Source organism: Argiope bruennichi, chromosome 8 (assembly GCF_947563725.1).
Source record: "Argiope bruennichi chromosome 8, qqArgBrue1.1, whole genome shotgun sequence".
Taxonomy (NCBI): Eukaryota; Metazoa; Arthropoda; class Arachnida; order Araneae; family Araneidae; genus Argiope; species Argiope bruennichi.
The window spans coordinates 120468136-120690216 of record NC_079158.1 but is presented as its reverse complement, the minus strand read 5'-3'; the positions used below and the strand labels follow the sequence as shown (position 1 = coordinate 120690216).

Genomic DNA, 222081 nt, shown 5'->3' with positions numbered 1-222081 from the left:
AATTTTGTGAAATGCATGTTATTAAAATTTCAAAGTGCAAAATAAGAAACTTTATTAATCAGAAAATGAAAAACTAAAACTGTCAGTCTTACTTCTACATGGAAAGATTTCCAAAAAAACGCTCAAAAAATACGCGTACTGTTTCAAATATGTCTAAAATGTAATCTTTGGTATCAAGAAAAAATCCTCCTACGCAGAAATCAATTCAAAGTCTTTGGATACGCCTATACAATAATAAATAAAGTAATAAATCAAGATTCACAACTTTAAAAAATATATAATTTCTACCAATTCTTGCCTATGTAGTCTGTGCCTACTATGTGGCTCATTGCAGAACCCTGTATGAAAACTATATTATAAATAAATGGAAATGCACTGCGACCTTTGATGAAGCAGGAACTTACCTAAATGACTAACAAAAATAGGTCTATGTTCTACCTAAAGTTTAAAAAAAATGTGCAAATTGTGCGTTTGGTCCCGTCAGAACAAAGAAGGTTTCAGCAAGAAATGCATGATTGTCTCAGGACTCTCCTACAAAGAGAAATAAGAATAAGGAGATTGGAAAAAATTTCTAAAATCGACTCTGCGTACTACTAAAAGAAAATTTTAAACCCAGTATTTGGAGAAGGAATTCCATTTCTTTATCCCAATGATTTTCAGCGAGTTAAACTTCATCAAGACAAAGTTCCAAGTCATACATCAAGCTAAAATCCCCTCTCCGGCGGAGTAGGCAAAATTTCTCTAAATTAGCTTCAAAATGACACAAAATAAATAATTTCATATTCAGATCAAAGTAACTAATTAAGTACTTTATAACTAATTTAATTATTATGAGTAATTATTTGAAAAAATTAATTATTTATACTATGGCGGGAGATGAGATTTGTACAATAGAACGACGAGGAATAATAGAAAATTGTGATTCAATAGCATGATTCCAAATGAAATATACTGCATTTATAGGTTCAAGCAAATTCTCACATTATTATTTAAATTATTTAAGATAATAGTCGAAACATGTGAGAGTAATGAGTAACGGCATTAAATTTGTCTTTCGAAAAATATATTAGTCTAACTGCATTAAACTTTTATTAATTAAATGGATGCTATACGAAGTGAACCACAACCATAAACAGCTACTCCGACCCATCCAAAGGCACATGAAGTATTGAATGACGAAACGCCGCTAATCTTTTGAGCTGTTGAGTCCTAAGGCAATCATCGCCCACGGTATAACCTCTCCCATAGGGGACATGTCTGTCATCTATAGAGGATAACTGATTCCAAACCATTTTTGTACCCACAAAGGTGGCGGGAACCAACCACCCTACAGGAAGCTTCTCATCTCTACATGTGAGATGTACACCCCCTGTTGGGAGTAAAACGTTTCATAATGTGAATTTATTGATTTACTATGAATGTTAATATATAATATAATACTTATTAAAATATATAATACTTAGTGATAAATGCAGCTTTGGCAGTATTGCTAGCTGTTAAAGGATCACCTGATCAAATGAAGTGAGCAACACTTGTACCGATACCTTATTTTTCAATCTTCTGCTACATATCCATTTGTGACATTAAATAATTAGTACACGCGAATCCCATAACATAGAGACTTTCAACTGAATTTTATTTTCGAATCCGCAATCATTCGATTCGAAGTCGAGACTTCACTAGGAGCATATGAATTTTAGTAAGATCTCAGCTTTCGGCCAGAATGTTTCAGATTCGAAACCCGATTCCACCAAGAATCCGCTGTATGCCCTTCTGCCCGATGTGATAAGAAGCTTGAAAATAGAATGCTGACTCATGTATCAACCTCGCCATCTGAACGTAGCTCAAAATAATGAGTGTTCGAACAGTAGAAGTGCTCTCCCAGAAACATTCCTTAACATTGGTATTATCCTTTCAGACTCAAAAGGCTCTGAAAAGGAGATATTTGAATTTTTTCCTCTTTGCATACATAGTATGTAAGAAAATATAAAGTCCTTGTGTTGTTTCATTATAAGAAGATAATATGATTAAACGAAACCAAGATATCCAAGCGTATAAACGTATGCTTTTTTTAGAGTTCGAATCTAAATGTCTAATTTAATGTTAGATTTTAAATAAATGTGATTAAATTAGACCGAGATCTTCCAGCATTAAATACTTTTTTAGATTTCGAATCCAAATACCTGATATTTTTTCTTAATCATCATAACATCTGAGCAAATGACCTTGCAGAAATTTCTGCAAGAAGAGAATGACGAATGAGTGAAGTCGTCTCTGTGCTGATAGAGTAATTGTAGCATAAGTCAGTAAAAATACTCTTCAACTCTAACTTCAAATCCCATTGGCGTAATACCATTAATCAGTTTACTCTTTGAAGTTGACTGCTTGATATCTCGTATAATAATGACAAATTAAATGGCTGCGGTATATTTTAACTGAACTTAATTTCTTTCGGTCTTTGTTAGTTCCTTTGTGGGGTGTCGATAATGCAGTCAGTTGCCTCTTTCTGTTTTTCTTTGGAACTTAGACATTATAGTATTTCGGATAATAAGCGAGGTAAGTTATTTTATCTGTTCATAAATATAACGATAATTTTTTTTGTTTTCCTTCTTTTAAAATTCATATGATTTTGCGAGTGAAAATATTCCTATATTTAAGAGACAAGAAGTAGTTGAATTTTCGAAAAATCATTCATTTTATCTAGGTGAAGTCCTATTCGCAGAAAATGTAAAAGTTATCAAATAATTTTTACTATTGGATTGAATATTTGTATTGAATTTTATTTTTTGGATTGAATATTTGTATTGAATATTTTCTTTATCACAGAAAATGTTTTGAGGTAAACTGGAATTGCTGTTAGGCAAAATTGAGCTTTGAGTTTGAATACCACTTCAATGACTCTTGCCCTTTGACCAGAATTTTCGAGAATAATGAAAATTCTAGAAAATTCAAGAATTTTGGTTTCATCTCTATTAGGACCGGAGACCTAGACTTATCTGGAAAATTCCTTGCACGTCGAAAGTTTAAGAAGCCAAAACGGGTGCTAAAGAATTATCTTTGCGTTGTTGCGTTGCCGCTGTTGCGACTAACGTTCTTTTTCTATCATTTAAATACTGCTCTGTTGATTTCTAGCTTTAATTGCTAGTGTTTGTTAGTGTTCTTAGTCTACATCTCAGTTCTATTTTTGTGTCTTCGCATTTTTTTGCTACATAAAATGTCTGCCATTATCTTTTAATATAAATCGTATAATCACAAGACGATTTTCATAACAAATATATGACAGATTAGATAATGCATTGACAGCTTAATTCTTGTTTTATACATTACAGTTTTAGCATTTTGCTTTTATCGAAATATTGAATTGCGACTCCTTTTAGCTCCGAAAGTATTTAAAATAGCCAAATATCCATGTTGCTCCGTTTTGCGTTGTTCCTTCGAATCATTTCTAAAACAAAGAATCATAGTCTATCTTATATGCGATTTTAATTCTTTGCATTCCACTGCGGATGACGTAAGTTACATTCATGAATTTGGCTTAAAAAGCATATAATCCAATCTTTTATTTAAACAGTATAGACAAACCTTTACCGAGATCGCAATTACTGAGTTGATAATTAAAGTAATTGCATATTCTTCTGAGAAATTCCAATGCGAATAGCACTGAATACCATAGTAATTTATCTGAATTTGTATATCAATTTTATTTATATAGTTAATTTTTAATTTATATGTAATCGTAAAGATTATGTATGCAAATCTATTTGAACTGTATGCAAATCTGTTTGTTTGAACTAGTGCGGTTCTTTTTTTTTTTTTTTTTTTTAAATTTTACTCATAAAAACAAAACGATAGCGATGTGGATGTAATTGTCTTCTGGCAATCAATATTTTCATACCCAATCAGCAACTGCGGGAATAAACAGTTTGCAATTTCGCATTATTTTTCCTTTCAGTAATGAAAACGTTTACCTCTTTCACTTTTCTGTTAATTTCGAAATATGTATACTTATTTTGGTTTAAAATATTTTTGATTATATTTGCCATGTCATTCCATTGCCTAGAAAGGCCACATATAGATTTGTCTGCTAATTTTTTTTCTACTAATCGTTGCATTCTTAATTAAATTCTTTAAAAAGTAACGACTGAGCATATAGAACATGCTTCTATTTTAAATCTCCCTGACAATTAATGCAATTTTTCCTTTCCAGTTCCAATATTTTGCTGGAAGATGATGCAAGCTGAAGATGAATCCTACATTTATATATTTCTACGTAGCACTCAAGTAAAAATACTCATGATTTCCTTAAAAAATATACTATCCCCCCTAGTTGGCAGTTCGTAAGCAAGTATTAGATGCAAGATGCTTGTGTAACAGAGAACATTGATTTTAATATATCTAAAATGTTTCTGCAAAAACACTTGGAGGTTAAGAAACTTATCTTGACTCTGGTCCTGTTATATATCACATTTCGATCGATTCAAATCTAAAGAAATTTTGAAGGCCGGGATAGCCTAGTTGGTAGGGCGTTAGATTCGCGTCCCTTGGGGTGCGAGTTCGAACCCCACCGGCCGAAGTTTCCCCGCGTGTGTGGTGGCTAATGCGCGTATAAATCTGTCGTGGTCACAATCTTCCATGTCGAGAGTAATACCACTGAGGGTACTGGATCAAGGGTGATCGTTCTGATTCAGGTTTAAATTACGATCTGTGGATGAGTGAATGAAATTCATGAAATCCACCCCATAAAACGGGTTGTGACGTGTGTGTAGCTAAGTCGTTCTTTTGGCCCTAGATGGCGCTTCTGAAAAAACAAGAGACGTACTCTTGGCTTAAACCATAAATGACTTCTTAAAGTCAGTTTTCTTGTCTAGACAAGAGCCATTAGAAACAACAAAAATTTTGATGTCTGCTTTCAATGCATGCTGAGATTCGAACCTCAAACGATGAAGAATTATAGAAAACATAGGGAGCCAAGAAAAAGGTAATATTTTTATGCCATGTAATAAAATGTTTTAAGTCTATTCCACATCTGGACCTGCATCAAGCTAAATGCTAAGAATTTCGACATCTGCCAGCATATACATATAGAGGCATTTAACCAAAACTAAATAAAATTAGCAACAAGCCTATCGACTAGGTTACTTCTTGCATTTTAAGGTGGCAAATAAAATGCCAGCTCGGACTATATTTGCCGGATTCCTCTGAACATTCTGATATGACAGTTGGGATAAATGTTACGTAAGAAATCATTTGGAGTCTTTCCTTCGACTTTCTCGTATGCATACATAAAATACGGGAATATTTCTCTTTGGTTTCATATCATTGGTAATATAATTGAGTATGCATTTTGGCGCGTTTCCTGTTCATCGATTGAGTCCCTTATTTGATGAAGTCTGATTTTTGCAATAAGACCAAATATTGCATTGCATTTTTGTTTATCTTGTTTCTTTCTGATACCATGTTCTCATATTCACGGACATAAAGAATTTCCATTGAAAATTTTCTAAAATTGGAAAGAATACATTTTATTTTGAATGTAAAAATCGAACGAAAATCAATCTCTTTTGATATTTGTATTCTAATCTCCTTCTCGCGTATAAAAGTACTTGCACTCCTTCGACGATGAGATCTGAAATAGATTCGGATCCTCAATTCTGCCGATAAAATCATATCCCTAGTTTAATCGATGTAGTTCATCGCATTGTTTAGTTATTCACATGCATATTAACGTATATACATTAATAGACCCAGAAGACGTATTTTGTCTCAAATTAGATAGAAATGCACAATTTTGATGTAAAGACCGTTAAACAAATTCTATTCATCTAGTTTGAGTTTACGATTCATTGAATTTATATATAAAAATATTTCCCAAAACGTTCTTAGGATTCCGAAAGGATTAAAATATGAATATTTTATTATATGGACAATAACCTTGTATTCGCCATTTCAACTACAAATCTCTGCATGCACTGAATGCATTAATCAATTTCTTTCGATTAGAATCGATCGAAATACAGAAGTTAATAGGCACAGAGCCCAAAATGAAGATTCTTAACATCTAAATGTTTTTACTGGAGCATTTTAGATGCATTAAATATGTCCTGAAATGAATGTCTTTAATAAAAACATTCATCAATATTAGAATTTAATTGTAAGCTTTCAATCGTGAAAATAAGAAGGGAAATGCAATATGAAACTGCAAACGATTCAATTAAAACGATATTTAACCATAAAATTATAGTCGAATAATTTCTGGGGAAAACCCAACAAAGTTTTTACGTTATAGACGATAAGAAACATTTGGATTTTGTTTCAATTGCAATTTGCTCGTTCCTTTTTTATAATTTACTCGATTTCCTTACTTCTACCATTCTTTTTCATTACTTCTATCGTTCGTATATAGATGCTTTCAAATTTTGACTTTTCGAAAGTTTTGACAATGGGTTTTTGCTGGTAGGAACTTACATTAACATTGCCCGAATTGTATGCAGTTTATATCTACCAACGTGAAAGGCTAGACCATACGGAATGTTTCCTTAAATTGCCAATAAGTGATGAAAAAGAAATACCTGAATTATCTACATTTTCATTTGATAAGGAATCGGAACTTCATAATGCTTTTCCTAAATTTTCTAATACATGAGCAGTAAGAAACTCGACAGTATGAAGTAAAAATGCTTCTCAGCAAAATTCAAAGCTCCTCTAGCACTTGTCTCCAATAAGGCTTTAATTGTTTACATTTAACAAGATCCTAATAAATGGCTCTGACGATTACAGAAGTTCGCTGCAACTCTAAATTTCTGAAATGAATACATTTGGAATGACCATTGTGGATGAAATTAGAACCAAATTTGAATGGATTGATAAAAAAAAAATATTGTAAATAATTTGTATTTAATAATTAAAAAAACTATTCATGCTATGAACCTTCCTATCAAAATCGTGCAATTAAAATGAAAGAGCATACAAAAACCAAATTTTCGTGTCTTCGCATTCAAGTAAGATTAATAACTGAAATAGGTAAAATTGAACCAAATATTAAATTTGAAACTTTTCTTCAAATTTAGCTTTTTATAAGTTCATTTTTTTTTTAAACTCTGTTGGATATTTGGCTATAAATAATGTTGGAGACAATACAAAATCAGCTGTTTATGGTTTCACGATCATTAAGAAATACGGCTTGATTTTAACCATGTTTTCCATATTTGCTCTGTATGCGAAGTTCTGATTTTTCTAGAAGACCTTCAGCATCCATTCTTATAGATTATTGATTGGTTCTAATCTCTAGATTGTCGAAGACAAGTCTTTGTAAATATTTCAATTGATTTTATTTTCATAAAGCGAGGATAGTAAACTTCCCATATATTTGATCAAATTTAATGTCAGAGAAATCAAGTATGGAAACTTGCCTTACTCTCATCGACTATGAAATTTGCTGAAAAGAACAAAATTCACAAATGAGACTGATTTCTTCAGTAATGCCATTACCTTGGAAAATGGTATCACGTCATTCTCAATGATTTTCTACCATCTACAGTCGACATCTTGATCTGCTGGATGTTTAGGAAATACTTTTCGGAGATGGTGTCGAAATTAAGGAATTAAAGAACTTGGTAAGTAATAAATTATAATTGTTTCATTAGCACTTAGAGAAGTTTTATTTATTTAGTCGATACTAATTGCCAAAATGCTTGAACATCAAAAACTTTTAATCCTTAAAATTGATATGGATCTAGTCAAATTTGCTTGTGTAACAAAACGCCTACAATTGTAGGAAAAGAATTTTCAAAGAAATTAAGATTTAAAGAGTTCGAATCCATTTCCTTAAATTATCGTTTGCGTTTTATCCAGAAATCATTGAGTTGTTTAAATCATACGCATACGCAAAAATAATGTAAAAAGAAATTTCTTTTTAAAATGTTCATTTTAATATTTAAATTGTATTCATTTTTTATTCTAAATACTTAAAAATTAGACAGATATCTAAGATTTCGATGAAAGAAATTTTTGTCGAGATGGTTAGAAAAGCTTTTTCATACTGTATTTAAATCATTTCATCAATTATATTCTAATTTCTATGAGCATTATTAATTTAAAGGGCATTTTTATTGCATTCAATTACATTAACAATGAAATTCCAAATTAATTTCATCTCCGATAAATTCGTGAATTGCCAACATACATTATCGTGAATGTATTTTCATCAGAACTGAATTCATGTCTGTTTGAAAAAATACATTTTTTTTTCAGATCCTAGTCTTTCCTGACGCTTTGTTCGGAAGGAAAAAAAAGGTAACATCCCAAGAGGCAGCTATTGGCCATCAACTGGTGTGCAAGCAGAAATTAAGAAAGTCGCTCGCTATATGAAGTTAATTATTTAATCAAAAACTTAAACCATCTCGTATCCTTCTAGTAAAAGTCAAGAAGACAATTATCTTTTAGTTGAAAAGATTGCCCGGGAACTGAATGGTTAAAGCAAAAAACTCATCTATAAGTTCTAAGGAAAAAGGGTAAGCTCCTATGAAATAAAACTAACCAAACTTGTAGAAATCAAACTTGATCTGATGTGTCTTTCAAATAATTCTTGAAACTAGGCAAAAAAGTCACTTTTCTGCTGACAGGTGTTTTACCCGACAATTAGAAACATCAAGTTATGAATATTACTTAATAGTTAAGTGTTTACAGGCAGATATACTTACCTGTCAATTACTTGGTGGATCATGTATGACGCAAAAAGCGTTTTACAACCAAAATATTGGGGCTGTAGTTATCAAATTTGGCACGCACTCATTTCTCGAATAGCAGATGTTCAATTAAAAAGGATTTTGTAGCAATGTTTTTAATTTATGTAACTGCATAAAACAAAACAGCATGATTGTAAATCATTGTCAATATATTAATAACTATAGTACGATTCAAATTTTCATTTTGCAATTAATACTTTAACATTGTTAAAAATATCTAAATTTTTCAAATATGTGTTTATGGTGACATTTTTCAAATAACATGATTTAACGTTTATTCCCTCCTCCAGAATTTTAAAGTAATAAGATGAAGTAGGATACTAAGTCTGGAGGACTTTTAGGGTGGGTGCAATATTTCAAGGTAAATTATTTTGAATGATAGTTTTCGGTGAAATAGTTTTAAAGAGATTTAAATCGATGGTAAAATAACTGAGTATTGTGATAGCGAAATAACTTATGGGTGTTACTAAATCTTTACTTGTTAAAATTCTCAAATGAGCTAGAGAGCAAAAGGAAGTACAACATCGCGAGTGTTTTAGTCGAGATTGGAAGCAATTCGAGGAAACATTAAAGGTTTAACTCTTCTCTTCTGTCTTCAGGCACTTTGAGATGCTGTAATGGAAGCAGAAAATTTTTGCCATAGCTAATTATAAATGCGACATCTTATCCAAAAAAAGGAAGTATTTTACATTTTTTTTTTTCTTTAACGTGGTATATATACAAAAAGTGATGTAAAAATAAAATTAAAAAAAAAAAAGACTTTAGATTTTTCCAAGTCCGGGAAAAAAAGTTTTGGGTATCTGCGAACATGTCAAAAATATTTTGAACCTAATGATAAAAATCGTTATTTGGTCTTTACACCAAATGTGTATATTTTTATCAAATTTTAACCAAAATTCATTCGCAGGAAGATTTTCAGTATGAAGTCAAGTGTTCTAACTACAAAATAAGCTAAATGAATAAAAAATGGGTACAATTTTAGCAACTAAATAAGATTCCTATTCAATTTTGAAGCAAATCCATCAACTCGTTGATCGTCCATCGGTTTGTATAATCGCATGTACGCAAATGTGAAATTAAGACAACAATTTAGATAATGGAAATTTGATACGTGATCTTTTTACTATAATTATAACATTATATTAAATTTTGATTTTAAACCGCCGTAAGTTTTTTTACTAAATACTTGGATCCCTTCATTACACTACTGAAGTACGACATAAAAAACTGAGTACCTGGGGCATTCAGTCTCGTCTCATTTCCACAATTTTTATGCGTAGGAAGAGGAGGGGGAAGACAACACATTCATTAGAAATACGAAAGTTTCCTTATCATTAATACCTCAGTATGCAAAAGAGTTTCAAGGAGATAGATCCGACTCGTTCCTACTGCCCATAATAATTTTAGAGTTTGAATAATGTTACATTATTTCTTATTGTCGTTATGTTACATTATTTATGTGTTATATTATTTCTTATTCTCGTTTTCATGTATTTTTTAGTTAATTTTTAGAGATATTACAAAATCTTTCTTTTTAGAGATATTATCTGAACTCTTGGCGTGCCTATTCGCATGCTTCGTGTGACCTCAGCTCATGCACGATATTCAGACGTCGATGGATCTTTTCAAAGAGATTTCTGTTGAACCATCATCGTTCCAATTCCAATCCTTTGTAAGAACATAGGAGTCTAAGAAAACAAACATATCGACATGGACAGTTATGGGGCCTAGCAATATTATCAGCAGCATTATCTCTAGCAATATTATCAGCAGCATTATCTCTAGCAATATTATCAGCAGCATTATCTCTAGCAATATTATCAGCAGCATTATCTCTAGCAATATTATCAGCAGCATTATCTCTAGCAATATTATCAGCAGCATTATCTCTAGCAATATTATCAGCAGCATTATCTCTAGCAATATTATCAGATTTATGCATTAGTTGCACAAGCTATAATTTAGAGTCCTCTCTTATATTCAGGCTTTTAAGAAAGCTATCAGAATGAACAAGTGGCGTAGTACTATGTATAGGACTCCTAAAAGGACCATATATGATATAGCTTTAAATTTCATATAATCCAATTCCGGCACTGGACATTCATTATACCAAGTATGAAATGAAATGAAATAGAATAGAGCAATATAAGCATGTTAGGAAACAGAGGCGTACAGCCTGTTCAATATTGAACTGCGATATGTTTCCTGTGTTCAACCATCTTTGCATTGAAATTTCCAAGTAAATTAAGGTTTTTGACATATTTGTTGGCTCCATTTGAAAGATTACTGATCATGAATACTCCACATTTTTCTTAGTTTCTTGCGATATAAATTTCTAAATTTTTGCAGTTCATTACAACACTTGTGAGAATAATTTAGCCTTTCTGAAAGCCACTACGTCTTAGGGATATCCAAAAATTCAATATGTGTATTTAATTTTTTTAAGGAACAAATTATTTTAAATTATATTCAAATGCTCATTGAAAATTCTTGATCAAAATAGCGACTTTACTTTTGAAGTTTATAAACTTATTAAGAGTGTAGCATATTAAGCTTCAAGAGTTTTCCCTCTGAGGAAAACTGAATAGCTCAATTTCGATACAAGTACACACTATTTTAAAATGCGGTATATCTAGATTTTGCATAAGCCTTCAAGTTAATTTTTCTATTGATATATCAAATTTTCTTAAGAATAATGGATTAAATAAATAAATGTATTCATAGTTAAAACCTTCATATGTAATTAACTAATTTTCTATCACTCATATTCAACTCCTGCACATAGCTCTGATTGCTCAAATAACAAAAGCAGAAGACGAATTATAAGTGCGAAAATATGATTTTAAAAATGTGTAGTTTCTCTTGTTTGTTCACAAGAATATTGAAAATAACTACATAGGTCACTCAGTCAACCAATTAAATAGGTCAGTCTGTCAATGTAATTTGGTATAATAATGGCAATCTCTTCAGAGATATTCGTGTACCAAATATATAAACACATCAAGAAAATTAGCAGGAATCAACAACTCGTTTCGCTTCTTGCTATATTTTATTAAATAGCGCAAAGAACCAAAAATCGATGTGAAAGCCGTTGAAAAAGTGCATCTTTCATTTATGCAAAAGATTAAATCTCAAGATTTTGCAACCGCCATCCACCATTCTGTGAAGGTATTGTAAGGTTTGTCATTTAGAGGGTCATAACTCTAAAAAATTGTTACAAATATCCATTTTTTTTTAATTTGTAAAACTTCTCAACTGCTTATATTCAATGAAATGCTGTGAATTTCTACAATCAAAATATATACTGTTCGTTTCAGTATCCTGAGACGACCACTTTTGACGATTCCATCTCACTAGGGGGTGAGAAGAGGAAGGATGTGTGCATTTCCTTAATTTGCTTCATTGTTAAATGTAAACATCTCCTCCTTTCATCTTTCCTCTCGCCCTTATTTTGTAGAATTAAGCCCATCCTAACGCATGCGCAAAAGTGCGGAGGGTTTTAGAATCCGCTGGTAAACACTATATATCTTCTATTTACATAACTTATAAGTAATCTCTTCTGTAAACAATTTTTTACTGACATTTTTCATACGGTTCTCTACTTGTGTATGAAATATTTATTTTAAAATACAACCTCAAAATTATATATAGTATATTAGTATCCATCGGTTAATCGGTTTGACCTCTAAATATTCAATATTGATTTATACTTTATGATCCAGACTTTCAAATAAAACTTGGCGCTCATCTTGTTAACATCAATAAAAGCTGAACTGATGGCGATGACATTGGATATATTTCTTCTCAATAAAGGAGGAAGGAAAGATTTGTTGCAATGACATTATTGATTTGTAATCTTGTTGAAAACTCTTGCAAATAATTAGTTTCATATTTGTAGCTTATGAAAAAGCAAATATATGGTCTGAAACTATTCGATTGTATGAAACTAAGTTGGAACATTATGCATTAAATTTAATTAGTAACATTGTACAGGCTATGAATGTTTAAGAAATTGAATGTATTAATTGAAATACTTAGTGATAAAAATAATTTTCATTTAAAAAAGAACCTAAAAACGTTTAAAATAACTAATATTTTTGTTAGAAGCTAAAAGATTTCTTACAGTAATTTTCAAATTTTTTAATTCTAATTTTTAAATTTTCCCAAACTTTTTTTATTGCCTGTGTAACTTATTTAAAATATATTGCCATTTTTTGCATGCGTAAACAAATTTCTTGCCTGTAAAAGTTTATTTTTAAAATTTACTTAATATTTTAAATTTTAAATACAAAATGTTTAGATTGTATTGAATATTTTTGTTAATATTCTTAAATTTATAGTAAAACTAGTTTACTTATTTAAGTTTACTTTCTTTTCGAATGGTTTCCGCGCTGGAAGTTCGATTGGCTCGGCCGGCCCGCCAGCCAATCAAATATTCCCTTAAATGAAAAAAATTAATCATGCCTGATCAACATGATTAATTTTTTTAAAAAAACGCGATATACCACTAAATTGATAGTAATAAAAAAATAATTTTTATGGATATCATTTAATAAATGAAATATTTTTACACTTCTAAAATTTTAAATGCAAAGAATGGTACTGGTACAGGCGCATGAATTTTTTTATTGCTATAAGATATTCATAATTTTAATGATTAGCTTCTTCTAAAAAAACTGTCTAGTAAATAACTAAGTTTCTAAAATGTTAATTTTTTTTAAAAAAATTATTCCTATGAAAGTTTAAAATCCGCTTGAATAAGTTAATTTCAGTATTTATAATACCATTATAGTGATTTGTAGAAATATAATCAATTTGCTTGTATTTATATATGTATATTGATACTGAATTGCTTGTATTTTATGTGAATATTGATACTGAAATTTTCAATATCATTTACATAACGTAAAATAGTAAAGATTTTCTGATTTGAATATATTGCTTCACTTTTATGAACTTTTATCTTTAAATTATGAAAAAAATTAAATAAAATTTTGTAATTGATTTATTTCCTATAATGAATAAAAATGTTGAAATTGTTATGTTATAAATACCAATTTAAGAATAATTTTCATACTGTAGCAGTTGCATTACTCTTAACCAATAGACTTCCAGACAATTCAAATTCTGTCTCCTTGCCGGGACGTCGTCGGAGCCAGAGGGGGAGGATGTAGCAGTTGCATTACTCTTATCTTCTCTTTTGGATACTAGATGGCGATACCTGATTAGACCATCACATATGTCGTCCCATAGTGCATTGCGATTGTAATTAGAATGAGATGTGATGCTGAACTGTGAAGCCGTGCTCGTGAATGTATTGTCTTTGTGTTTGTTTAGTGTGTGAATGTGATTATTAAAAGAAATGTTCCTAAAAACATTCGTCCTGTTGCTTCCTGCATGGATCATAATAATCTACATACCACCACAATACCATAATAGTGATGTCATTTTGTATTTAATTTTTAAAAAATAATTCCATAATTTTCTATTTATAGTAAATTTTAAATTAAAAAAATGTTTTTAAAATATCAATTTTTGTAAACATTAGTAAGTTTTTAAAATTATTTTATTAAATTTAATTAACTTAGTTTGCAAAGACAGTTCTATAACCGATTTTTTCTAATTATAAATGACACTGGAATATTTTATTTCCTGAACTAAATTTTAAGTTAACAATTTAATTAAATTACTTTTTTATTACTTACTATAGTGGTATTACTAGAAAAAAAGTTCAAAAGATATAACTTTCAAAATAATGTACTTTTAATTCATTTTTAAAGAATAAAAAGTAAATAGATTTTTTAGTATATTAAAATATTTCTAAAAATTATTTTTTGTGAAATGTCATTCAGCTTAGAATTGTTGCAAATGTATTATCTATAATATTGTAATCTTGCAATCTGTAAATTAAATTTGTAAATAAACTTTACTTACCTTGGATGATCAATAGTTTCTTTTATTAGTAAACTTCCTAATAATAGAAACATCTGCTATTCATGTGGCACTGTTAGCTGAAATTTTAAAATTCTAAAAACTTATGACAAGACTTTTAAACTCCATTAAAGTGATACTAAATGTTGCGGAAACTTTTTCAATGAATTCTTGTCAGATTTTTTAATGTTTGAAACTATGAAAAGCTTTGAAAACAATCTTCAATTGATGTATTTTATTTAAATTTGTCTAGTAATTACATTGTTACCATTTCAATTAAGCCAAATTAGACCTTCTTTAGAGCAATAAATTATGAATTTAGTATTTTCTAGCATACAAAAGAGTAAATTTTTGAAATCGTAAAAATTTTAACTCAAAATTTGGACGAATGTAGACATTTCAGATCTTTCCGAGAACGGATATAAATTCTTGCAATTATGTCAGATAATGAGACTGAAAATCCTTTAAGCTAAAGCGATAAAATTTGATATGTTTTTTATTCAAACATGTAGATTGTTCTCAAATTTTAAATGAAATCCATGCGTAGGAATGCTGCAAATCTACTCGAGTAAAAATGAACTCAATAACTACAAAACGCACAAACTTCTTTGCGTAGAATTTAATAGTTCCATTAAGTGGTGTAGATTCGTACATATCTAGATTAAAAATCTGTCAGTTCTATATATTCGCATGCATTTAAAAGTAGTAATTCAAAAAAAAATTAATGATAAATGAAATATATGATTTTGTTACTCAAATTGTTATATTTTAAAGTTTAGTTAAAATCTATTGACAAAAAGATACCTAAATTCATACTCGCTTTTATTCATTATATTATGAAGCACAAAATACTCATGGCGGGATTCTGAAAATACAAATAGAAATTTGAGCACTTGTTGCCCAGTTCAAGGTTCACAATTTTTAGGCAAAGAGAATTAGAATATCTTCATTAGGGAGTATACCGCAAAGTCTCGGGCACAGCATTCCTGCTGGTTTCATTATTGAAAGGGCCGTCGTGGCCTGGTGGTTAAGTTTCGACTTCGGAATCGAAAGCTTTCAGGTTCGAAACCCGATTACACCACAGAACCGTCGTGTGTCCTTGTCATCTGACCACGGTCTAAAATTACGATATCCGTCCCAAAATAGCCCTAGTGTTGCTTTAAAACGGGACATTAATATAATTAAACTAAACAAAACCATTATTTGCTATGCATGAGAATTAATGTATGATCATTTAAAACAAATAAAATGCGACAGCTAATTTGATTTTTTTTTTTTTACTCATTATGTAATTTGCAAACAGAAAAGGAGGCGATTTCATAACAGAAGATATGCGCAGTAATCTCTTTTTTATATGAATGCCACACCAAGTGAAATGCGGACTCTTTTGAAACTAGTGTACTTTATATCTAACAACAGAGTGAACCTTATGATGGTGTGATGTGAAGATCTGAAGTGTTGAGTGCAAACTTACCTAGCGTCTTAGTCATCTTATCACACGTCATAATTACTAGGTATCGTTATCAAGCTATAAAACGAATATCTTAAAAGTAATAAATAAATCCGTCATTTCCTTAATGTTTAATTGTAGAGCACAAACTATTATCATTTATTTACAGAATAAAAGTAAACTAACTATAAGTATACGTTTTAATTCGAAGAATATATTTACAAGCACTGCGAAGAATTGCAGGCAAAAATATATTTACAGACTTTTTGCACAGGCAAAAATATATTTACAGGCACGGCAGTAGAAACTATTCAAAAATTGATCTGTTCCCTGTTAGCATAAAACGACCAGTAACATTGTTATGATTTCTTACTTACCTTGGCCGGTATTCAAAAATATCGAACAACATGATGGAGATATCACAATATCTTTTGCTAATGTCTATACTTTCAGGCAAACCATTCCAGTTTCTGGCCGTAGATTGCTACCAAATATTCTACAGTTCCTCTCACCATCATTTGAAAATAGTAGGTGGAAAGTGATGTTGTCCCAACCTTTCTGTTTTAAGTAAGATACCCTCTTAATCATAACAGAAAAAAAAATTTAATGGGCGAATTTTAAAAGATGAAGAAACGACATACAAACGAAGTTTCGAGTCTTTTGAATGAAATACCTTATTACAATGATTATGAATGATCCAGAAGTATGAGGAAATAATATATATACTACCTTGAATGCTTAAAGGTGCTTTTTCAATAATTCTAGCCTACCAATTCGATTGCTTTAATCGAAGTGCGTGTAGTGATCGTAGCGCCATCTTTTATTCATGTCATTCTAAAGCGCTACCTATCTACTTTCCCTAATACAATCTATGTTAATACTTCGTCTGTGGAATCCCGTTCTATGTATACGTGCGCTAAGTAGTGATGTTCCGATAATTGTTAGTGAAATAAAGAGTTTATTTTTCTAATAGCGATGAAATGCTTTATACAATACTCTACTTGAACATCACCATATGCGTTTATAAATGAATAGTAGAAAGTTGAGTTCTATAATTATTTTAATATTTTCAGAATCTTTCATATTTATGAAATACACCTTGGGTAAATAATTGATGATTTTAGATCTGTTGAATTCTATTGTCGAAATATGCTGCTTTTTGAAGGCCTTGCTAGTTATTGAAGATAACTTGAATGGACGATAACAGGATCAGATTACCGATATTCTGCAGATATAACCGTTGTCGGTTAGGTAATCAAATTCGAGCAAAATTTGCTTCTATTAACTGTTTACTAACTTTACGATGGAATTTAAATTATTTATAGGAATCAGCTCTCTATACTTCCATTCCGAAACAGTGGAAATTTTTGCCGACGAAGCTTTTAATTTCTCACTGATGAAGGCGCCCCCACCCTCTTTCATCAGTAAGAAATTAAGAGCGGCCACCTTCAATGGAACAGTCCACCCCCCCCCCCCCTTATTGTCATCTTCTTTAACTCCCATGGAGCAAAGAAAACCTTTATAAAATGGATTTCATTTCAACATACGCTTTTCAGACATTATTATTTTTACTTTTTAAAAAATGTCGAGAAAATGTTTCAGCAGATCTCCGTCATTGAGTGGGTAGCAGTGCTTATAGCCAGAAAGCTCCAGATTCAGATCCCGATTCTATTAAAAATCTGTCTTATATTTGGCTCTAGTACATGCTAAATATGACATGACTCAAATATTCCCCTCTAATATGTTTTAAAATTTGGAGTAGTGGAGGCCAGATCGGATATCTTCGTCTGACACCGGTTCCCAATTACGGGGTACTCTCTAACATTCCCCATTCAAAATGGGACGTTAATATAATCAACCTAGATCATCTTTGCATAAAGTGCTTTATTAAGTATGAATTTTAAAGAAACTGGAAGGTAATTTTAATACACAAACATACTAGTCAGTGTGAAGAAAATGAAAATGAGATTGCTATTTCCTAGATCATTTTATTGTTCAGGAAAAATGGAATTATAATCATTTATTAGATTCATTTATTTGAATACATGTCGTTTCTCTTCTTGTGCGGCTGACTTTATACTGGACTTGCCGTGAAGATCTCGAAGTTTCGCCATGGTTCTGGAAGCTTCTAGGCTATCCCGCTTAATAATGGCCATAGAATTCGGTAATGGAACCTTCCAGAAATATCCATTTGTCGCCAAATCTCGCCAAAAGGTCGCCAAGTCGCCAGATTACTGGAAATGCCACCTTTAACGTAAAATACACGTATGTTGCTCGATTCTTCGCCAAAATCCGAGTACTTCAGATCTGTCTGAGATGTTTCAAGACAAATACAAGCAATATTTACAGATTTGTAACAATATCATAAAAGCATTTTGTGCGAATATGATAAAATTTCTAGATCGTCCATTAGAATTGAAGTACCTACTGTAGCAATTTTAAAAACTTATTTTTTTAAATTTTGATAAATATTTTCCTTCATTCCTAGTCTAAGAATTCGATAATCAACAGAAATTTAAGAAATCAAGGGGGAGGGGAAATGGAAGCAGAAACAGAAAGAAATATCAACAGTCATTCAATACTAATTAGTTCCACCCAGTGATTTCTAACTATTACAGTATAAAACTGATATATGCGCGCAAAACTTTATTTACCGGACTTCTCATCTGCTTATTTCATCGCTTTACAATAATTCTTAATCATTTCATTTTAATGTTATTCCTGAAGGGAACAGTACCAATTTAAGCATATTGTTTATTTCTGCCTCATTTTCTTTAATCTAAATCAATTATTCTAATAAAAATCTGCTATTTTAAAAATTATATGAATATTGTTATTCTAAAAATTACATGAATATTATAAGGAAAAAGGAATAATTTCTGTTGGAGTAAATAAATAAAGTATTAAAGAAAAAAACGTTGCCTTTTTAAGAAATTACTGTTACAATTATGAAAAATAATTTTCTTTTAAATAAGTATTTTTTATAAACTAATCGAATCTGAAAGAAAAAGAACAGTATCAGAGGCAGCGGTAGCAGGAGAGCAAGGGGGGCAACTGTCCCCTTGTCGGCAGCCTCTTGCCCCCCCCCCCCCACCGTCGGTGAGAAATTCAGAGTTTCGTCGGCAAAAGTGTTCACCATTTCATAATGGTTGTAGAGAGTTGAGCATTATCGAATATGATTATTTAAAACTCACCTTAAAGTTAATATATTGTAAACAATCGAAATATTAAAGTAATGGTTAAAGTGTTTTGGCTATATTTGGCAAAATCAAGTGGAGGTACGTCAATAATCGATAGGACGGTAGTTCAATAATATGCCGTATTTTGCGGACAATTTTTGATGGACCAAACTAAGAACTGAATGCAATGGATGTCGAAGACGTTAAGTTCGCAGATTTTCAGACATCTGATTTAAATGTCTTTCATTAAGCTTATAATTTGTACTACTTTTGGCAAAATAACCGAGTAGGTAATAAATGAATAATAATAATATTCTCATTTTGCTAGCAATTTTGGTCGGTTGACTAAACTCAATGCGGTGAGTGCCGGAGATGTTAAATCTGCAGATTTTCAGACATTTGATTGAAATGTCGTTCACTTAGCTTATAATTTCATTAGATTTGGCAATATATCCGACAAGTGAATAAGATACCTCATTCCGCCGATAACTTTTGGACGACCCACTATGAACTAAATATGATGAATATCGAAGAATTTATCCACAAATTTTCAGACATTTGATTCAAATGTCGTTCATCAAGCTTTTAATTTGCACTACTTTTGGCAATATAACCGACAAGACGACATGTATATAAAACATAAGACATGTCACATTTTGTCAAAAAATTTTGATCGGTTGACGTGGAATTCAATCCGAAGGGATGTCGACGAGTCCAAATTCTCAGTCATTTTATTTAAATGTCATAATGTTCATTCAGTATTTAATTTATACTATGTTTAGCAGAATAGTCAATAATCTGGCAAATGAATACGACGTCACATTTTTCCCGATTAATCTTTATCCTTCGGCTAAGATTTTATTATAGATTATAAAGAAAAAAAATTGTTTTCATCGGGCACTTCGATTTCCTGCCAGTGGAATTATTAGAAAAATTGAAGCTTTTATATTATTCGTGAATAGGACGATAGAGTTGTTTTCCATAATTCATCATTGAAATTGAAGTTCTAAAATTAATCATCATCTTATTCATTTAATTATTACTTCCTCAGTAACGAATTAATAAATTTATTTTATTCATTTCACTATGAGAATTGCCTGACTAAAATCTAGTTAATGGTTAAACTAAATTTAAAAAAAAAACAAAAAGGAAAAAAAAAAAAAAACACTGTTTTCTTTTGACACTTTTGTGAGTATGCATGCTAAGAAGAGTTATTTTACTGTAACCAAATTATGAATGTGAATTCATTATAAATCACTGGAGTAAGTAAATTGTATCATTCTAAATTGAATCCATTTAACAATAAAATATCTGTTTTCTTTTGCAATCTAATTTGTCATGCTACGACTATTACACTAAAGAAATATTACCGACTGCAGTTGACGACAAAAAAAATATTTTTTGTATGATAGCTTTTTAGCTACACTAAAAAAGGTATCCAAGTATGTACTAATTTTTTAAAAATAAATTACTACCTAAATGCTTAAGACTCTGCATTCAATATTATGACTGTGTAATCGGAGAGTGTATCATTTATATATACTTTTCTTTCAATTTCTATTATCGGCAAAAAGTATATAATTTCAGATGCTCCTAAATTTTTAATAGACTTCGAATAAAGATGTCTTGATGAAAAGATGATTAAGATAGTTATTCTTAGAATATTCATAAATAACACATTAACCCCTTGATATACGAATTTACTTAATTTCCTAATTAGATGACAGATCTTATTTGGGACAATTATCGTTATCTTAATCCCCAGAAAAATATATGGGCATTTGAGGTAATGATGCGTTTTAGGTGATTTTACCGTTTTAAATTACTTAATACGTTTGCTTAATTGCAGAGTTAAAATTAAAAGTTGTAAATGAAGGGGTTAAAAAAAGTCTATGCATGCAACTGAGGGGATAAAACTCACCTTTTGGTAGGAACATTAGCTTGTAATAACTTCGAATTTAAAAAGTACTTAATAGTACATAGAATTGTCAGAAAATGTATAAATAAAAATGAAGATAGGTAAATTCATGTTCAAGATCTAATTTTTTTTTCGAATAAAATGTATTGTTTTTTAAGCTTATATATATATATATACATAGAATAAAAAATACAAGGGGGATCTAACGTTTAAGCAGTCCATTATTCATAAGAATATTTTTCATATCTTACATAAAATAGTAAGTTTGTACATATATTTAAAAAAATATTTTCTCCGGCCTTCTTAAAAAACAACATATTGCATCTTTTTTGCATTCTATATTGTTCGTGTCCGAACTATAGTAAATTTTTGTTGAGTACGCGCACTTATTTTCCTCGGATTCGAAACACATCTTAATTCTTGCTGGTTGTTGCAATCCTCACTTAACAAATATTTTAGGTAGGGGACTAAGCAGTAAAATCGATTTTTGGAGAAAACATAGAATATTTTTTATTTATTATTCTGGATTTCTAAAACAGTTACTTTTATAAAACTTTTTGTTTCAACATTCATTTTATATAGCTTCCGATATAAAATAGTAAAAGTATGCATTTGTCCATTTAGCATGACACGTCATTCTCGTACAATTTGTGTTTCTGTCTATATTCTACAATCTAAAATGGAATATGACTATATTTTTTTCTAAAATTAGTTCGCAGAGAAATTAAATCTCAAGAGTCTGAGAAAAAACTGAGAACCTGTTTTTTTTACAAATACTTTTATAAAGTTTTAACAATGTAAAAAAGGATCAGCATTTGAATAAAAAAGAATTAAATAATACTTGATTTTCTTTAATTAAATGGAAAATTAATTATTATGAGTAATTTTGAAGCCAAATTAGAGATATTGTGCTTGCCCGACCCCCGTAGGCAAATCTCTACCGCCACTTCTGAACAGTATTAATAGTACTTATCTTAAATCTTTCAGTCCATAAAACGGTTTTTTATATTAAAACATTTGTAAATTTATTTTTCTCGGTGCATTTTTCTGGTTTTACTTTAAATTAAGGCTTTTTTAGTTTATTTATTACGTAACTACGCGCATGTTTTGAACATAAAATTTTCTACGTGCCTGCTCGTAATCCTCAAGAGATATCTCTCGAGGGTCCCGACCTGCTAAGCAATCTAATGGGGTCAATTCACGGTCACGTGTCATGTACCAAACAAACCGCTTCTGTTCAATTTTCAATCGTTCTGCGCATGTCGTGATGTCTGTCGATAACGTTGATGAAACCATCGTTTTGTAAATATTACGCTAGCCGATCAATTATGAAAAACTTCTGATTTTTTTAAAAGAAGATATTATTTTGAATTATTTAATCCAAATTTTCGTAGTTATATAATTTTATTTTTTATATTAAAATTTTAATTAGTATTTTCAATGGAATTATTGTTTTTGCATAATTAATTACCATCGCTTTTTAATTCGTTTGGTGCCACTTTATTCTTTCCTTTCCATATCCCTTCCTTTTTTATCCAAAGGATACATTTTGACAAACGACTATGGCAGTGTTTTTGAAAAATTACATATGTTCGTTTTTACATATTATTTAAATATTATTGATCGTTGAATCTTATGAATATAGTTTTTTTAAAAAATAATTATTACTCTTAGATAAGTTAATATTTTAAAGCTTACTAATAAAATTATTACATTTTTTTTCTTATGTAATTATTTTTATTAATATTGAGACTTTGATGTTTTATGTTTGCTCAGAGGAAAGAACATGAAACTCAAATTAGTATATATTGAATAAATTATGTTTACAATTTCAAATTATAAAATATAAAAGGCATACATACCTTTTTTTAAATCTATGCAACTTAATGAATCAGTTATTTCATTTTAATTTGTAGAAATCATTAAAGGAAAACAAACTGAATCAAATTTTCATAATTTTTATTTACACATTACAAAAAAAATATAGATAAAATATATATGATAATTATTTGGAAAAATAGGATCAAATGGATGTTTTAATGCACTCACTAATTCAAAAAAACTATTTACTATTTATCAACATCTATTTTTCTAGACACTTAGAAATAATATAAACACAGTATTACAAGAATGTCAATCTAAATAATGAAATCAGTTTTATTCAACAGAAACATCCTAGATACTAAACAACATTTTTTTTTATCACCAATAAAAACATAATGTTGAACAATATACTTTTAAAGCAGAACATTTATGAATTTTTTTAATGCTAAAGTTACATTGATAAAAATTACATTGAATGAATATCATAAAATAAAACAAAAACATATAATACAGTAAATTTAATAAACAAGAATAAGGTCATGATAAATATATATAAAGAGAGAGAGAGAATTAAAATAGGATATAAAGAGTAGTTGAAAGAAACACTTTTATGCTTTTACAGAATTTTATAATTCAAGATTGATATGTTAAAGAAATAGAAAAAGAAAAAAAAAAAGAGTCCAATATTTTCTGGAATGAATCTCTTTCTTTCTTACAGAATCCTGAGGTTCTTGTAGCTCATTTTGCAAATTGTTGATTCTGTCGATTATTTCAGAAAAAATAATAGTCTGGAAAGAAGCAGAGTACATTCCACTGAAATCAGAATTCATATAATTTTGCTTAGTAATCAATTCTCTTGCATTTATATACTTAACTAAATGACATGTGTTTTCAAAACTTAAATATATATATATATATTTCTTATATATAGCATTCAATTTATCAAATTAAGAGCACTTTTAATAAAATACATCAATTATATATATATATTATAACAGTCAATAAGAAAATTGGATTTTTAGTAGTTAGTAAAGGATTTACTTACTAAATAAATCTTTAAGAAATTTATTCACTTCCACCTAAGTTTAGCATTAGAGCAGTTGTTATTTTTGCAACAGGAATTTGTTTACTTACATTAATTAAATTTAGATAAAATTTTGTAGAAAAATGCAATGTAATATTCATGTAAACATTTTAACACCTTCTAAGCATATTCAAAATTATCAGAAATTTCATCAAATGTGAATAAAGTAAATTAGAAATGCACTCATGTTTTTGTTTGATTGTTTTTGATGGCAAATCGCTTACCGATTTCTTTTTCTTCGAATAGTTTTTCTATCAAATTACTGGAACAGCTATATTTAATAAATGGGCACAAACTGAATGAATTCTTCAAAATGATCGGAGCATATCACCGACTTCGAAGGCTTGAAAAAATCTATACCAAAGCTATCAACCCAAGTCAGGATTGTTTAAAGGAAAATAAGAAAACATTTTATCAAGACAGTCACTCTTGTGTTTCGCATCAAAGCATGCATCCATCAGCACAACAGTATTTCTTCTCTTATACTCTGTATCACCCTACCTTGGCAGTAGTGTATATTCTAGGTATGCCGAATCACAGTCACTGTCAGGGGAACTGGGTTACTTTAAACTATAAAGTTACTAGAAATGCAGATCGCTGGCGGAACTTTATCTCGCAAATTTTTCGCCAAATAGTAAATATTTATTGGTTGGGAACTAAATGAAGCTGAGTTGGCGGAGACGTAAAAGAAAAGCGCGCCAAATATTTGACCTTGAAGACCGGTCCTAGCCAAAGTGGAATTCATTATCTCAATCTTTTAGCTTTATTCGTTCGCTTAATTTACAAAATACTTAACAGATAAGCACTTCTAACTTGAGAATAATTTTAAATACATACTTATAGAAAAAGGATTTCTGTAATTTATGATATTATTTGATAAATTTCTGCGCATTTTAACTATTTTAAAGTCAGAATTGATGGGGAACTCTTTCCCAACGCGGAGCGTCACATTTTCTACCTTTTACAATACTGCCAAGTTAGGGTGAAACAGAGTATAACACATAATAAGGAGACTCGTTAACCGGAGGACGCTTGAACCCCCATTTGAAGTTGAAAGGGGGGGAGTAGTTGGGGGAAGCAGCACTGGAGGACGGATTTCATTTCGGTAGTGATGGAAATGGGGGAATCGATGTATGGTTGCTTACGGAAAAGCTTTTTTCGCCAAAATTTGAAAATTGATTTACACGCCAAGAATGAAGCGCATTTTTGGAATGTATAGGTTGGAGTGTGGACGAATGTCGGTTGGATCTATGATGAAGGCAGACCTTATTTATGCACGATCTTTTTTAATAAAAGAATAATACCGTGTTATAATATATTTATTTTTGCTCATAATTAAGTTTTATGAATCTAATTTTTGACTAGAAATTAATGTTGACTGTGTCTGAGAACAGTGGGAATTTGGGAAAGCTGAATTTTCTACAGGCGCCTTCTATTTATAATTAATTAAATGGCAAGAAACTAATATGTTAACTCATAATTAAATTCTATCTTCTATTGGTTTGTTAAATGAAATTTAAAGTTTTCACAAAGTAATGGAATGAACTTACAAGTTTCATTTAAATTTTTAATGGAAGCTAAAAATGCTTTATTCGGAATACAAATTCGATGTAGTTTTAATTTTATTTCTTGCAATTTGGCTGTATTCATTGGAAAGTATTTTAGTTTTTTTATATTATTAATTTTAATGCCCATATTTTGTTTGTTTGTTGTTGTACAAAGCTAAATGTTTTTTTAAAAAATTAGCTAAAAAAATTTTTTAAATAATGCTTTTAAAAAATTATATATATATTTTTACCTAATTAAGTAATAAATTAGTGTTATAGAACATTTAAAACATTTTTTATAACTGCAGGCATGCTTTGATTTTGTTATTTGCAAGTATTTATAGTAGCAATAAAGCATTTATATTTTGTGGTCTAAAAATTGCAATAATAAAAATCTGTAATCTCTTTCTTCCAGTTTTGTCCATTCTTTTTTTTTTTAATGTTGATAATGTGCAAGATGAACTCTTTAAAATTTGTTTTCAAATTGAATAATTCATACTTGTAAAAATATGCATTGTAAAGATATATATATATATATATAATTTTAGCTAAGTTTTTGATAAAATATAGCTTATTCTCTGTTAAGAAAGTATGATAACCAAAAATCATCAAAATATTCAATATTTTCTATTTAATAAAAACTAATTTTTGTTTTGTTAAAATAAGATTTATATTGAATTAAAAATTATATGCATAAGCTGATTAATATTACATGATTTTAAAAAGTACTTTTTCAATACATATATTTCTTATTCTAATTTATTAATTTTTTTTTTCATAAATGCTTAATACATTTATGTATGCATACCAATTTAATTCTTCTTTTAATGCTAAAAATCAGAATTTTGATTGAAAGTAGCCAAACTAAATTTGAAAAGGTAATAGAATCAATTATTTCTAATTATACGATTGGTGTAATAATATTTTAAAAGAAAATTTGTATTAAAAATTCTAATATCGTGGATAAATTTGTTCTAAATGTTGAATTTTCTACTTTTATAATAATGCACAGAAGTTAAAACTTTTAAAGAAAATTTGGAATGTAATTTTTAATTTCAAAAAATAAAAATTATTTTTTAATTTAATATAAAAATATTAGTGTATTCTAAATTAGTCAATAGAATTTTCAATTAAATTGTAAAATATCATTTGTTAATTTTTGCATAATATTTAAGTCATATTTTATTCAACACTTACACTCTCAAGAAATTTTTCTTTTTCTTAGTTTTTTGAAGCTTAATTTCTTCTCATTTTGATTTTCAATAATAATTCATGAAATAAAAATGATTTGCTTCACAAGCATTCATTATTGTAATATACAAATGTATATTAGTTAACCAAACCATTAACAAAATAAACATTTACTCCACCTTAAAAAATGCTATACTAATATTGTTTTAACTGATTCAAATGAGTGGATAAATACCATGTGATGAATAGTTCTGAGATATTGTGTAAACAAATTTATAAAGGATGATGAAAATCCTTAAAACCTATAAAACTTATATAGTTTATATACCTACTTTATCTTTTAGAATTAAAGTTTTGACTAAATTATTAAAAAAGACAATTTCTATGAGGATATAGAAAAAGAAAAAAAATGTTTTAGGAAAATAAAAGGGGAAAATAATTTTTTTTGTTTTAAAGTAATGAATAATTACAATGGAATAATGAATTTTAACACTGTTTATGTTAAATTGAAAAAAATTATTTACAATTTAGAATCAATAATAAAAATAATCATAATCTCTGAATCAAATTATCTGCAAATTTATTTGTTCAATAGGAATTTAATAACTTGGAGAATATGACTTTAGTCACTTGGAGACTTTAAATCAACTTCCATTGTCCCCATTACAAAAACGTAAAGAAAGGCTAATTTCCACAAATAATTTAGTATTGATTCAATTCACCTTCAGTAAAAATTTTAAACTACTGACACAAGTAGGTTAAAACTGTCTGAGTGGTTTAACTTACATATATCAAGTGGATCAATAAAAAAAAAAAAATAGATGGCAACTGAAGACAGATTTTATTCATTACAGAAAAAAGGATGGACAGAGAATGAATAATATCAGAAGGATCACAAAATATGTTCTGATCATTGTTTTTATGAAGGAGTTAGTATGAAACCAGTATTTTAAAAATCAAAGTAGTTTTGTACATTTTAAATGCAACTGAAAGAACTTCCTGGGCCATTGTATTCACAAAAGAAGAAAAAAGAAATCTTTTAGCATATGAAAGAGCAGTTGAACTTGGATATGTATCATATAATTGGGAACTTCTAAAGAGAACTTGACAGGAAAAAAAAAAAAAAACTTAATGAACAAAGAGAAAGCACAATCATTTACAATTGGAATATATGATATAATATATTCTCAAGATATTGTATCAAAGCTGATAATCTAGGCAACTCCTCTCAAAATTCAAATTCTACCTCTAAAACATGATTCTTATTAATGCTTAAACCAAAGCCTGAAAATTGGAAGGAAAAGAACTGTAAACAGTATCTTTCACTTTTGTTTCCAATATCATTTTAAATATATATATTAAAAAAAAAATCTTTCTTTTGTATTTAGTTAAAATTACTTTTTAAAAAATCGTCTACCTCATTATTATTCATCGTAACTAAAAAGAATTTAAATTAAGTATGTTAAATGTATGATGTGTTATTCTTTTTTTTTATTAATTTTTTAAAAATTGTATGAAATAAAAAAAAATTATATGCTTCCCTCCCTTTCTCTCTTTTATCTTTATACTTTTTCTGCCTCTTTATAACATTAGCATATAAGATCATACAGTTTTTTTTATGTGAATACAATTAATTGAAAAATAAATAACCATTGTGGATATTTATCCTTAAAATTAGATAACGGAATGCCATCACTAATCAACTCGCACTAAAAGAAAATTTTACTTTTGACGAAAAATAATTATTTTGCGAATAAAAGAAACCTTGGTTAATGCTTCAGAAGAAAATTTCATAATTTCCAAATGTATTTTTTGAAGTTTTAAATACTAAATCTGAATGATAAAATGGTATTTTAACAAAATTTCGAATATGGCTGTGTTAATTTACCTAAGCATTTTTATTGAACAAATAAAATATCTTGAAGGGTACGAGAAATTGTGTTGTTTCAAGATGTCATAAGGAATTGTTTACCTCGTTTGTAGATTTTTCAGCTACTACTGCAAACATAATATTCCATTTTTTTTTCAAAGATTATTGTTATCAAATAATATTATTGGTGTCATACTTTTTTTTTATATAATCACTATATTGCATACAAACAAACGCGTAATGTTGAGTGACAGAAAAAACAAGTTTAAATTAATGACAAAAGAATAAATTCATCTTTACTTGATTAGTTAAATTTTGATAGTCTTGGGAATGAAATGAATTTTATTACAATAATAAAAATTATTGTAGAAATACATTCTAAAATATTTTTTTAGTTTATTTATATTAAAAAGACAATTGTATGATAATGAAATTGATATCAATAAAAGGATTTTGATATTAAGTTTGGAAAATGGTGTTAGTATCATTTTTGTAGAATAATATATTTGGGAATTATAAGAGGAAAACATCAACATTTTGTTTAGTTAAAATTATAACTGGAAATTTTGATGCATTGCATCAAAGCACACGCTTTCATCTTTTAAAACATGTTTGATAGATTTTCAGTTTCTGGAGTCGGCAGTCTGTCTTATAATTCATGTTAAAGTATAGATAAATATATAAACAACTATATATTTCTTCAGTAAGATTGAAATTACAATTGCATATCTGTATATTGACCTAATGTTATTCTTTGATTTGGTGTCCACCGGAATGCAGCATCTTGTAAAATTTTTATTCATCTACTATTCTATTTAAAAGTGAAGGGTTTATTTTTTATCAATTAATTTTAATAAACATTATTTTGATATTTTTCTCTTTTTTCTTTAGCATTTTAATCAACAAAATAAAATTGCTTAAATGTAGTTTCTCAAAGAAAGCTTATTTGCAGAAAAGTATTTCTTAGATAGCGCAGTAACCGATGCTTTTATGAGCATAAAGAAAGAGAAATAGATACTTATGACAGTTCTGTAATTGATTTTTCCACTTCCATCTACTTATCTATCTCTGCTGCTTTTGAAAAGCTACCCCAATTTGCTTACGGCAACAAAACCACCGGGTGGTGGTACGCAGATGCGCTCTTATCTAGTATCATATGTGCTAAAGTTGTAGGATTAACGGAATTTAATTACCTGTTAGAGAAAACTTGGTAAACAGTTAGAAAAGCTGTAGGGAATGCATATTTCTCATTCTTATAATGTGAGTGATTGATGGATAATGATTCTTTTTTATGGGATAATCAACATTTTTCCCACGCGAAACTTGATAATTACACTTTAACCCATGCCTGGAGATGGGAAAATTCAGTGAACTCATGATCTAATTTCCTTCAAACAAATGCCTTCATTTTATAAAGACAAATGAATAAATTTTTATTGAATTAAAAAAAAGACAAATTAAGGAATAATTAAACAGACAGTTATTTGTTTACACAAATGATATAACAAAGTATTTGACATTCGCATTGGTCTGTGAATATCCATTTTGAACGGATGATTTTTAAGTAAAGTTGATTAAACTGAATCTATTTTTCCCTTGTAGCATATAAATATTACAAACACTTGATAAAGAATATTGGAATTATTATTACGATTTATTTCTTATTTAATACTTTTTTATCGATGTATTTTAGTCAGTTTTTGAGTTCGCTGTTTTGAGCTGCATTTTAATATAGTTAATGTTTTGATAGCAATAATGGACAAAACCATTTTTTATACAGCCATGCCGAATGAGTTTTATTTTAATATATAGTATGTATAAATATATATATATATATATATAGAGAGAGAGAGAGAGAGAGAGAGATTAATTAAAATTATAGTTGTAAATTTTGATAAATTGCCTAAAAGTACACATTTTTTTCCTCTAAATCACGTTTGCTAAATGTTAAGCTTTGGGGCGGCAGTCTGTCTTGTAACTCATGTTAACATATAGATAAACACATTAATAATTATATTCTTCTTCAGTAAGACTGAAATTAAGTTATTCTGTTGATTTAATATTCATTAAAAAGGACCGAGAAGAGCTATTTGGAAGGCAGCATATAGCAAAATTTTTATTATTTTTATTAATCTGCTTAGTGATGAAGATTTTTAACCAAAAAATTTTAATAACATGAGTTTTATATTTTCCCCTTTCTTGTTTGGTATTGTATTCATCAAAGAAAGAAATCGCTTAAAAGTAGCTTCTCAAATAAAGGCAATCGTTTGCAAAAATAAATTCAAGTTAAAATATCGATTTTTATTTATTCTTTTATTATTTTTTTTATTGGGCTCAATTTTTCATTCGGTTGATATGTCTGATTTTTCTGAAAAGGATATTGCATTATTTACAAAAATTTTAACATGATTAAATTTATAGATTGGATGTTGTCTCTGAATTAAGTTAGAACATTTATAAGGCAAAAACATATTCGAGATTTCTGAAGGCTAGACCGTTCGACCGAAAGTTGGTTCGTAATTTCAATAATAAATGTTCACTAAGAAAAATTTTTAAAATTGCAAATAGGTTTTTTTTCTTTAAAAATTTATTGACGTTTTAACCCTTCGTCTCAATAACTTCGGATCGTATTGTTGCATAGAAGTCATTCTTATGCCATTTTAAAATTCAAAATATTAATTATTCAGTGATATCAATTTTATTTCTGTGCAATTTCTTTTCATATTTTAATTAAATATTTGAAAATATTTTAAAGAATATTTTATAATAATACTTTCTAGTACCTTTGTTACAGGGTTGGTCTTAGAAAACGCGAGGCCCAATCTGAAACTATTTTCTATAATACTTATTTCTAGACAATTTTTACCAGTTATATAAAATAACTTTTGTAAAAAAAAACACTTTTTAAAAGATATTCTAATTAGTGAATTAAAAGTAGATTTAAAAAAATTTTAATTGGAAGTTAATTCATTGTTACTATTCCCCTTTGGCAACTAGCTGGTTTGCCTAGAATTAACATTTGCTTTTCAATTAAATATGTAACTTGCTTTCTTAATAGATTCTCAAGCAAAATGTTTTTAAGCTTCAAATTTTTATAAACATATCACCGATACTATTATAGAAGCCTTTCCTTATTCTAATCGTTCTTCGATGCCTTTCTCTAATTTTCTATGAGCTCCCGTAAAATGTAAACTTGAAATTGAAGCCGGAATTGATAAAACTTCAATAAATACATTTTTTAAAAACCAAACACGTCTTTAAAAAATATATGAGTTCAGAATTAATATCTAATTTGTATTACAGAATATTTACATATTTTATGAATTAAATAAAAACGTAATTCAATAATATTTTCTTTGGCCTCGTCATAAAATTTTATTTTTAATTTTGCTTTCTAAAAGCTTTAAATGACGTAATATTTTATTTTATTTCAATTAAAAAAGTACTTCTGTAAACGATTATGAAGTCTAAATTTTATACGATCCTTCAGACCTAGGAATCCTATTCAGTAAAATAACCTTGACCATCTAACGTTTCCATCTTTGCGGCAAATCTGACCGAGTTATAAAGCCTTGAATATCCTTATTTTAGGACAATCAAAAATGTAATTATTTTAGATTGATCAATCTTGGGGAAACTCAGGGCACTGATTTTGTATCTTCGAGGCAGTCAATGGAGTTCCGCGTTTTTATAAAACAGTGACATTCAAATTGTCATAATTCACTCAGTTTTGGTCACAAAAGGGCGAACTTTTTTTTATATAATATAACAAAATATATATAGAAAAATTATTAAAAGCATGTCTCATATTTAAGTCAACTCAACATGGGAAAATAAACCAAACCTTCATATCTTGGTCATATCAGTGGGAAAAGGCTAAGATGAAGTATTAGGAGCAACAATGTAAATGGTTTCAGTTTCTCTTCAGTAATAAAATACAATGTTGTAAAATAAACTTAAAAACTTTTTAAAAATAAAAAAAAAATTATATGGCAAAAAAATTTTTATCATTAAAAAGATAATGTTTTGAATTTTAAGATGCTGTACAAATTGTTTTTCTGCTATAATATTTTCAGAGATTATTGCAAAAACACCAAAATTTCACAAATTTTAATTAACTGAAAATTCAAAAAATCCCACCGAAATTTCAAATTTCCGCACTGAATATATGTGCAAAATTTGGTTGTTATAGATCAAACGATTTTCCCTGTACAGTACCAATACAAACACACACAAATTTATCTTTATAATTAGTGCAGATTATATGCATTATGTAATTTAAAAATAAATTGGTTTTTTTTCCTCATATTCAGTACCGGATGACACTACTCATGTGAAATTAAAAATTTAGTAAATTGACAAGTTAATTTCTAGCAAAATTATGTATAGTCATAGAGAATACGAACGTGTAGTGCAATTTTGAACTGTGTCACTTGAGAGGGTGAATAAAAATTCCATAACAAAACTTCATCTTTACAAACATGAAATGCATTATCTACTAATAATAAAGCGTATTATTAGTAGAGCGATCTCTACTAATAATAAAGATGAATATGTGTTTGTGCGTCTGTATATATGGGTGTTGACGCTCTATAATCAAACCGTAAGACATATAGCTACTAAACTTAGTACGCACTTACTATGTTGGATGGATAAAATGTGCACTTCGGAGCAATTTTTTAAAATTTCATTTACAATTTTAATTAATTAAAAATTAAGCAAGTTCTTGATGTTTTTTCCCCTCGATAACTTTCGAAAATATTACAGTATAAATGTTATTTTTATATATTCAGAATTTTTTTTGCTATGATTGTAATTTTTTGCAGTATAAATATTTTTTTCATATTGAATCAATTTTCTAAAAATATTTTAGGCACATTTTCCAGCAAAAATCTTAAGAATTCTGAGCAAATATTAAGCGTATCAAGAATAATTATACAAAAGCATAAGAATTCTTGATGAACACCAAAGTTATTATTAAATTTGCAAAAAAATTTTCAGTTTTCGTTTTACTGTGCGAATTATTATTCTGTCCTTTAAAAAAATTATGACTGGCAAAGCTGATCTCAGGAAAGTAAGCAATATAATTATCTAATTCTGCAAAAAAAAAAAAAAAATCTGAAAAATTTACATTTAAAATATTTTTAATATGAAGAAAAATGCCAATTTTTGTTTTACTCTAGGTTAGAAATTAGATTGTATTGTTAAAAGACTAAAAATATCAAAGTGCATCCGCGATGGTAAGTGGCGTTGGCAGAAAATAAAAAAAATGCATAGTAAAATGAATAGAATCATAGAAGTCTTCTAATATAATATTTATTATAGACTATCTATCAAAATTTGAAGCTTATAAATAATTTGCTTAAGAAGCTATTAAGACCCAGTTACGTAAAGTATTTAATTGAAAATTTTAGCGGCCATTAACGTTGGCTAGCCAGTTATTCGGTGACTAGTATTAAATAAAATGTTGCTATAGATATAACTCAGCAATAGAATGGAAATCACAAATAGAAATTAACGCTCAATAGAAAATGATTAAAACGTGTTTCTCACACGGATTAATAAACCAAACATACTCGTAAATTTATATATACTTTAAAACATATGCTTTAATTTTTAATTCATGAATGCACATAAGCTAGCCAACAAATGGACAAAAATTTGTATACTATTTGTAATAAGTAAATAGGTCACTATACTATTTATTTCAGTGACTTAACAAAGATTTATGAAAATTCTTTATTTGGTACAAAAAGAAAATTGAAATGCAAGAACATTGTCAGAAATAAATAATTTTTAGGACTTACATCAAAAATAATTGAAAATTCATAGATCATTATTGTCGTTTATTATTAGGGAGCAATTTTTCTTGTTTTTATTTCCTTTTGCGAACTTTTTATATAAATCCGAAATCCAGCTGATTTCAGATCCAATCGATATAACTGCCCAACAATTTAAGCGTCCTTGCTGAATTAATGATCGTAAGTTTGTTTTATAATTAATGATTTAATGATCGTAAGTATGTTTTATAATTAATGATTTAATGATCGTAAGTATGTTTTATAATTAATGATTTAATGATCGTAAGTATGTTTTATAATTAATCATTTAATGATCGTAATTAATTTCAAGTTGGAAAACTTTCTTTCTACAAATGCTAAAGAAACTGAAACTGTCAAGAGAATCCATAGATGAATATATAAATTTGAAATGCGTCTTATCTGTTATCACAAGCCAGAAATTCAAAATTTTCATGGTTTTATTTTTATTTTTAATTTTATTTTATTTCCAAAGGCATTCTTCAATTTCCTCACATAGCATTCAACTATCATATTTTCATTCAAAAAAGAAATCGGAATGGGATTTTTTTCCCCTTCTGTAAATTATTTCACGAAAAACACTATATTATTCCAAATGTTCCCATTAATGACATATGGATAAATGAGTCTTGTTAAAATGGTGATTAATAAATAAAAATGTTGATAGAATATCCATATCTACCATAACGGAAAAAAGTTTAAAAATTTTTTAAAAAAAAAACTTATTTTTGTGAGCATTTGAGCTCGCAAAAGTTAAAATAAAATTCTTAAAAATAACCTTTCAGGATTACAGGAGAATTCGAATTAAGAACAAATATCTTGTTTTTGAATAAATTCAGTGCAGAACAATAATTTCATAAATTCACATTTCCTAGTTAAAAGGCTTTTATTTAAAAAATCCTTTATTCAAATTTTATAGAAAACACCACTTTTATAATGAACCAGAATCCAATGCATAAAATGCTAATTATTTTTTTAAAGAAGAAATGCCTTGAAATTTTTATTTTTTGCTCATGAAAAGTTTCGCCACAGATCCATTAGTAAATAGCATGTTAAGTGGACTAGAAGTTAATAATTTCCGTTGCTGAAGAGTTTTAACTTTCCGAATTCTTCTAAATTGTAAATTCTAAAAAAAGATAGAAATAATGATAGACAAAAAACTGGTAACAATGATAAAAACAGAAAAAAAAAAAGAAGAAGAAGAAAAAAGCTGATACAAAATTAGTAGTAACATTGAAAACGGCTTTGAGCTTTTTTTTTCAACAGTGAAATATATATTGTTGCAAAATACGTTTAAAATATATTTCAAAAAATTTATTAAATATTGTAAGAAAAATTGTATGATAAACAAATTTGGTATCATTAAAAGCATATATATATATATATATATATATATATATATATATATATATATATATATATATATATATATATATATATATATATATATATATATATATATATATATATATATATATATATATATATATATATATATATATATAAATTTTATAATGCTATAAAAACTATTTTTCTACTGTAAACTTTTAAAAAGTTATCCCGAATAAAGACCAATATTTCGCTTGATTTTTAATTAATCAAAAAATTTTTAATCACTCTGAAAAGCACATTTTTACCCACCAAACTAAATATTTGCCAAATTTGATTGATACATGTCAAAAAGGCTGGTTTGTAAAGTCAGCACATGTACAAGCAGACAGAAGCTTTTTCCTTATGTTTAAATACCAAAATTTAGTTAAAATACCAATACATTTTCTCACTAAACATTCTTGCCAGCAGGCTTATGCGTTTTTAGCAAAGACTAATCACTCCCTAGCCCCTTTTTTCAATGAGTTAAGAATGATTTATTGGACGTTTAACTCGTACGGAAATGTCTGGTCCCAATGCCCTTCTCGTGCCTCCCTTTTTCCCCCCTACTAAATAGACAAAGTAGCTGTAAATTTTATGTTACGAACATACAATACCCTTCGTAAAAAGACTACTGGGATTCTTTAGGATGTTTGTTAAGGTCCATGGCAAGGCGGAAGAAAAATTAACCCTGTATGCAGGAAATATGAAAGAGACCTTATGAACGTAGCTCAATTGGAAGCAATCGACTGAAGACCGATCCTGCTTAATTCTTGGTCTTATACTCAAGAATGTGTTTGATATTGTCGATATTAAACACCATTTTTATTTACTTTATTGCTGTTGTAATTAAGGAAAAAGAACAATATAAAGATAGATTAAAATGAAATCTAAAATATTATTATACTACGATATTTCGAATTAAAGGTTCGAATCACCTTAATATTTATTTTTTGTATAATTTCTGTGATAAATTTGAAAAGAGTGCTATAAGTAGTCTATAGAAAATATAAGGATCTTTTTGATCTGCCGTCAAAGACATTTTTTTTCCTTAATCTGTTCTCTCCTAGCAGATAACAAATGGTCAAGATCAATTACATGATGTTATTGATACCGGATAAGATTAATGTATTAATCATTGGAAGGAGTAATAGGATTTAATTGAACAAAATTAAAACACAGTGCCTGAAAATTTGCCATTGTAGGATGTCCCCTTTCCGAAAACTAAGAGAACTGCTCCACTTCGGGCTCCTTCATGGTTTTTTTTCTATCATTTTTCCTGATAGGTTTTCCAATATCCTTCTATTGATAGCGTTTGAAAAAGTCATAACAATAGTTTTTGATGCACATTTAATTGAATTTTTTATTTCTTAAGATTTGAAGTCTGAGTGGAAGAATTTACTTGATAAAATCAAATATCATAAATCCCATTATGGGTTTATACATTCCAGCTTATTTTCATCAAATAATCTACAAACAAGTTCATTACATTTTCAGAGAATAAATGTAGATTATTCATAGAATAGTAGTTGATTAGAAAAGATATGTAGAAATTTATAGAACAATTAAAGGTCTATGCTACACATTCAACATTAATATAACAATATAAGCGCATACCCGGCAGCTGAACATAAATGCTAAATAGAGAATCAGTCAATAAATATTAATTTTGGATTTTAAGAGGAGTCGTGCATAACTAAGCAGGTATTCCATGTATGACATGGCTAGAGCCGAAGAAACATGAGCTCTAATGTTAGCTAACTATTTAATAAATAAACACCGCGTTCCCCAATGATATAAGTAGACGGTTTGTTTCACATTGAAAACACATTTACATTATAAGGATGATTATTGTTAGATGTATACTTTGGAAACGAAATCGAAATAATTAGGGATGTACCAGCTGCTTTAGGTGACCAGCTGGTCTGTCCATCATTCATTTAGTATTACTTTAATTATGTCAATTAAAGTATTTACAATAAATTTAATTTTTGTTAAATTAATGCATGAATTGCAAAAAAATGACAAGTTACATATAATTATAAATTATTATAAAAAATACTGTTCATGAGAATTTTTTGAGAATTATTTTTTTAATACTTACTTTTAGTTTAATTCTTCTTTAATTCTTAGTTTTTTATGTGAATTACTGTTTAAGCAAACTATAATATATAAATAATTAACATAACCTTCGAAAAGAATTATCTTGCAGTTGATAGAGGACTTATTTAATGATTGAGCTAAGAAGTAAATATATTAAAACTAATAGAAAGTTAATTTTTAAAATTGCTTTTTATTAAATGATAGAAAAAAGCCATAAAAAGCTGGTCAAATAAAAAAATCAACTGTATTTTATTAGGGAAAAAAAAGAAGAAAAAAAAAAGATGATAATCCAGTTATACCTAAATTTTAATTTTATGTTAACCTAAAATAAATGAAATGAAATAAAATAAATAAAAAATAAATAATAGAAATGAAAATAATGAAGTAGATTTGAATATTCATCCAAAATATTATAGAAAGCCAAGATTGTAGATTTTAATTGTTTAGTTTTATATTATCTTTAAAAAATTAAAATGACAATAATATGCGCATAAAATTGTATTGAATATCACTGCAATGTGCTCATATAGAAGTATAGTTTACTAAGGCAATGAAAAATATTTTTGAAAAATATGTTTAAAAGTATTTTGAAAAATACTAAGATCAAAGAAGAAAAACATTGAATGGAATTTTAAAAAAAAGATAACTAAAAAATTAATTTTTTTAAAATTTAAAATATTTTTGGTCAATGATATATTTCGAAGTTATAAAGAAAATACTGGAATTTTGTTAATTTTTTATTAAAATTTTAATTTAATTTTTGAAACAAGATTTCTTAATATTGCTATCTAAGAAATAGCTAATTGCCAGCCAAATTCGGAAGCTCTAAGTTCAACAACCTGCCTCGAAAGATGCAATTTATTGATAGCATGCCAGCCTATAAATTTTATTATGTTAATAGTATGAATAATTTTATCTCATATTTTTTAACAAAGAAAGGCTTTGATTGAAAAATGAAAATGATTTGTCTTTCATTTACAATATTGCTGAAAATCAAAATTTAAAAATTTGTTAAAATAAAGACTATTATAAGATTTTATAATTAAAAAGATATATGTCTAAATATATTTTTATTTTAAAGATGAATTAAAATCCTTTTTTAATTTGGAAACATTTTCGTAAATTATTGCAGAAAAACTTCAAACTTTTTCGCTGTTTTTAAATAATAAAAATTAAAAAATTGCTCTACCAAACATTACACTTTCCAACCCTCCTTTCCTACATATTTATTCTTCTCTGCATACACACGCGCACGTTCTCCTTTATTAGAAAAAAAATTTGCATTTAGTAAAAAAATTTATATATATATTATATGGAGAGTCCTTGCAGCCAAATGTTATTTCGAATCGCAATAACATAAAAGCATTTATTTATTCAAATTTCGCATGAAAATATTTCTATTATTATCGACTGTTGGAGACGTTTTCTTTCAAATGAAAAATAATTATACAATAATAAAATAAATAAAAAATAATAAATGAATACAATTATATTTTCGATAAGTTATTTAATAAATAATAATTTTTAACAAATGACTTAAAAAATTCTTAATAAATAAATACATTTTAATAATAATAAAGAATTTATTTACATCAAAATCAATTTAAAATAAAAAAAATTATCAGATGAATTTCTGAAAGAGTGTAAAAGAAACGAGTTAAGTTTCAGAAAGAGTAAAAGAAACGAATCAGTTTGACGATTCCAAGTTTTGGCGGAATAAAATAAAAAACAAAATCACGTAATAGGAAATGAAAAAGATTGGCATAATTCGCCACAAATGTGCTTATTTGCCAAATCTTATAACCCCTATTATAGCTAATCCTGCAATTGGGATAGTTCTTGTTAGCGCCTATAGATGGCTGTAGACTGCTGGCGCCGTCTACAGGCACTAATTGGAACTGTGGTGACGCTTTATAACCCAGATAACAGCTACGAGACATGAGAAATTTCTTTTGTCTAGTGGTCTTGTTACTCGGCTACGAACCCAAAGGTTGCGAGTTCGATCCTCGCCTATCTCCAATAGCAACATTGGTGACCCGATGACGTCATACGCAAAAAACCTTCATACAACTGTTGTAGCGCCCTCTACCAGAAATAAATAAAAATCAAAGCTGATAAACAATCAGCCAATAAAAAATGAAAAAAAAAAATGAAGCTGATAAACAATCGGCCAATAAATAAAATGAAGCTGATAAATAATCGGCCAATAAGAGAAAAAAAAATGCAGCTGATAAATAATCGGCCAATAAGAGAAAAAAAAATGCAGCTGATAAATAATCAGCCAATAAATAAATAAAGCTGATAAATAATCAGCCAAAAAAAAAAAATGGATAAGACGCTACAGCCAATATATCACCACTAATAACAGCAAAAACAGGACAAAAAAAAAAAAATCGTTCGTCTCACCTCCGACGCACTGAAGGGGGAGTAATGTGGTGACGCTTTATAACCCAGATAACAGCTACGAGACATGAGAAATTTCTTTTGTCTAGTGGTCTTGTTACTCGGCTACGAACCCAAAGGTTGCGAGTTCGATCCTCGCCTATCGCCAACAGCAACAGAACCTAGCTTGATCCTCCAATACGTCCTCCGGTTAACTCTACCCCATAATAAGAGGAAAGAAAATGACTCAAAAATTATAACTTCAAATGTAAACAAAAAAATCCGCTTCATACTCGGCGGAGAACGTTAATGGCAGACTAATCGACGAAAGCGGTGCGGATGAAACTTAAATGCCATGCGCGAATAGGTCATGACATGTGACTTTTACGTCACATGAATTGACCCCATTGAAAATGCTGTTTATTTCGGCTTCATTCGTTTTGCGATTTTTTTTTTACTTGTTTGTTTTATGTATCAGTGCAGAAATAATGGAACTAGAACATTCTTTTTTTTTAATTGATACTTAATACTTTAAATGTTTTAGACAAAATTGTACCTCTCCACCGTTACTACTCTGTCCATTTCTAAAATGATAGCAAATTTCAGAAGTCTTGCGGACAAATTTGAAAATTTAATGGCGATTAGAACCATTATTTATTAATCTTCAACTTGATTAATAGTAATAATCTTTCATACATTATTATTAGTAAACTCCTTTTTTTTCTTTCACTCTCTTCCTTTTCTTTTTTCTTTCATAGCTCTTCCTTTATTTTCAAATCACGCATTATATTTTTCACCTTTTTTTTTTGGCTCAAAAAAAAAAAAAAAATCAAAATCTACAGCTCTAGTCCGTTATTTTTAAATTACTCTTCGTATTATTATTTGCTTAATGGCAACATTGCACAAAGGTAACTCCAAAGAGTGAGAAAACGTGAGAAAGTATATTGAAGTTAATTTTGAGCTTTTGAAAAATTTATTTTTTCAATAATGTCTCAACAACTTAAAGATTTTGCAAGTCGATTGCCCAAAGGAGGTGGTGGTTTAGCTACAGGACTAAAGCTTTTAATTGCTGCTGGCGGCTTGGCTTACGGAGTTACCCAATCTGTGTACACCGGTAAATTACTTCTTTATGGTTACATAAGACAGTTATTATTTTTATTTTTCTCTTTCAAAATGTTGATTTCAAGCTTTTTTCTAAAGTAAAAATTTAAAATTTCTCTCATTTCCGTGTGTCTATCAAGTTTCGTGAGTAATAGTTACCATTGCATCATCTCAATTTTTTACTAATGTAAAATTATTAGTTCCGGTGTTTAACAGCTAAGTGTTAATATTGTACCTGTATTTTTTCTCAATTGTAAAATGTTACTTAAAGGCCTGGCTTTATTTTAACGAAAGTTTTTATATTAAAAATTTTTAATTGAATAATATGTATAAAATTCCTTGCTCATGTTTTTTTTTTTTTTTTTTTTTTTCACATAAGTGAAAATAATAAATTTATTATTGTTAGATAGAGGAATTTCTTTCCTCTATCTAGCAGGCTATAGATTTTTCATACTCATGAAAGCAATTTAAATGAATAACATAACATTAAGACTGAATTTTGTCCGAGGTATTTAATCGTTGGGATTATTGATTTTTTAAATTAATCATTATTCTGACTTTAATAGTTATTTCAATAAAATTGATTTGTAAAACAAAACTAACCATTTAGAAAGTAATAATTTTTTGGTTTTGTTTCGCTGAAATGTAGAAGATATACGAAAACTGAATTATTGCAAGTTCAATTTTCCTCTGAATTTTTCATAGGGGTATTATATTTAATTAAGTATAATTAACACATGTTGGTTATTTGTCATTTGGTTAATTTGTGCCTTGTAACCATTATAAAATTGCTAGATTTTTTTAAATGTTTTATTTAAGGATTCTTGCTTCTTAGAAATTGCATCATATGTTATAAAATCTTTGACTTCTGAAATTTTTTAATTATGTAATCTTGGAATCTTATGCAATTGTTAAAAATATATATATTTTTTTGGTTTATTATTTGATATTTTAATTCTCCCAGAAGATTTTTTAAAATGTTTTTTGCAGAATTTTCAAGGAAGTTAATTTGTAGAAAAGATTATATTTCAAAATTTATTGAATATTTTGCCCCTCTTTCAGTTGATGGTGGTCATAGAGCTATAATATTTAGTCGCATTGGTGGAGTGAAAAATGACATTTATGGTGAAGGCCTTCATTTTAGGTAAATATAAATTTTACTAAATTGAAATAATTATTTACAAAAAAAAAAAAAGCTTCTTTGGTTTACAGATTTATATCACTGTTTTTTTTTTTGTTTTTTTTTGCCAAGATTGTTATAAAATTGCTACTATTTACACTGTTAAAATAAGAAAATTCTGATTCATTGTTGTGTGCATTTTAGTTTGTGTAAATTTTACCTTTATTTAGAATTTCTTGCTTCTCCTCCCCTTTAAAATGTTTTATATTAAGATATTTTCTTGAAATCTTTATATTTATTAAAATATTTTTCTTTGAACATCATATATGCTTTAATAAATAATTTATTTAGTTACTGTAATTTTTTTCCCTTTTTAGTATGAATTTTATTTTGAGCATTTTATGTTTAACTACAATATATATTGATGCTTCTCTATAGAATTTTCAATGGAAATTTGGTTTAAAAAATTGAAAATGAAGCATTTGATTATTAATTGAATTTTTAGATTGATATATTTAGAATTTCCATTAAACTTATTATTTGACAGCTGTGTACTATTTCAGAATATTAAATGAGTCTCAATATATACTTTGAATGACATGATTATGATTGATTTGTATATTATAGGATTCCCTGGTTTCACTATCCTATTATATATGACATCAGAGCCAAACCACGCAAGATATCCTCTCCAACTGGTAGCAAAGGTAATTGTTGTTATAAATTAGCGATAAGAAAAAATATGTCTGTAGAGATTTATTTCTTCAATTTGCTGTCATTGCTCCGTTTTAAAATTAACACTTATGGGTGATACAATGTTTTTAAAACTTGATTTTCATTTTTTATACATTTTAATTTACTCCTAAAAGATTTTATTTAAGAAATTTGATTTGCGTTAATGAAATGCTTAAATTTATGTATTATATCAATAATTCTGCCGTTTATAATTTTTTATTCATAACTTCAGTTTTTAATGTAAATATTCATTTTAATTCTACATTTAGCATTGATTTTCTTATGATAGAGAGCATTTATGATTGTTTACTTTAAAACGATAATGACTACCAACTTGAGAAAGTGTTTGAGATTAGAATTATAAAATTTTTCTTCTATTTAATGATTAAATTTCATTCGAAGGTAGATAAAAATGTGTTGATTTTTCATTTTCATAACTTAATCTTTATTTATTTTGTTTTTTGCTTTTGAAATTTTAAATTTTATTTTAACTTTTGTAAATGTAGATCTTCAGATGGTGAATATATCTTTGAGAGTGCTAGCTCGTCCCGATAGTCTTACCCTCCCTCACATGTATAGAATGCTGGGAACTGATTACGATGAAAGAGTGTTGCCTTCTATCTGTAATGAGGTATAATAATTTAAAATCTTTTCTCTTTTTTTTTCTAATTATTCTTGACTTTTGACTATCTTGTTTGTCTGTGATCTAATCTAGCACGCACGTGTGCAAAAAAATAAAAAAAATAAGGTAGTAAAATGAAGAATAATTTATTTTCTCAGGGTATTACAAATGCAAATCATTGTATAATGTGTATAACACAAATAAGTCTACATATATGTAATATAAGGTTTGATTTTCTTAAAAAATATATGAAGTTCAGTGTGCAAAAGTCTTGTACTATTAAGTTAGATATTATAAAATCTGTCTTAAAATGCATTTCATATTTTTATTTCTGGGCATCTTATCCAGCAGTAAATTTCCAAAATATATAATACAGTTCATATCAAGTATTTATAAAGTACAAATTAGTTTTTTAAAATGAGATTTACTATTTTAAATATTTTTATTTTTGTTTACAGTGTTTTACTTTACAGTTTTAATCTTGGTGCTTTTATCATAATTTAAAAGAACTTTATTAAAACTTCAACTTCAACTGAAATCAGTATTATTAGGTTAAACTGCAAGCATAATTTTTAATCCAGCTTTTCCCTTTTGCTAAAAAAATCCTAGTAATTTCAGAAAACTTGCATTTGCTATTTCATGTGTCCTTGAGATTTTCTAAATAGGTGAGATTTAGATCTGCAAATACAGAGAAAACAAAGTGCTTCATTTTTAAATGGGGTTAAAGGTGGTTACAGATTAACCTAAGGCACATGCTACCGTTTCATATGTATTAAACAATTTGACAGCAACAGGATATGATTCCAAGTATTTGAGAATGTTTCCATTGCCATTGAATAATATGAATGCTGAGATTTCAACATTGTATTTGTCCATATAAAAAGGGCAATTTATATTTTAGAAAATTAAAATAAGGAGAAATTGTCTTATTTAAAGCTAAAATAAATATATGTATATATTAACAGAATTCAATATGGTAATTTAGGTATGTTGCTACAGGGTTTTAAGTTGTGTATTTCAAAACAAGATTATTAGGCCGTATTCTGTGTGGATTTTAAACTAGTCAATCAGGCTGTATTTCATGAAAGTGCTTTCTTTCATAAAAAAATATTCACAGAAAGACAGAAACATTCAAATAAAATAAATTACCAATCATGACATATTTCCGCTTTTTTTTTTTTTTTTTTTTTGGATTCGAATTTTATTATTTTTGAAATCAATACTCTTTAATATACTAATTTTAATATTTTGGGGGTTGTTGTTTTTTTTGCATAAATTTGTGTTATTGTTCAATTAACTATGTTTATTTTATTTCTTGATGGTTGTTTGAGTCAATTTATTTTATGAATGTCAGCTTTTTGTGTAGTCTGAATTTATGTCATGTCTTCTTTACTAATCCATTTTTTTTAATTACTTGTGGGGCTCTTTTGTTGCTGAAAACCGACACTGTACAACTGTATCATAATACAAGGAAAGTTTTTTTTTTATGCTGTCATGTTTTAATCGTCTAGATGGGCACAATAGCTGCACACTTTTAATCCTGTTTAATGCTGCCTCCTAAGCATATGTCTGACTCAATTATCCAGAATAATATAAATATAATATAGTCACTCTGCACCTTATGACAAGCAGTCTTTCTTTTTCTATCCAACACTTATGTCATTGCAATTATTGTATTGCTGGCTTTTTAAACACATGTCTAGCGCCATTTTTTAATTTTGCTGGAAATAGTTTTGACGAAAGTTTTATTATATGATTTGTTATTTGGAATTTTATTTGAACAATATAATTTAGGAATCTTTCTGGAGAAGTTATTTGGAAGCCATTTCATTTTTCTTGCGATTTAGTAAATTTCCAAACTTTGCAATTGTAAAGAACTGTTATTAATATTGCTTTAAATACTTATAAATTGAGTTCATTGTTTATATTCAATTTTGTTTTATTTAAAGTGAATCTCTACTTGTACTATTTATTTTCATTGTTTAAAACTCACCGGTTTAGCAATATTCTCTTTTTCTACTTGTCGACAAAATTTGAAATCAAAAGTACAATATCAGCATAGTATCTAAGTCTTCCAGTACTGAATTGAAATCTTAGCATATTATATTTGATATTTTAATGTCTGTCTCATCACATAATCAGTTACAGTTATGAAAATCATTCTAGACAGAATGTGTTTGTTTTTCTACAGTTTTCATATTAAATGCCTTTGATGTGTAATGCGTTTTCATATATTGATTATATTGGAAACAAATGAACATAAACTTTTAATTAATCAAATTCAAAGAAATATCTTGCTTTAAATGTATCTATTATTTATTTTAAATTATCTGTTCCTGTTAATTTTCATCAGTAATTAGATTTTACGTGTTATTAATCTTTAAATTGTAATTTTTTCATTCAGGTTTTAAAGAGTGTTGTAGCTAAATTTAATGCCTCTCAACTAATTACTCAACGTCAGCAAGTATCACTGCTTGTTAGAAAAGAACTAATTGATCGAGCGAGAGACTTCAATATCATTTTAGATGATGTGTCTATTACTGAACTTAGTTTTGGTAAAGAATATACTGCTGCAGTTGAAGCTAAACAGGTATTTTCTCCCTCATTTTGATTATTTTAATAAGATAATTTTAAAAAATAAGATTGTATTGTAGATATAAATTGTATATCTGTTAATTTTTCTTCAGATTTCATACCTATTTGATTTATTTGTCTGTGTGATAATTTTCTTGTTAATTTATTTTTAATAATTTAATACAAGTTAGCTAAATAAAATAGCTAATATAGTTAATTTATTATAAGTTAGCTAAAAAATTCATCACATTTTAATCAACCTTTGTATATTAATACTGATTTAAAGTATTTCTTATTGATAACCTTTATAATTGAAAAATATTTGTATATAGCATTTATACTGTTTCAAGACATTTTTCATTTAACATCTATGCCATTGCTTTAGTTTTTTAACATGAAATCATTGAATCCTTATATGTATTGAATATATTAATGTAGTTATGCGTTTTATATATTTAGAGTTTTTTATCTTTGTTCATTGCTAGAAGCTTCATATTAAAAATATTTTGTTAATAAATTATCAATAGCTGAATATTTATCAGTATTCAATTGCCATAATCAATTACCATATTGGAGAATAAGAATTTTTATATCTGAAATTTCTTGAAATAATTAACAATGAAAATATGAAGAATTTTTTTTTAATGAGAATACCACTTTATGATAATGAAAATTATTTTATTGTTAATTATTTGAAGTTGTAACAAATGTTTTATTGGTAAAACATTTGTTATACCTTTATAATAATCAATGATCTAAAATTTTTAATTGCTGTGCCTTTATTCCTAAAGGTTGCCCAACAAGAAGCTCAGCGAGCTGCCTTTGTTGTAGAACAAGCAAAGCAAGAGCGTCAACAAAAAATTGTGCAGGCTGAAGGTGAAGCAGAAGTAGCTAAGATGATATCCTTTTGCCCTTTATGAATTTCTTGTTTTTCATTTGTGAAATATTTATTAATTATCAGACATTTTTATTAGTTACTTGTTTAATGCTTGGGAAAATAGATTATTGTAATCGTTATTTTTTTATTATTATTTTATATTAGAGTTTTGAAATTTTAATACAATTTATTCTAGATGTCTATGCATTCTTTTATTATTTATTGTTGTTCTAGTTAAATTTTGATTCTACATAATTGATATCTTTCAATAGTGAATAAGTTCAATTTCAGAATTATGTAATTTATAATATAATGAAATATTCTGATTTTTATTACATTAAATTTTAAAATTATGTATTGTGATTAAATATTTTATCAGCTCATTTTATGTGCAAGCAATTTCTGTCAATGCTTTTCACTGTGGCAGAATAATTCTAGTTAAATTTTGCAGTTGTTATATTTTATTGAAATGTCTTTTTAAAATCAGTTGAACAGCCCAGTACCCTCTTAGCCTCTGAATACCTAATTATTATTTTTATCTACAAACTTTAAGTTCTGATTAAATAACTTTTTAATAATTCCTTTAAAAGTGATAGATTTTTTTATTAAATAATTTAGTATGTTTGTTGAGAATATTTTAATTTTAAGATTTTAAGAATAATATAAATGCCTAATAATGCATAAATAATTTACTTATTAAATTAATATGAAAATCTTTAAAAAAAAGTTTTATTGCTTAGAGCATTAAGTCAGTTTGGAATATTCTGTTTTTATTTGTTGTGGGCCTTTTTTATAAGGGGAGCAGTTTGCTCTTCATAATTTTCTTGGTTTTCAATCACCACATGAATTATAATTATTTTTTTTTCTTCCTTTATTGTTATTTTTAGCTTAATATGCTCATTTGTTATGTTATATATAACATAACAAATATTATGTTATTAATCTATACAATTTTATTTTACTTTAGGAAAACTTTAGAAATGATAACCTTAAAACAATAAATTTCAATTTTTAAAATGGTTCAAAGTGTATTGTTTTCTAACTGCAGATTTTAATATTTTGAATGTTATAGTTATTTCAATATTTATATGCTTAATTTGTTGATTCCTTTATTGGTAACTGATTGATGTTTTGTAAACTGCGATTTTTATTTGAAGCTTGTTTTGCCAAATGATGATAAAAATTGTATGATTTTTAATGGTTCTTTGATTTATGAATCTTGGTGTCATTTTATAGAAGTTAATATTGATGCTGTAAACATAAATCTACAGTAATTGCAAGGCATGTTAACAAAAATTGGTTAAAGAAGTCTTTTTTCTCCAATTGACTGTGCATTGCAGACATTTTTTTTTTCTTTATTATTTTTTTTTAAGAACCATTAATACCATGATGTAGTCTTTAGTAATCTGATGGCACTTTACCTTTTTGTTCTTATTGATTGAAATCAAAGTAAAAGGCAAAGTATGAGATAAATTCATTATGTGAAAGAAATCTCATTAATTAGGTTTTTCTGTAGTTACCTGGCAAGTGTATTCCATCTTGTTAATCATGTGTGACGATTATGACGTTTGGTTCTTTGATGCTTTGTTTATGAAGAGGAAGAATTTAGATTTCTTTTTCCATAATTGAAATTTTTTCCCTTTTATATAAAATACTTTTATTTGAAAAAAAAATGAAAGTAGACAAAAAGCCTTTTAATTCATGGCTTTAAATGTAGTAATATACAGATGAGTGCCAAATCTTTCCCCATACACATAAATTTATCACCAAAAATTGTTACTTATGTATTTTATTTTTGTTTATTTTAAATACTGCAACAGAATGTGCAATAAATCGAATCATCTAACAAATTTCTACTTTTGTACTTTGTAGGATTCCAAGGCAGTATTTCATTTCTTTCTACATGTTCTGAAACAGTAGATGAATATCTGTTATCTTAACTTTCACAGTTTCAATACCACTTTCACTTGTATAGAAAAGGTTCTTATATATAATTCCATGGAAGAAAAAATTGAATGCAATATCACTGAGGCATGGAGTCTATGAGAAAGTTAACCCCTTCTAATCTATATGCCAGGAAATGTTTTGTGTAGAAATCTGTAAACTGTGGACCTCCATTGAGAGGAAACTTTATGGTCATGTAAACTAGAAGATAGTGTCCATAACATTTAAATTCTCTTTCAATAAAGATGACATATTGCAAATCATGGAGCTGAGAAATATTTTGTGCCCCTTCCTCCCCTTCGTGAATATTTTGAATCCTTGTCACATTTCTGAACTAATTCTGCAAACTATTTGATAAATAGTTGGCAGAAACTAGATACTGACTATATAGAACTATATACTGACAAAAAAAATTTCATTAATATTTTAAGTAGCTAATTGGTCTTATTTTGTAATAAGGAAAAGACTTTGCCAGTATATATTGTAGGTATTACTTGTCTTTATAAGTATAATTTTACAGCATGCAGAAACAATAAACAACATTTAGCTCTTTTTGTTTTGTCTTCAATTTATTAATATTCATTTATTAGGTATTTTTGTTTAGTTAGAAGAATTATATTATTGAAAAACTAAGATTTATCTTGTGATCATTTTTCTGTTTTCTAAGAGAGTTAATGTATCATTTTGTGGACACCTCATCCCTTGTATTATCTATAATACCAAACTATATGTCCTCTTCCAAAAATGGGATGGATTAGTAATTTTTATTTATTATAATTAATTTTATTAAATAGTTTGTCAGCTCAAATTAGAAATGTTTTAATGATAATGGTTTACCATTAATTTGCTATATTTAAAAATAAAATCACTTTAAAAAAATGTTGATGTATAATTCATCTGTTTGTCTCTTATTTAAAAAAATGTTGATTAAAATTCTAAGCTTATGGATACTAACTGGCAATACTAAACTTATTTCATTGTTTTTGTTTACATAATCTTTTTATTATTATTATTATTATTTATGGAGTATAGTTGCTTGTGTGATTTAAGTGTTGGTACAGTAATCTGCAATTTTTATGTCTGTAAATTTTGATTGTTTTTGCAAAGATTTAAACTAGAGGACATTCAAGGGTTTTTTTATGCACTTTTTTATTTTTACATGATTTAGAGCACTTTTGAATTTTTGAGCATATAAAGGATATACATTTAATACAAGAACTTATTTATTTCATATTCAAGATATATATTTCTATATGATATTGTGTTAATTTAAAGCAATTAGTTTCAAGAAAAAAATTAAACAAATGCTTGGCATTTTGATATGTCAAATGTACTCAAAGGATGTTTGCCAAACCAAACTACCACTTTTTGATCCCAGAAGTCAGTTTTGATTGTATCGTGTTATTTAATTCTTAACCTAATAGCACTGACAAATTCTCGAATATTTATTTATTGAACTTGTAGTTAGCACCTGACCTAAAAGTTTTTCACTGAAGATTACAAGGTTATACATGTTATTATATGTTTTGTCTCATCTCTGTTGACAGCAATATTATAGTACAATGTACAAAAAAAGAAACAATGCACAGAAATATTAGTTGTGGGTATCAGTAATTAGTTGTGTCTTTTTTATAGTTATGGTGCTGATTTAATATGTCTGAAAAAATAAAGCTAGAACTTCATTCTGGCCAACCATTGAAAGGAATTGACTTTTTGCCTGGAAAATTATTTCATTATATATATGCATGTGTGTGTTGACTTAAATTCTCTTAAATCATCATAATAATTTCATATTTGTTTTCAAATTGTTTAGCTATATTTTCTCCTACATGTTAACTTTTTATGTGCTTACTTCTATATTAATCATAGTGTCTATGCATATATTGTTTCCTTAACTGAGATCACTTAGGAGATGCCATTTCTAAGAATCCTGGTTACTTGAAATTAAGAAAGTTACGAGCTGCTCAGAATATTGCTCGCACTGTGAGTAACCTATTCATTAAGCTACATTTTCTCTTATAGTTTAAATCAATGATTGATTTAAACTATATTATATATATATATTATATTTATATAATATATATCTTATATCTTTCTATCCACCCCTCTTCCCATCCTTCATGTTTAAAATTCATTTAAGTCTATTTAAATCTCGAATTGAAAATAGAAATAATTTCGAAAATGTTTCACTTTTATTTTTAATTTCTTGATGTAATATCTTGCAAACTTGTTGGGGGGAAAATTTATTTTTCCCCCATAATACAATGAAGGAAAATTGTGAATAATTATAATAGCAAATAAAAAAAATATATTTAATTTTTTAAGTTATAATGTCAGTCTTTTACTAACTGCAACACAATTATCCTACATTTCGAAGGGTTAAGAATTGCCAAACAAATAATATTCAACGTCTTAGACATCTGGTAGAGGAATAATAATAGTGGTCAAAAATATAAGTGATATAAAATAAAGAAAATGTGTGTATATTATACACATAATTACAAATAAGATTTTCGTGTTTTGTTTAGAAATTGGGGGGCGGGACAACGCTAATACATTTAAAGTAATATCCATCTAAATTATATAAAAGGAATGAAAGTTTTAGTTTAATATAAAAATTCAATGAATATATCATTCAATGAAATGGGGTTCAATTTCTTAAAAATCAAATTTAGAGATTATATTAAATATCTTTGAGTAGCTGTTATGGACAAGAAGATATTTAAAATAATTTCCATTAAAGTCTGACTATTGTTATAGGTTTTAAGAGAAATTGTCACATTTTGCATCATTTAATGTATATTATAGATTCCAAATTTTTTTTTTTATCTGCCATTTATGAATATGATAAGACGTTTAAAGTTATTTCTGCTCTATTGCTGTTGGTTATTCTTCATAATCACTTGTATTTCTGTTCTGGTATTTAGTATTAGGTACAATGCTTTGTCATATCAGGTTAAATAAGGGATGCTTGTGTGCATGCACATTCAGTTCTGTTTAATCATTTTAGCAGTAGTGATGCACTTTTAAAATTATCACTGAAACCTCATGAAAAAGTTTCTTGTAATTTTTGAAATAAATGTCATAAAAAGTAAAATTATATAGTTATATAATTTACAAAATTATATAATAAAAAAATATAGCTTGAAATATTCAGTTTAAAAAAAAAAGTTTACTACAATATTTCCAGATACAATAAAGATCTAGGCTTTGAAATTTTCATAGTTAAAAAAGTTACAGGAAATGAAGTTTGAATTCTTGTATTTTGTGTTCTTTTCTAATAAATCTCATTGAGGAAGTAATAAAATGATGCTTTCAAGAAATGATTTATTCTCAATATATGATAATTTTATTTGCATTTTTTTAGCTATATAAGTTCTTTTTATTTGCAATAATTATTTTAGTGTAATGGTTAGGAGATATTGAATAATTATAACCATAAATTATGAAATTATTATTCTAATCTAATGATAAATCTTAAAGGTCTTTTTACTTAATGCCTTTCTTCATTGTGTGCAGTTATCATTATTGAATATGGCATGTTTAATTAATATTTTTTGTCAAGCTCTATGCTTTATCTTACATGTCTCCTATTAGGCATGGAAGCTTTTTTTTTTTTTTTTTTTTTTTTTTTTACCCCTTTTCTTTCTCTACATTCTCAAATTTTATAATTACAGAAATCTGGAAGTTGCTTTTTTTTTTTTTTTTTTTTTTTTTTGTCCCAAAAAATTTCTTATATCAAGTATTGTACTTAACTGAAGCTCTTATAAAATGAAAAAAAAAAGCACCAATTTTGACAGCTCACTATTTTCTGGTGAAAATTCAGAAAATGTGAACAATTTGCATAGTTAACAAGCAGAAGTATGAAATTTATTATATGTAGTTAAAAAGTAATAAAATTTTAAAAAATACATCTTTCAGCTTGACAATCTGAGAGGTTGGAATTTGATTTTGATTCCATGGTAATGAGTGATTGATACCAAAATTTTAGTCTACACTCCTTAAAATTATACCAAGGAAACTAAAAAGGACAATGCAAATGTGCACAATAAGATACACCCAAATCATCTGAGATGGGCACCATGTAATGGAGATTTAAATATGATGATGTAATTTCATTTAGCGATTCATAATTCTGTTAGTTAAAATTCATTAGCATAGCAATCTGATTAAATTCTTGCAGAAAAATGCATTAAAAATCATTTTAATTAAAAATCCAAACTTTGAATATTCTAAATATCATCAACAGGTGACTGAAAATGGATAGATCAAATGAAAAAAAAGAGTTAACGTGTTTTTATTATTTGTCATAAATTGTTGTTTAAAAATAGCTATTGTTGTAAGAAATTATATTTCAATGAATCATAAGTAGACATATACTGACTATTTATTGATATGCTTTTTTTTTTTTGTTAAAGATATTTTAAAACAAAAAAGCATATATATATATATATATATTACATTAATATGTAATGTTTTCTGTTGTGGGATTAAGATTACCTAGATGTCTAATTTCATAAGTGATAGTTGCAAAGAATTTAAGTTCTTTGGGATTATTACAGAAAAAAAAACTGTTTGTAGAAAGTCCATACAATTAACAAATTGAGGGGGGGGATAACCCCCCCCCACACACACACACCTCCATCTTTCATGGTGCCCAAGTAAATTAGAAGGCTGATTTCCTTCCACAATTACATGGATGTACTTGGAACCATATGAAATAGTCCCTATTATTATGTTCGTGCATTTACTTCTTCCTCAGAAGGTACATTCTATCATTTGGAAGTAGAACAATTAACCAGTCAATACTACTTAGCAGAAAAGCAAAAAAAAAAGCAAATCTACTTACTCTGTCAGAAATTTTCTCACTTACATATTTGTGGTGTCTCCTTTTTATTTTCATTGTGGTGTCTCCTTTTTCATTCCTTATTATTAATAGCATTAAGGAATATTTAGGAATTAAAAATTTCATAGATTGTGGAATGAATCAGTAATATTCGATAAATATTTTTCTGTTCATAATTAAGAATGATTTATTCAGGGTAATTCAAAATGAATATAGCAATTACAAATGGGTATAACTATTTAATGAAAAAGAATTTATCGATAAGATTAACACATGATGTAGACAGAACGTCAAAATTTTGTATACATACGTCAGAGGTGTTTTATGGGATTTCCCTTGGTCACACAGACAGTCCATTTCGCGCCATACATTCTGAAGCATGTCTTCAGACGTCGCTGCAAGCGCATTACAAATGAGAACTTTGCTTCCCATAAGAACACATACACGTGTGTGTGCTTTCCAAATGCTTCCCATGGGAGTACATATAAATGTATATGCTTTCCATTCCCAAAACAATTGAACTCCAAGTATACATTTGTAATGAGCTTGCGTCGGTGACTGGAGACATGCTTCAGAATATATAGCGTGAAATGGACTACTGTCTAGATGCTGTCCATGTGACCAAGGGAAGTCCCTTAGAACATCGCTGACGTATGTATACAAAATTTTGTAGCTCCATCTGCATTATGTGTAAATCTTATCAATACATTTTTTTCATTAAATAGTTATAGCTGTTTGTAATCATTATATTCATTTTGAATTATGCTGTATGTTATTTTTTAATAACTGCACCCTGTTTATGATGTTTGTTTTATTTCATACAATGTGTTTGTGTGTGTTCAATTTAAATCTATCAAGTAGACATATCTAGAAAAATACTAGTTTTTAAAATAATTTTTGCTTATATATGTTTCCCTGCTATCACATTCCTGTATGTATGCCAAATGATGAAAAAAATGTGATGATTTAGTGGTTCTTTGATTTATGAATCTTGGTATCAGTTTTTAAGTTTATGCTGATGCTGTAAACATAAATCAAAATTAAATGCAAGGCATATATATACAGATTGGTTTAAGTAGTCTTTTTTCCAATTGACTGTGCTTTGCAAACATCCTCCCCCCCCCCTTCCTACCAAAGAACCACTAATACTATGATTGCACTCTTTAGTAATCTGATGGCATTACTTTATTTAATTCTCAATTTTTCATGATTTGGAAATAAGAAAACATGTATTACGTAATAAGTAAGTTGTAATGTGTTTTTATTTTATCTGAGATGATAAAAAGATAATTGAAATAGTTCATTTAGGTTTTAGTAATGTATCTGTTTGTTCACATGTTTGCTTATGAAGGATGAATTTTGTCAGTTTTGTTCATAATAGTCATTGAACTTTTCTATTAAAGGATAGACATGAAAAGAGTATGATATATTTTAAAAAAGTACTTTAATTTCAAAGATCTAATTAAATTATGTTTCTTGTTAAACCATTAATATTCTGTATACTATGAATGAAATCTAAAATTTGAACAATTTTATTTCATTTTGTACTTATTATTTTTTTTTTCTTTTATTAGATTGCCAATTCCCAGAACAGAGTGTATATAAATGCTAATGCCTTGATGTTGAACATTGCTGACAAAGATTTTGACTTTGTCGACCTTCTCAAGAAGAACTAATTTTCATATATGAATATTCCGAAAACAAACTTTGTATTGATAAAATCAAATAGTTTCATTCACTGATGTCACTGTTGAGAGTATAGCATATTAGATGATTAATACATTTGTTAATAAAATTGTAACAAACTTATTTGTATAATTCTTTATTTTCTTATTACAAATGCACCTCCAGGAAAAAGCTAAGCCATGTTCAATAAAATTGAAATATATAAACATCAAACAACGACTAGAATGAAAAATTCTTATCACAGTATAATCAATAATGAGTACACTATCACATAAACCAGTCTTTGAAACAATCAGCAAATATGTATTTATTTGCTTTTTTTTACTGAAAGATTAGCATATGTGTTGAGATTTTGTTTCTATGTAGTTCTTTTTGCCAACAGCTGCACTTTTTATCAATTTCAAGCAACACAAGTGCTTGTATTATAAACAGACATAATGCATATAAATTTCAATGAATATGTGATGTAGAAGCAAAAAATGGCAGTGAAAAAGCTTTGAATGTTAACATTTATATTTCCCATATGTTTTAATGAATGAAATTTGTAATGAGAAATAACCTGCTGCTAATTTATAGTTGAATTCATTTTTCAAAATCTTTTAAATTGATCCATTGTGTCATTAGCAATTTGAAAAAAATTCACAAAACTGAATTATCAACTCTTTTGTTTCTAATCTTGTAATCAAATTTTTATGTTGACTTTAATATGAAAGGATGATCGTAATGAATGTATTTATAACTATTACTAGAAATAAAAGGTTTACCATAAAAACTTTCCTATCTCGGCTAATTGTAAAAGTCTTGTAAAAAGTATTGATGATAACTGTTTCATTCTTCCATGTATAAGGTAATTTACATGTAGGACATTGAATCAGGAATGTCTTCTAAATGGCATTTGAATCATTCTTGCAGATTATGAGTTTCTCTCGCAATTTGTTTTCATGTAATCCACTTGATGACGTGTCTGCATGCCTGTCATAATCCTTGATTTCATATGCTAGAAAAATATTATCATTTCTTATTCTTTTTAATGTGAATTAGCACAAATGAAACAGTGTCTAATCAATGAGTTGAAGTTCAAATCAGAAGGAATTGATCACTCGGAATATTTTACGAGATTCCAGTGTATTAATAATTTTCATTTCATATTAATAATGCATTTTTTACATATTTCAAAAGTAAGCAGACATTCTTCATTTGTATTATTTTAATAACTTTCAGTATGAAATAAGTAATCTTTTTGGTCAAGGTGTTTATTTCTGAATAAAATATTAGGTCTAGTTGTCACAATTCATTTTGAATTGCAATATGATCTCTACATGTTTTCTTTTAATATCTTTTCTCCACGATTATGTAGCAAACCTAACTGCAATTTAAAATATATCTACTACATTCGTTGATTTGGTTAAATCACTAAAATGAAATCTAGCACTTTCTTAGCACCCTATATTTAAGACACCATTAAGCACTCTTGTAGAAAAAAATACATGGGTTGACTTAAAGATAGAATGTCTGTTGTAGCATACGAAACTACCTATTTGTTTTCATCTTCAATACATCAAATATTTTAAATTGCTTTTAAAAATCTAAATTTCAATAGAAAATTTATCTATCTAAATCTCTAAGAAATCCATCCTTTTTTTAAACTTTGACTAGTAAATTTACGAATATCGGTAAGTATTGCTTTTTATGGCTTTAAAATGAGTATTTTGGAAATTATCTTGCTCAAAACATTTGAGCAGTTACCCAACTTAATATCAAGATTGCATAGAGATTAAATTTGAGAGAGATATTTATTTAGGTTAAATTCATATTTTTTAAAGTGTACTTCAGTAATTCATTAAACTTTGGTTAGTATGAAGTGGTATTATTTAATTTTTATAATAAAATTAACTGAGACATTATTATCTCAATATATTATATAAAAATTTGCAACTCGCAAGTTTTTTTTCCAATGATAAACAAATATTTTCTTGTACGATATAGGTTTGAAACTAAACTCGATTTTATAACGCTTGCATATTAAATGACACATTTATCTTCATTTCTGTACTCATAATTCAAAAGATGAGACCATCAAGATGCCTTGCAGCTATCACAATCTCAAACACTACACATGTTTCACTGCTTGCCAATCGCAAGAACTATTCCCGCCAGAAAGTCTGCTTTGGCAGTGATTATAGAAATAGATATACTTTTCATGTAGGAATGATATAGCGAATATTACTTGTTACTAAGCATGCCAAAAATCAGTTTCATCTGAATATCATTACTTCAAAATAGACTAATATTGTTTCTACGACAACTCATTGTTGGAGTCGATTCTTGTAGATAGACAACATGCATGGTGTCCATAGACTTTCCTCTAATAAAATCGGTTTTACATCTTTGATGCATAGCTATCAGAAGCACAAGACTTCATCCGAAATTTGTTTCCTATTGTCCAAAAGGGTCATTAAACCCAGTGGCTATTAAGTCTTCATGAATCTAATTTATTTGATGTTATAGATGATAATTAGATGTATCATGAAATATTAACTAATACGTATATCACTAGCCCTTTCAATCAAATGGGTGTTTCGACATTAACTTCAAAAAAATGAATTATGTTCATGCAGCGATAACTTTATCGGATATCTTAGGATTGCGATCTTATATGCAAACCTTGAACATTTTAGATGAATTTGGTCCTTGTTTCAAATTTGTCAGTGTGAAATCATTCTTTGAGGATCGAACTTTTTGCAGTATCTTGAAAATTGAAGGTTTTCAAACTTGAATGGATAGCAGTCTGTTCGATAGCGGTGTGTAACATAATCCTCCCCTTAATTTGGGAGGGGAAACAATACTGTTGTCGTTTCATGTGGTGAGCTATCGATGCATTATAATCTCTTCTGTTGAGATTTTATGAATGAATTAGGTACTTGAAATGAATGCAAATTGTTGAAAACCATGGTTTTCATTTTGCATGTGGCGATGCAGAAAATAACGGCAGTTGAACGGCTGCAATGAAATGTTTTAAAATCTCGGCTTCCGCCATAAATAAAGAAATTCGGTACGCTGGTATAAACAAAAAGCATTTGCCGACAGTTCTTCGAATGACATGAAACTTCTTATACATTAATAAAAACTTGATCTTCCTGTCTACTCTGTACAAGTGTGAGGTCGTTTTATGCGCCATCGGATGAAAGGATGCGCTCGAGATTTTGACACTCTAGGACCGTCGCCCCGATGCTGCTTCGCCTGAGGTTCATGGAAGTGACCAGCATCCATTTGTTATGCCTCGGGTCGTATCTCTCGACTGTGCTGAGGCTTGAGCTGCCGTCGTTCCCACCGATAGCGTAGAGGTAGCCTTCTGCCTCAACAACTTCATGAGTAGTTCTGAAATAATAAAAAGAATATTGTAAGTATTTTTTCCTGTTAACCAGTGTTTTTATTTTCATATCATTATTTTTAATTCTATATTGTTTGTAACTTCTGCTGTTGAGAGAACATACATTTTGAGAGATGATTTATAAAAACTTGTATGCGGCAGTTGAAAATAGCTTTAACGTCGGAGATTTATTCTGTAGACTATGATTTCTAGTTAGAAAAATCGTTTATTTTAATATTATTTACCAGTGTGTGTTTATATATATATATATACACCCCTGTGTATGTGTGTAAACACACACACACATATATATATATATACAGGGAGGTCATAAAAAACTGCCGCTATATGGATCTCTAGTAGTCAGTCCGTTCAACTAACTGATCAAGATGAGATATCAGATATAATTATTCAGAGGTATGAGCTCGGGATTCTGTAAACGGCACTAGTTATAATCATAACTACAGAAATTCAAAATTTTCGATGGTGTGGTGAAAAGCTTAACAGCTACGAGACATGTAGTTAACAGCTATAAGCTAGTTAACAGCTACGAGACATGAGTATTACTTTTGTCTTCTGATCTTGTTAGCTGCGAACCAAAGGTCCCAGGTTCTATCCTCGCTCATCACAATACGCCACATTGGTGACCTCGTACAATGAACCTTCAACCTCCGTACAGCTGTTGTGGCGCCATCTACCCACAGCAACCCAAAGTCGTCAATTTACTTGACGCAGCAACCCAAAGTCGTCAGATTTACTTGACGCAGCAACCCAAAGTCGTCAGACTCACTTGACGCAGCAATACAAAAAGCCGTCAAACTTACTTGACACAACAGCAACCACTCACCCCCCCCCCCTCCCACGCTCGCCATAATGCTTGGCGCTGCTCAAATGGGTACAGGCGCATTAGAATCAACAGCTAAATACATCACCACTCAACACTCATATCGTTCGTCTCACCTCCGACTCACTGGAGGGAGAGTTCTGTGGTGAACCTTATAAGCCAGCTAACAGCTACGCTACTAGAGCAATTGCTTTTGTATCATGGTCATGTTACTAGACTGCGAACCACAAGGTCCCAAGTTCTATCCTCGCTCATCGTATATCCGCCACAATGGCAACGCCCACTGTTCTCGTCGCAAAATGTTCAGCGCTTGCGAAAACCCTAAAGAAGGTTGGCAACGTACGTGTATTACAAAAATTGGATGCGTTATGCACGCACAAAAAACAGCTCTACGAACGCTTCACCCCCTTTCTTTTTTGGAGAGCTGTTTTTTTGTGTTTGCGTAATGCGTCCGTTTTTTGTGACGCACGTACTGCTCCATCTTTAGGGTTTTCCTATGCGCTGAACATTTTGCGAAGAAAAATAGTGAGCGTTTCTGTATCTATAATCGTAATCGTGAACGCCACTGTGTTACTGTTCAATCCCCACCCCATATCTCTGAATAACTATATATGAAATCTCATTTTGATCGGTCGCTAGAGGTCCATATATCGGCATAGATTTTTATGATCACCTTGTGTATACACAAACACACACACACACACACACACATGTGTGCCTATTGCTGCGCAATATTATTTACAATAGTTCCATTAACTTTATTTGTTTTTCTTATGCAAGTTAGTGAGGTATTGTGCATTGTTCTTTCAAAAATAACTGCAGACCCACCTCCTGGTATGCATGGAGGCCATCGCCTCCCACGTCCCTTTGACGGGGTCGAACCTCTCGACGCTGCACATGCATAGACTGCCGTCGTTTCCGCCCACGACGTACAGCATGCCGTCCAGGGCAGCGACTCCGCAGCTGCTGCGCCTGTTGATCATGTGCGGCATCTGCTGCCACTTGCCTTCCTGGAAAAGGGAAGAATGAAAAAAAAAAATGATGATTGGTATTATCATTCGTATATCACAGAAAAAAATGGCGATATGGATTAAAATTTAAAAAAATTTTCGCTATGGCTAGCTAGTTTTCAAAAAATTATTGCGAACGAAGCTGTGAAGAAGAGTTGGTCAGAAGAAGAGAAAACAATAACCTCGGCAGAATAACAATCTTCCGATAAAATAACGGAAATACTGAATGCATGGAAAGTTAGTGTATATTATGTTGCGAAACATCACCTTAATCAGGCGGTAGCTGTGCGCGTTACAAATTCATTTAGCGATAATGATATGCCTCATTTTCGCCGAATTCTTCAGGAAACTTTCTTGTAAAAAAAGTTTCAAGATTACTTTCTTGTAATTTATTATAAATAATAAATTAATTATCATAAATTTAAAAAAAAAATCTGAATGGAACGCATTGTTTTATTTTATATGGATTCATATGAAAAAATTGTTCCACTTATCTAGTCTTTCGCTCTCCAAGTAAAATTCGGGAATGAATTATATTCGTTAAGCGATGTTCCATTTTATATGTGTAGTGAAAAGGAATTATAATTACCCTTGGATCCAGCCTTTCTACAGACGATACATAGTTAACTCCATCGTACCCACCAACAGCATATATTGCGCCATCTAAAACAGAAAAGAGATTTTTTTTACAATTAAATAGCTGAAATTATTCATTTTAAAAGTTCTGAAATTCCTGCGAACCGTAAATATTCCGAAAAGGCATTATTGTAGGCTACTGGGTGAAGGATACCAAAGTATCCTATATATCATTTATACCATCAACTTTCCATTTTCTCATTTGGTACATAATTTATAGCGATGAATAAGGTACTCAAGATTTGAATTTATTTTATTGACTTCCAGCAAGGCCCCACTCAAATTGCATTAAAATTCGCCGATAGTTTAAATTTAGGTTAAAAGAGAAATTGCAGTATCATAAATATTATTATATTCTAGACCTTTACAAAAAGATTATTATGAAAATTACAAAAAGATTATTATGATTATTACAAAATATTCAGTTGGTCCTAAGGACAAAATCCGTTAATATTGTTATTAATATTTTTAATATTCTCAAAGGGATTTCCGTTTCTTTGGTATTGTTACGAAATTGCCGGGGTTCGTTTGGATAGTGGGAGTTATATGGTGTGGAGAACGCTCAATCAGCAGGCGGCAATAGAAAATAAAACAACGACGTTTATTTACACGAATACACACAGGACAACACAAGGACGACAACTATATACAGCACAGAAGACGATTATCTTCAGCCGAGACGTGCAGAATACAACACCAGCATACAACTCTCTACTGCAGACAGTAGCGCACAGCTTAGTTCCGCACTAGCTTGACTCCGTCGCTGCTCCGCTAATCCCTGTAAGACAAGTTCTTCACCGTCGATTCCGACTACTTTGCCCTAGCAGCTGCGGTCGCCTCCTTTTATAGGACCCAGGAGGCGGGGCTAGAAGCCTCTCAACCCATCAGGAACGTTCGAGGCGTATCTCGGTTCCTGCTGGACGGATAGGGAAAATTCTCGATGTTTCGGGTATAATCTATTTTGACGCCAAGGTCGCCAGATTCGTCGCCAAATGGTCGCCAAGTTTGTCGCCAAACTCTGGAACCTCCGACGCGACACCGGACTCCGTCCAGTACAGATGACTGTAAAACATTCTTTCCGATGGTGGAACCAACTATGCTGGGAAGCAGCATTACAGATTCGTAACAGTATAAAAAGGGGAAGGTTAACTATTGGAAAGTTTTATGCTGGTTTACTGAATATTTATAATTCTCTGCATAATATCCTCCTACTGTATAAATTTCGAAATAAAATGATTTTTATTTATATGTGCCCAATTGATCCATTTCTTGATGTATTTCAAGGTTGGTTGGATAACATAGAATACGAATTCCAGGACTAATTAAGCTACAGGCATATGTAGAGGGTTCTAATCCCACTACACTAAATCGGAGACTTTCTACATTTTCGCAACTTACCTTAATTTTATCCAACATTACTTTTGAAGTAAAATCCTAAACTTCCAAAACTTTCGATCAGAGGCTCTACAATCAGTTTCAGGTGATAGAGTTTAATTGAATGAATTGTATAGACATTGGAAACTAATAGGATCTGAATAGCCATGACCGGCCACGTTCGATCTCTGTAGTAAGAGGTACGTTTCATCATCAGGCTGGTGATAACTCAACCCCAAAACCATTACCGCACATTTCAGAAAAGCCAGTATCTGCTTACTTATACAGTAGCCTTTCATCTAAGTACTCCTGTTAAAGTCCATGTTAATTCTTCATTTATTCTCTACATCACTTTTATACTCATTTTTTGTTAATTTCTTTTTATGGTTAGTATTAAATACTATATCTGTTTTCTATAGAACGAATTTCTTGTATTATTTTGGTGCGTCTAGAACGTATAAATGGGATCTGCTTTGATTCATATGTTTGCCTCGGTTTTCGTCCATTTCAGATTTTGTCGACTGTTTTCTGTCGAATTATCAACAAAAACCAAAACGCCACTATACTATCAACTTGAATAGTCACTGCATATGCCTGCGATTGCTTCATTCATCTTAACTTCACACAATTTCTCTTATTAACAGTCTTGACAAGTTTTTTTTTTATCATGTGGAAATATGATGTTTTGGTGTTGAGGTGTTTGAAACCACAAAATGCATGGGCAGAAAATGGCAATTTATCGCTTTGAGACATCAATTTTTCACTTTCAGGGTTATTAGAAAATGATAAAGAAGTTTGTCACATTCAGCGAATTATCGCCAACAAAAACAGTTACAACTTATCGTGAATGTCCGCCATGTACCCTATTCTCCTTTCTGGCCAATAAAGGGCAGGGTCGTATGATTTTGAGATAAAAACCATCACTTTTCTAAAAGTTAACGACTGCGCATTACAATAGTCATGTGATCATTCGAAACCAGTTTTAACCGGATTTTCGCAAAGAAAAAAAAAGTTTTGAGAAAGTTTTGAAACTTGAGCGATTTTGAGATGAAAAAGAACCATTGTTTTCTAAATATCGATGCATGCGTAATCTGATAGCTACGTGATTATTTAAAGTGGCTTTTCACGAAAAAAAATTCTGGCCTCGAGAAAAAATTTTTAGAACTCGATTGATTTTCAGATGGTCAAAAGCCATCACTTTTCTAAATGTTGGTGATTGCGAAATATCAGCCATGTGAGAGCATGATGTTTTTTCATCGGATTGATACCGCGTAACTTAAAAAAACTAATGTTCTCACATGATAACTTGAAATTTGCGATTTTTAATATTATGTTAATGAAGAAATTTATGATACAGCATCTTTTACCGCGATCCATTAGAGTTAACCTGACTAAAATCGTGGCGATGATAGTGATTAAAATCACTGAAGTGCACGATGGTTCGCGTGAAATAGATCAGATCAAAAGAGAGAGGATGTCATAAAATGCATAACGTGCACTAACCTAACACTCCCATCCTGCAGTATCTCCTCCTCGTTTCCATGGCAATGACCGACGACCACGTGGTGACCAGTGGATCGTATCTCTCGACACTATTCAGACAGGACGCTCCGTCGTAACCCCCGGCCACGTAGAGAAGTCCGTTGAGGGAGGCAACGCCGAGGCAGCTTCTCTTCGTTCCCATGGGAGGAACTGGCGACCACTTGTTCGTCAGAGGGTTGTAGCACTCCACGGAAGACAAGTCCTTCGAGCCGTCGTAACTGGAAGTATAATGTTGCCATGAATAATGTCTCAGGCGTACCCCCAAACGCCATTAGCTTTGTTGAAACATTTGAGAGGGCATAGTTCCGTTTATCTTAAATAACGATATCCACACATCCCGTATGAAACATTATTATACAACCGAGTATAAATTATCCATCTAGTTTAATAATGGCATAGTAGTTATTGAAAATAAAATATTTATCACATCAGAAGAAAAAAAAAAGGATAAGGCTGTTAACCAGAATTAAAGCAGACTTGAATGAACTAGCTACTGATTGGAAAATTGACTTTAGCAGCAAATCGTTGGCTGGAATAGGGTAGACTGCTAAAAGTTTTTCTGGATTTTCTCGAATATAAATACTAATGTAAACTAGTTTCCCTTGAAGGTCCTCCAAGAAGATATCTCACCACCATATATTAGATTGAATGGATTCAGATTTCTGCTTCAAGAGATACTTGGGTGCACTTCAATCTAAAACTAAAAGTTGACATAGTTTACCTTTATCATGGATCCTTGTTTCATGGACTTGGCTACATCGGCATAGCTAAGCCATTTAAATTTTTTCCCTGTTTGTTGTTTTTAAAGACAGTTGTATTTGGGAGCGAAAGGTAAAAACAATTTAGTTTGTATTAAAATTTGTATTTCGAACAAAAAAAAAGAAAAAAAAAAAGATACGATCATATTTTCGAGATATTTCAACACAGTTGTTAAATTATTAATAAAAAAAAATGTAAACATTTTATTGCGTTATCGGCAAAATATGGCGGTTGATAGCGTTTATACAGAATATTTAGTATTCGATTGCTATTACTGTTACTCTCATCGTACAGATTTCCAAAAGTACCTTTAATCTTGATTCTCAAAATAATTTTTCTAATTTCATAAGAAATGGCCAACATTATAGGGAATATAATGCAACGAAGCAATATTCTTTTATGTGCAGGTATGTATACAATGTTCTCCATGGAGTTTAATTTTTTTGGATAGAAAAGGACCGAAGAAGGGGCATAATAACGAAGAATCCTAAAATTGGCAACTACTAAAAAAGTACTGGAAGATTTAAAATTTTAATTTTTTTTCTATAATTATGACACTAGAAAAACTCACTCAGATAATACTTCTGAAGGGTGAGTTAATGATTTAAATGTTGTTATAATTCAATAATATTGTAATACTAACCTGCCTTTAAAGAAAATCGCCTTATCTGGTAAATAAGAACCCAGGGAGATTAATCCGCAGCTTTTAAATGTACCTGATATTACAGGTATGTGATTATATTTATAGAAGTGGCTGATATATCGACAGTTATCGTTGAGAGAAGTGGTCATCTGATATATCGACAGTTCAAAGACGGCTTCCCAGGGATGCACATAAACATTTCTTTTTCTGAATGTTGGTATAAACAAATTTATTGGGCTCTCTGAAATTCAAAGACTTACCCTCCGACAGCATAAACCAGTCTTCCAACACCGGCCACACCAGCCCTCGACCTTCTATGGGACGTGGAGGCGATCGGAGACCAACGGTCAGTTCTGGGGTTGTAGTATTCACATTCGCAGTGGATGGCAAAGAGGGATCCACCACCTGCAATCGGAAGAATCTGCTTATTTTTGAAATTCGCAAAAACACTTGGGCCTAGAAGAAAAGTTATGTAAAGTCAACAAGGAAAGGTGCAGCTAAACTCTGTTTCATAATGAAAATGCACAGCTTCATTCATCGTAATCCCATGCAACTTTTTTTTTTCCTACAAGATAAATTTTGATTTTTATTGTCTGTTTTGAAAAAGGCGTCTCAAAATGAGAATGAATTCCGCAATTGAATCGAATTTTTATAAGCATTCATTTAAAAATTATTTTAATTCTGAAAGATTAGGAGATGCTTCAAAATGAAGGAATTTTGAAAAAGAACAAGAAAAGAAAACTTTTATTCATTCGAAGACCGTGAATGAACATGGACCTGGAATTGAAGTCAAACCTAGTAATTTTGATACTTGGTCAGATGAATAAGATAGCACTTGAACAGACATTCGAGCTTGGCCCACAACAGGTTCAATGTTCGTCAAGCCCAGATGTAAATCAAATTTTTTTTGGCGAATTTGGTCTCGAACCCTTCATTTAAAAGCCAAGACTATGCCTCTAGGCAATAAGCTGATTAAGGAATTTCATTCGCTCAAATCTTTCACATAATTCTTTTTTGAAAATTTATTTAAAGATATTTTATATTTGGCTTTGACGTTATAAAACAAAATTCAACTGAAAGGTTTAATCGTTCATCTTTAAACATTCTTTCCGGTAATTAAATAAAAATACATCCGAATATTTTTTTAAATTGTTTATGCGTTTTATTATTAACAAATCGACAAATGATAATTTCTTAATCTCTGTTTTGGCCAATACAATGTGAGATAATTTTTTTTCATGAAAATGTTTTAAAACATGGTAGATAAAAAAAAAAAAGTCATTTAGAAACTCTAAGAAACTCTTTGAAAACCAATGTCCAGACTGACAAATAACACACAACTTTTGTCAAGAAAATGAAGAAAAAAATTGAAATGGTGAAATATAATCAATATCAACAGCTCCGACAAAGGCAGGTTGTATATATATATCTATCTGAAAAAAGTTTCTAGAGTCACAATTTGTTTTCTCTTATAAATTAGATAAAAGAAGCTTATCAGATTTTAGAAAATATAAAAGTGCTTGAGCATGCTAAAGCGATTTTATTCTGTTTTGCAGCTAATGGAACAAACACCGAAATTTTTATATCTACAGCTATTTTGTTAATTGTTTTAACATTTTTAAAATTTTAATGCTTCGAATTTTTAAAAAGGGCTTGTTTTTTAGCCATTTCACCACGAGTTCTTAATAAAATGGCAAATGCATTGATTGCAATGTATTGAACAGAAATGGTGTAAATATTATTTCGGTCATTTAAACTCAATAACAGTAAAAAAATGATCTAGCAATTACCTATTGCGAAGAGATAAGGCCTTAGACCCTCCGGCTTCCTGTGCGTTGTTCTGACGGACACCATGTTGTTCCTCTGTTCTGGAAGCAGGTGGTACTTCATGGCCTCTATCAGAAGATCCTTGCCTTCCCCGCTACTCTGGAGCAAAGGCTCGTCTGCCACCTGAGCGAGGAGGAAATCTCTTCCGGTCAAAGGTAGCCGCACATGGTACAGGAGCTAGAAAGGAAGGAAAAAACTGTCATTAAAAATGGCGGTCATTTGTAAATTATCTTTTATTTTGGATTCAAATGGTGTTTTTTGTTTTTAATCAAAAGTGTCAAACTGTCAGCCCAAAATGAAGAGATCTGCAGTAAATCTTTGTGATCCATAAAACACAATAATATATAACAAAATTTAGTATTTTAATTTTTTTAAATACCTAATTTCACGTAAGTACATTAATAACGAATCAAATATTCGTCCATAACAGATTATTAGTCGGTGACATGTTCCTCACATCTTTTGCTAGTAGCATCTAATATGTGATCCATTGCTCATCAGGATTGAAGGCAAAGTAAAGTTATAATCCTTGAATTTTAGAATTATTTTACACCAAGTTTGAAACACACTAGAAAATGGGCACATGAATTAATTTTCATTTTTAGAAATACTTATCGGTGCAAGGAATTAATTACACTGGTGAAAAGTCTTCTGTCAGTCTAATGTCAAAATTATGGACATTCATCTGGAATCAGTTTCGAAATGAATCACAGCCGATAAGATATTATTCGTTAGTTTTGCTAATTAAGATTCTGCCATGTTTTGGGAAGAAAATATTTTAATCGTTATCCTTGTTACTTTCTCGTATTCGTAGTATAGAGAGAAAAATAGTATTCGTTAAAAAATGCAAACTCGAGATTTTGACCAACCTCCACGTTTTTCACCTCCTTGAGTTGGAAAAACAAATTTTTGGAAAAATGTCCGTCTATCTGTCTGTCATAAAAATAACTCGAAAACGCTTTAATCTAGACAGATGAAATTTGGTATACTAAATTTATAGATGATAAATTTAAAAAGATCTTAAAATATAGATTTTAGATCAAGATAGAAGATTTTAAAGATCTAAAAATATAGATCATTATACTAAATTTATAGATTTATATTAAATTTTGAGTAAAATTCGCTCAGAGGAAGTCTGTCCGTCCGTATAATTTAACACGATAATTACAAAACGAAGAGAGTTAGATAGATAAAAGTCGATACATAGAATTAACATCTATAGTCTGGACACTTAACGTATTTTGAACCTAATACAACAAGGGATTGATAATCTGCTGGTCTGTTCTTTTAGAAACATATAAACTTAAAGAAGCAATGACTTAAATATATCAAATTTAGTAAGTGATTTTGTGGTTGCAATTATAGTTCTGTCCAAAACGCGTCTAAACTACAAATTCTATTTTTGGATACTATTAACCGCATGCCAGATAACTCGCCAAGGATAACACGATAGATTCAGTAAAAATGTGAAATTCACGCCGGAGGTTAATATTTCGTAACTATTGTACGCCAGTGCTATGCAAGGCGTTTTCTGGGAAACATTATTAGAGTATATGCGAGAAAGTTTTGTGGAGACCATTCCCGCTGGTTTTTGTACTTGTCTTCGAAAGAAGCTTAAGTTTCTCTGAAGATGTTCCTAAAGTTAGACCGAGTACATTGAACCAATGCAAGCAAACACGGGAGAAATATATTTGATATCTATTCCTTAGCTTAAAGTGCAAGACTGTGATATCACTGGTTAAATAACATCGAATTGTTGGTCATTTAATATGAAATTTGATGAGCTCGTTGCTGTTGCCGATGACCTTGGTGACCTTCTAGATCGGTTTCGCCGATGCTAGCGACACGTCGTTTTTTTTTTTTTTTTTTTTTTGCCACCGATCACCATGGAGTGAATATTTTTGAAATGTCGGTCATGGAAATTGCAGGAAAATAAATGAGTTTGAAATAGATTTAATTCCTTTATTGAAGATAAACTGGTCACAGACATATACATTTGATATTTATTTATACCAATACTTGGATATCTTTGCGTTTCTTTTTTTGCATCCATTTTTGTGCCTTTCTAGCCAGAATACTGTGTCTCTGATGATTTGAACGAACGTGTTATATGCAAATGAAGAATGTAGAAGAAGCTTTCTGATTATCCAAAAGTGCAGATATGCTTTTAGAAAGTAAACTTCCCTATTTCTTTATAAATTTTCCCAAATTTTAACACGACGCTTGGATTTCAGAATAGTCATTTTATTTCAAAATCACCTAATCATATGAATTTACTTGTAATTTATATCAAAACTGTATGTTCGTCAATCAAATATGCAACAAAACTGGTTTATTGCATATGAGCATCCCGTTTTGTTTGGAATGGTAAACTATGTCCTTTGGCTCTCTTATGCAAGAGAATAAATGCTCTTACTCCCGCACATTCATTTCAAAGTATTTATCATAAATTTTAAAATTATTGAACAGTGACATCCTATTAAATTATTCATGATTATAGGATAAACTCTTCAAAGAAGTGAAATTACGTATTAGTGCAATTGGGAGTCATAAGTAAGTAATAGGGAAAAAGGTCATTTAATTTCTAGTATCAACAGCACCCTGGACTGAAATGACGTGTCAGACCGGAACATTGAATTAAGGAATGTTTGATAGTTAAATTTATCTTTAAATTAAAATTGCGATTGAGTTAAGACTAAAATTACTTGGATACTCTTACATATCTCAGATTAGTTCCCGTCTTTTATAGATGGAACTAACGATAAATATTTTTTTAAATGTGCCATCAAAATTCACAGAGGTGAAGAAATTTGCACTTTAATTTGTTAATAATTAATTTGATTAACTGATAAGTCACATTAATTTTATTTAATAAGATTAAAGAATCACTTTTCTAAAATCAGTCTGAAATCCAAAGAGGTACCCCATTAGGTAAATTCCTATAGGAAGACTACCCATTCCAATGGTTCTCATGACAACGGAAAATGGTTTCCGTTTTTCGCCGATCATGATCCACCCTTTTTCGATATATATATGACTTGAAATATGCTGTTATAAATGTAAAAATCACGGAAGAGTTCGTAAATGGTCCATCTAACTCAAAAAAGGTGGAAATTATGAAGGGGCTGAAATTTTCATTTCGCTGTAACTTTCTTAATATTAAAGATAGAAAAATAAATCAAGTTATCCTAATTAGCGAACAACTTTTGTTCGCTAAGAGGAACAACTTTTGAATTTAAAGGTTTCCGATAACTGTAATATCTTAGAAGTTAGAGACTGAAAAGTGATTTTCAAGCCCTCATTTTCCCTGTTTCTAACATCAACAATATATGCTGCCAGATAGTAATTCAGATTTAAAGAAATTTACCTTTGCTTTCCAGCATGCCCAGCGAGTTTTTTAAATATAGAAATACGAAAAAAAAAATGTCTCTACAGGGTTAAACAAAACAAAATAAAGTTAAAGTTTTGTATACTAGAGTATCAGTACCATATAAAAAAAAATTTGGAAATTTTTATGCCTTAAAATAGTTTTAAAATTTATATTAATTTCACATCAGATGAACTAAAATAATGTTACAGACCACTCCAATAGATAATTAATTTATATTTTGTGTAGCATGAAGAATTTAGATGAGATAAAAAAAAATAAAGCCAGAGATTCATTGATGTCATTTTTAACTCCCTATATGCTATGATTTATTGTTTCTTTATATTCCTAGATTCACAGATTGAATTATCTATAATGCGTCAAATAATTCATATTTCAGCTCGTCTCATTTCAGAAATAAAGTAGTTTTAGCGGACATTTATTTTTACCTGCGTATCTTACCGGAACTCGAGCGTGAAGAAAATACCTTGTTCAGTGATATGCAAAAAAGGATTCACCTGTGTAAAAATACACCTGATAAAAATAATCAGTAATTAGAATAGTTTCAGAAGAAAAAAGAAAGGGAGAAAAACAGATAAAATGCCACAATCACTTTATTTAAAGAAGCTCATGTTAGCGTCACGAGATTCTGATCGAAAAGTTCTTCGAGGCGAATCTTTGCTATAATCTTGATTGATTAAAGCCTCTGAAACAGTCTGCGTTTCTTTTCTATATTAACCCCTTTACTCTTATCATATAATTAAAGGATTGGAATGTATTGATTTATTGATTCTATTGTGTGTGTGAATACGACTCTCATTTTTTAACTCATGGCATTAATAGTAGTGCTTCCTTCCAAATAAATCTGGAAAGCATTTGGTAAATTTGAAAACAACCTTTAAAAATTAGTATATAAGCCCTGATTAATATTTTAAAAAGTTCTTCTTTAGCTTAGAAATTGTATCTAGTTTTGTGTCATACAAACTATTTTTATCGGCAGTTATATTATATTATTTCACTAAAAAAAACAACTATGGTAGAAACACATCGGTTCTTATTGGACATTATAGGCGAACATGCCCCATCGAATACAAATTGCAAAGAATGGCTCAGACGATTTAATAAAGAATGATTTTTTGGTCAATCATCAAAAAAAATCCAAGATGCAAATTTGGAAGCATTATTTGAGGAAACAATTAACAGGGCACGATACAAGCAACAACTGATCAATTTGAACGAAGCATCGAAACAGAAGTGAAAGGCATGACTAGGTTGTTTACCAACATGACAATGTTCGACTCCGTGTTGTCAGACCAGAGAAAGAAATTTTAGAATTACATCGCTGGGATGTGTTGTCCTGCCCATCATATCCACCAGATGTTGCCCCTTCAGATTACTGCTACTGACTCGAAGGCGACTCGTACTGACTCACGATGAAATGTAAATGTCACACATATGAAGTAAAAACTGGTTAGGGTTTTCTATCTTGGATATAAAGTAAGTTTGTATTCATATTAATATACGATATTTAGAAGCTATAGACATAAAAATGCAAATGGTGCTAATGTGATATACTTGGTCCCCATTTTCACCTGCTGTGTTCGACATTCGATTTTAATTCATTACTATATTTGTACGGCTTCGCAAATAAATTCGGCACATTTTTAACTATTAAGCTTAAATAGCAAAACTTCGATCAAGCGGATTAATTAAAAACTTTGGAGTATTGTTTTTTGCCTAACTAATTAGGCAAATCAGATGTAGAAAAAAAAAAACAGAGAACAAGAAAATATAAATAAATAAATAGAAAATCTGTAAGTGACATAAAGATGTCCCAATATAATGCAAGATTTGAATTTGCCACTATTAGCGCTATTGGCAACACTATTAAATAAAACAATTGAGAGCTGATAGTTTAGTAAAAATGGAGCGTTATACGATAGATCAACATATTAACATAAGATTTGAATTAAATAAAAAACACAGCTCTTCCCCCTTTAAATTGATATAATTTTATTGAATCATAAAGCATTCAGGATAGGATTATATATGGAATAACACATAGGGAAAATGGCCTCCACGGCTATGTTGGCACACACGCACTCTTTTGTCGAAATTTTCCATGATCATTTTGCTCAAATGGGCTGAATTTCGTTGATGCAGTGTCGAATTTCCTCCTTCAATGCACGCCTGTTTGCGGGCTTGTTGACACAGACCTTCGAATAACCCCATAAAAAGAAATCCAATGATGTTAAATCACACGATCTAGAGAGTCAATTCTCAAATGTTTGAACTGAGGCTGACAGACTTTCATTACTTTTGAAATATTGTTCAACAACAAAAACACGTGGTTCTATAGTGTACCGCTCCACTTTTACTAACCTTAAGCTATCAGCTGTAAAATGGTTTTTTTAAATAGGGTTGCCAACATTTTACTTGACGAATGGTGGCAAATTCAAATCTTTGGGACGCCCTTTTGATTGCCAACAAATCTGTCTACAAAGTTGAGATAAATTTGTTGTCTATGTTTATAAAGTTGACGCAAATTTGCTGTCTATATTTACAAAGTTGATTTAATTTGTCTACAAAGTTGACATAGATTGTCCACAAAGTTGACATTAGAAGTTGCCAACAAATCTATTGTCACATCCATGTGACGATAGATCTCTAGGCAACTTCTTGCGATAAGTAACAATGAATCGGTATCAATGTATTGAATCGACACTATAATCGTTAATGAAAATATAACTCAATTAATCTTATTTGAGCTATTTACTAATCACAAATATGCTTTCATTTTGAAAAATAATAAATAACCATATCTTTCGGCCTTAAATTAATGTTTAAAAAGAATATCATCGGAAAAGGAATAAAAAAAATATGAAAAAAAAAATCCTCACCTTCCCGAGATACCTTTCCCTCGTCGACGCATCATGTCGGATCCACGTGACGATGGATTTGTAGACAACTTCTTCGGATACAACATTCAATTGATCACTAGCGATTAAATCACGAACCTGTAAGAAGAAAAAAGACATCAGTATCTACAGGGAAAAGAACAGCAGTGTCATTGTGTGGCAAAAAGAAAAATCCAACGTCCAGTTTAAAATATATCTTTTAAATATATGATAACTTTTTACCTTTTAATGTAAGTTTTTAATTATTCGTACGCAATATATAGCAAATAAAAGTGTAGTAATCATGGTATGGTATGGCATCCGAGTCCGCCCCCCCACCGAAAAAAAATTGCATCTTGTTAAAATTATCGCTTTCTATCTGTAGGACCACCTACATGGTATCTCAAAAAATTCAAAAAGCAATTGATATCGCGCAAGATGCAATGTAATATTTGATCTTTACATTAAAATTGCAGATTTCTATCACGTTTTGTAGGAAAATCGTCAGCGAGAAATCTGTTTGTGAATACAATTTCTCAAAAACAAGATGGACTTGATAGATGAAATTTGATATATGGTTTTATTATTAGAATTATAGACATGTAATAAATTTTGCTTCAAATCTCTAAATGGGTTTATTATCAGGCCGTTTCTCTCTGTAGCCTCAAAGTAGTAGAAAGTAGTAGAAAGTTTCAAAGTAGTTTTGAAATGCCTCAAAGTAGAAAAATGTATCAATTACTCTAAGTTTTGGTTAATTTAGAATAATTAAATGCATTAAGGACCCTTTATATTGACAATTACTGTAGTGACTGTAAATCAAATGGCAGTGAAAAGAATGTATGTGTGTAAGTATGTGAATGCGACAATTCAAAAACGCATCGAATTATTTTACAAAAATAGGCGACTTGGCCTCGTCCGAAAGTATTCGGATAAATTTGAATGACAGGAACACTGAGGCAGAAATGACGGGGACTGAGGGAATCCGACCACGGTATAACCCATCCAGTATGAGGCATATCCTGTTATCAATAGGGGGATAGCCAGTCCCACACCATTTCTACTAGAACCACTAGGCCAGGAGTTACTTATTCTCATTTTTGAGGTACCCTTCTAGGGAACTTAGTTAGATAAAAGAAATTTAGTGTAGGATTTTTGCACCAGAATATTATATATTTATTGAATTTTGTATGAAATCTTTTTAAATATGCGACGAAACCCAATGCAGTAAATACTTTCTAATCCGATAATATAAGACCTGACACCTGCCGGATTATAGAAAGAGTAGACCATAGAGAATCATACAAACACCACCAAATTACAGGATGTTATAGTTTTCTACATATAGAGAACAAGCGAACAGTACATTGAGGAGAAAAATACTATGCTGATACTTAGGAGCATGTAGAAAATAAATCATGTATTGAAAACATAAAGGTTTCAACATGGGAGAATGACTCATCACCATATAACATGGTCTAACAGGTGTTCGGAACTAGGGAACGAGGTTCAATAGAGAAAGACTTTTGTATTAGTGGCATTTTATTGAAGTGTTAGAGAAAGCATAAGATCAAAATATTACCATTGTTTTTTCTCAATTTTGGAAAGAAATATTTAATACATAAAACTGTCAGGTAAAATAGGTCTTCTGTAACAGGTTAGCATTTATCTTTATGAACACAATATTTGCTTATGTTAGGCATGTTTACTTTAATGGTGTGTTTTTTAATACGATACATGACGAAGTGCATAAGAGGCTTAATATATGTTTATCTTTAATTTGAAATCAGTTTTCCAAGTGCTTTTCCTAGTATAGTTGATTTAAAATTAATTACATTCGAATTAGTATTGTTACGAATCTGTGATGCTGCTTCCCAGCATAGTTGGTTCCATCATCAGAAAGAATGTTTTACAGTCATCTGTATTGGACGGAGTCCGGATGTCGCGTCGGAGGTCCCAGAGCTTGGCGATAAACTTGGCGACCATTTGGTGACTTGGCGACGAATTTGGCGACTTTGGCCCCAAAATAAATTATATCCGAAACATCGAGAAATTTCCCGATCCGTCCATTGGGAACCGAGATACGCCTCGGAAGTTCCTGATTGGATGAGAGGCTTCTAGCCCCGCCTCCTGAGACCTACAAAAGGAGGCAGTCTGCAGCTGCCGGGGGGGGGGGTAGTCGGAATCGACGGTGAAGAACGAGTCTTCCAAAGATTAGCAGAGCAACGACGGAGTCAAGCTAGTGCGGAACTAAGCTGTGCGCTACTGTCTGTAGTAGAGTCTTGTTGTGTGCGCATGTCGGCTGAAGATAATTGTCTTCTCTATGCTGTATATATTTGTCTCCTTTGTGCTGTCCTGTGTGTCTTCGTGTCAATAAACGTCGTTGTTTTATTTTCTACTGCCGCCTGCTGATTGAGCGTTCTCCACACCATATACTTCCACTATCCAAACGAACCCGGAAATTTCGTAACAGTATTTAAAATTAATACAATCGAAAATTAATAAATTCTTCTCTAGTGTAGTTGATTTAAAATTAAATACAATCGAACTGCTAGATGTCGAACTTACAGATTATTGAGGTGAAATTCGATATATAGAAATTTTAACATATAAGTATTTCGATAGATATAAAAACGTAATGCAAAATGTTCACCAATTTCTTTAAAAAATTGTTCTGTATAGTTAATTTTTTTAAGTTAAAGAAAAAAATTTTAAGTACAAAAGCGATTTGTTTTGAAATTGTACGAAGGACAATGATTTTTTTAAATATTGAAATCGTATTTATCGAAATTTCGCATTTTTTCCTCCAATCATTTTGCTTTCTACGTCTTTTATTTACCTGCACTTCTTTTTCCCGCTTTATGATTCCCATTTATGAGCCTTGCTCGCAACAAGAAATCTAATATTATACTGAATTTAAAGTAAACATCTGCTCGTTAGAATCGAAATTTATAGAGCAGAAGTTAAGAATAATATATGACTCACCGACATGTCATTATTGCTTTTTAGTAAACAATCACATGCCTTTCAAGAATTTTTTGCTTTTGAAATTTTTTTCTGTTTTTGTCATAATAGGTATAATATATAATTTTTTGTGCATACAGTTTTATTCGGCACATATAAATTTTATGAAACATATAGAAACTGCAACAGATCAATAAATCAAGTTCGATTTATTTTCGATGTATACAAGTATGAAATTTCTACTATTCTTGTAAACTTGATCTCATAAAATATCATTTTTTTAATCAATTATATAATTTTACGTACAACATCTTTGTTTTCTTAAACATATAAATTATATGTGTAGTTTTAAAACTGTGTTAATTTGTATAAACAGTAAACTCCCGAGTATCCAGCCTAATATGGCAGAAGGGCAGGAAGGATAACAAAAAAGCCGGATAGGCCGGAGTTCTGTGAATTCATTTCTTTGCCAGTAATACAAAGATTTTATACCAAAATTCATTGTGATGATACGTATTTTCTGGCTTATTATTGAATACTAAGCCCTCTATTTATCTCAAACCACATAGAATGTCAATTTATGAATACTGAATGTACCGTGCTGTTATAATCAGGCACAAAGTCAACAACTGAGGTCCATTACACACTAACGAAATATGAACAACGAGCAGAATGCTGCTCTTTTCATGTCACAGCTGGTATTTTGCACACGACACGTAGGAGGATCGTAATGGACGCCACTTCCAATGTCTTAGCAGATTCCGTAGCCGTATTTTCCTCATTTAATTATGATAAAAGAAAACTAGGCCGGATAGTCACGAACCGGATAATCGGGAGTGTACTTCAATTTAATTTAAGAACAATTAATTTTATATGGACGAGTGTCAGTTTTTCTTCTCATAAAGATAATTAATAATTATTACAATCGGTTTTAGAACTAAAAAAGCGTTACCTTGTAACAAGATTAATTGAGTCGCAGTTTCGCGTGATATTTGAAAGTAATTAACCTGTCCCCAAAGAATATTCTATAATAGAATGAAATCTTTTATTTCTTCTGATTGGATGCTTTATTTCAAGATGGCTCATTTTATATCATGTCATTATTAATCATACCTAATTTTTTTAAAGATACTGGAATGATTTACAAAAAGAATTTACAATGCCATGAAATATATCAACGAAGGGGAGGAATGAATTTGATAAATAGTTTAAAGAAGAGCACAGAACGGACACGAGGGTGAGAAGCCGGTCACGAGTTTAATGATGCTTGAATTGGAATACTGTAATCTCCCTTAGCAGTTTTATACGCATAATTATTTCACTAAGTATATTCACAAATCAAAACTGAGATTGTTTGAATGTGTTAGAAAGGGAAACAGTTAGTATTTTCTACAATTTATCGGTTACAGTTAATGAGCCATTCAACATTTCATTTTATTTTTAGTTTTATTCATTCACTAGATTATATATTATTCTTCGGGGTCATATTTTCTCTCATACACCCATACATTGTAATTTGTGAAATTTGCCATTGACTTCTACAACATGAATCCCCTTTGTAAACGTATTAATATTTTATTTTCAAAGCGCCTTTGTTATGAAAAAAATGGAAAAGCCAATGAAGAAAAGTAATATTTAAGGATACGCTTCACGAACATTAAAATATAATCCTAGCAACCAATACTTTTTGCGTAAAAAGTATATATCAGGGCAATATGAGGTAACTTAAAGAAGGCGGATTTTCGCCAAAGCGTAAAATGCCAGACCTCACAGGCTTTCAAAAATGACAAATTTCAGGAGTCTGACCAGCTGAGACATCCCAGATTTTAGACACTTGAATTGCGATTTCTAAAGTCATGACGAACATGAAAGTAGCGTACACACAGCTTGGAAAACGAAATAGCGGAAAGAGAAGCTGAGTGAAAGAGAACAATGGATATTGAAGTGGATTGTAATATTGAAGCGGATATCTATAAAAAAGAAAACTGCGGCAGCTAAGGTGACTGCAGAGCTCAATCAGCACCTGGAATATCCAGCGTCAATAATTACAGCTAAAAGGGACCTTCAAAAACAGAATATTTACGCCAGAGTATTAATTCCTAAGTCATTTGTCACAGATGTTAAACGTCGTCTACAGCGGTAGCATAACCATAAAAACCTGGTCGATTGATACGTGTAAGACAATTACATGGCAAGACAAATCATCTTTCATACATTTCACCACAACAAGACGGGTACACTTTTGGAGAATACCTGCACAAACTTATGATCATGATTGTCTCTTTCCATTTATCAGGCATGGAGGAAGATATATCATGGAATGGGCAGCCGTGTTGTGGCTTTTTGTTGGCCCAATCGTGGCCCTGAAAGGAAGAGTCACTGGAATAGAGGAAGTATAGGGAAGTTTTGGCTGAACAAGTCCATCCTATGATGCAAATTTTGTTTCCAATAAGACATGGAATTTTCCAAGGTGGTAAAACTCCTAAGCGATATAATCGTGGTTTGATGAACACGAGGGTGAAATGAAACATCTGCTTTGGCCCACACAGTCATCCGATATCAATATAATCGAACCATTATGGTCTACTTTAGAGACCATAATGCACCGGCATCTTCCCAGGAACTTTCACAATATCTCCTTGAAGAACAGTGCAGTATTCCTCTTCACACTTTGCAGTACAAGTATGATTCGATTCCTGGACGAATCCAAGTCGTATTAGATACCAATGGTGGCTCATCGCTTTATTAAGAAAGATTCTTGTATTCATTTGTGGTGTCTCTGATTATTTTGAAAAACCACCTGTATATCCCCTTACCCATAAGTCGCTACTTTACTTGTTGTCATTAACTATAAATCTATCTTTCTATTTGAAGATGTACGAATGAAGAATTAACGAATAAAATAAACTATCCTATTCTCCCTGTATCTTGTTGTCATGTGATAACTAAAGAATAATCATGTTATTCCTTCGTTGCTGTGACTTCAACGCGGCAGTGTGAACGAGCTTTAAAGAATACATGTACAATATACATATATATACCTCACAAAAGGGCAGTAAAAGAAATTCTTCCGTGAGGGCCACTTCTTGGAAATTTTGCAGGGCATATTTGTGGGATTTCCTGTGAAGTTCGTCACACGAGTGAGCATCCGCGAAACTTCGAATTCCCAGGCAGTTGGAGGGGTGGAGCTGCCGTAGAAGGAACTTGCAGCATGCTTCCCGGACACTCTGGACTTGCAGAAGGCTTGCAACGGGAAGTAAAACCTGCGAATAAAGAAAGCAAAATGAAAGGACAGTTTTAGGCAATCAAAAAACGGACTGAAAGTCGAATATTTTTTATTATTACATGATAAAGATACTCATTTTTGATCATTCTAAGTAACTTTATATTAGAATTAATATTTGCTTGGGTATCTATGGCTTATATTTATTTCTATATAAAAAGCATCTAAGTTCTAGCAACTAAACTGATCTTTTGCCATTGAGTAAATAGCAGTGTTATAATTAGCAGCCCATTATGCCCTGATTGAGAATTATTTAGTTTAAAACTGGGCCTACAATCATCACCAAATGGTTTGCATAAGGGCAGCCGCAGCGAGTTCTACAATTTATAAAAGGTGAAGGAACCAGAGCAACAGGTGCAGAACTTGGCTTCCATTTCCTTTTAACTGGGGAGATGAAAAACTGACTTTCTAAAGGCATATCAAGAAGAACTGTAAAAATAATATAAAATAAATAAATTAGGTTGCTTGTTAATACTTATGCTATATAATTATTCATGTTAAGGAAATAACAGCTTCAAAATTCATGTTACAACAAAGTGTCATTTTTTCTAATTAATAATTTTAGAAACAATTTCAGAAAAAGAAGTCCCTGCAACAGTATAAAATATATCTCAGACATGCTATTTGCATACAATTCAATATATTTACAAAATGAAAATGTGTTACTCAGTTAAGTGTCATAAAGAAAGTATGCAATTGCTGTAACATGAATAATTTGTGACATCTTGAGGTTTAATCTCATTGAAGATATAAAATGATCTCTTCAGTACTCAAGAACATGATATCACAATAACCAATTGGCTACTTAATTTTGTAAAAAAATAGAATGCTATTGTTATAATCAATGCAGGTGTGTGTCTCTCAGTGTGTGTTTTATATCTGCGCAGGTGGTATTGTTTGCTGGTGGGTAGACTGGCTGCTGACAAGGGTGGTGGGTACTCCCTCAACATTACAATATTATGACAACGTTAAAGCATGAAGCCGACGACAGATGGTGCAACGTATTATTCACAGACAAAATTACTCGTACAGTATATGCAACCATTTACATTTTACACTCAAACTGAAGATAGCTGAAAAATTCTTGAAGCTAAGGATTCTTCAGAATTTCTATATTCTAAAGAATTTCCTCTTCACAATTTTAAAATTTCTTTGTTGTAGATTGAATGTTGGAAATTGTTTAGGAGCTGATTCAATTCGAGATTTAAATAATTCCGGCAAAAATTTCGAGATCTATTCTCGTCAGTTGAGAAATATTCATTCAGTTCTGCAAATAACTATGAATCATAATAATTAGATAGAAAAGTTCTCCCGAAAATAAATTTGTTGAGTAAAGCAAGCTAGTTCCCTCTTTATATAAAGCAATGTATGTGTATTCCTTACACAAATCTACAATTTTTATTCAATTTTGATAAAAAATTAGGCACCTTCGCTCTTCATAACGAACGAAAAATCACTGCAAACTTTTAAAAATCTAAAAGTTAATAAAATTTTTAATAAATTAAAAATTAAATAAAATTTGGGGTTCCTCAACAATATTTTTTGAAAATAAGAATGGTTTTAGCAAAATATTCAAATTTTAAAAATTGCCTTTTTAATGAAGTTAGTTTAATTGCCAAATAATTTATTCCCTTTATTTTTAATAATTTTTTGAAACTATTTTTTATAATTTACCACAATACTTCTCATTATTGAAATGAAAATTAAATTAATTTCATTGTTTCAACAAATCTTTTAGTCACATTACCTTTTGCCACAGTGAAACTTACGGTTAACGAAGTTTGTTTTCTTTGATTCACTAACTCCAAAGTAAATAAATTTTTCATTCAGCCATTGTGTCAACACTTTTACTTTAAAATTACCTTACTGTTTTTTAAAAAATGTATATTTTTAAATAAATTTATTTATTTGTCAGCTAAGGAAACTCAATTTTAAAATTGATTTGTCAGCGGCTCTAAGCAGCTGCCTATTCTGAAATCCACCTCTGTTTACGATCTTTTAAAAGTTATGTCCTTTCTGAAAATACTCTGAGCAGAATTTGAAAACAGAATTTCCTAGTTTCACCATTTCTCCAGAATGTATACAATATTTAGAAATATAGAGATTAAATACTTGATTTTTTTTTTCTTATTTTATCTTTATTTGGCTATAAAATTTTAAAAAAATGCCACAATAGTCAACTTATTCCTTTTATTTTACTATTCAGATGTTCTTTTTTCATCTCGCGAAGGCGATTATCTACCGCAACGTCTGACATCTTTAGTGAAGAGTTACCATTTGGGAATTTGAAGATGACGCTATTATAAACTGCCTTGATCGAGGAAATTTGAGAAGACATCTTGATGGAAAGCAAATTTTCTTAATTATGACAAGATTTCTTCAAACTTTTAAGTCATATCTTATTTTTTAAAATCCATATCCCATAGGAACATGAGTTTAAGAGAAATAAAGTAGGGAACGAAATAAACCATAACTTTGATTATTAAAATGGCATTTTATCATTTTATATTATTATGTTTTAAATGAATGTAATTCAATTTACAGGTTGGCGATTTACAGAATTTACAGGTTGAAACCGACATACAAAAATGCTCAAATCGTTTCGTAAGACAAATCGTGGATATAGTGTAACGGAATTTGGCACATAGTTATTTCTTGGGTACTAAGAGCAGCCTTTTCGAATCTTATTGAATTTTTAATCAAAAATAAATTTTAATTTTATCTTATCTTTATGTTTTAAATTAATGTAACTCAATTTAGATTGAATGCCGCAAGCGACATACAAAATAATTCAAAATGCTTTGTAAGACAAATTGATGAATATAACATAACGGAATTCAACGCATAGTTACTTCTTGGGTAATAAGAGCGCAATAAGAGCAGGTTTTCGAATTATATATGTATTTTAATTAAAAATCAATCGAAATTATACCGTTCTTTCTTAACTGTTTTGTGAAATATTGCATAAAAACTAATTTTAACCGCTTTAAAATTTAGAAAGTTTGCTTTTCAGATTAAAAATAAAATTTCAATAGAATTTTTTTTTTTCTATTTTTAATAAAATATTAGTTATATATACTTTATAACAATACTTCGCATTGTTTTAGTTATAGGATATATGCTTGCGTTACGATGGCATTCAAAACATTTTTTTTTGTATGTGTGTGTGCGCCTTTTATTGCTTCTACATAATTTAAAGTAAATTTTAAAAATAAAATGGAGATAAATCAATAAAGCCTAAAACTTTTAACATGCTCCGTTTTTTCAAATGATACTTTTGAGTTTTCTTTAAATTTTGGTTTAGGCTGGGAAAACAGAGTGTTTCCCTTACAGTATTGGAGTACAAATCTACAATAAATTATTTAAAGAGTCGTCCGCAGTGTAGAAAGAATTTCAATTTCGGCCTACTCACGATACATTATAAAGAAAAAAAAAGTCCATTGCTAAACCTTCATTGCTGGTAGGTGTACCCGTCATGGGACCTATTTTCTTGTGGGAGATTAACTTCTTTATGTCGTTACAGCGCCACCTGGTTGAATGATGGATGATTATGACTGTTACACATTATTATGAATCCCCAAAAAAAATCTATAAATTGAGCTTTCAAATCAATAAATATTGTTAATAAATTTGTTTAGCTTATTAACTTTGAAATTTTAGGGTTTATCTTTAAATTTAGGATATCATTTATTCACTAAGAATATTATTTAATTACAAAGAATATTTTTACTCATTAGATGTGAAACTCAATGAAATTTCAAAAATTACACATTTCTATTTAGATGAATTAAAAAAGTGTTTTTAGATTTATTTGAAACGAAGTAAAGATTTTTCTTGCACATTATTGTTTTCATTCTTTAGGATTCTTTACATTTCTTTAAGCATTGCTTTTAAAATTACATTCATTTATATATTAATATGCATACCATTTTGGTATTTATAAAAGAAAATAGATGCTAACCTGTACATTGTCTTCCGAGATAAGTACTTCTCCAGTGTACGCGAAATCAACTAGAAGCTGCAAAGCTGAAGGATCTACATCGTGCATGGTAATGGAGGATTTATTTTTTTCTGACATATCACCTAGAGAGAACACATGGAAAAATAAAATTCATGGAAAAGTAAAGTAAAATACAGAAGTAAATGTAAATATATAAGGTGTTTCAAGCTATTCTTTTGCAATTTATTGACAAGTATCTCAGAATCTTCTGAAGCAGATTTATTTTTAAGATATGAATTATATTATGAACATAACTAACACAAACGTGTAAGTCATATAACTTTTGATTATATGTTGTATTAAATTGCATTATGACATAACACTAATTTTTCTCCTGAAAATGTCTAAGGAAAATTAGAATAAAAGTAGAATGCTGATAGTTTTTGTAACAAACTTTGTTTAATCAATCCTTCTTTTGAACGACAAATCTTCCGCATTCTCACTAAAAAACAAAGACTTTTTGTACTAGTAAGTGCTTATTCTACTTTGATATTCTCAACCCCAAAATTGCAGAATAAAATCAGAAAAAAATTCGAATTTTACAACACAAACTTCATTGTATAATACAGAAAATGAAATGTCATATATAATAGCAGGAAAACTAATAAAACTGAACATTGCATCCAAAAATTCCCATTCTTTGTCAAGAAGCTTCTCCAAATCCAGCCTATTCCAATCATCAGATACTAAGCATTCTTCCCTTTCATAGATAGGAAACATACATACCCATACACGATTAAGAAACTTGCTTCTTCCCTTTAAGCTATCCTAATTAGAGTAACTTGAAATCCTTTACAACGAAATTTTCCAACTCACTCCTAAACCTTATCCTAAGAGGTCACTGCAGTTGGATTTAAAATGCTAGCTATATTTCCGAATTTTCACGCACAAGTATCTAAATTAAGAACAAGAAATGAAAATTACATTATACTGCTAGTTTATTGCGTTCTAGATTAAACAAGACATGAAAATTCTGTATTCGAAGATTAAAATTTGAAAATAATTGATTCTAATTAATAACTAATCTTTTTTTAGAACGAGTTGAATCAATGGCAGACAGATAACTTATTTAAGTATTGAATAAATACGAGAAAGATATTGATTGCTTTTCTAACCGAATATACGGACATGTGTAAAAATGCAACTCCAATCCGGCAACAACTCCATTCAACCTGCACATAATAGAAGATAGAAAGTAACTTCTTTTTCATCGAGTCACGAATTTCGTATTTCCGATCGAATTTTCGATTCATTGACTTAGAAAAAAAATCACGCTTCCACGTCAGTAAATAAAACCTTTTGAATCACCATAAATACGTAATGAAAATTATAAGATGAGTATTTTGTTTGGTGAACTGGAGTACTTTTTACAATAATAAAAGAACGTATACTTATATGAATAAGCCATTTTATTCCAAAATAGGGAATTAAAAAATTCAAACAAACAACATCTTATATCGAGTGGAAATCTTTTCTAAAATTTTACCATCCCGATAGATTAGGAGAAGAGTGCCAATGAAATTATCTGATAATTTTTTAAACATTCTTACAAAAATGGAAGAATTGCAAATGTATTTCCAAATACGGAAATATCTTAAAGCAACCATGTTACGCTATAAAAGAATAGAATGGTACCATATTATATATTTTAAGAGTGTATCTCACTTACGCTAAACTATATAAGAAAAGATACCAATAATGCATTGTGAGATTTTACGTCTCATACACTAAGCTATATAAGAATAGAATGTTAAATAATAATGCATTATGAGACTGTGCATGATGGCGTTACGTTATTGAGAATAGAATGATAAACAATAATCTGTACTAATAATAAAGCTCAATGTGTGTGTGTGTGTGTGTTGACGCTTTACAAGCCAGACCATTTGACCTACAGCTACCAAATTTGGTACATATATACCTTGGAGGTCGGAAATGTGCACCTGGGGTCCCTTTTTTTTGAATTTTTAATTAGAATTTTAATTATTAATTAAAAACTAACTTTCCCGCCAAAAAATCTTCCATTTTCCCCACCGCCAAATGAGTAAGATTGCAGTTTTTTTCCCCCTACGCTAACGAGGGTAGGGTTAACATGCTTTCGACCGAATATTTCAAACGATTCTGTTTATTTTTGTAATGTTGGATGCATTTAAAATTAAACATTATTAATTAATCCATTTTTCGGATTCATTCTGTTGTACTTTTGAATTAAAACAAAACAGAAGGAAGGAAGGAAATTAAAAATTTCTATTCTGCGTAGCGTTACCTCAACTGGCATAGAAAATTCGCGCATTTGAGATACCATAACTGGTGTTGAAAATTCACGCATGCGTATTGTGTTCTGATTGTTGACAACTGATTTGCTATTTTGTTTTATTTCAGCTACACACTGTAAATAAAATGTTTTTAGGTTAGTTGTGTGCTTTTTTAATTAATTGTATTTATATCAGTTATATTTTTAGTTAGTTATATTATAGTTTTAAGTATATCGCTTTTTAAGTAGTTTTGTTCCCCATGTTAACGAGGGTAGGCTGAATATACTTTCGAACGATTATTCCAAACGATTCTGCTTATTTTCTTAATGTTGGATGCATTTAAAATGAAACAATGTTAATGAATCGATCTGCTCATGATGAATCTGAGAAAATTTTGTTGACAAACTCTTGAGATATTACATAAATTAAAAAAAGATATTCTTTAGTGCCCATAAAGTTTAAACGCTCAGTGACTCTATTATCAGTAATCATATTATTAAAAAAATGCTTTGTTTCAGTAAAAAATATTATTATATTAATTGCAGATTAATCATTTCCACTTAAATTTAAAGCATAAATTCTACGGAAGCTAACAGAAAATGAGAGAGATTCATATTACGTTATGACTGAAGGCCTTTATAACAGTATAAGTGAATTATATGACTATCAAAATTTGAAGCTTTAAAATATTTTGATGAAGAAGCTATTAAAATAGGAGTTACATAAAATATTTAATTATTAAAATTTTGACGAACATAAAGATGAGCGAAGGAGGCTAGTATACAATATAATATAGTGTAATAATAGTATAATATAATATAGTAGTATAATATATATAATATAATATAGTATAATAAAACTACACAATGTACAATTTAAAAATACATATCATACAGTCGTTTTAGGGATTTTAAACAAAGTTGCAAACACCAGTTAAAAATGTGCCTGAATCAAATCTTTTGAAAAATATAATGAAAGATGTGACGTTAGTAAGTTAAGAATATTTAAAATTTTCGTAATTTTAAACGGAATTACAATGGGAAAAAAATCATCCTAGAATTTTTTTTTTTTTTTTTTTTTTTAATATTTACTTGCCGTTACTGTTAAGCGATAATAAAACAAATCATGAACCTTTAATGCAGCTTAGGTTCGGATGATTAAAAAATCGTTAATATATCTCGAAAGCTTGAGTTGATGGAATTAGGTACGCAATTAATGCGGTTCCAGAAAAAGTTATTTCTGAATTCTCCGTTTACTTTGTTTTCCGTTCGGGAAATAATGTGTTTAACTTATTGGTTTATTATATTTTTTTTTTCATTGATTTAAACATTAACAGTCGATTCTCGCAGTTAATGGCGTCATCCAAACTAAAATATAAAAAGAACATCGGATAAGGTTATTCCTGCAAAAGGTATTAATGTTGAAAAGGCAGTAATAATAATATTGTTGTTGTAATAAGCCTCACTGAAAATGAATTTAGAAAGTAACATTAATTGCATATCAGTACTGGAAATAAGGAAAATTTCCATAATTGTTTTAATGGAAAAATAAAAATTATTTTATGTTAAAGAGATCTTAAACAATGTCATTTTAATACTTACCTCTAACATGTATTTCGTAGGATAATATAAATTTATAATAAAACTTTCGAACATTCAGCTTCTCCCTCACCCCAACCCCTGTTTTCAAACACTGTATTTTAACGTAAATTGTTTATGGCAGGTTAGTAAAAAATCCTATCCAACGATAATTCATTTATTGCTGTAGTCTTTGTATTAGTCGAGAAAGTAAAATATGGCTAACTAAAACTATATTGTCGCAAAAGGAAAACCTGCGCATAGTCAGTGTGGCTCAGAGGTAAAGTACGCGCTGGAAAAGCATAAGGTTGGGCATTCGAATCCCAGCCAAGTCGTATTAATTTAAAGGTTGGCCTTTAATTTAATTTTCTCATTATTCATTTGTTAATGTTCTAGAAACTTTTAGAACTTTCTATAACCTTCTTTATAATTCTAGCTTATTCTGTAAAGATATAAATTCTAAGTTCCATAAACAGTGGCGTTAACTCTTCGCCTGCATGTTACCAGTTGCTTAAAGCTAATATACGTGATATAGTGTTACTTTGTGACTTGTTATTCTTTGCATCTTCGTAACAATATATATAGGGTAAAGCTTTGTTTAATCGTTGCACTGTTGCACGTTAAATCCGTTATGCCAAACGTGCTTCCGCTGGTGTGGCGTGGAGAGGGGGGTGCCAGCTCAGGTGTCGTCCTCGTCATCTGACCGTGGTTCAAAACTACGAGGTACGCCCCAAAGTAGCTCTAGCGTTGCTTTACAACGGGACATTAATATAACTAAACTAAACTGCGAAACTTTCTTCCATATTATCTAATAAAGGTGTTATCCCCCATTTCAGACAGAGAACGCCTTCCATGGCATTGGCGTGCAACAGTTACGAAATATCAAACTTTGGCTTGAATTCAGCATCCTTGCAAGTGTTTGTGATTAATCGCTCGTATGCGATTCATAGCATCAGAAAATCAAGCTTTAGACTTGTTTTATCCCATCTGATTAAAACCAAAATTTGACAAAAAACTACAAACAATGTGTAATCACAAAATCACATAACAAATTTGGTATATTTAAATAATTTTTTTTCGAGTTAGTACATTTGCCTGATTCTCAAAGCACAAACCAAGAGATGCTCAATCCCATATTGGATTTGGCTCAAAATTTAAAAAGGCGTCTGCAATACAGATGTCAAATCTGTGTACTGAATTTTATTATCATAGCGTTCTTTATTTGTAATTCTGTATTAAATTATTTTCGAACAGCCGGACAGACAGACTTCCTCTGAATAGATTTTGTTCAAAATTTGATAGAAACCTACAAAAATGGCTTCAAGACCATATATCAAATTTCATTCATTTAGCTCAAAGTGTTTTTGAGTTATCTTTGTCATAGAGAAACAGATGGCAGGCAGATAGACATTTTTTTAATGTGTTTTTTGAACTCAGAGGGGTCTGAAATGTGGAGATACGTCAAAATTTCGGATTCGAATTTTTTGACGATTACAATACTTTCTCTATACTATATATGCGAGAAAGTAAAAATTTGTTTATCTGTAAACTCAGTATGCAATATCAAAAGTCTGTTTAAAAAATCCTGTTCATTGATATATCGTTGGTTGCTTTGTATTTAAGAAAAAGGAAATGTTATTAAAAGAAACAAATATAAGATTTTGCTCAAATCTTTTAAATTTTTATTTTGACAGATTTTTTAAATTTCTATTTTGAAGTTTGGCTTTTATTTTGACAGATATCTGCGTCTTGCCTAACTTTACATTTCCAAATTTTCAAAGACAGATTCCTCCTTTCCTTAATATTCAAAAATGAAAGCTTAATCATTATAACCTGTCTAAAATCTTTTAAGCTACATTCAGCTAGTGTTGCCCTCTAAGCATTCTATCCATTTTGATAATATAACAAGATGTGAGCAAAAAAAAAAAAAAAACACTTGCTCTCATATGCAGCTAAGATATACACCAGCCAACTGTAATAACGGCAAAATGAAAAATGGATATTGCTTACTCGCAGGAAAGCCTTTAAAGCTTCGGCCTAAATACAAAAAGGAACGAGGCGGGGAATCGGATACCCTATGAAATATTGCCTCGGCTCGGGGTACGGAGAGCGGGATGGGGTTTTTCCGTTTAATGTGTTTCCCAGTTAGAAATGCATTTTCTGTTTGCCGAACATTAATCCCTTGGCCCCGAGATCGTAATTCTTGGGACGAGCCTCCACGAGGGGGAAGGTTGCAGCGGAATGATGGAAAAGATTAGGACTTCGAGTCGTTTAATCAGAAGCCTAGGCTCTCGTTATCTGCACCTCAGGTTGCTTCCGCGTAATATTCGTATAATTAAAATTGTAATGGAGGGAACTAGGATTATTTCTAGGGACTAGGGATTCTCTGTTATGATTCATATTTAGTTCATTTTTCCCTTCTCCTAGGAGCATTTTTTTAAAATTTTTAAATGCAGCAATGCAACGTATAAATAACTTTTTTTAATTTTTAATTTATATTATTCTTAATTCAATTTTTATTATTTAATTTATATATATCGATAAGATTTTTCTTAAATATGTTATTGGAAGAGTGATATGAAGAATCGCCCTGCTCTGGATTCATTTCAGTTATTTTAACGTCCCATTTTAAAGAAACACTAGGGTTACTTTGGGACGGACCTCGTCATTTTGAGCCGAGGTCAGATAACAAGTGCAACACCGTAACTAGCAGCCCTTTCTCCAAGCTTCCGCAAAGTATCAGCGGGAGGACGTTTGGCTTCGGCGGATTTAGCGTGCACCAGACCAGCTTGCACGATTGTCGGTGGTGGGATCGAGTCTCGAATCTGAGACCTTCCGGGCTCACAGCGAAGGTCTTACCACCACGGCCCCCGCTCCTGCCTGGAACTTAGCCTTTTGTGTGCCTGAATGATTGCTCGCCCCAGGCAATGAATTATTCGTCTAAACAGAGACCGATCAGCTTAATATTTAAAGGAGCGGGATCATGCTCAAGAATACAATCTTGGATGCGGAAATTATATGGAGTGGTTCGAGGACCAACAAAAAGCACCAAATCGACCGGGAATGAGGTGTTTAGAATTAAACTGTGCCGTTATATGAGGTATGATTATCTTAAATACAAATTAGAGATCATATTTTCAAATTTAACTACTTAATTTGGTAGGAAATAAAAGGAAGTCTTATTGGAAATCGTTACATAAATTTGATTAAATACAAGGATTGCCAATCGAAAACATTAAATCTACTCCAAACTCCGACCCTATAATACTCTATATGAAATATATAGAAAATATTAGAACTTCTTTGATAAGATATGATATTATCAATGAAGAATGCATTATAATCTTCTTTGATAGATTATAATGTAGAACGCATAGTTCTCTTTTATAAATACGCCGTCTTGATTCGACTGTATAGAATTTTTACGTTTAGTTTTTTTTTAGCAGTGATTTTACACGAGAGTCCCCGACGATGAATTAAATATTCATCAATAAAGTTTTTAATTATTATTTTTTTTAAGAAGATTGGACATTTAAGATCACAAAAAGATGGATTGTAAGAATAAATAAATTTCTTTCAATTTATTATTTAAATAGTTTCCGTCAATTTTCTGTTAGGTGAGGGGACCGTCATCGTGATGTGACCATTGCATCCGATGAAACGAGATTATGCTTACTTCTTGCCCTCATAAGTAAAATGCCCTCCCCCACAACGAAAATGCATAACTGTTGTGAAAATGAAGTTTAATGTAAAACAAAATGTAATGTAGTATGTATATATAAGGTATTGTATCTACTATGAGCCATTATTAATCTCATCTTTTAACTTAAAAAATACGTTTTTTTTCCCCTTTTATACTAAAAAAAAATGTACATATTAAATCTATTTTGCATCTACATGCTTTAAGCACAATTTTATATAAAAAATTGCATGCTTTCTCGTATATGTATTTTTACTTTCTCGTATTCAAAGTATAAAACATTATAATCGTCAAAAAATTCTAACTCTTGATTTTGACGAATCTCCATATTTTAGATTTCTCTGAATTCGAAAAGCACATTTTTGGCATTATGTCTGTCTGTTTGTGACAGATTGCTTGAGAAAGCTTAGAATTAGACGGATAAAATTTGGTATAAGAATTTTTTTCATCAAATTTGTAGATTTTTTTCAAATTATGAACGAAATCCATTCAGAGGGAACGAAACCTTTTCAGAGGGATTGTTTCTCCGGCTGTCCAAATATGTTAACCTAATGGATCAAACGGTTTGAATTTCTTTCGATCTAGATTTTCAGAAACATGTAAAAACGATAACTCAAAAAATGCAATGATTTAAATATATTAAATTTGCCATGTGATTTTTTAACGGCAATTGCAAAAGAACTCTCCGAAAAATCGCGAAAGATTATAAGATAGATTGAAAAAAATGCTAAATTCACGCCAAAGATGAATATTCCTTAACTACTGTATGCCAATGCCATGCAAGATATATACAGCTTAACCTAGAGTTGAAAATTGTATGCGAGTTAAGGGGGAAAACAAATTTATTAGAGGGTATATGAGAACGTTTTGGAGAGACTACACCCACATGTATATTAGGATCAGGAAAATTCAAGGATTTTCCCAATGCTGTTGATCAGAAATGGCGATGCCACATATTCCCAAAATGTACCCTGTGGTGTCAATAAAAATCTGCAATTCCTAACGAAGGTATCACGAGATATTACATATTTCAATTCTGTTTGCTTTTTACTATTTTTACAAAGTGTTTTTTTTTTTTCTTTTCTTAGAATCAAAGATCGATTTTCTTAGAATCAAAATATCGACCGAAAATCAACCAGAAAAGCAAATAAGAGTATCTGAGTTCAGTTTCATTTTAGGATTTGAGAAAATGTGTGGTTCTCAACAAGTGGGTCCATTCCAGGATTATCATATTAAAAATTTGTTTAATAAATTTTTGTGACCAAAAATATCTTTTATTTTATTTCATTCTTTATTTATTTATTGTCTTCTTTTTGTTAAACCAACACAAACTTTATTGACTACTCAGCTAAAAGAAATTTGAAAAAAATTTGGGAACAACAGATATAATCATTCGGAAATTTATGTTCGAGAAAGTTTTTTAGACGTCTTAAAAGAATTTTTATGCCTAAACTGTAAATGACATTTCTTAGTTATATGATTTAATTTTCGGCAACCTAAATATTAATTAAATAAATCTGAAATAATTAATATTAGCAACATGCTAATAAATGATATTATAAATATTATCATAATGAGTATACTATTAATTTTTATATTAAATTATAATTATTTAAATACTATTAAATATTAAAATTACTTTTATTATTCTTGTGATTTAGTTATGAAATGGATTGATTTCCTATTTTACTGCTTCTTTTTAGAAATTTAGTTATATTTAGTTATCTCTGAAGTTATGGTACTTACAATTAAACATTGCTAGAAAATAAGCGCTGCAGGAGGCGAGCACCACCTTGTGCGCCAAGATGACATCATTTCCGGCGTGCAGACTGACGTCACATAGCTGCCTGTTCTGTCGCATGCAATTCATGGCCAGGAATCCGCTGCCATGATGGTCCGGATTCACATGGTGCACGTGATGCAGGCGCACGGCAGCTGAGCTGGCGTTGAGGGTGTCTATCACATCGGCCTCCATGGTTATACGGCGTCGGCTGCGAAAGAGAGAGACAAAGGCACTTTATTGTCCGAAAACACTTGATCGCGAAGAAGGAAAAAGTTTGACATTGAAATAAAAAAGAGCCATTGACTACCGCTTTTCCTCGTTGTTAATTGCCTCTATTTGGATACTCTTGGGAGTTTTAGAACTGCTTTTTATGGAAATGTTCGAGTTCCGAGGTGTGTTTTTTTTTTTAAAGAACCATTTCATTCATAACGGTTCCTCTTGTGAAGTATGCACATATCATTCATTTGAAGTATTTGTCAGTCGATAAATAATAACGGCATTAAAATTACGAGGGAAAAAAATAATGTATCGTTTGAGAAGTAATGCTTTATAAGAACAATTTGTTATATTTGATATTGCAATGGATATTTTTAATGCACAAAAAATGCGTTTTGATTTCTTCTGAAGATCTAAGAATACAATTTAAATTGTTCTAAATATTACAGTTTTTATTCATTTATTAATAAGAATAAATATTAAAAGGTACGAAAAATAATAGAAGATTTTTAAAAGAACATAATGAGAATCTAGTTAGATCATATTTTTTTGGGAACACTGTTTTACTTTTAAGTTAGTTTGCGTGCTCATTTTTAAATACTGAAAAGTATAGCACTAAATGCCATTTACGGTTTGCTTTCACTTTTTTGGGACAAGAATTTTAAATAGGCTATATTGTTGGAAATAAATATTTGTTCTTCTTTAATGTTAATTTCGGAATAAATTAAAAAAAAAAGGAATTCTTAGACTTCGAAAAGTTATCGCATCAAAATTAGTAAAATAATAGCTGACAAAAATCATGGTAAAATTTAAAAGGATAGTTCAAATAGAGAGAAAAAATCCAACAGAGCACTAAGTACCAGAAGCAAACTTTTATGAAAAGAATTCAAAACTTTGCAAAGAAACAGGTTTGAAAGAATTTTAGAGGAAACACAAAACAATAAATTTCAATATTGAAAAAAATCAAAATCAAACAAAATAATTTCAATTAAAAATTCTCAATTTATAAACAAAATCTTTGATATGCAGTTTAAGTTTAACACAAATTCGATTTTAAATCAAAAATTTTTTAGAGATAAAGAAATGCATCAGAATACATAAATTCATTGATTTAATATTCGCTTATTTATAAGTACCGTAATGAAAAAAGAATTATGAAGAAAAAAAAATTTCTAACATAATTTTTTATTATATTCAATTACTTTCACTGTAAAAGTTTCTAGTTTTTCTTTGCTTTCTTTTTTTGATTAGATAGTAACAGAATTCATTCAAAAATCCAAAAGAGGTTTTTGATTAGTAACACTAACGGCCATACGTCAACGCAGTCAAATATCGTCCGGAATTAATTAAAAAAAAAACTTTATGTAAATTTCAATAAATAATTCAAAATGTACAAACATACACAAAAAAGATAACGATAACATCACATACATGTTGTGTGAGACGACATTAACAGGTTGTTCCGGCTATCACACATATATTGTGTTACCATTCAATTGTTAATGAAATTATGGCAAATTGTTTATTTAAAGGAAAGTTTCAATTAAATATTATACATGCTGATATAAACTTACCTTCTCATGATTAAACTAAATTAATCAATAGCGACAGTTAATTTTTTTCAATATTTTTTATCAAATATTCATAAATCCAGCTTCATACGAACAAGATTTTATGCAATTCTCACTTTCGTTTAAAATATCTGGTAGTCAGTCTTACATTAGTTTCAAAAATCTATTCCTTCTGTGCTATACATTCTAGTTCAGTCATTTTTTAAGTTCAAAAGGAAGGATATGGTTAAAGATTTCTAAATCATTGCCAGCAATTCAGATAAGTTTTATTTCCGATTTCGAAGTGAGTGGCTGAGCAATCTTTACTTCCGGAGTTGCTATGCATTTACTTCCTAGCTAAATATTATCCTGTATTTTTGTAATTACTTGCTTTAGGTGTAAGCTTAGTATTCAATTAAAAATAAATTACAATAAAATAATTAAAATACGGTAGCAAATATTCTAGTGTTTTTTTATGAATGTATTTTCAAGACTCGATCAGAGAAAAATATTGGTTAATGGAAATTATTAATTATTCGCATGATTAAAGTGATATTTAATCAGTTAAAAGTGATTATTAAAAATTATAAAAATAAAATATATATTAAAATGAAGAAAAAAAAAGGAAAAACGTTACTCCAAAAGCAATATACTGTTTTCAATAATTGGGTGGCGTGACGGTTCTAAATATTGTTAGTTTTGACAATGTAACAGAAATGTTAAAAATATAATGACTATAATTCCAAATATAAAATGAATAAATTAAATTCAACTTCCTCATTAAGTAGGTATCTTAAAGAACGTTCATTAGCGGTTGCTTGTTAAAATCCAGTTATATTAATTGCTCTTCTTTTAGTTCTATTTTTCAAAGATATGAATATCTTATTGAGAGAAATTTAATTGACAAAGACAATTTAATTGATAACGGATATTTAATTAGCAACATGTTTTATTCGTTTTAATTGAAAAATTGTTGGATTTTAAATTTATCCAGCTAGAAAAAAGATTGACGAAAGATCTACACAAATAGTATCATTTTCAAAAGGCTATGGAATTTTTAATGATATTAAAGACCTTCTTTATTTTATACTTGATTTCGTATGACTGCAACAAGCTCTGTAACGGGTATAAATTGTACAAGCATCGTAATACTTCTTTTTATTGCTAATCATATTTGGTTTGAAAAATAAGAAATAATAAATTTAGTGTTTTGTTTCTGCGGTATCCCCCACCCTTTTGTCCCCTCCATTGCCTTTTCTTCTTCTTCTTCTTCTTCTTCTTTTTTTTTTTTTTTTTTTTTTTTTCCTCTGTAGACCATTATTGAAATCGTATTACTTAGGGAATATTGAAAGAAATTTTTGATTGACTGATTATTACTTTCCCTCATACGTAGTATAGAGAAAGTAAGTAATCGCCAAAAAAATTCGAACGCAAGATTTTGACGACGTTCTCCACTTTTCAGACCTGAGTTTGAAAAAGACATTTTAGGAAAATGTCCGTCCATCTGTCTGCCTGTCTGTGACAAAGGTAACTTAAAAACGCTTTGAGCGGGATGTTTGAAATTTGGTATATTGTCTTTCCACCAAATTTGCAGATTTATATCAAATTTTTAGCAAAATCTTCTCAGAGGATGTCCGTCTGTCCGGCTGTTCGAATAGAAGTTAACACGATAAGTATAAAATGAAGAAAGCTAGATAGATAAAATTCGGTACACGGATTTAACATCTATAGTGGAGACACTTTTCAAATTTTGAGCAAAATCTAATAAGAATTGACCGTCTGTCAGCCTGTGCTTTCAAAAACATGCAAACGGGATAAATCGAAAACGCCATAACTTGTATGTATCAAATTCGATATGGAATTTTGTAACTACAAGCGTAGTAGTGTATCAAATTTTTGTTTCAATTCGTAGAATAAACGTCTTGAAAATACAAATTCTGTTTTAACAGCATGCCAAAAAAACTAATCGCCAAACAAACTCTCTAAGGATGGCACAACTGATTTAGTAAAAATGCTAAATTTATGCCAAAGTTTAATACTTTGTAGCTATTGGAAGACCCTTAAGGCATTATTTGGGATAACATTTTTATTAGAGGGCATGCGAGAAAGTTCTGAGGGGACCTCACCTGCTGATTTTTACTAATGGTAACATTTCAATTTCGAAAAATGATAAATATCAATTTCTTCCATATATTAAAATTAATTTAGTACAATTTTGTTTTATATTTCACTATAAAGCAAAAGTAGTTGTAAGCGGTTTCTTCAGAAAAATACACTGCACTTCTAAATGACAGAAAACAAAAGCAATATCGATAGGTTGTTGTTTTCGTCGCAGATAACATCTTTCTGGGTGGTTAGGTAGAAGAACAATACGCCTGACTTGATGTGATGAAATTATAAACTAAATGAAAGGGTATTATTAAATAAACGTACTACGAATCAGACAAGGTTTCTGACGTGTATAGAAGAGGTTTATAGTCTTACGCAATTTGAACACATGTTTGACTTATTGATACAACTGTTGTAGATTTCATGCAGAAAAAATTTCTATAATTAAACTAAACAATAGAAATAAGATAAAAAGTATTGAATAGAGAATTTTTTTTTCAAATTTATTATTAGTAGTAGTTATATATATATATATATATATAAAATGTGCCATGAAAATCAGGTAAAATAAATATATGCTCTGTAATAAAATTTTTGACTATTTTCGACTTCTCCTCACCCTTTTAAACTATGAATATATTCCAAATTTTGAAACTTTAACGTAAAAAAAAATGAAAGGTTTAAGAATGTTCACGCTTTTCTGATGACTCTAATATTAGACTTAATGAGACTAAAAGATATTAACTCTTATATGACTCTAATATTAGACTTAATATGTGAAATAAAAGTGGAATGCATGGATATTTGAGGAACGTTTTTTTCTGTTTTAATTTTGTTTCCAACCGGACATCGTTTTAACTAACTTCGTTTTTAAAAGTTAAACATTAATTATAAATCTATTTAACAAGGATATTTGTGTTCCAATTTATAAATTTTAAGAAAGTATAAGAAATATGAAAATTCGCAATTTTGTTATTAATCATTATTTTTCTTCGATTTTTATTGGACTTCAATATGCAGTATCTATTCTTATCATGGTCCAGCAATTAATTTCCATATCGTTAGAGGTATATATACTTCCAATTAGAAAAATGATTTAAATGACAAGAATTATATTTTATTTTGTTTGAGTATATATATATATATATATATATATATATATATATATATATATATATATATATATATATATATATATATATATATATATATAGGTTCAGATATTACTTAGTTGGCCATGATAAGAGTGACCATCCTGTGTATACAAATTCAACGATTTGTTATAATTGTAATACGCGTATATACAATCAATTAATTCTGCGTATTTTTATGATTTTTAATTAAAATATAATTTGTATATAAATTATTTTGTTAAAATTGTCACTCAAAAGCAGTAGACGCAACTTTCTTTTGAAGTGATTCAAAGTAATATTTATTTTCTAGGCAGTCCTGAAAATATTTCAAACACACCAATAAAGACTCCGTATACCAAAATATATTTAACTTTCACGCTCAGAGTTATTTTATTTTTGTGACCCCAGAAGTGCCATTTTGCTACTATTTTGAATCAAAATAATAGCCTTTGCAAGCAGATGTAATTTCTCTTTGTCCACATCTGTGTTTGCAACATCATTTCCACAAACCTGTCGTCTTTGGTATTTGCTGACTGATACTACATACTTTTTTTCTTGTGAAAGAATTTCATATTTAAACTGCATTGTAAAGACTCATTTGAAATGAAAAACCGTTCAAGAGTCAAATATTTATATCCTATAATCGCATTCAAAATATTTTTCCAAGAAAAATACGTGATGGCTTTATCAACAAAAACAGGCTTTATCTAAAAAAAGACTTCAAAATTTGATTTCCATTTGTACGTGATATTATATAGCACCCGGACTGTCAAGAGCAGTACTTTCTCAAACAATAATATGTGTACCAGTAATGGTACATTTTCTTATTTTTGGTGATTCACTTTTCACACAGATGATTAAAATGAATATAAAATGAGTCTTTTTGTCTATCTTGTTTTGATTTTTACTATACATTTTATGTGGCTAAAATCTCACGAATGATTTAAAAAAAAAAGCAATTTTTGGTTAAAACGAATAGATGAATATAACTGTATTTAAGAAGAATTTTTTTAAAAAATAATTTCCGAAAAAGCGATATATTTTTTCAATGCCATTCAGCAACAACAAAAAAACATCTTTGGGAAATTGTATTTTGTGTTTTGATACTAATTCCAAAATATAGGACAACTTGGATGAACTTCAAATAAGAGAAAATAAAATCCAACATATCAGACTCACTTACGATGAAATAAGCTTGGTCGCCGCATTCATTCTCACGAGAAATAAACAGTGATATTTGCTATTATGTTTTATCAAATATTTACTGTAACATGCAGTATATTTATATTTCATTCCAATGCAAAAAATTTCATTTACAAGTATAATTTACTAATATAAATTTAAAATGTTTTATTCATTGAATATAAATACTCCATTTTAGTATTTTTTAAAGAGACATTTCTGTCAACGAATGCTTTTATGATGGAACATATATTTTTGTTTCTTATTTATGTGGTGCAAAATTTAAAAAATAGACTCTAGAACATTTGTTTTAGAATTATGACCAATTATTAAATATGATGTATTGAAATTTTGACCAACTTACTACGCGTTTGTTTATTGAGAAACCAAAGAGTTTCTCCATCGTAGAATCCCATAGCAGGTGTTTCACTCAATAATTATTTTACCAGCTTTTGGCGACTCGTTTGTTCGCTCAGATTATTCACGTTTTGAATTGTTAAATATTAATGTAGAATGTATATATTTCTAATTTAATCTTATCTGATAAGACCGAAAAAATCGAAATTAATTGAATAAATCAAAATAAACTATAACGCTTGCGCATTAAAAAGTATATGTACTATGAAATAAAAGCGGAAGTGAAAATCCTGTTTCAGAATTACTGTCGAAAGAAGAAATTTCTGTAAATCTAATTTCAACATTGGCAAAGCACGCGATGGAATGTTTTCATGGATGAGTTTATATTTCAAAGAAAATGTTACAAACTGAGTATTTCATTAAAAAATTTATAGAAAATAAAGAAAATATAGTACAAAAATGAAATTGATGTCATTAGAAAGATTATTTTTTTCGTAGTTTTAAGATAATAAAATAACCATTTTTGTAAGTTAATAGTTTTGGAAGATATGATCTTCCATTTCTGTAAGTAAGTCATGGCAATTACCCATCTGGAAATGTTTATTTTCGCCTCTGATTTAACTTTGTTTGACGCCTATTTTTTAATTTCGTTTACATTTTCCTCTGAATGAATGGAGTCTTTAGTGTGTAGTATCCAGAGCATTTCTAAAAATATTTTTTTATGTTCATTCATTAATTACCGAAAAGTTGAATCAAGTAAAGCAGTAACAAAGTTCAATGAAAAAACTAAACTATTCGTATAATCATTTGTTCACATTCAACTGTTTCCATTCGATATATAAAAAGAGCGATTTCTGTGCCACATACATTAATATTTTATGTATATACAGATGTCATTCACTTATGCGAGTTCGCAAATTGTACAGACTGTCTATGGCAAAGGATACCGACGTGCTCTGATTGGTTTAAGCCTTGGCATCCTTTTGGCAATGTTTTGCACTCATAATAGTCTAGTTTTCGCTTATTTGGCTCAAACCTTGTACCTTTCATTAGTTTTATGGAAGATACGAGTGAATATCAACACGGTCTAATTTTTATTAATATAATTGTTTTCTCTAAATATTAGTAGTAATACTACTAATACTAATTAATAATAATAATAATAAATATTACTAATAATACTAGTAATACAAGTAACTAATGTTGTTTATGCACAGAAGTATAAAAACTGTATGAAAGTAATTACTGAACATATGATGCAGCAATGAAATAATTCTTATTTTTCTATGATTTTCGTGCCTTTATTAGTTAATTTATGCAGTCATTGAAACTTGTTGCTGAACGTTTGTTATTTTCCCATCAACTACATACGGGGAGATGATTACTTAATGCCCAAAACGTATAAATATGTAAGCTTTAACGGAATAGGTGATTTCGTAGCTAATTTTTTTTTAGTTATATCAAAATAATATTAAGAAAAAAAAAACACACAAAAAAATATTTTTAATAAGTTGTAATTTTTATATTTCCTGAATTTAGGTTTCAGGATTTGATCTTTTCCGCTGTATATGTGCTCCAGATTAATATTACATGTAAACCGTAAAAAATAGAGGGGGGGGGGGATAAATCCACAAATTTTATTTATTTTTGTAAAAATATATTTCGGTATGGCATTTTTTTGGCAAAACATTGCCAAAAGGATGCCAAGGCTTAAACCAATCAGAGCATGTCGGTATCCTTTGCCATAGACTTAGTCTGTACAATTTGCGAACTCGCTTCACTTATAAGATGCAAAAATGTTTTACTTCAAAAAATTATACTTTTGATTCATTTATTGGATCGATATTCCTAACTGAGATAAATAATTCAGCAGCAAGATAATTTGCACGCACTCATTTCGCCTGTCTGTTGAATCTGGCAAGGGAATATAGTTTTCTTTATTCCTCTTTAATTATAATGCAGATTGGTTTCATTCACGGCGCATGCGTTAATCCGCCATCATGAAGTTTATTTTCGCTGTCTAAGAAGTCATTATTCAAACTCAATGAATGCTCGTTAATAAAAAGCGTAGAAGCAAATGAGAGATACGATTACCACCATTGTGCCGCCACATCAATTAACAAACAAAATGACGCTTTCAGAAAACGTCGAATGTCTTCTGCATTTTTTGCATACGCATTTACTGATTTCTTAATCACTCTCATTTCAAGTCATGTTCTTATTATTGTACTTCTACATATTTTGCCAAAAAAAAAAATTAAGTCGCTGTTTTATATTCTTGATTGTTTTCAAAATTATTATTCAATGAATAAAATCATTCTTTTAAGTACCAAATAAATTTATCATTTTCAAGAGCTGAACACAAGGACTTACTTATTTTTAATGGATCCTAAAATGAACTAGATGTTAGCAATGGAATCATTTAATGCTATTTCACATTCTTGAGACAGACATAACAAGACATACTATATTTTTACTTCTGAAAGATACGCAGTGGAATTTAAAATCAAAGTAAAGATGTAAATTTCACTTCTACCATGTGAATATGAATTTCCAACATCCTTTATTTTAATAAAGCATGCAAAATTGTGATGAATGTATGGATGTTGCATATTGGATTGGATTTTTTGGGGGGTTGGGGGTGGGGTGCAAGGGTCATGATATTAGTTGCGCTACACCAAACAAAAAGTAAAATCATATCAACGTAAAAAAGTCAAAAAATGGAAATGTAAAAAGGTACTCTTAGATATTAACATGATTTAAATAAGTGGATGAAACTTAGTTAACTCTTAAAAAAGAAAAAAAGTGTATCTGCTTGAGATGTTTTACCAAGGTTGTTGAATGCTAGGAATTTCTAAAAATAGCAAATACTGGCCATAGAAATTCTGTCAGGACATGTTGGACAGATATTTGCCAGATGTAGATTGAACATAACTTACTATTTATGTATCAAACACCTGAAAAGCAATTTAAATTTTTTTACCAAAAGTTATACAGGGTATCAAAACACCATGAAATATCAAAAAAAAATTATATAAAATTTATTTAAATATTCTTAATGAAATGATCAATATTTTTTTTAAATATTCATCGAATATTCTTTATTACAGAAGAAATAGATAAAAAAAATCAGGTCCAGTTTCGAGAATACATAAATATTTTAATAAAGTAGCCAAATGCAAAATATACAGTGTGATCAATAAATAACAGGAGGCGTTCGGAGCCCTGCAGCGTGTTATGTACTGGACGAAATATAACAAGATTTGGCCACCATTCACATTAAAGTATGCGGTTTCGATTTATCATGAAAAAAAAATAGTACCAAAAGCGCCGATAGGGAAATTCCTGGCGCTGCGATCGAAAACTTTATTATGTAATTTGCTTATATGGGTACTTCGTAACATGACATTGAAGATAAAAGGAAAGGTTACGGGAATTTATGTCATTTTGCAAGAATTCTCCCGTCGATTGCGTTGTTACTACGTGGAAGTGCCTTATTATTCAAGCTGTTTTATCAGCGGGATGAAAATGTCAGCGCTACTCTTCGTGAATACTGGCGGTTAAAACAATTACGTAGAGGACTGATGACCATAACTGACTTACAAAGAATGGTTGAAAGATTTGAAATAACAGGAATTCTTGGTGTGCAACCAGGATGAGGACGTAAAGTTATCAAGCAGGAACAAGTTGAAGAAGTAGCAATCGCCGTTATGGATCAGGCAGTAGCCAATAAGCAGGGTACCAGCAGTGCACGTTCAATATCAGGACAAACAGATACCCCGTTTCCGACGATACAGAAGATATTGCGTAAGATCCTGAAATTTTATCCGTATAAGATAACACCCATTAACTGATGGCACTGATCTGAATCTTGGCAATTTCTGGCTATGAGGCGGTTCTGGTTCATTTGAAAGACGTTGTGTATGAAGGACATGTTCCTGAGATTCCTACTTTAAAAGATCAAATGACGTTACATGTCAGACTACTACAATGCCGATATGCTCCGAGCCAACGTCGAAAACCTCGTGTACCACATGCAATTATTGGAACATCAAATTGGTGGTCACCTCGAGCCAAATTTGTAAGTTGCTATAATAAACGTTTTTCATTGGTATTTGGTGTGTTGCTTTTTACGGTTTCCATTGGCAGTTATGTATTCTTTTTCCACATATAAGCGCTTGCAGCGCCAGGATTCCCTATATCGGCGTTCTTTAGTACTAATTTTTTTTTCTTCATAAATAAAAACAGCATACTTTAATGTGTATGGTGGCCAAATTTTGTAATATTTCGTTCAGTACATAACACGCTACTGGAACACCTCCTGTTATTTCTTGATCACCCAGTATTTTAAAAATTTTTAAAAATCCAAAGATTTAACTAGGACCAAACGTCAAGCAAAGAAACATCGGAATAATGGCTTTGAAAGGGTAAATGGCCTTCGAAGCATATTATTATTTTTTCATTACCTTTTTATATTTGTTTTTAAAGAGGACAAAAATGCACTAATATTTATCTTCACGACGTGCACCCAAGAATGACACTCGAAACCATTATATATAATTTCATTCATAAATTTAGCAAAATTATTTCCTTGTACAATTTAAATAAATTCTTTCATTGATGTTTCAAATTAAGCTTAATTTAATTTTTTAATCAAAACATCTAATGTTATTTTTCTTTTGTTAAAGTTACTGTCAATAATATTTGTCTTCAGTGGTTTTGTTCCAACAGAAGGCTCCTCAGACATAAGGATAAGAAGCTTCCGGTATGGTTCTTGTCACCCTGATAGGTACAGAAATAATATAAGATTGACTAGTCCTTATTGAGGATGAGATATTCATCCTACTGGAAGGATTGTAGCATCGACGGTGATGGCTCTTAGGACTTATTCTTAGTTCCCACCAATGTTATCGAGGTGTCCTGTCATTCAGATTTATTTGTGTACTTTTGGAGGGTTCAGAATAGATATTTTCTTTGACAAACATTGATGAATTAACTCATTAATAGATTTTCATTATATACTTTTTCGTTATATACTTTTAAAAAATATTTTCGCTGTTTTTTTGTCCAAGCTCATTGAACGAAGAAATTTTTATTTCATTTTATAAGCCTAGTTAAGTAATATATCTTTTCTACCAACTTTACTTAATACATTTAATTTTCGGTTTGCTTTCCAATTTCGGAATTTTAATCTCAACTTCTTTGTTATTCTAATTTGTTTTATTTTTTTAGAAGTATATCTAAGAAATCACAATAATTTTTTATAATTATTAATGCTTAAAAATTCCGACATTTATCCAATTTTTTTTGGTAATTTTTAAAATATTTTTTATGAATTTATTATCAGAAATTTAGATCCATTTTCAATTTATTTTGTTTTAATTTCCAAATTATTATTTTATGCTTTCATGCAATGTATATGATAAGATAAATACTTCATAACTTATCCCACCAATTAATTTTTTTCTATTTAAATGTGATAATGCGTCGAAAATTAATATTAATAATTTAGAATTTATTAATAATTTAGAAGAGATAAACAGCTAATATTCCAAAAGAACAATCATATAATAAAAAATCAAATTATATAACAACGTGTGTTAATAGGTTCTTATAACCATAAATTTATTAAACTGAATTGGTTTTTTTAATAAAGACGCATTGAAATAAATTTCTTCAATTATTTTAGAATAAATAAAATTCTGATAAATGATTGTTGAATTAAATTACAAAAAATGAAATCTACGATGGCAAATTTCAAGTTATCATGTGAAAACATTATTTTTAAGTCATTTCAAACTTTTTTGCCAGCCAAGAAAAAAATTGAAAATAAAAATTGCCATTTATGCTTTATTCATTGCCTACGCGATTTCGAGCTTCAAAATACCTAACCAAAACAACATCATGCTCTCACAAAAGGGAATGCCACATTTGGAAGTTGAATAACGAGCGTTTCCGTCGCAATGCGATTTCCAAATGATAAATTATTTACCAATACATTTTTAAATATATTAATTTATGAAGAATTTTTAAGAAAACAACATTTTTGTAAAAGCAAACTGCTATTTCCTAATTTCTGAGATCATAAAACAGTTTCATAATGGATTAATCTTAGAACAGGAGTCAAATCCTTCAATGTTTCCCACTTAAGAATGAATGAAGTAATATTTCCCCATTGGGGGGAAAGAGAAAATACTTTTATTAAAACTGTTATTAAACGTGAGTGAAGTTTTTTTGAACATATTATAAAAATTAAATTAATTAATTTCCACCGAAAAAAAAATTACATTGCATGAAAATAACAGCTATGATGTCACAGTTCTACGTCAACCTTTTAAAAACGTATCTGCTGTCAAAGAAGCAAGCGTACGTAATAATAAAACAATATTGATAAAAGCAGGTCAACCTTTTAAAAACGCATCTGCTTTCAAAGAAGCATACGTAATTAATTATGCAATATTGGTAAAAGCAAGTAAAAAAAATATGTGCGATTAAAAGATGATGATGAAAATTGCCATTTATGCTTTATTCATTGCCTACACGATTTCGAGCTTCAAAACCCCCTAACCAAAACAACATCATGTTCTCACATAATAAAAAATTCACATCGAATTTTTAATGTGATCATGCGCGAAGCATCATAGAATGATAATATATGCAAAATTCGTCTGCCTTTGTTTTATTTCCTAAAATTTAATGATAATTATTATACAATATAGAAATATTCTTTTATAAAGCAATAAAACGCTCATATACACACATAAAAGTATATATTCAGTAATTTCTTATTACTCGTGAATAATAAATCCAGTAAAACATGTAACAAAGCAATGTTGTAAAATAAAATAATTTTTAAAAATTTATTATAAATTTTAAAAAATTACGAAAGTAAAATTGACATTACTGAATATTTCATTTGTTTCATTATAAGATTGGTTTGTTTATTGCAATTTAGTGGTGCGAGAACCAGGTTTATAGCGCCTAACTTAGCTAGTTTTATAGAGCATAAAATTAGTTTTCATGAGTTAATACGCTCCAAAGTTATTGAGGAAAAAAGACTTTAAAATATTGATTAATTTTCTAAAAATTTGATTAAAAATACTTAAAATCCTTTCTTTGTTAGCATCTATTATTCAAGAAGTAGCTGCGTGCTTAATTTGACAGCTATAGATTCAAAGATCCATCCTGTAGAACTTTTTGAATGTTTTTTGAATTATAGATATCTCACAATTTACAGATAGTATATCATATTTACATGATAGCATGCATAACATACGATAACTTCTATTATATAAAAGAAAATATTCTATACATTTCTGGCAGATTTTTAATGTTTCATAACTGAAAAAAAGCACTCACCATATACACAATTTGCAGAGCAAACTGGATATAAAAATCATGAGCGATTGCCACAAAAATTCCTACCTTAAATCTTCAAGCATTTCGTTTGAAAGTTTTGGAAAAATAAGGGAATTAAAAACCATTGTATTCAATAGCAGATAATTTTTTTTTAATTCCTCACTTAGTCTCTGACGCAGTTTACATCGAACGACGTCAACATCTGCCAAACATCTCAATCTTATAGATACAGTGCATTACTCTTTGCATTGTTAGTGCAAATGCACTGTCTTTGTTATGAATAATCTGAGCAATTTAATAGAATTACACTAAATGCATCCTTAAAGAAAAGGAAAAGAAAATAGCAGACAAAAGAAGATCATGATTTTATGCATAGAATTTTGAGACACGTTTTAGATTTAAAAAAAAAAAAAAAAAAAAAAGAAGGGGGATTTTTTGTTTTAGACAGAAAAAAATTAAATTGCGGAATAAAAAATTGAAATATAAGAAATTTGTACAGTAAAATTCTCTACTTTTTTAATAAACGGCAATACCGAATCAATTCCTCACCAAATCATAGCAATAGATATCTAATTATATGCAAACATAGATGTAGTTTAATTTCGCTCTGGATAGAGAGAAATCAGTGAAATTAAATCGCTGAATTTAACAAAATTTTACAAATCAAATTTGGAATATTCGAATACATGTCTTCGAAATTATTTCTCATTACTCATCTGTAACTATTGTGGACTGTAAAAGGAAAATATGATCTATAATACATAGGTTTACAGACATTACAGCCATTTATTTTAGGCTAGTTAGAAAAAGAATCAAAATAAAAAAAAAAGTTTTTTCATGAAAAAAGAAAACTGGATGAGAGAAATAAATTAACAAACAGGAAGAATACTTTAACTTTATGTTACGCTTTATAGTGCTCTACTTTTAATATTAATTTTCTATAAGCACAATTGTTTTTGGCTAGGATTATATGAATTTAGATATTACTTATTTGATTCTTGTTTGTTTGTAAATATGGCACGCTTGATCAAAATTAATAAGAAATTCTACTGCATAAACAAATTAAATTAATTAAATAATACATTCAAAAAAACATTTTTTTGCTATCTTTCTATGATATTCTAATATATCATCACAGTTTTTGCCTCAGTGTGTAGGAAATCGATTTTAAATTTGATATCTCTTCCCTTTGGCCAATTCTATCCAATATTTCAATATTCTATCCAATATATACATATATAGTTTTGGCGTTAAGGCTAAATTCCATCTACAAATTAATTAAACTTATTTTTGAATTATCTCATTGACATATACATGAGTAAACAGACCGACAAACAATTAATCCTTAAATGGATTTGCTCCAAAATCTCTATATATATCTACAAACCCGCTAATTACAACACATTACAATACATATACCCTCTTTTTAGGCTCCCTTATGATTTGGACGGATGGAGGATTTTTTTAATCAGAAGAGAAACAGCCAAAAAAAAAGTACAGATATACATATACAAAACATACACAAAAAACAAAGGAGACAAAACAAAATAATAATGATAAAATTAAAAAAAACTGAAAAAAATTTAGAAAAATAAATAAAATAATAATAATAAAAAATATTAAAAACATGAAAGAGTTTTTGATTACTAGATGTGAACCCCACTTTAAAAGGAATAATTCTTTTTAACGTACTTCCAAAAGGAAATTAGATGGTATTAAAAGACTGAGCCTAGTTTGTGATAAATTATTTCTGATGATGTTTTCCAGCCATTATAGTTTATTTTCTTCTGTAGGAGTTTGGAAATGCAAAGAGATTGAAGCGAAGAAGGTAGAAAGGAATAAATCTAATAATACAACCTTATAATAAATTTCATCCATATAGCTCGTTGTTTTTTTGGTTATCGTGCCTTCTTACGCATAGACGGACAAACAAACATCCATACTCTTGATGTGATAAAGATATGTGGCGCCAGGGGCTTAACACGTTTTTTTTCTCCCCGAATCCAATTTCCTTCTAACCAATGGCTTAGAAGTGTAATTTATCAGAATTAGCATTAAAAAGTGTAAGTGTCATGAGCACTCCAAAATTTTGTCTCATTGGCACTCCGTAAGAATAGCGCCAGAGGTACCCCCTTGCTCCCCATCGTTAAGTTACTAATTCCGGCGGTGAAGTTTCCCAAAAGTTGATTGAAATCTTTAATTTCGGAATAACTATTTCAAACTAAAGTGCATTGTATAGTTTAAGTTTCGTGTTTACGTACAGACATATTTCCAAAAATTCTAAATTAGTTTATTTTGATATTCGTAAGACTAAAATCTGAAAATTCGTCAAATATCTGAGGATAATTTTTTAAACTATTGTAATAGTGGCTCTTTATATAGTTTGTATTTGAGAAATATCTAATCAAGAAACCAGGATCTGTCTGAGCAATTCATAAATATATACGAGAAAGAATAAAGGACGATATTATTTTCATGATGCGACGCACATTGTAGTTAAACGATAAATTCGAAATACCAGAAATAGCCAAAGGGGGCAATGTTTCAATTTATGTGAGACTGAAAGAATAACTCTTTCAAATGCTTTTTTCAAACTATTTATTCAGAGCTCTCAGAACGCATCGCATGAAACGTGAAATTCACACGTGCTCCTTAAACAAGGCATAAACGGCTCTCTATTGTTAGCTGAGATGCGTATCACACAGTAGCCAGAAACAAAATAACAATATAAACAATAAAGTAAATAAGACATTTTTCGTGTTCTATCGCCAATCAATCTAAAGGTTTTTTACGACCTCTGATTTGATTCTTTAGATGACAGATCATTGCATCTTTCACACGAACTTGCAGCCTTTCTTATTGTATTCACGCGAATATTATTGTAGACAATTACACTCGAAGTTCTCTTTTTAGATGACATAAATACAATGTTTTGGCAATCAAAAGATCACTAAAACAAAGGTCGTAGCATTCATTTCTTAGAAATAAAATATATGATATTTATAATGGCACAACTTTTTTCAGGAATGAACTATTTACATTTGTAATAAGCAATTTCTTTGGTTTAAAAACTAAAAATATCTCGATTAAAAAATTAACAATATATAATGCCTATTGTTATAAATCAGATATTATATGTTATTTCAAATTAACTGATAAATAAAATGACTATATAATAGATATATTATTTCTATAAAACTTTGCAATTATACTTATCAATGTGTATTGGTCAACATTCATGCATTCATTTATTAAATTATTGTCAGAGCAATTAATTAATCAATTCATTTTTTAAAAATGTTTAGAAATACATAAATGGAATTAAAAGCTATTATTAAGAATAAAGATAAGATTGTAAAAGTTAAGATATTAAAATTGCAAGATTTTTTTTTGGAATTATTTTTTTGAAAGAATAAATATTTAATCTTCCAATTTTAACTTTCTTTTTCGTAAACATCAAACAGAATTTCTACTCTCTTTTATTACGGACGATTTTTAATTTCTAATGCAATTTATCTGTTGTCAGTTTCCTTATTTGTACCTACGATTACTTTTATTTTTATTTTTATTTCAAAGCAAATTCTTTAAATAAGTAAATCCTAAGTAAATAAAAAAAATACTAAAACATTATTCGAATTATCAAGACATTTGTTCGAAATATTTTTGTAAATAATTCATCTAAAAAAATCTTTCTTCGTTCTATTTTGCTAATTTGCTTTTATAAGCAAGAAAATGCGTTCATCTTTGGAAATTTGGTTCCTTATATTTTTAAGACTGGTTCATGTAATTTCTTTAACTTTTTAATGCACTGATTTGATAATTTAGAAATAGATTTTTCATTCTTCAGACGAGATTTTATAAAAAAATTGTTTCAATATTTTAAAAACTTTTTATTTTGAAATATTCAGTTATTTTTGATATAAATAGAGATGAATTAAAAAATAGTAATTTTTATTATTTAGAATTGTAATAAATATTTTTGATTTAATTTGATTTGAGAAATTTGTTTAGTATTAGCTGTTATTTTACAAACTTTTTATTGCATGTCAAAATAATCTGAAAAAATATTTATTCCGTTTATCGATTTTAATGCCAAAACGTTCATTTGGTCATTCGTAATTCAAAAATATGTGTATATGAATATATTCTAAAATATTTTATTTAAAAAAAATTGTAGTTACAAAAATACAAAAAAATTGCAAAATACAAAAACAAAATAGAATAAGCAAATATTATCTCCTTTACTGAATTTAAATTTTTAATGTTTGTTACTTAATAATAATTTCACCAATGATATAAACTTTCATTTTTTTTTCATTGATAATAATTCATATCTTTCAAATTTTAATAAAGCCTTACAAATTAACTGTTATAAAAAGAAATATATATTAACTCCGAATAAAGAACTCTGTACATGAAATACTCCTATTTGATTTTTTTAATGTAATTATAATTTGAATAAAAATCTTAATCACGTATAATTTTCAAGCCAAAAGAATAAACATAAGGGAACAATTCTTGTGAGAGTATTTCTCTGTGATAGTGATAAAAAGTAGAGGAGTAGAGGAAAGGGTAATGCATACAAGTACGATTAGCAAAATTATTTTCTGTTGAACGTGTATTGAAAGAAAAACAATCACAACTCAATTTGGGTAACAAATAATTTCTTAGCTTCAGTCCAAATGATACAAATAAGGATCCACTTTCTTTTCAGCGGATATTCTGTAAATGGCTGTCTTCAGTTTTTTTACGAATTAGCTCAAGTGGGAAGGGATGGTAAAATAACATAAATGTCCGGTCGGTTCTGACTTCTTTCTTTTTTTCTGAGTTCTTTGAGTGATCCACTCTTCTCTTAATGGTTTTTATCCATTAGTAAAATTCGCATTTCCATTATATAGGTTACATTTTAGATCCACTCTCTTGGACAGGAATTATTTATAGATAGGACCGAATCTGGCTTCTCGATTTAGAGATTGAAATACTGATTGTAGAATCTGTCAGAATCTCCTCAGGCATCGGTTCATAACAAAAATGAATTGGTATCGTACAGGCTGATTAGACAATAAACAAAGACCTACGTTAAGTGACATTTTGTGTACTAAGTTTGTACTGATAGAAGATTGTTCTTAAAGACTACCAAGTTTGTTCTGATAGGAGTTTGTTCTTAAAAACTACTAAATTTGTTCTGATAGTTCCAAGAAAACAAATGATTTTTGACTTATAACTTCCTCATAAGTGATGTCAACATAAATAGGCGAAATACAGTACAATGTGAATAGCCCAATCTAATTTGGAAGAAGACAACTTTGTGCTAAGTGCCATTTTGTGTACTAAGTTTGTTCTGATAGGAGTTTGTTCTTAAAGACTACTAAATTTGTTCTGATAGTTCCAAGAAAACAAATGATTTTTGACTTATAACTTCCCCATAAGTGATGTCAACATAAATAGGCGAAATACAGTACAATGTGGACTGTCCAATCTAATGTGGAAGAAGACAACTTTGTGCTAAGTGCCATTTTGTGTACTAAGTTTGTTCTGATAGGAGTTTGTTCTTAGAGACTACTAAGTTTTTTTTGATAGTCCCAGAAAAACAAATGATTTTTAACTGATAACTTCCCTATAAGTAATGTCAATATCAATATGCGAAATACAACACAATGTGGATTGTCCAATGTCTAATGTAGAAGAAGATAAATTCGTGTTAAGTGTCATTTTGTGTACTAAGTTTGTATCCTACAGGAGTTTCTTTTTAAAGACTATTAAGTTTGTTCTGATAGTCCTAGGAAAACAAATGATTTTCGACTAATAGCTTCTCCATAAGCAGTATCAATATCAATGGGCGAACTACAGCACAATGTGGACTGTCCAATCTAATGTGGAAGAAGACAACTTAAGAGACTGAAAGAACATCAGGGGAAAAGACTTTTCATGGTTGGGTGAACAAAACAAATAAAAAGCTCATTAAGATTGCATAACAAAGGTTAACACGGAACACGCGTTTTCTATAGGAGATACACGTTTAATTGAAGTTAATAAATCATCTCTTCTTTATATTGTGTGTATAATCTGAGTATTGGATCAGGAACGTTTACAATTCCTTTTCTATAGGAGTATAACTCTTTGCCCGTATCTATCTCTACATTTTTAAATCCCATAAAGGGCTTAGAGATGCGGAAATATGTCCCTTTCGATGTTTTCGGGTATTAGCACAATGCAGCGTGTTTTATGTTTAGCTTCATAATATGGTGAAAGAATAAAGTATGCGTTTTGTACTATTTATCATTGACCAATTAGATTCAACTGTTGATATAAATCTACAATATTAGAGTCAAGACCACACAGCAGATTTGTCTTGCTTATTAATTTTTTAAATAATCTAAATCACACAAATATAGATGGAAAGACAAACAAAAAGACATTGGTTCTCTAAACAGATTTAGTTAAAAATTAATTATAATCTAAAGTTTGATTGAAAGGATCATATAATTCGAAGCACTCATCTAACTTGCCTTCATAATTTCACGTGCGAACGATTAGACAGATAGACAAATATTCAACTATTTGAATAATTTTACCCAAAATTCAATAAATATCTACAGTTTTAGAAAAAAAATATATGTGCTAAATTGCACTTTGTTTTCCCCCAGGTGTTTCTGAGTTTAAGTCTGTAAAAACATAGTAACTTTTCAAAAACAGAGTATGTCGAAAATTTAATTAAAAAATGACGATTTTGGTTTAAAGGTTCCATTCCAACCAAATTCCTTTCCCTTTTGGATTTTTGAGTGCCACTGTCTAAAATTAGATAACCACAATTCTGAAAATAATATTTTTGGACGCTAAATTGAAAGTCTAAAAGTTGTGAAAATTCTTGAAAATCTCGAAGTTGAATATTTGAGGATTGCAATACATTCTCTTTACATATTTCATATACGTAGGTGTAAAGAAAAAAAATGGCAGAAAAAGAATATAAATCAAACAATAATGAACTTTTCAACTGTTTTTTACTAATTTCGATATAAAAATAAAGAGACAGAAAGAAAGTTTTTTTTTAATAAAATCAATTTCTAGCATGATGCATCATTAGTTTCTAAAAACTTTTATTACTTTTTCTTCATAAAAAAACATCCATTTAATACATTTTTAAAATTTTTCATTCAATATTTTTCAAAAGGGTGACTGACTCTACATAGTACACGAAGTAACAGATTTTTTTTTTCAGCAATATCGGATACATATATGAAATTTGCAAAATTTGCTAATTCATTATTTAATAGAAAATTTTTAAATAATAAAATAACACTTTTTATCAATCAATTTGTGTCTACTTTATGCCCATAAAACACGCGGTGACTCTTTAATTTTATTGTAAATTATGTATCTTGCAAGAGAGCAGAGAACGTAATTTCGAAGCTCAGTGAAAGAAAACGTGCAGTTATATGCTATATTTAGCAGTTATATTTGTCATGTGACTGTGACGTAACGGGTCACTGATTCAATTATTTTGGCTAACTTTTGGCAAGCCCAATTATTTATGCTTAGTTTAATTCAATAAACTGCGTGATATTCAGATTTTTTCTGCCCGAAGGATAATTCAACGCAGTACAGTGTAACACAACGTAAAGTTAAAAATGCTAAATGAAATAATATTCATCTTTTGATTGCAGTGAAATGAGATTTAATTAAAATGGTTTTAAAGTTTAATAAAAATGAAATGATATAGGAAACTTAATTATAGCTTTAAATTAAACCTTATTTATAGCTTAATTATAGCTTTAAATGAAGTAACCTTCTTGGAAGAATTCACATGCATTTTTCTTGATACATACAGTGGCTCAAAAAATTGAGAGTACACCTTACTTTTACTTAAATCCGACTTTCAATATAAATAACACATTACTGGGAAGTGCAAACATGTTTTTATTTTTACACATAACAAATGATATAATTTAGAGTAAAAATAAAGAAAAAGCAATGAAATTCTTCTAAATTGAAAAGTTTCAGAAGCATTTTAAATAAATATACACAGAATTTTGCCTCAAAAAATTGAGAATACACCAATGAAATTCTTGTAATATCTCGCAAAGCAAAAAAGTGTCAATATTTAATTGCATGTCTTTTGGCTTTTATACTGGCCTCTAAACGTCGTGGTACCGATTCGACCCATTTTTGGTGGTATCTGAAGATATTTTACCCCATTCTTCTTGCAACACTTGTTTTAAATGGGTTTCGTTTCTAATTTTGTGTTTTGGGACGCCTGCTTCGAGTGTGGCCCACAGATATTCAATGGTATTGATGTCAAGGTACTGTGGTGGTGTGTGTAACTGCTGTTTACAATAAAAAAGGCACCATATTTTGACGTTACGTGCATTCTGCTTGGGGTCGTTGTCCTACTGGAAAATGAAATTTCTATCTAAACCCAAATTTTTAACACTTTCCTTTAGATTTCTGGGAAGTATATCCAAGTAAACCATATCGTTCATAATGCCATCTATAAAAATTAAATTTCCTACCCCGGATGAAGCCATGCAACCTCAAATCATGACGGAGTCACCATCATGGTTAACTGTAGGACGTAAATTTTTTGGATCCGAAGCAGTATTAGGATTTCTCCATACAATACGATGGATGTCACTGCCAAAAATGTTGAGTTTTCTTTCATTACTAAATATAGCTTTCTTCCAAAGGTTATTGGTCTTCAATTGATGAGTTTTTGCAAGCTTCAAACGCTTTTTCTCAATTTGCAAGCTGATGAACGGTTTCTTTCTAACAATGCGACTTTTATATCCAGATTGTCTAATGGTATTTCGCACAGTTTCAGCACTTACACTTCTGTTTATGATTTGAAAAGTTTCTGCAACAAGTTGGATGAACCATACAGTCGCAGCAATCTAAAAGAAAGTGTTAAAAATTCGGATTTAGATGAAAATTCCATTTTCCAGCACGAGAACGACTCCAAACAAAATGCACATAACGTCAAAATATGGTGCCTTTTTCATTGTAAACAGCAGTTATACACACCACCACAGTACCCTGACATCAATACCATTGAATATCTGTGGGCCACACTCGAAGCAGGCGTCCCAAAACACAAAATTAGAAACGAAACCCATTTAAAACAAGTGTTGCAAGAAGAATGGGGTAAAATATCTTCAGATACCACCAAAAATGGGTCGAATCGGTACCACGACGTTTAGAGGCCAGTATAAAAGCCAAAAGACATGCAACTAAATACTGACACGTTCTTTCTGTGCAAGATATTACAAGAATTTCATTGGTGTATTCTCAATTTTTTGAGGCAAAATTCTGTGTATATTTATTTAAAATGCTTCTGAAACTTTTCAATTTAGAAGAATTTCATTGCTTTTTCTTTATTTTTACTCTAAATTATATCATTTATTATGTGTAAAAATAAAAACATGTTTGCACTTCTCTGTAATGTGTTATTTATATTGAATGGTAATGTGTTTATTACATTGAAAGTCGCATTTATCAAGTAAAAGTAAAGTTAACTCTCAATTTTTTGAGCCACTGTATTTTAATTGTTATATGTCCTTATTGCTTGTGAAATGATAAGATATTGCTTACAGAAACGGACACTTTCCAAAAATACCAATTTTCAATGATTTTATTTTTTTGTTTAAAAAGATAATACGTCATGTTGCCAATCACAAAAAGTATTCACACAATAATCATTTATAAATTTATATACAGAAAAATTTACACGAAGATTCTTTAAATTTTTGCAAGCGTTCGGGCACAGAATGCCAAAATTAATTGAATGAATAATGGAGTCGAATGATTTTAATTGGTTTTGGAATATCTTTTGAACACTTATTACGAATGTTATATTGATTACTAGATTTAAATAATCATATCTTTGAAGATCAAGAGGTATCAATTCAGTATTACCGATGACTGCCTTGTTGGCATAAAGGTTGATGTACCGATGGCTATAAGTTATTTAATACGTCATTCTATTTAATATTTAAAGGATATGTAAAACAAGCAAGGTTCGAAGAACAATAGTGACTAAAATAAAACTACACTTTATTAAATGAGAAGACATCGATTACAGAAACAACCTTATCCAAACACTACCTATATTCTACTGATTTTTTTTTTCAAAAGAAAACACGTCACATTTTTTTTTTTTTTTTCAAAAGAAAACATAATGTATTTAAAATTATATATAACTTAATGTATGTATATAATCACATAATGTATTCGAACAATAATCATTTTCAAATCTGCATGCAGAAATATTCAAAAGAAGATTCTTTACATTTCTGCGAGTATTCGAGCATGGAATGTCAAAATTAATTGAATGATTAATGAAACCAAATGACTCTCGCTCGTTTTGGAAAATTCTTTACATATTATTGCGAACATTACATTGATTATTAGACGAAGAATCGTATTTGTTTGAAATTCAAAATGCATCTTGTCTAGGTTGCCGATGGCAGCCTCGTTGGCATAATGGTTGATGCAATCGATGATTACAGCTTATTTAACAAGTCATTTTATAAATGCAATACAGTATTGTAATATTTAAAGTATATATAAAACAAATAAGATTAGAGGGACAATAAACACCAAAATAAAACTGCTTTTATTATCCGAGTGCCAAATAACCGTTATTTTTTGATAACGATAGATAAATCATTAAATAAAGACAGTATGTATTTACATCCAAAAAAGTTCCATCTTTTTGACTCCAAAATAAATCTGCGCTGCACTTCAGCTTCCTCATTTTTCTCAGTTCGCGGGCACATCCGATGGAAACAATAAAGGCCATCATCAGTCAAAGCGAGTGCATCTCTGACATAATTAATGACAGCGAACTCCTACTCACGTGTGAATAACTGCGGACAGAAACGTCGGTTGCGTGATCGGCTGACATTGTTATGCGTTGCGAACGGTTTCTTCAAATCGTTTGGCATATTATGGGATGATCATCTGGATCACGTTCTAGCGGAGATAGTGCAGGGGATAATGACGTGGGGAGAAGGTAAATGCTGTGGATGATGTGAAGATTGTGGGTGACGTGAAGTAATAAATATTTATTGCTTTGACTTTAAATTTCATTTCGATTATGAATAGAATAAGCAAGCAAAAGAGAGATTCAATATGAAGCAAGTTTTCCCTTAATGGTGGCAAAAAGACTATTTATTTTTTTGCATGTTTCACATGTAAATATTTACGTTTATTGACTATTCAGGCCTTATTGCTAAATTTTATCTTTTTCTTTCAAATATGGGGTTAAAAAAAACATCGATATTCATTTATATTCTATGTTTGGTATAGTACGCCTGGATTTTAGCTAGTCTTTTGTGTCATTAAACCAAATATAATCAACAGAATATATGCAGATATCAATACTTAAATATCTGCACATATATTGCTTGAGAAAGAAAAAGGAAATGTATAAAAATTGTAAATAGTATTTTTAATATAGATAAGATAATGTTCTATAAAATAGAAAATATTAATCTGTACTAAAGATAACATGACTTGGGTTCTTTAATATCAATAATTCACGTGACATCACAATCATATATAACAAACGTAATTGCACACGTCATTTAAAATCAAATGATGCGCCGTGCTAAACTAAATTTTGACGTTACATGACGTCACATGAACCTCCAATTAATCCTTTATTGATAGGAAGTTAGGCAGCAAATTCGAATATGACGTACGAATGCTTGTCTTGATATGTACAGGCATTGCATTCTTGAATTCTGTCTTGCTGTTTATCTGACTACACTGACTGGCAAAATCTCACGAGATCAAATTTTATTTAAATTTATTTTCAAAGTCAATTAAATTTTATTCTTCAATTTAATCACAGCTTTGCATTTTTACCTTGTTTTTTAGGCTTACTGGGTTTTCAGTACTTAATCATTTCTTCATCTTTTATCTGCTTCTAAACATTGATGCCATTGGCTTTCAAAAAAATCTATTTTTAACTTCCAGTCTTGTGCGATATGGTCAAGGAACGGGTCTTGCGCAAATAAACCCTAAAACAAACAAACAAAACTTAAATCTATCCTAATGTAATGTCCATTTCTGTATGATGCTAATGTAATGTCCATTTCTGTATGATGCTAATGTAATGTCCATTTCTGTATGATGCTAATGTAATGTCCATTTCTGTATGATGCTTTGAAATATATTGGCGTTTTCTTAGGATGCATCGTTTTATAACATCCATTAACGGCATGTTGCCCAGAAAGATGGTGGTCTATATCGTATTAAGTAGCTTTTATCTCGTTTTAAAATTATAAACCATCCCAGAAAAGGTGGCAAGCATCTTTGTGAGATCTCATGATTCTCTGAACCAGAAAATCGCAGAATTGATTAGTGGGTTGATATGTTATTGCTATTAGAGGAAACGCATTGCCATGCAGAAATGGATGCTCTGCTAACAAAGAACTGCAGCAAGGAATCCAGAAATAAATAATCAACATATCGCAGTCAGGTCAACGTGCTTCAAGGGGTGCCTGCAGCTGTAGCTGATAGCATCATAAACCAAGATGCTATGCCAGGGACAAGTGTGAGGCTCTGAGATAGCGAGAAAATATTCACCCTTTCGACGTGATTCTCCAAAAGTTCACACGTGAGTGTTGCTGCTTCAACAAAAGGGATTTATACAGAGACGTATCTTTCTTGCGGATTCATTTTTGTTAACAATTTTGCAAAGACCAATATAGTATTGCATAGAAGGACAAGTCACTATAAAATGTTTTTTTTTCTTCTGAGTAACATATTGAAAGATCTAAAAAACTCTATTTAATTGTGATTTATCAGTTGATTTTATTTATTTAAATTTCATTTTGAAACAACAAGAAAGCTTTTAGAGACGGTTTACATAGAAGACGGGTGAAATAACAATAGAAGAAAGACAATTTCGTTCCATAAATTCTCAAGTTTCACTAGTGTGAATGGTTTGAACCTCCGATCAGTTGTTGCAATCGATTAACCTTTGAATATATATCCTTCAATCACAATGTCATAAGGCCTTATTTTTCATTTTATATTCTGCTTTTAATTCTAGAATCTACAGTTGCTGATATATTTTTAAATGTACGTATTTTCTATTTTAAAGACTCTCCCCCCCCCCCCTTTATTTAACTTAATAGATTAAGAGTAATAAGAAATATCCGATACCCTTTTAGGAGGCCACCCTCCCCTCCAATCTGATTCCATTGTGGAATTCGCCGTTTATCTTGGATATATATGGAAAAACGTCCCATTAATTTGAGAAAATATGTGCAGTTATAGTTGCTCTTGTTAAAATTACTGTGTTGACAGTTCCAGACAGAGAATCGCCCTCTGACGAACGGCCAAACCTTCGACTTATACATAGGTATCGAACATTTCTCCCTTTTATGTATTTAAAAATAAAACTTACGTGCATGTAACATAATCCTAATATAAAATTGTTACTTTAATTGAACTATTCATTTAGCCCTCGCCGACATTCGAACATTTAGATTTTAGATTACTTACAAAATTATGTTATGAGCCGTCTCTATTATAATTAGCAAAGATTTTCTGTTGAAGTATATTTGTTTGCGTAAGTAAGAAAAAGTTAGTAGGGGTTTTTTGTTTCTATTTAAAAAGGCTATTTATAAGCACATTTTTGGCTGATATCTAAAAATAAAACTTCTCATTTAAAAATTATTTTCTTTCAAAAGTGCATGTTTAAATAAGCTTTTAATCGCATCAAAAAGCACAGTTGCGATTCTCTCACTTTTAAAAGATAGTAATAAAAATGATGGTTGAAAATAACTATACAATGCTTTGCAGTTGTTAAATGGATACGCCGATGGGTTTTGATAACTAATTCTCGCATGAGTAATTATTATTATTATTTTGTTAAAGAAAGAATTTTCGAATACTATGTGGTCTAATAAAAATTTTATATTAGAGATTCTTCATGTGGATGAATTTCATCGAACCATTTCAGTGGCATAAATTTCACTTTACTTCTCATATATGTGTTTTTTTATTACCACAGAATTTCATACAATACGACAATGGTGGAATTTCTCGAAAAATTTGAATTGCAATTTTCGAAGTATGTCAATTGGACCTGTCTGCACTCGAAATGCTGGAAGCTTTTCGAAGCGAAATGCTTTCACCAAGGTGGAAGGCAAAGGTAGATTTCTTTACATCTAAGTTACTATCTATCTCATTGTTGATATTAGAAACCGTCAAAATTAGGATGTGAAAATCATTTTTCAGCCCCTAACTTCTAAGATATTGCATTTATCGAAACACTTTAAATACAAAAGTTGTACTTCCTAGTGAGGGGCTAATAGGACTAATTAGATTTATTTTTCTATTTTCTATTAAGAAAATTATAGCGAAGTGAAAATTTAAATCCCTCACCGTTTCCATCCCCCCCTCCCATCCACATTCCAAGCCAATTAAAATTCAAATAAAATTACTCTAATTATCCTAGCCATAAGATAACATGTAGTCTTTCTATAAGAATCTACCTAAAAAAAAGTCACGGGCTTTTTTTTATCTGTGGCAGCTATTTATCGCCTTTATTACCAAAATGCATTTACTAAAATATCGTTTTGAACACAATTACTAAAAGTTATTAAAGAAAATTTTGGGGCTTTTAATTAGGACAAGACAACACTGATGATGAATGAAGCTCTTCGAAGTATTCTGACTCCTCTCTAACATCGGCCTCTAGTTGGTGTGGTGTGGAAGTTCGAAAAGGGGGGTGCCAGCACAGGTGTCATCCTCGTCATCTGACCGCGCTTCAAAAATTACGAGGTCCACCCCAAAATAGCCCTAGTGTTGCTTTCAAACAAGACGTTAATATAACTAAACTAAACTAAACCTCTGTAACATAGAAACACTAAAGCATTAAATTTCGCTTAGTTGGAGCAGAGTTTCGCAATGAAAATATATATAAGGACTGTTTCTGGAACAGATCTCGTAATTTTGAACTACACTTAGATAACGAAGATGAAATATGAGCAGATATTTCCCTTCTCCAAATTTTCGGACATTTGATATTCGATGTCGGATTAATGTTTTTTTTTTTTTTTTTTCTCGTTTTAAAGCTGAGACATTACTTTCAGGTCATCAACACACTACCAAAATTATACAACCATGACCTTATAAAAAGATTGAACAACAAAGATTTGAAACTAATTGGTTCTACGATTTAAGAGAATTAAATGAGTCCCAAATAACATTTATAACAATGAGTGAAAACAAATAAAGTAAAAATGAAATTAAAATAAAGAATTAACTAAAATGAAAAAAAAAGAAGCTTATTTTTAGCCAAACTAATAATTGGACCCCTTCCTAATGGCCCAGAGTATTTACTTCGGACAAGATACATTAAATCATAAGAGAGATTATTATGTAATGGAAAAAGAGGATAATAAGGATAAATAAGAGAAGAATAAAAGAGGATAGGAAAAGGATGATGAAAGCGTCATATATCATGTTGATGATCCCCTCTAAGTTTGCCTGCTTGTTTTCTAAAAGGAAAAAAAATTGAAACTTTTTTTTAAAAAAAACAATAAATCATTGTAGCCATAGAATTCTGTCTTAAACAACTTATTTAATTTCGTGTTATTTTTTTTAATTTAATTTTTTATAAACTAATTTGATATACAGTGGCTCCCAAAAGTGTTCGTACACTAAAGAAATTTGCAGAAATTGTGTTCTATACTTCTTAATAAAGCCTTTTATTAGTTGGGTTTTTTTTAATTAGCATCTTTAAATAGTTCTTAATAAAACTGACCAAATATTTTTATAAAAAATCAAGTAGTATTGTTCTAAAAAATAAATAAATAAAAGATGTCACAAAATTAGAACACAAAAGTCTTCGTACATCCAAACATTATTTATTTAAATTCATCATAAAAATATCTTTTGCGGCTTATTTTTCTTCTAATTGAAAAATACACTGAAATCGTTTGATTTCAGTATTTAATATCACAATTATTTATTCTATTTACTTTATTCTTAGATATGACGCGCATTCATAAAGAAACGAGTTTAGACGTACGAAAATTAATTATATTTCATTTTAAAGTTGAAAAATCAATTAGAAGCATTGCAACTATAACTTATCTACCTCATTCAACGGTGCAAAGCATAATAAAACGTTACAGAGAGGGAAAAAGGATTGCAAACAAGCCTCGTAATGGTCGCCCTCAAATTCTGTCAGCTAGATGTCAAAGAAATATTGTGAGTAAATTTTTAAAAAATCCACGTCTGAGTGCAATAAAGTTTACTTCACAATATAATGAATCAAATGGAACTTCTATTTCCAGTGAAACTATTCGTAGAATTCTTCGGAATGCTGGTATACATGGCCGCTCTGCAAGAAGAAAATTCTTTGTAAGTCAGAAGAACAGAATTGCTAGGCTTAAATTTGCCAAATCTATGATAAACCAGCCAGAGAGCTATTGGAATCGTGTCTTATTTGCAGATGAAAGTAAGTTTAACATCTTTGGGTCGGATGGGAGAATCATTGTATGGAGAAAAAAACCCGAAGAACTTAATCCCAAGAATTTAGTTGGAACAGTAAAACATGGTGGTGGAGGTGTCATGGTTTGGAAGTGTATGTCAGCGGCTGGAGTAGGCAATTTAGTATTCATTGATGGTATAATGGATCATAGTGTTTATATAAATATTCTCAATAATAATTTAAAAGTGTCAGCACAAAAATTGGGCATTTTAAACAACTTTGTGTATTACCAAGACAACGATCCTAAGCCCACTGCCATGAATGTTCGTCTTTTTTGCCTCTATCATTGCCCTCAAACCCTTAAAACACCAGCTCAATCACCGATTTAAACCCTATACAACATATTTGGAAAGAATTAGAGGTGCGAATAAGAAGTCACGACATTAAATCGAAAATTCAACTGAAAGCAGTAATGATCGAAGAATGGAACAAGATCGGTGCAGAAGTAACCGACCGTTTAGTTAAATCTATGCCCAAACGTTTAAAAGGTGTTATAAAGAATAAAGGATATCCTACTAAATACTAAACATTTATAAAAATTTAAAAATTTTCCTATTTAGTGATGTTTTTTTAAAGTGTATGATCACTTTTGTGTCCTATTTTTGTGCAATTTTATTTATTGTCATTTTTAAAAAAATAATTTGCATCGTATTTAAAATTTATTCTTCACGGCTTTATTAAGAACTGTAAAAATATGCTATGAAAAAATTTTCATGTAAAAATAAGAATATATAATGGTAAATAATGAGGTTTTTAATTGATTCTTGTTGGTGTACGAACACTTTTGGGAGCCACTGTATATTTCTAATTTTTAAAAATGCCTTTTAAAATAATAAGGTATAAAATATTTATCCTGTTAATTACACAAAGTTATATCCTTGTTTGAATCGATGTACATTAGAACAAAAGTATTTCAGTATTAATAAAAATATATATTTTGTAACATCAACTAAATATTTATCGTTTGATTCATAATGGAAAATTCAAATAAAATGTTTTAATAAATATATTTTCAAAATATTATACATTTTCGCATAATCTTTGTAGTAATCTAACATTGAATAAATAAAAGCTGCTCTAAAAACAAAATTTTCAAATTTATTATAAAACTTGTTCAAGTTGTCAAGTATAAGGTTTACTGTTGTAACTTCAAACTATTCCAGATTCGACTCAATCTTTTTCTAAAATTACATTCGTTTTTCGATCTTCAATTGCGACTTTCAAATTCAGTTTTCGTAGAATCGTATCCAACAAAATAATTGAGAAAGTAAACCCAATGTGAAATGTGAGTAGGATGCCAACTGACCTAAATTAATTACATTCTAAACTGTTCTTTAAATTTAAAATTGTTTTTTAAGAATTAATTATCTCTTTATTAAATATCAGTTATAAATAATACGCAAAAAAATTTTTTTTCTGCTTGTCTTATTTATACTAAAAGCAATGATCTAAAAAAAACGCATCGTTATAAAAGAATAATTATAGACAAATCTAAATCGATGAACTAACTGCATGGAAAGTTATAACCGTTGCTTCTGACTATTTTTTTTTTCTTTCTTTACTTTTTTTGTCAAAATAAATAAATTAATCGGATTAAGCTCACATCAGTGGTGAATTTCTTATTCTAGGCAGCTGCCTAAGGTCAATGAATTAACGTGAACTGCCAGGCTGATCGATTAAAAAATGTTTTTAGCCCAATTGCCAAATAAATAAATGTGCAATATACGAATTCTATGAATTATTAAATATTAGGATTAAAATGCGTGCTAGAATGAATTATAAAAATCGCCATAAAGTAATATTGGAGTAATAATTAATCATTTAACTGGCTACATTTTATTCTGTTTGACAAGTGTCGTAAAATAATAATTTTTATATTACAGTTGTTTGAAGTTTTATATTTCTTTATAATTTTTAGTAATAATTAAATACTTTTGCTTCCAATAAATTATTAACTAATTATTATATTTCATATTTCAATAATTTTATTACTTTATTAATTTTTCCGTGATATAGTATAAATAAATAAAAGTATATATATAATTTTTTGAAGCAGAATCGTGGCCGAAGAGAGAGAAAGCACGCTGAATTTTTAACTTCCTTTGATTTCCATTCCGGGAGGCATTATTTATGAATAAGCAGAAGCGACTAGCACAACATAGAACGGCACAAAATGAAATAAGGAAAAGCTAATGAAAATTTTATCCCAGTGATTATATACAGTGAGATTTTAATAGCAAGCAAGGGAATCATAGGGATCTTTTAGAAGAATTTGTTTAAGTCAGCAATATTTTACCCCTTCACTCGTAGCGTAGGAAAGCATTTTTACTGAACTTTCTGTTGCATTAATTAAATAGAAAAAGTGGAATGGGATCAGGAAATACGAGAATATTTTAGATTGAATATGAACTGAATTGAGCGGAAGAGTTAGTATCCAATTCTACAATTGAAAACGAAATCAGAAATATGACGAATATTGAAGGAGAAAATATTGAAAGTAAAACTAATCAAGCATATATTGGATTATTATTGTTAGCTGGTGTTTATAAATCATATGGCGAATCAACAAAAAGCTTATGGGATAAAGAAACTGCCAAAAATATATTTCGTGCAACAATGTCCTTCGAAATATTTTTCACTATATCGAGAGTTATTCGTTTTGATAATAAATCCACTCGTCAAGAAAGAAAAAATTTGCTGCAGTGCGAGATATCTGGGAAAAGTGGATAGAAATTCTACCAAAATTATATAATCCGAGTGAAAATATTACTGTAGATGTAGATTAGTAGGATTTCGTGGTCGATATCTTTTCAAACAGTATATACCAAGTAAGCCATCTAAATATGGGATCAAAATATGGACTTTATGTGACAGTAAAACTTCATATGTACTTAAAATACAAATTTACACTGGAAAAGAACAAAGGTCAAAGCCAGAGAAAAATCAGATAATGCGAGTAGTGTGTGATCTTACTTATGGGTATTCGGGGCACAATATTACATGTGATAATTTTTTTTCACATCTTACAACTTAGGACAACTTCTTCTAAAACAGAAAATGACTATGCTTGGCACCATTATAAAAAATAAATTAGAACTTCCTGAACAAATGCCATAAAAATCAGTTCCCAGGTCCTCATTTTATTTTACAGAAGACACAACAGTTGTAAACTACATCCCCAAAAAGAACAAGAATGTTATTCGTGCGATCACTTTGCATCATGACAAAGAAATTAGCAACAGACCTGACAAAAAACCCTTAAGGATCTTAGATTATAATTAAACTGAAGGGCCTGTGGATACTCTTGATCAACTTTTAAACACATACACTTGTATAAGAAAAACAAATCGCTGGCCCATGATAGTATTCTATAACATGCTTGATACTTCTGCGTGCAATGCATTTGTTCTATGGACTTCAGTACATAGTGAATGGAACGAAAACAAATTGACTAAAGGAAGACTATTTTTGGAAGAAGTGGGAAAAATCACACATTGAAGAAAGACCACACCTACCAAGAAGTGAGGACTCAATAAAAATATTGAAACGAATACAGAGAAAAAGGGAAAACGTACCATCTGGATCTGGTGAGATTACTTCATTGTGTGTCAAACGTGCAAGGTGCAATCTCTGTCCGTCAAGCAATGATAGCAAAACTAATATGTTATGCTGCAATTGCAAGAGTCACATTTGCAAATTTCATGTAAAATATTATTGTTCAAATTGTAATAAAAGTAAATTTCAATTTCGAATATTTTTCTGTTATTTTTATAGATGCTTTATAGTATTGTAAGTTTGAATTTCAAACATTTTTTTGTTATTTTTATAGCTGCTTTATATTATTAGATCTATTTTTAAACTTATATTACTATTGTTTAAACCATTGACACCTGTCAATTATTGCAAGAAAGGTTAGTTTTCTGAGTCGTGAAGTAAATACGAACAGAACAGCAGGGTTAAACACTGCCATATCTCGAACGATTTACTTTTATTTTTTATACTATATATTGTATTAAAAACACGAACAGATACTTATTTAGAAAAATTCTGTTATTTTATATTTCTTGGAATATTGCTTAAAGTTAATGGAATATAATAAATAAAATTCTTGCTTCAAAATTTAAGTTATACTATTATTTTATGAAATAAATATTGATGATATTAAAAACAAATAAGAAATGATAACATTTAAAAGCAAAATGGCACTAAAATTACCGATCCATAGCTAAACAGATTTACAAGGTATTCTTTTATTTATATCAAACACAGTTGCTGATTTAAAAATTCTGAATTTCGAAACAGACTTTGTTACCCAAAACAATATAATTATCCAAATTCTTCGTGAAATGTTTTACAAACATCGATTCAGATGTCAACATTTTTATGCTGTGAATAAACTTGTTATATCTATTTCAAACAATCTGAATCAACAATAACTTTGTCTAACTGTAACTTCCACATTTTTTTTTCTTTTTGAGTTATTGAGTCAGTGAACTTCTATTTCAAAAACATTTTCTAAAGACACACTCGGGGAAAAAAATGTTTTTGGTCTTCTTCATTGACCTGAACGCGACGAACTTTTCTCGCATCACTGCTTGAACTTCGAATTCTGTAATAGGAAATTACGTTATTCAATTCTATTAGAAAGAAGAAGTGTGTCCAGGTTACAGCTATGTGATATTTAATGTCGGTTATTTTATTCTTTCAGTAGTGTTTCTTTTGAATAAAAGCATCAATTTGTATTCAATCATTCTAAAATATTTGAATAATGCCTCGGACACGGCAATATAGAATTTGATATTTTATTGTTTATTTTTGTTGTGGCTTTAGATATAATTATCTGCTTGTTCGTTTGATAAATAGAAGAAACAGTTCCATTTCCTGATAACAACAGCGATAAACCTGCTTATTGTATACAAATGTTCTCATTGTTTATTCTTTTCATAGCAAACGATTTTTATAATACACAACTGTTAAAAATTAACTAATGCCTCGAATCAACCAGGAAAAGGAATTTTTAAAACATAATATGAAGGACAATTTACAGGAAGAAAATTGATGTGAAAAATAACATACTTTAATAATTTTTTTTGTGCTGATTAGTAATGATTTTTATACAAATGGGTTTCACATCATAATTCAAATTTGTTTCCTTAAATCAGTTGGACATTCATAGAAGAGTTTAACTTTCTTTTGTACTTGCGTAGCTTGTTAGAAGCCTTAAACAGAATTAAACTAAACTTTTTTATAAGAAAATGTCCACCACTTTAAATAAAGTGCCTCGAAAATTCAAATTATATTGAATAAATAAAATAAATCTGTTGTTTGTAAAATATTGGTAATGCATACACGATCATCGTCCTTGAATACTTTTATAATTTTAATTCTTTACTTTTATTTTGAGAAAATTAACAAATTAACTGCCAAAAATTTCTCAAAATTCAATTAATTATATTAAACAAATTTATTAGATTAGCAATTATCTTTTAAATATGGATGAATGATATGATTCTTTTTCAAAAGGCGTATTGAACGTTACTGTAAGTAAATGCAAAATTTGAAAGAAAAAAATATGTAAAATTATAAAATTCAGGCTTTGAAAAGCATTTATTTCCCATTACAATTATCTGTGAGTCATATTTTGTGGCAGTAAGTACAATAGATTTGTTTGGACACTGCATATGGATACTACAATTTATAATCTTAGATACATGCAAATTTCTCTTAAACGAGATACTAAATTTCTCAACAATAATTAAAGTATAAATTTCAGCATTTTTCAAATACGTTTTTAATAGTTAAAACAGATTCTTACAAGAATTAACTAAATCTACGATTCAGTATTGATCTGAGGTGCGAAATGGGTTGTTTGTTTGTTTCTTATGGCACTTGCCACCGACAAGCCCGCTGTTACGAAGACAGCGATTTAAACCTGAGGGGGCGTCTCTTATTTTTTATAGCAGCGCCAACTAGGGCCAAGAGTACGACTTTGCTACTCACGCATCACTCATTCGCTTGCACAACCCCTTTTTACAGGAGGGCACATTCACACATCTCACAGATAGAACAACAGAAGAACAACCATGCCCAAACCGGGACTCGAACCCGTGACGCCTAGATCACGGGGAAGACGCGCTACCCCTATGCCAGGACGCCGGCGCGAAATGGGTTGTAATATATGTCATGGCATGTTGGTATCAAAAAGGGAGAAAATAAATATTTAAATTTATTTAAGTCACGTAATTGCATAACTTTTTAAAAATTTTACACACTGTAGATAATGATATATTTTATTAAAAATTATTTTGCAGTTTACAACTTATAATCCCTTTAAAAAGGGGGAGGGGCATCCTTTAGCCTAAGATATCTTAAACTGTTAGCTTCCACTAAATGATAACTACGAGTATTTATTCTAGTTGCCTCACAACTGCATTTACTGCCTTCTTATTTCTTTCTTATTTTCCCAGTATTTGTCGTCAAAATTGCTATATAATAGCAAAAATGAAAATAATTTTTTCAAAAGTTTTTGTATACTTAAATGTAGAAGACAATTTTTAAACATATATCTCAGGTCAGAGCAGTAACTATAGAAATGTAAGGAACTGTCATAATCCGTTTGAGTAAGCAAGAAATTTAATAACATCCTTAAATTATTTAAGTTTTAATGAATGTTTAACCAATTTTTTATATTTATAATTTTAATTTTCTGATTGTATTGTTTCCGGAGCCCCGACCTTTTATGATTTTTGTTTCCACCCCCAAAATTTTGATAAAAATAATATATTTTATATATCATATTTTTTAAAACTTCTTTAATACATTTTAAGCGTAAATATATTTCATAATATATCATTATATTTATTAGGAAATCCTGTAATCATTTCGCTTATATTTTACTACTAGATGACACCTTGGGGCTGCAGTGGCCTGGTAGTAAGATCTCGGCTTCGGTACCGAAGGGTTTCAGGTTTGATACTTGATTCCACCAAAAACCGTCGTATGAGTGGGTCTGGTATATGTTAAATTCGTTGGGGCCAAACTTCCTCTTGCTGGTGTGATGTGGAAAGTTGGAGAGGGGTGTTCCAACTCAAGTTCCCTCCTCGTCATCTGACCACTGTTCAAAATTACACGGTCCGTCCCAAAATAACTCTAATGTTGCTTTAAAACGGGACGTTAATATAACTAAACTAAACTAGATGGCGCCTCGTTATTCAATCGAACTTAAATAAGATTAAGCAGTTAGTTGATAATGAAGTTCTAAAGCATATTTAAATATATTGTTATCATGCTACAGCATTTTAGAATTCTGGTCCATCAAAAAGAAAAATTAATTGCAAAGCTTTCAACAAACGAAATCTTATAATAAATAATCTCAGTAAAATGGAACGAGTCAGGTGAAATAAAAGCGTTTACAATCGCTTTAATGAAAATCTTTTATTACACTTCACTTAATATTTTAAATATAAATTTATTTATTGCTAGTTAATTTTACATTTTTTAAAAGTTCTTTTCCTATTCTATAAAGCGATTAATAATGCAAAAAAAATCATGTACAGAATTATTGTTTTTTAAATAATGAATTAAGGGTGATATCATAGAATCAAACTATAAATTATCATTCATAAATATCTCTTTATCTACTTGCATAAGATCTCTCGTAAAGGACCAAGAGACCTTTTATCAAAAGATAATGCAAGGATTATCAGAAAAGAAGCTTACATCTCCCACAATGTAATATATATATCCGATTATTCTACAATTATTTTTTTTATCTTTATAACCTACTTACGATTGCTGAAATAATCGATATACTGTGTAACATTTCGTAAGATGAACGACAGTTTCAAACCAAACCAAACGACAGTTTCAAAAAGAGCTACTATAGAATTTTTAACAATTATTAATTTATAACTAGAAAAAAATGAATAAAGAATTACACTGTACACGAATTCAATAATGTATTTATTTATTTATTTTATATCATATTAATTAACACATCATTATAAAAGTGTTTTATGTATTTTTATATTGTGTAAGTTATTATTAACGATTTATTGAATCTTATAAATCATTCAAATTAATTATTTCATTGCAAACGATTTGTATATTTATTTGTTAAATTCTTTAAGCTATAAACACATTATTGGGAATATTAAAGTATTATGAACAGTAATTTTGATTTTACTAAGGAATAAAATTTCTACATTATGTTAAATTCGTTTACATGTATGGTTTCAATTCAGGATTGTTTGCATTTAAAGCTATTTTATTTATTTACTTTGCCTATAAAAATTCAAGTTGATATTATATAAATGTTTCTAGTTATTTAGAAAATATTGCATATTTTCAGAACGATTGTTGAACAACATCCAACAAGTTCTCCTCAATCAGCTTGTTGAAATATCGAAGCCCGGATTAGAATTTTGTATACAGGTAAATATTTGAAATTATATAAAATGACCCTTCCATGAACATTACATTAATTTATCAGAGAATACATGAGTTTTTATACATAAATTTTATTTATATTTGGTAAGATGAAATAATTTCACGTTAATATTCAATAATTTTAATACAATTCATATATATAATTTCAAACTTTAATCATGAAGAAATTATTCCAAAGTTTGAAAAACGATTTTTTTTTTGTAAAATTATGTCAAATATATATCTAAATAAGTGCTTGTAAATATAAAAAAAAATTCAGCTTTGAAATCAGTAGCATAATTTTAATCGAAAGAACGAGTTAAATTCTAAAACAAAATTGCCTACAGTAAGGAATTTAATAAAAAGATACTTCTTTTTAAAAAAAATTATTATTATTCGTAATGTCAGGTTTGTGAAAATTAAATGGGTTTCTTCCTCTGGATGTCCATAAAGATAAAATTGTTTTAAGAAAGTTTTTAAAAAGTTTTAAAATTTTTTTGTATATGAATAAATTAATGACGAAAGGCCACAAATTTTCAAGTGGTTGCAAATTAAATATATATTTAAAATGTTCTAAAACACTCTCAATGCATTAAAAATAAAAAATAAATTATTTGTTGAATACTTTTTAGTGGAAACTGTGTAATTAATGGTTTTTTTAAAGCTCGATATTTCAGAGTTCTTATTTCCTTTAATTGTCATCAAAGTTTGGATGAAAATAGCAAAATATTAAGCTTTTTATCGTAATATTTTTTTAAAAAAAGCATTCCTGAAATTATGGATACTTTTGATATTCTATTATAAAATTTTACTGTTAATAACTTTAACCACAAATATCCCAATTTATATCAATATAAAATTCGAAGTATATTTCTTAGAATGTTCTTCTGAAAATATCTTATTTTCATTTGTTAGAGAAATCGTTTGGCATTTAAAGCGGCATGATGAAATGAAACAGCTTCAACACCAAGTACATCATATTGCAAAACATAATTATTTCATAAAAAAAGAAACAATTACTAGCTCAAAATTTTACATATTACAGAATTCTTATGGAAGAAAAAATTCTCATATTCTGACAAAATTCTATCAAGAATCTCAGCACTTTTAAAAACAGAAAGATTGAACATTTTTTCTGCTTACCATATTTCCGAGTAAAAAAATAAACAATTTTGAAAATAAAATAAAAATAGTAGAAAATAAGAAAGAAATATAAAGAAAATACAGTAGACGATGCAAAATATCTAAGAGATGTAATATTCATCTGCATATCATTAGCTTTATATCTCATAGCTTTCTATTTCCTTAAAGATGAGTTATTTTTTCTTGCTGCTATTAACAGTTCAAAATATCTATGTTTATGATAAAATGTTTCAAGATAGCTAGATCATCTCATTAATCGTAAAAACAAATTCACATAATTTGATTAAAGCATTCTTTCTTTTAAACGCAACCTATAATTCTTTATCGTAAAGTATAAAAAAAGCAATATATTTTGTATACTTTTAATCACATAATACCACTGCTTTATTTCTGTTAAAATTATAATCACCTCAAAAAGGATAAAAATGGTAGTAAAATTCGTAATGAATAAGTCTTAAGGAATATTAGTCTTCCAAATTTAAATTTCCTAAATATTATGCATCAGCCAATTGATTAAACATAAAAAAAGAAAAAAAAGATAAAGATAAATTTATAAAATTCATAATTTATAACTGCTGTGGATAATTTACTGCCAATTAATTCTTAATAAATATTTTAATATGGTTATGATATTTCTTCAGGAGCATTTCTTATAAAATTGATGTTTATTAAAAGAAATCTTAATGAAAGAAAATAGGTATATTTTTTTTCTTATTGTTGAAATTAATTTTTCTGTCAATCCAAGTATGTTTAAAGAAATTAATTCTTTGAAAATCTACATCATATTTCTGCACCATTTAAATAATTATAGAAAAGGTACCATTAAAGGTTCTGCATCGTTTAATTAATAATAGAATGGTCTTCACAATTCTTAAATGTAAAAGCAATATGAATAATAAGCTTTGATAAACTGATTTCTCTGAAATCGTAAATATTCTGAAAATAGATATCAACAAAAGCAAAATGGCAGAAAAATCAAGAAGAGGTATTATTGTTGTTACAAATTTGTGATTCACAGAAAAAGAAATTAACAGTTTTCGATCGAAAGTTACGTCAAAAATTCTAAAAAGGCCTTTTCAGTCTTTTTTTTTTTTTTTTTTTTTTTTTTTCAAATTATTTGGGCTCAAAAATTTTCTCAATTTCTCCCACACTTTTCGATATGCTATTTAAACCTCCCAAAACAATAAATCTCAGCGATGTATCACTTATTTGGCAAATTCTTCACATTGCCTTTGCGGTGGCTTACTGGTAAGATTTAAGGTTTGGGATCTGAGGATTCCAGGTTCAATACCCAGCCCTGTTAAACATTCACCAATCACATGACGGCGATGCGTGATAAATATGACGCCGAATGTCCTTCGTTTCAGCAGGTGGAACTTGAGGAAAGAAAACCACCTCAGACATCATCTTCGTTATTCTACCACGGTTCTAAATAAAAATCCATGTCGGCATAAGCTTCCGTGTTACTTCAAAGCGAGACCTAAATGAACGAAACTTCGACAAATCCAATTACAAGAACCGGAACAGCAGGCAATGATAATGTCACGCAAGCGGTATTGGGAGAAATGGAGAATCGGAGCCGGAATTATATTGAGAATTATATTGGGAAATCAAGAGTCACCCTAGTAACTAATGAAGTTACTCACTTTTTAAGATGGAATTATATGAATCAGCTAAGTAATACAGAAGGTTTTTACTAAAGATTAAAATTCTTTCAGGTATAGTATATATAACTAAAAGCTACTTTTGAATAAAATATTATAATATACAAAATCCTTTTAAACTTTAAAACGGTTTTTAATCAATATTAGAATTAATATATAATATTTTAAAAACCACCTATATCCAATTTTCTTCCTAAATTATTTATTGATATTTGTTAAATTAGTACTGCAAATTTTTTAACAAATTTTTAAATAAAAAAAATGGCATCTTCATTTGACGCATTGATGTAAACATACTTTTAAGCATGCGTTTATCACTTCTTTAAAGCCCATAAAATGCTTTAGAAAAATATATTAGTATAACAAAAAGAAATTTAAAAAAAATGATGGTAAAGTAGTTGGAAAAAAAGGCAAAATTTCGGCTAATCTCTAATTTATTAATTTAATTAATTTTTGTGTTTTGAAAAGTTGTAAATGTACATATATATATATAAACACAGTTCCAACAATTTTTATTTACATTAAAATAACGAAGGCGTTTTGCGTTGCGCACAGACAAAAATATTCCGTTTGAGCCAGAGGTACCAAATTAAGCACATGTTTATTTCTTTAGTAGGAGGTACTCACTAAATAAAAGGCTGTACAAAATTTTAATCTAAAATGTTTTCCCTCAATAAAGTGATGCATTTTATTGCACAAAAGCCATTCTTTATTCAACTTTAAAATTTAAAAAAATTAATTTTCCAGTAATACCAGTTATAGTTTAATGTAGTTTAATGTATTTTAATGTAATTTTAATAACTTTTCAAAATATTTGTAACTATATTTTATAATAATAATTTGTATCGTTTAATAATTTATATTTACACACGTTACGACGATATTAACTACATTTTTTGTGTGCAAGTTATTATTGTTATGAAATTACGGTCAAATAACAAAGACGAAATAAAAATTATTACTCTGCTTTCTTTCTTACTGCGAATTATTATTCTCTTTGCTTTTTCAAACGTTGATACTATTCAAACGTTCTAAAATGTATTTAACGTTAATTATTAAATGCAAGCATTCTAAAATGTATTTAACGTTAATTATTAAATGCAAGCATTCTAAAATGTATTTAACGTTAATTATTAAATGCAAACGTTCTAAAATGTATTTAACGTTAATTATTAAATGCAAACGTTCTAAAATGTATTTAACGTTAATTATTAAATGCAAACGTTCTAAAATGTATTTAACGTTAATTATTAAATGCAAACGTTCTAAATGTAAAAATGTATTATTTCATCATTTTAAGCAGCATTTTGCAAAAAGTTGAAAAAATATGAAAACTCCTAAAATTCAATCGAAATTAAATTATAAAATGTTGGCATTAATTTTCTGGATAAAGAATAATTCTTAGTAATTTAATATGATAGTATCTATTTTTTTATTTATTAATATATCAAATTTCATAGATTATCGGCAGCATTTAACTATCAACAGAGTCACCTCCGAATTATTCACTTAACTTTTACAAACGTTGACATTATTCAAATATTGTAAAATGTATCAATACTTATGAAAAAGAATTCTCAAGATGTTAAGCAAGAAGCTGGATGGGTGAGACAGTTCCTAAAATTAAACCGAAACTAAATTACAAAATGTTGCCAATAATTTTTTGGATGAAGAATAATTCTTAGTAATTTAATATGACAATATCTACTTTTTTTATTATTATTTATGAATATATCATATTTCACAGACGTTCTACAACATTTAATTATCAACAGAATAAAGACATAAAATTATCCCCAACTTGAAGAATTTAAATATTGTGGGTTATTCTTTCATTACAGAACAATTCTTTATGATGCAATTCAATATACGTAAGCCTTTTTTTTATTAATTTAGTTTTAGAAATCATCTAATATATAAAAATGAATTTTTATTTATTCTATTTTATGCCCTGTCGACCGTTCATCAGATTGTTATAAAACTTTGCTAACTTATTGCTTGCATTCACGCGAAGGTTATAAGCATAATACAATTATTATAATTAAAGTCAAAAAATAGATTAAATATTATTTTTACTTTTACTTTATATATCATTCACTATTTCAAAATTCACAATTATTTGTTCTGCTGTAGCAACGCGCCGAGTACCAGCTATTTCTTTATAAAAACAAAATTATTTAAAAAGAGAAAGAAGCAAAAACAAAACAAAAAAGAAGCAGAAAAAAAGTAAATTCGAATTACCATCATTAATTTTTGAGTCAATCCAAACGATTTTAAAGTTACCGATACTCACATTAACACCAACAAAAAATAATCAAGACACTTTGTAGCACATTTCTAGCTATCCAAAAATCAAAATCACATGATAAACTCCAACGCCCGTATGGCCATCATGCAATAACAAATCCCAGTGCAGGAATTCCCTTACAATAATAATATCGCAATAAGCGGACGTTATATGGGAAGACCGGGAGAACGGAGAGAGAGTGGGATGAGGATGAAAAAAGGAGGCGCAAGAGTCATCCCAGTAACCCAATTGGCGTAGAGAGGGAGTGAGTGAAATTTTTACCCACCTGGAGATCAAGAGGAGTCTGGAGTGGTAGACGTTCGAGGAGGGGCTGCCGTTCGCCCGACGTCCATCCGACGTTCTGTCGTCTCGGCAGACGTTGGAAATCGACCACCCTATCGAAAAGAACACCCTCAGGGTCAATGTCCTGGAGGGGGTTGCCTGCTTGATAGATTGAGCGCCGGTTTTTGGCGCCAGGGCGACAAAAAATCGATGGTTCAGTCTTGTTTGGAATAAATGTCAATGGAATAATAAAAAGCGCGGGAAAGAAGATGAATGGGCAAAGAATTTGTTCCACTGTGCTTCTTTTGTGGATGGAAATGAAGTATGTTGTTGGTGAAGTGCCAGATAAAAAAAATGTATTTAAAAAAGTTATAATGAAATGGAAATTTATTGATAGTTCGCTTTTATAATTACTCAAATACCTTTTCTAAAACGATGAAGAAATGAAACAGAATTTTGGATGAGTAAGTTTAATATCATTTTAAATCAAATTAGAGCCTGTATTTAAAACACTTCTTCTAGGCATAAAAATTTGAAATTTTGAGGTTTAAAATAATGTCATTATGAAAGGACTATTTCACAAGAATTTGTGTGTTTTTAAATAATTTATAATCATGATACGTGGCTCCCTCACATAGGAGATTCGGGGGGGGGGGTGATTGTCCGGTAGTAAAATCTCGATTTCGCGACTAATGGATTCCAGGTTGAAACCAATAATACTGAAGACTCACTATATATGAAGCTTGAGGCCCTTTAAATTTGATACTGGGAATCCAACATGCTTACATTTGTGTGACGCATAAATCAGGAGAGATAATGCCGTCTCAAGTGGCGTCCTCGCCATCTAATCACTGTTGAAAATGACTGCCCGAACCATCGTGTTTCGATCCACTATATTACTTGACACGGAATATTAATATAACTAAATTAAATTTTATCTTCAAGTCCTGTTATATAATAACAAGATATCCGATAACTTGAAGAAAAAATAAAGTAATCGGATAAAAAGAAGTGGGGGAGGGCACACTTTCTTTAGCCAAAAATAATTTTTAGGATTTTAAATAGTTTTAATGATTTATCAATTTTGCTTAAATAACGCTAGGACAAAATATTTATATAATTTCGAGAGAAATAAGGGGAAATTCGGAAAAAGGGTGGCTCTGCTTGGAAAGCGAATATACAAGGCTTGATAACAAAGATTTGGGCTACATGGTACAAGTTTAATCAAACATTATAGTTCAAACATTATTATTTTGTTCTTGTGTGAAAGATTAGAGAATGGACTGCAGGCCCATGTATCAAGTTTATCATTTGACATAAGCTTATGATGTTAATATCTCATGAATAAAATGTTATTTAATAAATTAAATAAAATATCAAATAAGAAAGAACATTTTTCATGCAAGGTTTTACTAAACAAATTGGTAAATTTAATTTTAAATTTTGTTCATTTATTTTTAAATGTGTTTTTTTAAAATGTTTTTCTTTTTTATAAAAAACATTAGGAAAAGAAAAATTGTTAAAGATAATTAGAAATATTCATTTCATAAAATTTCATATGTTTGGATTTTGAATAAAAAGAAATTGCGGTAATCTCAATAAATACCTTTATATTACGCAAAAAATTACGAACTATTTTCGAATAATAAACATTTATAATCGACTACTTGTAATAGGTGGATTTCATATATGTATATAATGCTAATCTTACTTTGGATGCAGCCGATATAAAAACAGACGCTTTCATTTCTTCGAATATTGTATCAAATTATTTATATGAAATAATTTAAAATCGCATAAAGGCTGTATAACAATATAATGATAATATATAAATAATCTGTATATAATTATATAAAAAATACTGAAAGGGATCATTTGGATTTCATTTATCAGATTAATCGCATGCTCAAAAATTGGAATGTATAATTAATTGGTTCGATATTAACTATCGGAATTAGTCTCCGCGAAATTTTCTCGCATAGTCTGTCATAATTTTTTTTATCCCTTTGGGTGACGCCGCGAATACTTTGCATGGCGTTGGTGAACGAACGAACGAATTATATTATTATATTATTATTATTATTACGAAATATAGATTTTTGGGAGGAATTTAGTATTTTTTCTGAATCTGTTGTGAAATCATTATTTTGGATGCCTTTTTACCTACCGATTGATACCAATCACAGTTTGAATGGTTTTAAGTCGTTGCATTTATGAATTATTGTGTTTACATGCATGCGAAAGTACAACCCGACAGACGGTCAACCGCTTAACAAATTTGGTTCTATTTGAAAATAATCTATACTATCTATATTTTAGATAATCTGTGTACCAAATTTTCTGCCTAATCTTTGCATTTTGTAATTATCGAATTAACTTATGCTCGTACAGCCAGACTAGACAGATTTTTTAACAATGGATTCGTTTAAAATTTGATAGAAATCTATACATGTTGTCTTAAGACCAAATTTCATCCACCTATCTCATAACGTTTTTTGAGTTATCGCATTAATAGATTAACAGGCAGACTGATATAGACAGAATGCCGTTTTCCGAACTCAAGGAGGTGGATCATCAATGCCTGGAATTCGAATTTTCTGACCATTACAATACTTCCTCTATACTTCGTATAAAGTAAAAATTATATTTAAACAGATGTTGCATAAAACATCAATTTTCTTTTCTTATGAAAACATTCTTATAGTTATAAAATTCAGTGCCGGAAATTACAACAACACTCCACAATTGAAAAACAGCTTTGTCAACCTTGCTTATATTTATTTCATTTAATTTTATTCATCAAAAAATAATTTTAAAATAAAATCTTTACGTCATTAGACGAGGTTGCTCCGAATGAATCTAAAAAATAAAAATTAAAAAAATGCAATAACATTTTTTATTTGTTTCTTTGTTTTTAACTCACCAAACGATTTTTTTTTTTTTTTTTTTTTTTTTTTTTTTTTTCATTTCAGTTGGATTATTATGACAGAAACAATATTTACAGAGATAAGTGAAACAAATTGTTCAAAATCGTGTATAACTTTCTAAGCAATGTTTCTTTCATTTTATAAAACATATTTTATCTAACAAAATAAAGAGAATCTACTGGGTTAAATTTCTTGGAATGGTCAAATGCCTCGCCTTCTCGGGCAAGCACCTTATCAAAAGAACATTTTACAAACAAATGGTCATTCGGACAAATATATTAGAAGCAAAAGAAAATGTTGTGGTCTGTCTCGGCAAATCCGATGACATTATTTAATATGCATACTTTCTTTCAGAGAAATAATTAGACGCCATAAAAAAATCAGCAGTCAAAAAAATAAAATGTCTGAACTTTCTTCCTCGTACATTGTTGCTTATTTCTAAGAATGAAAAGTACACTTCTTTCATTCTTTCGGAATGCGAAAGTCATTGACAGCACGTGTGTTTCTAGAAAAAAAAAAATCGTTTTCTTAAACTCAGTCGTAAATATGACGCGTAGGATGACATAATGAAATTGAAGGAAATTTATTTTCTTTCGTTATTGTCTTTTAGATGTCAACGGATTTGGTTTTCGGATTCGCTGTTGAAAATGAAACGTATTGTTTTGTGATAAATAATTTAGAATGAAATTGAGTTATTTCCTAAATATGCATTTTCTGATTTGTTGTATGTTCAGGATAATAGAATCAATATTTGATTCCTTCAAATTCGCTGCACTGATTGGATGTCGTAAACCACAGTAGGAAAATGGTGACGTCACAAGATGATATAAGATGACGTACAGTTAGCTGTTTGATGATATCCGATATATGTTTTTCCTCTGTACATAACAAACACGCCATCTTTTTTTAAAACTTTATTATTATTATTTATTTCCATTTATCAACCTTAGCAATAATACTAATCAAATCATTTTTAAATTGTAAAATTGATTTCAAAATTATTAGAAATGTGTTGTAAATAGAAAACCACATTTTTGATTCTAATTCTAAAAACAGAAAAGGAAATACGTTTAAAATCTTTCAGATAAGAATTCAATTAAAGAGCTGAAAAATAAAAGAACAAGAATTCATTGATGATTTAATTAAATAATAAAAATGAAAGATAGACCAAAAAGGTTCTTAAAATTTGAGAAACTGAATTGTTCTGCACTTTCATACCGATTTTATATAAATATCTTCAAGGATCCAGTTACATTTATATTCGTCAGCTATTTCAATATTATTTTTGGAACAAATATCAACTGATTTCTGCTATAGATAAAATAAAATTCTTTTTTATCCTATAATTAAGCTTAATAAAAAGTTCTTTCACTTTATATTCTAATGAGAAAGTATTCCATTTCTTTTTGTTTTAAATACTTGCCATTTATTCTAACATCCGAAATAAAATACGTCTCAGGCTGATAATTATTTATTGTTTAAGGAATATGCTGTAAAAATTATCAATAAGTTAAATAAATTTAAATTATTAATAAATGCAGGCTATTACCTTCCGTAATAAAAATATATAGATATTCAGAACTATGACGACAAAATCATACAAGAAAGAATAAAATGGCGAAGATAAAATTCTATTCCAAGTCATCTAAATGTTATTTTTAATCCTTTATCTCCTCTTATCTCCACTCCTTTTCACACTTTATTGGATCCGAGTCTTCTAACCATCTCATTCGTATAATGCATATTTAAAGATGTCATCTTAAAGCATTACGCACTGGCGACAATGCTTACTAATCGCACTTCCGCCACCTGTATGATTGACCCTGAAGTCATTGGCCATCATCAGAGGTCTCCCTGTATGCAGCAGGTGTAGTGTGCAGTGATGACTCCCACAGGTCGGCTTACTTTGAAAGGATGGCTCCAACGAAGTCGATGACTGTTCGCCAAACAAGCCATGCGTCCCCTTACGTGCCGAAGGACGGATGGATGGTCTTTAGTGTGTAGCGAACTGTGTCAATAAACGCTTCCAGTTTTGCCTAAAAGCCACGTGGTGCTGCTTCACTTGCTTGTTTTGTTCTGGAAATCGGAGCAGGAACTACTCTTTTAAGCGTGCGACCATGCACATTTTTAAACAGACGCTAATGGCTCGCAACGCTGCCGGCTTCAAGCTCTTTCTGCGAAATGTTTGTCAGCTGTCCTCAGCTTTGTTAATGATTCTGATCCAAACTTTCCATATCATGTCTCCCTTCACATGAATTTTAAATAACAATTATAATTTAATATATTTGGTGTGCAATCTTTTAAGAATGCACTGTATTTTTGCATTAATAGAATGTATAATTCATTCATTTGATATGATTTTTTTTTTCTGATTTTAAATTCGTCTTATTGTTTATTTTGCGTCTTTTTAGAATAAAGAAGTTCGTTCGCAGTTTGAAAATCGTTGACATAAGTTATAGTACTTTACTTTAGATTCTCTCATTTAATCTGAATTGTTTTGTGTTCGTAAAAATCAAATTTTATAATGGATTTTCCATTGACATTCTGATGACTTTAGATTCTCTCGTTTAATCTGAGTTGTTTTGTGTTCGTAAAGATCAAATTCCATAATGGAATTTCCGTTGACTTTCTGATAATTAGAATTCGAAACTTCTTTAATAACTAGCTGCATTTTTATTATTTTTCAGTAATTTACAATCAGTTAATTGATTACTTTCATTACACTTTGATTCTGAAAGAGTAATGTCAGTGAATTAAAAAATGTCAGTTCCGATAAGATTAATAATACAATGGGATAATTAACATAAGATCTACATTCTGAAGTACCAATAAAAAAGTAATTTTTAAAAGCTGTTAATTTTTAACAATTTACATTTTGTTATTATGCATAAATTTAACCCAGAATTATTTTTTTACCACCTGTGGTAACTTTTCATTCAAAAGCACCTTTATGCCTCCATTTTTTTAAAAAAATTTTCTTTTATTCTACGTAAAAATATTTGTAAGAAAATAAAGAAAAAAATTGTGGTATCAGATGGTGCAATGTTCTGAAATTGAAATTGCATTTATAATGTGCGAAATTCTTATTCATACATTTTAAAAACTCGACTGAGTGCGTGGTACAACACTGAAAAAATTCTAATGCTACATGCTTTCAAAATTAATTATTGGTTGTTGAGCAATAGAATGCAATTAATTGTATTTTTGCATTGTAAATTATTCTTTGGTACAGTTTGTAATAATGAATATGAAATCGTTAAAGTGATAGTTAGTTCCGTTTTATATGACTCTGTCCAATTAAACATAGATAAAAGCACATTTGCGTTTATTAAAGCATTCGTATTTATTATTATTATTTTATAGTGAATTTTAATGATGCCATTTGAGAATAAAAAATTATGATTCCTTGACTTCGACTTGTAGACGAAGTCAATGCTATGCATCTTTTGAAAAATAGATTAATTGGGAAAAAATGTATAAAATAAAATCTTTCATGTAACAAAGAACATAAGTTAACTATAAAACCAAGCAATAATTCTACATCACATTCAGTCACCATTCATTAAGCATTGAAGTACACGAATGAGTTATTCGAAGGTGTTTGAATGCATGATGTTTTCAAATCTTCGTTCACCATTTCCGCAATTTAAAATGCAGTTTATAAATGTATTAAAAAGAAAAAGAAAAGCTTTTTTTTTTTCAAAACTCAGAAAGACAAAACAGAAATTTGAAACGCATGAGGCATAAACAGAAATGCTCTAAGAGAATTGAAATTTTAATCACGTATTTCAATTGTTATAACAATGTATTTTGCTTTTTATATAATGAATATATAGAATTTTTTTGTTTCTTGTATTATTAAATGTGGCTTTATATCCTTATCCTATTGTCTCTTGTAGATTACATAATAATAGGGGTTTTTAGCAGTTTTCCTTGATTATATGGACTATATCCATGCTGCAATCCATTGCATACTTTGAAGCATGTTTGAAGTCACTAGTACACGACTGATAGTCATACGCATGTGACTCTCTAAACAGTGGCTGCTTTCCGATTAGGCTGATTGGTCCCCGTGGCTGAAAGGGGCCCAGGCAGATTGTGTGCCATGCAGACAATGTTGTTGGTGTAGTTACCAAATATATAAATTTAAAAAATATAAATTCTATGAATTATAAAAATTTAGATAATAAAAATTTCATAAATAACATTTTCTCACATTTAATTGGCCAGATCTTTATCTTTTTCGTTCACTTCATCTCAGTATTACGGTGCTTATAAACAATAAGCATTTTCTTAAATAATATTATGTGCAAATATGGATGCCGCTTAGTTACGAGTCGCAAAAAGTGATTAATATTAATGCATACATTACCAGAAAGTTGCTAAAACAAACCTGTGGGTGTGTTCTGCCAAAAACTTTATCGCACTCTCTCTCAAAAAAAAAAAGTATTATCTCCCATCTACCTTCTCCTCACAAAATTGTGGATCATGGGCAAGGTGGGAACTGCCACATGCTCAATTTTTTTTTCTTTTCATTTTTGGATTCCCACATAGAAACGGTTACATTCATTCCCACATACATTAATCCCCATTCCACTAATCCATCCTCACATTACATTAATCCCCACATAGATGTAAGCATCGTAGTGTCGAGAAACGAAATTTGTATAATAATTGTGCGGCACTGGCGAACAGTAATTACAGAATATTGGTATTTGGTTTGTACTCGTTGGCGATTTTTTTTAACGATTAATCGCTGGTGGTCCATTTCCTTCTTTTCTTCACCGTTTCCACTTATTAGAGGTTGTCTTTTGCTCTTGTGGAGAAGTCGACGATCCCATCCACTTTGCGACATCCTGTCCTTTCACTCTTTCATGGCTCTTCACAATACCCTCATCTTCGCTAGTAAGTCTTTGGTACAAAAGACTCCTTAATAACTCATCTTTCAAAAAAAGAATCATAAGTATGATTCAATTCCTAACTGATAGTGGAAAATTATTCCAATTAGATTAATCCTATCAATTTTTCTGCAATGTTTTTAATTTTTCTCACATTTTATTCAAAATATATCGTCAAGTCTACTCAAGGACCTCATTTTTATATTTGGTTTTTTTTTCACTCATATTGTAAATTATCATGTCCATTCGTCCAATTTTATTGTACTCCAGATATTTTTCATTCTATTTTTTTTTAATCATTTTTTGTTCTGTTTTATGTATTCTTATTTTTTCATTTCTTTCTAATGGATTGAAATGTCATTTTTCTTTTGTTTTTAATAAAATTCACCACATCTATACCAAACTAGAAAGCGGCTACATAAGCTCTAAAAAAAGAGGCGTGATGTGGTGTTAAGTATTGATGGACACACACATTACTGCACAAGGACCAAAAAATCGAATATGTATTGTGGACACTGTTTTTCAGCCCTATTGAAGCCAAAATTTGGAATAGAATTACAACTATAGTCATAAGATCATCGTTAAAATTCCATTTATTTAAGTTCTTGCATTTGTAAGTTATTGCATTCAAAAGTTCGACAGACAAACAATTATCCCTTTGAGATATTTGGTTTAAAATTTGATAAGAAACTAAACTTTGGACTCTAAAACTGTAAACCAAATTTTATGTACCTAAGATATTCAAATTATGACCTTTACATGCATACAAATGTACATACAGACAAATGGCCAATCCTTTGACGGATTTTATTTCCAATTTGATACATTTCGACGTTTTAGATGCTGTATGTAGGTATCGAATTTTATCCATTCAGTTCTTTACATTTTATAATTATCGCGTTCACTTACATTCGGACAGACAAACTTTCTCTGAATTTGATACTAAAGAATAACCTCCGTGTGATGACGTTATATACCAGATTTCATCCGTTTAGCTCAAAACATGTTGAGTCATCGTATTTACACACAAACAGATAGAACGATGAAGAAAAGACATAATTCGCAGACGAGAAAGAAAAATAGGCATTGTAATCTTCAAACAATTCGAACTCGAGATAAATCTCCACATTTCAGACCTAACTGAAATCGAAAACCACATTTTCGGAATTATATCTTCCGTTGCATTCAGAAGAAGTTCATCTGTCTGGCTGTCCGAGTGAATATGATAACAAAACCTAAAGAGCTAGATAAATAGAATTTGGTACACAGGTTTAACATCTAAAGTGTAGATAAGTATAAAATTTGGAAAAAAAAATTATTCATATGCCCAGCGACTAGAGCAGTTCATCTCGAACTCGTGTCCAGTATGTCTACGGAAGCATTCTTAGCCGCACTTCGTCGATTTATAGCACGACGAGGTCATCCCACTGATATCCTGTCAGACAATGGATCGAATTTCATAGGTTCAGATAATTATCTAAAGCAATTATTCAAGTTAGTCCAAGATCAGTCTGTACAAAATTTCCTGACTTTGAGAAACATTAGTTGGAAATTCATCCCACCATATGCTCCCAATTTCGGTGGTGTTTGGGAGTCATCCATCAAACTCGCCAAAAGACATCTCTTTAAAACTTGTCAAGGACATTTGCTTAATTTTGAAGAACTGTCCACTCTCTTATGTCAGATAGAGGCCTGTATTAATTCAAGACCTCTAGTACCACTTTCCAATGATCCAGCTGATCTCAGGGCTCTCACCCCTGGACATTTCCTAATCGGGGAACCTCTTCTTGAGCTTCCTGAAGGAACTAGTCTCACTAATCAAAATCTTAGTCTTTCTTGCAGATGGAAAAGTCTCTTACAGTTAAAACATCAATTTTGGAGTAGATGGACTAGAGACGTCCTTCACCATTTGCAAGCCCGACGGAAGTGGCATCAATATCGTCCTCCTTTGAGTATCGGAGATCTCATCCTTATTCAAGCTGACAACATGCCTCCATTATCCTGGCCACTAGCGCGTATCCTGGAGACCATCCCCGGAACAGATGGTATCCCTAGAGTTGCCCTGCTTCGTACTCCATCAGGACCTGCCAAAAGAGCCATTCATTGCACTACCGGTGCCGACATGCCGCGCCCCGGAGGATGGTGATTCATCTGAACGCCAACAGATGGCGCAATGAAAAATCCAGAAATTTGAACTCTTGTTTATGTTCAGGGACTAGGCATTCGTAGGGGATGCTTGGAGGAAACGAGTGCTTCCTGTAAACGCGCTACAAAATGTGTAGTTTGAATCTGTATACAAAAAATCTATTCGCCGTAATAAATATCGAGACGTGGATGAGGTGAGTCATTCCTTTATTTGTTATCATAATCCTTAATTAAATCAACACCGCCTATTGGTCTGAACATTCGCCTGCATGTAAGCAGAATTCAAGAACGCAATGATTTAAGTATGTGAAATTTGGAATGTGTTTTTATGACTACATTTCTGGGTGTATGCTAAATTTTTATTGCAATTAGCAGGGTAAAAGGCATTCAAAAAACACATTCGATTTCTGTTAATTTTTGTGTAACCGCATCCTAGCCACTCATCGCCGAAATTCGCACTGTAGTAGGTTCTTTCGTACCTATTGTTCGCCAATAGCATACGGTTTAGTAATACGCATGGGGTACATTTATCAGAAAGTATGCGAAAATGTTTAAGGGAGGTTGTATAGTTGTATACTTTGTAAACAAGGAAGTAAAAAATAACCTAAAATAAATCAATAACATGCTTCTTAAGAAATAAACATGTTTATTAAACGGATTTGTTATTTTACTACGGATTTTATTAAACGAAGGGTATCATATTGTGCATTGCTAACGAATTACTTCTTTTATATTTGCTTAACTGGTTTAAGTTGTAGACTCTACCTTAACCTCTCAGTGAACGAATTAAAGATATGTACAAATAATACTCCAAGTAGTAACTGAAATAGATTACACAATAATGTTTTTCGAGTGTTATTAAAAGCAAACGGAATTTTAAACTTCATTCATATTATTTCATTGTATTGTTGCTTACAGGAAACAACAGCCTTTTTTAACCAGTGCAAATGATTTAAATTATTTAGTATTGCGCTAAAAAAGTATACTCTCAAATTAAATCATGGCGGTTATTCTACCCTCAATTCTCTTATATATTTTTATATAATAATTCTAAGCTTTCTAATATAATAAATCAGTAGAAATGACCTCCCTGAAGCTTACTTGCATACTTCCTAATAAAGATTTTATTCCTTTCACATAAAAATAGTGGTCGAATGAATAGAGTACTCAGATTTTTATTTTCGGAGCTCCATGTATAAGCGTTTTGGCTTCATAGTATAATGAAGTTAAAATTTTAGTAAAAGGATCACAAACAAAATTTTATTTATTTAATTTGTTGCGTTTTTGAGTTATCCCATTATGTATGTGTAAATGTACAGTCCGACAGACAGTTAATCCAATGACGAGTTTGATTCAAAATTTGATTCAAATTTGTACTTTAAGTGCTAAAATAGTGTGCTAAATTTTATATATCTAGCCCTTCATCTTTTGTAGTTATCATATTGTTACGAAATTTCCGGGTTCGTTTGGATAGTGGAAGTTATATGGTGTGGAGAACGCTCAATCAGCAGTAGAAAATAAAACAACGACGTTTATTTATACGAAGACACACAGCACAGCACAAGGACGACAACTATATACAGCATAGAGAAGACAATTATCTTCAGCCGAGACGTGCACACAACAAGACTCTACTGCAGACAGTAGCGCACAGCTTAGTTCAGCACTTGCTTGACTCCGTCGCTGCTCCGCTTATCCCTGGAAGACCAGTTCTTCACCGTCGATTCCGACTACTCCCGGCAGCTGCAGACTGCCTCCTTTTATAGGTCTCAGGAGGCGGGGCTAGAAGCCTCTCAACCAATCAGGAACGTTCGAGGCGTATTTCGGTTCCTAATGGACGGATCGGGAAAATTTTCGATGTTTCGGGTATAATCTATTTTGACGCCAAAATCACCAAATTCGTCACCAAATGGTCGCCAAGCTCTGGGACCTCCGAAGCGACACCCGGACTCCGTGCAATACAGATGACTGTAAAACAATCTTTCCGATGATGGAACCAACTATGCTGGGAAGCAGCATCACAGATTCGTAACAATATTTACTTGTTTTCAGATAATCAAAATCAAACATCCTGGGGATGGATTTCGTTCAAAATTCTATAGAAATCTACAAATCTGGATTAACTACTACGTACCAAATTTCAACCGTGTTGCTTACAGCATTTTTGAGTTAGTGTGTTCATAGGCAGATATTCTAAAAATAAGTTTTATCAGACTCAACTAGGGATTGCAATAAAGAACCAAAATTTCAATACCGGTATTCGGTATTTTTTAGATCTTAATACCGGGATACCGGTTTTAATACCGGTATTAGAAATTTTAGAAAAAGAAAGAAACCACAGGCGTTTCTTCGTTTTATTTGCCAATTTTATAAGAGAATGTAAATATCACAAAAAATAATATGGAACTTATAAATTATAACAGTATATAAAGAATCAGAAAAAAAGTAAAGGAACAACTTATTTATTTAAATCACAAAAAAAGTGTAAATATCACTATTCAGTCTGTGCTACTATTACAAATTTTTGAAATGTGATCTTAAGAAACATAATGCATTCATTGTACTGTCATTAAAGCTGAAAAGTAATTTTGTGTAAAAATTACCAGCTGTCGAAAACGCTCTTTCGGCATCTACGCTAGCTGGTGATACTGTTAGCAATACGCGATATAGTTTTTCCAAGTATTTACCTCTAAATCCCTCATCTTGAAATAAATCGATTCCTCGTCGGATGGTTTTGGATATAGCTGATTTCTGTATTGTATTTTGGTTCGTTGAATTTTTTTTTATTTATCGCTAATTCTAATTTTTGTTCAAGAGACAATTCCTTTTCACTATCGACATTAGTGTCATCATAATCTTCGATAACTGAACCGAATTTTTCTGAATGTGGATAGGTTTGTGGGTAAAAATCGTAAGAATTTACTATAAACTTAGTCAGATTTGAATCGATTCTTTTCTTTTCTTCTGTTTCATTTTCATTTTTAAAATCATTATAATTATGTAAATACGATAATACATTTTCTATTTCGGTAGGCCTTTCTTCTGTGCAATTTTTTAATGTAATATATAATTCTTCAGATAGTGACGTGTGCTGTTCTTTCATGATTCCAACATGAAATTTATTGTTGCATTAGCTATTAATAAATTAAAATATCTCCGACATAATGCCTCTATAGTCAGTTTTATTGAAAGTAGAGCTGATATAGTTCTGGATATTAAGTCGAATTCACTGTCTGAAAAATTAATTTGCAGGTTTAAGTCGATTATTGCTTTTTGGATTGGATTTCTAAATTTCAAAAACCGCTCCATCATTAGGAGTAAACTGTTCCAACGTGTCTTAGAATCTATTATTAACATATATTCTGTTTTATTTTCAGTTAGTATATATTTTTGTAATATGGCATTTTTTTGTAGGGGAATGTTTAAATATCTTAACAATTTTTCGAACTTATAAATTATAGGAAGCAATTCTTGATGGGTTAATATTTCATACTCATTAGCAATATCAACTTCCACAATTACATTGTCATTATCTTCATTGTCAATATCACTCTCATTCTCTTCAATGTCGGAATCCGAAGTTTCTATATTCACAATATTTGTATTCTTCTGTTCTTTATTTTTTTGGTATAATACATCTATTACTCCTAATTGAATTCCATGAGCATAGCACAATTGCTGATTTGCACCAATCAACTTTCCAACTTTTTTCATAACTGTTGCTCCATTAGTCGTTATGGATACAATATCTTCTTTCAGGGATAATCCATGTTTCGCTCATTTAGATTTAAGCAATTAATTAAGCCATTAATTAGCTTATTAATTTCGCCAGTTAGGGAGACATAAAAACAAAAACGTATACTATTTTGCTATGTTGGCGATCCCTGAACATATAGTGGAGACAATTTAAAAAATTTCTAATAAATACCGAAAAACCGGTATTTAAACTTGTGAATACCGGTATTACGAAATTGTAAAATGGCTCAAAATACCGGTATTCGGTATCCCGGTATACCGGTATTGCAATCCCTAGACTCAACGGAAGTCAGAAACGTTGAAATTCGTGAAAATGTAATGATCATTTTTTTTTTTTTTTTTTTTTTTTTTTTTACTATTACAGTTTCTTTCTGTTTCTATGTTTTGTACAAGAGAAAGTAATAAGACAATCAAGTTCACATTTTGTGTCTCTTCCTTTTATAGATAGATAAACATAATATCAAAAATGTTTTTTTAGATTCTGAGAGGCCTGAAATGGTGAGCTTCATCAAATTGTTGAGGACGAATTTTCTGAAAATCGCGATACTTTTTCTTGACATACTTGAGCCGCCGTGGCCTGGTGGTAAGGTATCGGCTTCGGAAGCGGAAGAGTTTCAGGTTTGAGATCCGATTCCACAGAAGAACTATCATGTAAGTGGGTCTGGTTCACTTCAACTGCGTCGGGGTTAAGCGTCCTCCCGCTGGTGTGGTGTGGAAGATTGAAGTGGGGGAGTGCCAGCTCAGGTGTCATTCTCGTTATCTGACCGCGATTCAAAATAACGAAGTCAGTCCAAAAATAGTACAAGTGTTGCTTTAAAACGGGACGTTAATACAACAAAACTACACTAAACCTTTCTCGTACTTCGTACAATAAAGCGTTCCGTACAAAGCGTAAATTTCCCGTACAATAAAGCTAAAAAGATGCATAATTTTGTTTGAATTATTGCTGGACAAATAACAGGTAATACAGCTAGTTAATTTATTATATTTACGATTCTGAATTAAAATTTCATTTTCAACTGCATGATTATCATTACCATACCGAATTGATTAAGAGCAAATTTAATGAGAAATGTCTCGGAAATCCTTTTTTCGAAAGAAAATATTTTGCATCCAATTACTTTTCAAGAAGCTGTAGATATATTTATCTCCAGAATATCACTCTTTGGCATCATGCATTTTTCAACGAAAGCAATAAAAAATCGTCACATAATATTTCATTCCCTTTTATAAAATGGAATTCGACCACTCTCAAAACACTAGTTGATTTACATTTTAATTTATTTTCAAATACAACTCGATCTCCACAAAATATTCAAAGTTTCATTTCATTACCGATTTATCCACCTCCAGAAAATAGGGTTCATTGATTCGTGAATAATTTATACACTCTCATAATTCCCTGGTGTTGAAATCTCTCTTGAACCCTCTTTTCAATTACGTCGTATCTCATTTCCGTTGACACAGCTAAGAAACATCCTCTGTGTGGTTTCCGTCTTTTTTTCCTCTTGCCAACTGTAATCGAGAGACATCTTAACCCAGTGGAAAAGACGTTATTTGACACTTCACAAAATAAATAATTAAAAAGGCCACCCACAACCGCGCTCCTCTTCAGTTTTTGTGTCCCTAAGAATGTGATGGATGCGTTGAAAGTTGTTGAATTCTTTTGGAACGATGGAGGGTTCGTAAAAAGAAAAAAAATTCCGTGAAATTCTCGACAACTTCCTGTCGTCACTATGTGAAAGAGTGAGAGAGAAAGAAGCATGGAAAAAAAGACAATTTTGTCTTCTTTTCTTTTCTTTTTCTCTGCGAAGAATACCAAAGGAAAAAGGAAAAGGAATCTTATGCTCATTATGTTTCATTGAACAATACTGTGGTTTTATATCTAACATTTCTTCTCTCTTCTTTTTTTTTGGGTGTGTGTTTTCTTGGGTTGCGAACATTATGCCACGCTTAGTTGATAGTTTAATAATGTTTTTCTTTTCAGTGAGTTGATTTATTATGTACTTTTTAATGTGTCAAGGTTTTGTCAAATATGCTTTTCATTTCGGAAAATTTTTCTAGCGTATTCTGGTTAGTTGATCAATCTCTAACTAGTCCAAGTAATAGTCAGCTCATGTGACGGTCCTGCCAGATGCTTAGTATTAAATTCCAAAATTAAATTGGTGTAAAATGTATGTCATGGAAGATCTGATCAACAACGAGGAGTTTAGTTACATTAATGTCCCGTATTAAACCAACACTACGACTAATTTGGGTCAGTCCACGTAATTTTGAACAACGGTCAGATGTCGAAAACAATAAATGAGTTGACCTCCCCCTCTAAAGTCTTCCACATCACACCACTGGGAATACGTTTCACTCCGATGGATTTAACGTGCACTACACCCGCTTATACTACGGCTCTTCGGTGGAATTAGGTCTCGAGCCTGAAACCCTCCGGTTTCGAAATTGAGATCTTACCACCATGCTACCAGGGGCCATTAAAGGGGTATTGACTCTTGAGGAAATTAATTTAATGAAATTTAAGAGAGAAAATACATGGTTAATACTGAAGGCAATGGTTGGTTTAGTTTGGTTATATTAACGTCCCGTTTGAAGCAACACTAGGGTTATTTTGGGACGGACCTCGTAATTTTGAACCGCGATCAGATGACGAGGACGACACCTGAGCTGACACCCCACTCTCCACACCACACCACGCCAGTGGGAGGATGTTTGGTCATGACGGATTTAACGTGCAACAGACCCCCTTACACGATGGTTCTTCGGTGGAATCGGGTCTCGAACCTGACACCCTCCGGTTCCGAAGCCGAGACTTTACCACTAGGCCACCGCGGCCCCTTGAAGGCAATGTGAAAGCTCACATATTTAAAGAAATACTAAAGTGATAGGATTTCTTTGAAAATCCTACCTTGAATGCTAATTTTAATCCTTTTGTTTAAAGAACTGTTAAAGTAAAATGATGTTATATTTAATTCATTTGAGTTAACGCTTCATTGCAGAACTGCAATAGAACTATTCGAGCTCTGATTGATACACAGCAAGTATTGCCTATTCTTAGATATAGAAACTACTTTTACAGATGCTTTTGCGCATGCTCCAGAAGGAGTTGATTTCACCATAATAGGAGTGAAATGAAAGATAGAAAAGAATGTGTTAAGATTTTATTAGAAATAATGTAAAACTTGACGACCAGCGGGATTAGGCGGCGTAGAAATTGCAGATAATGAAAAAAATTGAGCTGGCCATATGAATAATACATATATATACAAATTTAAAATTAAAGTAAAATTCGTTCAAAATGGCAAACGAAACAAATATCTGAAGGAATAAAAATCAAGACATTACAAAGAACTCTGGAAATGATCGCATTGTATGCATTTTATATACTCCTCTGCAAGATAAAATCGTCTGGAACTGTTAGCCTCTATTTTCTGAAACAGAAATGTCGAACTGTGATCAAATGGCAGAAACGGCAGCTCCATTGCAATCTCTAATTTGCATTTTGTAACATATTCATAAAAATTCGAATGCATTCTCCTTTTATACAAAGCAGAATGTAAAGAGTGGCCGAGAAAACCAAAGCAATCGTTTTTGCTATGGAATATGTATACGAAAATGGCGCATTTAAACAGCAGAGAGAGTTATTCCAGGCAAATGGTGACACGTGAATCTTAAACCGGCTATTCCGACCCGCCCTGGGGCACTTGGAAAAATTTGAATGACCTGACTGCCGCATCAGCAACACCAGCTGGAATTGTGGTAGAGTCCTAAGGGCTATTACCGGCCACGGTATAACCCTTTCCTGGGCGGAACCAGACCCTGCACCTTTTTCTGTACCCACCAATGTGGCGAGGACCAACCACCATGCCGGAAGCTCTCATCTTCAATTACGAGGTGCCTCTAGGGGGGGGGGTGTACTGATGCAAGAAGTCATTTTCTATTGGGATTTGCAACTTTATATATCACAACAATGATTCGTAAATTGCAATATTCTACCGTTGCATGGAACTGTAAACATGAGAGTAAGAGTCAAAATCTGTGCAGTGAACATTCTCCGCAAGACACACTGCCCAATCGCCGATCGTCCGAATGTGTGCATCGATATATTTACGAAAGTAGACTTTTCAATGCCATTAGACTCCAATAATCGCTCACTTTTTATGCCTACACTTTTTGCTCGTAAAAAAAATTAATTATAACTATGCAAAGAACTTCAAAACGTTCAAACTCTAGATTATAAAAAAATTTATTTTTGAACTTCAGAAAGTTCGAATTCAAGATTTTGTACGAATCTCCAAGTTTCAGACTTCCCTGAATCCGAAAAACACATTTTGTCTGTCTATGAACATAATGATTTAAGAGTACTTTGAGCTTGATGGATGAAATTTGGTATATGGGTTTTACAATAAGTTTATAGATTTCTATCAATTTTTTGAACGTAATCCATTCAGAGGATGTCTGTTTCATCCTTTAAAGGGCCATTTTTTTCTAGTCATATTATGTTTAAATATTTTTATGCTTGAAATTAGAATAAGAAAAGGGATTCATTTAGCTTATTAGATAAATTTAATTTGATTAATTAATTAATTTGGTTAATTAATAATTGAGTAACAAATCAAGACACATTATTTTGTGTGAGATAAAGAACTGAAGCATCTAAGTTTCTGTTTTTCTAAAAAAAATTATCAGAACCTATGCCAACCTACATAATTTCATACAAAGATTGATAAATTTGGTGGGAAGCATACTTACCACGGCCCTAGAAAGGGTTAACCGGCTGTTTGAGTACATGTAAGTACGATAATTACAAAACGCAAATAGCTAGATAGATAAAAATTGGTGCTCATATTTAGCACAATAAATGTAGATCCATATCGAATTTGAAAGCAGATCCGTGAAAAGGCTTTGTGGGTCTGTATTTTTACATGCATAAAAAAGCGATAAATAACAAATTCAATGACTTCAATATATGATATTCGGTATACGGTCCTGTAATTTAAGTTATATTTCTCTGTCAAATTTTGAATACCATCGGTCGAAAAAAAAAAGACTTTCAAAATACATATTCAGTTTTACGGTATTTGTGTATTAATTACATTCTGATGATTCATTGCCAAAAAAATTGCAAAGGATTCCAAGCTGGATTCGGCAAAAATTCTAGATGCAAGTCCAAACATGGATATTTCTTAGCTACTGTTTACTCATTCTAACCGAACAGTTAACCGAGCAGTCATGAAAATTTGAATGTTGCTATCTTATAAAAACATGCAATTTTGGACCACTTCATTAACTCACCTCTAGGAAAATACGTCTAACATCATCTACAGTTTCTCCAAGGTTTATTGACCTAACATAATGAAACTGTTGATTGTCCTAAAATAAAGATATTCAAACCTTCATAAATAAATCAGAGTTGGTCGCAGATGATTTTTTTTGTTATTTAAAAACGAATTTTATGAATTTTTTAAAAATTATTTTTATGAATTTTTTAAAACTATTTTTATTTGAAAACGATTTTTATGATTTTTTTTGAGCGATTTTTATTTGAAAACGATTTTTTTTATTTGAAAGTTGAAACATCAAGAATATTTGCTTAATATTATTCACTGAAGGAACTAAAAGACTGTATAAAATTAAGACTTCATAATTTTTTCAGAAGTACATTTATTATCAATAACAAATGAAAATATTATTATTTACGTCATTCAAAATCTTTGAAATTAAAACTGAAAATCGAATATTATGATAAATTTGAGAAATATTTATAGAATAATTCTTTTGAAATATTGTATAAATTATAAAAACTATTTTAGCACACATTCAACAGATTCAATACCGCACAATTTTCTTTTCTATACTCATTTTTTTAAAAAACATTTTTGATTTCTACAACAACAAAAAAAAGGTATGCACTAATTGAAGTTAAATAAATTCAATTTCAAATAAAATTTCCTATTTTACGAAAAGTCACAGAAAAAATTATTAAAACGCATAGTACAATGAGCAGAAAGGTGTGAGGCTTTTAAAAAAGTAGTAAAAGTTATATGATTGTCAAAATATGAAGCTTAATAATATTTTGCTGAAAAAGTCATTAAATCAAGTTAAGTAAATCATTTAAATGAAAATTTTATCGAATATTAATCTCAATTATCTAATTAGTCGCCAAGGGAAGTTAGTAATAAAAATTTCCATGAATAGCTTTTAAATAAGCAAAAATCTTTATTATCGTTTTCACCATAAATTTTAACAAAGTTTACATTGTCCTTCAAATGCAACATTTTTTACTCTAAAATAAGTATTGGCACAACACATGAAAACTGTTTCTTCCTCGCTAAAATGAAAGAGAAAACCAAAAAGAAAATCCTTAAGCAGAAATTACAACAGTTGAAAAGCTACCGATACTTTCTTATTCTTTTTGTGTTACACTTTCTAGAAAATCGATAGAGATTTCTCGTGCGCTGTAGGATATTACTCCCTCCTTTTTTTCTTTTTTTTCTTCTTCTCGACTAAGTAAGGAGATTTCGTTTTCTTTTCCGCTACTATTTGGAACTTTTTTCATCACTTTTCCGGCAGTTATATAATTTCCTTTATGGTTATTCTTTTCTCAAACTTTTTCATTAAGACCTTGGTTCTCTGAAACATCTTAAAACGCATAAAGGATTCTTTTTTTAACCTTACACGGATTTTCACTTTTTTATTTTCTCATACAGGAAGTAACATTGAGAATTTTATTTTAATCGTCAAAACATAAGACCTCGAGATTTTAACGGTTTTTTACTCAAAATCTGACAGAAATCTACGAATTTGGTGTAAAGAACATTTACCAAATTTCATTCATCCAGCTGAAAGCAATTTTCAGTTATCTTTGAGACATATAGGCAGACATAATGGCCAAAAATATGTTTTTCGACCTCACGGACTTCTATAACTTGAAAATTCGTTAAAATTTCAAATTGCATTTTTTTTTTTTTTTGAAGATTATATACACAAAAAATTTGAATGCTAGAAAGAACAAGTGAAACCATGTATAATCATTTACCAGTTTCATATTTATGACACAATTTCGTAAGAAATACGTCTATAGGAAATTATTTTGTCTGTCTGTTCGTGTACATGTAAATGCGATTAGACAATGTATTAAATTTTAAATGAAATTTATTAGAATTGGCTGCCTATTAATGTGTCTATATGAGATACTAAAAATGAAAGTAAATAATTTACCTTTAAAAAGTTATCGTGCTCTTAAAGGTTAAGTGTTAAAAAGTTAAGGGCTCTTAAGGGTTAACTAAAGATTATTACGTTGAAAAAAATCATTTTTTTTTTTTTTTTTTTTGCGAAATTAGGAAAACATTTTTAATTAATATTCTTAATGTTTGAACATGTTTCTTTATAAAACCCTCAGAATTCTGCTTCTAGGTCTAATTTCTGGAAAGTTTTAAGCAACTCGCTTTATAAATCTCTAAATAAGTAGATTTTGGCTTTATATCTCTTTTTAGCCAAAACAAAAGCCCTTTTTTCCATTTTTTTTAAACTTTTGACACTTACCTGGTATATTTTGGTTATCTAGACGTTTTTTCAATTTTTTACACAAAAAAAAATTCAAAAATCTAATCATTTTAGTAATCATTATCGTAATCATTTAAAAATGTAACAAAGTGTATTACGAAAGCGCAATTTGATAATAAAACCTGAATTGTAAGACGGTATCAAGATTTAAACGTGAGAATTTGTCAAAATCTCGAATTTAATTTTTTTTTAATGCTTACAACACTTTTCTTTTACTTCATATACAAGAAAGTCAAAATGATACAATTCGATACATGAGAGAAGATAGACAACTGCAGTTAACTCTTTAGGGTCCTTGATACCATTTAGCTTCTACTGAACAATCTACTTTTATCTACTTTTAATATGAGCTTCAAAGAATTTTGAAGATTTAGATGGCAACATAATCTGGATACAAATGAATATAATAAATGAATCGTTTTTCAATATGAAGTATTTTTTGATGGTAAATGCTACTGATATAAAAAAAATGAAAATCTTTTGTTAATTCGCTTTCTACTGGACAACAGCTTTTGCATCATTAAGTTACATAATAGTTCTTTAGTTAAATTATTTCTTTTACATAAACCAAAATAAAGTGTAATATATTGAATGAACCAGTGGAAGCAAACTCATTAGTCAACGGTTAAACGATAATTTCTTTTGAGAGCCACGTTTTTTGAAACTTAAATTATGTTGGTAGATAGTATATTGTTATTCACTTAGTTAGGATACTCTTACACTAGCTTTTACTAACATTTCGATACATGAGAGAAGATAGAAAAATGCAGTTAAAGAATTAATTCTTTAGGTTCCTTGATACCATTTAACTTCTACTGAATAACCAATTGATAACCTTGGATTTTGATGTCAACTCAATCTGACCCGTGTTTGCGAGCCGCGGTTTGTCGGCCATTGGAATAAACAGTTGGCAAAAGGGCAATCCTTTTTGTCATCAAATTTTTTTCTTTAGTTAGGAAACAAGCTATTTCCTATCTTTCTACAAACCAATAGTGTAATACATTGATGAGAAAATATCTTCAGATATATTCTGCTCTTGTCTACGTAGATGTATAAGCAAACTTAAACAGTAATTTCGGTACGAAGATAAAATAAAAGCATAGCTAGACTCGGTTTTCTTATGTGGTACTTTCATATATTGTGTTGTCTTAGAACTGCATTGATTATCTCTTTTCTTCTTGGAAACAAAGAGAACAAAAAATACTTTAAAATCATGTTATTTTTAAAAGTAATGAGACCCTCAAATCCTAAGCAATTCGAAATTCAATTTTTGATTTTCACAACATTGTATTAATAAAAAGAAACTGATGTGAAATCACCATCTTCTCTTTTTTTACTTTCTCATTTACGGAGTATAAAGAAAGTATTGTAATTAAAATTCGAACTCGAGATTTCGACGAATCTCTACGTTTTAGACCCACCTGAGTTCGACAAACACAACTTTGGAAATTGAGTGTCTGTCTGTGACAAAGATGACTAAAAATTGCTTTGAACTAGAAGGATAAAATTTGGTATACAATCTGAACACCAAATTTATAGATTATCAAATTTTGAGCAAAATTCGTCTGTTTGTCCGACTGTTCGAATATAATTTATCACGATAATTACAAAACTAAAAGAGCTAAATGGATAAAATTCGGTGCATAGATTTAGAATTTATAGTGTACACATCTATCTGTTTTTCAGCCGAATCCAAGAAGGTGCTAACCACTATTGGCCTATATTTTTAGAAATATGTAAAAACGATATGTGCAGCGATGCAGTGATTTAAAATTTTTTAATTTAGTATGTGATTTTTTTTTTGTTGCAATTATAATTCTTTGACAAATTTTGGTTTCAATCGATTGGAAAAATAGTACAATTTGGTTTTAAATGCGACCAAAAGGCGCCAAAAAATTTCGCCAAATTATAAAAATATACTCAAAAATAGTACGTGGAAATATCAAATCATGCGTGAATCACATACTATCAAATTTGACGATTGAAATCGCCAAATTGGCGACATTTTTTCTTGGCGCTTTTTTGGTCGTTTTTAAAACCGACAAGCACCTGGAAAAATGCGTTTAAAATATAAATTCGGTTTTCGGATACTATTAACAGTACCTTAGGGATAGTAACCAAAAAACTCGCCAAGGATAACACGATATATTCAGTAAAAATGTTAAAATCACGCCAAATGTCAATATTTTTTTAACTATTGTATACCAGCGCCTGCAAACCGTTCTCTGGGTTCTAGGTTACTGTGCACCTTTCTTAATGAATATGCGAGAAGTTTTATGCAGACCACTTCCGTTGGTTTGCACCAGCTTCCTTCATAAATTTTCCTTCCAATCTTTAAATACTATGTGATAGGACCTCCACTTAACTTCGTTACAAACAATCTCTATTTTTAAAAAAATTTCGAAACATTTTATTTAAATCTAATGATTATATGAAAGGATATGACAACATACCTTCGAAAGTTCTGCAAATTCAGGAATTACTTATTTTCTCAATTCAGATTTTTGGTATCTAAAACATCATCAGAATATTTTTTTTTTCGCTTCTAAATTGAGAAACACCTCTATTGATTCAATATTTTCAAGTACGTGTAAAAATATCGAAGGGGGGGGGTCTACTTGATGCACCTTGCAGTTTTTTTGCCATCATTTGAAAACACATCGATCGATGCCAGCTTCTTTGCAAATGCCGTCATTAAGAAGCGTAAATGTCACCGCTTTCTGCGTATCGGTGCCCAGATGAGTCCATCCCTGTTTGTGTTTTCCACATCAAATGTGCTATTGATTAGAATATGCCGTGCAAAATTCATTGATTCCTCAGTTGGCAATGACCTTGCACGAGGAGTTGTTGACCGCTAAATGAACCTTTTTTGCGAATGTGCTCTTGGGATTTGCGGGAAATGTGATACAGATTGCGCCTGTTTTATTTCATAATTCTGATGATTTTTTTTCACTCGTTTATTCTGTTTAACTAAATCAATTTTTTCAAAGAAAAGTGTTGTTCTCATTATTTATATGAATTTTAACCCCAACGCCCTATAATGCTGATTCATTTTTTTTTTATCTCTATTGATGTGCATTACTTCTGAATATTTCATACTTTTGCAAAAAACGAAACCCTCGGGGGATATTGGCATAGGATGAGAAGGATGAGCACGAGGATGAGAAGTTACCAGATAAATAAGCAGATCAGCTGTTCTCCTAGTAATTTAAAATAGTGGAGGAAACTGGTTCATGGTCTCATTACCGGAATATTCTTCTATGTGAGGATTTCTGAATTGTACCGCTCATAAGGGAATTTATTATGTGACTATTTAACGGTCTCATTACCAGGACATACTACCATGTGAAGATTTCTGGATTGGGAGGCCGATAATGGAATTTATTATGCGTGGCTCATATGTTTCTCAAAATGAGAGGACGGGTTCATTACAAGGACATATTACCATGCGAGAATTTCTGGATTGTGAGTCCGTAGTGATATTTATTATGTGTCTGATTAACGGTCTCATTATCGGGATATACTTCCATGTGGGGATTTCTGGATTTGCGATGTCCATAATGAAATTTATTATGTGACTGGTTAATGGTTTTATTACCTAGACATACTTCCATGTGGGGATTTCTGGGTTGTGATACACCCCAACCCCTTTGAATGAAACCCATATGCTTTGGAAAATGTCATTTTTTTATTTATCTGAAATTCTTATTGGTTTTACTTATATAAATATGATGAAGTTTTAATATATGTGTTAACAACAATCACAAAAAAGTGATAAAGAAATTTTATAACAATTATAATAATTTTGGTAAATTGTTGCGATAGAATGATTCATAATAATTTCAAAAACCAATCACTGATTTCAGCTGATTTTTTTTTTTCGTCTTATAGTCACACTCATTTGATTTTCATAATGGAATCACTTCGTACTCACATAATATATGTTGAATGCTCAGACAATTTGATCAGTTTTTAAGAGGAAAGAAGCTATAACCATACATCTCAGGGTAATACAGCATGCACTTAAATTTAATGCCCTTTGCCATGTGACTGTTGCATCGCCTGGATTGATTCCACTAAACAAATTATAAAAATAAAATGATGTGTTATCTTAAAAATAACTTTTTCGTTTATAAAGTCTTAATATAAAAATTTTTGTCTGAAGAATAACATGTGTCATTCGAATGATTTTCGTAATTAATTCAGTAACCAGGTAATACTTATCTCGAAATACTGAAATACTTGCCATTAAATGCAACAATTTGCTAACGTCTATGAATTCAATTTAAATTTTTAATAAAATTTTTTATAGCAATCAAATTTCTGCATAAAATCATTAAAAAAACCAGAATCATTTGCATAGTAGTGGGGGTTTTCTCAAAAATTTTTTATGATTTTAGTTAAACTTTGATATTCAATTTTCATTTAAAATCTGATTAAATGTTTATAATACTTTGCTCATCACATTTTCCGGTCAAATACTTCAAAAACAGCGCAATCACAAATGAATAGTTGCAATCTTAATAAAGATCTATCTAAATTGTTGGATTAAAAAACTATTACTTTCTCGTATACGAAGTATAGATAAAGAATTTTAATCATAAAAGAATTCGAATTTGAGATTTCGACGGTTTTCCGCGTTTCAGATTTTCCATGAGCTCAAAAAACGCATTTTTGGGAGGAAATTTCTGTTTGTCTGTGACAAAAATTTGAATCAGACAGATGGAATTTGGTATACTATTTTTACACGAAATTTGTAAACTTCTATTAAAATTTGAACAAAAACTATCCAGTAGAAGTTTGTCTGTCCGGTTGTTCGAGCATAAATTAGCGCGATAACTGCAAAACGAACTGAATCAGATAGAAAAAGTTCAGTATGCACAGATTTAACATCTATATCGTATACACCTATCAAATTTTGAGTTAAATCCAAGAAGAGGTTGAACGTCAGTCAGTCTGCACTTTCAGAATCTTGTAAACATGATAGCTCAAAAACCAACGACTTAATATACCATATTTGGTATACAGTTATAACTCTACATCAAATTTCGGCTTCAATCGGTGGGGAAAAAATGCACATCTAAAATACAAATCATATAACTTTAAACGAGCAGTTCTTGTATATATATATTTCGTGTATAACGGTTGTAAAACGATTTGGATCAAATTTTATATTTAGATAAGATCTTGCTTTTTACGCTTATCTATATAGGTGTCTTTCCTGAAAAAAAAGCGATAAGTTCATTTTTTTTATAACTAACTATTTGAGTCTTTTTCTATCTGCTGGCAATGTCATATAGCGGCATTTCGTACATTTTTGTGGTATTTGCATTGTTGCCACAGGATGATAACCTACTGGTAATTCCAAATTTTGTAAGATGTCGCTATATGACATTAACCGAAAACGAATACATTCGGCTCACATCCAGTAGCAATTATTGTGCAAACTAATTAGAATAATATGTTAAACTAAGTGCATTCATGATATTTTTATTTAAATAACTAGTTCATATATAAGTAAGCTTGAAAAATATTCATACATAATTCTGTATGTGATTCGTATCTAAATATTTTCTTCGAAAAAAACATGATTTTAAAAAAATAACTACCGAGCGAAGTTCGGTCTTCCTGATACTTCATCTTTATAAGAGAGTATGCGAGAAAGTTTTGGAGAAACCACTTCCGTTGGTTATTATATGTGTTTTAAATCTCAGATATGAATGCAACTCAATCTTCAAGTAGCCGCTCCCCTGTTGGGCTGAAGGTTAATGTAACATTCACTGACATTCTGTGGAGTTACATCCTTTCTTGAAATCTTCCTGTTCTCTACATTTTAATCTCCACGATCATTTTCTTTGAATTTCTCTTTCTCTGTCTAAAATGGCTAGTTAAAAATTTAAAGAGTTGTTTTGTTGAATATCTTGCTTCCATCTGCGGTTGAAAATTTAACTCTAATGAGCATAAAATTTGTTCATTACTGAGGAAAGAATGTTCGACTGAACCATTGGAGATGGGAATGAAGTTTCAAAAGAGAGATTTATTTTCAAAAAGCTATTATGCTTCATTTCTCATTTGCATTAAAGCTAAGGTTAACCCTTTCTAAGGCCGTGGGAACTATGCTTCCCACCAAATTTATCAATCTTTGTATGAAATTATGTAGGTTGGCATAAATTCTGACACATTTTTTTAGTAAGTCAGAACCTTAGATGCTTCAGTTCTTTATCGCAGACAAAATGATGTGTCTTGATTTGTTACTTAATTATTAATTAATCAAATTAATTAATGAATCAAATTAAATGTATCTAATAAGCTAAATGAATCCCTTTTCTTATTCTAATTTCAAGCCTAAAAATATTTTAACATAATATGACTAGAAAAAAATGGCCCTTTAAAGGGTTAACAGATAATTTTTTATTTTTTTATTTTCTCCTACATTTGGTCGAACGAAGAAGAGATGCGGTATTCGCCCAAAACTTTGTTTTAATATTTCTATGAATCTCAAAGATTAAGACCACACTGAATCCTAAAATATTATTACTTTCTTGTATACGTAGTATAAAGAAAGCATAATGAATGTCAAAGAATCCGAACTCGATATTTTGAGGAATCTCCACATTATGGATCAAACATCCCGAGTTCGAAAAAGACATTTTTAGAGAATATTCATCTGTCTGTAACAAAGATAACTCAAGAATTACACGGCTGACATTTGGTACACAGTCCTTACACCAAATTTGCAAGTTTCTATCAAATTTTGAGCAAAATCTGTTCAGAAGAAGTCCGTCTGTTCGGCTGTTCGAATATAAGTTAACACAATAACTAGAAAATGAAGAGAACTAGATGGAGAAAGTCCAGTATAAATTTAACATCTATGGTGTAGACATTTTTCAAATTTTGAGCCAAATCTAACAGTAAGGAGTTGATATCTCTCCGTCTGTATTTTTAAAAACATGTAAATTCGATGACTCATGACCTCCATGACTTACATATATCAAATTTGGGACGGAATTTTGTGTCTATAAGTGTAATTTTGTTCCAAATTTTTTCTTCAATCGATTGAATAAATGCCTCCAAAATACAAATTCTTTTTTCGGGTGCTATAAAAAGCTCGCCAGAGATAAATCGCCAAAAAACTCGCCAAGGATGGCACGATGGATTCAGTTAAAATGCGGAATTCACACCAAAGTTTAATATTTCGTAACTATTGGGAACCAATACCATATAAGGCATTCTTTGGAATAACATCTTTATTAGAGAGTATGCGAGAAAGTTTTGAGAAGACTACTCCCACTGATTATTAACATGATAATTTTTAAAAATTACCATACTAAATTGCAATATGACAGATTACGAAAAAAAATTATTTAGAAAGCACAACTGGGCAGGCTGTTTGAATTATCAAATTTGGCGAGCAATAATTTGAATAATAGATGCTTATTAAGAAATGGTTTTTCAAAATCCTTATATACTTGCCGACATTGGTGACCAGCTTATTTGCCTATATTATTGACTTTATAGGGTCTTAAAAAATTGACAGGGAATGCATTTTTCAAAAAAAAAAAAATTCTCCATGTTAATTGATATGACTGAACATCATGAATTCAACACAACCATCTTACATCAAATTAAAAAATATAATTAAACAAAACAAAACAAAAGTGGAAGTAAAAATCCTAATATAGGTAAAAGATTAACAAAAGCACGCTATTGAATGTTTTAACGGACGAGTTTCAATTCCATCATAACATTAAAGAATATTGTTACTATTAAAGAATGTGTATCTAATTTAATTAAAAATATTATTAAAATTATAGAAAAAAATTTATGCACATGAAATTTATTTCATTAAAAGTAATTTTTTATGTCTTAAGATAATACAAAGACCATTTTTCTAAGATAATTGTTTTAGAGGACATAAACATCTATTTCCATAAACAAGTTATAAAAATGGTCCATCTGGCGATGGTTAAACCTATTTTTACGCTCGATTAAACTTTTTGATTGAAGTCCATTTCTTGATTTTTTTTTACATATTCTTTCCTTTGACAGCATTTTTTTAGTGAAATGATGAACCCTTTTCAAAATGTTTCTAACAATATTTTACAGATCCATTAATTAGCTAAATGATGCGTTGAATTCAATATAGCTGAAAAAAGGTTCAATGAAACAGTTTGAAATTCGAATAGTTTGTTTATATTTGATTGTTGCCATTCGATAATGAGTAATAAGAGCGATTTCTGTGCCACGTACATTAACGTTTTATATAGAGAGATTTTTAAACGAAACCAACCGCCTTTGAAGATCTGATTTTCACCCAGTTTATTGACTTTTTAGATTGTAAACTATTAATTAAACTATTATAAACCATTTGTTAAATCTGCACCTTGTTAATTGATACAACTGAAATATATGTTTTAAATGAATCAATTCGTTACAAGTTGTATTGAACTTAAATTAAAAAGTACATATACTGCGAAAAAAAAGCGAAGTAGAAAAACTGATATTTTGATGTTAATGTTCAAAGAAAGCAACTTGTGCTTAATTTAAGCATTCGCAAGAGCACGAGACTGAATATTATAATTAGAAAATGAACTTAGTTCGAATATCATCTTAACATTAAAAACATTTTACAGATTGAAAATTTACAGAAGGGAAATTTTATATGGAAATGAAATTCTTATCATTAATTTTATGTCAATTTTAAAATAACACAAAAATCATTTTTGTGAGATAACAATTCGGGCAACTTCTATATTTAAGTTGTGAAAATGGTTAAGCCTATTTTTCTCTTCAATAAACTTTGACGCCCTTTTAAATGACGCCAAAATCAGATGAACAATTTCATTAATTTAGCTTTCGAATTTTTCAAGTATCGCATATGCATTTTTTTGAGCTAACGAGTTCACATGTACGTTGGCGGATAAATAGAGATAAATAGACAGAGCTTCTGATCATATATTACTTCCGAAATTTTATAGAAATTTACAAATTTTATGTAAAATTGAATTATAAATTTTCATGTATCTATCAGTTGCTGTCTTAATTTGACGTGTTTACAAACACAAAATTGACATGCAATTCCAAACTTTTTTAGTCAATTGTTTTTCTTTTATTCCAGCTCCAGACAAAGTCTTAAATTTGAACTTTTATATATTATATAAAAGAAGCAATATTTTTCAAATATTGCTTTAAAAATAATAAGCAATATTTTTTCTTTGTTATATATTATTATACAAAAAAAAAGTAGAAACGATTAAGTTATTTTTAAATTTTTATTAAAATGCTTTAAAAGAAAATGTTATAAATTCCCACGTTTTGATTAAATCAATATTGAATTCTCTTCCGTCAACGTAAATAGTTTTTTTTTCTAAAATTAATTAAAAATAATTTTTTAAATTTTAAAAATAGTGAAATTTTATAAAGTGTTATATCGCATATATACTGGCATGCTTTTTAAAAAAAATTGTCATAGAATAGTAACACAGCATTCGAACAAGAATAGAAAAAAATTCACGTCGTAATTTTTGCGGGAATACATCATTAATTGCAATTAATAGAGAAACATATACAGAAAAGAAGCATTTAGAGCTGGATTCTACGATTGTTACGACTGGTGAGGGAGATAGAAAAAAAAAAATGAATGCAAGTACTCTGGGTGTAAGACTTGAGGGCGCCACGAGGACAATATATATATTTTTTTATGGTTTTGAACTAAGAAATCGAGGAATAAGACTGGAGAGTAAGAGGGGCTAAAAATAAATATTACGCTCCAAGCGTCATTACGTTCACTGAGCCATTCAATTCTGTATTCAGTTTCATGATTTGTGCCAGATTGAGCTAGCATTAGAATGCAAGACGCAGCATAAAAATATACGATTGTTATGTAGCTGAAAGGAATCAATTGAAAAAAAAAAAGTTGAGTTAAGGGATTTTATTATGGTTTTAAGGGAACAGTGGATATTAAAATAAACAAAAATGGGGGAAAATATAAAATTTTATTTTTGTTGTTTCAGTATCAAAATATGTGTCAACGAAAACAGCATTATAAGATGTTAAAAAATAAAATAAATGTATATTTGGAGGCCTAGAGAAAAGTACTTTTTAATAATTTTTCTCAAAATGATACTCCAATTAGATTTAAATATTTTTGAAATGTTTAAAGTTTTATAATTTTTGATGTAATTATGTAGAATTTGTAATAAATATTTCGATTAAATATTAAATGAAAATTGATTATGCATTTTCTGTTTCGAATTTTTGTTTTTAATAGTTGAAAGTCAGTTTTCATTCAGAAAAACATAAAATTCGTATCCAAATTCAAGGCGTATACAAAAAAAAATTATATCTAACAAAGCATTTAACTGGAATTATAAAAACAAAAGCAGTTTTGTTCTAAATAAATTTATAAGGAAATAAGGAAAAATTATAGAAAAATTAAAAATTAAGTCGCCTGGAATATTTTCAAATTGTTAAAAATTATATATATTTTAATTCATTAAAAATAATACATTTCGTTTGAAAGTGTTGTTTTAAGATATTTGATGTACTTCTATTTTAATACATTTGTATAAAAAAATTTCATAACTCTAAGTGAATAATTCGCAAAAGTGTCTAACGGAACCCACCGTCCACTTAAAATATCTATTGTAGAAAAAAATTCCGCTTATCAATGAATCATCAGTTAATATAGACATTGATTAATATTAATATTCATTTTTTTTTCTTTTAGACTGGTGGCATTTAAAAACAACAAGAAGATATTAAATCATTTTCCTTTTGATCATATTCAGTTTATGCAAACGATATTTGTTTGAAATTTCGCCAAAATAAAAAACAATAAACATACATGAAAAAAATAATAAAGACAGAAGGCCTCAATCAAATATTTTGTTTTATCAAAAGAAGCATTCACAAATAAATATATCCCCAATTGTGCATTTATTTGTGGAAACAAATACCCGGGAGTGCCTAGTATATAGTCTACCAAAAATATATTTTTTCAGTTGGAATGGCATCATTTAATGGAAGGCAATGATTTCCATGAGCGATATTCCAGAAATAACATCAATGTAATATCTTCTAGAAGATATTGCGACGAAGATATTAACGAAATTGAATAAGAACGATCTCGGCTGTATAACTTTATTTTGCAGTCTCTGAGATGAGATGCTATATAACTGATTAATATACTGGAATCGGGAATATCTATCATACCAAAAGAAGCATTTGGGAAGTATGATTAATATCTAGGCAGCAGTACGTGATTCATTTTTATGTATCATATTTCCTCGATGTGTCCCCTTTTGCTCATAGACTGATGGAATACTTTCTCGGCAAATATCAAAATTAACTAGAAGAAAAAAAATCAGAACAAAGTAGCTCTTTTCAATATTAAGAAAAGTATCGTTGTATTCGATCGAAATGTAATCCTCCAAATTTCATCTTCTAGAGTATATTGAGCGTCGAGAAGAACAAATATTTGGCAACGGAGCTCAAATCCCGAAGGTGTATTTTATTTCCTAGAGGAAGACGTGCTTTATCAAGAACGAATCAGAAAAGGATTAGCTGTTGTCGGGTGAGGAGATTTTTGGCTTCGGATTTTAGTGCAGCAATTTTTGAAAGTATTTTCAGATTTTTGAACAAAAATATATACAAAAATAAATTAGTTGTATTTTTTAAAATTTATTGAAAAAAGGCAGTAAAGAATTAGAATGACTTATTCTCTTAATTATAAATTTTATTTTATAATTTGAAATTTAATTTTGAATAGATGTCATTTCACTGCTATAAAGTGGACAGAAAAATACGATTTTTCCATTCCAAATTTTAAAGGGGCTCAAAAAATTACGTATTTGCATACTAATCAATGAGAAAATATTGAATAAAACTCCCTGGACTTTCAATTCGAGGAAAGGGTTTAAACTTTGAAAAATGTGACCAAAAGAATAAATTTTACCATAACCCTAAAATAATATAAATTATGCATTTTTGTTAATAATAAATAACGCTTAAATACATATTTTAACTCTTTGGTGACAAAAATTTTTTATTTAAAACAATTACATTTAAATTTACAATTTTTATTTTAAATTCGTACAGAAAGACTAAGAATTTAAGTGAAAATTGAGATTTTCATAATATTAGTAATGGGTGCACTATAGTAATTAAAATTATAAAAGGACATCTTAATGGATAATTCGTAAACATACATGATTTTATACATCCTGTTTTAATAAGAGTACTCGTTTAGTAGTTCTCTGCTGATTACAAAAAATTTTATGAACTAATCCAGAATTCCCAACGAGCAAGTAAATAGTGCATAGTACATTTTATTAAATCAGTTAGGTTATTATATAACCAAAATTAGAAATAAATATTAAGTTAACAGCCAAAGAATCAAAAAGAAAGATTAAATGAATCCGGCCTGAAGACTTTCTCAAGGGTCACCCTCAGGCAAGGATTCAAACCAGGGATTTTTTCTGTGAGAGGTCTGACTTTCGTCCAACAAACTGACCCCTCGTGACCCGAAAATCCCAGAAAATTGAGGTTGTTTGGAGATAAATTAGTATCACAAGATATTTTAATAGTACCTGAAAGAAAAAAACTCTCTTTGCCTCAACAATCCGGAAATCTCGAATCAAATCCAAAAAGGGAGAATGCATCCTTTCAAAATAAAAATTCTCCCTTTTTGGATTTGATTCGAGATTTCCGGATTGTTGAGGCAAAGAGAGTTTTTTTCTTTCTGGTACAATTAAAATATCTTGTGATACTAATTTATCTCCAAACAACCTCAATTTTCTGGGATTTTCGGGTCACGAGGGGTCAGTTTGTTGGACGAAAGTCAGACCCCTCACAGAAAAAATCCCTGGTTTGAATCCTTGCCTGAGGGTGACCCTTGAGAAAGTCTTCAGGCCGGATTCATTTAATCTTTCTTTTTGATTCTTTGGCTGTTAACTTAATATTTATTTCTAATTTTGGTTAAGTTCATTCGTGTTTTAGTTGTAGCAGCATTAGCGCTCTCTAAATACAATGTATATTTTATATTTTATTATATAGATTCAGAAAAATTATATAGATGTTTTTGCACATTGTTTATTTATGGATTGATAGTTTCTTAGGTTATTATATATATATATATATATATATATATATATATATATATATATATATATATATATATATATATATATATATATATATATATATATATATATATATATATATATATATATATATATATATATATATATTATAAGCATTATGTAATTAAAACCTATTATTAAAACAATTTAAAATTAAAATTATTTCGGAATCAAACTAAAAACGAAAAAAAGAACATAAAAAGTACCATTGTATTTAGAGAGTGGAAATGCAGCTACTACTAAAACACAGATGAATCTAGAGAATTAGTAATAAAAACCAAGTTAATAGGGAAAAAGTATCAAAATTAAACCAAAAAAAAATTATTTGGTTTAATTTTGGTACTTTTTTTCCTATTCACTTGGTTTTTATTACTAATTATAAATATCATAGTGAATTCTAGATTATTTATATTTTTTTGTAAATCATCAGAACGCTGCAAAACGACTTACTCTTTATCAAAATAAGATATATAAAGTCACTTATGTTTACGAATTATCCAGAAAAATTGTCATTTGATCCTTTACGTTTCATTCAATCTATCAGCTCATTGTGATCCATGACATCAACATTTTAAAAAAAAAATCTTGAAAGTTCTTGCAAACTTCAGATTTTAGCTTCTTGACCTTCAATGTTCTTTTACCACCGAACTCTATCCCCCCGGGGGGGCACCTCGAAATGAGGATGAGATGTTTCCGGCATGGTGGTTGGATCTCGCCACACTGGAGGGTACACTAATAGGTGGGGGATCTGGCTCCTCCCATCGATGACGGGACGTACTTTCCTTCGGGGAGGGGGGGGGTTGAACCATGGACGGAGATGGCCCTTAGGACTTAACCACAGTTCCCGCCGGTGTTGCTGTTGCGGCGGTCCGGTCATTCAGTTTTATGGTTTAAATCCATGTGCCTTCGTGGTGAGTCGGAGAGTCAGATGGTTGACTTACCACCTAACTCTCATATATGCTGTCTCTCATCCACTTAATAACCAATAAGATGCTTTCTGAGTGATGAAAAAAAGAGGTTCACTCAATCACTGGATTGATTATTCCTTTAATCTCACCTGTTAGTGTCTCGTCCTTTGAAAACCACCATCAGAATATAACTAGGTCTTTATTTCAAATATTAAAATATCGTAGTGCCAAATCAGACAAGAATATTGTTGTCTAAAAATAGCTAACAAGCAAAGTGATTTCGTTTGTAGCATAGCCAGATTTAGCTCTTCAGGGGTCACTAGGAAATGCAAGTTTAGCGGACCTCCTTTCTGTTCTCCAGTTTACAAACCATCATATATATATATACAGGGTGTCCCAAAAAAATGTATACACATTTTAGCAGCTGATAACTAGGTTATTTCTTCTTTCTTTACATACTGAACCCATTGAACCGAGTGATGGCAGACAGACTTAAATTTGAAGAAAGAAAATTTATTCTAAAATGCTACTGGAAGTATGAAAATGCAGTAGAAGTGCAAAGACAATTTAAGAGGGAGTTTAACAAAGAACCACCTACACGAGTTACCATCACTCGAATTAGAGATAAGTTTGAAGCTGATGGAACTGTTCAGGACGTCCATAAACCTGCAACAGTTGTTCAATTGAGGGCAACCATTGAACATGAATGTACGAATATCCCAAGGGAATTGTTCCATCATGTGTGCTATTCCATCGCTTCGCGTTGTCAGCAGTGTCTGGAGCAGAACGGACATCAGTTTGAGAACAAGCGATAACAAGACAATAGAATGATATTTGTAGAATCTTTTACATGTTGAAAATTATTCGAATTATAATAAACCCCAAATTTACAATTATTTAAAGTGTGTATACATTTTTTTGGGACACCCTGTATATATATGTATGTATTACTGATATTAATTTAATTTTTGTACAAACAATTTTAAATAACAAATATTACAGCAAATTGAAATAAAAAAAAAACTTTTAATTGTAGGTCATAATCAAGAGAAATGGCTTCAGTGTCTAGAGCATAAATTTTTAAAGTAATTCTAAACAAAATTGAATACCATAGTGAACTAAATGAAACATAAAATAAAATTATTCTGAAAATGCCGTAAAGTAAAAAATAATAATAATAATAATCTCTACATTTTTTAAATAATTTATTACCTTAATCAGTTCCAGGTCAGCTGCCTATTTTCCCTATTTGAAATACGATCATGGTTTGTAGGGCTTGTTTGGAAAACGAACAATCATAAGACCATGTTTGAATAATTCAACCATAAGGATCTCTAACTGCGAGATCTGAGATCTCTTTCAACTTGATCAGAAGCATTTTATCCTGGATTTTTCCGACTAAATCAAGAACTACTGCTCTTTTTACTAAGATTAATTGTATTTGCGCTGATTTCATATACTTGAGTTGCTTCGAAATTTATAATTGCCAAACCATTTAGGGGAAGACGCGAAACATACATGCACAGTCGCAATAACTTTTAATTATATTAAAATTAATTGATATTTAAGTTCTGATAATATTAAATTATCATTATCGAGAATCTACAAGTGAACAAAATTTTTATAACAAATTTAAAAAATGAATGAAAAATAGATTGCGAAATCCTATCTATTTATTCATGAAACAAGTCCACTTAAAAAGAAGAAAGAAAAAGAAATTATAACTTTAAATAAAAATAGTCTCGTATTAGATGGTAGAAAATACATTTATTTAAATTGCCTTGTTTTAGCTTTGATTCGCTATTCATTACTATAAATTTTATGGAATACTGAAATGATATTTTTCTCCAAGTTTTCCCCCCAATTGAATTACACATGGTATCAAAACTTAATTCAAATGAATTAGTTAATTGATAGATAAAATTTGAAAATACTGAAACGTTCTTTTGACAGTATAAACAAACTACTTAAAAATTCACAACTCGAGTGCATCTGGAACCGAATGGAAATCGATTACAAGATTTTGAAAAATTGAAATCTTACAAAGGAATTCCTTGGTAGCCTAAACAAGTGAAGATAGATAGAATTATGTTCAGAGCTGCCGCCATTCTCTTAGTTAACTGCTTGGATATGCTTGCTGACACATATAGACCTATTTTAATGCCTCTTTCAGAAAATATTATAAAAAATTAAATTTCTATTATATGAATGGTATCTTCCTACAAATTATATAAATGAAATCATCCATTTTATTTCCTAGTATACTATCAAGCAGCCACAAGTGGTTTACTTGGCCCAGTGAATCAGGACCTGATCTAGGCGGAGAGATGCACCGTGCTTCCCGAACCGCCATTGTCTGTAACAAAGCGTTGGTAGCAGAAATTTGCTATCAGGCATTCAAGTGGGATAGGTTCTTTTAACGTCTGGTGAAAATCAATAACTCCCTATCCCCCTTCAGAAAGTCAAGATTTCTCCCTCCCCGTTCCACAGCTGCCGCCGCCTAGCTTGGGGAGCGCATCACGTTCGAAGTTGATAGAACAAGAAGTTCTGATGTTCGGCCTTGTCCCAAAAGCAAATTGGAATCGAATGGCAGACGAGGTTTTGAGACGAATATATTTTTCCCATTTCTTTTTTTGGTGTCCCTTTTCCCCCTCATTGTATAAAGTTTATGTTATGTCGGAATGAAAATGGCGCGGCCATTTTTATTGTATAAGTTTCGATTCTGTGGAGTGTATACAGGTTCTTTATAATTAAAGTTCCACTCTGAAATGGCCCTTAAAAGAATACTATTTGATAAAATGTTATCAAATGGTAACAATTTGTAGGAGAACATGAGATTCCGTTTTTCGCAAAAAAAAGGGGGGATTCAAAAATTTATCACTTGCAAGTAATGGCACTAGGAATGCCAGTATCCGTAAACGGTGGAGATTCCAACATCCATACGGGTCCACTCTTGTAAAGTCATATCAAACGATAACTTTAGATAAATGCAATGGGACTAAGTAAATAATATAAGGGGTTAGTATGACCTAAATCCTACAGTTGTGGATGTAGGCATTTCCATTTAGGTAGAAATGGACCGTCCACAAGATGTTCGATGACCGAAGTTCATTAACAGTTACATATACAGTGCCGGCGTCCTGGCATAGGGGTAGCGCGTCGTCCTGGATTCGAGTTCCGGTTCGGGCATGGTTGTTCTTCTTCTGTATTTTATTTGTTATTTGTGTGAATGTGCCCCCTTGTAAAAAGGGGTTGTGCAAGCGAATGGGACGCATGAAGTAGTTGTCGTACTCTTGGCGCTACTGAAAAAACAAGAGACGTTCACTCGGCTTAAATCGCTGACAGATAACTGTCAGCGGGCTCGTAATGTGCCATAAGTCACAACATAATACAGTGCCATAACTCGTTAGTGTGAGTTTTTGAACTTTTTTTCTTTTTAGTGAAAACAAAATTCTATGTTTCTCGGTAAACTTTTACCAGGTTTAAAAATATATTGCCAAATATGCTATCAAATCTGGTAATAGTTTACAGAAAACAAAAACGGTACCATTTTAGCATAATTTCATAATAGATCATGCATAATTGAATTTTATATTTGTTTCTACTTTGATGCTCGAAAATTCAATATAATAAAAGACAGTGTTGATTTATACCATAAAGAACTAAAAATGTATAAAGATTTAAACTTAAATTAATTTCTTCGAAATTGATCAAAAGCACTCTATAAATCTTCAGACATAAGATTCAAAGAAGTAAAGCATTTTTAAATGAGATGCGTCCCTTTTATGCAAGATGATTTCACTGCTTCTAATAAATCATGTGATAGATAAAACGCTGAAAAACAAATCCTAAAAGATTTGTGTAGTCAGAAACGTCATCTTCAGCTAATGGAAGGCATTGGTGAACATCTCCATGCTATTCAAACACTGGCAGTCGATATTTCGCTCGAAATTATTAAATAAAGTCATTCCTCATGTCAGATCTTTTTATACATTAGATTCATACCCCAAACGGGGTCTTGTCGATGAATAATGAGGTCTTGAAAATATCCACATTATAGTAAGTATTTTCAATATTAGAAAGGCAAGTTCATTCAGAAAGTTATATTAATTTGAAATTCTTAAAAAAGCCATCAGAACTCTAATACACTACGATGTAGCATGGTTATGAAAGGAGAAATGAAATTATGAATTCAATCTGCTTGGTGTACTTTTGATCAACTCTATTCAACAATAAAAATATTGATGTATGCTTTTAGCAGGAAATTGCTTTCTGCTTGGGAGATTTCTGGTTTTTCTCTAGGCAAAACACGAACTTATGCTAGTTTATCCTGAAAGTCCCCCTAAGAAAGTAACCGATCCTATGTATTCAATAGCACATTGTGCATTTTGCTGCCCTAGGCAGTGCAGATTATGAGATCTTTATTATAATGAAACGATCAATTTAATTTTACATTTCAATACCTCTCTCAGGCATAGGAATGAGAAATTTCTGGTGTGGTGGTTGGTTCGCACTCACCTTGTGGGTACAGAAATGATGTGGGATGAGCTACCCCTTACCGATAACGGATTATGCATTCTTCTACGGGATGAGTTGTACCATGGCCGGTGATGGCCATTAGCAGTCAAACTTAATTCTCGCCTATGCTGTCGGGAAGTCCGGTCATTCAGATTTATTCGTGTGCCTTCGGGAGGGTCGGAGTAGTGATTTATGGTTACATTTCAGAACATTTAACATATTAATGGTTTATTTTGTTTTTTTATGTGTGGAATTCGCGTTTGTTTTTATTTATCTATTATGAATTTTGACTGTCCAGCAACCATTCATGCACAACACTATCGAATCATTGTTCGGTTTTATAAATAGTCTAATAACAAATTGAATGTAATGAAACATATATAGAAACCTGATCCATTATACTTCATTAAGTGTTAATATTATTCTAATATTTTCATCATTCATAAAATGTGTACCTTTTACAAACTTACTAATTGGATAACTAGAGAAATAAAGTTTTTGATCGACATGTTTACGACAGCCCTGCCAACCTAGCGACCTTAGGCAACTGCCTTGTCTGAAACTGGAAAAATGCCTAGACATGTGTTGGAGCTAAATTAGATGTTTTACTTCAGCCGCTGTGTAGCTTTTCCAAAATCTCTTTGATTTATAAATGATACCATATTTTTTTTGCAGTCAATTATTAAATTTATAATTGATTTCAGCCACTTTAATTTTCTAACAGTAACGTAAAATAATAAACCTATAGTGACCATCTGTTTAAGTATCCTTGTCCCATCTATTCGGTTATTACGTCACCAAAAAATTAAATACAGTCGTGTAGGATTTGACACCGATGGGATTCTCTCTGGAGAACCCTGGATGGTCTGTCGTCTCTTTCTTTCTACCGACAATTTCTTTCTTTCTTTTTTTTCCCCTTCCATCTTGTGCTCATCCAACTGGTTAGATAACTCAGTGTTATAGGCACCGGGGGCACAGGATGGAGTTATGTTATGTATCGTGTGTAAGGGCACTCAGACTTTTTTTTTAAATTACAGCCAGTCACCCTTTAACATAGTACAGTGGAATTAGAAGCACCACCACGTTTCATAAAAATTTTACAATTAAAGATAATGAATGGAATTTTTTATTGTTCAATTAGGTTTCAATTTTCTATTTCGGTTTTACGGTGTATATTTGCATGTGGAGGTTTTTTATAAAATTATCGTTAAGGCTGAAATGGGATCGAGAATTAAAGTTCGAAAGTTCCTGATTCAGAACCAGTTATTACAATTACCACCCCTTAAGTAAAATTTTATTTTCGAATATAAAACAAATTCTCAAATTTCTGTCACATTATCCAACTCAGTGTATTCATATTTTTAAAAAATACGATTTCCTAACAAATCAAAGGGGAGATATAATTTTGTTAATCGTTGTTGTTTAATAGGATTAAATTCCCTTAAAAAAATGAAGGCACTGTTCTCAAATGTTACTTTTGTATGCACTAGTTTTGCTTAAAGCCAAAGCCATAAATGCATTAAATTACTAAGAAAGACAAATGAATGCCATATCGATAATTTAAATTATGATTGCCTGCTATTGCCTGCTTAGTATTTTTCTAAAATTCCTCTGAGGCATTTTTTCAAAACTCAAGGAAGAAGTTAAACGTCAGAAAAAATTCGGCTTCTTTTTCTGTAGGAGAAGTATGATCGTTTCATTTTTTTTTTTTTTATATATGTAGTAACTAATTTTTACAAAACTTTTTAATCATATTTTATGTTTTCATGTTCGTTCATGTTGATTATTCCCTAAACGCAATGTAAAATATGGAAAAAATACGATTATGAAATAAACTAAAATAAAGTAAAATGGGCACATTAAAGGATTATTTATATTTCAGCGAATATTAGCACCTATTGGAGTACATTGTTTATAACAATAGCTGTCTTTGGCAATTAACTGATTCGTCGGGATTAATAGTCACTAAAATTTTCAGCTAAATATTTTATGGGATTTAGTCTTAAAAGCGTTTATATTTTATACTCTGTTTCACCCTAACTTGGCAGTAGTGTATATTCTAGGCATGCCGAATCGCAGCCGTCGTCAGGGGAAAAGGGTTACTTTAAAGTACAAAGTTACTAGAAATGCAGATCGCTGGCGAAACTTTATCTCGCAAATTTTTCGCCAAATAGTAAATATTTATTTACTTTATTATATTATCACTTTTTCGGAGAATTAATTGTTTCCTTATTTTCATTATTTCTTCAATATTATTGATACATTATTTTAATAAATCATTAATGTTATTTCATTTCGTTTCATCGTTTCTCAAAAGAAAACCCCAAATCTTTCAATATTCTGTAAAGCGTAGTTCGGCTAATGTTTTTCGAAAAGATATCTGTATCATCGTTCTCATCTTTTAAAACTTTATCTAATGTTGGAATCTCATTTCTGCGAAAAAAATGCATGGATTTTTCGTCAAATACAGGATAATGTAAAATTATCATATTTTACAAGACCTTGAATGTTTACCTACTGAGCCTGGTCGCTTCTTTCCAGGGGCACTTAAAGGATGCCTTTATTTCTTTTTCCAAAAGGAAAACTGTTCATTGCGAAACATCTGTCAGATGCGAAACTTTATCGACGATTTGATTGATAGAATCTTAAGGGTTTTCCCGGAGTCGAGAATAAACATTTAATATGTTTTTACATGTTGCACTTTTTGTTGGTTTCACTCGTCTTGAAGGTGTGCACAGCGTAGTCGGTGAAAACACTTTCTCTTTTTCAAACATTTTAGAAGTTAATAGAAATGACGAATCGAATAAATATTCACCAAACAAAACTATTAACTACTAATGCGATTAATAGTATCAAAAATATCAGCTGCTAAAAAAGCGAGAATAAAAAAGTACGGAAGATGATAATGGTGGCGAACTGAATGAAGCTGAGTTGGCGGAGACGTAAAAGAAAAGCGCGCCAAATATTGACCTTGAAGACCGATTCTAGCCAAAGTGGAATTCATTGTCAATCTTTTAGTTTTATTCGTTCGCTTTATTTACAAAATACTTAACATATAAGCACTTCTAACTTGAGAATAATTTTAAATACATATTGATAAAAAAAAAGGATTTCTGTAATTTATGATATTATTTGATAAATTTCCGCACATTTTAACTATTTTAAAGTCGGAATTGATGGGGAACTCTTTCCCAACGCGGAGCGTCACATATTCTACCTTTTACAATACTGCCAAGTTAGGGTGAAACAGAGTATAGAAACATTATGCTATCTATTCATTTTACTATGCATCTGCGTCATCTTTTATCATCTCTCCTGAAATTACAGAAAATAGATACACTCCGCTATTTCTTTTTTAACAATGTAATCTAATTTCTAAAACAAAGTAAAATTCTGTATTTTCTTTATGTTAGTATAATATTTTACACACAAATTTAAATTTTTACAGTTTCTTTTCAGAATTAAATAAATACATCGCTTGCTTTCTTAGAATCTGCTTTGGCAGTAATGTTTTGTATTAGAAGCAGAAGCTGAATTTCATTATTTATTTGTTTTAATTTCAATATTAATTCAGAACGTAAAACAAAAACAAAAAAAAAATATCTGAAACCTTAATAATAACTTCTATCAAGAACTTTGGTCTAATGATTGCCAATGGATTCTAAAACACCTCCGCGCCTTTGCGCATGCGTTAGGATGGGTTTAATTCGTCAAAATAGAGGTGAAAGGAAAGATGAAAGGAGGAGATCTTTTCATTTATCAATAAAGTAAATTCGGATTGAATTAAGATAAAATAAAATGTTCCATAAAACAACACGACACATGAAAAAAAAATTGAACGAAACAGTATCTAATAGGACAGAAATCAAGGTCAAAGAATGACGAAGAGTAATGAAAATTCCCTCATCCCTCCGCGTGTCACCCCTTAGTGGGATAGAATCATCGAAAAGTGGTCGTGTCGGAATATTGAAACGAACAGTACTTCCATTTTTCTTATGTTTTTTTTGTGTTATCGTTCGAGATATATTAAATATTCGTTCAGAATTTTTATGCATTTTAGTATTCTTGTTGAAAAATAGTTGGTTTCTATTTGAAAGAATTTCTACCAAAACAAGAAAGAAAAAAAAAACGTGCATTAATCATAACTATTGTGAATCTTCTTGTTTTATCTCCATTGGCTTCACATCAATGGAGAAACTATTTCTGCAAACAACTAAATGGATATTATCGATGATCCGCTGTTGCCATGGATACGAATCCTTTTATAACCCACTTAGAAATTCTCCGAGAAGAGAGGGACTGATTCCGTGAAACCTATTTAAAGTTGGAAAGTATTATTTTGACCCAATGATGCAAATACTGTGCAGAATATTTGAGAGAGAGAGAGAGAGAGAGATCCCCTCTAATGATAGTCGCAAATCCATTCTTTTAAGAATGAATTTATAATCCTTTTATAGATTCTCTGCTTTAATCCTCAAGCGATTTCGAAAAGTCTATTAGTTAATCTAGCCATTACGAATATAATAAAATCCTTACGCAAAAGTGATAAGAATGCACAAAGAATATTTTGATAAAATTTTGCATCCGTTCTTGTTTCTGTAAACAGTTTCGTAGGTCCATATACGCAGTTCGAAACATTATTATAAGGTAATGTTTTAATTTTAATTCTTCTAACTCTAAGTGTTCCGCGGTGGCCTGTTGGTAAGGTCTCGGCTTTGGAACCGGAGGGTTTCAAGTTCGAGACCCGCTTCCACCTAACAAGGGGAGGACACGAGGTTGAAAATTCAGTTTGGGATGAGATTTGGTATAAAAGAAGTATACATTTGGGATGTTCATTCACAAAAATATTAAAGCGCAAAATCCAGTCAGTTTCGAGAAAATGATACTCAAACATTTGCATAGCTTATATACTAATATTGTGCCACTATTGCCGAACGTGAGTGACATAGTGGTTAAGGCATTGATGTAACATTTAGGAGACCCGGGTTCGATCATGGGCTAACAATTTTTGCTTTTTTTTCTAATTTATTTGAAATTAATTTAACAATTCACAAACAGTTTTAATGAATATGTTTTTCCTTTTTTATGCAAAAAATAAATATTTATTCTCTTAATTCTTGGTTTAAAATTTAATTTTTAGAAGAAAAATATTTATAAATATGGATGCATTTTTTAAATATTCAAAATTACTTAAATAAAATTAACGTTTTAAAGGTGATTTCAATTACTATGATATTACTCTTTCTATAGAAAAATAAATGTCTTTCCACTTAATACTTGATTTATAATTTTTTTAATAAGATTAAGATGTGAACGCATTTTTAAAAAATTATTTAAATAAAATTACAGAAAGTTTTAATTAATTTGTAACTCTTTTATCAATCAAAAACGAATGCTTTAAAAATAAATCTTCCTCAAAAATAAATAATCATTGATTTAATACTTGAATTATACTTTTATTTTTAAGCAGAAAAAATAATTACATCTATAACTTAAATGATGATAAGCCGGCGTCCTGGCATAGGGGTAGCGCGTCTTCGCCGGGATCTGGGCGTCCCGGGTTCGAGTCCCGGTTTGGGCATGGTTGTTCTTCTGTTGTTCTATCTGTGAGATGTATGAATGTGCCCTCCTGTAAAAAGAGGTTGTGCAAGCGAATGAATGATGCGTGAGTGGGAAAGTCGTACTCTTGGCCCTAGTTGGCGCTGCTATAAAAAATAAGAGACGTCCCCCTCAGGCTTAAATCGCTGTCTTCGTAACAGCGGGCTTGTCAGTGGCAAGTGCCATAAGAAACAAACAAACAACAAATGATGATAAATGTTAATTAATTTACTGACATCATCATAAAAATATTTCCTTGGTTGTTGTTTTTTTTTTATTGGATACAAGAAACATAATGGTAATTATCGTAAAAACATTTCAAAAACGATAGATATATTTTGACATCTTGCGAAATTCATAAATAATGATTGTACACAAGAGAAACCTTAAAAGGATCGATTAAAAAAATCATTTACCTTCAAAAAATATTTGTTTTTCTTCAGACAATCGAGCAGCGCACAAAGCATGCTACTGAAAAAGTTGAACCATCTGCCTATGCATTCCATAACTTAACACCTGCTTTCTACTTTTTCTTTTCGATTATTAACGTTTTGAATGGTTGCCGATATAATTTTGTTTATTTCAGCTGCTCTCGTTAATACCCGATATAAATACAGCTTCATTGAGTTAAAATAAATAATTTATCTTTATTAAAATCCAAAAAGTTAAAACTTTTAATGATTTTAAGATAAAAATATTTATTTTGAAATATTTTTATAGTTTAAATTAGATTTATAAATATTTTAACACTTGAAAATTAAATTATAGTTATAATTCAAGAACAATATGCATGAACATAGTTATTTTTCCTTTAAAAAATAAGTTATAATTTATGTATTAAGAGAAAATACATTTATTTTTTCCGTATAAAAACGAGTATCATATTAATTGAAACCATCTTTAAATTGTTAATTTAATTTAATTAATTCCAAATATTTTTAAAAATGTATTCATACTTATAATTATTTCTCATCTAAAAATTAAATTTTGATTAAAGAATTAGGAAAATACATATTTATTTTTGCATAAAAAATGAAAAACATATTAATTAAAACTGTTTGTAAACTGTTAAATTAATTTAAAATAAATTTAAAAAAAAACAAATGAAAAATGCAAAAATTGCTAGTCCAGGATCGAAACCAGTCGCCTCAATGCTACGCCTTGCCTTAATTAATCACTATGCTTTTCGAGCCTCGACAACGGAGACACATTATTAGTATATAAGCCACGCAGAAAGTTTGAGGGCCATTTTCTCGAAATTGACTGGTCATTGCGCTTTAATATTTTCATGAATGAACATTCTAAACGTGGTACTACTTTTATATTAAATTTTATCTCGAACTGAATTTTCAACCTCGTGCCTTCCCCTTGTAAGAGCCGTCGTGTAAGCGGGTCTGATGCACCAAACGTTCTCCCACTGGTGTGGTGTGGTGTGGAGAGGGGGGTGTCAGCTCAGGTGTCGCCCTCGTCATCTGACAGCGGTTCAAAATTATGAAGTCCGTCTCAAAGTAGCCCTAGTGTTGCTTCAAAACGGGACATTAATATAACTAAATTAAACTAAACCACCAATGATGGCCTCAAATCCATTCTTTTATAGATTCTCTGATTTAATTCTCAAGTGATTTCGACGAGTCCATTAAATATTTCGTTAGTTACGAAGCTAATAAAGACGTAACGCGAATGTGACAAGAATGCATAAAGAATATTCTGATAAATCTTTACATCCGTTCTTGTTTCAGTAAATAGTTCGTATGTCGATATATTACTAAAATATTTTTAAGAACATTTAACAAATCATTTTTAAGAACAAATCATTCATTCGAAACATGATAGAATTTTAAATTTGATTCACTTCATTCCGAAAACGTACTCAGATTTAAAGTATGGAAAATACCACAAAATTTCGGTTTCGAATTTTTAGATATTAATATTTTCTTTTCGTATATTTCGTATAATACTTTCTTCTTGAATATTTCTTATTATACTTTCTTCTTATATATTTCGTATATATACTTATTCTCTAATACGTATATTTCGTATAATACTTTCTTTTTGAATATGTCTTATAATACTTTTTTCTTATATATTTCGTATATATATTTATTCTATAATACTTTCTTTTCGTATATTTCGTATAATACTTTCTTTTTGAATATTTCTTATAATTCTTTCTTCTTATATATTTCGTATATATACTTATTCTATAATACTTTCTTTTCTTTTATTTCGTATAATACTTTCTTTCTGAATATTTCTAATAATACTTTCTTCTTATATATTTCGTATATATGCTTATACTATAATACTTTCTTTTCTTTTATTTCGTATAATACTTTCTTTCTGAATATTTCTAATAATACTTTCTTCTTATATATTTCGTATATATACTTATTCTATAATACTTTCTTTTCTTTTATTTCGTATAATACTTTCTTTCTGAATATTTCTAATAATACTTTCTTCTTATATATTTCGTATATATACTTATTCTATAATACTTTCTTTTCTTTTATTTCGTATAATACTTTCATTTTGAATATGTCTTATAATACTTTTTTCTTATATATTTCGTATATATATTTATTCTATAATACTTTCTTTTCGTATATTTCGTATAATACTTTCTTTTTGAATATTTCTTATAATTCTTTCTTCTTATATATTTCGTATATATACTTATTCTATAATACTTTCTTTTCTTTTATTTCGTATAATACTTTCTTTCTGAATATTTCTAATAATACTTTCTTCTTATATATTTCGTATATATACTTATTCTATAATACTTTCTTTTCTTTTATTTCGTATAATACTTTCTTTCTGAATATTTCTAATAATACTTTCTTCTTATATATTTCGTATATATACTTATTCTATAATACTTTCTTTTCTTTTATTTCGTATAATACTTTCTTTCTGAATATTTCTAATAATACTTTCTTCTTATATATTTCGTATATATACTTATTCTATAATACTTTCTTTTCTTTTATTTCGTATAATACTTTCATTTTGAATATGTCTTATAATACTTTTTTCTTATATATTTCGTATATATATTTATTCTATAATACTTTCTTTTCGTATATTTCGTATAATACTTTCTTTTTGAATATTTCTTATAATTCTTTCTTCTTATATATTTCGTATATATACTTATTCTATAATACTTTCTTTTCTTTTATTTCGTATAATACTTTCTTTCTGAATATTTCTAATAATACTTTCTTCTTATATATTTCGTATATATACTTATTCTATAATACTTTCTTTTCTTTTATTTCGTATAATACTTTCTTTCTGAATATTTCTAATAATACTTTCTTCTTATATATTTCGTATATATACTTATTCTATAATACTTTCTTTTCTTTTATTTCGTATAATACTTTCTTTCTGAATATTTCTAATAATACTTTCTTCTTATATATTTCGTATATATGCTTATACTATAATACTTTCTTCTTGTATATTTCGTATGCTTCCTACTTATATTTAATTATATTATAATACTTTCACCTTGTATATTTCGTATAAGAGAAAATAAAATATTAATTGATTAACTCAGATGTTTCGAAACTGATAGTCTACTGATATTTCAATACCGATGCGTTCGATTTCTATTCAATAATTATTCATTTTATGAGTGTTTTTCTTTTCCTTTTTTTTTTTAAATTTAAAACACACGCAGAAATAACATTATATTATGAATCAGCAGAAAGGCTGTCAGTTCTTAAGGAGGACAATTGCACCTTCGTTAATAACAATTTACTCATTGTATCATCATTGTTTGTGCTACTTCTCTCACATATACCCCAAGAATAGAATAGGTGTTACAATTAAACATTTTTGCAATTCAAAAAAAAAAAAAAAGGAATGAAATAAATGTTTTTATGTTAGTATGAGAACAAAGAGAATGTATAGAAATGTTTGAAGAAAATAGGTGATCCACTGCATTCTCAAAGGAAAGATAATTGTGTTGCTTTGTTATCCTTTTTTTATAACACTTTTATTTCTTAATAAAACATATTCAACTATAACAAAATATTTCCGAGCTTCAGCTCTAATCTGAAACGAGGAAGGATAAAGAGGAAGAAGACCTTGTACAAAGATAACCGCTGCCTGTCATGGTCCATTCAACGAAATCGCTTGGCATATCAACTGACTGAGAGAGATGATTACCTCTCATCCGTTCGAATTATCTCCAGTGCCCCGATCCAAAAGCGGAGCTCTTCTCACCATTCATTTGGCTCGATCGGAAATTGAAAATTCCTCCTACCCCGCCCGAGTGTCGTTTTAACCCAGCCTCTTATGAGAAGGGCCCTGGGGGGAAATGAGACGGTGTTTTGATTTTCTCTTCATCCCGGCCCTCTATGCGAAAGTGAGTGCTTTTTTAGAAAGGGAGCGTGATTCATCCTTTACGGGAGCGCGGGCTTTCGATAGAGAAGAGAAGGCTGTTTCCTGGCGTACAGTGGATAATCGACTACTGAATGTAATCCATCTGAAAACGATGTTTGTTATCAACATCATTTGTTGGCAACCCTCTATTTACCATATTTCTTAAAGGAGTTTCAATCATTCATACAGGAAATCACAAAAAATAAATGAATAAAGGTTATATTTCCTATTATGTTTGTTTGTATGCAGTAGCATGGTATATGTGTCCAGTTGAATTTTTAAGGCGACAGAGAGGTATAAAATGTTTTAAAAAACACTTTCGAAAATGAATGAACTCAAATCAACTACATAGAATACAAAAATGTTCAAAGTATCTTATTATTTCAAGTTAACTTTTTGTCGCGCTCAAGAATAACGGTATATAAATCAAACTATAATTATAACTTTGTATTACTTGTATGGCAACGTGATGATAGTAACGGTAATTTCTTGTAAATAAACATGGAGTCGTTCTGCGCTATGTCTTGTGTGTGTTGTATATGATTATCTGGAATTATTATACGTTTTATATTCAGCAGCATACAATACTTATTATTATTCAATCATTCTCTCATGTAATCCCAGAATGTTCTGTATCTAAAGCTTCCATTCTCCTTTGGCGCAAATTTTATTTATATTTTTTGGCATTGTGCCATTAAATCCTATTCAGAAATGGTGAGTGCATAGAAATCGCAGAACTGAGACGTGTGTATATATATATATATATATATGTGTGTGTGTGTGTGTGTGTGTGTGTGTGTGTGTGTGGGTGTGATGGGTCTTAATGCATCAGTCCACTTGGATTTGCTTAATCTTTTTATTCTTGATTAACAAAGGATGACTATGATGATTTTTACAGGTGAGAATCTGATGATGAAGAAGGAATTTATATTACATGAAGATGGACAGTTGATGTTGTTTAAAGGATCTTTCCTACCTACGCGTGGTACACTGGCATTTGCAGAGGAATTCTTCAACGCAAGAATTCCAGTTTCGGCCCTTTCTCAGAGTATCGCGTCTTCTCGGTTTCCGGTCGCACCCTTCTCGGCGGACGTCCGTTCTCTCCCCTCGTCTAGTGAACTCTGAACTCTGCCCTCCGACTGCTGGCTATCACCGTACTCAGAACTCAGAGCGCCCTCTCGTGGAGTTAATTTACCACACACACACACACACACACATATATATATATATATATATATATATATATATATATATATATATATATATATATATATATATATATATATATATATATATATGTAATGATATTTTAAACTCTTAATTTCAATTTAATTAATTTCCAAGATTTTATCCTAATTTAGCCCTAGTAACTTCATTCTAAAATATTCTCTTATTTCGTGATCCAATTCCACTTTCTCTACTTAATTAATTCAAGATAAGCTTTATAAAATTGCTTAGTCAGCTAAACGCCGAGATACTTTCACACGCTCGGAGTGAAGGGGTAAAAATATCCAGTAAGCACATTCTTTCCTAAAAAATCCTTGTGTTTCCCTTACACGTGATTGACATGCGTCAGAAATCCATATCAGAAACATAATAATATATTAGCACTGTGAAGAAACATTTTCCCTATCAAAATCTAAGGTTATATAAGGCGAGGAATAATTTATTTCGGCCCTTCTTCCCCACTTCTGCTTTTGCAATGCTTTGTGGCGGACGTGCGATGTCCGCGCCTTCTTGTAAATAATCATGCTTGCCTCCCGGAGAGAATAAATCGAACTTTAAAAATTACTAAGTCTCTTCACTGCTGGTCGCACCTACATTCTGCTTAAAATAAAATAATGTTACATATTAAAGAGCCGACAGAATTTCGAAAAGTATTTCATATATATATATGTGTGTGTGTGTGTTTGGAGTTTTAATTAGTGGCCATTATCCAATTCAATTTAGTTTTATTATATTGTAATAGATGGCACCATGGGTTCTACTAATCGGAAGTGCTAAGTCACGTGACCATAAATTTTATATAAAATGAGCTGTTGGCATTCGCTCGAGAGCAGAGAGGCGTTGCATAGTTTGGCTATGAGCAGACATCTTGTTAAGCTTCGCCGTTTGTGCCATCTAAATATTTTACTTCTAACTTTAATGTAGATAATCTTTCCCGTCCTAATTGTTAATGTTCTTTTAATCGTGTTTACTGTAAATAAATTATTTGTTTTATTTAAAAGTTTCTTAATCAGTACCCTAGACACTGACCCAAATGGGATTGAATGGGCATTTTGTCCCAGTCCTATATATATATATATATATATATATATAATACTATTCGAATCCTGTCGACTAAACTAAATAATATGTAACATTATTTGTTTGAAGCAGCAGGTTTAACAAGCAGTGAAGAAACTCTGTATGTTTAATTCCGTTTTATTCTCTGTTTAATATCCATCTCGGGAAAGTAATTTATTTACAAGCAGACGCAGCGCGGCACAAAAGCAGAAGTATGAAAGAAGCGCGAAAAAAATAATCACTAGTCTTATATAACATGGGATTTCCGGCCACACGTCAATGGAATACACGTGGTGAAAAAGTGACCTTTGACACCTTTTCAAGGGCACCGAAGGGATCACTTTCTCTTGAGACCTAGATTGATTGCGCAGTAATTTTTACACAGATTCAGTTGAATTATTAAAAGGAATGAGATCAGAAAATAAGAGAGCATTTTACTATGGGGTAAATTAAGAGTTTAAAATATCATTACACACACATATACATTCATTTAATTGTTACATCTCATTTAATTATAATAATTTCTAATATCAGCGAAGCAATTTTTTTGTTATTTCATTTATGCAAAATTCAAGTTTAATCATCTATAGAAGAATAACTTTCCTGGAGTGAATAATTTAATCAAAAACAAACGTAATGTTTAATTATTGAATATCTACTTTTTTCTGTATAAAAGTGTAAAAAAAGTTAATCCAAAATTGATCGCCTTTTTACGAAACGAATTATACAGAATATTCCAAAAACAGTATTATATAAAGTTCCTAAAGAAAAATATTAAAGAAATCTTTTTAAATCCTACATAATATTACTCATATATCGTGTCACCAACCAAATACAGAAGAAGACGCGAAACTTGGTATAGTAGTCGAAACATGTATTTTGTGACAACGTATAACAATCACATAAAACAATTTGAAAACTCTTGCAGCTAATCTATAAAAATGTTTTTGGTCAATGTTATGACAAATCTGACATAGAAAACATTTGTAACGATATATGTGTGAAAATATATCGTTACAAATGTGTATTGAAACATTATATTATTATATAGCTATGTTTAATATATTATTATTATATACACATATTATAACAATATTATTATTATTATATACATAATATATTACTATAATATTATTGGAACATACTATGTATATAATAATGTGTACGCTATAATATTATTGTTATTATAAACTCAAGAATCATATTTAACCAAATGTTAAATATTGTGTATATAAAAACAATAACCATATAATTGCAACGATATATGTGTTTGTTAAAAAAATTTTCAGAATTTATTCATCTTTAAAAACTATAATACTGTCAAAATTTCAAAAATTTCTAAATTTTTAAAATTACAAATAGTACATAAATCCTAATTATTAATTTCATCTCTATCGCGCGCGTGCTATCTTATTTTCTTTTTAATTTAGCAAATGGCTGATGAATTGGCAATGGTAAGGAAACCGATGCTCATTTACTATAGTTGTAATTGAAAGGGAGAGTGAGCAATGGACACTCCGAAATACCGCATAAATAAAAATAAATAATTCAAAGTGATTCTTAATTGTTGTCTTTAAAAGTAATAAATAGGTATGAAATGAAGTTAACTTTGCCTCTTTTTCTGTCACTTTTGTTTTAAATTTTTTTTTTAATATTTTAGGGAGACCAAGACGAGTCTGACTTTCATCAAATGCAAAATTTTTCATTCTAAAAGCTGTAGTTTAGTTAGATCATTAGAAGTAATTAATTTAAAAGATAAAAAAATGGTGTGGACGAGTTCTAAAATTTCAAGTGACCTTTTAAACTCTCATGTACATCGAAATTCGAAATAAAAATTCCCCAAATAGAACGAGCTATTCATTAAGAAATAGAAAGAAATGAGCACGTTGTGGCTTTAATAAAATCAAATATATCTTGGAAACAGCTAAATGCATCAAAATATACTAGATTGGTTAGCTCGATGTTTCAGTAGCAAGGACAAATAAATAAATAAACAATCAAAACCTTGAAAGACAGACATCAGTACAGTTATCGTCGTTTATAGTAATAGAATTCTAACTTTTATTCCCTAAATTTATGCAAATATAATTTAAAATACCAGATGATAATTTTTTCCTTTTTTCAAATAAAATATTATATATGTTACCGGCAAAGTATGAAATGCCGGTATTGTTTATAATACCGGACGTTTTTAGGCAAAGTATGAAATATGAGAATTATTACATACTTTCCCTAGGCATTGTATATAATACCTAGCATTTTATAATATGACAAATTCTATTTAAGTAAAATATGAAAAAAAATTCCAGATAAGGTTTTTATATAATTGGCGTACATTCCTCAAAAATAAAAGTTATTCTGAAAAAACAATGTGAGTGCCATTAAAAAGGTTTATTCAAAATACGTAAAGAAAAATGAAAGTTGTACAAAATAAAATTTATGCCTTTTTTATTAAGGGAAACAAAATTTTTATATAAAAAATAAGAAATAAAAAATAACCTACTTGTTGCAACAACATGGTAGGCTTGAATGACATTTTGAATTACAATTTCATCACATCTTTCACGCAAAGGCATTTCATATTTTGGCACTTTGTTTTACGCATACATTTGACCGCTTCCACTAGACTGAGCAATTGCAACTGACCGGAGAGGAATTTCATGATCAGGAATATCTTCAATTCTAAGCAAGTTCTTAGGGCAGAAAGTGAATTGAGATCCCGCATCAGAATTTCCAAGTAGGTAGAAACACTCCTGTGTCGCACTCATTACAACTGCCAATATATTGCACGAATCACTTCGCCCCTTGTCGATGTCAGGAATAGGAACTCTCACAGCAGTTCCTAATGGAGCAACGGAAAATTTTTTGCGAAATGATTTTTTTATTTTTTGGCTTTATTTCCAGATTGATTTTAGAATTTACTTTATCTTCAATAGATAATTTCACTTTTGAAACAAAGGATACACAAAATATCAATTTCATCATCTTCTCTAGCATGATAACTTGATACTCGAAACGAATCGGAGATGTATTTCATACGTTGTCGGTTTCTCATTTGGCATTCTATAGAATGCTTAGGAATTGTACGAAACATGAATCGTTTCGTATATTACCGGATAGTTTTAAGTATCATATACAGTGCCTAGGCATTCTATTGAATGCCGGATTTCATACTTTGCCGGTAACATATACAATCAATAAACAAAAAGAATAATAATAATTAAAAAAAAAGACAAGACAAGAAAAATGGGAAAATAAGTCTACTCTGATCTATAAAATTTAATGATAACTATGAAACAGCGAAAGAAAAGGAAACATGTTACTCTTTGTGAATTAAGCATGAAACTGTTTGGATAAAATCAAAGCAATGATAGTTTTGTAAACACTTGATAGTTCTTTCCTCTATACTAGTATGCATCCATTGTTACTGATTGAAAAAAATATGAGAATAAATCATGCTAAATTAGGAAACTGAATCCTTAATTTAATCAAATGAAGAAGATCAATTCTATAAATGGATAAATAAATGAATTTTTTGGTGTTTTATAAACAATAATGTTTTCCAATTTCGAAAATGTTTTCCAAATGCGAATCTAAACACTTTACAAAACAAACTTTTTGTCTAAACTGGCTAATGATTGGAAGGAAAAGATAAAATAAATGAACTGAATAAGACTGATCCTGTTATTTTTCAAGTCGCTTCTTAAATTGTTTTCAAAATGCTGTTTGTTTTTAAATCAATTCATATAATAGTATATTTTTTCCGTCGTCTCACAAGGATATAAATATTTGAAAACTTTATACATCCACCTCTCTAATGGCAAATAAAGAAATAAAGTCAATAACAAATTAGAAGTTCTTTAAAAGTTTGCTTTACTTCTTGTATTTAAAATAAAATGTTTGCGAAATCCAGTTGATAAAGTTTATGTAATGCATGATTACTATCGTTAAAAAAACCAAACAAAAAAAACACCTTTAATTCGAATCAAGAAATACTTTGTAATTGATGTTTTTATGAATGGGGGTAGAAAAAAAATCGTCTTTCCTCGTCTAGAAAAAAAAATTATATTTATCAATTGAACTTTTTTTTTCATCCAGCACTAAGATCAAATAGAATTACAAAAGGCTATTTCCCATCCCTCAAAGTCAACATTTCAATAACCAAAACATCACGGCAGTTTTGGCGGGAATTATGGCTGAATCCTAAAGGCCATTATCGGTAAGGGGGAGCCAATCCAACAGCATTTCTGTACGCACCAGGGTGTGAAGAAAAAATCACCATGTCGGAAACTTCTCCCCCCTCCTGCCAATTTTGAGGTACCGCTTTTTGTTGGTTGGTTGATTGGGTTTTACTAGAGCAAGAACCATGCTGTGCCAAGCATGGTGAATTAACAGGAAACAGGATCCAAATATATGGTAATGTAGTATAAAAGTAGTTTAAATTCGAAAAACGCTGTGAAATTACAGCGAAATTTAGAATTGATGAAATTATAAAGTACTTTTTCATATTTGATTAAATTGGAGAAATTGCAAAGGATTTTGGATTTGAGACTAAGTATAAAGAAGCCACTATTATTAGGAGGGGGAAGATAAATTCTACTGTTGTATTAGTTCAAAAAAATGTTCAAAAAACAGCTATAACAATTTCTCAAAATGAAAAAAATATTCAAACAATCACTGCTTTTTTTAATACTTTTTAACGAAACGTTTATATTATGAGATCGACCAAAGAACCAAGTGCAGCTGAAGGAATTCCAATGGCAGCTGAAGGAATCTACAGAACCTCCTCTATATATTTAATCAGCGTGCTAACATTGCAAGAACAAGGACGAGACATTCCTGTTCATTTTCTCCCAGACAAGCAAGAAATGAGCATCGCCTCTTCGATCGATTAGAAACAACAGCTATTCAAAAAACAGCTATAACAATTTCTCAAAATGAAAAAAATATTCAAACAATCACTGCTTTTTTTAATACTTTTTAACGAAACGTTTATATTATGAGATCGACCAAAGAACCAAGTGCAGCTGAAGGAATTCCAATGGCAGCTGAAGGAATCTACAGAACCTCCTCTATATATTTAATCAGCGTGCTAACATTGCAAGAACAAGGACGAGACATTCCTGTTCATTTTCTCCCAGACAAGCAAGAAATGAGCATCGCCTCTTCGATCGATTAGAAACAACAGCTATTCAAAAAACAGCTATAACAATTTCTCAAAATGAAAAAAATATTCAAACAATCACTGCTTTTTTTAATACTTTTTAACGAAACGTTTATATTATGAGATCGACCAATAAAGAACCAAGTGCAGCTGAAGGAATTCCAATGGCAGCTGAAGGAATCTACAGAACCTCCTCTATATATTTAATCAGCGTGCTAACATTGCAAGAACAAGGACAAGACATTCCTGTTCATTTTCTCCCAGACAAGCAAGAAATGAGCATCGCCTCTTCGATCGATTAGAAACAACAGCTATTCAAAAAACAGCTATAACAATTTCTCAAAATGAAAAAAATATTCAAACAATCACTGCTTTTTTTAATACTTTGTAACGAAACGTTTATATTATGAGATCGACCAAAGAACCAAGTGCAGCTGAAGGAATTCCAATGGCAGCTGAAAGAATCTACAGAACCTCCTCTATATATTTAATCAGCGTGCTAACATTGCAAGAACAAGGACGAGACATTCCTGTTCATTTTCTCCCAGACAAGCAAGAAATGAGCATCGCCTCTTCGATCGATTAGAAACAACAGCTATTCAAAAAACAGCTATAACAATTTCTCAAAATGAAAAAAATATTCAAACAATCACTGCTTTTTTTAATACTTTTTAACGAAACGTTTATATTATGAGATCGACCAATAAAGAACCAAGTGCAGCTGAAGGAATTCCAATGGCAGCTGAAGGAATCTACAGAACCTCCTCTATATATTTAATCAGCGTGCTAACATTGCAAGAACAAGGACAAGACATTCCTGTTCATTTTCTCCCAGACAAGCAAGAAATGAGCATCGCCTCTTCGATCGATTAGAAACAACAGCTATTCAAAAAACAGCTATAACAATTTCTCAAAATGAAAAAAATATTCAAACAATCACTGCTTTTTTTAATACTTTGTAACGAAACGTTTATATTATGAGATCGACCAAAGAACCAAGTGCAGCTGAAGGAATTCCAATGGCAGCTGAAGGAATCTACAGAACCTCCTCTATATATTTAATCAGCGTGCTAACATTGCAAGAACAAGGACGAGACATTCCTGTTCATTTTCTCCCAGACAAGCAAGAAATGAGCATCGCCTCTTCAACAAGGACAAGACATTCCTGTTCATTTTCTCCCAGACAAGCAAGAAATGAGCATCGCCTCTTCGATCGATTAGAAACAAAGTTCAGTTAGTAACTTTTTATGTAATAAATGTATTTATAATGTGTTTCTTCCATTAGATGTTTTCTGCTTTTCTTATAGAAAAAAAAAATAAGTTAAACAAACTCTGAACATTATGCCCTTAGGAATACGAAAAATGTCACCCACTACTGAATATAAAATAAATTAATCCATATTTTATTAAATAAAAAACAGTGCATAATTGATTTTTCTAAATTATTTTGATGTTATTCATCACAAAAACTTCTAGAACAAACAAATTATTGATCAAATCTTTTGCATATTTGGCATAATAGAATACCAATTATCCGAACTTCGCTTATCTGTATCTTCAATTATCAGTACCGCGTTTAGGTGGATGGGAGGAACAACTAATAAAGTCTTCCCAAGTAAAAACGTAAAAATAGCTAAAAAAAATTGATTTTGAGGGTATATTTTAGTAGTGATATTTCAATAAATTAAAAAAAATGTATACAAGCTGTAAACACACATTGTTTTTGTAGATATTGAATTAATTGGTTATAAGCAAATTTTGCTTTTTTTTTTATTTCTCTTTAAAAATGTTTTTTTTTCTAGGGTTTTCAAGGATCCTTTAATAATTATCCAGATACTCGATTATCCGGATTAACTAAGGTCCCAATTAATCCAGATAATTAAAATTCTACCAAATTCCAGAAATTCCAGAATTCTATAAATAAAATATTTAAACAAGTGCTACTAAATATGAGAAAGGAATCATTCGATTATTTCAAATCCGATGAAAATATAAAACAAAGGAAAAATAGTTACCAAACAAAACCTTAAAAATTATGTTGTTTTTTTTATAATTGCGTAGTTTTAAATTAAATCACTGTTGAAATATTATTGAATAAAAATCATAAAAGTGGTATTATAATTATATATATACACAAACTAATTTAATTTATTTTCAGTTATAATGAAAGCATTTTATATTTCATTAATATTTCATTCATTATTAATTTTTTTTTGTCTCTTACATTTATGTACAACAATACGCTTACTAAGTATACAAGCATACAGCATTTGAGTTGTGTGTAACGATAATGTATAATTCTCTAATCTTCAAATCAAAATAAAATGTGTCGAAGAATAAATTTCAAAAAAGCACCCCGGAAAATTTTGATTTCTTCTACTATGAGATTCTATAGTGAAATTTTATTCTATTCTAAAATCTTACACATTTGAAGTCTGATTCAGTTCGATATATAAAAAAAATATTGAGAAATTGCTACTAAAATTTGCAACTAAGCGTCCCTTTCCATATTCATAAATGTAAGGAAGAAATATTCATTAAAAAAATTCCAAACACCCCCTCAAAAATATTAATCATAGCATGCAAACCCTGCTAGAGCAGAAGCCAAACAGCTATCCCTGCGTCCTGTCTGTCAAGCAAACAAGAAACCGCCGTCTTCCCTGGAACTAGACGGAAACAAGGGCACTAGTTCAAGAAGCCGGAGCCGTTCGATATATCTATCCTCCACCCCGGCCCTCCCTCGCGAGCATCTGCTGCAAAGGAATTCATTCCTTAACGGAATCTTCGGAAAGAAACCTTACCTGTTATTTTCATTTTCGTCCGAAAATGACATGCTGCTGAATTTGTAGTCCCTGTACGGACTCATGATGGTTCTGGAAAAGAAAGAACCGGATTTCTTTTGTACCGGATCACGCCAGATGTACCGGAGATTTCTCCCGTTTCTGTGCAATGAATGGTTGCCAGGGAGGAAGCACTAGAAAGGCTTCGTTTCGGGAGAGGCCTAGTTCCAGCCGGGCGGGAGTGTCGGCATGTTGGTCTTCGATGGGTATTTTAAGGCCGGGCAGAGTTATTTTCGATCTCTTGATGTACTACTGTGAGGTACTTGTTTTTCATTATGGTAGCCGAGTTTGCGTGATGTAAGTTTCGATAAGAATTTTTCTTCATTGCACTTTTGTAGAGGAAGGGCCCATTTTTACTCTCGCGTATACGAAATGTAAAAAAAGTATTGTAATCGATTTTTGAAAAAAATCGGACTCAAGATTTTGACGAATCTTTACGTTTTAATCCTCCTTGAATTGTAAAAACACATTTTTGAAAAATGTCTGCTTGTCTCTGTGTGACAAAGATAACTGAAAAATACTTTCAGGTGGAGGGTGAGAGTTGGTCGTAGATTTCTATCAGATTTTAAGCGAACTTCATTCAGAGGAAGTCTGTCTGTCTGGCTGTCCAATAGAAGCTAACTCAATAACTACGAAATGGAGAGAACTAGATGGATAAAATTTGGTGTACGAATTTAATATTTCCAGTGCAAACAGTTATCAAATTTTGAACCGAATTCAACAAGGGATTGACAATCCGCCGGTTAGCACTTTCAAAAGTATGTAAGCATCATAACTCAAAAACACTGTGTCTTAAAAATATTGAATTTGATATGTGGTTTTGTATCTGCAATTGTAGTTTTGTGTCAAATATTCGTTTTAATCGGACGGGAAAACGCGGTTGAAACACAAATTCGATTTTCGAATACTATTAACCACCTGCCAGGAACCGGATGAACCGAACCGCCAAAAAAAAACTCGCCAAGGATCGCATGAATGTTTCAGTAAAAATGTTAAAATCTCGCCAAATGTCACTATTTTTTTAACTATTGTGCACCAATGCATGGCGTTCTCTGAATTACCCAGGGTCCATCATTTTTTTATGAGGGATAACTCCTTTATTAGAGAAGATGCGAGAAAGATTTTGGGAGAAACACTCCCACTGGTTACTTTCTCAAATATAAACTATACAAAGAAAAAGTAGGCAATCATCAGAAAATTCCAGCCCGCGATAATGATGAACCTCCATGTTTAAGATTCCCTAATTCCGAAAAAATTTTTGTCGGTATTATGTTTGTCTGTTTCAAAAACGTTTTGAATTCAATGAAATTTTGTTGTCGTTTTATTTGTATATTTCTATCAAATTTTGAACAAAATCTATTCAGAGAAAAAATTTTTATCTGTCCGAAAGAAAGTCGATAAAATATCTTCAAAACTTTAAGATTTAGATTGTTAAAATTCGGTGCATAAGTTTTATAATCTAAAAAATAGGTCCTCTTCAAATTTTGAATCAAATTTTCTTGGTAATGACTGTCTGTCAGTCTTTACATTCCTAAACATTTAAATGCAACAACTTAAAAACGAAACAATTTAGATAGATGAAATTTGGTATAATAATGTTTTGTTAGTAAAATTTTGGTTTTAATAGATCGACAAAAAAAAAAAAAAAAAAAAATCCTCCAAAAACTATACTAAATTTTCTTCACTATATTGCGAAGCTCAAAAGGTTTATACGCGGAACTCTGAAATTTAAAACGGGACCACTCCTGGCTTCATGGCTTTGTAATGAAAGCTTATAAAAAGCCAGTTAACAGCTACGCTACCCGAGCAATTGCTTTTGTATTGTGGTCATGTTATTGGACTGCGAACCACAAGGTCCCAGGTTCTATCCTCGCGCATCGCAATTCGCCACAGTTTTGTCCAAGGTTAAAATTTTTTTAATGCAGATGAAGGGAGGTAACATATTTATTAGAGGGTAAATGGGAAGATTTCCGTGGGACGACTCTCACTGGTTAGTTTCAGGTACACAAAGTGTATATTCAAAAAATATACTGTAATCGTCAAAAAATTCGAATTCGAGATTTAAGGAAATTTTGACGTTTCAAACCTTTCTGTAACAGAAATACACATTTTCGGAATCATGTCTGTCTGTCTGTGAGCAATATAACTCAAAACTGTTTTGGACTAGAAATATGTGATTTTGTAAATGGTTTTTACACTAAATTATAAATTTTTGTTAAATTTTGGACAAAACCTATTCTGTAGAAATCTGTCTTCCGGTTATCTGAGTACAAATGAATATGATAACTGCAAAACGCAAAAAGCTAGATAGATAAAATTTAGTGCACGGGCTTAATATCTACAATGCACATCCGTATCAAATTTGGAAATATGTTTTTTTTTTAATTGTCCGTCTATTAGTCTGTACTTTTTCGTAAATGTAAACGCGCAAATAAAACAAAAAACAAAAAAACGCTATGATTTAAATAAATAAAATTTGGTATATGATCTTCTGACTACAATTGTAGTTTTATGTGAAATTTTGGCTTCAATCTGTCATAAAAAGAGTTTCCAAAATACATATTGGATTTTCAGTTACCTGTTAACAGCATGTCAACGATTATCTGCCAAAAAAATAGCTAAAGATCGCCCATTAGACACAGTAAAAATGACAAAATTCATCACAAATATCAATCTGCCACAAATATCGTTCACCACTGGCGTACATTTAATACAAAAATATCCGTTTTCTTTACTGTACTAAGAAGCACACAACTGTCATGTGTGAAATAAATATCTGAGTATTCGTAGCGTTCACAGCCTTTCACGAGGTCCTTACTTTTATATTAATAAATAACACCGTTATTAGTAAGCATGCAGGAAAGTTTCGGGGACAACACTCAAGATAGTTTGTTGTGCCTTTTGAGATAAAAATCGAAAGAAAGCTGTGCCATTTTCTCGGAAACATTGTGTTCACAAAAATAAATTGTTTGGTAGAATATCTACAGGAAGTAATTTATTTTATTTAATTTTTTCCAAAGTAAATTATTATTTTTAAGTCCAGCAATAGTTATTTTTGGGTCTCCTGGGTTCGTGACATTAAATTTTTATAGATCATGTCCATTTTCCTGCTTTTGGTTTTGACATAATTATATCTTTGCTGAACTTCATTCTCAGGTGTCGTCCTCGTCATCTGCTTGCGGTTCAAAATGACGAGGTTCGTCCCAAAAATAGTCCTAGTGTTGTTTTAAAACAGGACGTTAATATAACTAAATTAATTTTTGTTTCTCCGTCTTTTACCGAATCAAATTGCTCTTAAGTCATTTGGAATTGATATTATTTAATCCCGTGCATTATCGTGATCAGCAGTTTAGAATACTCTGATTTAGAATAATTGACCATGGACAGAAATTAATTATTATACGAGCTTAATGAACTATCACTAGTTTTACATGTAAAAATCCAAATTCCACAAAAGTAGAATTTGTGGGAGGTAGCAATATAATAGCGTTCTTCTGTGAAATGCAAATTGAAGATGAAACCTGGTGATTTATTTTCTAATCTAAGATCAATAAATTATAAGAGTCTTCTGAAAGAGAAACTTAAAAAAAGCATACTTTCTAGAGATAGAAATTATTGATTTGTTAGATTAACGATCTATTTTAAGGCTGCGCGAAAGCTATTCTAGGGTAGGGCATGTCATTTCATGATCGAATGATGAAAACCCTGAAGTATAAAATTAAGTAATTACTTTAGTAAGTGCGAAAATGGAAAACAAACATACCTTCTGTTATCCTTTTTGTTTTCTCATATACGAATTAATACAGAAAAATCAAATTAGTAAGAATATAAGTTAATATAAACAAACAGAATAAAAATAGAATCAAAAAAGAAATTATGAATCCGGCCTGAAGTCTTCCTCAAGGGTCACCTTCAGGCAGGGATTCAAACAAGGGATTTTTTCTGTGAGGGGGTCTGATTTTTGTCCAACAGTATTGATCCCTCGTGACCAGAAATGATTTTAATGATTTTGGTTGTGAATGTTCTTTTATAGTTTATATTATGTTATTATAATTTTCGTTTAAATTGGAAGTTATAATTTTTCTTAATCTTTTTTTCATGCGTGCCGATAATATGAATATCTCTCAGGATTCAGTTTCAGTTTTCCTTTTAAATACTGAATATTACGAAACACACGCATAGCTAAAAGTTATTGAATGATAGGTAAATTATGCTTCGATTTTTTTTAAAAGACGATATCCTAAATATCTTACGCGCCATCAGTATTTACCTGCAAATGAATGTCTTTAAAAAGCTCAATATTTTGAAGAAATTTTCAAAAAAACTTTCAATAATATAAAAAATAATGAACAAAATTATAGTGATGCTTTTTCATAAAAGTAAAGCTAATGTCTCTACTCATCCTATTATAACTCGCATTGCTATGTAAAGTGCCAGTTGAAGTCCGGAGAGTTTTAATTGTATCAAAAAATAAGATCACGTATATAGGAAGAATTTTAAAATACATTTTTTAAAACAATATACTGGAAGAAGCATTATTTATGTTACGAAAGCTGCTTGCATTCTTCCAAAATGTAGTAGTTAATGTAACAAAATGAACAAATTATTGAAAGAAGAATTTTTTATATTCTACGAAAGAGGCTTGCATTCTTCTAAAATGTAATAGTTAATGTAACAAAATAAACACATTATTGGAAGAAGAATTATTTGTCTTTTACGAAAGATGCTTGCATTCTTCCAAAATGTAATAGTTAATGTAACAAAATGAACAAATTATTCTCTGAAGGGTGCTTGCATTCTTCAAGAAGGTATTAGTTGAAACAAAATGATCAAAATATTGGAAGAAAAATTATTTATCATTTACAAAGGGTGCTTGCATTCTTTCAAAACTGTATTAGTAAAAACAAAATACGAAAAAAGAATTATTTTTCTTCTACGAAGGGCGCTTTCATTCTTCCCAAATGCATTAATTAAAATAAAATGAACCGAATATTGGAAGAAGAATTAATTATATTCTGCGAAGACGGCTTGCATTCTTCCAAAATGTAGTAGTTAATGTAACAAATAAACAAATTATTCGAAGAATAAATATTTATCTTCTACGAAAAGTACGTGGATTCTTCCAAAACGGCTGAAGCCCCCCCCCTCCCCTGCTAATGTCCTGCCTGATAGTGAGGAAATGTAACCCCGCCTTTCCTTTGAATGAATGGTTGAATCAATAGTAAAGAAGGATTCACCTTTCATTGATTTGTTTTACTTCGTGGATTCAGCTTGTTTTCCTGCCGATTCATCAATCGATCATCTAATTAGAAACCGGAAATTATAGGATGATACTTCCTTCGCCTAGACAACTGATATACAGATCGCTGTCGAATCGATATAATCGGTGTTTTCAAAAAATTTAATGTAACAGATGTTTCATTTGATTGTTACTAAAGAAAACGGCGCTAAAACGAATCGATTTTATTGGAAAAATAAGAGATTTTACGGCAGGAAATAGGAGTAAATGGATCGTAAGCTATGAGTAAATTCGACGTGTTCACCATTTGTTACTACTAGAAGGCGACTCTTCATTGCCATGCAAGTTATGCAGCCGATTCCGTTCCAACGATTACTAATTTTACAGCCAGTTTCTTTAAATACAGATTGGATGAATTTGAATGATTTTTTTAAATTCTTGCCTGCCATTTGTAACACTCTTCTTATTCCATTTTTTCACTCCATTTTTCCAGAAATCAACCTTTTCATCGCTGATACTCTCTTGTATCTTTGTATTGCGATACAGTCTATTTATTGGTATGTTACTTCATGCAGAATGTTTTTCGCCTCTTTATCTAATAAAATTATCTTTACCTTTATCCAATTAAAATTGCTTTATAATTCCATCACATTTGCCATCGGAGATTTCAGTTTCTAAAGTTGCAATTAGCAAAGTGAAGTTTAACTAGACTAATGGGCTTCTACAAATATACATGGTGGTTATAAACGAATATCCCACATTTTCCGGGTTATTGAAATGAAGCAAAGTAAATTGTTCTTTGGAAATTACAGATTAAGGTTGGAAGTTTGAATTCAACACATTTATAAGCACCTCTAAAAATACTAACGATATCAAGGCAATACGATAGATCGTCCCAAACTTTTTTAGTATTTTTAGTGTGACGCTTTGGAAACCTGCAGATATACATGTCTTGAGTTCGTCAACGTCAGATGGTAGAGGTAAACAAACACTTGCTTTTGATATAGCCCAATTTGAAGAGAATCAAATGTTCCATACTGTAACATTCCCCGTTTTCCAGTACTAATAAGACATTGTGTTGTACTGATTCATTGTGTCGTCACTGTTACTTACTAAACTCCTCGAGATAGCCAGATGGTGGATCTTTTCACCTGGGTGGTCTCGCATCTGTTCATTAGCGACTACAATGAAAGACCACATATGCAATTCCTCGTCCCAGAGGTATTGATAGTACCTTCAAAGAGAAAGGGGTGTCCAAACATCTAGATGCTAGATGTTTCTCTTTGCGGAAGGACCTTCCCACGACCCACTGGCGCCGCTGAGAGAGCCTATGGCTGAATCCCGATTGGCCGAAGGAGAGCTCAAATGACCAATGTAAATTATGAAGCGGAGATTGTCGCCGAAATAAAGAGAGGAGATTTTTTTTTAGAGGGAGAGAAGAAACGAATTGCAGGAACTGTTGAACTACGCTCACGAGTTCGGAGTCTGAGAAACTACCCTTGGAATGGTCGTGTTGACGAGATAAAGAATTGAGTTTCAAGAAAAACCTTCAATTTTGACTGTTGTATCTCCTACTACAGGTGTAAATAACTATTTATTTAACCAAGATTAGAACAAGTTGTTCTTTGTATATATAGGGCTGTAAAATAAAGAATTGTCTGGAAATTCTGCTTCGTTATTTGATCGGTCTAGATCAGGACATTACAATACACATATATCTGTATCTTTTTCAAAGTTTCACACCAAACAAGCAAAAAAAAAATTAGGATTTGTTATCGAACTGCTTCGATATCCTTTGTATTCCTGGTAGAACTCACATTAAGAACTTATAACTGTATTGAATTTAAATTTTCATAGTTATTTTTGATTTCCGATGAATAACAAAGCTGTACTTTGTTCTCTTTCTTTTAACAGACTTGCAAAGTTGGGATATTCATTTATAATCACCCTGTATATGAAAATTATTTTTGTACATTTCGTAATTTGAGTGAAAACTTTATGGTGAGGACGCCATTTTGTCGGCATCTTTCTCTAAAATATCACACCATACCAGAGGGACGACATTTGACTCATGATGCATTTAACGTGCGTCAGGCTACATTTGGTGGAGTGGATTTTTAAAATCACTCCACTCCAATCGGATCCCAAGAATCAGCCAAAAGTTTATCGCTAATCACCCAGTGTAACATAGCATTATTATGGATATTATTTGGTATGAAATATTGTGTTTGTACTCGTAATTCTGTGTCAAAATACGGTTTCAATCCATTGGAAAAAAGACATTGAAAATGCATATTAGATTTTCCGGTATTTCTGTAACAATCGCTTACCTGTGAATAATCGCCAAAGATCGCATTTTAAATTCAGTAAAAGCACTAGATTCACTCCAACTCCGATATTTCGTAATTATTATTCGCCACTATTGTGCAATGAATGTATAAATATTGGCTTTCTTTTCTATACCACAAAGTACACAATTCTCATCAGTCGAACTGTTTTATGTTTGAATCTGAGCATGCGCGGCATTCACGGCCTTACTCAAAGTTCAGTGTAGTTTTGTACAAGGGGAGATAACATCAAGCCTGCTAGAAAATTTTGAGGAGACCACTCCCACTGCTTTTTATTTATTTATTTTTAGAAATACTAATGTGATTATTGAACAGTTGTTTTAAACATGCACAATGAAGGTATGGTGAAAGCTTATAGCTACCCTACCAGAGCAATTGCTTCTGTATCGTGGTCATGTTACTGGGATGCGAACCACAAGGTCCCAGGTTCTGTCCTCGCTAACACCAATCCACCACATTGGTGACCTCGGACGATGAACCTTCAATCTTCGTATAGCTGTTGTGGCGCCATCTACCCACAGAAACCCAAAGTCGTCAGACTCACTTGACGCAGCAACACAAAAAGGCCGCAGCAATCCAAAGTCGTCAGACTCACTTGACGCAGCAACAGCATCAGCAACCACTCACTCACACACGTTCGCCATAACGCTTGGCGCTACTCAAATGGGTACAGGCGCATTAGAATCAACAGCTAATACATCACCGCTCAACAGCCATATCGTTCGTCTCACCTCCGACTCACTGGAGGGAGAGTCTGTGGTGAATAGCTTATAAGCCAGTTAACAACTACGCTTCATTAGCAATTGTTTTGGTATCATGGTCATGTTACTGGACTGCGAACCACAAGGTCCCAGGTTCTATCCTCGCTCACACCAATCAACCACAAAGGCAAATGCTTAAAAAACAGAATGTAAGGAATGAATAATGCTTAAGAACATTTAAAGATATAAGAAGAAAATGTTTTTCTGCAATTTCAATGAATCGTTTGATTAACGAATTTATTTCCTAATTAGATGACACATTCTGTGTCGGACATTTATAATAATTTTAAGTCATGTAAAAAGATAAGAACATTTAAGTGAATTTCACATTTCAAATTACTTAATACTTTCACTTGATTGCAGATTTAAAATTAAAAATTCAGTAATTCGATAAGCGAGATAGATTCATCATTGTATGCGAAGAGGTTAAAAATAATTTTTATTTTTTCGTATACGTAGTATAAAGAAAGTGTAGTGTCAAAAAATTCGAACTCAAGATTTTGGCGAATCTCCACGTTTTAGACTTCCATGAGTTCGAAAAACACATTTTTGGAAAATGTCCGTCTGTCCGTTGATCTGTGGAAAAGATAACTCAAGAATGCTTGGAGCTAGAACTGGTGAAATTTGATATACGGTCTTTACACCACATTTGAAGAGTTCTTTCGAATTTTGTGGAAATTCTGTTCGAAAAAACTTCGTCTGTAAGACTATTCGAATATAAGTCAATACGATAACTATAAAACAAAAAGAACTAAAGGGATAAAATTCAGTAAGAAAGATTAACATCTGTAGTTTATACACATATCGAATTTTTAGCCGAATCCAACAAGCAGTAGATTGTGTATTGGTCTGCACTTTTAGAAACATGTAAATGCTATAACTCAAAAACAGGAATTATTTAAATACATCAAATTTGGTACGGGATTTTGTGACTATAAGTATAGTATTGGGTCAAATTTTTGTTACAGTCAGGTGGTAAATACGCATCTAAAAAACAAATTCGAACTTTCGGATACTATTAGTCGCATGCCAATGATGACTCGGTAGATTCACTAAAAATGATTATTTCATGTTACTGTTCCCTATAATTATTTTATGTTAATGCTATGCAAACGTGTTCTCGAGATAACATCTTTATTGAGAGAAAGTTTCGGGGCAACCCCTCCCGCTTGTAAATATTATATATTTTAAAATAATAAAGAGATCCTGATAGTCTGTCCACGACTAAATAACATTTCAAACTGATTCCCATCTTACTAACAACATGAACTATCGCAATTTAGGGATACCTTTAAATGTAAGCATATTCATCCTATATTGCATATCGCTACCGCGATAATGCGGCTTCCTACAATGCAGAACATATCAATTAAGCTATACAGAGCTCCACTGCAGGTAGGATTCAAAATTAGCCCGGGACGATGTGTTTCAAATTCGTTTTATCTTTTTATATACAGTACATTCTAGAGTATCCGGCCTAATGTGGACGAAGGACACAGGCCAAATAGCAAAAAAGCCCGATAGGCCGGAGTTTTATGAATTCCTTTCTTTGCTCACTAATACCAGTAAACAAAATTTTTATACCAAAAATCACTGTTATAAAACGTATTTCTCACTTCCTATTGAGCACTAAGCCCTCCATTTATCTCAAGACACGTAGAATGTGAACACGGACCGGTGAAACATAGAAGAAAGTTGCCGGTAACGTGTCGAGTTAAAATAGAAGGCTCTGTACTGGTAGTTTATATACTGTCCTGCACGTTTTAAGAATTTATTATAGAAACAGTGAGTTAAAGAATACAAACCGTTCACATTTTTACATAATTTCTGTCACGTCCAACTTAAATGCAGGAAACATAAACAAAACATTAACGTAAATCATAGCCTGATTTTTTTTAAAATTTGGCCCAAACTGGTTTTATTTTTCAACGACAAACAATTACACAGATATGAAAAGGTAACCCTAAGGCAAGACTGAAAACTTATAGCTTTTAGTATTTGAAAAAGTCCTTAATAGATAGATGAGAGATAAATTTGCATTTTAACCGCCTTCCAATGCCTTTGCAATGTTGCCAATGCAATACCTTGCCTTCCTGATTTAATTACGATAAAACAAAACTAGACCGGATAGTATGGAAGCCGGATAGTCGCGAACCGGATATCGGGAGTGAACTGTATATTCGTCCTACACTGCATGTCGCTACCGCTACAATATGGCTTCCTGCTATGCGGAACATATCAATTACTTTATACCAGCGTTTCTCAACCTTTCAGTATTCGTGGCCCAGTTTTCAATCATAATTTCCATCGCGCCTCCCGCTCACAATAAAATGTATACAAAAATAATGTTTATTGAGTATTTTGGATTCTGTTTTTAAACTATTTTTAACTAACTGCCAAAACAAGAGTAAAAGCGAGCCAACGTTGGCGAGAAACCACATCTTGCATTTTGGGAAAGAGTGCGGTGAACAGATGAAGTGAATGAAAGCGGAAAAAATTTAAATATTATATTTGAAATGAAAGCCAAACGGGGAGATAACGTTAAAAGAATATGAAAGTAGAAAAATTCATCAATGAAAGTTAACCTAGACGGGATGAGAAAAATTTAGAAACTGGGAATACATTTTTTCCAATAATAGAAGAAATAAAACAGAAGCATGACAAAACAAAAGTGAAAAAATAGCAATGTTTGTGGAAGGGAATACACACGACCGATGCCGTCTCGAGCATGCGCGGAGCAAATGTTTACTCGTTGGAAGAAGGAAAATATTCGATAACGCAAGTTGTAGCCAGTGTCATTCGAGTCGATCCTTTTATCGCTATCGAATCTATCATGAATTTATATGTTATATATGTTTTCGTGTTAACTGCAATTCACCATATTAAATATTCACGGCAGCAGATTTATGCAGGCTCATGAATAAATTTTTAAGCGGAAGTAAGCAAGCATTACACGATAGTCAAGCATCAACAAGTACACAGACGAGCGTGGCTCCGAAAATAAAATCAAGGAAATATTCTCAAGAATACTTACATTTTGGGTTTACGAGTACTGAAGTAAATGAAGAAGAAAGGCCCTTGTGTATCATTTGCTCAAAAATGTTGGCCGCAGACAGCATGAAACCTAATAAACTTAAACGACATTCGGAAACGCTTCATAGTGAGTACGTACACAAACCCAGAGAATTCTTCGAATTAAAATTAAAATCATATAAAAAAGCAAAAATCATTTTTTAAAGAAACTTTGTCTGTAAATAAAAAAAGCTTTAATTGCATCTTACAAAGTTTATATAATTGTAGAAATCCTCACACCATTGGTGAAGAGCTTATTTTGCCAGCAGCAATTGCGATTGCAGAAACTATGTTTGGAGATAATTTTTCAAAAAATTTGCAGTCCATACCTCTTTCAAATGATACTGTTGCCCGTCGAATTGGCGATATAGCTGAAGATGTACAGCGTCAACTTTTCTCGAAGTTTCGTGGCAAATTGTTTTCAATACAGCTTGACGAAGCAACAGATAGTAATAAAGATGCTCATTTAATTGCCTATGTTCGAATTTGTAATAATATGTCAGTAGTAGAATTACTTTTCTGCAAACTAATAGAACTCAAAATATCAGTGCTCGCATTATTTGTTATTATAAATGATTTTATGAACGAGGCAAACATAAAATGGAAAAATTGCATCGGAATATGCGCAGATGGTGCTCGTTCAATGTCCGGAAGATTCCAAGGTATACAAGCACTTGTAAAACAAAAATAGCCTCAGTGCAACATTGCATGATCCACAAAGAAACTTTGGCTTCGAAAGAAATGAGTCCTGGTTTGAATACTGTATTAACTACGGTTGTAACCGTAGTAAATTATATAAAAATGAGATCCCTGAAATCAAGAATCTTTTCCGCACTTTGTAAAGACATGGGTTCAGTACATTCAGCGTTACTATTTTATTGCGAGGCAAGATGGTCATCACGTGGAAAATTTTTGCTAACGTGTTTATGAATTAAGAGAAGAAATAGCCATTTTCCTAGAAGAAGAAAACAGACAGGAGGCCGAGAATTTTCGCGATAGTTTATTTGTGATAAAATTGAGGTACTTGGTCGACATATTCGAGAAATTAAATAACTGGAATCTTCAACTCCAAGGAACAAATACACATATGTTGGATACGAGTGATAAATTTAATGCTTTTTGTAGAAAATTGGAATTGTGGAGCAGAAATTTAAAGCAAAAAACCTAACAATGTTTGTAAATGTGGATGATTGTACTAAAACTTACAAGGCTGAAGAAGAACATGTAAAAGTTGTTTTTGTAACCATTGAAAATCATTTAGCCATGCTGGCAAAGAATTTTAAAAAGTATTTTCATGCTGACGACAAACTGATAGCAAGTTACTAGTGGATTAGGGACCCACTTCATAAGACTCCCGAAGGATTCTCAATTGATGAGGAAGAAAAATTCATAGACTTCACGACAAGTGGCGAAACTAAAAGCCAATTTAGTAATAAATCACTATTTGAATTTTGGGCAGGAGTAGAGGATGATTTTTCTGCACTAAAAACAAGGACATTTCACATTCTATTACCATTTTCAACATCCTACCTTTGTGAAACTGGATTTTCTGCTGTGGCTTCTTTGAAGACAAAATACAGAAACAGAACTCAGAGTAACTATTTCTAATATTAAGCCTTCCTTCAAAAAACTTTGCTCTGCAAATTATGTTTTGATTAAGTAAGTTGTTTTACTTTAATAAGTTATTAAATATGTCGAAATGTATTTTGTTTTCTATGTGTATGTGTGCTTTCTTTTCAATCAGTTAATAATTTTTTTAAATAATATTTTCTCTTGGATATTCTTGCGCCCCCCCCCCTCTAGTGTGCTCGCGCCCCCCTAGGGGGGCGCGCCCCACAGGTTGAGAATCGCTGCTTTATACAGAACTCCACTGCAAACAGGATTCAAAATTAGCCCCGAACGATATGTTTCTCACACGTATAACAGAATTTGATTTATCTTTTTATATTTTATTAAAAGAGTTCCGCCGCGCTGACTGCCTGAGGCTCACAAGAGGAAATGAAGCAGGAAGGGGTATAATACAATTTTTTCTCCTCGAGCCGCCTTATTTTCACTGAATTACTTTTTCGCCTCGTCATCGCGTTTAATTTCAAAAAGGGGCATAAAGGCACTGATATTTGGCCTCGATATACCGGGTACCCTTATATGCGCCTGGGGCATTTACATCCTCTTGCCCCTCTCCCACTACTCAAAAAGACTCTTGTTGTCAATAACATCTTCTTTGCTTTTTCAGGTATACATTTGGAGAGCAATAGTGGGGAAGATGGGAGACTAATTATAAAAATCTTTGGGAAAATGCTTGTGTTTTTAAATGCATACATGATTCCATGATCATAACTGCTTATTTTTATAGTTTAATTATTTGTTCATTATATCCATACAAAAAAAAAGTTCAGAAATTTTATTGATTTTTAGAATTAAAAATGTGTGTGTGTGTGTTTCCAAAACTAGTTGGCTGTTACAATTTACCCCTGTTATGAGGCAAATTGTAACAGATTTGAGGCTAGTTGTAACAATAAAAACAAGAATATTAAAAATAATTTTTCCTTTAGCATTCTTTTATTAATTAAAATACATAAAATAGTTGGTAATTATTATCACTTAACATAATTATAATAAATAATATCAAGTGATTTACAGTCAGATATAAAGTTACTTAACCAATCAACATAGAAACCAGTCTGCATGAACAAAATCAAGTAATAAACTGTTTTCTATACCTTGTATCCACATTTTTCAATTTACTTCCTCAGAATTAGGGGAGGAAAGTCTAGGTGGGCGTTTGTAATGTCTTCGATTTTACACCAGTGTCTCTGGTTTGAAATCCGATTTCACGAAAGAACCACTGTATAAGTGGATTTGGTGTAAGTTAAATTTATCGGGCCTGAACATCCCTTAATGTGACGCGAAAGGGGGAGAAGGAGTATCAGCTCAGGCTCTACCCCCGTCTGACCGCTGTTCAGAATTAAGTGGTCTATCCTAAAATACCTCTAAAATTGCTTGAAAACGGAATGCTAATGGAAAATACTAGTATATCGAAATATATCACCAGTGTTGCTGAGTGTTCCCCAAGGTAGAGGAAAATCATTTTTATTTTTTAACATCTGTATTTGAAATTAAAATCCTCTTCTTCACTTTATTTTCCTTCATTTTCTAATTCATATTTTTTTCCTTAAACATTTCTCTTTTTCTTATCATTTCTTCTTGCTTTCATTTTTTATTAATTCAATAATCTTTTTTCTTTTTTTTTTTCACTGCTTTTTATTATCAGGTAATGAGTTAGGAATTTTTATTTTTTATTTTTATTTATTTATTCGATTTAGAGCCTATGTTAAATTCTTTCAGACGTGAATCTTTAGAAAACGATCTGATCTTTGAGGATGCACTATAATATTTAAAGCAGTGAGGCTAAGTATGTGAATTAAACACAAATGAAGAGAAATCTCGCAAGTTTTTATTTGTTACAATTTATCCCATTGCATAGTTTCTGACATTTTTGTGGATTTATTAAAAAAAATCTTACGATTAGGAAAAAAAATTAAAGCAACTTTTTAAAACTTAATACATAGACAAAGTAAATAAGTGGTAAACATTTTAAAAGAGAACAAATTAACTTATCCTAATTCAAAATTTTATAGAATATTTTTCCTCATTTATAGTACGTGTTCACAACTTCTCAATTTCCGCTTCGGCTGGGCACTGACTCATCATATCATATTTAATAATCATATCATATCGTGATATAATAGGGCTCATCATATCATATTTAACGAAATTTCTGATTAAAAATTATAAAAATGGCATAATGTACGTGTTACAACTTACCGCTGTTACAATTGGCTTCCTGGCTCTTCTACAGTTTTGCACATTAATCCCCACTCGGAACATCATCGGAGACAAATTACACGAAACATCCATCATAATGATCATTATTTCAGAAAAATATGATTTTCTTTCATCGTTTGCCTGAGGGCATAGTTTTCGGTCAAGTGAACGGAATAATTCATAGTACAATTTGAATAAAAATTGTTTATTTTAGCAATTGTACTCGCCAATTCTGTTTTATTTTTTAAACTTCTGAAGAAGCTAGTTAATGTAAAAATTCATCTAAACAGGTCGATTGGCAAATATTCTGATAACAGTCATTGTAACAATGCTGTTTCATTAAAAGTTAAGGATTTAAAGGAAAACTTTTGAATTCCCCAGCGTCATTAATTTTATTCCTTTATTTTTTATAGTAATGTTTCGTTTCTACTTTATTTTGTGTCTCTAATTTGGGTACACGATTTTTATAAACTTTCATTAGATTTAAAAATTGTGTAGAAAATATTTTAGAACATTTTCAATGCTCAATTAAATACAGTTATTATTTTGTATGTAGTCCGTGTAACACGTATTGGGTAACTTATGTTTTCAAAAAACTTGCTGATATTATATAGATATGAATATGTTGCTCTGTTTTCAGTTTTTCATCGTTTTTTATCACAATTATCTCAGTTTTTATTATAATGTATATTCTAAACATCATTTCATCAGTTTCATTTCACTTCAGACAAAGAAGTAACACCTGATCTAGCACCCCCCTCCTCCAGACAATCTGGAATTTGATTGCATATATATATGAAAGCATATTTCTTGGTAATTTCCTTTTTAAAGATTACTTTCAAGAATAATTTTTAATTTGAAGTGAAATGCAACAGATCCTTATGTTGCACGCCCCGTATAGTATAAATTCGTATAACTCGACAAATTAATTGCGACAAATTTTCATGCGACTCCAGAAACAGTCCTACATTAGATAATTGCTTCCGTAGTTCCTTTTTTGTGATTTACAAAAGCAAAAATACGTACTTTAATGTTGTTAAAATAAGAAAAGTGGCGCTAACTGCTTAAATCCAGCTGGAATATTTACCCCAAACTTTCTCACATATTCCCTGGTAATGGTGTAATCCCCCCCCCCCTGCATAAAATTTTGGACTATCATGGAAACTGTGAATGCCACAAATGCTCAGGGTTTTATTTTCAGAGTTAGCTCTTCAGCACTTGTATGCTTCGTGACATAATGAAATAAAACCGAGATCGCATTTTGAAAACTCTTTGTAGCCGGAATAAAACTAAATTTTGACACAGAACTACTATTACCCGATAAGATTACATACCAGATTTCATTTATCTAAACTGGTGCATTTTTAAGGTATCGTTGCATGCATGAGAATGCACGCATCGAAGAACAGTCGATCCGATCTTTTCATGTATTTGACACAAAATTTGACAAGGATCCACGCTTTAGATGGTAAATTTAAGTTCCATTTTTTTTTCTTCATTTTACCATCTAACTCTTTTCATTTTGTATTTATCATGATCCAAATTTGAACAGACATAAAAACTTCCTGTTGATAAATTTCTTTTAAAATTTGATAGAAAACTATAAATGTTGTGTTATGAGCATACATAAAATCATACATAAATCAAGCGTAATTCCAAAAACTTGGTTTTTGGATTCAAGGAAGAGGAGATTCGTCAAAAACCTCGAGTTTGAATTTTTCGAAGACTGCAACAATATTTTATCTTGTATGCTTCGCATACAAGAAAGTAAAAACAAAGTAACATGTCACTAACAAAATGTATAATTAGAAATTGGAGACATATTTGATTTGAACTTGCATACATTGGCCCGATGTTGCACGGATGTTATACGGAATGCAACACTCGCATCTTGTGGGAGTCCACTGAATTCCTATAAAGAGGAATGGGATACCATGTATTTTAAACTATATGAAATTTTGCAATGCTTTCTTTATGTCTCTTATACCGATTACGGGCAGCGATTATGGACGGATTGAGTCTCCGGTGCCATTGCAACTTCGGATAATCATTGCCCGTCTCATGAACAATACAAACGAAAAAAAGCAAGCATTCGTTTCGTAATCTAGCTGGGCTTTTAAAATTTTCTAGATTATTTAACGCATTTCTTGAAATATATGATCCATTAACCGGTGTCAAAATCCGATCTTCTATTTATGTTTATTGTATAAAGAGGAATAGAGATATTGACTCCCTGTCTAATATATGTCCGAGTAACATAAAGCTGATGCAAAATCCTTGATCTAATGACAAAAAAAAACCTCTTCCAATAATAAATGTGTGTGCACGTGTATGTGTTGGCACTCCAAGAGCTAGACCAGAGTCGCTCTACAAGACAGGCCAGCATTTGATCTAGAGATACTGAGCATGGTGTAAATGTATATTAGAAAATGGTAATGAGGTGAGTTTTTTTTTTTTTAAATTTTATTCAATAAAAATGTAGTTATATTTTGGCGTTTTTCTGTAATAATTACTAAATATTATTGCACAAAAATTGTTTTTACACCATTTTAAAACTTAAAAGATGGTCTTTATAAAAATATCAAATTATTAATTATATAATTTTTTTCTGAGTTCCGACAACTTTTTTAAAATTACCTTTTTCATAATTTTTCAGCATATCATTATTGCAGGAAATTCAAACCATTTTCATCATTTCATCAAATATTTAATAGCCTGATTTTTTTTGCCGTTATTAAAAGCAAAGGAAAAAGTTTAGTAGTTTAGTATCTGTGTAGTTTACATTAGAAGTATAAAAGGGAAGTTCCAGTATCACGAAAGTTAACAGAGAGATGAATCGAATGTTCGTTCTAAATAGCACTTATCATGCCGTGGGCTTCGATTTCATTAGGATGGTTCATGTACACAATTAGCAGAATAAGCGTAAGGCTATTAAATTAACAAAGATTTGAAATCCAACACAACTTGAATCTTAAAAATACATTGTTCAGAAAGTCATTAAGATCAAGTTATGCACAAGAGATATAATGGAATTAAACAAAACCAATAAATCCTTGGCTTGTGGTTATTACACCCAAAAGGCGAGTTTGGGGTTTGGACGTATTTTCTCGAACCGAATGAAACCAAAATTTGAAATAATACTGCAATTTAGTCATAAGATGAAATAGCAAATTCCATTTATTTAAATTATTCCATGTAGAAGTTATAGCGTTTTCATTCTTGTACAGATCAACAGATGCTCAACCCTTTGATAGATTCGTTCACAATTTGATAAAAAATATGTACTTTGAATGCTATATTTGTGTACCAAATTGTATCTATCTGGTTTTTTATGTTTTGTTATTATAGAGTTCTTTTGTACATGAATGGTCAGATAAGCAAACTTTTCTGAATGAATTTTGTTCAAAATTTGTTAGAAATAAATAAATGTGGTGTTAGGTCTATATTCCAAATTCCATCCATCTAGTTCAAAGAGTTTTTGAATTGCAGAGTTTACAACCAAATAGACATAATTCCAAAAATGAGTTTTTTTTTTTTTTTTTTTGCTCAAGAAGATCTGAAACATAGAGATTCGTCAAAATCACAATTTCGAGTAAAAGGGGGGTTTAATAGGGGGCTTTTTTTTTACTCTACTTTTATGCTATATACTTTGTATATGAGAAAGCTAAAATATTCGTGAGATATATCTATTCTATTACATTAAGTATACTAACATAGATAACGTGCTGCCATCTAGGTTCATATAACGATACTTTTTCTACACATTTTTTATGACTAGTTTTTAAAATCATTTCTGAAGACAAATGTGTTCCCAAATTAGACTATCTGTTATCTTAATTAGATCCCTAATCACTTAAAAATATAGCTTAAGGAAAAACATTTTAATTCATCTAATTTTATCAAGTCTTGTTTCAAGAAGCACTGGTATGACGAAAATAAATTTTATTTTCATTCCCTCCAAAATAACTTCTTTCGTTATAATTTTTTAAAAATATAATATGAGGGAAATTTAACACTTCCAACATCGCAGACTGTATTGATCATCTGTTTCTGCAAAGAAATAAAAAAACTTTATCTCATCTTTATTGATAACTAGCCGCCTTTGGCGACCAGCCGGTTCGCCAAACCTAATGTTCGTTAAAATTTTAATATTTAAATATTTTATGCAATTCCTACTTTAATAGCTTCTTCATCAAAATATTTTAAAACTTCAAATTTTGATTGTCATATAATTCATTCATAATATTATAAAGGCCTTCAGTTATAACGTAATATGTATCTCTCTCATTTTCTGTTAGCACCCGTAGAATTTATGCTTTAAATTAAAGTGGAAAGAATTTATCTTCACTTAATATAATAATATTTTTTACTGAAACAAAGCATTTTTTTTATAATCTGATTACTGAAAATAGAGTCACTCAGCGTTTAAACTTTATGGGCACTAAAGAATATCTTTTTAAATTTATGTAATATCTCAAGAATTTGTCAACAAAATTTTCTTAGGTTCATCATGAAAAGATCGATTCATTAACAATGTTTAATTTTAAATGCATCAAACATTAAGAAAATAAACAGAATCGTTTGAAATAATCCGCCGAAAAATATTAACCCTAGCCTCATTACTGTTGGGAGAAAAAAATTTGAAGCCTTACTCATTTGGCGGTGGGGAAAATGGAAGATTTTTTTGGCGGGAAAGTTAGTTTTTAATTAATAATTAAAATTCTAATTAAAAATTTGAAAAAAGGAACCCCAGGTGCACATTCCCAACCTCCAAGGTATACATGTACCAAATTGGGTAGCTGTAGGTCAAACGGTCTGGCCTGTAGAGCGCCAACACACACACACACACACACATTGAGCTTTATTATAAGTATAGATAAAATAGAATGTATATCTAAGGATCAGATCGTTTGACCTAACTCTATTAAATTTGACACAAATAAACTTTGTGAGGTGGGAATGTGCATCTTAAAACGATTAATTTTTAATTTTAAGAAAATTTTAATTAACTATAAGTAACAAAAATTTTGATAATCTTTCGTAATAATTTCTAAAATTATCATTGCACAAAGGTCATTTCTGCACAGTTTTAAAATATATATAAAAAAATTTTTAATTAATATATCAACAATATATCTATATATATTTTTTGTAATAAAACTATTTTCAGTGTTTCACCAAATATTTAATAGCGCTAAAAAATATTTTGTTTTTTATCTGTACCGTCTACACGCGGAATCAGAAAGCGAAATCCCAGACCATAAAAGCAAATGGGCAATTAGATTATTCAGATAGTTAAATTTTAATGGCTTTATGATGTCATTGGATATAAATCCATTAGAAATGTTTATCTAGACTGTAAGTTAACAGAATAACTGTAAGTTATTAAAATAACATGCCTTTCATTTTATCATAATTTAATGCTCAAAAAATTTTTGCTAAGAGAATCAGGAAAACTAAGCTACAAATAAGATAGGTAATGTAATACAAACATCATCAATATTCCTGGTGAACCAGTTGTCTGAAAAGTTGATTTATATCTGATGCCAAATAATAATACTTTTTAAAAGTTTAAATTTTTATTTAATTTAACTATACTGAAAAGATATAATATTCATATTTCACATTTCTAAATGCCCAGACATAATAAGTTGCTTATGTTTTAATGAAATTGGACACTTTTCCAATATCTTGCTAATTACCTTTACTAATTGTATGGAGTATCACTTTTTTACTAATGTGGCATCCGCCAAAATGTATCCAAATGCATCTAAATACCGATGTGGTGAAAGCGTATAAGCCAGTTAACACCTACTCTACACGAGCAATTGCTTTTGTATTGTGGTCATGTTACTGGGCTGCGACCACAAGGTCCCCGGTACTATCCTCGCTCACACCAATCCGCCACACCGATCATAATCCAGCGAAGTTGCCACTAAAATTTCTTATTTTATTGTATATCGATGAATTTTGCTAATTTTCGATTCCTGTCGAGATTATGAAAATGTATAGAAATTGGTTGCGCTATATACCGACCAGTTAGAAAATTGAAAAAAAAAAAAATTAATGAAAATTCAACCAATTCTTAAATATAAAAATTAATGCTTACAACTCATACCTTTCATAACTTTTAAAGCAGGGAATTTTTCTAAATAAAATGATGAAAAATAACTATTTTCCAACATTTTGAATGCTTGAAAATAGTATACATTTGCGCAAGGAAACGTTAATGTCATTCAGCTGATCATCCTCAAGTGATAAAATATGATAATTACTATTCCAGATATCTGCAAGTTCTTATTCTCCATTAGTATCCATATTGTATGAGACGAAATTTTATTTTCACATTAAATATTGTCGCACATGCTTCTGTGTTTAAATGTGTTCATTTTGTTATCATTATTACTAACTGCTTTTGGTGGTCTAGCTGGATCCCCCGGAAAAATTGTTTTCTACTATTTTCAATTAAATCTCATGCATAACTTAATATTCAAGATTCCCCCAAAAAACTAGTTTTAAGTATTAATTATGATAAAAATAAAAGCTGTGCTATTTTAGTAGCCTTGTATATGTTCCGTTCATTGTGCGTATGAACCATCCTAAAACAGTTAAATCACACACACACACTGCTACTAAAAACACATTCTTCAGGATAAACTGTCTTCTAACTTATTGTAATTTCTCTTTCTTGTTTCTCAAGAAAATTACACAGATGTGAAACAAAATCCTTCTTTCCTAGCTTAGAACAATAGAAAAAATTACACAGTTAAATATTTGATGAAATAATGAAATTTGTTTCAATCGCAATATTGTTGAAGATTAGGCAAAAAGCAGTGGAAGTGGTTTCATCAATACTTTCTTGCATTCTCTCTAATAAAGGAATTATCCGACCTCCCCCCCCCTCACAGAATAAACGTGCGGATTTTCGCGAATGCCTTTTATAGCATAGACGAACAATAATTACGAAATATTGACCTTTTGCATGAATTTAGTATTTTTATTGAATACATCAATGAACCTCGGGTTTTTTGGCAACAATTTTTTGGCACACGGTTAATAATATTCGAAAATCAAATTTGTGTTTTATACAAGTTTTTTTTTTCTATAACCGATTGGATTAAAAATTTGACAGAGAATTAAAATTGTAGTTTTAAAATCGCATACCAAATTTGTAATATTTAAGTCATTGCATTTTTTAACTTGGATACATGTTTGTGAAAGTATAAATCAACAGATGATTCATTCCTTGACAGATTTGATTCCAAATTTGATAGACGTTTATACTTTAGATGTAAAACTGAGTACTAAATTTTATCTCTCTGTCTCTTCATTTTATAGTTATCGTATTTATGTCCGGACAGACAAACTTTCTTTTACTAGATTTTGCTCAAAATTTGTCAAAAATCAACACATTTAGAGTTGAAACTAGGTACTAAATTTCATCTGTCTAGCTTATAGTTTTTTGAGCGATAATGTTCACAAGGGGAGAAACATAATACCAAAAATATGCTTTCAAACTCGAGGAGTTCTAAAAAAATTTTTAAACGTTGTGATTCGTCAGAACTTCAATTTCGAATTTTTCGATGATTACAAACTTTGTATGCAAGAATGTTTAAAAAAAAAAAAAAAAAAAAACCATTTTTTAAAATTACCCAAATCTAGAAAGAAGTTGCACAAATATTAAATTAATATCATTGAAAAGAAATTTTTTTTTTAATTTTAAGATGGTATGTTCATGCTGTATTATATTCGGAAATGACCGCGGTAAATGCCAAAATTTCGCTAAATTTTTAATGAGTTAAAATTCTAATTTAAATTTTTTTAAAAAATCTCCCCAACATGCCCATTTTTATCCTCAAAAAAAATATTTTTTCCAAGTTTGGTAGTTCTAGGTCAAAAGGTCTAACCTGTAGGATCTCAACATATTTACATACATTTATCTTTATTATTCGTAGAGATTAATTTACTTTTTTGTTTCTGATATTTTATTTTACAACGTTTTATGAAGCAAAACTATCCAACCAACACCGGGATATTAGATAGTGTATTATATATAATTCAAATCTTCAGATCGCGAGTAATTATTAATCTCATTCAGTTCGAAGCAAACAATTGTGCTACTCTTTAGAAAAGATTTACAATTTAAATGCAGATAAAATGTTATCTCCAAAACTTTTTCGTGCATTCTCTTATAGAGATATTATTAACCAACCCTAGTATAAACTTCTGCATTTTAAGAAAAGTACTCAAAATTTATATATATATATATATATATATATATATATATATATATATATATATATATATATATATATATATATATATATATATATATATATATATATATATTATTTGTGGTAGGCGACCATTGTCATTTGTTTGGTCGTAAGTTCAATATATATTCGTCATTCGTGAAATCTGACATGTTGTTTGCGAATGAAGTTTAACGACCATAAAATATGCAATGCTCATTAATGAATCCTTCTCACTACTTTTATTTTCCTTGAATGCATGAAAAATTTACATATGTAAAGGCTTCTTCTGGATTACCTGCTTCCTAATCCTCACATTCATAAGGCCATTCTCTTCGTCAGGCTCATTATCTTTTCGACGTCTGTTTTTGCTATTTTCACTGAATAAACGTTACCTGTGACCCGATGTTTTCTGGTAATTTTTCATCTCCATAATGTCTACTATCACCACTCTGAATTTATCTTTC

At 30.2% G+C, this 222081-nt stretch overlaps 2 protein-coding genes across 4 annotated transcripts; one reads left to right on the top strand and one right to left on the bottom strand.

Moving 5' to 3' along the window:
* Positions 1–41300: 41300 nt before the first annotated feature.
* Positions 41301–56038, top strand: LOC129980986 (prohibitin-2-like). Its single transcript, XM_056091551.1, has 8 exons — positions 41301–41524; positions 42574–42655; positions 43259–43338; positions 43873–43997; positions 46393–46578; positions 47354–47461; positions 51289–51366; positions 55804–56038. The coding sequence occupies exons 1-8, from the start codon at positions 41398–41400 to the stop codon at positions 55903–55905; spliced, it is 888 nt and encodes a 295-aa protein (XP_055947526.1). The 5' UTR covers positions 41301–41397; the 3' UTR covers positions 55906–56038.
* A 198-nt stretch (positions 56039–56236) lies between these two features.
* Positions 56237–198192, bottom strand: LOC129980985 (kelch-like protein 17). Of its 3 annotated transcripts, none has more exons than XM_056091548.1 (11): positions 198079–198192; positions 93707–93951; positions 84390–84511; positions 80187–80408; positions 74188–74304; positions 67884–68097; positions 66354–66549; positions 64653–64909; positions 61729–61802; positions 60958–61139; positions 56237–59293 (listed from the first exon to the last, which is right to left on the bottom strand). In XM_056091548.1, exons 1-11 carry the CDS (start codon positions 198141–198143, stop codon positions 59083–59085), a joined length of 1905 nt encoding a protein of 634 aa, XP_055947523.1. In that variant the 5' UTR covers positions 198144–198192; the 3' UTR covers positions 56237–59082. The 3 variants fall into 3 exon arrangements, with proteins under 3 accessions (XP_055947523.1, XP_055947524.1, XP_055947525.1); XM_056091549.1 differs by having other exon boundaries at positions 66354–66498; XM_056091550.1 differs by lacking the exon at positions 198079–198192 and adding an exon at positions 137970–138029.
* Positions 198193–222081: the final 23889 nt, after the last annotated feature.

Bases quoted from the DNA above. Each gene is read 5' to 3' on its own strand.
- LOC129980986 (XM_056091551.1), top strand. From the start codon at position 41,398: ATGTCTCAACAACTTAAAGATTTTGCAAGTCGATTGCCCAAAGGAGGT. The intron at 41,525-42,573 runs GTAAATTACTTC...CCCCTCTTTCAG, and splicing joins TACCCAATCTGTGTACACCG to TTGATGGTGGTCATAGAGCT. The intron at 42,656-43,258 runs GTAAATATAAAT...TGTATATTATAG, and splicing joins GGTGAAGGCCTTCATTTTAG to GATTCCCTGGTTTCACTATC.
- LOC129980985 (XM_056091548.1), bottom strand. From the start codon at position 198,143: ATGAGTCCGTACAGGGACTACAAATTCAGCAGCATGTCATTTTCGGAC. The intron at 80,409-84,389 runs GTTAGCATCTAT...CTTTATTCGCAG, and splicing joins TCTCGGAAGACAATGTACAG to GTTTTACTTCCCGTTGCAAG. The intron at 64,910-66,353 runs GTAAGTCTTTGA...TTATACTTCCAG, and splicing joins CTGGTTTATGCTGTCGGAGG to TTACGACGGCTCGAAGGACT.